At 43.6% G+C, this 288,358-nt stretch overlaps 2 protein-coding genes across 3 annotated transcripts; one reads left to right on the top strand and one right to left on the bottom strand.

Annotated features, from left to right (window-relative positions):
- Nucleotides 1-29,199: 29,199 nt before the first annotated feature.
- On the bottom strand, nt 29,200-35,333 carry DLL1 (delta like canonical Notch ligand 1). The gene is made up of 11 exons (XM_040429399.1): nt 34,898-35,333; nt 34,498-34,806; nt 33,926-33,986; nt 33,520-33,777; nt 32,679-32,739; nt 32,451-32,581; nt 31,823-31,992; nt 31,499-31,715; nt 30,478-31,255; nt 30,256-30,370; nt 29,200-29,918 (listed from the first exon to the last, which is right to left on the bottom strand). The coding sequence occupies exons 1-11, from the start codon at nt 34,949-34,951 to the stop codon at nt 29,913-29,915; spliced, it is 2,160 nt and encodes a 719-aa protein (XP_040285333.1). The 5' UTR covers nt 34,952-35,333; the 3' UTR covers nt 29,200-29,912.
- Nucleotides 35,334-133,956: 98,623 nt separating this feature from the next.
- FAM120B (family with sequence similarity 120B) lies at nt 133,957-276,972 on the top strand. 2 transcript variants are annotated; one of them, XM_040429397.1, is made up of 12 exons: nt 133,957-134,007; nt 147,025-148,071; nt 158,858-159,038; nt 163,086-163,178; nt 178,051-178,223; nt 180,114-180,206; nt 236,851-237,057; nt 246,200-246,311; nt 258,552-258,668; nt 261,938-261,994; nt 266,426-266,512; nt 276,666-276,972. In XM_040429397.1, the coding sequence occupies exons 2-12, from the start codon at nt 147,052-147,054 to the stop codon at nt 276,773-276,775; spliced, it is 2,250 nt and encodes a 749-aa protein (XP_040285331.1). In that variant the 5' UTR covers nt 133,957-134,007; nt 147,025-147,051; the 3' UTR covers nt 276,776-276,972. The 2 variants fall into 2 exon arrangements, with proteins under 2 accessions (XP_040285331.1, XP_040285332.1); XM_040429398.1 differs by lacking the exon at nt 276,666-276,972 and adding an exon at nt 275,859-276,346.
- Nucleotides 276,973-288,358: the final 11,386 nt, after the last annotated feature.

The following is a 288,358-nucleotide window of genomic DNA, read 5'->3' as shown; positions in this document are numbered from 1 at the left end:
TTTACCAGAAATAACTGCAACAGTGCAGTGCGTATATATTTTTCTTTTTTACTGAAATACACCCCTATACACTTTCACCAGAAATAACTGCAGAAGTGAAATGCGTATATATTTTTCTTGTAGTACTGATATAAGATACTACAGATACTAAGATATAAGCCACTAAAGGCTTTTCAACATAGCACTTGCAGCCCAAATAGCTGGAATGACAGAGCTGTCTAATGGCTATTTGGATCCCCAAATAATCTTTCCATGCACTTGTAAATCGCTTTCCTATCAATGTCCCTAGAGCCTATTGACGTCTCTCCCTGCACTAAGATGCTGTGAAATGATTCCTCCCTATCTTTTCCCTGCACTCATAAATCGTTTTTTCTGTCTTTTTTTTCCACAATCCTGTTTTTCCAATTGCTGTCCCTAGCGCCTTCACACGTCTGTCCCTGCACTCTGAACGCTGGAAAATGTCTGACTCTAAGATGGCCGCCGAATTTATAGGGCTGAGACATCACAGGGCTGGCTGCTGATTGGCTGCATGCTGGCATGTCAATCTGAGTGATCACACCTTCCCAGAGTTCCTTGCCCCATGTCCTCAGTCCTCACACGTGTAGCCGCCAATTTAGGAAAAATGTGATTCGTTACCACAAAGCATGAGGAAATTCGCATTTGTTGCAAATCGAATTTTTCCTGAAATTCTAAACGAATTCCACTTTGTCAGCTTCAATTCGCTCATTTTTAGTTATCACCTCAAAAGCAATGTTCCTTTCTGTCACATTCATACTAAATGTGCCAAATAAAACCACGGTATGCCCTTGCATGAAGATTTGAACAGAAGCAATTATCTCATGATTTTTTTCTGGACCACTTAGTATAATTTTTTTAATTGGAATATTATTGATATCATATGATTTGCGTGACACATTAGAATTGCTAACATAACTGGTGGCAGAAAAAAAAACATTTATTTCTAATTATCATTTTTTCATGTGAAAAGTATTCCTTCCCTCCCCCACAAGTCTCGCTTGCACCTTTCCTTCTGATTCAAAGAGTGTAACTTCAACCATCGCAGCTGTCAGAATGAAGCCGTCTTGGAATGTTCACAGGGCTAATAGTATGGTTCATGTGTTTGTTTGCTTCTGAGTTGCCTGCTCTGTAATGGATACTGTTTTCATTCATAAATCAGTCACGTCTGTGCCAATGTTGTGTTTCACAAAGATAATGTAATTTGCTTGCCAACTATTCTTAGTCAGAATGTAGTGTAATGAAGTGATGATATTTTAAAGAGAATTTGTCACGAGTGAGCATTTCTTAATGGCAACAACTCCAGTGGTGGACTGTGGGGATTATGTTTAGGTATTTTGGTGCCTAATATACAAAAAAAAAAACATGTTCTTATGTAAGTCATATTAAACCGGTTATTCGATTTGGACAAGGGAATGTGCCATCAAAAAATGATCTATTGTTTAAATTCAAATTTTATTTATTTTTTAATTTTGGGTGAGTTTATTTTTTTTATTTTTGCCTACTATCTAAATTTTAATAAAATTGTATATAATCCTGCAATTTTCACACTGTTAAGACTTTCCGTCTTTTGAGAGCAGCTACATGTGCCATAGACACAATGGGCAGGAACTGAGCCCAATGACTTCTATGGCAGAGATTTGTAGGCATGTTATGCAACCTGTGCAGAGGTCAGGAGAGAGCTGATAAGCTCTGATATCACCTATTGTGAATGGTGGATTGTAATTCTGCCTGTGGTAATAATGATAATGGTTACCAAAAAGTTAAACTAGTTTCACACAAGGACTTTTAGATCCGGCAGTCTGTTATGGCAGGGAACAGCCTGTAGGATCTCTCTGTATTCCGGCACTGCCAAAAGCTACCTCATCGCCATCCGGCCCTATTCACTATAATGGTAACCGGCGGAGATCCAGCCACAACCCAGCAAACATGCAGAGAATCGACCGGGCGCGTGCTGCGGTTTTCATCCAGCTAATTCTTGGCATGTTTGCCGGGTTGCAGCCGGATCTCTGCTGGTCCCCATTATAACGAATGGGGCTAGCGGGTGTCAGGTAGCGTTGGCAATAGTGTTGAGCAAATTGAGCTGCGAATCATCGATACAAAGTCGATTCGGTCAAGCACTTAGATTTTAATGCTGTCTCGGTACAGCATTAAAATGTATTGGTTCTGTGGAGCCAAACTTCATTTCAGCCAAATTCGTTTGAGACTTCGGTGAATGAATTCAATACCTCGGTACCAAACCTAACTTTAGATTGCTAATTTTAAATGTTTTTAAAGATGCAGAAATGATTACTCAATTCATTCACCGAAGTCTCGTGTGACTTTGGCTGAAACCAATTTTGCCTCCACGGAGGCAATACATTTTATAGCTGTACTGAGACAGGTCTCTGACAACATTAAAACGAAGTGTTTGAACGAATCAACTTTGGATCTCTGATAGAAACCTCAATTCACTCAAGCCTAGTCAGCAATGACAGTGCCAGGTGCAGACATCTCCGGCAAACTGCTCCCTGCCGGAAAAGCCTACCGGTGATGTCTAAGGGCTCATGCACACGGCCGTTGCCTGACCGTGGTCGGATTGTGGCCTGCATACAGCGGGTCCGCAATACACGGGCACCGGCTATGTGCACCCCGCATCACGAATGTAGACCCATTCACTTGGGAGATGTGTTGCGGAACGGAGGCTTCCGTGGGTTTTCTGTCCGTAGTGCTTCCATGGAGTTTCTGTGCATGCACTACTTTTTTGCAGTGCGGACCATCGGATGCGGATCGCGGACCCCATTCAAGTGAATGGGTCCAGGATCCGCATGCGGCGACCCCACGGTCGGTGCCCGTGCATTGCGGACCGCAATTTGCGGCCCGCAGTACGGGCCCTGCCAGCCCACAGTCGTGTGCATGAGCCCTAATACAAATGTGAAACTATCCTTACCTGTGCAGAACAGGAAATCATGACGTATTAGACTAGTGGCCAGAGTGAAAATTGAAGGATTATATAAATTCTTTAAATATAGATAGTAAACAATAAAAAAAAAAAATCTGCAATAATTCTAAAAAAATATGTTTAACTTACCCAGTCGAGTGAGATTACTATGACTACCAGCTAATATCCAGAGTAATCTCCATATGTATCTAGAGCCATGCTGACTGCAATGCATCACACAGCTGTTGGAGGGAGTGTGGGGTGGATTCAATATGACAATCAAGGTGTCCCACAGAGAGGGCCAAGGTAGTATTTGGAAGTTTTGGTCATGCTCTTCCAACCAGTGCTGGACATTTCCAGCTATATGACATGTTGCATTGTCTTGCTGGAAGATCCTATCTGCCCAGGAAAGACAATCAGCATGTATGTGTGTACCTGATCTGCAAAGATGGACTTACACCCAAATCAGTTAAGAGTGCCTTCAACATGGATGAGTGGGCCCAGAGAATGCCACAAAAACATTTCTAAGACCATAAGGCTGCCATCACCAGCTTGTGTTCTTCCAGCAGTAGTTGCAGGGTGTTTGCTCTCTGATGTTTCTTGCCTGACATGCCAACATCTAAGGCAGAGAAAAGGCAACCCTTTGCCAATCATTGGATGTCCAATTCCAATACTGCCACAAAAATTGAAGCCTTTTCTTCTCATGCAACTTTGTTAGCAGAGGTGCAGTGACCGTCCGCCTCCTTTAGAGCCCCATACGCAGTAGGGTTGGCTGTACTGTAGTTTTAGACACACATATTGTTGCCCCCTGGCTCAATTTGGCGGTGAGCTGCTTTACTGTAGTGTGCTGCCTTCGAGCACCTTCGTAGCCAACACTCACCTCTCGCATCAAAGCCACTTGGTGCTCTACCATTTCCACATGGCTTATTCGCAGTGCTGCCATTTGTCCACTCACGAGACACTTTCAACACAGCAGCATGTGAACAGTTTACCAACTGCACAGTTCCAGAAATACTAAAACCCTTGGCCCGAAAGCCAATAATCATCATTTTTTGCAACTCTGATAAATTGTCCCTTTTACCCATAAGAGCAACAAGGGATGTGTTCAGAAAGCTTATTGCACATGTTATATGTCCACCAAGCTGCTCATGACATGTGACATCCTAATAAAATGTGACTCAACTGTGTAAATAATGTAATTTAAACAATACAGCTGCAAGAAAAAGTATGTGAACCCTTTGGAATGATATGGATTTCTGCACAAATTGGTCATAAAATGGGATCTGATCTTCATCTAAGTTACAACAATAGACAATCACAGTCTGCTTAAACTAATAACACACAAAGAATTAAATGTTACCATGTTTTTATTGAACACACCATGTAAACATTCACAGTGCAGGTGGAAAAAGTATGTGAACCCCTAGACTAATGACATCTCAAAGAGCTAATTGGAGTGAGGTGTCAGCCAACTGGAGTCCAATCAATGAGATGAGATTTGAGTTGTTGGTTACAGCTGCCCTGCCCTATAAAAAACACACACCAGTTCTGGGTTTGCTTTTCACAAGAAGCATTGCCTGATGTGAATGATGCCTCGCACAAAAGAGCTCTCAGAAGACCTACGATTAAGAATTGTTGACTTGCATAAAGCTGGAAAGAGTTATAAAAGTATCTCCAAAAGCCTTGCTGTTCATCAGTTCCACGGTAAGACAAATTGTCTATAAATGGAGAAAGTTCAGCACTGCTGCTACTCTCTCTAGGAGTGGCTGTCCTGTAAAGATGACTGCAAGAGCACAGCGCAGACTGCTCAATGAGATGAAGAAGAATCCTAGAGTGTCAGCTAAAGACTTACAAAAGTCTCTGGCATATGCTAACATCCCTGTTAGCGAATCTATGATACGTAAAACACTAAACAAGAATAGATTTAATGGGAGGATACCACAGAGGAAGCCACTGCTGTCCAAAAAAAACATTGCTGCAAGTTTACAGTTTGCACAAGAGCACCTGGATGTTCCATAGCAGTACTGGCAAAATATTCTGTGGACAGATGAAACCAAAGTTGAGTTGTTTGGAAGAAACACACAACACTATGTGTGGAGAAAAAGAGGCACAGCACACCAACATCAAAACCTCATCCCAACTGTGAAGTATGTTGGTGGGGGCATTATGGTTTGGGGCTGCTTTGCTGTGTCAGGGCCTGGACGGATTGCTATTATCGAAGGTAGAAAAAAAATTCCCAAGTTTATCAAGACATTTTGCAGGAGAACTTAAGGCCATCTGTCCACCAGCTAAAGCTCAACAGAAGATGGGTGTTGCAACAGGACAATGACCCAAAGCATAGAAGTAAATCAACAACAGAATGGCTTAAACAGAAGAAAATACGCCTTCTGGAGTGGCCCAGTCAGAGTCCTGACCTCAACCCGAGATGCTGTGGCATGACCTCAAGAAAGCAATTCACACCAGACATCCCAAGAATATTGCTGAACTGAAACAGTTCTGTAAAGAGGAATGGTCAAGAATTACTCCTGACCATTGTGCACGTCTGATCTGCAATTACAGGAAACGTTTGGTTGAAGTTATTGCTGCCAAAGGAGGTTCAACCAGTTATTAAATCCAAGGGTTCACATACTTTTTCCACCTGCACTGTGAAGGTTTCCATGGTGTGTTCAATAAAAACATGGTAACATTTAATTCTTTGTGTGTTATTAGTTTAAGCAGACTGTGATTGTCTATTGTTGTGACTTAGATGAAGATCAGATCACATTTTATGACCAATTTGTGCAGAAATCCATATCATTCCAAAGGGTTCACATACTTTTTCTTGCAACTGTAGGTCATTTTCAGATTACACAATCCCTCTAACACATAACAGTTCCCTCAATGGTAGTCCAATTGCAGGGGGGCTAGGGGGTAATTGGTGGAAGCTTGGTAGGTCTCATAATCAGCTACTATTGTTAGCACTGAGATTTCTTATTTCTCCGTAGCATTGAGGGAAATGAATCAATAGATCATTGTTTCATGTGATATAAATAAACACAGCACGCGGGATTACTGCACAGGAGCCTGTCACGGATGGTGTACAGGAAACAAGACAATGCAATACAATCAATGACTCACTGGATCCACAACTAAGGAACAAAAGGGAGACCCCTACATGAGACCTGCCACTCTCCCTAATTGCTCAGCCTATGCAAACACCCCAAAGGTGGATGGGCGCATATCCACGTACCTCGGCTATCTAATACCTGAAGACCCTACAATAGTGAGGGGACACGACCACCGGCTCCCTACACAAGACACGGAGGGAGTCAGGGTCACCTGAAAATCCAGCAGACAGAAAATCACAAATAAAGGAACAGCACTTATCTTGCAGCGGACTGAGGAATAGAAACAGCATGCACACACACTCCAGGAAGTTGTATAAGCCGCAACCTAATGCATCATGGGGAGGAACTTAAAGGGAAGCAATCAGTCCAACTGCATGACAGCTGAGATAGACTAACGAGATGAGGAACTTAACCAAAACAAAGAAACTCAAGGAGGAGGATCTGGAAAGCTCCTGTCAGAGCTTCTCAGCTGTCTAGTTGTGACAGAGCCATGTTGGTACCATAACATAAAAAGACAGGAGCAACTGCCACAAACGGAAAACAGGAAGTGGTGCACCAACATAACATCTTCCCCTTTTTTAGTGTTAATAAATGAACATTGTAAGTTTTGAAGAGCGATAACGATAACGCATTCGATACTCTATAGGTTAAGTCTCATAGGTGGTTTTGAACATCTGCCACTACGGGTGACGACTGGTCCTTGTAGACAGAGTCTATTAGCCCTCTCGGTAGTTACTGGGCTCTTATCACCTCCTACTGGCATGTCCTGCGCGTGGCTGCTAGTAGATGTACTAGCTTGCTCAGGATTGCCAGTACCATTGGTCTGTGGCACCACCTATGTAAATTCCTCACAGTCAATGGGTACACGTGTCCCTGTTATACCAAGCGAGACTGGCTTATCAATGAGATATTGCGACGTAGGTTTTTCTGCCACTCGTAAATCCACACGATTGCGAAAGAGAGTTCCGTCAACGTCCACTAGATACGAGCGTGGTGCAACTTTTTTCAAACAAGTACCCATTCTCCAACGACCTGTTCGATCCCCAGGTAAGGGTTTCATACAGATTTGTTCTCCAATAATCAACTCTGGCAGATCCCTGGCCGATGTATCATATTGAGCCTTTGACATTTGTCTCTTAAACTTTAACTTTTCTGTAACACCTTGTACCACACAAGGTTTCAGAAGCTTATTCGCTGCCAGTAAGAAAGTCTTCAGCCTCCTTGACATCAGTCTTTGTGCCGGACTACTATCCATGCCTTCAGTTGGAGTGTTTCTCCAATGCAAAATCGCCTTCCACGAGTCTTTACCATCACTGTGTGCTCTCTTGCATAAGTTCTTGAAGATCTTTACAGCTGATTCAGCTTTGCCATTCACCTGTGGATGACGTGGTGAGGAAGTAACGTGCTCAAACGCCCATTCCATTGCAAATCTTCTAAACTGCAAGCTTGACAACTGAGGGCCATTATCAGAGATCACTTTAGCTGGTTGGCCATAACGGGCAAACTGAGCCTTGCACCGCTTAATTGTGGTTTTAGTGGACAAATCAGGAAGAAGGTCGATTTCCCAAATGTCCGAATAGTGGTCAACTAATATCAGGTATTCTTTGCCTGCGTAGTTGAATAAGTCCATACTGATCTGCCATGGATGTGTCGGTATCTCGTGCGACATCATAGTTTCCTGTTGTTGGAAGTGGGCATATTCATTGCAGATTTGACAATTACTGACAAAATCTTTGATTCCACCTTGCATGTTAGGCCAGTAAAGAGTATCACGAGCTTGTCTGTAGCATGCTTCACCTCCAATGTGGCTAGAGTGTATTTGTGATAACATCTCCGCTCTCAGCGATTTAGACACTATGACCCTTGGGCCTTTGTACAAGATACCATTTTGTACGCTGATCTCATCTCTGAAGGACCCATATTCCCGTAGAGTTGCAGGAATTGCTACTTTATCATCTGGCCATCCACTCAAGACAACAGATTTCAGAGCTTGTAACGTTGCGTCACTGTCAGTGTGTTGTATGAATTGCTGCAGACGCTGAGCAGTGACATTAAGATAGTTGGCTTGATTGATGTCGGCAAAGAAAATTTGCTCCTGTTGCAGCTGACAAATTGTTTGACGCTCGTGCTTACCTCCAGGTGCCACATTATCCAACATACAGAGATAAATAGATAAAATATCCCAGGGCGCAAGAATCCAGTCCAGATGGTAATAGTAAATAGAAACGTATTTATTGCAGAAGTACTTCTGCAATAAATACGTTTCTATTTACTATCACCATCTGGACTGGATTCTTGCGCCCTGGGATATTTTATCTATTTATCTCTGTATCCAACCACTTCTTGGAGACTTCAGGGATCTCTGACAAGAAGTCATCCCTCCGCGGCTGCAGATCCATCAATGAATCGTGACTCCATCGCAGTTATTGACAAGCTTTTACTAGAGTTGTGCCTACAGATAGCACAACCACAAAAGGTGAGCCCTGTACTGGAACCATTTATTTTATCTGTCTACCAACGGTATTACCCTATGGTGCGCCCTGCTTTGTTTTTAACAGCATAAAGTAAATCCTGTGGATCCATTCACATTATCCAACATGGCTCTGCTCAAAGCATCGCTGATATACATTTCACTTCCTGGCTTATTGACAACATTGAGGTTGTAATGTAAGCATCATGCTCCGCAAACGCTTGGGAGCACACAAAAGGGGCTTCTTGAATATGGCTATCAGAGGTTTGTGGTCAGTCTCAGCTGTAATGGAGTCCCGCCCATAGAGATAATGATGGAAGCGTTGGCATGCAAATACAATACCTAAACATTCCTTCTCAATCTGAGCATAGTTTCGCTCAGCTGGTGAAAGAGCTCTGGACGCATATTCAACCGGTTGACCTTCCTACAAAAGACAACAACCCAGGCCATTTTTGCTAGAGTCACTTTGTATGGCAACAGGCTTAGTGACATCATAGTATTTCAACACTGGTGCAGAGGTGACCAAGCGTTTGACATCCTCTACCGCCTGGTCATGTTTGGGAAGCCAGTGCCAAACCGCATCTCTGTCCACAAGTCGTCGTAACAACTCACACACCTCAGATGAATGTGGCAGGAATTTTGCTAGATATGTAACTAAGCCAATAAATCTCTGTACTGCTTTGGCATCAGCAGGCTGTGGCATGTCCACAATGGCTTTAATCTTGTCCGGGTCAGCTTTTAAGCCTTGTGAAGACAGGATATGCCCATGGAAATGGACTTCTTGCACCTTGAACTGCAATTTCTTCACGCTAAGCCTCAGCATCACCTGTCTGCAATGATCTAGTAGCTATTAACTTTTCGTCATGGTCCCGCTCAGCTTCTTCATCAGTGTTACCACAACCAACTATAAGAATGTCATCAGCTATTGGCTCAATTCCACGGAGCCTACTCAGTACTTCATGTTGTTTACGCTGGTAGACCTCTGGTGCCACTGAAACCACAAATGGAAGTTTAAGCCATCTCTTTCTGCCCCAAGGAGTCCAGAAAGTGGTCATGTAACTGCTTTTTTCATCTAGTTTGCACTGTAAAAAGGCATCTCTTGCATGGACTTGTGTGAAAATACTCGCTTTTGAAAGTTTGTACAGAATGTCATTGAGCGTAGGCATTAGGTAGTGTGACCGCTTTAGGGCCATATTCAGGAACTTGGGATCGATACAGATTCAGATCTTTTCAGGCTTTCTGATAACCACCATATTGCTTATCCAATCTGTGGGTTCTGATAATGTGGTTAGATGTCTCTCAGCATCATACTTGTCCAGTTGTGCTTTGACCTGTGGCTTAATAGCTATTGGTACATTCCGTGGGGCACATTGAACTGGTTGAATAGCAGGGTCAAGTTCAAAGCGCACCTCCCCTGGAACAGATACTACTGGGCCCTCAAATACATCACTGTAGGCATGAAACATAGAATGTGTCGGCAGATATGAACCATTTGGCCCATCTAGTCTGCCCAATATGAAGAATTTGCTGTTTTGTCAGCGGCCGATTATCAACATTGTGCAGCTCAGCAGGAATAGTGAACTGAACCAGATAATAGCGGTTTCTGATCAGCTTCCACAATCTGAAAGTGCAATTTGTGCGCACAATCTCGTATGCTGCATTTTGTTTGGAAAAGTCCCAATGATTCCAATATTTCCCCTGAAAACAGCTTTAATATAGTGCTGCTAGGCTGAAGGGGTGTTTTGGGCGCCAGTTTCATTTTGTCCTTTAGGCCTATTGCACACGACCGTATGGCTTTTTCAGTGTTTTGCGATCCATTTTTCACGGATCCGTTGTTCCGTTTTTTGTTTCCGTTGTGTTTCCGTTTCTGTTCCGTTTTTCCGTTCCGTTTTTTCCGTATGGCATATACAGTATACAGTAATTACATAGATAAAATTGGGCTGGGCATAACATTTTCAATAGATGGTTCAGCAAAAAACGGAACGGAAACGGAAGACATACGGATGCATTTCCGTATGTGTTCCGTTTTTTTGCGGACCCATTGACTTGAATGGAGCCACGGACTGTGATTTGCGGGCAATAATAGGACATGTTCTATGTTAAAACGGAACGGAAAAACGGAAATACGGAAACGGAATGCATACGGAGTACATTCCGTTTTTTTTGCGGAACCATTGAAATGAATGGTTCCGTATACGGACCGTATACGGAACGCAAAAAACGTCCAGTAAACGGGAAAAAAAAACGTCCGTGTGCAGGAGGCCTTAAACTCATTACTCATTACAGCTGACAAGGTTGGATTATATTATTTAAATTGAGGTTTACAAACTATTTCTTGCCTTTTGTGTTTACAGCACCAATGCATTCTGAGGAGTAAAGCATATCAGTGCTAAACAGTTGTGCATCCTCAGAATCAGGGATTGCTGAATTGTTTGTAGCCTCCTTACTTTCATGTCATGGGAGAGACACACCCTTGCAAAGTGATTTGGCTTACCGCATGCAGTACAGAATTTCCCATATGCAGGGCACTTTTCTTTAACTCGTACATGCAAACTGCCACAATACTTGCAGGATACAGGCTTCTACTCAGGTGAGTTGTGTGAGCGACTCTTGTGTTGAAACTTGTGCTACTGTGAAGAGGCTACATTGATATTGTCAGTCGTTTTAGGCTACATGAACACGACCGTATGTGTTTTGCGGTCTGCAAAAAAAACGGATGACGTTCAGTATGGCATCCGTTTTTTTTGCGGATCTGTTTTTTTTGCAGATCCATTGTAATAATGCCTATCCTTGTCCGCAAACTAGAAAAAAATAGGACATGCACTCTTTTTTTTGCGGAGCAACGGAACGGACATACTGATGCGTTTTTTGCGGACCCATTGAAATGACTGGGTCCGCATCCTATCCGCAAAAAAAAACGGATCGGACACGGAAACGTGTCCGCAATGAAATACGGTCGTGTGCATGAGGCCTTATCCTGCTCAATAGCTTTCATATGCTTGTCAGTAAGTTCTGCGGTGTGACATATCTCAAGCGCTGTTTGCAAATCTAAATCGCGTTTCCTCAACAAGTGGCGGCGTGTGTTTTCATTGATGATACCCAGAACCAGTTTATCACGAATAAGTTCATCTCTCAAAGAACCATACTCACAGCTTACAGATTTTTCTCTAAGCCGCGTGACAAACTTGTCTATCGATTCACCGTCTTCTTGCTTGCAGCAGCCAAATATACACTCACCTAAAGAATTATTAGGAACACCTGTTCTATTTCTCATTAATGCAATTATCTAGTCAACCAATCACATGGCAGTTGCTTCAATGCATTTAGGGGGGTGGTCCTGGTCAAGACAATCTCCTGAACTCCAAACTGAATGTCAGAATGGGAAAGAAAGGTGATTTAAGCAATTTTGAGCGTGGCATGGTTGTTGGTGCCAGACGGGCCGGTCTGAGTATTTCACAATCTGCTCAGTTACTGGGATTTTCACGCACAACCATTTCTAGGGTTTACAAAGAATGGTGTGAAAAAGGAAAAACATCCAGTATGCGGCAGTCCTGTGGGCAAAAATGCCTTGTGGATGCTAGAGGTCAGAGGAGAATGGGCCGACTGATTCAAGCTGATAGAAGAGCAACGTTGACTGAAATAACCACTCGTTACAACCGAGGTATGCAGCAAAGCATTTGTGAAGCCACAACACGGACAACCTTGAGGCGGATGGGCTACAACAGAAGAAGACCCCACCGGGTACCACTCATCTCCACTACAAATAGGAAAAAGAGGCTACAATTTGCACAAGCTCACCAAAATTGGACTGTTGAAGACTGGAAAAATGTTGCCTGGTCTGATGAGTCTCGATTTCTGTTGAGACATTCAAATGGTAGAGTCCGACTTTGGCGTAAACAGAATGAGAACATGTATCCATCCTCTGATGGATACTTCCAGCAGGATGATGCACCATGTCACAAAGCTCAAATCATTTCAAATTGGTTTCTTGAACATGACAATGAGTTCACTGTACTAAAATGGCCCCCACAGTCACCAGATCTCAACCCAATAGAGAATCTTTGGGATGTGGTGGAACGGGAGCTTCGTGCCCTGGATGTGCATCCCTCAAATCTCCATCAACTGCAAGATGCTATCCTATCAATATGGGCCAACATTTCTAAAGAATGCTATCAGCACCTTGTTGAATCAATGCCACGTAGAATTAAGGCAGTTCTGAAGGCAAAAGGGGGTCCAACACCGTATTAGTATGGTGTTCCTAATAATTCTTTAGGTGAGTGTATATCTTTCATATATGACATTTTTAGAAGGCCTGAAGAAAGTTTCTAATGCATCCAGAATAGATTTGGTGTCATTCTTTTGCTCATCTGAAAGATTTAGATTATGCTTGTAAACATGGAGGCATTTACTGCCCATCACCCTCCTCAGAGTGGCTGCCTGCACTGCTGCAGGCCTCTCCTTTAACCCTGTGGCGAGGCAGTAGGGAGGACTGGAGAAGGGTATGAAGAGGGAGGACTGGAGGAGGTATATATGTATATAGAGGGAGGACTGGAGGAGGGTATATAATGTATATAGAGGGAGGACTGGAGGAGTGTATATAATGTATATAGAGGGAGGACTGGAGGAGATATATAATGTATATAGAGGGAGAACTGAAGGAGGGTATATAATGTATATAGAGGGAGGACTGGAGGAGGTATATAATGTATATAGAGGGAGGACTGAAGGAGGGTATATAGAGGGAGGACTGGAGGAGGATATATAATGTATATAAAGGGAGGACTGGAGGAGGGTATATAATGTATATAGAGGGAGGACTAGAGAAGGTTATATAATGTATATAGAAGGAGGACTGGAGGAGGGTATATAATGTATATAGAGGGAGGACTGGAGGAGTGTATATAATGTATATAGATGGGAGGACTGGAGGAGTGTATATAATTTATATAGAGGGAGGACTGGAGGAGGGTATGTAATGTATATAGAGGGAGGACTGGAGGAGGGTATATAATGTACATAGAGGGAGGACTGGAGGAGCTATATAATGTATATAGAGGGAGGACTGAAGGAGGGTATATAGAGGGAGGACTGGAGGAGGATATGTAATGTATATAGAGGGAGGACTGGAGGAGGGTATATAAGTATATAGAGGGAGGACTGGAGGAGGGTATGTAATATATATAGAAGGAGGACTGGAGGAGGGTATATAATATATATAGAGGGAGGACTGGAGGAGTGTGTATAATGTATATAGAGGGTAAACTGGAGGAGGGTATATAATGTATATAGAGGGGAGGACTGGAGGAGTGTATATAATTTATATAGAGGAAGGACTGGAAGACGGTATATAATGTATATAGAGGGAGGACTGGGGGAGGGTATATAATGTATATAGAGGGAGGACTGGAGGAGGTATATAATGTATATAGAGGGAGGACTGAAGGAGGGTATATAGAGGGAGGACTGGAGGAGGATATATAATGTATATAGAAGGAGGACTGGAGGAGGGTATATAATGTATATAGAGGGAGGACTGGAGGAGGGTATGTAATGTATATAGAAGGAGGACTGGAGGAGGGTATATAATGTATATAGAGGGAGGACTGGAGGAGTGTATATAATGTATATAGAGGGAGGACTGGAGGAGGGTATATAATGTATATAGAGGGGCGGACTGGAGGAGTGTATATAATTTATATAGAGGGAGGACTGGAGGAGGGTATGTAATGTATATAGAGGGAGGACTGGAGGAGGGTATATCATTTATATAGAGGGAGGACTGGAGGAGGGTAAATAATGTATATAGAGGGAGGACTGGAGGAGGGTATATAGAGGGAGGACTGGAGGAGGGTATATAGAGGGAGGACTGGAGGTGGGTATGTAATGTATATAGAGGGAGAACTGGAGGAGGGTATATAGTGTATATAGAGGGAGGAGTGGAGGAGGGTATGTACTGTATATAGAGGGAGGACTGGAGGAGGGTATATAATGTATTTAGAGGGAGGACTGGAGGAGGGTATGTAATGTATATAGAGGGAGAACTGGAGGAGGGTATATAGAGGGAGGACTGGAGGAGGATATATAATGTATATAGAGGGAGGACTGGAGGAGGGTATATAATGTATATAGAGGGAGGACTGGAGGAGGGTACATAGAGGGAGAACTGGAGGAGGGTATATAATGTATATAGAGGGAAAACTGGAGGAGGGTATATAATGTATATAGAGGGAGGAGTGGAGGAGGGTATATAATGTATATAGAGGGAGGACTGGAAGAGTGTATATAATGTATATAGAGGGAGGACTGGAGGAGATATATAATGTATATAGAGGGAGGACTGGAGGAGGGTATATAATGTATATAGAGGGAGGACTGGAGAAGGGTATGTACTGTATATAGAGGGAGGACTGGAGGAGGGTATATAATGTATTTAGAGGGAGGACTGGAGGACGGTATGTAATGTATATAGAGGGAGAGCTGGAGGAGGGTATGTACTGTATATAGAGGGAGGACTGGAGGAGGGTATATAATGTATTTAGAGGGAGGACTGGAGGACGGTATGTAATGTATATAGAGGGAGGACTGGAGGAGGGTATGTACTGTATATAGAGGGAGGACTGGAGGAGGGTATATAATGTATTTAGAGGGAGGACTGGAGGACGGTATATAATGTATATAGAGGGAGGACTGGAGGAGTGTATATAGTGTATATAGAGGGAGGACTGGAGGAGGGTATGTACTGTATATAGAGGGAGGACTGGAGGAGGGTATATAATGTATATAGAGGGAGGACTGGAGGAGTGTATATAGTGTATATAGAGGGAGGACTGGAGGAGGGTATGTACTGTATATAGAGGGAGGACTGGAGGAGGGTATATAATGTATTTAGAGGGAGGACTGGAGGACGGTATGTAATGTATATAGAGGGAGAGCTGGAGGAGGGTACATAGAGGGAGGACTGGAGGAGGGTATATAGTGTACATAGAGGGAGGACTGGAGGAGGTATATAATGTATATAGATGGATGACTGGAGGGTGTATAATGCTGAGGACTAATGTATATAGAGGGAGGACCGGAGGAGGGTAAATAATGTATATAGAAGGAGGATTGGAGGAGGGTATATAATGTATATAGAGGTAGGACTGGAAGAGAATATATACTATATATTCTAAAGGACTCTCAGACTGTGAGAAACAAGATTCTCAGGTCTGATGAAACCAAGATTGAACTTTTTGGCATAAATTCTAAGCATCATGTCTGCAGAGAACCAGGCACTGCTCATCACCTGCAGAATAGCAGCACTACAGTAAAGCATGGTGGTGGCAGCATCATGCTGTGGAGAGGAATGGGGGTTCAGCAGCTGGGACGGAGAGACTTGTCAAGGTTGAGGGAAAGCTGACTGAAGCAAAGTACAGAGATATTCTTAATGAAAACCTGACCCAGAGTGCTCTGGATCTCAGTCTGGGCTGAAGGTTCACCTTCCAACAAGACAGTGATCCTAAGCACACAGCCAAGCCAATGCAGGAGTGGCTTATGGAAAACTCTGTGAATGTCCTTGAGTGGCCCAGCCAGAGCCTTTACTTGAACCAATCGAACATCTCTAGAGAGACCTGCCACATCCAATCTGCCAGAGATGAGAGAATCTGCAAAGAAGAATGGCATAAAATTACCAAATCCAGGTGAGCAAACCTTGTGGCATCATGCCCAAGAAGACTATAGAGACTGTCATTGCTGCTAAAGGTGCTTCAACTAAGTATTGAGTAAAGGATCTGTATATGTAATACTTTAGTTTTTCTTTTTTGATAAATTAAAATAAAAAATTTCAAACATTCTGTTTACACTTTCTCATTATGAGTACAGATTGATGGGGAAAACTGATTTTGTTTTTAATTTTAGCGCACGGCCACAACATAGCAAAATGCGAAAAAAGTGAAAAGGTCTGAAGACTTTCACAACTTGTTGTGCAATTCCTCTATTATTCAAGATAGACATTTATGCATGAATTGCCAGCAGGTCCATTTAGCGGAGTGTGTCCCTGCACAGTCTGACACTGGTAGCATTGATTGGCTAGTGTCAGACTGTGCAGTAAAATATATTTTAAAAAAGTATACATATTAGGTATCGTCGCATTCGTAACAACCAGCTCTATAAAAATATCACATGACCTAACCACTTACATGAACATCCATAATAAAAATAAAATAAAACAGTGGCAAAAGCCATTTTTTTGTCACCTAACATCACATAAAGAGCAACACCAAGCGATCAAAAAGGTGCATGCCCCCCATAATAGTACCAATCAAACTATAGTAATATGTACTATACGGTACATATTAGGTATTGCCGCGTCAGTAACAACCAGCTCTATAAAAATATCACATGACTTAACCCCTCAGGTGAATGCTGTAAAAATAAATAAATAGAAACTGTGTTAAAACAACCAATTTTCTGGTCACCTTGCCCCATAAAGTGTAATAATGAATGATCAAAAAATCATATGTACCCAAAAATGGTACCAATAAAAACATCAACTCTTCCTGCAAAAAAGAGCCCCTGCATGTTTTTGTGTCTCCATTTTCTGAACGCCATATTTTTTTTCTTCTGCCAATCGTCCTGATTGGCAGAAAAATAAAAAAAAATATGGCGTTCAGAAAATGGAGACACAAAAACATATATTTTTTTCAGAAATGCTTTATTATGTAAAATTGAAACAAACAAACAAACAAAGAAAGAAGACATATTTGATATCATTGCGTCCGTAACAACCTGCTCTATAAAAATAACACATGTTCTAACCTGTCAGATAAATGTTGTAAAAAATAAAAACAGTGCCAAAACAGCCATTTTTTTTCTTGCCTTACTAAAAACTTAATATAGAGCAATAAAAAATCATATGTACCCCAAAATAGTACCAATAAAACTGGCACCAATTTTTAAGGGTTAACAAAGTTTGTAAAATAAGTTTTAAGTAAATTGAGGGGTGTAGTTTCTAAAATGGGGAATGTTAAGTAATGAATATTTTATGAGGTATCACTTTCTTTTTTAAAAGCAGAGAAATTGAAATTTTAAAAATTGCGAATTTTTCAAAATTTTTGGTAAATTTGGGATTTTTTCATAAATAAAGGTGAAATATATTGATTCAAATGTATGACTATCATGAAGTACAATGTGTCATGAGAAAACAATCTCAGAATGGCTTGGATAAGTAAAAGTGTACCAAAGCTATTACCACATAAAGTGACACATGTCAGATTTGCAAAATTAGGCCTGGTCAGGAAGGGGGCAAATGGCCCGGTCTGGAAGTGGTTAGGAAGTGTATCTCAGATTTTGGCATACACTGCACCACAAAACTATTTCAAGTGATGATTTCTGACATTTTGGCTGCAAAGTTTGCAACTTGGACGTCATCCCTAGAGAAGACTTTTTTTTAGACCAAATTATATATGGTGAATAGGGAGAAATTGTGCAAATTGTCACACAGATTTATACTTGCTCATAACCATATACGGCAGATTTTGGCACATTAACCTCTTTAGGACACATGACGTACCGGTACGGCATGTTGTCCTGGTACTTAAGGACACATGACGTACCGGTACGTCATGTGTATTTCCAATTACCGCTGCCTTCCAGTGACGAGCCTGTGAGATCCAGCCCCCTGGATCACACAGGCCGGAAGCTGTATGAGTAATACACACAGTATTACTCATACAGCCAATGCATTCCAATACAGAAGTATTGGAATGCATTGTAAAGGATTAGACCCCCAAAAGTTCAAGTCCCAAAGTGGGACAAAAAATAAAGTGAAAAAAAAAGTTGAAAAAATAAAGTTTTCCCCAAAAAAAATTTAAAGTTTCAAGTAGAAATAAACAAAAACGTCATTTTCCCCAAATAAAGTTTAAAAAAATTGGTAAAAAATACATATTGGGTATCGCCGCGTCCGTATCGACCGGCTCTATAAAGATATCAAATGACCTAACCCCTCAGATGAACACCGTAAAAAAAAAAAAAAACTGTGCTAAATAAACCATTTTTTTGTCACCTTACATCACAAAAAGTACAACAGCAAGTGATCAAAAAGGAGTATGCCCACCAAAATAGTACCAATCTAACCGTCACCTCATCGCGCAAAAAAATGAGCCCCTACCTGAAACAATCACCCAAAAAATAAAAAAAACTATGGCTCAGAATATGGAGACACTAAAACACAATTTTTTTTGTTTTAAAAAAGCTGTTATTGTGTAAAACTTACATAAATAAATAAAAAGTATACATATTAGATATCGCTGCGTCCGTATCGACTGGCTCTATAAAAATATCACATGACCTAACCCCTCAGATGAACACCGTAAAAAATAAAAACTGTGCTGAATAAACAATTTTTTGTCACCTTACATCACAAAAAGTGTAATAGTAAGCGATCAAAAAGTCATATGCACCCCAAAATAGAGTGAATCAAACCGTCATCTAATCCCGCAAAAAATGAGACCCTACCTAAGATAATCGCCCAAAAACTTTAAAAAACTATGGCTCTCAGAATATGGAGACACTAAAATAAAAAAAAGTATACATATTAGGTATCGCCGCGTCCGTATCGACCGGATCTATAAAAATATCACATGACCTAACCCCTCAGATGAACACTGTGAAAAATTACAAATAAAAACTGTGCTAAATAAACCATTTTTTGTCACCTTACATCACAAAAACTGTGATAGCAAGCGATCAAAAAGTCACACGTACCCCAAAATAGTGCCAATAAAACCGTCATCTCATCCCGCAAAAATCATACGCTACCCAAGATAAAAAACTGAAAAATATTATGGCTCTCAGACTATGGAAACACTAAATCATGATTTTTTTTTGCTTTAAAAATGAAATCAATGTGTAAAACTTACATAAATAAATAAAAAGTATACATATTAGGTATCGCAGCGTTCGTAATAACTTGTTCTGTAAAAATATCACATGACCTAACCCCTCAGGTGAATACCGTAAAAAACAAAATAAAAACGGTGAAAAAAAAGCCATTTTTTTGTCACCTTACATCACAAAAAGTGTAATAGCAAGCGATAAAAAAAGTCACACGCACCCCAAAATAGTGCCAATAAAACCATCATCTCATCCCGCAAAAATCATACCCTACCCAAGGTAATTGCCCAAAAACTGAAAAAATTATGGCTCTCAGACTATGGAAACATGAAAAAAGAGATCATTGTGTAAAACTTACAGAAATTAAAAAATAAGTATACATATTAGGTATCGCCGCATCCGTGACAACCTGGTCTATAAAAATATCACATGATCTAACCTGTCAAATGAATGTTGTAAATAACAAAAAAAAAAACGGTGCCAAAACAGCTATTTCTTGTTACCTTGCCTCACAAAAAGTGTAATATAGAGCAACCAAAAATCATATGTACCCTAAAATAGTACCAACAATACTGCCACCCTATCCCGTAGTTTCTAAAATGGGGTCACTTTTTTGGAGTTTCTACTCTAGGGGTCCATCAGGGGGACTTCAAATGGGACATGGTGTCAAAAAAAACTGTCCAGCAAAACCTGCCTTCAAAAAACCGTATGGCATTCCTTTCCTTCAACGCCCTGCCGTGTGCCCGTACAGCGGTTTACGACCACATATGGGGTGTTTCTGTAAACTACAGAATCAGGGCCATAGATATTGACTTTGGTTTGGCTGTTAACCCTTGCTTTGTAACTGGTAAAAAATTATTAAAATGGAAAATCTGCCAAAAAAGGGAAATTTTATAATTGTATCTCAATTTTCCATTAATTCTTGCGGAACACCTAAACAGTTAACAACGTTTGTAAAATCAGTTTTGAATACCTTGAGGGATGTAGTTTCTTAGATGGGGTCACTTTTATGGAGTTTCTACTGTAGGGGTGCATCAGGGGGGCTTCAAATGGGACATGGTGTCAAAAAAAACAGTCCAGCAAAACCTGCCTTCCAAAAACCGTATGGCATTCCTTTCCTTCTGCGCCCGTACAGTGGTTTACGACCACATATGGGGTGTTTCTGTAAACTACTGAATCAGGGCCATAAATATTGAGTTTGGTTTGGCTGTTAACCCTTGCTTTGTAACTGGAAAAAAAATTATTAAAATGGAAAATCTGCCAAAAAAGGGAAATTTTGAAATTGCATCTCTCTTTTCCATTAATTCTTGTGGAACACCTAAAGGGTTAACAAAGTTTGTAAAATCAGTTTTGAATAGCTTGAGGGGTGTAGTTTCTATAATGGGGTCATTTTTGGGTGGTTTCTATTATGTAAGCCTCGCAAAGTGACTTCAGACCTGAACTGGTCCCTAAAAATTGGGTTTTTGAAAATTTCAAGATTTGCTTCTAAACTTCTAAGCCTTGTAACATCCCCAAAAAATAAAATATCACTCCCAAAATGATCCAAACATGAAGTAGACATATGGGGAATGTAAAGTAATAACTATATTTGGAGGTATTATTATGTATTATAAAAGTAGAGAAATTGAAACTTGGAAATTTGCAATTTTTTACAAATTTTTGGTAAATTTGGTATTGTTTTATAAATAAAAATGAATTTTTTTTGCTTCATTTTACCAGTGTCATGAAGTACAATATGTGACGAAAAAACAATCTCAGAATGGCCTGGATAAGTCAAAGCATTTTAAAGTTATCACCACTTAAAGTGACACTGGTCAGATTTGCAAAAAATGGCCTGGTCCTTAACCGCCTCCGGACCGCCTAACGCAGGATCGCGTTCCGGAGGCGGCAGCTGCAGGCACAGTCACGCATATACGCGTCATCTCGCAAGACGCGAGATTTCCTGTGAACGCGCGCGCGCGCATTCACAGGATCGGAAGGTAAGCGAGGGTATCTCCAGCCTGCCAGCGGCGATCATTCGCTGGCAGGCTGGAGATGCGATTTTTTTAACCCCTAACAGGTATATTAGACGCTATTTTGATAACAGCGTCTAATATACCTGCTACCTGGTCCTCTGGTGGTCCCTTTTGCTTGGATCGACCACCAGAGGACACAGGCAGCTCAGTAATAAGTAGCACCAAACACCACTACACTCCCCCCTGTCACTTATTAACCTCTTATTAACCCCTGATCATCCCATATAGACTCCCTGATCACCCCCCTATCATTGATCACTCCCCTGTCATTGATCACCCCCCTGTAAGGCTCCATTCATACGTCCGTACGTTTTTTACGGATCCATGGACATATGGATCGGATCCGCAAAACACATACGGACGTCTGAATGGAGTCTTACAGGGGGGTGATCAATGACAGGGGGGTGATCACCCCATATAGACTCCCTGATCACCCCCCTGTCATTGATCACCCCCCTGTAAGGCTCCATTCAGACGTCCGTATGTTTTTTACGGATCCACGGATACATGGATCGGATCCGCAAAACACATACGGACGACTGAATGGAGCCTTACAGGGGGGTGATCAATAACAGGGGGGTGATCACCCCATATAGACTCCCTGATCACCCCCCTGTCATTGATCACCCCCCTGTAAGGCTCCATTCATACGTCCGTATGTTTTTTACAGATCCACGGATACATGGATCAGATCCGCAAAACACATACGGACGTCTGAATGGAGCCTTACAGGGGGGTGATCAATGACAGGGGGGGTGATCACCCCATATAGACTCCCTGATCACCCCCCTGTCATTGATCACCCCCCTGTCATTGATCACCCCCCTGTAAGGCTCCATTCAGACGTCCGTATGTTTTTTACAAATCCACGGATACATGGATCGGATCCGCAAAACACATACGGACTGAATGGAGCCTTACAGGGGGGTGATCAATGACAGGGGGGTGATCACCCCATATAGACTCCCTGATCACCCCCCTGTCATTGATCACCCCCCTGTCATTGATCACCCCCCTGTCATTGATCACCCCCCTGTAAGGCTCCAGTCAGACGTCCGTATGTTTTTTACGGATCCACGGATACATGGATCGGATCCGCAAAACACATACGGACATCTGAATGGAGCCTTACAGGGGGGTGATCAATGACAGGGGGGTGATCACCCCATATAGACTCCCTGATCACCTCCCTGTCATTGATCACCCCCCTGTAAGGCTCCATTCAGACGTCCGTATGTTTTTTACGGATCCACGGATATATGGAGATCGGATCTGCAAAACACATACGGGCGACTGAATGGAGCCTTACAGGGGGGTGATCAATGACAGGGGGGTGATCACCCCATATAGACTCCCTGATCACCACCCTGTCATTGATCACCTCCCTGTAAGGCTCCATTCAGACGTCCGTATGTTTTTTACAGATCCACGGATACATGGATCGGATCCGCAAAACACATACGACGTCTGAATGGAGCCTTACAGGGGGGTGATCAATGACAGGGGGGTGATCACCCCATATAGACTCCCTGATCACCCCCCTGTCATTGATCACCCCCCCTGTAAGGCTCCATTCAGACGTCTGTATGTGTTTTGCGGATCCGTGGATCCGCAAAACACGGACACCGCGGATCCGCAAAACACATACGGACGTCTGAATGGAGCCTTACAGGGGGGTGATCAATGACAGGGGGGTGATAACCCCATATACACTCCCTGATCACCCCCCTGTCATTGATCACCCCCCTATAAGGCTCCATTCAGACATTTTTTTGGCCCAAGTTAGCGGAAATTTTTTATTTTTTTTATTTCTTTTTTTTCTTACAAAGTCTCATATTCCACTAACTTGTGTCAAAAAATAAAATCTCACATGAACTCACCATACCCCTCACAGAATCCAAATGCGTAAAATTTTTTAGACATTTATATTCCAGACTTCTTCTCACGCTTTAGGGCCCCTAAAATGCCAGGGCAATATAAATACCCCACATGTGACCCCATTTCGGAAAGAAGACACCCCAAGGTATTCCGTTAGGGGCATATTGAGTCCATGAAAGATTGAAATTTTTGTCCCAAGTTAGCGGAAAGGGAGACTTTGTGAGAAAAAACAAAAAAAAAATCAATTTCCGCTAACTTGTGCCCAAAAAAAAAAATTTCTATGAACTCGCCATGCCCCTCATTGAATACCTTGGGGTGTCTTCTTTCCAAAATGGGGTCACATGTGGTGTATTTATACTGCCCTGGCATTTTAGGGGCCCTAAAGCGTGAGAAGAAGTCTGGGATCCAAATGTCTAAAAATGCCCTCATAAAAGGAATTTCGGCCCCTTTGCGCATCTAGGCTGCAAAAAAGTGTCACACATCTGGTATCGCCGTACTCAGGAGAAGTAGGGCAATGTATTTTGGGGTGTCTTTTTACATATACCCATGCTGGGTGAGATAAATATCTTGGTCAAATGCCAACTTTGTATAAATAAATGGGAAAAGTTGTCTTTTGCCGAGATATTTCTCTCACCCAGCATGGGTATATGTAAAAAGACACCCCAAAACACATTGCCCTACTTCTCCTGAGTACGGCGATACCAGATGTGTGACACTTTTTTGCAGCCTAGGTGGGCAAAGGGGCCCACATTCCAAAGAGCACCTTTTGGATTTCACAGGGCATTTTTTACAGATTTTGATTTCAAACTACTTCTCACGCATTAGGGCCCCTAAAATGCCAGGGCAGTATAACTACCCCACAAGGGACCCCATTTTGGAAAGAAGACACCCCAAGGTATTTCGTGATGGCCATAGTGAGTTAATGGAAGTTTTTATTTTTTGTCACAAGTTAGTGGAATATGAGACTTTGTAAGAAAAAATAAATAAAAAAATCATCATTTTCCGCTAACTTGTGACAAAAAATAAAAGATTCTAGGAACTCGCCAGGCCCCTAACGGAATACCTTGGGGTGTCTTCTTTCCAAAATGGGGTCACTTGTGGGGTAGTTATACTGCCCTGGCATTCTAGAGGCCCTAATGTGTGGTAAGTAGTTTGAAATCAAAATGTGTAAAAAATGACCTGTGAAATCCTAAAGGTGCTCTTTGGAATGTGGGCCCCTTTGCCCACCTAGGCTGCAAAAAAGTGTCACACATCTGGTATCGCCGTACTCAGGAGAAGTTGGGCAATGTGTTTTGGGGTGTCTTTTTACATATACCCATGCTGGGTGAGAGAAATATTTCGGTCAAATGCGAACTTTGCATAAAAAAATGGGAAAAGTTGTCTTTTGCCGAGATATTGTCTTTTGCCGAGATATCGCATTTAATCCCTCAGACGCTGCGTTCAGTTGTGACCACAGCATCTGAGGTGGCTTTCCCTGGGAGTCCAAATGACTTCCCCGCGCTGAGATCAAGGAAATCATTCATTGGTGGTGGCAGCCTGGAGCCTGTGCAAGGCTATCAGGCCTATCATCAGTATATTCCTATGGAGTCCTGTAGGTGGCAGTGCACCATTGAAATATAATGGAGCAGATTCACTAATAGGCCCCTTTCACATGGGCGAGTTTTCTGCACGGGTGCAACGTGTGAGGTGAACGCATTGCACCCGCACTGAATCCGGACCCATTTATTTCTATGGGGCTGTGCACATGAGCTGCTTGTGCGTTGCTTGAAAATCGCAGCATGCTCTATATTGTGCGTTTTTCACGCAACGCAGGCCCCATAGAAGTGAATGGGGCTGCGTGAAAATCGCAAGCATGCACAAGCAAGTGTGGATGAGGTCCGATTTTCACGCATGATTGCTAGGTGACGATCGGGATGGGGACCCGATCTTTATTATTTTCCCTCATAACATGGTTATAAGGGAAAATAATAGCATTCTTAATACAGAATGCTAAGTAAATTAGGGATGGAGGGGTTAAAAAAAATAAAAAATAATTAACTCACCTCATCCACTTGTTCGCGCAGCCTGACTTCTCTTCTTTCTTCTTCTTTGAGGACCTGGGAGAAAAGGACCTTTGGTGATGTCACTGCGCTCATCACATGGCCATCACATGATCCATCACCATGTCTCATGCCGTAGACCTCCACTACATCAGCCTTGTATACAACGCTTCCCCTAAGCCATGTGAGGTCACGTTCATTGGTCACATGGCCTAGGCGCAGCTCTGCCCCATTGAAGTGAATGGGGCCAAGCTGCGATACCAAGCACAGCAGCTATCAAATGGAGTGGTGAGCAGAGAGAAGACCTCGGCAGTACTGCAAGTGCCAGTGCCTTTTCAAACAGCTGATCAGTGGGGGCCCCAGGTGTTGAACCCCCACCAATCAGATACTGTATCAGGAGGAAAGGTCATTAGTAGTAAAGTCTCGGAAAAACCTTTTATGGCAAAAGAATCGCCAATTTTTAATCCAGTATTTGGGTAACTGTAACTGAAACTTAACATTTATTTGGTTATTAAAATAATTCCTAAACCAAAAAGTGAATACTAATTAGAGATTAAAATTATCAGATGCCCTGCACTTTACTGTATGTAAAGGATATATACAAATGCATCTAAAAAAATGAGAAAATCACCAAAAAGTTAATTTATTTCAGTAATTCAATTCAAAAAGTGAACCTAATATATTATATAGATTCATTTCACAGAGTAATCTATTTTAAGTGTTTATTTCTTTTACTGTTGATGATCATGGCTTACAGCTAATGAAAACCCAAAAGTCAGAATATCAGAAAATTGTGAAAAAAGTTCAATATTGTAGAGTCATGATGTCACACTCTAATCAGTTAATCAACACAAAAACCTGCAAAGGTTTCCTAAGCGGATGTCATCTGTGTGCTGCCCGCATCTGAGCGGCCGTGTCACAAATAATAGAACCTGTACTATTCTTGTCCATTTTGTAAAAAAAATAGGCGTTTTTTTTACTGTGGGAAAATTGTGGGATGCACAAGGACCACATCTGTATTTTGTGGATCTGCGATTTGCAGACTGCAAAATTGATACAGTCGTGGGCAGGAGGCCTAGCATACAGTAAAGTGTGGCTCTTGGCACCTGATGATTTAAATCTCTGTGGTTAGTGTGAAGCACTTTTTTAGTTTAGAGATTATTTTAATAATGAAAATTATTGGGATGTTAATAATTGTGATTCTTTTGTCTTAATTAAAGGGGTTGTCTCACTTCAGCAAATGGTATTGATCACTTAGACAAAGTTAATATGAGGCAGCAGTTAAAGGGGTTATCCAACACTATAAAAATATCCACCATATGCTCAGGCCCCTCACAATAAATATACTTACCTGGTTCCCCGCGCCACTCCTGGTCCCCGCACCGCTGCTTCTCCCCGTGCGCGGATGAAAATATCTGCTGTCGGGGTGGGGACGAGCCAATGGCAGGCGGGGATGGGGACGAGCCTCGTGGGTGATGCTAGGGAGGCTCGTCCCCGTCTGCCATTGGCTGCTCCCCCCCGACACCGAATGTTTTCATCCGTGCACGGGGAGAAGCAGCAGCGGCGCTGTGGGGAGCGAGGTAATTATATTCATTGTGAGGGGCCCGGCATGTGGGGGACATTTTTATAGTCTTGGATAACCCCTTTAATATCCAGCAGTGGTGATTGTGCTTGCACACTATAGGCAAAAGCGTGATCCTATGCACATGCCATAGTCCAGGCCACCAGGGATGCCAGCACCTTGTCCTATATTGTGCAAGCAAGGCCACTACTGCTGGATTACAGTGTTGTCGGAACCATGGATACCAGCAGTGTATGTGATGGAAAAATGAATCCAGCCGGCAAAGGAAGCACTATGGACAATCACAATACATTAGAAAGTGCCTTGTATTAACTTTCTCTACGTGATAAATGCCACTTGCTGAAGGGAGAAACCCCCTTTAAGGCTATTTGTGAAACATTATAATTTCAGCCAAGGCACCATGGGGTTATGATTTGTTAAATCTAGTACTACTCACTATCACACCATGGACCAGTAAGAACCTCTTAATTTAAATGGTTTCATTTAAAACCACCGTTAGTGATTTTCCCATAAAACAACAGCTAGTACAGCATATATGAATCATGTGAAAATTAGTATGTCAGTGCAGTTTACTTCCTCAAATTCCTATTTCATAGCCTCGGGCCATTCTCATATCATGATTTTTTTTCCTATATGCAGTAAGCAATAATTACAGTTCCTGAAAATAAGTATCGTAAGTAAGGCTTTGTGCCATAAATCTTTATCTCCTTATCAGTAGGACATGATCTACCCTGAGAAAAGATGTTGCAGCAACAAACTAAATTATTCTCCCCATGGAGTAACTTTGCTCTACATTGTGTGACGTTCACATGCATAAACAGCAGTGTTTGCGCAACATGATAAACTGCTGTCTTTACCATTTGCTCCTATTAAAGGGCTTATCCCAAGAAAAGTATTTATCATCTATTCACAAAATAGGTGATAAATGTCAGATCGCTGGGGGTTAAGGTCATCGCCACATCCCCTAATCAGATTATTGTGTAATTAAAAATCCTTTGAGCCCAAATTATTCACTAAATCATCGCTTTCCAATTGTTAATGTAAAGGTGGATTTAGACAAACAAATAATCATCCAGATAATCTGCCCATCTCAATGTGTCGCCGATCACCCCATAAACGAGCAAAACACTTGCTCATTGGGGGATCCTGTCATTCGTCCAGGCACCACCGATCATGGCTTCTGGGCAGCAGACTGTGCTGTCTAAACAGTGATCTGCTGCCCCGAAACAATAATTCTGTACAATAGCGATCCCTCGTCCTCATACAGTGAAGGAGCATTCTCCTTTACTGAACGAGCAGCCAACTGTTAGGAAAGAACACTTCCTTCCCGACAATCGGTTGCTCCATCGGCCTGTCTAAACCCGCCATAATAATCCACCATATAAGTGAATGGAGCAGTGGATCAACATGCACATTACTCTCCATTCCAAGTATCATTAGGGGTCCCAGTCATCCAACCACCAGTGATCCAGTATTTATCACCCACCTGTGGATAGGATAACTCCTTTGACTACAAAGACATTGTGGTCAGTTCAAGTGTAAATGAGACTATGCACATTGCAGAGGGATCTCAGAGTAAAATGCTAATGGTACAAGTGTTAAGTTCCCCTACAGCGCCACCACAAGGAAAATGAAGCATTGCACAGTTCTCATTTAATGAATTTGCTGTCTCTGTGATGAACAGACATGCCAAGCCCAACAGAGATGCTTTTAGCATTTGCTCTATGCCCTAGACCCCATTTAATTACGCTAATTTCCTAGGAGGGCATGTGAAAATAGTTTTTGTAAACCAGGCCAACTCTTTAATCGACTGTAACAATAAAGACCACCATACACATTAGTGTGCCAACAGTCGAATGTGTGCGGGGAGCTCCTGACAGATGATATCGGATGTAGTGAATATTTTCAGCCAATCCTGTTGTTCTTTCCGGAGTTAAGCTGCTACTTATTTCCTGGAAGAGGTGTCCGGCAGCAGCTTTCTTCTCTCTTCCCACTGAATACACACAACTTCATCCAGACCGTATGTGTATGGGGGAGCCAGCAGGGAGTTGGGAGAGATAGCTGTAGGACAAACGATTGTACGACCAACAGCTATTTAATGTGTGTGGCAACCATGAGACTCCTGTTTGCAATTGTCCTAAGTCACCAAACATCACGGCCACAAGAACTACTGTAAAATAATTTGAGATTTGGCAATTCGGGAACCCCAAAGTCATCTGCACCCAAGGTTGTAGCAGCTTGACATGTAAAACTGTTGATTGTTGAACACCAGTGAAAATAAACTCCAAAAGTTACCATTCATAGTATTTATTTTGGAAAAATAGTTTAAAAATTAATCCCTTCATTAACAAAAAAAGTAGAAAAAAATCAAATACCATTTGCACAATATTCCATAAATACATATATATACAAAAAATATAGTCACATAGACCTGAAGTGCCTTTGTACATATTTACCAAATTTTAAATTATAAAAATGACCATTACAAATACTCGAGCTTTACAAATATCGTAAAAATAGTCTTACGAGTTCAAAAAATAATGCACATTTTTTGACCTAGTGAAAAACACCTTTTAGTATAAAAAAGACTAAGCCAGGCAGTGTCTGGAGTTCAGCAACGTAGTGGCTCATAAGAATTCAAAATAAGCACCTCAGGCAGTGCGCTCTTCTTCTAAAGAATGTAGAAGTCCATTCATTAAATATATATTTATATTTATATATATATTTACTGTATTATAATTATTAAAAAAAAGCAACTGTCCATAGTGCAATGAAGAATGGAGAAGAACAGAAATGGCAGTGCAACAGTCCGGACACAGAGACTAGCTTGAGGTGTCCTTTTTTTTCTTTTGCAGTCATTTTGCTAATTTCAGTAGAGAACCAGCTCAGCCTGAATTTAGTGTCTCAGCAGCAGTCAACAAAGGGATGTCCCTCTCCTCAGATATCAGCAGCATTCATGTGGGCGTCACCTCTGAATATTTGACAAGAATAGGTTGTACACTACAGCTTCTTTATTACACCTGTGGAAAACAGAAAGTAGAAGGTAAGTTATATGCCGGCAGGCCACCTCTGTGGGATTGCTAACAGACAGCTATGAAGAATCCTGGATTTATATGCAGAATTGGTGACAGTTACTGACGTCATTTACTAAGTTGACATAATAACCAGGGCATTGGTTGCTTCACAAAAAATAGATCCTTTGTAACAGTCCAAATAACACCTCACAAGTACAACCCCCCCCCCCCCCCCCGACTAGATAGGAACCCCCTTTCTTTGCAGAAGGCCTGCCCATGAGCTAGTCAGCTAACAATCCCTATGTGGTCCTCCTAAAAGCTGGAGTAAAACAACCCTACTAACCTCAGTTGCTATGATGCATTCATCTTTCTCATCTGATATGACATATACCGATTGATATTTTGTGTCTTTAGATGACGAGTAATTTGAGTCTGGTCTCTGATTTTCTGAAGAGTCACTGTGGACAAAAGACAATACAATCATGATTAGATGACTTGAGCTTGAAGTTAGTGGGAAGAAAAGGTTGGACGTTCTCCGGAGTTTTACAATCAATAAGATGTTCACCTTTTTAAATGTGATGAGTGCAGGTCTTCTGAGTCTGAGTCACTTGAGCTGCACTTGGCTTCACATTTCCTCCGCTCCGCCTTTGTAGTCTCTTCATGCTTCAGCTCATGTACTAAATTGTAATCCACAGATGGGTATCGGGTCTTGAAGCCATTTTTATCGCTATTGCTTTCACCGAGAAAGTCCACCTTCTTATTTGTATTTTTAATCTGAGTGGTGCCTATGATGCTTACAGAAATGTCCTTTTCACGATGGCAGGTTGTCAAATTATTCATGGTCTTGGTCTCGCCACGTGTAGCCGCAGGGATGTGACGTTTCCGCTGCACCTTTAGGCGCACATAAACTACTACCGCGGCACAGCCTAGGAGCAGCAATAATACCAGGATAATTCCAGCGCACACTGCAATCCAGGGGAACTGTCCGCTTGGCCTTTCTACATACTTATCAGTTTCAGTTTTTGTTTCAGGCAACAGAAACTGGCAGTTAAGTCCACCATAGCCATGAGCGCATTCACACACGTAACGGTTGTTTCTCTCATGGCATGTTGCCCCATTGTGGCATGGGTTGTGCTCACATTTGCTGACAGGCATGCTGCAGTTTTTTCCAGTGTACCCAGGAGGGCAAGTACAGGAGTAGTCATTAATCCCATCCTGGCATGTGCCACCGTTTTGGCAGGGGAAGGAAGCACAGTCATCCAGGTTATCATCACAATGTCTTCCAGAGAAGCCTTCCTGGCACTGGCAGATGTAGGAATTTCCCAGGTCTTCACAGCGAGCTCCTGTAAGGCATCCATACAATTAGTCAAAGTGCATTGGGGTCAATAAAAAATCTGTTTGCTCAGTTTTACAGATGCCCTGTTCTAGCATACTTTGAATAATCCTGTTCAGAAATATTTCATGTAAATGACCAATAAGTGTGCCACACACTTCAATGTTGTCTTCTTGACATGTATGTATTCCTGCTCTACACATAATATATACCACAATTAATAGACAATAAAACCCATGGCGTGTGATCTTACCATTAGCACAGGGATTGGAACTGCAATAATCTATTTTCTTTTCACAGTTAAAGCCAGAGTATCCGAATGGGCAGAGGCAACTGTATCCACCGTCTGGGTTATCGGAGCATCTGCCTCCATTGAAGCATGGTCCATCGGCACAAGTCATGGCACTCAGCTCACAATTTTTACCATAGAAGCCTGGTGGACACGCACAGGAATAGTTGTTTTCTAGGTCCTGTAAGAATAGAAAGAGATTCAGAATATATATATATATATATACCATAGGAGGCGTAAACTATAACACAGACAGAGGAAAGAAATGAGCAGGGGAAAAAAACTTACAGTGCAGCTTCCTCCATTTTTGCAAGGGTTGGCATCACATTCATTGAGCTCAATCTCACAGTTGGATCCAGTGTATCCTGGGCGGCAGGAGCAGGTGTAGCTTCCCTGGCCCGTGTTGGTGCAGGTGGCTCCATTCTTGCAAGGTTTGTGGTGAGTGCAGTAGTTCAGATCTGCACAGTAAGAAAACGGTATTTAGCTGTAAGCCTTATCTCTACCATGCTAAGCCTCAGTGTTTCACGGACGTGTGCTGTACGCGTTCTCCACAGACAGCACGCGTCCCCATTCATTTTAACATGTGCATTCAGACATCAGTGTTTTTAGCACGTATGCATGCTGTATTTTGTCCGTGTTCACGGATCCATCGTGTCCGTTATAGTCTATGGGTCCGTGAAAACCAGGGATGCCATCCGTGTTGCATGGATGAATAAGAAGAGATGCTTTGAAAATAATTTTTCAGCTGTTCAATGTCAGTGAAATACGGATGCAACACGGACAGCAAAAAACAGACCCAAGACTGCTGCATCACTGACCACCTGCTCACGGATTTGAGCACGGACGTGTGAATGAGGCGTTACTTAGTGACTCCTTATTACTAATGATCCCCCATTGTCCAGTTTGTTGAGCCTACCTTGATTACAGAAAAGTCCTCCCCATCCTTCTTGGCAGTTGCATTGCCATGGCTGCTGGCATGTACCGTGCAGACAACCTGGATAGCGGATGCATTCATCGCAGTAGCGACCTTGCCAACCTACACGGCATCTGGTAGTGAAAAGAACGGGATATATTTAGTATGGGGAGAAAATCGGCATATATGTGGACGTGCAATATCTGCGCAGGGGAAATGAACTGGGCTTACTTGCACTCCCCGGGCTTCTCACAATAACCATGGTGCTCATCACATCCAGGAAGACAGATTGCTGGAAGAGAAGGGAAGGGCAGGTAAGAACTACAGATCTGGGTGCAATCCTCCTAGGTCACCTGTAAACAAGCTGTCTCCATAATACATTTCGACGCAGACAAAAGAGAGCGCAGAGTCCCCAGCTCCCCTCCCCCTTTGCACACACTTTTTTTTCTCCAAGTGAGTGTCAGAAGTCTTTTTTTTTCCCTTTCCCCTAATTCTATACACACAGGGTTCCACCCCTCGATATCCCAGCGAGTGTGTGCAGATAAGAGTGGACAGCTGGTGTGCAGGGTGCCAGTACAGGACAGCTGCTCTATTGTCTATTCTCTCCCAGCAGCTGCCCTTCTGCAACAATACCCCACTGCCTCCGGCCAATCACAGGCAGGGGTGCTCCTCCTCCGGCCAATCAATGGCGAGATCTAATCTATGGCACGCGTGTGATTTCTCTGAAAACTTTTCATTATTATTATCATTTAAATAAATGGTGCAAAGTTCTCAGCAGAAAGAGGGGCACTGGCCTGACAAAGGAGAGTGGGGGAAGGGGGACCTTCTTGCTTAAGACAAGCTTGTTAAGCAGGCAGAGCACATTTTACACAGCTATGTGACACTGCAGAGTGGAACGCCCCCATTAGGCAGAAGAAAAAGGAGCTAATCAACATGATTAATGAGACACCGCAAGAACCAAATGTGTTATCTAATGGAGGAACTAAACCATGGGATAAAGATGGAGGCCGCAATCGTTCCAGTTTAGGACAGATCTACTAGAAAACCCTCGTTCCGCACAGGAAATACTTACGTTCTGTGCAGTACTGTCCTTTCCAGCCAGGGTTGCAGATCTTCTCTCCCTTTTCACCACAGTAAAAGTGTCCAAAAGCATCATCTCTGGGCCGGCAGTAGTCAGAGCATCCTTCTCCATAATAGTACTCGTCACATACAAAGCGGTAGGAGTACTTGAGCTCAGTGAGGCCAGTGCTGTGTAAATCCTGGGACCAGTCTTCACCCACGGTCAGATGTCTCTGGGTGGTGAGGCGGCTGATCAGACGCTCCGGGTTCTCTGCCAAAAGAAGATCATTCATTACAGCTATTCCACTCCCCAGCAGCTGGCAGGACCGCTGCACTTGTTACTGGCCTGCTGCACTAGGCAGCTGACAACTGGGAGGACGGAGTATCCTGGCTAGTGAATGACGTAGGAGGCATCTTACCTGGGTTTAGGTCGTCGGGGGAGTCCGTGTGCAATGCTTCGATGATGAGGGAGAACGTGCCCTGCACAGGAGAAGGAACACAGCATTAGCTTATCGTATCCACAATCAGACCCATTCCTTTCATGCAGGGGAACAGAGCTGGCGGGCTTCACGTTTTCACTTTTCCTAAGGAAATGGGTGGACGTGTCCTAGTTATTTCCTGGTATGGTTTTCTGTTTGTTTGTCTTATTATTCAGTTATGGAGGTGCCAGTCCACCGGACAGAACTTCCTCCGGTTAACCCCTCACTGCCTGTTCCACAGCTCCAAGGCCCCCCTATAAAGAAATATGCCCCTGCTGGCCCCAATCTTCAGGCTTCATTTGGCCGCTTTCACACATGGAGGATGGCTGTAAAAGGAATCCCTCAGGGAATGTCACGCTGAGCTGACAATTAGACGAGCAGCTCCCGGGACAGGAGGGGACATTTCCAACACCATAGCACTTGTTCCTGAGCTGACAGATGGAGAGCCTCCTTCACCTGCCAGCTGCCCCCTGACCATCTACCCCCCACAGGCAGGAGGACACTTTACTCACAGGCCAGGTGAACCCGAAGGCGAAGCGGATGGGGTTGCTAAAGCTGGGGTCGGCGCTGACGGTGTCCGGGACCGTGAAGGAGTTGGAGCCCAGCACCGGGGTGAGGGCGCTGCCGTAGGTGCACGGCGGCTCCGGGGACACGCTGCTCTGGTAGTGCTTGAGGCAGATTCGGAAGAAGGTCCTGCACTGGCACAGCTGCAGCCCCTGGGAGGCGGCCATCCCGCCGCGGCAGCAGTTCACGTTCCCCACAGGACCCTTCTTATTGACAAACTCCTGCAGCTTGAGCTCAAAGAGTCCGGAGCACGAGACCTGCGGAGCGAGAAAGGCCGGGCACGTTACACAGGGCATCATCACACACATAGCAGACATACACATCCACGGGCACTGCCAGCATCCTTACCTGGCACAGGAGCGAGGCCAGCACGGCCAGGCTGAGCGCAGACTGAGGTCCCATGTTGGCTGCGGTACAGGCAGGGGCGACTCGGCACACAGCAGTCCTCTGGCTCTTCTCTCCGCTCTACAGACGCCCTCTCATTGAGTGACAGTTCTTGTGAATGGGGCTGGATGGGGGCTGTCAGCACCTTGTATGTCCTTAAACCTTGGGCTCCATAGGGGGAAAAAGCAGGCAACAATCCACAAGGGCAGGAGCTGTAATCCCAGTGCGTGTAATCCCAGGTGCTGCTGGCGACTCTGCCTCTGGATGCCCGCCTGCCTCTTTATATGGAGCCTGTGCTCTGCATAGCTAATGAGATGGAAATGAGCAGACCCCCAATCTGTCCAGAGATGTCACAAAGAACCCTCCTCTCTATGGATCGCCAAATGGTCAGTGAGCTGTAAAATGTGCAACCTCCCTCCCCGGCAGCAGCCGCCGCCTCCTCTCCTCCCCGGGCACCAGTCCTACCACTTCTAGTTACTCAGACATTATATAGCTTCGAGTCATGTGATCGCTGCCTTCCCCAAAACTCCCCATCAATGGATGGAACAGGAAATCAAGTGCAGAATGGGGACAGAAATAGAAGCGAGTCTTCTGCCATGCCCCCCAAATGCTGGACTCGCCCCCCCCCCCCCCCCTCTAGCCCCTGCTCCCCATGTCCTCACTAAACAACAGGCTTCCTGCAGTGAGGCAAATCTGTAGTGTAATAACACCATATAATGCACCATCCGGGGGCCCCTAGGGGTCCTGATTTTCAGCATCCAGACTGCTGTATGTACTATAAGGTGCAGCACTACAATATACTAGACTTCATAGTACCCAGCACTACACATGATGCACTGTGTGCTGTGATCAAAGGTGTATGCAGTACTATACAGTGCAGCACTACAATATACTATACTTCATAGTACCCAGCACTACACATGATGTACTGTGTGCTATGTTATCTCAGGTGTATGCAGTACTATACAGTGCAGCACTACAATATACTATACTTCATAGTACCCAGCACTACACATGATGTACAGTGTACTGTGATCTCAGGTGTATGCAGTACTATACAGTGCAGCACTACAATATACTAGACTTCATATTACCCAGCACTACACATGATGTACTGTGTGCTGTGATCTCAGGTGTATGCAGTACTATACGGTGCAGCACTACAATATACTATACTTCATATTACCCAGCACTACACATGATGTACTCTGTGCTATGTTATCTCAGGTGTATGCAGTACTATACGGTGCAGCACTACAATATACTATACTTCATAGTACCCAGCACTACACATGATGCACTGTGTGCTGTGATCAAAGGTGTATGCAGTACTATACAGTGCAGCACTACAATATACTATACTTCATAGTACCCAGCACTACACATGATGTACTGTGTGCTATGTTATCTCAGGTGTATGCAGTACTATACGGTGCAGCACTACAATATACTATACTTCATAGTACCCAGCACTACACATGATGTACTGTGTGCTATGTTATCTCAGGTGTATGCAGTACTATACGGTGCAGCACTACAATATACTATACTTCATAGTACCCAGCACTACACATGATGCACTGTGTGCTATGTTATCTCAGGTATATGCAGTACTATACAGTGCAGCACTACAATATACTAGACTTCATAGTACCCAGCACTACACATGATGCACTGTGTGCTGTGATCAAAGGTGTATGCAGTACTATACAGTGCAGCACTACAATATACTATACTTCCTAGTACCCAGCACTACACATGATGTACTGTGTGCTATGTTATCTCAGGTGTATGCAGTACTATACGGTGCAGCACTACAATATACTATACTTTATAGTACCCAGCACTACACATGATGTACAGTGTACTGTGATCTCAGGTGTATGCAGTACTATACAGTGCAGCACTACAATATACTAGACTTCATATTACCCAGCACTACACATGATGTACTGTGTGCTGTGATCTCAGGTGTATGCAGTACTATACGGTGCAGCACTACAATATACTATACTTCATATTACCCAGCACTACACATGATGTACTCTGTGCTATGTTATCTCAGGTGTATGCAGTACTATACGGTGCAGCACTACAATATACTATACTTCATAGTACCCAGCACTACACATGATGTACTGTGTGCTGTGATCAAAGGTGTATACAGTACTATACAGTGCAGCACTACAATATACTATACTTCATAGTACCCAGCACTACACATGATGTACTGTGTGCTATGTTATCTCAGGTGTATGCAGTACTATACAGTGCAGCACTACAATATACTAGACTTCATAGTACCCAGCACTACACATGATGTACTGTGTGCTGTGATCTCAGGTGTATGCAGTACTATACGGTGCAGCACTACAATATACTATACTTCATAGTACCCAGCACTACACATGATGTACTGTGTGCTATGTTATCTCAGGTGTATGGAGTACTATACGGTGCAGCACTACAATATACTATACTTCATAGTACCCAGCACTACACATGATGTACTGTGTGCTATGTTACCTCCTATGTGCAGTGCTCTCAGGTGTATGCAGTACTATACGGTGCAGCACTACAATATACTATACTTCATAGTACCCAGCACTACACATGATGTACTGTGTGCTATGTTATCTCAGGTGTATGCAGTACTATACGGTGCAGCACTACAATATACTATACTTCATAGTACCCAGCACTACACATGATGCACTGTGTGCTGTGATCAAAGGTGTATGCAGTACTATACAGTGCAGCACTACAATATACTATACTTCATAGTACCCAGCACTACACATGATGTACTGTGTGCTATGTTATCTCAGGTGTATGCAGTACTATACAGTGCAGCACTACAATATACTATACTTCATAGTACCCAGCACTACACATGATGTACAGTGTACTGTGATCTCAGGTGTATGCAGTACTATACAGTGCAGCACTACAATATACTAGACTTCATATTACCCAGCACTACACATGATGTACTGTGTGCTGTGATCTCAGGTGTATGCAGTACTATACGGTGCAGCACTACAATATACTATACTTCATATTACCCAGCACTACACATGATGTACTCTGTGCTATGTTATCTCAGGTGTATGCAGTACTATACGGTGCAGCACTACAATATACTATACTTCATAGTACCCAGCACTACACATGATGCACTGTGTGCTGTGATCAAAGGTGTATGCAGTACTATACAGTGCAGCACTACAATATACTATACTTCATAGTACCCAGCACTACACATGATGTACTGTGTGCTATGTTATCTCAGGTGTATGCAGTACTATACGGTGCAGCACTACAATATACTATACTTCATAGTACCCAGCACTACACATGATGTACTGTGTGCTATGTTATCTCAGGTGTATGCAGTACTATACGGTGCAGCACTACAATATACTATACTTCATAGTACCCAGCACTACACATGATGCACTGTGTGCTATGTTATCTCAGGTATATGCAGTACTATACAGTGCAGCACTACAATATACTAGACTTCATAGTACCCAGCACTACACATGATGCACTGTGTGCTGTGATCAAAGGTGTATGCAGTACTATACAGTGCAGCACTACAATATACTATACTTCCTAGTACCCAGCACTACACATGATGTACTGTGTGCTATGTTATCTCAGGTGTATGCAGTACTATACGGTGCAGCACTACAATATACTATACTTTATAGTACCCAGCACTACACATGATGTACAGTGTACTGTGATCTCAGGTGTATGCAGTACTATACAGTGCAGCACTACAATATACTAGACTTCATATTACCCAGCACTACACATGATGTACTGTGTGCTGTGATCTCAGGTGTATGCAGTACTATACGGTGCAGCACTACAATATACTATACTTCATATTACCCAGCACTACACATGATGTACTCTGTGCTATGTTATCTCAGGTGTATGCAGTACTATACGGTGCAGCACTACAATATACTATACTTCATAGTACCCAGCACTACACATGATGTACTGTGTGCTGTGATCAAAGGTGTATACAGTACTATACAGTGCAGCACTACAATATACTATACTTCATAGTACCCAGCACTACACATGATGTACTGTGTGCTATGTTATCTCAGGTGTATGCAGTACTATACAGTGCAGCACTACAATATACTAGACTTCATAGTACCCAGCACTACACATGATGTACTGTGTGCTGTGATCTCAGGTGTATGCAGTACTATACGGTGCAGCACTACAATATACTATACTTCATAGTACCCAGCACTACACATGATGTACTGTGTGCTATGTTATCTCAGGTGTATGGAGTACTATACGGTGCAGCACTACAATATACTATACTTCATAGTACCCAGCACTACACATGATGTACTGTGTGCTATGTTACCTCCTATGTGCAGTGCTCTCAGGTGTATGCAGTACTATACGGTGCAGCACTACAATATACTATACTTCATAGTACCCAGCACTACACATGATGTACAGTGTACTGTGATCTCAGGTGTATGCAGTACTATACAGTGCAGCACTACAATATACTAGACTTCATATTACCCAGCACTACACATGATGTACTGTGTGCTGTGATCTCAGGTGTATGCAGTACTATACGGTGCAGCACTACAATATACTATACTTCATATTACCCAGCACTACACATGATGTACTCTGTGCTATGTTATCTCAGGTGTATGCAGTACTATACGGTGCAGCACTACAATATACTATACTTCATAGTACCCAGCACTACACATGATGTACTGTGTGCTGTGATCAAAGGTGTATACAGTACTATACAGTGCAGCACTACAATATACTATACTTCATAGTACCCAGCACTACACATGATGTACTGTGTGCTATGTTATCTCAGGTGTATGCAGTACTATACAGTGCAGCACTACAATATACTAGACTTCATAGTACCCAGCACTACACATGATGTACTGTGTGCTGTGATCTCAGGTGTATGCAGTACTATACGGTGCAGCACTACAATATACTATACTTCATAGTACCCAGCACTACACATGATGTACTGTGTGCTATGTTATCTCAGGTGTATGGAGTACTATACGGTGCAGCACTACAATATACTATACTTCATAGTACCCAGCACTACACATGATGTACTGTGTGCTATGTTATCTCAGGTGTATGCAGTACTATACGGTGCAGCACTACAATATACTATACTTCATAGTACCCAGCACTACACCTGATGCACTGTGTGCTGTGATCAAAGGTGTATGCAGTACTATACAGTGCAGCACTACAATATACTATACTTCATAGTACCCAGCACTACACATGATGTACTGTGTGCTATGTTATCTCAGGTGTGTGCAGTACTAGACAGTGCAGCACTACAATATACTATACTTCATAGCACCCAGCACTACACATGATGTACTGTGTGCTATGTTATCTCAGGTGTATGCAGTACTATACAGTGCAGCACTACAATATACTATACTTCATAGTACCCAGCACTACACATGATGTACTGTGTGCTATGTTATCTCAGGTGTGTGCAGTACTAGACAGTGCAGCACTACAATATACTATACTTCATAGTACCCAGCACTACACATGATGTACTGTGTGCTGTGATCTCAGGTGTATGCAGTACTATACAGTGCAGCACTACAATATACTATACTTCATAGTACCCAGCACTACACATGATGCACTGTGTGCTGTTATCTCAGGTGTATGCAGTACTATACGGTGCAGCACTACAATATACTATACTTCCTAGTACCCAGCACTACACCTGATGCACTGTGTGCTGTTATCTCAGGTGTATGCAGTACTATACAGTGCAGCACTACAATATTCTATACTTCATAGTACCCAGCACTACACATGATGCACTGTGTGCTATGTTATCTCAGGTATATGCAGTACTATACAGTGCAGCACTACAGTATACTATACTTTATAGTACCCAGCACTACACATGATGTACTGTGTGCTGTGATCTCAGGTGTATGCATTACTATACAGTGCAGCACTACAATATACTATATCTCATAGTACCCAGCACTACACATGATGTACTGTGTGCTGTTATCTCAGGTGTATGCAGTACTATACAGTGCAGCACTACAATATACTATACTTAATAGTACCCAGCACTACACATGATGCACTGTTTGCTGTGATCTCAGGTGTATGCAGTACTATACAGAGCAGCACTACAATATACTATACTTCATAGTACCCAGCACTACACCTGATGCACTGTGTGCTATGTTATCTCAGGTGTATGCAGTACTATACAGTGCAGCACTACAATATACTATACTTCATAGTACCCAGCACTACACATGATGTACAGTGTACTGTGATCTCAGGTGTATGCAGTACTATACAGTGCAGCACTACAATATACTATACTTCATAGTAGCCAGCACTACACATGATGCACTGTGTGTTATGTTATCTCAGGTGTATGCAGTACTATAAGGTGCAGCACTACAGTATACTATACTTCATAGTACCCAGCACTACACATGATGTACAGTGTACTGTGATCTCAGGTGTATGCAGTACTATACAGTGCAGCACTACAATATACTATACTTCATAGTAGCCAGCACTACACATGATGCACTGTGTGCTATGTTATCTCAGGTGTATGCAGTACTATAAGGTGCAGCACTACAGTATACTATACTTCATAGTACCCAGCACTACACATGATGTACTGTGTGCTATGTTATCTCAGGTGTATGCAGTACTATATGGTGCAGTACTACAATGTACTATACTTCATAATACCCAGCACTATACATGATGCACTGTGTGCTATGTTATCTCAGGTGTATGCAGTACTATACAGTGCAGCACTACACTATACTATACTTCATAGTACCCAGCACTACACATAATTCACTGTGTGCTGTTATCTCAGGTGTATGCAGTACTATACGGTGCAGCACTACAATATACTATACTTCATAGTACCTAGCACTACACATGATGTACATGTGTGCTGTTATCTCAGGTATATGCAGTACTATACAGTGCAGCACTACAGTATACTATACTTCATAGTACCCAGCACTACACATGATGCACTGTGTGCTATGTTATCTCAGGTGTATGCAGTACTATATGGTGCACAAAGAATGCTGTATTTTTTCGGTGTGATTAAACACTAAGCTTTGATTCAAGAACAAGAGTGCCGTGACTTTTCTGAAGTTTTTTGTACTATGCGGTGCAGCACTACAGTATACTATACTTCATAGTACCCAGCACTACACATGACACACTGTGTGATATGTTATCTCAGGTGCATGCAGTACTATACAGTGCAGCACTAGAATATACTATACTTCATAGTACCCAGCACTACACATGATGCACTGTGTGCTATGTGATCTCAGGTGTATGCAGTACTATAAGGTGCAGCACTACAATATACTATACTTCATAGTACCCAGCACTACACATGATGCACTGTGTGCTGTTATCTCAGGTATATGCAGTACTATACAGTGCAGCATTACAATATACTATACTTCATAGTACTCAGCACTACACATGATGTACTGTGTGCTATGTTATCTCAGATGTATGCAGTACTATACAGTACAGCACTACAATGTACTATACTTTATAGTACCCAGTACTACACATGATGCACTGTGTGCTGTTATCTCAGGTGTATGCAGTACTATACGGTGCAGCACTACAATATACTATACTTCATAGTACCCAGCACTACACATGATGTACTGTGTGCTGTTATCTCAGGTATATGCAGTACTATACAGTGCAGGGCACTCAAGAGACCGTGACCATGTGGTTAACAAATATATAGTTTTATTTAGATTAAGTCAAATAAAATAAATGCAATAAAATACACAATAGATAAATGCTTCTATAATAATATCACTATATTCATGCTATTCAAAAGTCCGCTAACATATAGATTATCATCAAGGCGGACCTCAGTAGTATGACCAGCAAAAAAATGGTATCAAAATAACTAAAAGTTCATCCAATATTATGTGCAGTCTTTAAAAATAGATACCTGAGTATAGTTGATATGGACCAAGAAATCAAATGTCCCGTATTTAGTAGCAGCGGCGTCCCGCCGAAAACAGGTGAATTACTTGCAAGTAAAATAAATTGTAATCGACCAAACCTTGACTTTTGACCACTCTCCGAAATGTGCCTCTGGTTTCTGCAGCACTTGTAAAATCAGGAGATTGCAGGCGGCTCTGTAAATCGCTATCCAAGACTATAGACCTCCGCTTTTAAATCGAAATTGCGCAATGGTATAATGACGGAAAATTTCGTCGGTAAAGGTCCACTTCTGCTTCTGTATATTGGTCAGTCTCCGGTACTTCGGTCTTTCAGTACAAAATTTGGGGGGTGTCGCACCAGACGCGTTTCGGGGTCTAGCTATTTGCCCCTTCCTCAGTGGTATGCTTCACCCCTTCCAAAGCCCCTCTTTTATACTCAAACTTGTGTGATTTCATTGGTCTCTGTTTCAACATCAGGTCAGGTTCATTAATTGCTCAGGTGTGCATCGTTAGTATTCAGTCTTTCACAATGCCTTGCTGGATAAACTCAAACTTAAGCAGATATTTTGTAAAACACAAACATTAACTCAAAGTTCTAAGTTTATATGTGTTGATGTGTACATTTCATAGGAAAAAATCCAATTAGTATCTATTGATGTATTATAAATCTATAAATCTCATGGAAAATGAAGGAAAAGAAAAAGAAAAAAATAAACGCACTCAAGCACTGTGCGTTAATGATGCGGCTTTTTTCAAATATTATACACGAACATATAACAATTCACATAGACCTTAAAAACGATTTCCCACCAATCAAACATTACTATTATGATAAAACATTGGATTTTTTCCTATGAAATGTACACATCAACACATATAAACTTAGAACTTTGAGTTAATGTTTGTGTTTTACAAAATATCTGCTTAAGTTTGAGTTTATCCAGCAAGGCATTGTGAAAGACTGAATACTAACGATGCACACCTGAGCAATTAATGAACCTGACCTGAAAAATTATTTGCGGGGATCAGACTCACCCCGGCCACAGCCTTTTCATTCCCCTACCCTCTGGTAGGCGTCTTAGAGCCCTACATGCCCGCACCACTAGGCTGAAGAACAGCTTTTACCACAAAACAATCAGTCTCTTAAATGCTCAGAAACTATTGCCCCTTCCAAGGATAGAAACTACCACAGACTGAAAGTGACTGCTGCATTCATGAACCCATGATGATCTCTTGTCTGCAGTGGTGTCTGAATCAGTGTGTATATATACTCATAAGCACTTCCTACTTTGCTCTTGCTATATATATGCTGTGAACTGTGAATAGTAATGCTTTCTAGTGCAATGTTTTTTTTTTTCCTAGTGTAATACTTTAGTTTAAATGTCAGTTCTTGTTCCTCTGTCCATGGCATCTAGGATTGCTCCAAACAACATTTCATTGTATTGTACAGTGACAATAAAGGGCATCTTATCTTACTTCATAGTACCCAGCACTACACCTGATGCACTGTGTGCTACATTATCTCCGTTGCTCTAAGGTGTATGCAGTTCTATACGGTGCAGCACTACAATATACTATACTTCATAGTACCCAGCACTACACATGATGTACTGTGTGCTATGTTACCTCCTATGTCCGGTGCTCTCAGGTGTATGCAGTACTATACAATGCAGCACTACAATATACTATACTTCATAGTACCCAGCACTACACACGATGCACTGTGTGCTATGTTACCTCCTATGTCCGGTGCTCTCAGGTCTATGCAGTACTATAAGGTGCAGCACTACAATATAGTATACTTCATAGTACCCAGCACTATACATGATGCACTGTGTGCTATGTTATCTCAGGTGCTCTCAGCTGTATGCAGTACTATACGGTACAGCACTACAATATAAGTATGAAGAAAATAAATTGGTTGGTCCAGCTTGTATTCGTGGTAATCCAAAGGCTTTATTCAATATTCAGTATAAAATCCAGGTACAGGAGTGCAGGTCTACATGTTTCGGGCACAATACAATCTTAGCCCTTACTCATGACAATTTCCAATACACTGAAAGAGGTTTTTATAGAGAGGAGGGAGGGACTGACTTCCTCACCTGAGGTAATCAGGTTGAGGTTCAGCCACTCCCATCCACAAATCAACACTTGATTAAAAACATACCATAAATTTATGTGGTTCATAAAAACATATATTCAGAGAAATAACAATGACATATTCAGAGAAATAGTAATAAAGGAGCGGGATAAGGAAAATAAGAAAGGGAGGAATAATGTATGATCGATAAATTGAGGATCAATATTGTAGGATGAGGTCAAGTTTTTTGTTGAGACCATGGGGTTGGCGACTTTCTAACTGGAAAATCCAGTAAGATTCTCTATTTAAAAGTTTGCGTTTTCTGTCGCCACCTCTTAAAGGTTTTTTGACTTTTTCAATGCCTTGTGCTGACAAATATGAGACATCCCCACCATGCACTGTGGCAAAGTGGAGACTTGCCGCAGATACATTGCGATTTGCATGGTGCGGTATGTCTGATATATGTTTTCTAATGCGCGTTTTTATGGCATTTGTTGTGCATCCTATATATTGTAGCTTGCATTTGGTGCATGTTATGCAGTAAATGGCAAAGGTGGTATTACAATTGAGAAAAGAATGTATCTTGAAAACCTGACCGTTAACAGTGGATTCAAAATTCTGGCTAATTTTCATGTATTTGCAACAAATACAGATGGAATGACCACATTTGTAGTTCCCTTTTGTAGATAACCATGTACTTTGAGTAGAGCGGAGTTTATCATTTTTAAAGAGGGAGGGGCTTACTGAGCTGGCAATGGTAGGTGCTTTTTTGGCTGCACATTTTACGCCTTTTTGTGCCATTGCTGCCCATGCTTTGTCGCATGCCAGAACTGGAAAGTGTTTTTTTACAATATTACAGATTTGAGTGTATTCTTTACTGTATTGTGTTACAAAGATATTTTTTCTTTCCTGATTCAATGTCTCTCTAGTGTTGTGATTGTAATTTTTTGCATTTGTACTAAGTAATGAATTCCTATCAATGTTTGATACTTCTCTGTTGCATTTATCCAGCATTTTTTGTGAATAAGCCCTATGTGTCAGTCTTTTGGTAATGTTTTCTGCCTCTGTTTTGTAAGCTGACTCGTCACTGCAGTTTCTCTTGGCTCTAATTAGTTCTCCCTTGGGTATATTTCTGATGGTGTGTATGGGGTGGCATGATTTTGCATGCAATAATGTGTTACCAGCTGTTTGCTTTCTGTGTGTGCTGGTATATATGGAGGCTGTGGCGGAGTCCCCCCTGAGTCTGAGATCTAAAAATTCAATGTTGTTAGTACTGTGTTGGACGGTAAATTGGATACCATTTACACACGAATTCAGATAATCCGTGAATGGCGGTATGGCCGCCACATCACCCGACCAGATAAAGATCAGGTCGTCGATGTAACGGCCATACCACCTCACATGATCCGAGAAAGGGTTGGTGTCGATGAGGAGAAAGCTCCTCTCCCACCATGCCATAAAGATATTAGCTATGGAGGGGGAGAACTTGGCCCCCATCGACACCCCCGATGTCTGCAGGAAAAACTTTCCATCAAACATAAAATAATTTCGTCTCAGGAGGAAGTCCACCACAGCCACCACATACTCTGATAGCACCACAGAGAAATTCCCAAAGTTTTCCAAAAACCAAAAAAGGGAGGTATGAATCATATTGTGGGGGATACTGGGATAAAGTGCAATTACATCCGCAGTGACCCAGGAACATTTCTGGGACCATTCAAGCTTCTGCATTGCTTGTAAAACTGATTTGGTATCCCTTAAAAAACCAGGAATGTTGGGGATCAAAGGCTGCAGTAACGAGTCAACCCACTGGCAGAGGCGTTCAGAATAAGACCCTATACCCGAGACAATTGGTCTCAGGGGGGGTGGAAAGATTAATTTGTGAACTTTTGGTAGGGCATGTAGGATGGGGGTGACAGGAAAGGCAACAAAAATATAGTCCTGTTCTTTTTGACTGAGAATGCCTAGGCTGAAACCATGCAACAACAGAGTTTTCAGTTCTGATTGAAAAGAGGGGAGCGGGTCACTTGATAGACTCATATACGTCTTGTCATCTTGTAACATCCGATTAATTTGGCATCTATAGAGTTCACTATCAAGAATGACCACAGCTCCCCCCTTGTCAGCCTGTTTCACAACAATATCATCTCTATTTTGGAGATTGCGCAATGCTAATGATTCTTTCCTAGACAAATTGTCAGTGTAGAGGTCATTATGCTGTGAAGCTACAAGGATGCTCAATGAGACAAGATCCCTTTCAACCAGTTCCTGAAATCTATCCAGTGCATGAGATCTAGATTGCACCGGATAGAAATCACGGTTGGAGGGGTTAAAGTCTGATGAACAGTGCATAGTATCAAGAGGGAGACAAGTGTTTTCCAATTCAATTAAATCATAGATGTGTAACATTTCATTGAAAGACATACTGGTAACATTGGATATCTGGTCTGGTATAGACAAAGCAATAGTTTCATCAAGGTCTGGTTTAACATTGGAGGCGAGCACACTGACCGCAGCATCGCATGGACTACACAGCTGTGAGTCAATTGATTGAAAATGCTGCTGCAGGGTTAAGCTGCGGGCCAGTCTGTTCACGTCCAATATGGTTCTATATAGATCAAAATGACAGGATGGCGAAAAGGTAAGACCTTTGCCTAGAACTTTAAGTTCATGTTCCGATAAGATGCACGCCGACAGATTAATTATCTGTAGTTCGTTTTCCCCCGTCTGGATCTTGCAGGATAGCGACGGCCTTCGATGTCTCCGTCCGCCTCTGCGTTTTTTGACATTTGTCTGTGTGAACCAGAACCTTGTGTGGAGCGGATGCTTGGTGTCTCCATCTGAAGTTGATTAGTATCACTTTCTGATTCAGCAGAGTCAGCCTCGGTTGAACTGAATGAAACTTTGCGACGTTGGGCTTTTTTGGATCGTAAGCCTCTCAGAATGGATCTCGGTGTATGTGACCGCATTCCTGGCCAGGTATATACTTCTTTGCGATTGTAGTCAAGTAAATCTCTGTTGAATTTATCAGAAATATCAGAAATATACCCAAGGGAGAACTAATTAGAGCCAAGAGAAACTGCAGTGACGAGTCAGCTTACAAAACAGAGGCAGAAAACATTACCAAAAGACTGACACATAGGGCTTATTCACAAAAAATGCTGGATAAATGCAACAGAGAAGTATCAAACATTGATAGGAATTCATTACTTAGTACAAATGCAAAAAATTACAATCACAACACTAGAGAGACATTGAATCAGGAAAGAAAAAATATCTTTGTAACACAATACAGTAAAGAATACACTCAAATCTGTAATATTGTAAAAAAACACTTTCCAGTTCTGGCATGCGACAAAGCATGGGCAGCAATGGCACAAAAAGGCGTAAAATGTGCAGCCAAAAAAGCACCTACCATTGCCAGCTCAGTAAGCCCCTCCCTCTTTAAAAATGATAAACTCCGCTCTACTCAAAGTACATGGTTATCTACAAAAGGGAACTACAAATGTGGTCATTCCATCTGTATTTGTTGCAAATACATGAAAATTAGCCAGAATTTTGAATCCACTGTTAACGGTCAGGTTTTCAAGATACATTCTTTTCTCAATTGTAATACCACCTTTGCCATTTACTGCATAACATGCACCAAATGCAAGCTACAATATATAGGATGCACAACAAATGCCATAAAAACGCGCATTAGAAAACATATATCAGACATACCGCACCATGCAAATCGCAATGTATCTGCGGCAAGTCTCCACTTTGCCACAGTGCATGGTGGGGATGTCTCATATTTGTCAGCACAAGGCATTGAAAAAGTCAAAAAACCTTTAAGAGGTGGCGACAGAAAACGCAAACTTTTAAATAGAGAATCTTACTGGATTTTCCAGTTAGAAAGTCGCCAACCCCATGGTCTCAACAAAAAACTTGACCTCATCCTACAATATTGATCCTCAATTTATCGATCATACATTATTCCTCCCTTTCTTATTTTCCTTATCCCGCTCCTTTATTACTATTTCTCTGAATATGTCATTGTTATTTCTCTGAATATATGTTTTTATGAACCACATAAATTTATGGTATGTTTTTAATCAAGTGTTGATTTGTGGATGGGAGTGGCTGAACCTCAACCTGATTACCTCAGGTGAGGAAGTCAGTCCCTCCCTCCTCTCTATAAAAACCTCTTTCAGTGTATTGGAAATTGTCATGAGTAAGGGCTAAGATTGTATTGTGCCCGAAACATGTAGACCTGCACTCCTGTACCTGGATTTTATACTGAATATTGAATAAAGCCTTTGGATTACCACGAATACAAGCTGGACCAACCAATTTATTTTCTTCATACTTATATTTCTCCTATTTCGGGTGAAGGAGCCGGTCCGTGCTATACCAGTGGAATCCCTGGCAGGTGAGAGCTGCTCAAACCTCTGATTTTTACATTTTCAATTCAACCCGAGAGCGTGCACTCCCTTCCACAGCTTTCTATCTTCATTTGTTTTTTCTGCGATACTGGCTAACACTATGGCACACGCTTCATTGCGTCCGATGGAGGATGAACAGGAAAGATTCCTGAAAATTAATGCCATTTTTGAACAGCCACAGCAGGATATCCAGGACAGTCTGCGTTCCATTACACTAATGTCTACACTAGAAAAACTGCTTCTAAAAGAGCTTCGCACCTGGTGGGACTATACGTCACTTAAAAAGTATATTGAAAAAGAAATGATCCCCAGAGGCCTACGCTTAAAAAAGAAACCATCTACCATCTATTCAGATCTATTTCTAACGGAATGGGAATCCATCTTGTCAAATTGCTCCCTAAAACTCATGGACTTAATTGTTCAAAATGAAAAACAAACCTTGGAAGATTTAAGAAAGGAGATTAAAACTACACAAGATTCATTGCTGGAACACATTAATAACCCAGCATTCTTGAAATTTGATGATAAACTAAAGGAGGATCTTGCAGCAACTGAGGAAGCCCTCATGCAAATGAAGCAATCTAAATTCAACAGAGATTTACTTGACTACAATCGCAAAGAAGTATATACCTGGCCAGGAATGCGGTCACATACACCGAGATCCATTCTGAGAGGCTTACGATCCAAAAAAGCCCAACGTCGCAAAGTTTCATTCAGTTCAACCGAGGCTGACTCTGCTGAATCAGAAAGTGATACTAATCAACTTCAGATGGAGACACCAAGCATCCGCTCCACACAAGGTTCTGGTTCACACAGACAAATGTCAAAAAACGCAGAGGCGGACGGAGACATCGAAGGCCGTCGCTATCCTGCAAGATCCAGACGGGGGAAAACGAACTACAGATAATTAATCTGTCGGCGTGCATCTTATCGGAACATGAACTTAAAGTTCTAGGCAAAGGTCTTACCTTTTCGCCATCCTGTCATTTTGATCTATATAGAACCATATTGGACGTGAACAGACTGGCCCGCAGCTTAACCCTGCAGCAGCATTTTCAATCAATTGACTCACAGCTGTGTAGTCCATGCGATGCTGCGGTCAGTGTGCTCGCCTCCAATGTTAAACCAGACCTTGATGAAACTATTGCTTTGTCTATACCAGACCAGATATCCAATGTTACCAGTATGTCTTTCAATGAAATGTTACACATCTATGATTTAATTGAATTGGAAAACACTTGTCTCCCTCTTGATACTATGCACTGTTCATCAGACTTTAACCCCTCCAACCGTGATTTCTATCCGGTGCAATCTAGATCTCATGCACTGGATAGATTTCAGGAACTGGTTGAAAGGGATCTTGTCTCATTGAGCATCCTTGTAGCTTCACAGCATAATGACCTCTACACTGACAATTTGTCTAGGAAAGAATCATTAGCATTGCGCAATCTCCAAAATAGAGATGATATTGTTGTGAAACAGGCTGACAAGGGGGGAGCTGTGGTCATTCTTGATAGTGAACTCTATAGATGCCAAATTAATCGGATGTTACAAGATGACAAGACGTATATGAGTCTATCAAGTGACCCGCTCCCCTCTTTTCAATCAGAACTGAAAACTCTGTTGTTGCATGGTTTCAGCCTAGGCATTCTCAGTCAAAAAGAACAGGACTATATTTTTGTTGCCTTTCCTGTCACCCCCATCCTACATGCCCTACCAAAAGTTCACAAATTAATCTTTCCACCCCCCCTGAGACCAATTGTCTCGGGTATAGGGTCTTATTCTGAACGCCTCTGCCAGTGGGTTGACTCGTTACTGCAGCCTTTGATCCCCAACATTCCTGGTTTTTTAAGGGATACCAAATCAGTTTTACAAGCAATGCAGAAGCTTGAATGGTCCCAGAAATGTTCCTGGGTCACTGCGGATGTAATTGCACTTTATCCCAGTATCCCCCACAATATGATTCATACCTCCCTTTTTTGGTTTTTGGAAAACTTTGGGAATTTCTCTGTGGTGCTATCAGAGTATGTGGTGGCTGTGGTGGACTTCCTCCTGAGACGAAATTATTTTATGTTTGATGGAAAGTTTTTCCTGCAGACATCGGGGGTGTCGATGGGGGCCAAGTTCTCCCCCTCCATAGCTAATATCTTTATGGCATGGTGGGAGAGGAGCTTTCTCCTCATCGACACCAACCCTTTCTCGGATCATGTGAGGTGGTATGGCCGTTACATCGACGACCTGATCTTTATCTGGTCGGGTGATGTGGCGGCCATACCGCCATTCACGGATTATCTGAATTCGTGTGTAAATGGTATCCAATTTACCGTCCAACACAGTACTAACAACATTGAATTTTTAGATCTCAGACTCAGGGGGGACTCCGCCACAGCCTCCATATATACCAGCACACACAGAAAGCAAACAGCTGGTAACACATTATTGCATGCAAAATCATGCCACCCCATACACACCATCAGAAATATACCCAAGGGAGAACTAATTAGAGCCAAGAGAAACTGCAGTGACGAGTCAGCTTACAAAACAGAGGCAGAAAACATTACCAAAAGACTGACACATAGGGCTTATTCACAAAAAATGCTGGATAAATGCAACAGAGAAGTATCAAACATTGATAGGAATTCATTACTTAGTACAAATGCAAAAAATTACAATCACAACACTAGAGAGACATTGAATCAGGAAAGAAAAAATATCTTTGTAACACAATACAGTAAAGAATACACTCAAATCTGTAATATTGTAAAAAAACACTTTCCAGTTCTGGCATGCGACAAAGCATGGGCAGCAATGGCACAAAAAGGCGTAAAATGTGCAGCCAAAAAAGCACCTACCATTGCCAGCTCAGTAAGCCCCTCCCTCTTTAAAAATGATAAACTCCGCTCTACTCAAAGTACATGGTTATCTACAAAAGGGAACTACAAATGTGGTCATTCCATCTGTATTTGTTGCAAATACATGAAAATTAGCCAGAATTTTGAATCCACTGTTAACGGTCAGGTTTTCAAGATACATTCTTTTCTCAATTGTAATACCACCTTTGCCATTTACTGCATAACATGCACCAAATGCAAGCTACAATATATAGGATGCACAACAAATGCCATAAAAACGCGCATTAGAAAACATATATCAGACATACCGCACCATGCAAATCGCAATGTATCTGCGGCAAGTCTCCACTTTGCCACAGTGCATGGTGGGGATGTCTCATATTTGTCAGCACAAGGCATTGAAAAAGTCAAAAAACCTTTAAGAGGTGGCGACAGAAAACGCAAACTTTTAAATAGAGAATCTTACTGGATTTTCCAGTTAGAAAGTCGCCAACCCCATGGTCTCAACAAAAAACTTGACCTCATCCTACAATATTGATCCTCAATTTATCGATCATACATTATTCCTCCCTTTCTTATTTTCCTTATCCCGCTCCTTTATTACTATTTTTCTGAATATGTCATTGTTATTTCTCTGAATATATGTTTTTATGAACCACATAAATTTATGGTATGTTTTTAATCAAGTGTTGATTTGTGGATGGGAGTGGCTGAACCTCAACCTGATTACCTCAGGTGAGGAAGTCAGTCCCTCCCTCCTCTCTATAAAAACCTCTTTCAGTGTATTGGAAATTGTCATGAGTAAGGGCTAAGATTGTATTGTGCCCGAAACATGTAGACCTGCACTCCTGTACCTGGATTTTATACTGAATATTGAATAAAGCCTTTGGATTACCACGAATACAAGCTGGACCAACCAATTTATTTTCTTCATACTTATATTTCTCCTATTTCGGGTGAAGGAGCCGGTCCGTGCTATACCAGTGGAATCCCTGGCAGGTGAGAGCTGCTCAAACCTCTGATTTTTACAGCACTACAATATACTATACTTTATAGTACCCTGCACTACACATGATGCACTGTGTGCTGTGTTATCTCTAGTGCTCTCAGGTGTATGCAGTACTATACAGTGCAGCACTACAATATACTATACTTCATAGTACCCAGCACTACACATGATGTACTGTGTGCTTTTATCTCAGGTGTATGCAGTACTATACGGTGCAGCACTACAATATACTATACTTCATAGTACCCTGCACTATACATGATGCACTGTGTGCTATGTTATCTCCGGTGCTCTAAGGTGTATGCAGTACTATACAGTGCAGCACTACAATATACTATACTTCATAGTACCCAGCACCACACATGATGCACTGTGTGCTATGTTATCTCCGGTGCTCTCAGGTATATGCAGTACTATACAGTGCAGCACTACAATATACTATACTTCATAGTACCCAGCACCACACATGATGCACTGTGTGCTATGTCCCCCTCCTATGTCCGGTGCTCTCAGGTGTATGCAGTACTATAAGGTGCAGCACTACAATATACTATACTTCATAGTACCCAGCACTACACATGATGCACTGTGTGCTATGTTATCTCTAGTGCTCTCAGGTGTATGCAGTACTATATGGTGCAGCACTACAATATAATATACTTCATAATACCCAGCACTATACATGATGTACTGTGTGCTATGTTATCTCAGGTGCTCCCAGGTGTATGCAAAACCATATACGGTGCAGCAGTACAATATACTATACTTCATAGTACCCAGCACTACACCTGATGCACTGTGTGCTATGTTATCTCCGGTGTTCTAAGGTGTATGCAGTACTATACAGTGCAGCACTACAATATACTATACTTCATAGTACCCAGCACTACACATGATGCACTGTGTGCTATGTTACCTCCTATGTCCAGTGCTCTCAGATGTATGCAGTACTATATGGTGCAGCACTACAATATACACTCACCTAAAGAATTATTAGGAACACCATACTAATACGGTGTTGGACCCCCTTTTGCCTTCAGAACTGCCTTAATTCTACGTGGCATTGATTCAACAAGGTGCTGATAGCATTCTTTAGAAATGTTGGCCCATATTGATAAGATAGCATCTTGCAGTTGATGGAGATTTGAGGGATGCACATCCAGGGCACGAAGCTCCCGTTCCACCACATCCCAAAGATGCTCTATTGGGTTGAGATCTGGTGACTGTGGGGGCCATTTTAGTACTGTGAACTCATTGTCATGTTCAAGAAACCAATTTGAAATGATTCGAGCTTTGTGACATGGTGCATTATCCTGCTGGAAGTAGCCATCAGAGGATGGATACATGTTCTCATTCTGTTTACGCCAAATTCGGACTCTACCATTTGAATGTCTCAACAGAAATCGAGACTCATCAGACCAGGCAACATTTTTCCAGTCTTCAACAGTCCAATTTTGGTGAGCTCGTGCAAATTGTAGCCTCTTTTTCCTATTTGTAGTGGAGATGAGTGGTACCCGGTGGGGTCTTCTGCTGTTGTAGCCCATCCGCCTCAAGGTTGTGCGTGTTGTGGCTTCACAAATGCTTTGCTGCATACCTCGGTTGTAACGAGTGGTTATTTCAGTCAACGTTGCTCTTCTATCAGCTTGAATCAGTCGGCCCATTCTCCTCTGACCTCTAGCATCCACAAGGCATTTTTGCCCACAGGACTGCCGCATACTGGATGTTTTTCCCTTTTCACACCATTCTTTGTAAACCCTAGAAATGGTTGTGCGTGAAAATCCCAGTAACTGAGCAGATTGTGAAATACTCAGACCGGCCCGTCTGGCACCAACAACCATGCCATGCTCAAAATTGCTTAAATCACCTTTCTTTCCCATTCTGACATTCAGTTTGGAGTTCAGGAGATTGTCTTGACCAGGAGCACACCCCTAAATGCAACTGCCATGTGATTGGTTGACTAGATAATGGCATTAATGAGAAATAGTACAGGTGTTCCTAATAATTCTTTAGGTGAGTGTAGTATACTTCATAGTACCCAGCACTATACATGATGCACTGTGTGCTATGTTACCTCCTATGTCCGGTGCTCTCAGGTGTATGCAGTTCTATACGGGGCAGCACTACAATATACTATACTTCATAGTACCCAGCACTACACATGATGCACTGTGTGCTATGTTACCTCCTATGTCCGGTGCTCTCAGGTGTATGCAGTACTATACAGTGCAGCATTACAATATACTATACTTCATAGTATTCAGCACTACACATGATGTACTGTGTGCTATGTTTTCTCTAGTGCTCTCAGGTGTATGCAGTACTATACGGTGCAGCACTACAATATACTATACTTGATGCACTGTGTGCTATGTTATCTCTAGTGCTCTCAGGTGTATGCAGTACTATACGGTGCAGCACTACAATATACCATACTTCATAGTACCCAGCACTACACATGATGCACTGTGTGCTATGTTACCTCCTATGTGCAGTGCTCTCAGGTGTATGCAGTACTATACAGTGCAGCACTACAATATACTTTACTTCATAATACACAGCACTACACATGATGCACTGTGTGCTATGTTATTTCCAGTGCTCTCAGGTGTATTCAGTACTATACGGTGCACCACTACAGTATACTATACTTCATTGTACCCAGCACTACACCTGATGCACTGTGTGCTATGTTATCTCCGATGCTCTAAGGTGTATGCAGTACTATACAGTGGAGCACTACAATATACTATACTTCATAGTATCCAGCACTACACATTATGCACTGTGTGCTATGTTACCTGCTATGTCTGGTGCTCTCAGGTGTATTCAGTTTTTTATGGCGCTACACCACAATATACTATACTTCATAATACCCAGCACTACACATGATGTACTGTGTGCTGTTATCTCCTATGTCCGATGCTCTAAGGTGTATGCAGTACTATACAGTGGAGCACTACAATATACTATACTTCATAGTACCCAGCCCTACACATGATGTACTGTGTGCTGTTATTTCAGGTGTATGCAGTACTATAAGGTGCAGCACTACAATATAGTATACTTCTTAGTACCCAGCACTATACATGATATACTGTGTGCTATGTTATCTCCTATGTCCGGTGCTCACAGGTGTATGCAGTACTATACGGTGCAGCACTACAATATACTATACTTCATCGTACCCAGCACTACACTTGATGCACTGTGTGCTATGTTACCTCCTATGTCCGATGCTCTCAGGTGTATGCAGAACTATAGGGTGCAGCACTACAATATACTATACTTCATAATACACAGCACTACAGATGTTGTACTGTGTGCTATGTTATCTCTGGTGCTCTCAGGTGTTTGCAGTACTATACGGTGCAGCACTACAATATACTATACTTCATAGTACCCAGCACTATACATGATGCACTGTGTGCTATCTTTTCTCCGGTGCTCTCAGGTGTATGCAGTACTATACTGTGCAGCACTACAATATACCATACTTTATAGTACCCAGCACTACAGATGTTGTACTGTGTGCTATGTTATCTCTGGTGCTCTCAGGTGTATGCAGTACTATACGGTGCAGCACTACAGTATACTATACTTCATAGTACCCAGCACTACACATGATGCACTGTGTGCTATGTTACCCCCTATGTCCGGTGCTCTCAGGTGTATGCAGTATTATACTGTGCAGTACTACAATATACTACACTTCGTAGTACCCAGCACTATACATGATGCACTGTGTGCTATGTTATCTCCAGGGCTCTCAAGTGTATGCAGTACTATACTGTGCAGCACTACAATATACTATACTTCATAGTACCCAGCACTACACATGATGCACTGTGTGCTATGTTACCTCCTATGTCCGGTGCTCTCAGGTGTATGCAGCATTATACTGTGCAGTAATACAATACACTACTCTTCATAGTACCCAGGACTATACATGATGCACTGTTTGCTCTGTTATCTTTAGTGCTTTCAGGTGTATGCAGTACTATACGGTGCAGCACTACAGTATACTATACTTCATAGTACCCAGCACTACACATGATGTGCTGTGTGCTATGTTATCTCATGTGTATGCAGTACTATACGGTGCAGCACTACAGTATACTATACTTCATAGTACCCAGCACTACACATGATGCACTGTGTGCTATGTTACCTCCTATGTCCGGTGCTCTCAGGTGTATGCAGTACTATAAGGTGCAGCACTACAATATAGTATACTTCATAGTACCCAGCACTATACATGATGCACTGTGTGCTATGTTACCTCCTATGTCCAGTGCTCTCAGGTGTATGCAGAACTATAGGGTGCAGCACTACAATATACTATACTTCATAATACACAGCACTACACATGATGCACTGTGTGCTGTTATCTCAGGTATATGCAGTACTATACGGTGCAGCACTACAATATACTATACTTTATAGTACCCAGCACTACACATGATGCACTGTGTGCTATATTATTTCCAGTCCCCTCAGGTGTATGCAGTACTATACGGTGCAGCACTACAGTATACCATATTTCATAGTATCCAGCACTACACATAATGCACTGTGTGCTATCTTTTCTCCGGTGCTCTCAGGTGTATGCAGTACTATACTGTGCAGCACTACAATATACCATACTTTATAGTACCCAGCACTACAGATGTTGTACTGTGTGCTATGTTATCTCTGGTGCTCTCAGGTGTTTGCAGTACTATACGGTGCAGCACTACAATATACTATACTTCATAGTACCCAGCACTATACATGATGCACTGTGTGCTATCTTTTCTCCGGTGCTCTCAGGTGTATGCAGTACTATACTGTGCAGCACTACAATATACCATACTTTATAGTACCCAGCACTACAGATGTTGTACTGTGTGCTATGTTATCTCTGGTGCTCTCAGGTGTTTGCAGTACTATACGGTGCAGCACTACAATATACTATACTTCATAGTACTCAGCACTATACATGATGCACTGTGTGCTATCTTTTCTCCGGTGCTCTCAGGTGTATGCAGTACTATACTGTGCAGCACTACAATATACCATACTTTATAGTACCCAGCACTACAGATGTTGTACTGTGTGCTATGTTATCTCTGGTGCTCTCAGGTGTATGCAGTACTATACGGTGCAGCACTACAGTATACTATACTTCATAGTACCCATCACTACACATGATGCACTGTGTGCTATGTTACCCCCTATGTCCGGTGCTCTCAGGTGTATGCAGTATTATACTGTGCAGTACTACAATATACTACACTTCATAGTACCCAGCACTATACATGATGCACTGTGTGCTATGTTATCTCCAGGGCTCTCAGGTGTATGCAGTACTATACAGTGGAGCACTACAATATACTATACTTCATAGTACCCAGCACTACACATGATGCACTGTGTGCTATGTTACCTCCTATGTCCGGTGCTCCCAGGTGTATTAAGTATTATACTGTGCAGTACTACAATATACTATACTTCATAGTACCCAGCACTACACCTGATGCACTGTGTGCTATGTTATCTCAGGTGTATGCAGGATGCACTGTGTGTTATGTTATCTCCAGTGCTCTCAGGTGTATGCAGTACTATACGGTGCAGTACTACAGTATGCTATACTTCAAAGTACCCAGCACTACACATGATGCACTGTGTGCTATGATATACTATGTACGGAGTACTGTATGGCACTTACTCTCCATGTATCAGGTACAGTGCTGCACTTTCTACCACAGATGACAGTAGGCTTCCTACAAGAACTATTTTATTACAGGGGAACAGAGTCCACAAGGTGCAGAGTAATGTGTGCTGCGGCAGATCCGATTTCTCCGCCATTTCCCGCTGCACACCTGTCACCCTATAAAGCGTGCTTCACCTGCGGGTGCTGGTGTCACCCTTGTGACCCGTGGGCAGCCTTCTCCTCACACACCGCTCAGAGGCACATCACATGTAACCAGCGCTAAGTTACTGCCCGGGTCCTCATGTATTATCACTGTATGGGACCCACAAGTGAGACAAACCCTGACCAGACTAGACGTGTATACAGTACAGTGTGCTGTATATGGTATATGTATACTGCTTTATGGTGTACAGAGACATATATACATCCTAATGTGCTGTATATGGTATGTGTATGTACATCCTAATGTGCTGTATATGGTATGTGTATGTACATCCTAATGTGCTGTACATAGACGTGTATACAGTACATTGTGCTTTATATAGTATGTGTACACTGCTGTATGATGTACAGAGACATATATACATCCTAATATGCTGTATATTGATATGTATACAGTGCAGTGTGCTGTATATGGTACAAACCGGATTCCAAAAAAGTTGGGACACTATACAAATCGTGAATAAAAACTGAATGCAATGATGTGGAGGTGACAACTTCTAATATTTTATTCAGAATAGAACATAAATCACGGAACAAAAGTTTAAACTGAGAAAATGTACCATTTTAAGGGAAAAATATGTTGAATCAGAATTTCATGGTGTCAACAAATCCCCAAAAAGTTGGGACAAGGCCATTTTCACCACTGTGTGGCATCTCCCCTTCTTCTTACAACACTCAACAGACGTCTGGGGACCGAGGAGACCAGTTTCTCAAGTTTAGAAATAGGAATGCTCTCCCATTCTTGTCTAATACAGGCCTCTAACCGTTCAATCGTCTTGGTCCTTCTTTGTTGCACCTTCCTCTTTATGATGCGCCAAATGTTCTCTATAGGTGAAAGATCTGGACTACAGACTGGCCATTTCAGTACCCGGATCCTTCTCCTACGCAGCCATGATGTTGTGATTGATGCAGAATGTGGTCTGGCATTATCTTGTTGAAAAATGCAGGGTCTTCCCTGAAAGAGATGATGTCTGGATGGGAGCATATGTTGTTCTAGAACCTGAATATATTTTTCTGCATTGATGGTGCCTTTCCAGACATGCAAGCTGCCCATGCCACATGCACTCATGCAACCCCATACCATCACAGATGCAGGCTTCTGAACTGAGCGTTGATAACAACTTGGGTTGTCCTTGTCCTCTTTGGTCCGGATGACATGGCGTCCCAGATTTCCAAAAAGAACTTCGAATTGTGACTCGTTTGACCACAGAACAGTCTTCCATTTTGCCACACTTCCTTTTAAATGATCCCTGGCCCAGTGAAAACGCCTGAGCTTGTGGATCTTGCTTAGAAATGGCTTCTTCTTTGCACTGTAGAGTTTCAGCTGGCAACGGCGGATGGCACGGTGGATTGTGTTCACTGACAATGGTTTCTGGAAGTATTCCTGAGCCCATTCTGTGATTTCCTTTACAGTAGCATTCCTGTTTGTGGTGCAGTGTCGTTTAAGGGCCCGGAGATCACGGGCATCCAGTATGGTTTTACGGCCTTGACCCTTACGCACAGAGATTGTTCCAGATTCTCTGAATCTTCGGATGATGCTATGCACAGTTGATGATGATAGATGCAAAGTCTTTGCAATTTTTCGCTGGGTAACACCTTTCTGATATTGCTCCACTATCTTTCTGCGCAACATTGTGGGAATTGGTGATCCTCTACCCATCTTGGCTTCTGAGAGACACTGCCACTCTGAGAAGCTCTTTTTATACCCAATCATGTTGCCAATTGACCTAATTAATGTTAATTGGTCTTCCAGCTCTTCGTTATGCTCAAATTTACTTTTTCCAGCCTCTTATTGCTACTTGTCCCAACTTTTTGGGGATTTGTTGATTTTGAATCAACGTATTTTTCCTTTAAAATGATACATTTACTCGGATTAAGGGTCTATTCACACGTCCGTTTTTTCTTTCCTGATCTGTTCCGTTTTTTCAGGAACAGATCTGGACCCATTCATTTTCAATGGGTCCTGGAAAAAAACGGACAGCTCAATGTCTGATTTTTTTCAGGACCCATTGAAAATGAATGGGTCCAGATCTGGTCCAGATCTGTTCCTGAAAAAACGGAACAGATCAGGAAAGAAAAAACGGACGTGTGAATGGACCCTAAACGTTTGATCTGTCATCTACGTTCTATTACAAATAAAATATTGACATTTGCCATCTCCACATCATTGCATTCAGTTTTTATTCACAATTTGTTTAGTGTCCAACTTTTTTGGAATCCGGTTTGTATTTGTTTACTGCTGTATGGTGTACAGAGACATATATACATCCTAATGTGCTGTATATAGATATGTATACAGTGCAGTGTGCTGTATTTGGTATATGTATACTGCTGTATGGTATACAGATACATATATGCATCCTAATGTGCTGTACATAGACGTGTATACAGTGCACTGAGAGGAACATTGTATACAGTATGTAAGCAATGTGGACAGTAACCAGCTCACCTGCTGCCTCTATCCCATAGATTGACTTCCTTGATGCGCGGAAACTTTGGTAAGACCATGTAACATGAGAAAAAAGGAAGATGAATGCAGCATCGAAGTTAACAACGTTGTGAGTTCCTTTATTAAAAATTACACAGATCCATACAGTGACAGAATCGCCTCAGTGTTCCCATAAAGTCTATGTATGGTGTACAGATACATATATACATCCCAATGTGCAGTTCACAGACGTGGATCCGGTGCAGTGTGCTGAACATTGAACATACTATATGTACAAAGCTGTATGGTGTACAGATACATATATACATCTAATGTGTTGTACATAGACATGTACACACTGCAGTGCGGTGAACACAGTATAGTGTACACTGCTGTATGGTATACAGATACATATATACATCCTAGTGTGATGTACATAGACGTGTATACCGTGCTGAACATAGAAGTGTATATACAGTAATGTGATGTACATAGACGTGTATACCGTGCTGAACATAGAAGTGTATATACAGTAATGTGATGTACATAGACGTGTATACCGTGCTGAACATAGAAGTGTATATACAGTAATGTGATGTACATAGACATGTATACAGTGCATTGTGCTGAACATACTATAGTCATAGTGTATACTGCTGTTTGGTATAGATATATACAGTCAGGTCCATAAATATTGGAACATCGACACAATTCTAACATTTTTGGCTCTATACACCACCACAATGGATTTGAAATGAAACAAAAGATGTGCTTTAACTGCAGACTGTCAGCTTTAATTTGAAGGTATTTACATCCAAATCAGGGGAACGGTGTAGGAATTACAACAGTTTGCATATGTGCCTCCCACTTGTTAAGGAACCAAAAGTAATGGGACAGAATAATAATCATAAATCAAACTTTCACTTTTTAATACTTGGTTGCAAATCCTTTGCAGTCAATTACAGCCTGAAGTCTGGAACGCATAGACATCACCAGGGTTTCATCCGTGATGATGCTCTGCCAGGCCTCTACTGCAACTGTCTTCAGTTCCTGCTTGTTCTTGGGGCATTTTCCCTTCAGTTTTGTATTCAGCAAGTGAAATGCATGCTCAATCGGATTCAGGTCAGGTGACTGACTTGGCCATTGCATAACATTCCACTTCTTTCCCTTAAAAAACTCTGGTTACTTTTGCAGTATGCTTTGGGTCATTGTCCATCTGCACTGTGAAGTGCCGTCCAATGAGTTCTGAAGCATTTGGCTGAATATGAGCAGATAATATTGCCCGAAACACTTCAGAATTCATCCTGCTGCTTTTGTCAGCAGTCACATCATCAATAAATACAAGAGAACCAGTTCCATTGGCAGCCATAAATGCCCACGCCATGGCACTACCACCACCATGCTTCACTGATGAGGTGGTATGCTTAGGATCATGAGCAGTTCCTTTACTTCTACATACTCTTCTCTTCCCATCACTCTGGTCCAAGTTGATCTTGGTCTCATCTGTCCATAGGATGTTGTTCCAGAACTGTGAAGGCTTTTTTAGATGTTGTTTGGCAAACTCTAATCTGGCCTTCCTGTTTTTGAGGCTCACCAATGGTTTACATCTTGTGGTGAACCCTCTGTATTCACTCTGGTGAAGTCTTCTCTTGATTGTTGACTTTGACACACATACACCTACCTCCTGGTGAGTGTTCTTGATCTGGCCAACTGTTGTGAAGGGTGTTTTCTTCACCAGCGAAAGAATTCTTCGGTCATCCACCACAGTTGTTTACCATGGTCTTCTGGGTCTTTTGGTGTTGCTGAGCTCACCGGTGCGTTCCTTCTTTTTGAGAATGTTCCAAACAGTTGTTTTGACCAAGCCAAATGTTTTTGCTATCTCTCTGATGGGTTTGTTTTGTTTTTTCAGCCTAATAATGGCATTCTTCACTGATAGTGACAGCAATTTGGATCTCATCTTGAGAGTTGACAGCAACAGATTCCAGATGCAAATAGCACACTTGAAATGAACTCTGGACCTTTTATCTGCTCATTGTAATTGGGATAATGAGGGAATTACACACACCTGGCCATGGAACAGCTGAGAAGCCAATTGTCCCATTACTTTTGGTCCCTTAACAAGTGGGAGGCACATATGCAAACTGTTGTAATTCCTACACCGTTCACCTGATTTGGATGTAAATACCCTCAAATTAAAGCTGACAGTCTGCAGTTAAAGCACATCTTGTTTGTTTCATTTCAAATCCATTGTGGTGGTGAATAGAGCCAAAAATGTTAGAATTGTGTCGATGTCCCAATATTTATGGACCTGACTATATATATACATTCTAATGTGCTATACATAGACTTGTATATAATGTTGTATGGGATACATAGACATGTATACTATGCAGTGTGCTGTACACAGAGCTGTATACTATGCAGTGTGCTGTACATAGACTTCTATACAGTGCAGTGGGCTGTACATAGACTTGCATACTGTACAGTGTGCTGTACATAGATTGCATATACTGTAGTGTGCTGTACATAGACATGTATACACTGTAGTTTGGGATACATAGATGTGTTTACACTGCAGTGTACTGTACATAGGCTTTTATACACTGTATATGCTGTACATAGATGTGTATAAGCTGCAGTGTGCTGTATATAGGCTTGTATGTAGTGCAGCGTGCTGTAAATAGACGTGTATACACTGCAGTTTAATGTACACAGATGTGTATATATTGAAGTGTGCTGTACATAGACATGTATGCACTGCAGTGTGCTGTACATAGGTTTGTATATACCGCAGTGTGCTGTACATAGACATGTATATACTGCAGTGTGCTGTACATAGACTTGTATATACTGTAGTTTGGAATACATAGACATGTGTATACTGCAGTGTGCTGTACATAGGCTTGCATACACTGCAGTTTGCTGTACATAGGCTTGTATATACTGCAGTATGGTGCTGTACATAGACATGTATACACTGTAGTTTGGGATACATAGATCTGTTTACACTGTATTGTGCTGTACATAAACTTGTATACACTGCAGTGTGCTATACATAGACTTGTATACACTGCATTGTGCTGTACAAAGACTTTTATACACTGTAGTATGCTGTATATAGACGTGTATACACTGCAGATTGCTGTATATAGGCTTGTATGTAGTGCAGTGTGCTGTAAATAGACGTGTATACACTGCAGTTTAATGTACACAGACGTGTATATACTGCAGTGTGCTGTACATACACATGTATACACTGCAGTGTGCTGTACATAGACATGTATACACTGCAGTGTGCTGTACATAGACTTGTATATACTGTACTGTGGGATACAAAGCCATGAATACATAGCTGTGTGTTGTACATAGACATATACACTGCAGTGTGCCGAACATAGAGGTGAATATACTGCATTGTGCTGTACATAGACTTGTATAAACGACAATGTACTGTACATACACTTGTATATACTATAGTGTGCTGTACATAGACTTTTATACACTGCAGTGTGATGTACATAGACATGTATACAATGCAGTTTAATGTACATAGAGGTGCATACAGTGCAGTGTGCTGTACATAGACTTATATACAGTGCAGTGTACTGTACATAGATATGTGTATGCTGCAGTGTGCTGTACATAGACATGTATATACTGTACTGTGGGATACATAGACATGTAAATATTGTACTGTGCTGTACATAGGCTTGTATACAGTGCAGTGTGATGTACATAGACATGAATACACAGCTGTGTGTTGTAAAAAGACTAATATACATTGCAGTGTGTTGTACATAGAGGTGAATATACTGCAGTGTGCTGTACATAGAAGTGTATACACTGCAGTGTGCTGTACATGGAGATGTATACTCTGCAGTTTACTGTACATAGACCTGTATATACTATAGTCTGCTGTATATAGACTTGTATACACTGAAGTGTCCTGTACATGGACCTGTATACATTACAGTGTGCTGTACATAGGTCTGTATACACTGCAGTGCGCTGTACATGGACCTGCATACACTGCATTGAGCTGTACATGGACCTGTATATAGTGCAGCGTGCTGTACATAGAGGTGTATACACTGCAGTATGCTGTACATAGAGCAGTATATTACAGTGCGCTGTACATTGACGTGTATACACAGCAGTGTACTGTACATAGACCTGTATACCCTGCAGTGTCCTGTACATGGACCTGTATACATTACAGTGTGCTGTACATAGATCTGTATACACCGCAGTGTGCTGTACATGGACCTGTATACACTGCATTGTGCTGTACATGGACCTGTATATACTGCAGTGTGCTGTACATGGACCTGTATACACTGCAGTGTGCTGTACATGGACCTGTATACACTGCATTGTGCTGTACATGGACCTGTATATACTGCAGTGTGCTGTACATGGACCTGTATACACTGCAGTGTGCTGTACATGGACCTGTATACACCAGTGTGCTGTACATAGACCTGTATACACAGCAGTGTGCTGTACATGGACTTATGTACACTGCAGTGTGCTGTACATGGACCTGTGTACACTGCAGTGTGCTGTACATAGACCTGTATACACTGCAGTGTACTGTACATAGACCTAGAGGTGTATACACTGCAGTGTGCTGTACATAGACCTTTATAAAGTGCAGTGTGCTGTATATAGACCTAGAGGTGTATACACTGCAGTGTGCTGTACATAGAGGTGTATACACTGCAGCGTGCTGTACATAGAGGTGAATATACTTCAGTGTGCTGTACACAGAAGTGTATACACTGAAGTGTGCTGCACATATACGTGTATACACAGCAGTGTGCTGTACATGGAGATGTATACTCTGCAGTTTACTGTACATAGACCTGTATATACTATAGTCTGCTGTATATAGACTTGTATACACTGAAGTGTCCTGTACATGGACCTGTATACATTACAGTGTGCTGTACATAGGTCTGTATACACTGCAGTGCGCTGTACATGGACCTGCATACACTGCATTGAGCTGTACATGGACCTGTATATAGTGCAGCGTGCTGTACATAGAGGTGTATACACTGCAGTATGCTGTACATAGAGCAGTATATTACAGTGCGCTGTACATTGACGTGTATACAGTGCAGTGTGTTGTACATAGAGGTGTATACACTTAAGTGTGCTGCACATATACATGTATACACAGTAGTGTGCTGTACATAGAGGTCTATACACTGCAGTATGCTGTACATAGAGGTCTATACACTGCAGTATGCTGTACATAGAGGTGTATACATTGAAGTGTGCTGCACATACACGTGTATACACAGCAGTGTGCTGTACATAGACCTGTATACCCTGCAGTGTCCTGTACATGGACCTGTATACATTACAGTGTGCTGTACATAGATCTGTATACACCGCAGTGTGCTGTACATGGACCTGTATACACTGCATTGTGCTGTACATGGACCTGTATATACTGCAGTGTGCTGTACATGGACCTGTATACACTGCAGTGTGCTGTACATGGACCTGTATACACCAGTGTGCTGTACATAGACCTGTATACACAGCAGTGTGCTGTACATGGACTTATGTACACTGCAGTGTGCTGTACATGGACCTGTGTACACTGCAGTGTGCTGTACATAGACCTGTATACACTGCAGTGTGCTGTACATAGACCTAGAGGTGTATACACTGCAGTGTGCTGTACATAGACCTTTATAAAGTGCAGTGTGCTGTATATAGACCTAGAGGTGTATACACTGCAGTGTGCTGTATATAGACCTGTATACACTGCAGTGTGCTGTACATAGAGGTGTATACACTGCAGTGTGCTGTATATAGACTTTTATAAAGTGCAGTGTGCTGTACATAGACCTAAAGATGTATACACTGCAGTGTGCTGTATATAGACCTACAGTACAGACCAAAAGTTTGGACACACCTTCTCATTCAAAGAGTTTTCTTTATTTTCATGACTATGAAAATTGTAGATTCACACTGAAGGCATCAAAACTATGAATTAACACATGTGGAATTATATACATAACAAACAAGTGTGAAACAACTGAAAATATGTCATATTCTAGGTTCTTCAAAGTAGCCACCTTTTGCTTTGATTACTGCTTTGCACACTCTTGGCATTCTCTTGATGAGCTTCAAGAGGTAGTCCCCTGAAATGGTTTTCACTTCACAGGTGTGCCCTGTCAGGTTTAATAAGTGGGATTTCTTGCCTTATAAATGGGGTTGGGACCATCAGTTGCGTTGAGGAGAAGTCAGATGGATACACAGCTGATAGTCCTACTGAATAGACTGTTAGAATTTGTATTATGGCAAGAAAAAAGAAGCTAAGTAAAGAAAAACGAGTGGCCATCATTACTTTAAGAACTGAAGGTCAGTCAGTCAGCCGAAAAATTGGGAAAACTTTGAAAGTAAGGGCTATTTGACCATGAAGGAGAGTGATGGGGTGCTGCGCCAGATGACCTGGCCTCCACAGTCACCGGACCTGAACCCAATCGAGATGGTTTGGGGTGAGCTGGACCGCAGAGTGAAGGCAAAAGGGCCAACAAGTGCTAAGCATCTCTGGGAACTCCTTCAAGACTGTTGCAAGACCATTTCAGGGGACTACCTCTTGAAGCTCATCAAGAGAATGCCAAGAGTGTGCAAAGCAGTAATCAAAGCAAAAGGTGGCTACTTTGAAGAACCTATGATATGACATTTTTTCAGTTGTTTCACACTTGTTTGTTATGTATATAATTCCACATGTGTTAATTCATAGTTTTGATGCCTTCATAGTCATGAAAATAAAGAAAACTCTTTGAATGAGAAGGTGTGTCCAAACTTTTGGTCTGTACTGTATGTACACTGCAGCATGCTGTACATAAAAGTGTATACACTGCAGTGAGCTGTACATAGACTTGTATACACTGCAGTGGGCTGTACATAGAGGTGTATATAGTGCAGCGTGCTGTACATAGAGGTGTATACAGTGCAGCGTGCTGTACATAGAGGTGTATACGGTGCAGCGTGCTGTACATAGAGGTGCATACGGTGCAGTGGGCTGTACATAGTGGTTTATATAGTGCAGCGTGCTGTACATATAGGTGTATACACTGCAGCGTGCTGTACATAGAGGTGTATACAGTGCAGCGTGCTGTACATAGAGGTGTATACACTGCAGCGTGCTGTACATAGAGGTGTATACGGTGCAGTGGGCTGGTCATAGTGGTGTATATAGTGCAGCGTGCTGTACATAGACTTGTATACACTGCAGCGTGCTGTACATAGACTTGTATATAGTGCAGCGTGCTGTACATAGACTTGTATATAGTGCAGCGTGCTGTACATAGACTTGTATACACTGCAGCGTGCTGTACATAGAGGTGCATACACTGCAGCGTGCTGTACATAGACTTGTATACACTGCAGCGTGCTGTACATAGACTTGTATATAGTGCAGCGTGCTGTACATAGAGGTATATACAGTGCAGCATGCTGTACATAGAGGTATATACAGTGCAGCGTGCTGTACATAGAGGTGTATACAGTGCAGCGTGCTGTACATAGAGGTGTATACAGTGCAGCGTGCTGTACATAGAGGTGTATACAGTGCAGTGGGCTGTACATAGAGGTGTATACACTGCAGCGTGCTGTACATAGAGGTGTATACACTGCAGCGTGCTGTACATAGAGGTGTATACACTGCAGCGCGCTGTACATAGACTTGTATACACTGCAGCGTGTTGTACATAGAGGTGTATACAGTGCAGCGTGCTGTACATAGACTTGTATACAGTGCAGCGTGCTGTACATAGAGGTGTATACGGTGTAGTGGGCTGGTCATAGTGGTGTATACAGTGCAGCGTGCTGTCCATAGACTTGTATACACTGCAGCGTGCTGTCCATAGACTTGTATACACTGCAGCGTGCTGTACATAGAGGTGTATACACTGCAGCGCACTGTACATAGACTTGTATACAATGCAGCGTGTTGTACATAGAGGTGTATACAATGCAGCGTGCTGTATATAGAGGTGTATACAATGCAGCGTGCTGTACATAGAGGTGTATACAGTGCAGCGTGCTGTACATAGAGGTGTATACACAGTGCAGCGTGCTGTACATAGAGGTGTATACAGTGCAGCGTGCTGTCCATAGACTTGTATATACTGCAGCGTGCTGTACAGACTTGTATACAGTGCAGCGTGCTGTCCATAGACTTGTATGCACTGCAGCGTGCTGTACATAGAGGTGTATACACTGCAGCGTGCTGTCCATAGACTTGTATACACTGCAGCGTGCTGTACATAGAGGTGTATACACAGTGCAGCGTGCTGTCCATAGACTTGTATACACTGCAGCATGCTGTACATAGAGGTGTATACAGTGCAGCGTGCTGTCCATAGACTCGTATACACTGCAGCGTGCTGTACATAGAGGTGTATACACTGCAGCGTGCTGTACATAGAGGTGTATACACTGCAGCGTGCTGTACATAGAGGTGTATACACTGCAGCGTGCTGTACATAGAGGTTTATACACTGCAGCGTGCTGTACATAGAGGTGTATACACTGCAGCGTGCTGTACATAGAGGTGTATACACTACAGCGTGCTGTCCATAGAGGTGTATACACTGCAGTGTGCTGTCCAAAGAATTGTATACACTGCAGCGTGCTGTACATAGAGGTGTATACAGTGCAGCGTGCTGTCCATAGACTTGTATACACTGCAGCGTGCTGTCCATAGACTCGTATACACTGCAGCGTGCTGTACATAGAGGTGTATACAGTGCAGTGTGCTGTCCATAGACTTGTATACACTGCAGCGTGCTGTACATAGAGGTGTATACACAGTGCAGCGTGCTGTCCATAGACTTGTATACACTGCAGCGTGCTGTACAGACTTGTATACACTGCAGTGTGCTGTACATAGACTTGTATACACTGCAGCGTGCTGTACATAGAGGTGTATACACTGCAGCGTGCTGTACATAGAGGTGTATACAGTGCAGCGTGCTGTACATAGAGGTGTATACACTGCAGCGTGCTGTCTATAGACTTGTATACACTGCAGCGTGCTGTACATAGAGGTGTATACACTGCAGCGTGATGTACACAGAGGTGTATACAGTGCAGCGTGCTGTCCATAGAGGTGTATACACTGCAGCGTGCTGTCCATAGAGGTGTATACACAGTGCAGCGTGCTGTCCATAGAGGTGTATACACAGTGCTGCGTGCTGTACACAGACCTGTATACACTGCAGCGTGCTGTACACAGACCTGTATACACTGCAGCGTGCTGCCCATAGACCTGTATACACTGCAGCGTGCTGCCCATAGACCTGTATACACTGCAGCGTGCTGTACACAGACCTGTATACACTGCAGCGTGCTGCCCATAGACCTGTATACACTGCAGCGTGCTGCCCATAGACTCGCATACACTGCAGTGTGCTGTCTATAGAGGTGTATACACAGTGCAGCGTGCTGTCCATAGAGGTGTATACACAGTGCTGAGTGCTGTACACAGACCTGTATACACTGCAGCGTGCTGCCCATAGACCTGTATACACTGCAGCGTGCTGTCCATAGAGGTGTATACACAGTGCAGGGTGCTGTCCATAGAGGTGTATACACAGTGCAGCGTGCTGTCCATAGACCTGTATACTATGCAGCGTGCTGTCCATAGAGGTGTATACACAGTGCAGCGTGCTGTCCATAGAGGTGTATACACAGTGCTGCGTGCTGTACACAGACCTGTATACACTGCAGCGTGCAGTGCTGCCCATAGACCTGTATACACTGCAGTGTGCTGTCCATAGAGGTGTATACACAGTGCAGCGTGCTGTCCATAGACCTGTATATTATGCAGCGTGCTGTCCATAGAGGTGTATACACAGTGCAGGGTGCTGTCCATAGAGGTGTATACACAGTGCTGCGTGCTGTACACAGACCTGTATACACTGCAGTGTGCTGTCCATAGAGGTGTATACACAGTGCAGCGTGCTGTCCATAGACCTGTATATTATGCAGCGTGCTGTACATAGAGGTGTATACACAGTGCAGGGTGCTGTCCATAGAGGTGTATACACAGTGCAGCGTGCTGTACACAGACCTGTATACACTGCAGCGTGCTGCCCATAGACCTGTATACACTGCAGTGTGCTGTCCATAGAGGTGTATACACAGTGCAGCGTGCTGTCCATAGACCTGTATATTATGCAGCGTGCTGTCCATAGAGGTGTATACACAGTGCAGGGTGCTGTCCATAGAGGTGTATACACAGTGCAGCGTGCTGTACATAGAGGTGTATACACAGTGCAGCGTGCTGTCCATAGAGGTGTATACACAGTGCAGCGCGCTGTCCATAGAGGTGTATACACAGTGCAGGGTGCTGTCCATAGAGGTGTATACACAGTGCAGCGTGCTGTACACAGACCTGTATACACTGCAGCGTGCTGCCCATAGACCTGTATACACTGCAGTGTGCTGTCCATAGAGGTGTATACACAGTGCAGCGTGCTGTCCATAGAGGTGTATACACAGTGCAGCGCGCTGTCCATAGAGGTGTATACACAGTGCAGCGTGCTGTACACAGACCTGTATACTATGCAGCGTGCTGTACATAGAGGTGTATACACAGTGCAGGGTGCTGTCCATAGAGGTGTATACACAGTGCAGCGTGCTGTCCATAGAGGTGTATACACAGTGCAGCGTGCTGTCCATAGAGGTGTATACACAGTGCAGCGTGCTGTCCATAGAGGTGTATACACAGTGCAGCGTGCTGTCCATAGAGGTGTATACACAGTGCAGCGTGCTGTACACAGACCTGTATACTATGCAGTGTGCTGTCCATAGAGGTGTATACACAGTGCAGCGTGCTGTACACAGACCTGTATACTATGCAGTGTGCTGTCCATAGAGGTGTATACACACTGCAGCGTGCTGCCCATAGACTCGCATACACTGCAGCGTGCTGTCCATAGAGGTGTATACACAGTGCAGCGTGCTGTACACAGACCTGTATACTATGCAGTGTGCTGTCCATAGAGGTGTATACACAGTGCAGGGTGCTGTACACAGACCTGTATACACTGCAGCGTGCTGCCCATAGACTCGCATACACTGCAGCGTGCTGCCCATACATTCCCAGGCCCGCGTCCCCCTAGGAGTGAGCGCGGTGTGTGTCGCTCGCGTGGCTGTCATTAAGGCCCGTGTTATTGTGCGGGGGATGAATGAGCTGCTCCTTTGTGCTCTCAGCTGTATGGTAATGCGGCCAGCACCTGCTCCCCGCACAATGCAAGCAGAGAAAGAGCTCCCCTCCGCGCAAGATGGAGCCTCTGCAACAATGCGCCCGGACAGGAAATGCTTCTCCCCGGAGCGATACAAGGGTTAACAGAAGTGGTACTGCGCGTGTTCATGGTTCATTATGTGAGGTGTGCCATGTGTAGAGCCCTAATGTCTGGAGGTATGCAGGGCTGGCACCCAGTTACTTTCCCAGCTGACGTGCCATGCCCCAGACAGCAGTGACAGCTCCGAGGACGTGTGCTGTGCTGCCCTGACACCTACAGGCGATATACGGACCGTGATACGTAGCCCCGTATATGCCAGCTGCTAGCAGATTGCTCTGTGTAGATACCAATGTCACCCAGCCCTAGTGATATCATGATATGCTGGTCTGTGTATATATATATATCACCCACACAGCAGGTCCCACGTGCACAGGGGGGCACTGGTGGGGGTAGTTGTTGGTTGGGGGGTCCACATTCCTGGCAGCCTCCTCCCCTACTATCAGGCATTAGTTAAACTGACGTGACACAGATTTTCGCATTACTTGTGCACAGCGCATGTGAATGGCACAAAAAATCCATCAGTCTTCCCAGTGCCCTTATTCATGGGCAACTTAATTTATGCCACGCGATTGTGTATTGGGGAAATGAAGCAGAAAGGGCCTTTCTTCTGGCCCCCTCTTTCCTCCTCCTTGCAGCTCCTGCTCCCCCTCTTCCATCTTCCTTTCAGGGACGGGGATAACTGGGAGACTGTTTAACTTCAGGCTTTCTATGGGAGGCTGTTGTAGTTTAACTCCTGCCCACCAGTAGCTGAGAGGAACAAAAGACAGACTCCGGCTCGGCCTATTCATCTATTCTTTGCACTTTAATTTTCATTGATTGTGAAGACAAGGGGAGCCCCTTTGGGGACTGGAGCTGAAGGGGATGACACGCCTTTAGACGCGATCAGCCCCCTAGCCAGCCATCTGCTCCCGACCAAATGGCGTTTTTTCACTATCCAATTGCATGTCTACATACCCTCTGTAACCCTTTGTCTACCAGGCGTCAAGGAAGGGGTTAAGATAGGGAAGTGAGGAGGCACAGGCAGTATGGTGGCCAGGAGGACCTTATCTCCCTCACTGCCGGGGTAGGCCAGGTGCAGGCTGCACTGTGTGCTCAGAATGAAAGGAGCCGATAAGTTCCCAGCCCGCTGTTTGCTCAGAACAGTCTTCTGGCTGCTCCTTAGACTTTGACCATTTCATAAGAAAGCCTTGTTCACAGGTGAAGCTCTTGTGCAAATATGGTCCATCCTCAAGGAGAGAGGGGGCAACACCACCACAAGTCACCAAACACAACCTTTGGCAGGGGGAGCAGAAATGGGGAAGAATGCTGAGAACTGAGGAAGAAGGATGGAGACCGGAAAGTGGAGGAGACTGATATATGAAAAAGGAGGAATAGAAATAATATGTGAGGAAGGGGAAAATAAATTATGGAAAGAGAGAGAGAGGCAGAATAAATAAGGAGGGGAATGAAATCTGAGGGCGGGAATGAAGACTGCGAGGAGGGATAAAAGGAAAACTGCGAGGAGGGATAAAAGGAAGACTGCGAGGAGGGATAAAAGGAAGACTGCGAGGAGGGATAGAAGGAAGACTGTGAGGAGGGATAAAAGGAAGACTCCGAGGAGGGATAAAAGGAAGACTGCAAGGAGGGATAGAAGGAAGACTGTGAGGAGGGATAAAAGGAAGACTCCGAGGAGGGATAAAAGGAAGACTGTGAGGAGGGATAGAAGGAAGACTGAGGAGGGATAGAAGGAAGACTGTGAGGAGGGATAGAAGGAAGACTGTGAGGAGAGATAGAAGGAAGACTGTGAGGAGGGATAGAAGGAAGACTGTGAGGAGGGATAAAAGGAAGACTCCGAGGAGGGATAAAAGGAAGACTGCAAGGAGGGATAGAAGGAAGACTGTGAGGAGGGATAAAAGGAAGACTCCGAGGAGGGATAAAAGGAAGACTGTGAGGAGGGATAGAAGGAAGACTGAGGAGGGATAGAAGGAAGACTGTGAGGAGGGATAGAAGGAAGACTGTGAGGAGAGATAGAAGGAAGACTGTGAGGAGGGATAGAAGGAAGACTGAGGAGGGATAGAAGGAAGACTGTGAGGAGGAATAGAAGGAAGACTGTGAGGAGGGATAGAAGGAAGACTGTGAGGAGGGATAGAAGGAAGACTGCGAGGAGGGATAGAAGGAAGACTGTGAGGAGGGATAGAAGGAAGACTGCGAGGAGGGATAGAAGGAAGACTGTGAGGAGGGATAGAAGGAAGACTGTGAGGAGGGATAGAAGGAAGACTGTGAGGAGGGATAGAAGGAAGACTGTGAGGAGGGATAGAAGGAAGACTGTGAGGAGGGATAGAAGGAAGACTGTGAGGAGGGATAGAAGGAAGACTGTGAGGAGGGATAGAAGGAAGAGTGAAGGAAACCTGAGGGAGAGAATGAAGAAAATGTAGAGGTCTGAGGGAATAATGAAGGCCCTGAGAGAAAGACTGGCTTGGAAGGAGTCATATGTGTTGGACAGTAGAAGAGGACTATCACCTCCATTATGCATGGCATCCCCCTCATCATTTTCAGTAAAGTGGTTACTATGAGCATTGTGTTCCATCCCATGTGTAGACTCTTGTTGGTGCTTTCATCCAGGCGCTGAGCACTCTTCCTTACACTTTTCATACAATCCTCCCACTATGGTGCACTTAGAAGTCTGAAGGAACAATGTTCCAGATTCTAAATGTTCTGTGAGTGGGAACATCCAGCTGATGGCATGCGCTATTTACACTGTGCCACATGGACGCCATGGGAAGACAGACAGAAAAGTAGATAAATAGATAGACTGCACATCTATCTATCTATTATCTATTTGTGTATCTAATACCTATCTGTCTAAAATATATTTATCTATTGCATATCTATCTATCTAATATCTATCAGTCATATATCTATATCTATCATATATCTATCACCTATCTAATATCTATCAGTCATATATCTATATCTATCATATATCTATCACCTATCTAATATCTATCTATCTAATATCTATCAGTCATATATCTATTTCTATCATATATCTATCACCTATCTAATATCTATCCTCTATCTATCAGTCATATATCTATATATATCTAATATCTATCCTCTATCTATCAGTCATATATCTATATCTATCATATATCTATCACCTATCTAATATCTATCTATCTAATATCTATCTATCTAATATCTATCAGTCATATATCTATATCTATCATATATCTATCTATCTAATATCTATCAGTCATATATCTATATCTATCATATATCTATCACCTATCTAATATCTATCCTCTATCTATCTATCTATCTATCTATCTATCTATCTATCAGTCATATATCTATATCTATCATATATCTATCACCTATCTAATATCTATCCTCTATCTAATATCTATCAGTCATATATCTATATCTATCATATATCTATCACCTATCTAATATCTATCCTCTATCTATTATCTATCTATCTATCTATCTATCTATCTATCTATCTATCTATCTATCTATCTATCTATCTATCTATCTATCTATCTATCTATCTATCTCTCCTCTATTTTAGGCAGTGGTTCGCCCCCTGTGTGCCTCATGCAGTGGATGCCGCCGGGGGTGGATGAGAAGTTGAGCCATGTAGGTTGGCCGAGCACTAGCGATGGCATGTGCTGATTAGAATAAGAAAGGGCAGTCGCGTGGCCCAGCTGGCACCCAGTAAGGGCAGCGCCGCCTCCCCCTCTCCGCACATCATCTGCCGCCGCTGCAGCCCTCATTTTCATCACAAAGCCCCCTGTTTACCTGTGATCCTGCCACCAAGGGGCATTCTTTTGTCTCCAGATCAGATTACTGGGGCCAGCTGCTCCTCAGTGTTTCCCTGGACAAGTGACCAGGCCAGAGATTAGGGGCTTGTATTGCTTACATCATTAGGGGCTGTGTACCCTGGGCAGATCTGCGGGGATTAGGACTTTGGTTTGGGCCGTATTGTAATGGATCACACATGACGCTGAGCCCGAGCACGTGTCTGCTGTATACAAGCACATGGAGATCCCATCTATCCCTATATGTGTAATCGGCGCTGAGGTCAGGCGCGTGCCTGCCCGGAACATCTGCCGGGGCCTGGGATCTATGGCTGACAATGGCGGTGCCCACGCACCTAACAGATTGCCATCGATCGTGCTGCTGGCAGCTTTCACACAGTCAGTGCACTGCGGCCAGCATAGCTGCACACTGCCGGCATATGGGGTCTGAGAGGTCCCAGGGGCTCCGGCAGCTTGCGGCCCCTTTATCTGGTCACCTGGAAAGTTAGCCAGAGCCCCCTGGCCCGTGGGGGACATTTACTGGACCCCCACTCTTAATTTCAATGGGATTTCCAGGGGAGGGAGTATACAATGACACCTCATGTCAGTAAAGTGATATAACTCTTCAGCGAGGACCATGGAAGGGGGCAGACTATACAAATTAGGCCTGTCCCCTGTATAATCCCACATCCACAGGTGAGGTCATACAACCAATGGCACCTATAGTGAAGCTAGGGGGTCAGATGTCATCTGTGTGGGAATAGAACTGGCTAGCTAAAGGGTATACGCCTGAAAAGCTAAACACAATTCATAGTGTCCCTCTCATGAACCAGGAGCTCAGGCATATATGGTTTGATAAGCACTGGTACCTACAGATACCGCAGAGATGTCTGTCTGCACTACTACATATGGATACGCGCGTTTCTGATAAAAAGGGATGATATCTACTGATATGACTAACACATACCGTAATGATATGTACTGATATGGATATACATTGATATTTATCAATTTCATTAAATTGAATCCAGCATGATCCAGTCCGGAGATTAATTCAGACCTAAAATCATAAAAAAACAGGCTGTTTTGTTCCAACAGCCAGCTATTGCTTTTTTTTTTACCACTGAGAAAGGAACTACTGGTTCCGAAACGCGTCTGGTGGCAGCTTTGCATCGGACAGTGTGAATTATCATCCATCTAAAGCGCAATCTGGCATCCCAGCAAGTCTGAGGCGCATGCGTGAGAAGACGCTCAGTGAGGAGCGAGACAGCTGAAATTATCATGATCCAGTAAAGTATAGCAGCGCCAATTTGCTACATGGCCGTCAGTAACATCTATAGCAGGTGCCGAATAAAGTCACTGTGAGTAGAATGCCTTATGTTTTGACCATACAGATGTATGAGAAATGAGTCAATTGACAATAGACATTGCACGGTCTATAACTTAGCGAACTGTGTGGATGTAACTTAAAGGGAACCTGTCACCGGGATTTTGGGTATAGAGCTGAGGATATGGGTTGCTAGATGGCCGCTAGCACATCCGCAATACCCAGTCCCCATAGCTCTCTGTGCTTTTATTGTGTAAAAACACAGATTTGATACATATGCAAATTAACCTAAGATGAGTCCTGTCCCTGAGATGAGTCCATTTAAAGTACCCCAGCACCGCCCCGCATCCTCCGAATCTCCTCCTTGCTCCCCGAAGTCACAACCCTAGAGCGCCGTAATCTCGCGATGCGCGAGCTAGCACATGCACAGTTCGTTCCCTGAGGCTGATGCCAGAACAGGGAAGGAACACTATGCCGACACTGCACATGCGCTAGCTCGCGCATCGCGAGATTACAGCGCTCTAGGGTTGTGACTTCGGGGAGCAAGGAGGAGATTCTGAGGATGCGGGGCGGTGCTGGGGTACTTCACGTGGACTCATCTCAGGGACAGGACTCATCTCAGGTTAATTTGCATATGTATCAAATCGTTTTTTTTCCACAATAAAAGCACACAGAGCTATGGGGACTGGGTATTGCGGATGTGTTAGCGGCCATCTAGCAACCCATGTCCTCAGCTCTATACACAAAATCCAGGTGACAGGTTCCCTTTAACAACTAAAACCACCAATCACACGTCCAGAGTGAAGAAACCAAATCATTATTTTTATGTTTTTTATATTAGAATATATGCGTGAGCCCCGCATTTAAATGGACTTGGTTCATCACTGAGAGCCAGCCATTATTGTTTACTATCGTTTTTGTTATACTGAGAGGTGGTCAGCAGTGATGGCCAGTTCGCATTGTTTGCCCGTGAACACATGCGGGCTGCCATCTTTTCTCACAAGTCCGGTGAGGCACAGGCGCGAGTCGGTCTGAAATCAAATGTCACCGGGAGCAGGCAGTTCCGAGAACAGCCGCCGGGGGCCTTCATCGGGCTGTTCTCGGAACTGCCTGCTCCCGCTGACCGCATTTGATTTCAGACCGGCTCGTGCACAGGCACAGGTAAGGGCTTACCTGTGCCTCGCCGGACTTGTGAGAAAAGATGGCAGCCCGCATGTGTTCGCGGGCAAACAATGCGAACTGGCCATCACTGGTGGTCAGTAGGCCGGGCTCTGGAAGAACTGGTGAGCTTCCTCTACAATATTTGTATTTTTGCAAATAATCCTGAAAGACATCTATTTTCTGCACAATATACTAAGGGGTTTTCCCATTAATAATGTTCTTCACAGGTGATAACTGTATGATCGCTGGAGGTGCAAATCCCAGAATCCCCTCAATCATGACCCCTGTGTGACAGAAGCAGTAGAGCACATGTCTGACCACAGCTCCATTCACGTCTCAAGGACCCCCATTCTTGTGATTGTGGGCGTCCGAGTGGTCCACCCATCCCCAAAGATCATAGATTTATTACCTTTTCTGTGGATCGGTGATACATGGTTTTAGACGTAATCAATCCCTACAGCAGAATCTCTTTCAGTGAAAGCCCCTTTACACGGGCGGATTGACAAGGTAATTTTCCGATAGGTGATAGCTGCACATTAATTCAGATTTCCATAGGACGATGTGCTGCTTAGGCTACTTTCACACTAGCGTTCGGAGCGGGTCCGTCTGATGTTTCATCAGACGGATCCGCTCCTATAATGCAGACGTTTGCATCCGTTCAGAACAAAAATTTCTAAGTGTGAAAGTAGCCTGAGCGGATCCGTCCAGACTTTACATTGAAAGTCAATGGAGGCGGATCCGCTTGAAGATTGAGCCATATTGTGTCATCTTCAAACGGATCCGTCCCCATTGACTTACATTGTAAGTCTGGACGGATCCGCTCGCCTCCGCACGGCCAGGCGGACACCCGAATGCTGCAAGCAGCGTTCAGGTGTCCGCTCACTGAGCGGAGCGGAGGCTGAACGCTGGCAGACGGATGCATTCTCAGTGGATCCGCCTCCACTGAGAATGCATTAGGGCCGGACGGCTGCGTTCAGGGCCGCTTGTGAGCCCCTTCAAACGGAGCTCACGAGCGGACACCCGAACGCAGGTGTGAAAGTAGCCTTAGTAATGATGATATAATGTACCGTATCAGCAATGCTCTCGTTCATCAGGTGATTAGTGGCACATTTACGTATATTGGGAACAAGCGTTCGTACGTTCCTCAGCCTGATAATCTTCCCTGTAAAAGGGCCGTTAGACTTTAAATGCAGAAGACTGAGCTAACATCTCCCTCATTGGACTCCGGTACTAACAGACTACCGCAGTTACCATATTCACCTCAGCCAGACACGGCCGCGCACCGCTGGATCCCCTTTGACTATAATAGGATCCGTCGGGAATCTGGCCACTTGCCGGCATACGGACAAAAGGTCCTGCATGCGGTAACTCCGGTAGTCTCTTCCTCTGCAAGAGCACACTACTGCAGTTCAGTAACAGAGGTGCCAAATGAGCCTTGAATGAACGTGTCTGACATAATGGAATGCTAACCAAAATCTATCTCAATGGGAAGACCAAAGAGGTCATGTTCAGTGAGAAAATATAGCTGGCAGGATCCCAATCCGAATTTCACAATTGCAGTATATTCCTATCATGTGATATTAATTCCCTTAATTTCTTAAAGGGAACCTGTCACCATGAAAATGCAATGTGATATATCATTTTGTGGGAAAAGATTCAGTAAAATTGGTATTTTATACATTACATTTCTGCTTATTCTGAGCTTTGAAGTCAAGGAGGCGGCCCTATCAGTGACTGACAGCTATCTCTGTGTACACAGTCATAGATGGAAGGCTGTCAATCACTGATAGGACCGCCTCCTGGACTTCAAAGCCCAGAATGAGCAGAAATGTAAAGGTATAAATTCCAAGTTTTACTGAATGTTTTCCCATACAACTATATATCAATCTGCTCAGCTCCTCCTGCTCTATAACATGCTGCTGGCAGCTGAAACACCAGCTTCCTTTTAACACCTGCCAATATTTTAACCCCTTAGTGACCAGCCTGTTTTGAACCTTACTGACTAAGGGCTCATGCACACGAACGTATTTTCTTTCCGTGTCCGTTCCATTTTTTTTTTTTTGCGGACCATATACGGAACCATTCATTTCAATGGATCCGCAAAAAAAACAGAAGGAACTCTGTGTGCATTCCGCTTCCTTATGTCCGTATTTGCTTTCCACAGAAAAAATAGAACATGTCCTATTATTGCCTGCATTACGGACAAGGATAGGACTGTTCTATTAGGGGCCAGCTGTTCTATTCTGCAAAATACGGAATGCACACGGACGTCAACCGTATTTTTTGCGGCTCAGTTTTTTGCAGACTGCAAAATAAATATGGTCGTGTGCATGAGGCCTAAGCTTTTTCATTTTCATTATTTCTTCGTCACCTTCCAAGAGCTATAACTTTTTTATTTTTCCGTCTATATAGCAGTATGAGGGCTTGTTTTTATTGGTACAGTTTTGGGGTACATATAGCTTACTGATTAACTTTTATTAACTGTTTCTGGGAGGGAGATGGAAAAACAGCAATACTGCCAATTTTTGTTATACATTTTTGCATTTGTAGGCATAAATAACATGATAACTTTATTCTCTTTGGTCAGTACAATTACAGCAATACCTAATACATGTATTTTTTTTTTTTTACTTTTTAGTACTTTTACTAAAGAAGAAAATCTTTTTGCATCGCCGCATCCCAAGACCCATAACTTTTTTTTTTCTTTTTACAGAGCTGTGTTAGGGCTTGATTTTTGGGGGATGACAACGTTTTTATTGGCATCATTTTGGGGTGCATAACACTTTTTGATCGCTTTTTATTCCTTTTTTTTGGTGGCGACTAAGCAAAAAGCAGCAATTATGCCATTTTAATTTTTATTTCACCATACGGGATAATTTACATGATATTTGCATAGTGCAGGTCATTACGGATGCTGGGATACCAAACATATGGGGGACATTTTTTTTTTTTTTTCCATATTTTTTTTTTTTATAGGATTTTTAAAATGTAATACATTTTTTTAACCATTTAATAGTCCCACAATGGGACTATAGCAGGTCGATCCTTTGATTGCTTCTATAACACTCTATTCCTATAGTGCATTGTATTTTTAATATCAGTGCTATACTGACATTGACCAGCAGGCTTCGCCAGAGAGGTGCAACCTGCTGGAAAACTCCAGAGGCAGGCCAGAGCCCTACACTAGGCTCTCAGCTTGCCTTTACTAACATCGGCACCTCGCAATCTCAATGTCACGGATGAGAATGGGGGAAACCCTCATCTGTGCGATGTTAAGGATAAGGAAGCTGCTAGGCCTGGACAACAGAATTAGGGAGCAGGTCATCTCCTAAAGCGTCCCTAACTCTGACCCTGACTCCTAACTGTATGAGCCAACCCAGATGCTAGGAGGGCTCATACTCAGGAACCTCGAGTCCCTACTAGCCCTCAAGAGATCCCTGGACTAGGAGCAGGGTAAGGCGACCTGTTCCTCCTAGACACGGAGGAACAGGAGTCTCACCTGCCAAGCTGCAAGGAAAGGGGAACATCAACAGCATATGGATATGGCAGGCGAGTGAAACCACTTCCACAACTATCTGCCACAGACACACTGACTGGAACCCGTGCTCAATAGCTGTTATCCACACCAAACACAAAAGGACACCGCACACAACATAAACTCACACAGGAAACCAGATCCATAACTGCAATAAGGTGAGACTTACATAAGCATAACATCAGTACATTAGTTTTATGACCACAAGGGTGGCCCTCACTGGACAGATGGTATAAGACCAGGAGGATGACTCCAGCATAAGGCATGGCTGGAGTACCCCTCAGCTACAGGCTTCCAGCAGAGGCTAAATAGCCCAAGTAGCCACACCCACACACACAAACTAGGACAGGAGTTAACCCTTCCAATACCAGAGAAGGTAAGTGTCACTGTCACGAGGGTGTCAAGAACCACGCCTGACTCCGTTATACCCGAGGTCAGGAAGTCGCAGCGGTTGGGTGCACGCTCTATGTAAGATAGGGCTGTTTCCTTATGGTAGCTTTCTGGGTTTGCCTTGCAACCCTTTTGGCTCACTCAGGGATCCGTAGCTCCTTCTCCTCAGCTGTTCCTTGTCCAGCACTCCCAACCTCCTTATATTCCCCTCTCACACTTCTCTGGTAGCCAGATATAGAGCTTCCTGCCTGGACATCTATTCTGACCCTCTGGAGCTGTGTTGCTGCGTTCTCTGGTAGTTGGTCCAGAACGCTACCCTCCGGATCCCTGTTGGACCTTTGTGGTCTATTGTGGTCGCCCACCTGGGTGTATGTGTTTGTCTGTTTTGTCTGTCCTCTCCCTGGTGTTTCCCTCTTAGTGACAGTGGTGCGGACTAGCGATCCCACCGGCCCGTTCACTATCTAGGGCTGATTTTAGGGAAAGCCAGGGTTTAGGCACGTGATCGCCGCACGGGTGAGGAACCCGTCTAGGGACGTCAGGGCAGTCAGGTGCCAGCCGCAAGGTGAGTTAGGGGTCACCACCTTTCCCTCTCCCTTGAGCAGGGCTTTCCCTTTTTCCTCCCTGTGCGTGACGCCGGTCATTACATTATATCTGGCCCTTATTTTGTGTAGGTAAAAAAAAGAAAATAATTTTTTTTTTTTTTTTTTACCTACTTAGAATCCAGTATGGATCAAATTGCTGCTCTGTCCAAACAATTTCATGGCCTGTCTTTGGAGGTGGCACGATTGAAGGCGTCGGTCCTCCAGCAACAGCAGCAATTACAACTGACCGCAAGCCCAGCGGTTGCTACTGGTAACCAGGTTGTTGCGGAACCCAAGGTCCCTCTCCCTGACAAATTTTCTGGGGGAAGGGACAAGTTTTTGACATTCCGTGAGGCCTGTAAATTATATTTTAAACTGCGCCCTTACTCCTCTGCTAATGAAGAACAGCGGGTGGGGGTTATTTCCCTGCTGCAGGGGGACCCGCAGTCCTGGGCGTTCTCTTTACCAACTGATTCCCAGGCTCTTCGGTCAGTGGATGAGTTTTTCGGGGCCTTGGGTCTCATATATGACGACCCTGACCCAGTCGCACTGGCTGAATCAAGATTACGGAGACTCTTACAAGGAGAGCGGCCGGTAGAGGAGTATTGCTCTGAATTCCGTAGGTGGGCTACGGATACCCAATGGAACGACCCGGCTCTCAGGAGTCAGTTCTGCTCTGGGTTATCCGAAAGGGTTAAGGATGCGCTTGCATTATATGAGACCCCCTTTTCCCTTGATGCGGTTATGTCCCTTTCTATCCGAATAGATAGACGCCTTAGGGACAGGTTGAAAAAACCGGAGCAATTGGTAACCCCTCCCAAGCAGCAGTTAGTCTGTACGGACTTAGACGAGCCTATGCAGCTAGGAGGAACTACTCGTCATGTCCGTCCTCCTGAGGATCGCCGTAGGCGTGTTTTTTTTTTTTTTTTTGTGGGGAGAGGGGTCATTTCATTAATGTCTGTCCTTCTTTCCTCAGAAACAAAAGACCGTCGGAAAACTACTAACCCCAGGCTGTGTGGAGGATGTCAGCCGGGGGGTATACGTTTCCTCCATACGTACATCGCAATTTGTGTTGCCAGCGGTTATTATTTTTGGTGATAAGACGGAGACTATTTCTTTCCTTCTAGACAGTGGAGCAGGGGTAAATTTGATAGATGCCCATTTTGCCCGCACTATGGGTTTGTCTCTCTGTACGTTACAGAGACCTATTCCCATATTCGCTATTGATTCTGCTCCTCTGTCTCAGAGAAACCTCACCCACATTGTTCATAATTTACACCTTCGGGTAGGGGACCACCATAACGAGATGCTTTCATGTTATGTTCTGGAGGGGCTTCCCACTCCGGTAGTGCTGGGTCTTCCCTGGTTAGTAGCGCACAATCCAGTGGTGGATTGGCAGGCCAGGGAGATATTGGAGTGGAGTGAGCATTGCAGAGAAAATTGCTTAAATAGCAATTGCTTAGTCGCCTCCATAACTACCCTACCTACATTTATTTCGGATTTTGAGGATGTTTTTTCTGAAAAGGGTTGTCAGAAGTTACCACCTCATCATCCTTATGATTGCCCGGTTAACCTTATTCCCGGCGCAAAATTACCCAAGACCAGGTTAAATAATCTTTCGGGTCCAGAGAGACAAGCCATGAAAGATTATATCTCTGAGAGCTTGGCTAAGGGACACATCAGACCCTTTTCTTCACCCGTGGCTGCAGGGTTTTTCTTCGTTAAAAAGAAAGATGGGGCCCTGCGTCCTTGCCTAGATTTTCGCGAATTAAATCGGATAACCATCCGAGACCCATACCCTCTTCCTCTCATTCCTGACCTGTTTAACCAGATTGCGGGTGCTAGGTGGTTCTCCAAACTTGATCTTAGGGGGGCCTACAATCTGATTCGTATCAGGGAAGGGGATGAGTGGAAGACAGCTTTTAACACCCCTGAGAGGCATTATGAAAATCTAGTTATGCCTTTCGGTCTGACCAATGCTTCTGCTGTCTTTCAACATTTCGTTAATGACATTTTTAGTCATCTAATCAGCAGGTTTGTGGTAATATACCTAGATGATATTTTAATTTATTCGTCTGATCTGAGAACACATGAGGTGCATGTCAGACAAGTACTGCAGGTCCTACGGACGAATAAATTATATGCTAAAATTGAAAAATGTGTCTTCGCCGTTCAGGAGATACAATTCCTAGGTTATTTTTTATCTGCTTCAGGTTTCCGTATGGATCCTAGGAAGGTCCAGGCAATTTTAGATTGGGATCTTCCTGAGAACCTCAAAGCACTGCAACGGTTCTTGGGCTTCGCGAATTTCTATAGGAAATTCATTAAAAATTATTCACTTATTTTAAAACCCCTTACTGACATGACTAGGAAGGGGACTGATTTTTCTAAATGGTCTGACGCCGCTAAAGTTGCTTTTTCCTCTCTAAAAGAGAGGTTTACCTCAGCACCAAAAAAAAAGAAAAAAAGAAAAAATGTGTGTAGCAGCACTACGAAAAATATAGATTGTTCCTTACTGTGGTGGTGCTCGCTGTGTCAGAAGCCAGTCCTCAGCTTCCCCAAATCCAGATGCAATTGTAACAGAAAAACTGCAGCACTCTCCAGCCTTGATCCTTAATGCTTTATTTCACCAACAAATGCGACGTTTCGATCAGTGTGATCTTTCTCAAGCAATCTAACAATGTGAACTAAAAAGCGGATACATATACCCTACAAAGTTGGTCACTTGACCTAATCAATTATGCAAATACATCATTAACAAAAGCTGTGAGTACCACCCCTTTCACTGTTCATTTTGCAGCAAGGTTAACTAAGGCTACTTTCACACTAGCGCTTGATCGGATCCGTTCTGAACGGATCCGATCATATTAATGCAGACGGAGGCTCCGTTCAGTACGGATCCGTCTGCATTAATAACTTAGAAATTTTTCTAAGTGCGAAAGTAGCCTGAGCGGATCCGTTCAGACTTTCAATGTAAAGTCAATGGGGGACGGATCCGCTTGAAGATTGAGCCATATGGTGTCATCTTCAAGCGGATCCGTTTCCATTGACTTACATTGTAAGTCTGGACGGATCCGCACGCCTCCGCACGGCCAGGCGGACACCCGAACGCTGCAAGCAGCGTTCAGCTGTCCGCCTGGCCGTGCGGAGGCGAGCGGAGCGGAGGCTGAACGCCGCCAGACTGATGCAGTCTGAGCGGATCCGCATCCATTCAGACTGCATCAGGGCTGGACGGAAGCGTTCTGCTCCGCTCGTGAGCCCCTTCAAACGGAGCTCACGAGCGGACAGCAGAACGCTAGTGTGAAAGTAGCCTTAATATGCCTTTCTAAAACCTCATACAGTGTGTATACATCAAAACATCATAAATAACATTCCATCGACTTACTGAGATGCAGGGTGTGAACTGGGGAATGTTGTCACTGCGGTAACTTCTATTATTTCAACCTTATGTGTGGCCGATCTCATCGCTTCCCTCGTTTTAACCTAGTTTTGACGTGGATGGGCAGCGTCTGGTCTCCTGGGCGACTGTTGAGCGTCCTGAGGCAGACGTCATGAGGCAGACGCGCAAGCGCTTTTTGACATGGAGGGAGACTTGGCGCCGGGTCCTGTCGCCGCTGGGTTTGGGCGCGCATGCGCGTTTTAACCTAGTTGTGACGTGGATGGGAAGCGTCTGGTCTCCTGGGTGACTGTTAAGCGTCCTGAGGCTGACGTCATGAGGCGGACGCGCAAGCGCATTTGACATGGAGGAACGCCGAGGGAAGCGAGGAGATCGGCCACACATAAGGTTGAAATAATAGAAGTTACCGCAGTGACAACATTCCCCAGTTCACACCCTGCATCTCAGTAAGTCGATGGAATGTTATTTATGATGTTTTGATGTATACACACTGTATGAGGTTTTAGAAAGGCATATTAAGTTAACCTTGCTGCAAAATGAACAGTGAAAGGGGTGGTACTCACAGCTTTTGTTAATGATGTATTTGCATAATTGATTAGGTCAAGTGTCCAACTTTGTAGGGTATATGTATCCGCTTTTTAGTTCACATTGTTAGATTGCTTGAGAAAAATCACACTGATCGAAACGTCGCATTTGTTGGTGAAATAAAGCATTAAGGATCAAGGCTGGAGAGTGCTGCAGTTTTTCTGTTACAATTTTACCTCGGCACCTGTACTAGTCCAACCTGATGTCTCTCAGCCTTTTATTGTTGAAGTCGATGCGTCAGAGGTGGGAGTGGGGGCGGTGCTGTCTCAGGGTCCGTCTCCTGGCAAATGGCGTCCTTGTGCTTTCTTTTCTAAAAAAACTATCTGCAGCAGAAAAGAACTACGATATTGGCAATAGGGAACTATTAGCTATTAAACTTGCGTTTGAGGAGTGGCGTCACTTTTTAGAGGGGGCAGTCCACCCCGTCACTGTGATTACGGACCACAAAAATCTTCTGTTCCTCGAATCAGCTAAGCGTCTCACCCCTAGACAAGCTAGGTGGTCGCTATTTTTTACCAGGTTTAACTTTGTGATTACCTATCGTCCTGGGGCAAAGAATACCAAGGCTGATGCACTATCTCGTTGTTTCCCTGGAGGGGGTAATGTGAGTGATCCAGTGCCCATTCTTCAAAGAGGAGTGGTTGTTTCTGCGGTACACTCTGTTCTGGAGGGGAAGGTGTTAGAGGCCCAGGGGGACGCCCCGGTCTCTTGCCCCTCAGAGAAATTGTTTGTACCGTTGAACCTACGTTTCGAATTATTAAAGGAACATCATAATTCGGCACTTGCTGGGCACCCGGGTAGTAAAGCAACCTTGGAGCTATTGTCTCGTCGTTTTTGGTGGCCAAGGTTGCGTCAGGATGTATTGGATTTTGTGTCTTCTTGTTCTACCTGTGCGCGCGCAAAAGTTTCACATACACGTCCTGCAGGGTCTCTATTACCACTCGTCATTCCCAATAGACCATGGACACATCTGTCAATGGATTTTATCACTGACTTAGGGCTCTTTCACACTTGCGTTGTCCGGATCCGGCATGTACTCCACTTGCCGGAATTACACTCCGGATCCGGAAAAACGCAAGTGTACTGAAAGCATTTGAAGACGGAACCGTCTTCCAAATGCTTTCAGTGTTACTATGGCACCCAGGACGCTATTAAAGTCCTGGTTGCCATAGTAGGAGCGGGGAGCGGGGGAGCGGTATACTTACAGTCCGTGCGGCTCCCGGGGCGCTCCAGAATGACGTCAGAGCGCCCCATGCGCATGGATGACGTGATCCATGCGCTTGGGGCGCCCTGACGTCACTCTGGAGCGCCCGGGGAGCCGCACGGACGGTAAGTACACTGCTCCCCGCTACACTTACCATGGCTGTCAGGACTTTAGCGTCCCGGCAGCCATGGTAACCACTCTGAAAAAGCTAAATGTCGGCTCCGGCAATGCGCCGAAACGACGTTTAGCTTAAGGCCGGATCCGGATCAATGCCTTCCAATGGGCATTAATTCCGGATCCGGCCTTGCGGCAAGTGTTCCGGATTTTTGGCCGGAGCAAAAAGCGCAGCATGCTGCGGTATTTTCTCCGGCCAACAAACGTTCCGTACCGGAACTGAAGACATCCTGATGCATCCTGAACGGATTACTCTCCATTCAGAATGCATTAGGATAATCCTGATCAGGATTCTTCCGGCATAGAGCCCCGACGACGGAACTCTATGCCGGAAGACAATAACGCAGGTGTGAAAGAGCCCTTACCTTTGTCTGCGGGTAAAACAGTTATTTTGGTAGTAGTGGACAGGTTTAGCAAAATGGTACACTTCATTGCGTTACCCGCACTACCTAATGCTAAGACTCTTGCTCAGGTATTCGTCAGTGAAATCGTGAAGCTTCACGGGGTCCCCTCCGATGTTGTTTCAGATCGGGGTACCCAGTTTATTTCTAAATTTTGGAAAGCTTTTTGTTCCCGTTTGGGGGTACACTTGTCCTTTTCCTCAGCTTTCCATCCTCAGTCGAATGGACAGACTGAGCGTACCAACCAAAACCTGGAGACATATCTAAGATGTTTTGTGTCTGAAAACCAAGAGTTGTGGTCATCATATTTACCGTTAGCTGAGTTTGCCATATATAATCGTCGTCAGGAATCCACTGGCAAGTCACCATTTCTTGGTGCATATGGTTTTCATCCCCAATTCTGTACTTTCAAAGAGGGGGGGTCTTCTGGGGTTCCCGAAGAGGAACGATTTTCGTCATCTCTTTCATCGGTATGGCAGAAGGTGCAAGCTAACTTGAAAAATATGGGAGGTAAATACAAATGCATGGCTGATAAGAGACGGTCGCCAGGTCCGGACCTAGGAGTGAATGACTATGTGTGGTTGTCTACTAGGAATATTAAATTGAAGGTTCCCTCTTGGAAACTGGGTCCTAGGTTTATTGGCCCTTACAAAATTGTAGCCATCATCAACCCCGTGGCTTTTCGCCTGGAGTTACCTCAGACTTTTAAAATCCATAATGTTTTTCATAAGTCGTTACTCAAAAAATATGTTCCACCTCTAGAACCGTCACCGCTGCCACCCCCTCCTGTTGTCGTGGATGGTAATCTAGAATTTCAGATATCCAAAATTGTTCATTCTCGTCGGGTCCGCCGCTCTCTTTAATATCTGGTGCATTGGAGAGGTTACGGTCCCGAGGAAAGAATGTGGGTTCCTGCGTCTGAGGTAAACGCCGACAGGCTAGTTCGGGTTTTTCATGCCTCTCATCCTGAGAGACCTGGTCCTGAGTGTCCGGAGGCCCCTCGTAGAGAGGGGGGTACTGTCACGAGGGTGTCAAGAACCACGCCTGACTCCGTTATACCCGGGGTCAGGAAGTCGCAGCGGTTGGCTGCACGCTCTATGTAAGATAGGGCTGTTTCCTTATGGTAGCTTTGCTTTGCAAACCCTTTTGGCTCACTCAGGGATCCGTAGCTCCTTCTCCTCAGCTGTTCCTTGTCCAGCACTCCCAACCTCCTTATATTCCCCTCTCACACTTCTCTGGTTGCCAGATATAGAGCTTCCTGCCTGGACATCTATTCTGACCCTCTGGAGCTGTGTTGCTGCGTTCTCTGGTAGTTGGTCCAGAACGCTACCCTCCGGATCCCTGTTGGACCTTTGTGGTCTATTGTGGTCGCCCACCTGGGTGTATGTGTTTTTCTGTTTTGTCTGTCCTCTCCCTGGTGTTTCCCTCTTAGTGACAGTGGTGCGGACTAGCGATCCCACCGGCCCGTTTACTATCTAGGGCTGATTTTAGGGAAAGCCAGGGTTTAGGCACGTGATCGCTGCACAGGTGAGGAACCCGTCTAGGGACGTCAGGGCAGTCAGGTGCCAGCCGCAAGGTGAGTTAGTGGTCACCACCTTTCCCTCTCCCTTGGGCAGGGCTTTCCCTTTTTCCTCCCTGTGCGTGACGCCTGTCATTAGTCACTTAAAGGGGAAATGTACACATAACATGAATCCCGTGCTCACCAAATATAGACAGTGAACACATACATACAAATGTTGCTAGGTGCAACTGCATGCACTTGACAGCAAGCTGCCTAGCAACCAGCTCAGGCTGCTATACTGCCAAATAACATGTTGCCAGAGGCAACCACACGTGAGGCATCATACTAACAGCCCTGACCTGTGATTGACCACAAGACCAGACCGCGGGCAACTGCATGCAGCTCAAGGAGTCACGACCATGACCATGGTCGTGACACTCAATTGCACGGTGCCGATGGGATACAGAGTGAGTCCGCTACCTCTGTAACCTCTTACATGTGGAGTGCCGATCTAGGCTGTTAGAGCAGGAGTGTGGCTCTCATGTGAGAGCTGAAACCCTTGCAGCGCTTAGACTGGACTCCTTAGTGACCACCGTAAAAAGGGATATGAGTGGGGGGTTGTCTGCTTTTGTAATATTGATGATCGATCCTCAGGATAGGTCATCAATATCAGACCAGTGGGGGGGGCGACTGCTGGCACCCTCGACAATCTTTTGTTTGATGAAAACGCATAGCTTACTCGTAAAAGAGCGATGTGTTTCTGTTTACCTGCTCACCATCGACATTGCCACAGTAAGCAGGTATAATTACAACTCTGCTGAATGGGACGTCGGAGTTGTAATTACACTTGCTCGTTGATGCAGTGTCAATGGCGAGCAGGTAAACAGAAGATAACAAATGGCTCGTACGAGCGCTGCGTTCTCTTCAAACAGATGATCAGCGAGGGCTGATCTGATATTCTTGACCTATGCTGAGGATAGGTCATCAATGTTACAAAAATTGACACAATGACCATTAATGATTCATGTACATAGCTTATTGCTTGTTTTATATTTTGTTAATAAATTTAGTGAAATAAATGAAAATAAATAATTCAGGGAGACTAAGGATATTTTCACACTAGCGCTGGGCATGTGGACGTTACCTGCCGGATCTCTCTGCATTCCGTCATTATCCGAAGCTTGAACGTCTCCATCTGTCTCCATTAACTATGAACAAATATACCGTGAATCAACCGGAAGAAATAGTTAATGGGACCAGATAGAGACTTTCAAGCTTCCAGCAATGCTGGAATGCAGAGGTATACGGCAGAGTTTTACAGATACTTGATTTGTTTATTCAAACACAAATGCATGATGTTTCAACTCAAACACAGAGCCTTTCTCAAGCAATATTCTAGTGTCCATATCATACATTAGTGTCTAAATTATTGAGCTGGAATTTCACTATTGTGTCATATGTGTTTGAATATACAATCAATAAAACTACAATGTAGAATGAGATGTGGGCAGCATGGTGGCTCGGTGGTTACAACTGGTGTCTTGCAGCGCTGAGGTCCTAGATTTGAATCTGACCGATGACATCTTCATGGAGTTTGTATGTTCTCCCCGTGTTTGGATGGGTTTCCTCCCATACTCCAAAGACATGCTGATAGGGAGCTTAGATTGTGAGCCCCATTGGGGACAGTGTGATGCTAATGTCTGTAAAGAGTTGCGGGATATGTCAGCGCTATATACAGTGGGGGAAATAATTATTTGACCCCTCACTGATTTTGTAAGTTTGTCCAATGACAAAGAAATGAAAAGTCTCAGAACAGTATCATTTCAATGGTAGGTTTATTGTAACAGTGGCAGATAGCACATCAAAAGGAAAATCGAAAAAATAACTTTAAATAAAAGATAGCAACTGATTTGCATTTCATTGAGTGAAATAAGTATTTGAACCCTCTAACAAAAAAAGACTTAATACTTGGTGGAAAAACCCTTGTTTGCAAGCACAGAGGTCAAACGTTTCTTGTAATTGATGACCAAGTTTGCGCACATTTTAGGAGGAATGTTGGTCCACTCCTCTTTGCAGATCATCTCTAAATCCCTAAGGTTTCGAGGCTGTCTCTGTGCAACTCTGAGCTTGAGCTCCCTCCATAGGTTTTCGATTGGATTAAGGTCCGGAGACTGACTAGGCCACTCCATGACCTTAATGTGCTTCTTCTTGAGCCACTCCTTTGTTGCCTTTGCTGTATGTTTTGGGTCATTGTCGTGCTGGAACACCCATCCACGACCCATTTTCAGTTTCCTGGCAGAGGGAAGGAGGTTGTCGCTCTGGATTTCACGATACATGGCTCCGTCCATTTTCCCGTTTATGCGAATAAGTTGTCCTGTGCCCTTAGCAGAAAAACACCCCCAAAGCAAAATGTTTCCACCCCCATGCTTGACGGTGGGGACGGTGTTTTGGGGGTCATAGGCAGCATTTTTCTTCCTCCAAACACAGCGAGTTGAGTTAATGCCAAAGAGCTCTATTTTGGTCTCATCAGACCTCAGCACCTTCTCCCAGTCACTCTCTGAATCATTCAGGTGTTCATTGGCAAACTTCAGACGGGCCTGCACATGTGCCTTCCTGAGCAGGGGGACCTTGCGAGCCCTGCAGGATTTTAATCCATTGCGGTGTAATGTGTTTCCAATGGTTTTCTTGGTGACTGTGGTCCCTGCTAATTTGAGGTCATTAACTAACTCCTCCCGTGTAGTTCTAGGATGCTTTTTCACCTTTCTCAGAACCATTGACACCCCACGAGGTGAGATCTTGCGTGGAGCCCCAGAGCGAGGTCGATTGATGGTCATTTTGTGCTCCTTCCATTTTCGAACAATCGCACCAACAGTTGTCACCTTCTCTCCCAGCTTCTTGCTAATGGTTTTGTAGCCCATTCCAGCCTTGTGCAGGTCTACAATTTTGTCTCTGACATCCTTGGACAGCTCTTTGGTCTTTCCCATGTTGGAGAGTTTGGAGTCTGCTTGATTGATTGATTCTGTGGACAGGTGTCTTTTATACAGGTGACTAGTTAAGACAGGTGTCCTTAATGAGGGTGACTAATTGAGTAGAAGTGTCTAACCACTCTGTGGGAGCCAGAACTCTTAATGGTTGGTAGGGGTTCAAATACTTATTTCACTCAATGAAATGCAAATCAGTTGCTATCTTTTATTTAAAGTTATTTTTTCGATTTTCCTTTTGATGTGCTATCTGCCACTGTTACAATAAACCTACCATTGAAATGATACTGTTCTGAGACTTTTCATTTCTTTGTCATTGGACAAACTTACAAAATCAGTGAGGGGTCAAATAATTATTTCCCCCACTGTAAGTGCATAAAATACTGCCCTAAATTGGGCATATTATCTAGTTTTAGTAATGGATGTTGAGTAGAAGAGAACTTACAACAGTAAATACATTTGGGTTAGGCCTCATGCACACAACCGTTGTTTGGGTCCGCATCCGAGCCGCCGTTTTGGCGGCTCGGATGCGGACCCATTCACTTCAATGGGTCCGCAAAAGATGCGGACAGCACTCCGTGGCTCCGTTCCGCGGCCCCACTAAAAAAATATAACATGTCCTATTCTTGTCCGCGCTTTGCAGACAAGAATATGCATTTATATTGCTGGCACCCGTTCCGTAAATTGCGGAAGGCAACACGGGCGGCTTCCGTTTTTTTGCGGATCCGTGGTTTGTGGACCGCAAAAAACAGCATGGTCGTGTGCATGAGGCCTTAAATTCATACCCTCTAACCTATATATTTTCAGACAATGGGCCAGATTAATCATTTGCTCACGTCAGAATAATGGAGTGAAAAAGTTGCAAATTTTTGTGCAATCGCTAAAACTACCCTAAAATTTGCGACTTTTTTCTGCTCTGCACTATGCTCGCCAGTTTTCTGAAAGTGGGCGTGTTTTCTTATGTAAATGAATATCTAGACAGATTTACTATTGCAACTATTTAAAAAGTCGCAAAAAAAAAGTGCAATTTCACTCCAGTGAGGACCATGCTTATCTTATGAGACTTTTTAATAGAACATGTGACTTTTTCGTAAAGACGTGCGACTTTTGTAAAGTTGCTTACTGACGGATAAACTGCTACCGTCAAACCACATTGATTACAGTCCTAAAGGGCCGATCATAAATCTGACTTGGCTAAAACTGACTTTAGCCATATGTGAAAGTGGAGTGAGCTGTCAGAGTCATGATAAATCTGGCCCAATGAGTTTTTCACTTGTCCCTTTCTTCTTATTAGGCCTCATGCACACGACCGTTGTTTGGGTCCGCATCCGAGCTGCCGTTTTGGCGGCTCGGATGCGGACCCATTCACTTCAATGGGGCTGCACACTCCGTGTGCTGTCTGCATCCGTGGCTCCGTTCCGCAGCCCCGTTAAAAAAATATAACATGTCCTATTCTTGTCCCCACTTTGTGGACAAGAATAGGCATTTATATTGCTGGCGCCCATTCCGTTCCGCAAATTGTGGAAGGCAACACGGGCGGCTTCCATTTTTGTGGATCCGCGGTTTGCGGACCGCAAAAAACGGCACAGCCGTGTGCATGAGGCCTTAAGAAGTTTATGGGTCCTTTTACATGGGCAGATTTTGTTGCCCAAAACTAGTGTCTATCGATGAGATAGCATGCCAGTCTGTGCTCATTTAGCTCCATTTACATTTCAGCACTGGCCGAACAAACAGTAATATGATTGTAGTGATCCATTACTGTCAGCAGCTCCTCCCTGTTTATACAAGGCAATGTGCTGCTCACAGACAGTGATTTTTAATGGCAATAAAAGATGTAATCATTTTTCGGGTTCATGGTGGTATCTTTATACGTAGAAATTATTGAGCAAGTTAACATTTGTTATCAATTATCAGCCACTATAAAAGGCCCTTTAGTTATCAAGCAGTAGGGGACAGATAGAAAGAACTATGGGGGAGATTTATCACGCTCGTGTAAAGTAGAACTGGTTTAGTAGCCCATAGCAACCAATCAGATTCCACCTTTCATTTTTCACAGCTCCTTTGTAAAATGAAAGTTGGAATCTGATTGGTTGCTTTGGGCAACTAGGCCAGTTCTACTTTACACCAGTTTGATAAGGCTACTTTCACACTAGTGTTTTTGCTGGATCCGGCAGGGTTTAGCAAAAACGCTTCCGTTACTCATAATACCACCATCTGCATCTGTTATGAACGGATCCGGTTGTATTATCTTTAACATAGCCAAGATGGATCCTTCATGAACTCCATTGAAAGTCAATGGGGAATGGATCCATTTTCTATTGTGTCAGAGAAAACGGATCCGTACCCATTGACTTGCATTGGGGGTCATGCCGGATCCGTCTTGCTTCGCATCCCAGGACGGAAAACAAACTGCAGCATGCTGCGGTTTGCTCTCCGGTAAGAGAACGGAACAGAATGCATTTTGGAGCTCTCCGTTCTGTTCACTTACATTTTGTCCCCATTGACAATGAATGGGGACAGAAAGGAAGCGTTTTTTTCCGGAATTGAGACCCTATTATGGATCTCAATACTGGAAAATATTAACGCTAGTGTGAAAGTAGCCTAAGTCTCCCCCTATGACTGCAGGATCTGACTTTACAGGGTATGTTTGTCAACTGCTACGGTGGTGAAAAAAATAGGTAAATAGGAAATGTTTTCATTTCAGATATACACTCACCTAAAGAATTATTAGGAACTCCTGTTCTATTTCTCATTAATGCAATTATCTAGTCAACCAATCACATGGCAGTTGCTTCAATGCATTTAGGGGGGTGGTCCTGGTCAAGACAATCTCCTGAACTCCAAACTGAATGTCAGAATGGGAAAGAAAGGTGATTTAAGCAATTTTGAGCGTGGCATGGTTGTTGGTGCCAGACGGGCCGGTCTGAGTATTTCACAATCTGCTCAGTTACTGGGATTTTCACGCACAACCATTTCTAGGGTTTACAAAGAATGGTGTGAAAAGGGAAAAACATCCAGTATGCGGCAGTCCTGTGGGCGAAAATGCCTTGTGGATGCTAGAGGTCAGAGGAGAATGGGCCGACTGATTCAAGCTGATAGAAGAGCAACGTTGACTGAAATAACCACTCGTTACAACCGAGGTATGCAGCAAAGCATTTGTGAAGCCACAACACGCACAACCTTTTTTTTTTTTTGGTGAAAATCTTAGGATCAGCTGATGCCTGACATGAATATTTTTATTTATTTTTTTTCAAAATATTTTTATTTTTCCTTTTCAACATATAAAAAATTGACGTTACAACCGAGGTATGCAGCAAAGCATTTGTGAAGCCACAACACGCACAACCTTGAGGCGGATGGGCTACAACAGCAGAAGACCCCACCAGGTACCACTCATCTCCACTACAAATAGGAAAAAGAGGCTACAATTTGCACGAGCTCACCAAAATTGGACTGTTGAAGACTGGAAAAATGTTGCCTGGTCTGATGAGTCTCGATTTCTGTTGAGACATTCAAATGGTAGAGTCCGAATTTGTCGTAAACAGAATGAGAACATGTATCCATCATGCCTTGTTACCACTGTGCAGGCTGGTGGTGGTGTAATGGGGATGTTTTCTGGGCACACTTTAGGCCCCTTAGTGCCAATTGGGCATCGTTTAAATGCCAGGGGCTACCTGAGCATTGTTTCTGACCATGTCCATCCCTTCATGACCACCATGTACCCATCCTCTGATGGCTACTTCCAGCAGGATAATGCACCATGTCACAAAGCTCGAATCATTTCAAATTGGTTTCTTGAACATGACAATGAGTTCACTGTACTAAAATGGCCCCCACAGTCACCAGATCTCAACCCAATAGAGCATCTTTGGGATGTGGTGGAACGGGAGCTTCGTGCCCTGGATGTGCATCCCTCAAATCTCCTTCAACTGCAAGATGCTATCCTATCAATATGGGCCAACATTTCTAAAGAATGCTATCAGCACCTTGTTGAATCAATGCCACGTAGAATTAAGGCAGTTCTGAAGGCAAAAGGGGGTCCAACACCGTATTATGGTGTTCCTAATAATTCTTTAGGTGAGTGTATAACAGCAGTAAAATAAAAAGGTAAGACAAAGTGTCCTCATGTCGGAAACTGTTCTCCTAGCCTCTTTCCTGTACTAGTAAAATGTATTGTGAGGTCTTCTGGGTATAAACATTATCTTTAAGCCAAAGATGTTTTCCTCATCCACAGCAACATGTGTGATGCTAAGATGTGATTGCTCTGCTCCACACATTTTAGATGATGCAAAAACAGTGACTTTCTTTTAGAAATGTACAGAGATATTAGTTCTTGACTTCTCAATAATTAGAGAAATGTCCTCTTTAAACAAGCCCTTGGTTTTGGGGCAACATGGACCTCACTAATATTCATATTCCTCTGCTTGTCTCCAGAGTATACATGCATAGTAGGGGATAGAGGTGAATGAATTTCTTGACTCTTATTTTAGATTCGATTAAAACTAATCAGTCAGCAGATTCGATTCAGGTACGTGAATCGAAAGTGCTCTGATTGCCCTGAAAAGTCATGCATGACTCTCTGAGTTCTCCCAGGACTGTATCCAACCCATTTCAAGCTCGTTAATGCCAAGACAGCAGACTGTGGCTTTAAATATCGATGTGCGGTGCAAATAGAGGCTCACTGAATGGAAATGGCTGCAGCCCATTAAATCTAGACCACCACACTAAACTGACCCTGTCCTGTGCCTAGCTAAAAACCTCTCTCTCTCAATCTAATATATGAAGCTGAGAGTATGTATGTGTGTATGTCCGCTAAAGGAATCCGGACCGTCGCATTTACAATCATGAAATTTGGCACACAGGTATATCAGGTGTCCTGGAAGGTTTTACACCAGATCTCAGCTCTCTAGCACGGACGGTTCCTGAGATATTCCCAAAAAAATGCAAATATGGCACCATAACATGACATACATTAGCCAATAGAGGCCTGCAGGTCTTTCTCCTCCTATCCCAACTACCATACACACGGTCACATGAGCCTTATCAACCAAAAGAAGCTCGCAGGCCCTTAGTTTCCACATACACACAGTTTTACACGAGGTTTCCATAACAACCCAGCCATTTTTCTTCACTGCAGTAGGTCAGCTTTAAAGGGGCAGGGCGCTGTGGATGGAACTGTTAAAGGGAGCAGAATGCTGTGGAGGTCACAGTTAAGGGGGAAAACTGCTGTGGAGGTCACAGTTAAGGGGACGGTCCACTATGGAGGTCAATGTTAAGGGGCAGATTGCTGTAGAGACCACTATTAAGGGGGCGGGGTGTTGTGGTAATCACTGTTAAGGAGATGTGGTACTGTGGAGGTCACTAATAAAGGGGCAACTGCTGTGGAGGTCACTGTTAAAGGGGCGGGCCGCTGTGGAGGTCACTGTTAAGGGGGCAGTTTGCTGTGGAGGTCACTGTTAAAGGGGAGGACGCTGTGGAGGTCTCTGTTAAGGGGCAGGGAACGGTGGAAGTCAGTTAAGGGGATGGTCTGCTATGGAGGTCAGTGTTAAGGGCGGGGTGCTGTAGAGGTCACTGTTAAGGTTGACAGGGTGTTGTGGAGGTCACATTTTTTAGGGAACGGAGTTCTGTGGAGGTCACTGTTAAGGGGGCGGGTTATTGTAAAAATCACTGTTAATGAGACGGGGTAGTGTGGAGGTCACAAATTAAGGGCCGGTCGCTGTGGAGGTCACTGTTAAAGGGGCGGGCGCTGTGGAGGTTACTGTTAAGGGCCCGGGAAATGTGGAAATCACTGTTAAAGGGGTTCTGCACTTTGTTTTAACTGATGATCTAACCTCTGTATAGATCGTCAGCTTCTGATCCAACACCCCCGCCAATCAGCTGTTTGAGAAGGCAGCGGTGCTCCAGGAGTGCCACGGCCTTCTCACTGTTTACCGCTGGCCCAGTGACGTCACGACTAGTATCAACTAGCCTGGGCGCGGCTAAGCTCTGTTCACTTGAATGGATCTTAGCCCCGCCCACGCTAGTTGATACTAGTCGTGATGTCAGTGGGCCGGTGGTAAACAGTGAGAAGGCCGCGGCTCTACTGGAGCGCCACTGCCTTCTGAAACAGCTGATCGGCGGGGGTCCCGGGTGTCGGACCACCGCCGATCAGATGCTGATGATCTATCCAGAGGATAGATCATCAGTTAAAACAAAGTGCAGAACCCCTTTAAGGAGACGGGGTATTGTGGCAGTCACTAATAAGGGGGTGGCCGCTGTGGAGGTCACTGTTAAAGGGGCGGGCACTGTTGAGGTCACTGTTAAGGGAGGAGGGGACTGTGGAGGCCACTATTAAAGGGGCAGTTGGGTACTGTGAGGTCACTGTTAAGGCAACGGGGTACTTTGAGGTCACAGTTAAGGGAGCAGGGTACTGTGGCAGTCACTGTTAAAGGGGCAGCCGATGTTGAGATCTTTGTTGAGGGGGCCGGGAATGGTAGATGTCACAGTTAAGGGGACTGTAACCTATGGTCAGTGTTAAGGGGCGAGTGCTGTAGAGGTCACTATTAAGGGGGCGGGCCCCTGTGGAGGTCACTGTCAAGGGGGTGGGGTGCTGTGGAACTCACTGGTAAAGGGGCAGGCTGCTGTGAAGGTCAAAGTTAAGGGGGTGGGCTGCTGTGGAGGTCCCATTTTAAGGAGTCGGGGGGGGGGGGGGGGGGTCAGTGTTTAATGGGTGAGGGCTGTGGAGGTCACTGTTAAAGGGTTTCTGTCATCAGAAAAATGGGTATTAACCTGGCTGACATTAGCGATGTGAACATAACTATATTAGTCCCATGTCACTATGTACCGCCGTTATTTAGAAATACGAACTTTTATAATATGCAAATGAGTGTGTCTAAAGAGAAGTTTTCTTTGTGCTCTCTCTCTGCTACATCAATGTACGCTTAGAATAAACATGGATTCCCTGCTTGGGATCTTATATAGTGTAACAGCGGCTACTGTACGCCGCTGTACCCCCTCTTTCCGCCGTGGTCCTGGGCGCTGTGCTCAATGGTGATCCTTCCGTCCACCGCTGCAGTCCTGGGCTCTGTCGCTATACGTGCTGAGGATTCCGCTCCACAGGTTCCACTTAGCCCTGGCCACAGCATGCTTGCTGGTTTTGTGTTACACAGCCCTAGGAGCGGCGCGCATCACTCTCTGGCTGCATGGGTTGGGTCTTGTGACCTCGCTGACCAACCCAGGCTCTCCTGTAGGTACTTAAGTGGCTCAGCTCCCTTCCCAGATGCCTCAGTGTCAAGGTCTTTGTGTTTGCTCCTGACTTATACCTTGTTCCTGGATTCTGCTACTCATCTGATCCCTGCCTGCTTGTCTTGACTCTCCTGTTCCTGACCGGATTTCCTGATCTGTTCCTGTGCCGCCTGCCCTGACCTTTTGCCTGTCTGACTACACCTCTGCCTCATCCTTCAGTCCTGCACTGTTGCTCCTGGTAACGACACCGCCTGCCTGACTACACTTGTACTTCTGCTACCTACCCAGGTATCTCCTGGTCCACCTGGACCAGCTGCCTCGTGTGCCTTCCTCAAGAGGTAGCGACCTGGTGTTCCCCTCTGGAAAGTCTATTCCCATCATAAGGGGTACTGTGAAGAATCGAGGGGTACACTTAGACAACGCCCTTAGAGTAGGTGGGACATGTGGCACAGTGGCTTCCCACCCGCTGGTTTGTGACATATAGTACCTATGACACATCAATACCATCCGTCCTGAATGTCTGAGGCTAACTGCAAGGCATTATGGGCAAGACTGCTGGCCGATGCACCACCTGAGTCATGTGGCATTCCTTTTTTATCTTCCCTGCCCTGCTGTGCTGTCTTTTGATCTGAAAATTGGCAGATTACATTTTAAGCGGGAAATTTGAGATTAAATTGATTGTTTGCAATAGATTTGCTCATCTCTTGTGCAGACAAATTTATGATTTAACTGTATATTTCAAAATGGAGCATCCACTTGTTATACTATAACTTTTAGATGTGGTCAACACTTTTTTAAATTGTAGACATGGTCTAAATTGGTAATTCATATATGAACTGTTAGCTGTCTAATTAAAGCACTGAGCTGTCATGCAAAGGAAGGCATTATTCACATATCTGTCTCTGTTTTAAGTCAGTGTGTCATCTATTAAGATGTCCATCGTGGTGTATGTTTGGAGACCTCAATGTGTCATCCATATTCCGCATGCACTGCACAACACAAACCAATGCTTCCGTTGTTTTTCACTGACCCAAGGGCAGTGGAAAAACAGGAATGTGTGAATAAGGCCTCATGCACACGACTGTTGTGTGGTTTTTTTGCGGATCCGCAAAACATGGATGGCGTCCGCGTGCGTTCCGCAATTTGCGGAACAGCGCGGACAGCCATTATTCTTCTCCGCAAAACGGACAAGAATAGGACAGGTTATATTTTTTTTGCGGACCACGGAACGGAGCAACGGATGCGGACAGCACACGGAGTGCTGTCCGCATCTTTTGCGGCCCCATTGAAGTGAATAGGTCCGCATCCAAGCCGCAAATACTGCGGCTTGGATGCGGACAAAAACAACGGTCGTGTGCATGAAGCCTAAACAAATTAAAATTAATGGATACATGTGCTGTCCATGGAGAACATGAATAGAACACATGCGTGAATAAGCCCTAAGAAGGTGAATGTTTGCACACTGCAGCATACGACATTTAAAAAAAATATGAATTGTTATCTTAATGTATACAACAAATGAGCTTATCAGGAAGGCATGTGTTTGATTACAGATTTACAATAGTTTATGGGCATCATTTATTAAGACGCCGGTCTTAATAACCCCTTGCACTCCCGGTGGACTCGCCGAAGTTATGTAAAAGCAACGGCCTTGACATAACATCCACCGCCATTCAAATGTAAGCGAGCTTCCTTGCCAGCTTAAATTTAGACAATTTTCTACACCTAAAACTGATAAAAATGATAAATGAGAAGGGCTCGCTTGCCCATCCCTTTCCCTGCCCACACCACACCTCCTTTCGTAGACCTAGTGTGACTAGGGAAAAGCAATCTGCACCAGATATATGCCAGGACACTGGCATATATCTGATTGTAAATGACCCCCTATGGCCTTATATCAATAAATGATTTTCTGTTGGTGTACCCCAATGTAGCTTACTTCTTGCAAATTGCTTATATTTACATGTGGCATTTTTATCAACAAAAAATCCCTACTGTAATAATTGTTTGACTGTTTTTATTTCTCATTATTTTTTTCAGTCAGGTTTTGAAGGTTAGGCTGCTTTAACATCTGCATTTTCCTTTCTGCTTTCGAAATCCGACAGAGGATCTCAAAACGCATTTGTTTGAATAATACAAATAGCTGCATCCGTTCAGAATGGATCCGGTGGTATCATATGGAAAATGAACATGCCATGTCTGATAAAAACAGATCCAGCATTGACTTACATGGTTCAGTTTCCTATGCCGCACACAAAAACGCTGCTTGCATTGGTCTTGTGTCCACCATCGAAACGCTACAAAATGGAATGGAATACATTCTGGTGCACTCCCTTCCGGTTTGTTCAGTTTTGTCCCCATTGACAATGAATGGGGACAAAACTGAAGCGTTTTCTCCGGTTTTGAGATCCTTTGCCGGATCTCAAAACCGAAAAGGAAAACGCAGATGTGAAAGTAGCCTTAGTTGTTGCTTGAAGGTGCTGAACTCAGGCAGATTTGTCAATATTGTCTCTTTTAAGATTATTGTGTTTGCCATATTTCAAAAAATTTAGACAGTTTTTAATTCATTTATCTAAGGCTAGGATCACACATTGTGGATTTGTGTGTAGTTTCTGTAAGGATTTCCAACCAAAAACACAGATACGGTTATATTCAAAATGATAAGATATCCCATTTGTTATAGATGTGGTGTTGGTAGTCCATGCCTGATGCCATCTCTCACTTGGGCCTGTGTTCACCAGCATTCCTCTGCTCCTTCACTGTGGTCAGTGCCACAGGAGAAGCGTTGCTCGTCTACTCGCAGGCTGAGGCCTGTTTCATACCATATCTGCCTCTCACTGCCTGTAGGGAGAATGTGCACAGACTAATCTTCCACAGCCTATAGCTGGCCATCCTGGAGTACGTAAAGCATCTCCAATAGGTTCTAGTTCCCTGATTTAGTGCAAAGGTGGCCTACTTGTCTTGTTTCGCTCTCTTATGTACTGATTTCTACCTGACTCTGGATTTGACCCTTGACTTCCTGACCTGAACTCTGCCTGATTTGTGTACAGACCCTGAGCTGCCTGACCCTCAGACCAATTTTGGATTGCACAAACTATCTCTACCCTGACCTTGCTTGACTACGGTTTTGTCTGGCCCCTTGGTGTTCTGCACTGGTGTCTCTTGGCCTCCATAGTTCAGGATTCTACTGAACAGAGACTACTTTAAGAGATAGCAGACTAGTGGTTCCCGCAGCAGAGTCCAGTATAGAGGTTAGGGGTGAAGAGAGGCTACTAAGATAGTGCCCTGAGGAGTAGCCCCAAGTCAGATCTGTAGATATGTAGGTGCTCAAGGGCAAAGTCCTGACAACAGTCTGTAAATCATTTGGATCATTGAGCCAAGAGAACAGCCCAGCTAGTGCTGGTAGGCCTAGACAGCTAGAAGGTATAGGGAATTCTATAGTCAGGAAGACAAACAGAATAATTTACGCAGGCACCTGATTTGCATAGGTTACAGTGTCCTTCTATGCCTGAAAACTGGCATAGAAGGTAACACATTGTAGTTCATAATAGTGGAAAATTTGAGTCAATATAAATCACCTTTATAAAAAAAAAAAAAAAAACATTTTTTAATTTCTCTGCTTTGAAGGCAGATAGGGATAGCTCACAAAATAGTTATTACTTTACATTTCTCATACGTCTACTTTATGTTGGCATCATTCTCCAAAACCCTCTTTTTTTAAGCACCAGTTCAGTTCGGAAGTCACTTTATGGGGCTTATATAGTAGAAATCACCCATATGGAGATGGAGAGGAAGGGAGCAACCTTCGTCTATTAACCCTTCAACCATGGGGACGCTACCACGGCAGAGCAGCGGCCTGATGGGACAGGGAGGGAGCTCCTTCCCTCTGTTAACCCCTTCCATAAAGTGGTTAAACGGCCAACATCAGTGCCAGCACCAATGTTAGCCGTTACAGCAGAGTGTCAGCTCACTTTTACTTTCTTAAAGAGGACCTTCCACGTTTCCAGACATGTCTGTTGTAGTAACTACTTGCATTCCCCATGTAATAAAAATTTTGGAGCCTCTAATCTTATTGCTCTACGTTCCTCTGTTATTTCTACTTGAAGGTTATGAATAGTCAACAGCTTGCAGTAAAGGTACAGCTGGGTGTTACCAGTCAGGGGTGTGTCGCTGCACAATCTGACACCAGCAGCACCGATTGGACAGAGCCAGACACACCATTTATTGGTATCACCCAGCAGTATCTTTACTGCAGAGTGCTGTCAATTTGTAAACTTCCAGCAGGAATTATAAAGGAATAACACAGCATGGAGTCATAAGAATAGATGCTCCACAATTGGTATTATATGGGGAATGCAAGTACTTACTCAAACAGGCATGTTAGGAGAGCTTACAGGTCCTCTTTAAATACAGGTTTTAGGTTTATTAATATTTTAGATTGACGGACACCACTGTAGTTGTTCAATAATAAAAATAAAATAATAAATAAAAATACAACTTGCATAATAATTGTGCACATGGTGTATGTATACCCTTTTTAGATGTATAGCTGGAATTAATGCCAATTAATGAACACCTGGAATTAATGACACATTGGATGTACTAGATCAGTGCCTCTTTCCCTTTAGACTTAGTTTCCAGCTAATTCTGAAGATCAGGTGGTGGTGGGCACATGGGCAGACTGGCTATAGACCCTACCAGGAAACTTCCTGGGCTACTGAGCTGGCCGGGTTTATAACTACCTGACGCTCCCAGTATTAACTAATTCTGGGAGAATCAAGTACTTACAGTTGCAAGAAAAAGTATGTGAACCCTTTGGAATGATATGGATTTCTGCACAAATTGGTCATGAAATGTGATCTGATCTTCATCTAAGTCACAACAATAGACAATCACAGTCTGCTTAAACTAATAACACACAAAGAATTAAATGTTACCATCTTTTTATTGAACACATCTGTTTCAGTTCAGCAATATTCTTGGGATGTCTGGTGTGAATCGCTTTCTTGAGGTCATGCCACAGCATCTCAATCGGGTTGAGGTCAGGACTCTGACTGGGCCACTCCAGAAGGCGTATTTTCTTCTGTTTAAGCCATTCTGTTGTTGATTTACTTCTATGCTTTGGGTCGTTGTCCTGTTGCAACACCCATCTTCTGTTGAGCTTCAGCTGGTGGACAGATGGCCTTAAGTTCTCCAGCAAAATGTCTTGATAAACTTAGGAATTAATTTTTCCTTCGATGATAGCAATCCGTCCAGGCCCTGATGCAGCAAAGCAGCCCCAAACCATGATGCCCCCACCACCATACTTCACAGTTGGGATGAGGTTTTGATGTTGGTGTGCTGTGCCTTTTTTTCTCCACACATAGTGTTGTGTGTTTCTTGCAAACAACTCAACTTTGGTTTCATCTGTCCACAGAATATTTTGCTAGTACTGCTGTGGAACATTCTGGTGCTCTTGTGCAAACTGTAAACGTGCAGCAATGTTTTTTTTGGACAGCAGAGGCTTCCTCTGTGGTATCCTCCCATGAAATCCATTCTTGTTTAGTGTTTTATGTATCGTAGATTCTCTAACAGGGATGTTAGCATATGCCAGAGACTTTTGTAAGTCTTTAGCTGACACTCTAGGATTCTTCTTCAACTCATTGAGCAGTCTGCGCTGTGCTATTGCAGTCATCTTTACAGGACGGCCACTCCTAGGGAGAGTAGCAGCAGTGCTGAACTTTCTCTATTTATAGACAATTACTGTGGACTGATGAACAGCAAGGCTTTTGGAGATACTTTTATAACCCTTTCCAGCTTTATGCAATTAAACAATTTTTAATCGTAGGTCTTCTGAGAGCTCTTTTGTGCGAGGCATCCTTCACATCAGGCAATGCTTCTTGTGAAAAGCAAACCCAGAACTGGTGTGTGTTTTTTATAGGGTAAGGCAGCTGTAACCAACACCTCCAATCTCATCTTATTGATTGGACTCCAGTTGGCTTACACCTCACTCCAATTAGCTCTTAGAGATGTCATTAGTCTAGGGGTTCACATACTTTTTCCACCTGCACTGTGAATGTTTACAAACATGGTAACATTTATTTCTTTGTGTGTTATTAGTTTAAGCAGACTGTAATTGTCTATTGTTGTGACTTAGATGAAGATCAGATCACATTTTATGACCAATTTGTGCAGAAATCCATATCATTCCAAAGGGTTCATATACTTTTTCTTGCAACTGTATGTACCTGGCTGTCTTCCTAAATTCAACTATATTACCATCCTCAGGAAAGCAATAAAGTTAAATACTCATCCTCAAAGGCTATTAGACTTGATGCCTTTGAGAGAATGTATGAACAGTGCAGGCAGTTGAGAAGTGATGATGTTATGACCACTGCCTGCTCTGGAACAGGAGCCACAATGACACCTGTGCCGAGATGAAGGTATCTATAGATTGGCATAATTAATACTGGGGGCACTACAGGAACATTTTTCTTAATGGGACACTTTAGATGCCATTATCGTTACTGGAGGCACTATAGAGGACATTATTGATGGAGGCACTAAATGGGGCGAATATTCCTACAGCAGGATGACAATGTTGAGGCATCAGGATAGGGGAGTTTGTGTTAAGAAGGTGGGAAGCATAATGGAAAACTGAGGAACCTAAGATGTCTGTATAGCAAACTCTGTAGAAATGAGACGTAGCTGAAAGAAGTCATCATGGTGGTCTGAGCCAAAAAGAAAAGATGAGGAAGGAGAACGTTTACAATTAGAGAAAATATCACTAATCAGTATGTAGTGCTGTATTTTCAGGTATGTTTAGTAATGCTGAAAGACCAGGCTGCATGCTCAAGGTAGGACTGGCTCACTGCTGTGGCCCATGTCTCAATTCCTTAGCCCCCCTCCTTCATATCTTAATTACAAACAACTGAAGGGTGAGGATAGAATGTGGCAGCTTCTATTTTGTGCAGCACAGGGCTCCAGATGGCGACCAAAACGGTCGCCAATGCGCCTTAAAATTTGCAGGTGGCGACAAGACTTTTTAGTCTTGTCGCCATTTGCGACTGTACCTCCGCGATCCTGCGCAGCCCAAGTTCTCTTCAGTAGCACAGTGGAGAAGGAGGGAGTCCCTCCCTCTCCACTGTGACGCAGCCGCCACTACCACCAATGGGGAGATAGCAGGGGAGGAGGAGGGGAGAAGCTGTCGCTACTGCGCCACCAATGAATGTAAAACATAAGTATAGGCAGCGGTATCACAGACCCGGCACCCGGCCTCAATAACAGGGCATGCGATACATTGCAATTAACCCCTCAGGTGCCCCAGATCGCATGCCCTGTTATTGAGGCCGGGTGCTGGGTCTGTGATACCGCTGCAGACACTTGTATAAATGAGTTAAAGAGGACCTTTCGTGGGTCCAAAGAATATGAACTTAGTAGCAGGCAGCATAGAGCGACGCCCAGGGATCTAAGTGCACTTACTATTATTCCTGGGCGCCGCTCCGTTCACCCGCTGTGGCCCCCGGTATTTTCAACATTCAGAGCAAGGAGGAGGAGACGCCAGTGTCTCTCCGTCTCCATGACAGCAGCGCTGTCCAATCAGAGCTCGGGAGTTTTTTTTTCTCCCTGGCTCTGAGCTCTGCGCTGTGATTGAACAGCGCTGCTGTCAGGGAGACGGAGAGACACTGGCGTCTCCTCCTCCTTGCTCTGAATGTTGAAAATACCGGGGGCCACAGCGGGTGAACGGAACGACGCCCAGGAATAATGGTAAGTGCACTTAGATCCCTGGGCGCCGCTCTATGCAGCCTGCTACTAAGTTCATATTCTTTGGACCCACGAAAGGTCCTCTTTAATTACATTCATTGGTGGTGCAGTGCGCTCCCCCCCCCCCATTATCACTGGGCTCAAGTGTCGTCGCCCCCCCCCCCCCTTCCCCATTATCACTGGCCACAAGTGTCCCCCCCCCCCCCCCCCATTGTTATATGGTGATCACAGGGTCCCATACCCTTCATTGGTGGCAGTGGCAGATTACACTGCTGGGGCTCAGATCGTTACCATGGCAGCCAGGATGCTACTGAAGATGTGCGAGATCCTGTTCACCCTGATAGCTCTCTATCAGGGTGAATAGCACAAGGGATGAAAAGATCCAGGTTCTAGTCCCTAAGGGAAGAAATGATTATTAAATAAAAAAATAAAAAATAAAAAAAACACCAAAATACTAAAAGTTTAAATGGCCCCCTTCCCAGTTTTACATATAAAATTTACAAACAATAAAGAATAAACATATTACATATCGGCACGTCTCAAAAAGTGTGAGCTATTAAAATATTAAAAAATATTTCCGCTCGGTGAAGGCCGTAACAGAAAAAAAAACCTCTAAACCACGCAATTCGCCATTTTTAGTCACCTTGTCCCCCAGAAGATGTCCCTGGATGTGAGAGGTATGTGGTGCTGTTTTCTCCTATATGTAGTGCTGGCTCACTACTGTGACCTGCCTCTCATCTTCTCAAAGTCCTTTTTTAAAAATGATATGCATTTTAAATTTGGCGACTAAAAAATGTAATTTGGCTCCTAATTTTTTTAGTTTAGGAGCCAATGGCTCCTGGTCATTTTTTTTTGTCTGGAGCACTGCAGCACTGTGAAATTTGGTTGTAAAGGGGCAATGCTAGGTGCTACACTGTGGTATTTGGTTCTACTGCTGCTGCACTTGTTCTGCACTATGGTATTTGGTTCTGCTGGTGGTATTTCTGTACCTGCCTACTTGTGTTGGAACGACGACCTTCTGCCAATTTGGACTCAACATTTTTTAGTTTTTTTTCCAGGACCACTTTAAATTCCCAGTCCGCCCCTGGGTGTGCACCACATGCAAGAGGATTTCTTACCAGCAGCATCCTCACTACATACTTACAGTGTTCTGTCTGCATGGTTACAGTTGTGACGTTGGTTATATTGTTCATGTGTTGAACATACTGTCACGGATGGTGTTGCAGAAAACAAGTCACATATAAAGATCCGACTGACTTGATCCCAAACTAAGGAACATATGGATGAGCCCTATAAAAGCCCTAGAGCTCTCCCTGACTGCTCAGCCCAGATCTTTATGATAGAAAATTGCATGCCCACGTACCTAGACTGAGTGACACCTGAAAACCCTATAATAGTGAGGGGACATGACCAGCAGCTCCCTGTACTCAATACGGAGGGAGTCAGGGTCACCTAGAATCAAGCCAACAGGAAAACATAAATAAAGGAATAGACTTATCTGAGGAACCAGAAGTTGCAGCATCTAGCAGTGAGCACAATCCAGGAAGTAGTATAAACCGCAAAGTGAGGCAGTATGGGAGGGGATATAAAGGGAGGCAATCACTGCTAATAGATGACAGCTGGGAGAGGGAGAAGAGATGACAAAACGAAACCAAAACAAAAGAACATCATGCAAGAGGTACTGAAGAACGTCTGTCAGAACTTCTCAGAGATCTGGCGGTGACAGTACCCCTCCCTCTACGAGTGGACTCCGGACACTCAGAGCCCACCTTCTCAGGATGGGACCTATGGAAAGCCCTGATAAGACGAGTGGCCTTAATGTCCGCCACTGGAACCCACATCCTCTCCTCAGGACCATAACCCTCCCAATGAACGAGGTACTGGAGAGAACCGCGGATAATAAGAGAATCCACAATCCTAGAGACCTGAAACTCAAGATTACCATCAACCACAATCGGAGGAGGAGGCAAAGAGGAGGGTACAGTGGGTTGGACATAAGGTTTTAATAGGGACTTGTGAAAAACATTATGGATCTTTCAAGTCTGAGGAAGATCAAGACGGAAAGCAACGGGATTGATGACGGACAAGATCTTGTAAGGCCCAATAAACTTAGGACCCAACTTCCAGGAGGGAACCTTCAATTTTATATTCTTAGTAGACAACCACACCAGATCACCCACATTCAGGTCCGAACCAGGCACACGTCTCTTATCCGCCACACGCTTATATCTCTCACTCATGCTCTTTAGATTACCCTGAATCTTTTGCCAAATAGATGACAAAGACGAGGAAAATCTCTCCTCATCAGGTAAACCAGAAGACCCCTCTCCAGAGAATGTCCCAAACTGCGGATGAAACCCATATGCACCAAAAAATGGTGACTTATCATTGAACTCCTGGCGACGTTTATTTAAAGCAAACTCAGCAAGAGACAAAAAAGAACACCAATCCTCCTGATTCTCTGTCACAAAACAGCGCAGATATGTCTCCAGATTCTGATTAACGCGCTCCGTCTGGCCATTCGACTGCGGGTGAAAAGCAGAAGAGAACGACAAGCGAACCCCCAAGCGAGAACAGAAAGCCTTCCAGAATCTGGAAACAAACTGTGTGCCCCTATCAGAGACTATGTCTGAAGGAATGCCATGCAATTTGACAATGTGATCAACAAATGCTTGCGCCAGCATTGGGTAACCCAGGAAAGGGAACAAAATGCACCATTTTGCTAAAACGGTCCACCACCACCAGAATCACAGTCTTCCCCGAGGAACGAGGCAGGTTCGTAATGAAGTCCATGGACAGATGCGCCCAAGGACGGGAAGGAATGGGTAACGGGAGGAGAGGACCCGATGGCCGTGAATGAGGGACCTTGGCACAAGCGCAGGTCTCGCAGGCTGCCACAAAACCCTCAACCGTCTTATGAAGAGCCGGCCATCAGAATCTCCGAGCAATGAGATCCACTGTGGCTCTACCCCCCGGGTGCCCAGCAAGGACAGTATCGTGGTGCTCCTTAAAAACCTTGTGTCGTAAAGCGAGAGGCACAAACCTCCCAGGAGGACAAAGATCAGGAGCCGCTGCCTGGGCTGCCTGAACCTCTGCCTCCAAATCAGGGTAAAGAGCAGAGACGACCACCCCTTCAGCCAAAATGGGACCCGGGTCTTCAAAGTTCCCCCCTCCCGGAAAACAACGTGACAGGGCATCAGCCTTCACATTTTTAACCCCAGGGCGGAACGTGACAACAAAATTAAACCTAGAAAAGAATAAAGACCATCTGGCCTGTCTCTGGTTCAGACGCTTGGCTGACTCCAAGTAGGCCAGATTCTTATGGTCGGTAAACATGGTAATAGGGTGTCTGGCTCCCTCTAGCCAATGGCGCCATTCCTCAAAAGCTAATTTGATGGCCAACAACTCCCTATCTCCCACATTGTAATTTCTCTCTGCGGAGGAGAGCTTCTTTGAGAAAAAGGCACACGGTCGCCATTTGGCAGGAGAGGGACCCTGAGACAAGACCGCAACCACACCCACCTCAGAAGCATCCACCTCAACAATGAAAGGCAGAGAGACATCAGGTTGTACCAAGATGGGAGCGGAAGCAAAACTCTCTTTGATACTAGAAAAGGACTTACGTGCATCTACCGACCAGGAGGAAAAATCTACCCCCTTTTTAGTCATATCAGTGAGTGGCTTAACAACAGAAGAATAATTCAAAATGAACTTCCTGTAATAATTGGCAAAACCCAAAAAACGCATCAGCGCCTTCTGATTCTCAGGAAGCTCCCAATCAAGCACAGCGCGGACCTTCTCAGGGTCCATGCGAAAACCAGAAGCGGAGAGAAGAAAACCCAGAAATTTAATTTCTGGAACCGCAAACACACATTTTTCCAGTTTAACGTATAATTTATTCTCCCGCAGAATGAGCAAGACCTGACATAGATGGTCCCTTTGAGTTTTGAAATCAGGAGAAAAAATCAAAATGTCATCTAGATACACTAGTACAAATTTCCCCATTAAATGATAAAAAAAAATGCTGTTCACAAAATGTTGGAAGACGGTTGGAGCATTCATCAAACCAAAAGGCATAACCAAATTCTTGAAATAGCCCTCAGGGGTATTGAAGGCCGTCTTCCATTCGTCCCCTTCCCTGACCCTGACCAGGTTGTATGCCCCTCTTAAATCCAACTTAGAAAAAACTTTAGCCCCAACAATCTGGTTAAACAGGTCCGAGATCAGAGGAAGGGGATAAGGGTCATGAATTGTGATACTGTTCAGTTCCCTGAAATCCAGACATGGTCTTAAAGAACCATCTTTTTTCTTAACAAAAAAAAAAAACAGCTGCAACAGGTGATTTCGAGGGTCGGATGTGTCCCTTTCTCAGGCTCTCAGAGATATAAGTACGCATAGCGACCCTTTCAGGTTGGGAGAGATTGTATAAATGAGATTTAGGCAGCTTGGCGCCTGTAATGAGATTAATAGGGCAATCGTACTCCCGGTGAGGGGGCAGCTCCTGGACACCACTCTCGGAAAACACATCCGAAAATTCAGAGAGAAAAGATGGTACAGTCTTAGTAGAAACCTCTGAAAGAGACGCCGAGAGGCAATTCTCTCTGCAAAAGTCACTCCAACCATTTATTTGCCTCGCTTGCCAATCAATGGTGGGGTTATGTTTAGTGAGCCAGGGTAGCCCCAACACTAGAGGAGTAGGTAATCCGCTTAGGACGAAACATGACACATCCTCAACATGAGCATCATCCACAGTCAAACGGATATTGTGAACTATGCCCTTTAACGATTTTTGAGAAAGTGGAGCGGAATCGATAGCAGAGACAGGTATATCCTTTCCCAAAGTGCATACCTGGAAACCATGTGTTATAGCAAATTGATTATCAATGAGATTGACAGCCGCTCCACTATCTACAAAAATCTCAAACAATGTTCTTGCTCTCTAGCGCCACCCTGGCAGGTAGGACAAAACAGGAACTACAAGCAAACGGAAAACCTTAAATTTCCGCATCAACCTTGTCAATAGTAACAGATGGAACCTCTTTAGAGGACTTTTTTCTTTTTGTTTCTTTATTACCCTCAAAAAACTCCCTGAATCTCCTACAGGGACAAACATTTGCCAAATGATTTATACCTCCACAACAGAAACAAACCCTCCTCTGAGAGCGGAATCCTTTATTATTAGAGGCAAGCAAACCCAGCTGCATGGGCTCCAGCTCAGAGGGGATTGAGAGAGACTGAGGCCCCTGGGCACTGAATGAGACCGCCCCACTGTCCTTGGACTGAATATGACAGGAAGGAGTGATCTCTCCTCTCTCTCTAAGACGCCTGTCAATACGAACAGCCCGAGACATGGCAGACTCCAAGGAGACAGGCCTCTCATGAAAGGCAAATGCGTCTTTCAATCCCTCCGAAAGACCATGGCAAAATTGACTTCGGAGTGAAGCATCATTCCAACCAGAATCAGCTGCCCATCTCCGAAATTCTGAACAGTATATCTCTGTGGACTGTTTACCCTGGCATAAAAGACGCAGTTTAGATTCAGCCAGAGCAATACGATCCGGATCATCATATATCTGACCCAGGGCTACAAAAAATTCATCCACCGATCGGAGGGGCCGTGCCCCTACCGGTAGTGAAAAGGCCCAAGACTGAGCGTTATCCCTGAGCAGCGAGATGATGATCCCCACCCTCTGCTCCTCATCACCAGAGGAATGGGGAAGTAGGCGAAAATAGAGTTTGCAAGCCTCTCTAAAACAAACAAAATTCTCACTACCCCCAGAGAACGTATCCGGAAGAGAGATCTTAGGCTCAGAACAAACTTCATGAACGCAAGCAGAACCGGTCACCTGAAACTGAGAGACAGTTTTACAGAGATCTGCTACCTCTAGTGAAAGAGCCTGCACGCGGTCAATCAAGGCTGAAACCGGATCCATGCTTAAGACTGTTTTGGCGGTTTATAATGTCACGGATGGTGTTGCAGAAAACAAGAAGTCACAAATAAAGATCCGACTGACTTGATCCCAAACTAAGGAACATATGGGTGAGCCCTATAAAAGCCCTAGAGCTCTCCCTGACTGCTCAGCCCATGCAAAGATCTTTATGATAGAAAATTGCATGCCCACGTACCTAGACTGAGTGACACCTTAAAAGCCTATAATAGTGAGGGGACACGACCACCGGCTCCCTGCACTCAATACGGAGGGAGTCAGGTTCACCTAGAATCAAGCCAACAGGAAAACACAAATAAAGGAATAGACTTATCTGAGGAACCAGCAGTTGCAGCATCTAGCAGTGAGCACAATCCAGGAAGTAGTATAAACCGCAAAGTGAGGCAGTATGGGAGAGGATATAAAGGGAGGCAATCACTGCTAATAGATGACAGCTGGGAGAGGGAGAAGAGATGACAAAACAAAACCAAAACAAAAGAACATCATGCAAGAGGTACTGAAGAACGTCTGTCAGAACTTCTCAGAGATCTGGCGGTGATACATACTCATGTAGGCGTTCTGTACCTTTTTATTTTAGCCAAAATCTTTTTACTGTATGGAAGAAATTCACAGCAAAATCAGCTTTTAACCACATATGTGCCCCACTTTTTCAAGATAAAATTCTGCTAGCTCTGGAGCCTGAGGGGGTGGGACATACCTGGACACACCCCTAATCAACCTTAGTAAAGTATTAAAGGGACACTGTCACCTGGATTTTACTTACTGAGCTAATAACATCACCACATTAGCCTCCACGATTTACATTAAAATATACTAGTATTACCGCCCTGTGTCTTTTATTTGGTCTATAAAATCGGTTTTATTAATATGTAAAGTACCTCAATAAGGAGCCCAAGGGGACATCCCTCCGGCAGTTGGAGCCCAGCACCGCCCCACTGCTAATTTATTCACTGCTCAGCCCCGACGTAATGTTTGTGGAGCGCCTGTTTGTGCAGCTGGCGCATGCGCACTGGGTTCTGTGAAGCCGATGCCTCGTGGAGACTAATGTGGTGATGTTATTAGCTCAGTAAGTAAAATCCAGGTGACAGTGTCCCTTTAAACCCTAAGCCACTCTAGAGAAAAGATTCATCTTTTTCACAACTGTGAAAAAATCTTCCTATTGGCTGCTCACATTTGGGATGATGCTGGAAGCAAATGAGAACGCAGAAAAATCAGCAATTGTTGTTGTAGTATGCTTTGATCTGCATCTCATGTCAATACATGTTTCTGAAATAATTTGTCACAAGACTTATGACCCCACAGCTTGAGATAAGTTCTGCATGAAATCTGTATATGTGGAGTGGCTTCTGTACACAGGAGTCATATGGACTATCAGTGATTAACATTCCTATAGCAGTTCTATAGAGTGTCCCATCCCCTCATTCTTTGTCTGTGTAGTGTGAATTTGTAACTTGCAGTTCCTAATGGAGGTCACTGCCTTGATGATCATGGTGTTTTTTGTCTACAGAGGGCAGAGAGCAGTGACAATGTCCACCCTTCACCTCCAACCTAAATCACCACTGGGCAAAACAGTGGGGGTAGGGCTGCAGGGCGTGTCCCAGAGCATTGGAAAGCCTCTTCCCTTTTTTTTCTATGAGCATCTGCCTAAGAAGAACAGATGTGGGCATCTGCGGTGACAGGCTGCATATGTTCCCAACCATTCATAGCTATTCAGACTTGTCTACAATGGCAAGTCTTTGTGTAGCCAAAGTCACTAAATATATTAATCTGACTTGGACTCCTCAGAGCTCTACTCTGTTTAATTTGTGTTCTCTTCTGACAATAACAACTGAGTGTAATCCCCCGTCCATCCAAGTGGCAGTATCTCTGTCTATTTATTTCACTGAATCTCCCTACCCAAATCCTCCAACATGCGTCATCCACTTTATATTGTATATATCTTGACCCTGTTCCACCTGTCACAATCACGTGTGTCTTTAATTCATGGTAACATTTTCTTATCTCCTTGAATTCATACTTAGGCATTAAAAGGACAGATTATCATATAATCACACGATCAAAGCCAAAGGTAACACTATACCTTTTTATTACTGTTAGCCCTGAGAAATTTTCTTTTTTTTTTTTTTTTAAAGATAGATAGGAGTATAAGCCTAGCATTTTGCTACCTAAATTGTGTCATTGGCCTTTTATGCATGGCACCCCTCTCTCTTCCATTTTGATTTGGTTTTGCCTGACAATGGTTTCTTTGGGTACTATTGTAAGCCTCACAATGCAGAGGGACATCAGGCTGTGAATGAAGACAGAAGTAGTTTAAACAAACCCAGCTCTTTCCCAGTGCCCTCCTCCATTGTGGGGTGAATGGGCCTGCTTAATTTGGCTGCTAGGAAACAGAGATTGCAATAAAGCATGTCATGACTGAAAGTGCTCTAATAAAAAGATAAACTATGTAAAAAAGTAATTCCAGCAACCAGTCAGTAGTTTTTTTTTTGTTAAGTGAATAAAATAAACAAGTCTTTGTTAACTTTCTTTCAAAAGAACCACAGTGTACAATGGATGCACAGAACATGGATGCACAGAGTCCTATGCAAAAAGCAGAAATGTCAGTGCATATGTTGCCTTTATCTGGGTTTGTAGTTTTATTACCTTTTGGCATTTCTTGTATAAAACATGAAATACAATATAACTTCAATCACACATTCACTTTTAAGATATCCATCATTCTGTCATAGAAATGCTTAGAAGAAACAAATCTAGATTCTACATAACATTATGACCACAATGTATAGAGCTAGTCACCTTTTTCCTGAACTTCTCAAGTTTTATGTTGAATTTGAAATGTCTCGTTTGTATCTGTCAGTTCTATACTTGCAAAGTAGACTAAACCCAAGGTGCATCCTTGGTGATTGCATTTGAAAGACATGCTAAATGTGCTGTGGAGTTTTCTTGCATAGCAATAATGTATCCTATAGGATTCAGTTGTCTTTAAAAAGGATTTGAGGCATGCTAAGTGTTACGGCACCCTATAGTGGATTGCATGTTATGTCTAGCTGCTATGATAATTGAGGTGTAGAATTTGTACTGAGACATTGGGATAATTTTCATGTTTTAGAACCAAATATATTATTTTCTGTTAATATACAAATATAATTGAATTACTATTTTAATGATTGTTCACATATTTTAGGATATTTAATTTGTTTTAATTCATTATATTTTATATAGGTATGTTATAAAATGCATTACAGGACACATTTTTAAAAATCTTTTTGCAATGCTTTTGTCCCAATGACATGTATGAAAAGAAAACAACCAGTTGGGCATGAAAAACAAATAAGACGGAAAAAAAACACAGAACAAGAGGGAATATAGACCTAAAGTGAATGTGAAATCTCCCTGTTTTCAGCATTACAGAATGTGCACTGGTTTGTGTGCAGTTTACAAGTGGCAGATGGCTGCATTGTATGGCACATACTTTAACAGGAGCCTTTACAACCAATCCTAAAGAATGTGACCTGCCACACGAGGCGTTGGTCCAGGGCCAGAAAACTCTGCTTTATGAGGGTTTAACAATTACTTGCTAACACAGCCGTGACTAGTAAGCATTTATTTATGTTGATGTCTTGGGTTGAAATCTGCCTGTATTTTTAAAATAGTAATTTGATAAGCCTGAATATACAGGGCATTTGGAAAATCTTCAGAACCTTTCACTTTTTTTTGTTATGCTGCTGTCTTGTGCTAAAATAAAAAAATAAAAATACATTTCCCCCCATCATTCTGTACTCAATACCCCATAATAAGAAAGTGAAAACAGAATGCTCAAAATTCTTTGCTGATTTATTGAAAAGGAAAAGCTAAAATATTGCATTGACATAAGTATTAAGACACTTTACTCAGGACTTAGTTGAAGCACTTTTGGCAGTGATTACAGCCTCCAGTGTTCTTGGGTATGATGCCACAAGGTTTGCACACGTAGATTTGGGGATTTTCTGTCATTCTTGTCTGCAGATCCTCTCAAGCTTTGTGAGTTTGGATGGGGATCATCGTTGGACAGCATTTTCAGGTCTCTCCAGAGATGTTCAATTGGGTTGAAGTCAGGGCTTTGGCTATGCCACTCAAGACATTCACAGAGTTGTGCTTAAGCCACTCCTGTGTTCTCTTGTTTGTTGTGTGCTTAGGGTCATTGGCTTGTTGGAAGGTAAACCTTCAGCACAGTCTGAGGTCCAGAACACTCTGAATTAGGTTTTTATTAAGAATATATAGTATCTCACAAAGGTGAGTATGCCCCTCACATTTTTGTAAATATTTTATTCTAACTTTTAATGGGACAACACTGAAGATATGACACTTTAATGCAATGTAAAGTAGTCAGCATACAGCCAGTAATGTCTAAACCGCTGGCAAAAAAAGTGAGTACACCCCTAAGTGAAAATGGCCAAATTTATTATGTGACTCGTTAGTGTTACAAGGTCTAAGGTGTAAATGGGGAGCAGGCGTCTTAAATTTGGTGTTATCACTCTCATACTCTGTCATACTGGTCACTGGAAGTTCGACATGGCACCTCATGGCAAAGAACTCTCTAAGGATCTGAAAAAATTTATTGTTGCTCTACATAACGATGGCCTAGGCTATAAGAAGATTGCAAACACTCTGAAACTGAGCTGCAGCATGGTGGCCAAGACCATACAGCGGTTTAACAAGACAGGTTCTACTCAAAACAGGCCTCGCCATGGTTGACCAAAGGTGCATGCACGTTCTTAACGTCATATCCAGAGGTTGTCTCTTTAAAATAGATGTATGTGTGTTGCCTGCATTGCTGCAGACATTAAAGGGGTGGAGGATCAGCCGGTCAGTGCTCAGATCATACGCCACACTCTGCATCAAATTGGTCTGCATGGCTGTCGTCCCAGAGGGAAACCTCTTCTAAAGATGCACAAGAAAGACTGCAAACAGTTTGCTGAAGACAAGCAGACTGTCACACACACAGGGGGTGGGGTAGTGACCACTGAACTCCACCCTCACTCCTGTCCCTGCCTACTTGCCTCGCAAGTCCTAGCCACAAGGGACAACTGGTCGACAAACCCTTAGCTAGGATAGTGCAGGGAAGACAAACAACACATTAACAGAAAGGTCAAACAAGCCGCGTCAAAACCAAGAGAGCAGAAAAGGTACCGGAGGAGCAAGCAGAGAATCGTCAGGACAAGCCGAAGTCAAACCAGGAGAGCACGCCAAGACCAGAGGATGAGACGGACGGGAAATTGGAAGCCAAGCAGGAACAAACAAACCAGGTGAGTATCATGCAGGAAGGACCTCAATAACAGGCAATCTGTGGCCAGCAGACTGCCTGTTTAAATAGAGCGCTGGTGGAGTCATGTGACGTGGCCAGTGTCACATGACTCCTGAGTTCTGATCCAGCCGAGCGACGAGTGATTAGATCGGTGCTCAGCCCTATTGCGGTTGTCATGGGAACAGGTGACGCCGGGCGCGCTGATGACGCGAGCGCACCCCGGCCATCCCCGCTTCCCAGAACATGGCATCATGACACAGACTAAGGACATGGATTATGGGAACCATGTCCTGTGGTCTGATGAGACCAAGATAAATTTATTTGGTTCAGATGCTGTCCAGCGTGTGTGGCGGCAACCAGGTGAAGAGTACAAAGACAAGTGTGTCTTGCCTACAGTCAATCATAGTGGTGGGAGTGTCATGGTTTGGGGCTGCATGAGTGCTGACAGCTGTGGGCAGCTACAGTTCATTGAGGGAACCATGAATGCCAACAGGTATTGTTACATGCTGAAGCACTGGCGTAGCTATAAGGGTCGCAGCGGTCGCAGTTGGCCAGTGGTGCTGTATATTTCCCTTTATAAGATGCACTGCATCTTATAAAGGGAATACTAGTGAGTCCTGGCTGCTACACCGTCAGGACGTATAGAGCGCATTCTGACCTGTGACTGCAGCGCGGGCCCTGAGAAGAGAACAGGGAGACCGCCGGACCAGGAGAGTGGCGGTGGAGCAGGAGAGGTCTGATTGGGGGTCTGGAGGTCTAATAGGGGTCTGGAGGTCTAATGGGGGTCTGATTGGGGGTTTGGAAGTCTAATGGGGGTCTGGAGGACTAATAGGGGTCTGGAGGTCTAATGGGGGTTTGGAGGTCTGGCCTAAGGTCTGATATGGGGTCTGGAGGTCTAATTGTGGTCTTATATAGGGGTCTGAAGGTCTTATGGGGGTTGGGTCTGAGAGGTGTAATGGGAGTCTGATCTGAGGTCTAAAACTGGGGTCTGATCTAAGGTCTAAAACTGGGTTCTGATATGGGGTCTGGCATCTGGGTTTTATATGGGGATCTAAAAGGTAGGGGGTATTTTTTGTACTGGTGCACAATATGAAGGGGTATTTTTGTACTGGCGCACTATCTGTGTGGTACCAGTATTTTCAGGGGGACTGTTTCTGCAGAATAGTATTGGGGAGCACAGTATTGGGGGGCAGGATGGGATGTTGAGAAGGTGGGGAGGATGATGGAAAAATAGGAAACTAAGATATCTGTTTGTCAAACTCTGCAGAGAGAAAAGATGGCTGAAAGAAAACATGGCGGTCTGGTCTGATAGGAGAAGATGAGGAAAGAGATTATCTACATCAGAGGAGACAACACTGGGTGTAAGAGGTATGTGGGGCTGTATTTTCCTGTATGTTCTGTAGCACTGTATGTAATGTTTTACAAGTATGTCTTTAAAGGGGTTATCCAAGAGTATAAAGTGTCCCCACATGTGCCGGGCCCCCCACATGGAATATACTTACCCCGCTCCCCGTGGTGCTCCTGGTCCCCACACCGCCGCTGCTGCTTCTCCCCGTGCATGGATGAAAACATCCAGTGTCGGGGGGGGGGGGGGGGCAGCCAATAGCAGTCGGGGACAGGAATGAGCCTCCCTAGCATTGCGGTGATGATAGGGAGGCTCATCTAGGGTTGGACGATATCAAAAATATTCCCACGATAACGATATTAAGAAATTTATCGCGATAACGATATATATCGCGATAAATGCCCATTTAGAAGAAAAAAACACTTGGGGCCACAAGGAGACATTATACTGTATGGGGGCAGCCACAAGGAGACGTTATACTGTATGGGGTAGCCACAAGGAGACGTTACACTGTATGGGGGGCAACAAGAAGACGTTACACTGTATGGGGGGGGGGCACAAGGAGACGTTACACTGTATGGGGCAGCCACAAGGAGACGTTATACTGTATGGGGGCAGCCACAAGGAGATGTACACTGTATGGGGCAGCCACAAGGAGACGTTATACTGTATGGGGGCAGCCACAAGGAGACGTTATACTGTATGGGGGCAGCCGGGCAGCCACAAGGAGGCGTTACACTGTATGGGGGCAGCCACAAGGAGACGTTACACTGTATGGGGGCAGCCACAAGGAGACGTTACACTGTATGGGGGCAGCCACAAGGAGACGTTATACTGTATGGGGGCAGCCACAAGGAGACGTTACACTGTATGGGGGCAGCCACAAGGAGACGTTACACTGTATGGGGGCAGCCACAAGGAGACGTTACACTGTATGGGGGCAGCCACAAGGAGACGTTACACTGTATAGGGGCAGCCACAAGGAGACGTTATACTGTATGGGGGGCAGCCACAAGGAGACGTTATACTGTATGGGGGGCAGCCACAAGGAGACGTTATACTGTATGGGGGCAGACGGGCAGTTCCCCAGCCTCTGATCAGCCCCCCCCAGCCTCTCCCTCTTATCAGCCCCCTCTGGTAACCCCCCCCCCCCTAGTATTAATCATTGGTGGCAGTGGCCACAGGGTCCCCCTCCCCATCATTGGTGGCATAGCCCCTTCCCCCCAGTATTAATCATTGCTGGCAGTCGCCACCGGGTCTCCCCCCCCCATCATTGGTGGCAGTGGGCAGTGCACCCCCCCCCCAGTATTAATCATTGGTGGCAGTGGCCACAGGGTGCCCCTCCCATCATTGGTGGCAGTGGGCCCCCCCTCCTTCCCCAGTATTAATCATTGGAAGCCACAGGGTCTTCCCCCCGATCATCGGTGGCAGTCGGCCCCCCCTCCTCCCTCCCCAGAATTAATCATTGGAGGCCACAGGGTCGTCCCCCCATCATTGGTGGATGTGGGCAGTGCCCCCCTCCTCCCTCCCTCCCTCCCTCCCCAGTATTAATCATTGGAGGCCACAAGGTCGTCCCCCCATCATTGGTGGCAGTGGGCCCCCCCTCCTCCCTCCCTCCCTCCCCAGTATTAATCATTGGAGGCCACAGGGTCGTCGTCCTCCTCCTCCCCCCATCATTGGTGCCAGTTTGCAGTTCCGATCGGAGTCCCAGCAGTGTAATGCTGGGGCTCCGATCGGTTACCATGGTAGCCAGGACGCTACTGAAGCCCTGGCTGCCATGGTATGTTAGTGAGCAGCATTATACTCACGTGCGTCGTGGCCGCCGGTCGCTCCTTCTTCTGTCTGTGCGGCGCATTGCTAAGGCTTATAGCATTAGCAATGCGCCGCACAGACCTATGAGAAGAAGGAGCGCCCGGCGGCCACGACGCACGTGAGTATAATGCTGCTCACTAACATACCATGGCAGCCAGGGCTTCAGTAGCGTCCTGGCTACCATGGTAACCGATCGGAGCCCCAGCATTACACTGCTGGGACTCCGATCGGAACTGCAAACTGCCACCAATGATGGGGGGAGGAGGAGGACGACGACCCTGTGGCCTCCAATGATTAATACTGGGGAGGGAGAGAGGAGGGGGGGCCCACTGCCACCAATGATGGGGGGACGACCCTGTGGCCTCAATGATTAATACTGGGGAGGGAGGGAGGAGGGGGGCACTGCCCACATTCCCGGCACCCGACCTCTGAGAGGACGCTGTGATCACCTGAGGGGTTAATTGCGCGGATCACAGCGTCCTCTCAGAGGTCGGGTGCAGGAAATGCGAGTGACAGAATTCCTTCCCTCCCCCACGCCGGCCGAACTGCTAAGAGCGCCGCCGCAAGCGGCCAGCAGGTATCGGGGACATTTGCACGAGTAGAAGTACTCTGCAAATGTCCCGTATCGGTTCATGCTGGGGCGGGCGGCCGCAGATTTAGAAGCGGTCAGCGTACATGACCGCTCCTATGACGTCACGAAATACCGCGGTATTTACAAAACGGCGATATCGCCATATCGCCGTTTTTTTAATACCGCGGTATATCGTGATACCGGTATATCGCTCAACCCTAGGCTCATCCCCGTCTGCCATTGGCTCCTTCCCCCGACACCGGATATTTTCATCCATAGGACTGACTACTTTACATTGCATCAAAATGTCAGATCTTCAGTGTTGTCCCATGAAAAGATAAATAAAATATTTACTAAAATGTGAGGGGTAGACTCACTTTTGTGAGATACTGTATCTCTGTACTTTGCTCCATTCGGCTTTCCCTGAACCATAACCAGTCTCCCTGTCCCAGCAAGTGAAAAACACTCCCACAGAATGATGCTGCTACAACTATGCTTTACTGTAGTGATGGTATTGGAAAATGATGAGCAGTGCCTGGTTTCCTCCAGGCATGACGATAAGAAATAAAGCCAAAAAGTTCAATTAGTTAAATCAGACCAGAGAATCTTAATTTTCACAGTCTGAGAGTCCTTTAGATGCTTTTTTTTTTGCAAACACCAGGTGGGCTTTCACGTGTCTTATATTAAGCAGAGGCTACTTTCTGATCACTATAAAGCACAGATTGGTGGCATGATTCAGTGATTCTTGACCTTCTGGAAGTGTCTCCCATCCGCACATAAGACCGTTGGTGCTCAGCCAGAGTAACCATTGGATTCTTCATCACCTCTCTTAGGCTACTTTCACACTTGCGTTCAGATAATGCAACTGTCTGCATGCTTTCTGAACGGATCCGTTTGTATTATCTTTAACATAGCCAAGATGGATCCGTTTTCTATTGTGCCAGATTGTGTCATAGAAAACTTACATTGTGTGTCAGAACGGATCTGTTTGGCTCATTTTCGTCAGACGGACACCAAAACGCTGCAAGCAGGGGGCAGGGCATTGGGGCCCAATTCAGATTCTTGCTATGGAACCCAATGATTTCTATGTATGCCCCTGCTCCTCAACATTGAAATTGCAACACCAAGAAGGAATAATCCCTAACTTATGGAAATCACAGAATTGATAGACAGGTTACTGATAAGCAAATGAAAAAAATGGAAAGAAAATATTCCAAACATCTAAATTTATTGAGTATCTTGTATGAGCGCCATGCGCAGAAACATTGTCGTTGCCCTAAACCCCTGAAAGGATCTGATGAAACATGTTGTGGGGCATTGTCTAACAGTGTTTTAAAACTGTAAATTAGATTAGATAAATGCAAGTAGAGTATTTTTGGCCAATGGATTTTTGATAAACTTGGAAAAACCCTAACCTCACATTTATCTGGGACTGAATTAACTATATGAGCAGAAATACACGCAGTTACACACTTTGGCATACTATATTAATGGTTGTCTGAGGAATGTTCTGCCCCACTGAATGAGGATACACAAGTCATCATGATCCCCTTCTGGAGGCTCCCTTTGCAATTGCCGACCAATGACGTCCCAGATGTGATCAATGGGAGACAACTTTGATGATGCTGCAAGCTATGGTAGTAAGTTTAGGCCACACAGACTGCTCACAGTAGCATGAACAAAATGAAGCCTGGCATTGTCCTGCTGAAAAAGGGCTCGTGGGACACTTTGGAGAAATTTCCTTGCCACTGGTTACACAACACAATCAATGTAACTCTGAGCTGTTAGTGTACATGAAATGAAGACAAGGGGTCTGGCGATTGTACATTATGCCACCCCACACCGTAATCCTGGCAGTAGGACTGGTGTAACATTCCCTCCAGACCAATCTCTGAGAGCGGTGGCATGAGTTCAATGGAACACCTGTAGCTGGACGTATGGCAAATAGTTCCCATAGATGGCTTGTGTAGACACTGTTTGCTACACTAGGCTTGGAATGTGATGTCCAATTTCACCTGCAGTAAAGAATAGATCACTATGTGCTTCTAACCAGATGATCCTTCTGTGCAGAGGTTTGCCTCTGTGCACCTCTTGCTGTAATTCCATTTGATTATTGTTATCCCAATCATTAGGACATGCAATGTTGAACAGTGCTGACATCTCGGGCTAGGCATGTAGCAAGTGATAAACCAAGGTATCTCAGTTCAAGGATTCTGTACCTCTCAGTTTACTACAAGTGGCGATAATTGGCACATCGACAGGAAGTATCACATAATCATCCCACACAACTTGATATGATTTTTGAAGTTTAGGATACGGCTACATGCCAACACTGGTCACATGACGGCTGATTGCGGCCAGGATCGTTGTGTAGCAGTGATATCATATAAATGTATGGGATGACAGTGAGATTTTTGCGTCTCGGGCTGAGATCCCATTCATTTCTATGGGATCATGGCTACTCTGTGATCCTGGCTGCGATCAGCTATCGCATGACCAGTGTTCGCGTCACTGACTAAACATTGACCATAAAACTGACAAGGCCTTATTGAGTTTGGTAGTAGGCTAAGGGCTGGATCATCATTGGTGCAGTTGGAGCACTTGCTCCAGGCCCCTCTATGAACCTTTAGGGGGTCCCCAGTCACTGGCTCGGTTCACCTGATTTCTGGGGCCTCTGCACTCAATTATGTCTGCGTCCACAGGACGCTGATACAGTTGAGCACCTGGAAGAGCCGATGGGACAAGGGAACCACTGATTCTTTGCCCTGCCATTCTGCTGCTTTTCTGTGATGTACAGTATGTGGTGTGATGATGCCCGAGACGTTCTACAGGAGCAGACCCGCCTTAGACAGGTGAGTATTATAATACAGTGTGTGCGCACTGTACTCGGGCACAGAGAAGAGGCAATAAAAACAGCGAGCATTAGATACAAGGCATTAAATACAAAGGGGACACAGAAAAAGAGGGGGCACAAGCAAGAAGCAATAAATATAAAGGGAGAACAGACTAGAGGCAGTAAATATAAAGGGGGCACAGACAAGAGGAACTACATATAAAGGGGGCATAGACAAGAGGCACTAAATATAAAGGTGTTACAAGTGGCACTAAATATAAAGGGTGGCACAGACAAGAGGCACTATATATAAATGTGGCAAATGTGACAGGCAATATATGGCACAGGCAAGAGGCAGTATATATATATATATATATATATATATAAAGGGTACACTGAAGAGACACTGTACAGGGGACACAGAGTATGGAGCATTATATATGGGTTTTACAGTGTGTGGCACTCTCTACAGGTGCAAGTCAAACATAAACTAATATCTGTTACTGGTGTAGGTATGCTGAATAGAAGCTGACCGCAATTCACCTATTCATTAGTATTGTCAATATAGGATTCTAGATCTCCACATGTATGCTAGAACAGGCTTCTGTACCTATCGATTAAACCCATAGCCTGTATGTTCTTAATGATGTGTGTGTGGACACCTCTCTAAGGTCCCAGTACACATCACAGGAATACATCTCCTTCAAGATGTAAAAACTCAGCCATTTTTCTTCACTGTTATAGGTCACTAGGATGCAGGGAGCTGTGGAGGTCACTGTTAAGGGGGTGGACCACTGTGGGGGTCACTGTTAAAGGGGCAGGCTGCTGTGAAAGTTCCTGTTAAGGGGGAGGGCCTCTGTGGGGGTCACTGTTTACAGGGGCAGGCTGCTGTGGAGGTCACCGTTAAAGGGGCAGGGAGCTGTGGAGGTCACTGTTAAAGGGCACACTGTGGATATCTTTTAACCACACACACAAACATTAAATAAATAGACTAAATATACCTGTATGAAGATGGGTTATTCTGCTAGTACTAAATAACACATATATAATACATGTTCTGTAATCAGAGGATGAGCAATTAAGAGGCTTCTTGTGATGCTCATCCCTGAGAAATGAAAGCATTAAACATGAAAAATCCATCTTTTGAAATCCATGCTTTCCCAAAATTCTGGAAACATTTATAAAAGTCTACTGTCTATTGGCAACTTAAAGGGCTTGTGCCACTAATAACACTTATTCCGTATCCACACCATAGGGAATAAGTATTTGATTGTTGGGCCGGGTGGTCTCACTGCTGAGGCACCTACAAGAATGGAGGTCCACAAGTGCTGCCAAACTGCTCCATGAGAAACAGTGGGGGTAAGTCCACCACTCCATTCACTTCTATGGACTTCTGGGAGCACTGTACTTCGAAGTCCCACAGAAGTGAGTGGAATGGTGAACATAGCACCGCTATATTCTCATGGAGCCTGGCGGCACAGAGATCAAACAATCTATCCTGTGGATAGAGAATAAGTGTTATTAGTGGCATAATCCCTTTAAAGTGATTCAGTCAGAAAATTTGATGCTTAATAATGTACTTCATTGGATATTTGGTAGTGCCATGTCTTGCCTTTTGGCCAGGTTTTAGAAAATTGATATCATTCAATCAAGATGGAGCAGTTTGGCAGGCGGTACTGCGCCTGCGCGAGTTTTCTGGCCGCCAACAGGAAGAAGGATGGGGCATTTCTAGAAGGTAGACTATGACGTGGGGAGGGGGCGGAACCGTTTGCCGGGCTGTGGGAGGTTATTTCAGGATCAGGAGGCGTTCTTGGGCACTGCAGGGGGGCGTCACTGGGCACCGGAGAGGGAAAAAAACGCCCCTCTGGGCACCTTGGACCCTCATTAGCATATCATAAATAGCGCTTTTATATCAAAAGGACAAAACTAAATAAAGTAAAAAGAAGACTGCTGGAAATAAGGTACTTTAGTGAACATAGCGATGGTGACAGCTTAAAATGCTAAAAGCAGGTGACGGCTTCCCTTTAAAGTGACACATGTCAGATTTCCAAAAAGCAGCCTGGTCCTTAGGCCTCTTTCACACTACCATATTTATTTTTTCCGTTTTTCCGTGCCGTTTTATGCATTCCGTTTCCGTATTTCCGCTCCGTTGAAAGATAGAACATGTCCTATTATTGCCCGCAAATCACCTTCCGTGGCTCCATTCAAGTCAATGGGTCCGCAAAAAAAACAGAACACATAGGGAAATGCATCCGTATTTCTTTTGTATCCATTCCGTTTTTGCGGAACCATCTATTAAAAATGTTATGCCCAGCCCAATTTTTCTATGTATTTACTGTATACTCAGGGGCGTAGCTAAAAGCTCATGGGCCCTGGTGCAAGGGTTCTGCTCGGGCCCCCCTTCCCTCAGTGCTTTGTGGCCAGGGAAGCACATAGACTTCGTGCTGCCTGAGACAAAAATTGAAACGGCACCTTGACCTTACCCCTTCCCACCAGCCAAGGTGTAACTTGACCAGCATGCATTTTCTATAATACCGGTGTCTAATTATGTGGCACAAGGGTCTTTGGGCCCCCTCACGCTCCTGGGCCCGGTAGCGACTGCTACCTCTGCACCCCCTGTAGCTACGCCCCTGTGAAAAACGGAACGGAAACAAAAAAGCGGAACAACGGATCCGTGAAAAACGGACCGCAAAACACTGAAATAGCCATACGGTAGTGTGAAAGAGGCCTTAAAGGAGTTTTCTGAGATTAAGAGGTTATCCCATTACTAATATAAAAAACTAAGGCTACTTTCACACCTGCGTTCAGGTGTCCGCTCGTGAGCTCCGTTTGAAGGGGCTCACAAGCGGCCCTGAACGCAGCCGTCCGGCCCTAATGCATTCTCAGTGGAAGCGGATCCACTGAGAATGCATCCGTCTGCCAGCACTCAGCCTCCGCTCCGCTCAGTGAGCGGACACCTGAACGCTGCTTGCAGCGTTCGGGTGTCCGCCTGGCCGTGTGGAGGCGAGCGGATCCGTCCAGACTTATAATGGAAGTCAATGGGGACGGATCCGTTTGAAGATGACACTATATGGCTCAATCTTCAAACGGATCCGCCCCCATTGACTTTCAATGTAAAGTCTGGACGGATCCGCTCAGGCTACTTTCACACTTAGAAATTTTTCTAAGTTATAATGCAGACGGATCCGTTCTGAACGGATGCAAACGTCTGCATTATAGGAGCGGATCCGTCTGATGAAACATCAGACGGACCCGCTCCGAACGCTAGTGTGAAAGTAGCCTAAAGCAAGACATCATATAGTAAGTGACAAACTATTTCTAACAGTTAGAACTAGCCCTGTACCTCCCATAGATCCAAAGTTCTCCACATTCATTGCTCTGCCTGATTTCAGCAATATCAAGCTGACAGCTCAAGGGGGTGTCTTTTCTGCTGTAGCTCAGGGTGTGTCCAGTCTCTCCCAATCACATCTCGCAGTTGAAGGATGAAACTGAGCATGTGCGGCCTTCTCAGTGAGACAGATAAAAGAAAACAGAAAAAAAAAACAGCAGGTGACGCCATACAGATACATTTCACTAAATAAATCAGTGACTATGTTAAATTTTTACCAAAAAAGGGGGTCAGTCAGCACATCCCAATGTGCAGGCGCACACTGCCATGGCTAGAAACATACAGGAAAAAAAGGACAATGCAGCAGCACCCTGCAAACACAAATAAAGTACAATAGAGCCATAATTATAGAAAACATTCTGGAGCTAATGCTACGCTTAATTTGCAAATACATTTTGTAAAATATTATTTGGGCTCGTCTGCCAAACGTCCCTGAATTTTATGGTGGCCATTATGGCACATAACAGGTAGGATTTAGTGTTAGGTTCCCGTCTTACAGAGATCGCCTTGACGTTTGGCAGACATATTAGGTATCGCCGCATCCGTATCGACCGGCTCTATACAAATATCACATGACCTAACCCCTCAGATGAACACCATTAAAAATAAAAACTGTGCTAAATAAAACCATTTTTTGTCACCTTACATCACAAAAAGTGTAATAGCAAGCGATCAAAAAATCATATGCACCCCAAAATAGTGCCAATCAAACCGTCATCTAATCCCGCAAAAAAAAGAGACCCTACATAAGATAAACGCCCAAAAACTGAGAAAACTTGGACTCTCAGAATATGGAGACACTAAAACATGATTTTTTTTGGTTTCAAAGATGATATTATTGTGTAAAACTTACATAAATAAAAAAAAGTGTACATATTAGGTATCGCCACGTCCATCTCGACCTGCTCTATAAAAATATCACATAACCTACTCTCAGGTGAATACCGTAAAAAAATTAAAACGGTGTAAAAAAAGCCATTTTTTGTCACCTTACATCACAAAAAGTGTAATAGCAAGCGATCAAAAAGTCACACACACCCTAAAATAGTGGCAATCAAACAGTCATCTCATCCCGCAAAAATCATACCCTACCCAAGATAATTGCCCAAAAACTGAAAAAACGATGTCTCTCAGACTATGGAAACACTAAAACATGATTTTTTTGTTTAAAAAATGAAATCATTGCGTAAAACTTACATAAATAAATAAATAAAAAGTATACATATTAGGTATCGCCGTGTCCGTATCGACCGGCTCTATAAAAATATCACATGACCTAACCCCTCAGGTGAATACCGTAAAAAAATTAAAATAAAAACGGTGTAAAAAAAGCTATTTTTTGTCACCTTACATCACAAAAAGTGTAATAGCAAGCGATCAAAAAGTCACACGCACCCCAAAATAGTGCCAATCAAACCGTGATCTCATCCCACAAAAAATCATACCCTACCCAAGATAATCGCCCAAAAACTGAAAAAACTATGGCTCTCAGACTATGGAAACACTAAAACATGATTTTTTTTGTTTCAAAAGTGAAATCATTGTGTAAAACTTACATAAATAAAAACAAAGTATACATATTAGGTATCGTCGCGTCCGTGACAACCTGGTCTATAAAAATACCACATGATCTAACCTGTCAGATGAATGTTGTAAATAAAAAAAATAAAAACGGTGCCAAAATAGCTATTTCTTGTTACCTTGCCTCACAAAAAGTGTAATATAGAGCAACCAAAAATCATATGTACCCTAAAATAGTACCAACAAAACTGCCACCCTATCCCGTAGTTTCTAAAATGGGGTCACTTTTTTGGAGTTTCTACTCTAGGGGTGCATCAGGGGGGCTTCAAATGGGACATGGTGTCAAAAAACCAGTCCAGCAAAATCTGCCTTCCAAAAACCATATGGCATTCCTTTCCTTCTGCGCCCTGCCGTGTGCCCGTACAGCAGCGACCACATATGGGGTGTTTTTGTAAACTAAAGAATCAAAGCCATAAATAATGAGTTTTGTTTGGCTGTTAACCCTTGCTTTGTAACTGAAAAAAAGTATTAAAATGGAAAATCTGCCAAAAAAGTGAAATTTTGAAATTGTATCTCTATTTTCCATTAATTCTTGTGGCACACCTAAAGGGTTAACGGCGTTTGTAAAATTAGTTTTGAATACCTTGAGGGGTGTAGTTGGGTGGTTTCTATTATGTAAGCCTCTTAAAGTGACTTCAGACCTGAACTGGTCCTTGAAAAGTGGGTTTTTGAAAATTTCAGAAAAATTTCAAGATTTGCTTCTAAACTTCTAAGCCTTGTAACATCCCCAAAAAATAAAATATCATTCCCAAAATGATCCAAACATGAAGAAGACATATGGGAAATGTAAAGTAATAACAATTTTTGTAACCATTAATATGTATTATAGAAGTAGAGAAATTGAAACTTGGAAATTTGCAAATTTTTCCAAATTTTGTATTTTTTTATAAATAAAAATGAATTCTTTTTTTTACTCCATTTTACCACTGTCATGAAGTACAATATGTGACGAAAAAACAATCTCAGAATGGCCTGGATAAGTGAAAGCGTTTTAAAGTTATCACCACTTAAAGTGACACTGGTCAGATTTGCAAAACATTGCCTGGTCCTTAAAGGGATTCTGTCATCAGAAATGAGCCCTATAAGCTAAACATATGGCGATGTCCCTTGTAAAACACAGAATCCTAAAGTGAGTTTATCAAATGCCCCTGTGGCTCTATATTCCTAAAAAAGCGGTTTATATCACCTGTCAATCACTTCAAAATGTGTCCAAGGGGATGTCTCATGGTGAAAGGTGCCCGGCTGCAGCCATGTCGTTTAGGTGCCCAGCGCCGCCTTCTGAGCTGAAATCGCCGCCCTCCCTTTCATTCGATCCGCCTACCTCAGGTGACTAACCTTCCTTGTGCCCAGCCGTCCCCGCCTGTGAAGGAGCCCAGCACCGCCTATGTCTCCTCCTTTCCTCAACGATAGATAGCCGCGAGCTCGCGCAGTTCTTTCCCTGAGGCTGATGCCAGCACAGGGAAGGAACACTATACCGGCACTGCGCATCGCGAGATTGCGGCTATCTATCGTTGATGAAAGGAGGAGACATAGGCGGTGCTGGGCTCCTTCACAGGCGGGCACAAGGAAGGTTAATCACCTGAGGTAGGCGGATCGAATGAAAGGGAGGGCGGCGATTTCAGCTCAGAAGGCGGCGCTGGGCACCTAAACGACATGGCTGCAGCCGGGCACCTTTCACCATGAGACGTCCCCTTGGACACATTTTGAAGTGATTGACAGGTGATCTAAACCGCTTTTTTAGGAATATAGAGCCACAGGGGCATTTGATAAACTCACTTTAGGATTCTGTGTTTTACAAGGGACATCGCCATATGTTTAGCTTATAGGGCTCATTTCTGATGACAGAATCCCTTTAAGGTGAAAATGAACCCGGTCCATAAGGGGTTAAGCTGAAAACTGGCACGGACCTAAAGGGGTTAGCACCGCTCAAAACAGCCAGAATGCCATGCTTTACAACAACCGTATACTGCAATGGTAACAGTGAAGACATGCAGCCAGAGCTGGCCAGCACCTAGCTATGGGCAGGCGCAGACTGCTTCATGACAGCACACCCGGGCACCCGTAGCGGCTTCTCAGCCCCTGCCTCTAGCACACCACGGAGCAGGACCACAACCGCGCTTTATTTTCACCAGCCCCTCTCGCACCACGTGATGCCGCCTGTCACGTGCTCGTCGACGTCAGAAGGTCCTTGAAGATAAGAGGAACTAGCAGGACTCTAACGTAAGGCTTTGGCTGGAAATGTTCTGTGTTTATGGCAGCTTCTTGGGGAGCTCGCGCGGTTAGCAGTTATAGGGCGCGGGTTGCAGGGTGCTACGGAAGCAAAAGCCGCACCTGTGAGGGTGTGTGCGTTTTGTCGGGTCAGACGTTCTCAAAAACACGAAACACTTGAGTCATTGTCTGCCCGTATGTGGGTATGTGGGTTCACAATCACCACCTGGCACGTACCCCCTGTAATGTCACGTCCTCTGTATAGTAGGGGAGGGAGGGGGGTGCATTGGTATATAATAAAGCTACCCCCCCCCCCCCAAAAAAAAAAACAACACAAAACAATGGGTATCTATTGGGGAAGATCATGTTGGGATTCAATAAAACACCTAGCGCTGGTCAAGTGTGAAAACAGCAGCACTACAGAAAACGTTTAAAGGGTTTCTGTCACCCTGCAAAACTCATTATTTTTTTTTGGATAGTTAGATTCCTCATAGTGCGATATAGGAGAATATAATAGTCTTACTTACTTTCATGCGGCCGATTCTTTATAAAAAGAACTTTTATAATATGTAAATGAGGGCTCTACCAGCAAGTAGGGCGTCTACTTGCTGGTAGCTGCTGCAGAAATCCGCCCCCTCGCCGTGTTGATTGACAGGGCCAGCCGTGATCTCCTCCTCCGGCCGGCCCTGTCAGTAATTCAAAAATCGCGCGCCTCGCGTCATTCGGCGCAGGCGCTCTGAGATGAGGAGGCTTGTCTCCTCAGCACTCCCTCAGTGCGCCTGCGCCGATGACATCACCGAAAGAGAAGACGTCATCGGCGCAGGCGCACTGAGGGAGTGCTGAGGAGACGAGCCTCCTCATCTCAGAGCGCCTGCGCCGAATGACGCGAGGCGCGCGATTTTTGAATTACTGACAGGGCCGGCCGGAGGAGGAGATCACGGCTGGCCCTGTCAATCAACACGGCGAGGGGGCGGATTTCTGCAGCAGCTACCAGCAAGTAGACGCCCTACTTGCTGGTAGAGCCCTCATTTACATATTATAAAAGTTCGTTTTATAAAGAATCGGCCGCATGAAAGTAAGTAAGACTATTATATTCTCCTATATCGCACTATGAGGAATCTAACTATCCCAAAAAAAAAGAAAATGAGTTTTGCAGGGTGACAGAAACCCTTTAATATTTCACATAGAATTCAAGCAAATTCTGCAGCCTAAATCCAACACCAAAAACAACCTCCGCCCCCTAAAAGAATGCCCCAAAAAACCTTTGTGACAAAAGCCTGATGAGGGCATTGACGGCAGACACACATACATCTGCCACCTGCTGCCAGGGGGCTGCTGAGGAGAATAAATAGTGTAATGGGTACCATGCCATTCTGGGGTAAACCTCAGGAAGGAAGCTACTACAGCCAGGCTCATGGAAACTGCGGCAGAAGATGTTCCCCTCAATTTACCTTTACTATTTCTGATTATAATGTATGTTTGGTAAATCCCCCCATCCATCCCTCCTCTAAATACTGTATATTCTGTGAAGTTCACCTGCTAGACTATCGAGTGCAGTATTCATGAATTATAGACCTTGGTCACTATTTTTCAGCATTATTTGGAAACCAGGGATCGGTTGAAAACATGGAGCAGTTACATCTCTTTCCATTTATTAATTTTTTCAGCAGTTTCCATTCCTAGTTTTGGCTTACAAATGCAGGATGCTCACAAAAATACTACCATGTGAATGAGGCCTTAACTCGTTAAAAGGGGTTTTCAGGGATTTTAATATTGGGGGTCCATCTTGTCTGATCGGCAGGGGTTCTACACCCGGCTCCCCTGCCGATCAGCTGTTAGAGAGTGGCTCTGGTGTTGTGTGCTGGACTGAGCTGGTTAATGCAGTGCTGAGCAGACCCCCGCGATCTGATATTGATGACCTATCCTGAGGGTAGGCCTTCAGTATTAAGGACACAGACCGTTGTAGCATTTGGCTTCATGCACATGACCATGTGCACTCTGGGTCAGACCCATTGACTTTAAAGGGGTTATCCAAGACTAAAAAATGTACTGCATATGCCTGGGCCCCCACACTGAATATACTTACCTGGCTCCCTGTGCTGCTCCTGGTCCTCGCACGGCCACAGCTGCTTCTCCCTGTGCGGATGAAAACATCCGGTGTCGGGGGGAGAGCAGCTAAAGGCAGGTGGTGACTGGGACCAACCTTCCTAGCGTCACCTGTGATGCTAGGGAGGCTCATCCCCGTCCCCACCTGCCATTGGCTGCTCCACCCCGACACCAGATGTTTCCGCGCACGGGAAGAAGCCGCAGCGGCGCAGGGGGCCAGTACATTTTTTAGTCTTGGATAACCGCTTTAAAGAGTGAACCACAAGTTGCTGTGAAAGATGGGTAGTGTTGAGCGAATTTGTGTTTTAAGTTCGGAGTACAAGGTTCAGATTATCTAAGAATTCCGTTATGGATTCCGCTACCACTGAATCATGGTCCGTGGTAGCGGAATCCATAACAGAATTCTTAGATAACCCGAACCTTGTACGCCGAACTTAAAACACAAGTTCGCTCATCCCTAGACATGGGACATAGGAAGGGCTTCCGTGGGCCTCCAGGTCCATCCCTCCTCGCTTCAAAAGATAGGACATGTCCTATATTTTGCCGCATCTTACGGATTGCAGACCCACTCCACGACCAGTGCCTGTGTTTTGTGGACCTGCAGTTTGCAGTCTGCAACACAGGCACAGCAGCCCCATGGTCTTCTGCAGGAGGCCTTAAAGACATTTTCATTTTTGACAAATTTACTGTAATTCTGGAGTAGTAGGTTGTTTCTTTTGGGATGAGTTGAACACTTTTCAGTAGTACCATTTTAAGCTCTGTGTATTTAAAGGGGTTGTCCTGTTTCAGGAAGAAACTGAACAACAAATGTGATCCACCTGCAATAAAGAATAGATGACTACTTACCTGAAAGATCCTACGCTACCGCTCCGGTTCTCCTGGCTGCATCGGTGACATCATGTTGACAATCACTGGCCTCAGCAGTGCACCGAAGTGATCTCATATTGACAAGACATCACTGATGCATCTGGGTGAACTGTGTCGGGAAAGGCGGATCACGAGTGCTCTCTGGTTTCCACCTGCAACATGACAACCTCTTCAAGTACGGTACAGACCAAAAGTTTGGACACACCTTCTCATTCAAAGAGTTTTCTTTATTTTCATGACTATGAAGGCATCAAAACTATGAATTAACACATGTGGAATTATATACATAAGAAACAAGTGTGAAACAACTAAAAATATGTCATATTCTAGGTTCTTCAAAGTAGCCACCTTTTGCTTTGATTACTGCTTTGCACACTCTTGGCATTCTCTTGATGAGCTTCAAGAGGTAGTCACCTGAAATGCTCTTCCAACAGTCTTGAAGGAGTTACCAGAGATGCTTAGCACTTATTGGCCCTTTTGCCTTCACTCTGCGGTCCAGCTCACCCCAAACCATCTCGATTGGGTTCAGGTCCGGTGACTGTGGAGGCCAGGTCATCTGGCGCAGCACCCCATCACTCTCCTTCATGATCAAATAGCCCTTTCTTTCAAAGTTTTCCCAATTTTTCGGCTGACTTAAAGTAATGATGGCCACTCGTTTTTCTTTACTTAGCTGCTTTTTTCTTGCCATAATACAAATTCTAACAGTCTATTCAGTAGGACTATCAGCTGTGTATCCACCTGACTTCTCCTCAATGCAACTGATGGTCCCAACCCAATTTATAAGGCAAGAAATCCCACTTATTAAACCTGACAGGGCACACCTGTGAAGTGAAAACCATTTCAGGGGACTACCTCTTGAAGCTCATCAAGAGAATGCCAAGAGTGTGCAAAGCAGTAATCAAAGCAAAAGGTGGCTACTTTGAAGAACCTAGAATATGACATAGAAACATAGAATGTGTCGGCAGATAAGAACCATTTGGCCCATCTAGTCTGCCCAATATACTGAATACTATGAATAGCCCCTGGCCCCATCTTATATGAAGGATGGCCTTATGCCTATCCCATGCATGCTTAAACTCCTTCACTGTTTTTGCAGCTACCACTTCTGCAGGAAGGCTATTCCATGCATCCACTACTCTCTCAGTAAAGTAGTACTTCCTGATATTACTTTTAAACCTTTGCCCCTCTAATTTAAAACTATGTCCTCTTGTAGCATGACATATTTTCAGTTGTTTCACACTTGTTTGTTAGGTATATAATTCCACATGTGTTAATTCATAGTTTTGATGCCTTCAGTGTGAATCTACAATTTTCATAGTCATGAAAATAAAGAAAACTCTTTGAATGAGAAGGTGTGTCCAAACTTTTGGTCTGTACTGTATATACACTGCCCATCTAAAAAATATTTTGTTGGACCGCCTTTAGCTTTGATTACGGCACGCATTCGCTGTGGCATTGTTTCGATAAGCTTCTGCAATGTCACAAGATTTATTTCCATCCAGTGTTGCATAAATTTTTCACCAAGATCTTGCATTGATGATGTAGAAGAGTCTGACTGCTGCGCAAAGCCTTCTCCAGCACATCCCAAAGATTCTCAATGTGGTTAAGGTCTGGACTCTGTGGTGGCCAATCCATGTGTGAAAATGATGTCTCATGCTCCCTGAACCACTCTTTCACAATTTGAGCACGATGAATCCTGGCAATGTCATCTTGGAATATGCCCGTGCCATCAGTGAAGAAAAAATCCATTGATGGAATAACCTGGTCATTCAGTATGTTCCAGGTAGTCAGCTGACTCATTCTTGGAGCACATACTGTTGCTGAACCTACTGACCAACTGAAGCAACCCCAGATCATAGCACTGCCCCCACAGTGTACAGTAGGCACTAGGCATGATGGGTGCATCACTTCATCTGCCTCTCTTACCCTCTGGAACAGGGTAAATCTGGACTCATCAGACCACATGACCTTCTTCCATTGCTCCAGAGTCCAATCTTTATGCTCCCTAGCAAATTGGAGCCTTTTTTTCTGGTTTGCCTCACTGATTAGTGGTTTTCTTACGGCTACATGGCTGTTCAGTCCCAATCCCTTAAGTTCCTTTTGCATTGTGCATGTGGAAATGCTCTTACTGTCACTATTAAACATAGCCCTGAGTTGTACTGTTGTTTTTCTTCGATTTGATTTCACCAAACGTTTAAGTGATTGGCGATCACGATCATTCAGGATTTTTTCCCCGCCACATTTCTTTCTTGAATACGATGGGTCCCCACTATCCTTCCAGTTTTTAATAATGTGTTGGACAGTTCTTAACCCAATTTTAGTAGTTTCTGCAACCTCCTTAGATGTTTTCTCTGCTTGATACATGCCAATGATTTGACCCTTCTCAAACAGACTAACATCTTTTCCACGACCACGAGATGTGTCTTTCGACATGGTTTTTAAAGAAATAAGAAGCAACTCATTGCACCAGTTGGGGTTAAATAACATGTTGCCCGCTGAAAGATAATCACCCATGCAATAATTATCCAATAGGAGGCTCATAACTATTTGCTTAGGGTACTTTCACACTAGCGTCGGGGCTCCGCTTGTGAGCTCCGTTTGAAGAGTCTCACAATCGGCTCCGAACGCATCCGTCCAGCTACTAATGCATTCTGAGTGGATGCGGATCCGCTCAGAATGCCTCCGCTCCGCTCAGCAAGCGGACACCTGAACGCTGCTTGCAGCGTTCGGGTGTCCGCCTGGCCGTGCGTAGGCAAACGGATCCGTCCAGACTTATAATGTAAGTCAATGGGGACGGGTCCGTTTGAATTTGACACTATATGGCTCAATTTTTAAACGGATCCGTCCCCCATTGACTTTCAATGTGAAGTCTGGACGGATCCGTCTGAAGCTACTTTCACACTTAGAATTTTTTCTACAATATAATGCAGACGGATCCATTCTGAACGGATCCAAAGTCTGCATTATATGAGCGGATCCGTCTGGGCAGACCCCAGACGGATCCGCGCTGAATGCAAGTGTGAAAGTAGCCTAAGTTAAATCCAGGTGGCGACTTTTTTTTGGGGACAGGCAGTGTATATAGAGCGAGAGAGAGCAGGAGGATAAAAAAATAAAGATCAATTAAGTTATAAAAAAAAAAAGGTACATATTTGGCATCATACTCTCCTTGTACAATATAATGAACCCCTTTAAACTGCTGGAATTTTTTTGCATTATATATATATATATATATATATATATATATATATATATATATATATAGGGCTGCACGATATGGGAATTTTGTGCGATTGCGATTAGGGCCCTAAAAATTGCGATAACGATATGCGATGCGATATTTTAAGGGAATTGTGCTAGAGGTCTATTTGCTTGGATTTTCCCATATGAGTATGACATAGTTATGTGGGGGATCTGTGGATGGCGCTGTTATGTGGGGGATCTGTGGATGGCGCTGTTATGTGGGGGATCTGTGTATGGCGCTGTTATGTGGGAGATCTGTGGATGGCGCTGTTATGTGGGGATCTGTGGATGACGCTGTTATGTGGGGATCTGTGGATGACGCTGTTATGTGGGGGATCTGTGGATGACGCTGTTATGTGGGGGATCTGTGGAGGACGCTGTTATGTGGGGGATCTGTGGAGGACGCTGTTATGGGGGATCTGTGGAGGACACTGTTATGGGGGATCTGTGGAGGACACTGTTATGGGGGATCTGTGGAGGACACTGTTATGGGGGATCTGTGGAGGACACTGTTATGGGGGATCTGCGGAGGACACTTATGGGGGACCTGTGGATGGCACTGTTATAGGGGATGTGTGCTATGACACATGGGGCCATGAGGGGGGCCAGCATAAGACACACATATAGCATCTTATGTGGTCCCCCTCATGGCCCTATGTGTCCCCTCATGTGTCCTAAACTGCGCACATAACTCTCCTATTCATAAAATGGCCAGCCTCTGTACTTTCACTATGAAATGAATGCGCTGCAGAGAGCGGCACCGAGCGAGCCGGCCGGCGCGTGACTGACGTCACTGTCACGCTCCTCCCACTTAATTCAGGAAGCAGGAGCGTGACTAAGTGACGTCAGTCACGCGCCGGCCGCCTCGCTCGCTCCCGCTCGCTGCAGTGCATTCATCGTGAAAGTAAGTACAGAGGCTGGCCATTTTATAAATAGGACAGAGGACATTTTATCAATAGGGGCCCCTTCATTTATAATCGCGGCATTTTCGGGTCGGCCGAATAGCCATATCGCATTTGCCGATTATCGCGATTCGATTATTTTTGCGATATATCGTGCAGCCCTAATATATATACAGTACAGACCAAAAGTTTGGACACACCTTCTCATTCAAAGAGTTTTCTTTATTTTCATGACTATGAAGGCATCAAAACTATGAATTAACACATGTGGAATTATATACATAACAAACAAGTGTGAAACAACTGAAAATATGTCATATTCTAGGTTCTTAAAAGTAGCCACCTTTTGCTTTGATTACTGCTTTGCACACTCTTGGCATTCTCTTGATGAGCTTCAAGAGGTAGTCCCCTGAAATGGTCTTCCAACAGTCTTGAAGGAGTTCCCAGAGATGCTTAGCACTTGTTGTCCCTTTTGCCTTCACTCTGCGGTCCAGCTCACCCCAAACCATCTCGATTGGGTTCAGGTCCGGTGACTGTGGAGGCCAGGTCATCTGGCGCAGCACCCCATCACTCTCCTTCATGGTCAAATAGCCCTTACATTCAAAGTTTTCCCAATTTTTCAGCTGACTGACTGACCTTCATTTCTTAAAGTAATGATGGCCACTCGTTTTTCTTTACTTAGCTGCTTTTTTCTTGCCATAATACAAATTCTAACAGTCTATTCAGTGGGACTATCAGCTGTGTATCCACCTGACTTCTCCTCAACGCCACTGATGGTCCCAACCCCATTTATAAGGCAAGAAATCCCACTTATTAAACCTGACACGGCACACCTGTGAAGTGAAAACCATTTCAGGGGACTACCTCTTGAAGCTCATCAAGAGAATGCCAAGAGTGTGCAAAGCAGTAATCAAAGCAAAAGGTGGCTACTTTGAAGAACCTAGAATATGACATATTTTCTGTTGTTTCACACTTGTTTGTTATGTATATAATTCCACATGTGTTAATTCATAGTTTTGATGTCTTCAGTGTGAATCTGCAATTTTCAGAGTCATGAAAATAAAGAAAATTCTTTGAATGAGAAGGTGTGTCCAAACTTTTGGTCTGTACTGTATATATATATATATATATATATATATATATATATATATACACACACACAGTACAGACTAAAGTTTGGACACACCTTCTCATTCAAAGAGTTTTCTTTATTTTCATGACTATGGAAATTGTAGATTCACACTGAAGGCATCAAAACTATGAATTAACACATGTGGAATTATATACATAACAAACAAGTGTGAAACAACTGAAAATATGTCATATTCTAGGTTCTTCAAAGTAGCCACCTTTTGCTTTGATTACTGCTTTGCACACTCTTGGCATTCTCTTGATGAGCTTCAAGAGGTAGTCCCCTGAAATAGTTTTCACTTCACAGGTGTGCCCTGTCAGGTTTAATAAGTGGGATTTCTTGCCTTATAAATGGGGTTGGGACCATCAGTGGCGTTGAGGAGAAGTCAGGTGGATACACAGCTGATAGTCCCACTGAATAGACTGTTAGAATTTGTATTATGGCAAGAAAAAAGCAGCTAAGTAAAGAAAAACGAGTGGCCATCATTACTTTAAGAAATGAAGGTCAGTCAGTCAGCTGAAAAATTGGGAAAACTTTGAATGTAAGGGCTATTTGACCATGAAGGAGAGTGATGGGGTGCTGCGCCAGATGACCTGGCCTCCACAGTCACCGGACCTGAACCCAATCGAGATGGTTTGGGGTGAGCTGGACCGCAGAGTGAAGGCAAAAGGGCCAACAAGTGCTAAGCATCTCTGGGAACTCCTTCAAGACTGTTGGAAGACCATTTCAGGGGATTACCTCTTGAAGCTCATCAAGAGAATGCCAAGAGTGTGCAAAGCAGTAATCAAAGCAAAAGGTGACTACTTTGAAGAACCTAGAATATGACATATTTTCAGTTGTTTCACACTTGTTTGTTATGTATATAATTCCACATGTGTTAATTCATAGTTTTGATGCCTTCATAGTCATGAAAATAAAGAAAACTCTTTGAATGAGAAGGTGTGTCCAAACTTTTGGTCTGTACTGTATATATGTGTATATATATATATATATATATATATATATATATATATATATATATATATATATATTTTACAGGTGCATCTTAATAAATTAGAATATCATGGAAAGGTTAATTTATTTCAGTAATTCAATTCAAAAAGTGATACTCACATATTATATAGATTCATTTGAATCTATATTTGAAGTGTTTATTTTTTTTAATGTTGATGATTATGGCTTGCAACTAATGAAAACCCAAAAGTCAGTATCTCAGAAAATTTGAATATTATGTAAAATCTATTAAAAAGGAGACCCTACATAAGACAATCGCTCAAAAAATAAAAAAAATATATTGTTCTCAGAAAATGGCAACACGAAAACAAGATCTTATTCTTTAAAAAAATGCTTTTTACCATGTGAGATTTAACAAAAATTAAAATAATAGACATATTAGGTATCGCCGTGTCCGTAACAACCTGCTCTATAAAAATATCACATGATATGCCCACTCGCCTTACAAAATGCGTAATATTGAGTGATCAAAAAGTCATATGTACCCCAAAATTGTACCAATCCCGCAAAAAATTAGCCCCCACATATCGCAATCATTTAAAAAATACACCAGTGGCGTCCGTAAACCAATTCATCAAAATTTGTGCTGCAAAAGCAATATGGTGCTCTTGTTTATTTTGCTGTTAACCCTTGCTGTGTTGCAAGAAAAAATTGATTAAGGCTAAGTTCACACGAACGTGTGTGACCCGTGGCCGTATTGCGGCCCGCAAATCGCGGGCCGCAATACACGGCCACAGTTCCGTGTGAATTCCGCATCACGGATGTGGACCCATTCACTTCAATGGGTCCGCTAATCCGGAATTGCGGAACGGCCGCACGGGACGGGACCCCTCGGAAGCACTACGGAGTGCCTCCTGGGGTTACGTCCCGTTGTTCCGTTCCGCTAAAAGATAGAACAAGTCCTATCTTTTCGCGGAACGGCCGGATCGCGGACCCATTAAAGTGAATGGGTCCGCAATCCGATGCGGCTGACCTACGGCCGGCGAACAAGCATTGCGGCCCGCTATTTGCGGGCCGCTTCACAGGCACGGGTCACACACGTTTGTGTGAACCCGGCCTAACATGAAACATCTGCAAAAAAAAAAAAATTTACCTCTATTAATTTGAGGGGTGTAGTCTCTAAAATGGGGTAATTTATGGGTGGTTTCCATTTTAAAAGCCCCTCAAAATCACTTTATAACTGAACTGGTGCTTAAAAAAAATTGGAAAAATTTTGTTGAAGATTTGAAAAATTGTTTCTAAAATTCTAAGCCTTCTAACATCCTAAAAAATAAAATGACATTTACAAAATAATGCCAACATAAAGCAGACATATGGGGAATGTTGATTGATAACAATTTTATGAGGCGTTACTATCTGTCTTAAAAGTAGAGAAATTGAAACTTAGACAATTGTGAAATACATTGATTCAAATTTATCACTGTCATAAAGTAGAATGTGCCACGAGAAAACAATCTCTTGGATAAGTAAAAGCGTTCCAAAGTTATTACCACATAAAGTGACACGTCAAATTTGCAGAACTTCTTTGGAAAATGAAAGGTGGAAAATGATTGGTTGCTATGGGCAACTAAGCCAGTTTTCCTTTACACCAGTTATGGTAAATCTCCCTATACGAGTGAAATCTCCCTACAACATTGAACTTTTTCACAATACTCAAATTTTCTGAGATACTGACTTGTGGGTTTTCATTAGCTGTAAGTCATAATCATCAACATTAAAAGAAATAAACACTTGAAAAAGATTACTCTGTGAAATCTATATATGAGGTTCACTTTCTGAATTACTGAAATTAATTAACTTTTCAATGATATTCTAAGGGTACTTTCACACTTGCGACAGAGGATTCCGGCAGGCAGTTCCGTCGCAGGATCCGGCAATCCTGAAGCAAAAGGATGGCATTTGTCAGACGGATCCGGATGCGGTTCTGTCTGACAAATGCATTGAAATACCGGATCCGTCTCTCCGTTATCTGGAAAAACTGATCTGGTATTTATATTTTTGCATTTTTAAAGGTCCATTTTGCTGTATACTTGCAGTGACCCTTTCATTTCATGATGTACTGTGCACGTCATTCGTCACTAAGGGGTTAAGTGAAGGACTCGGGGATTCGTTGCTATGCGGGCGGTCAGGCGCTATGCCTGCGAGTTCTTGAACTTTAAATCAGCGCATCTTTATTACCTTACAATGAAGCTCCAGTAACAGGCAGAGCGGGCGGCAGCGTAACATCACTTCATTCATAAAGTGGGCAGAGCAGGCGCGTCACGTGAGTGAGTGACGTTACGCCCTCTTTGCCTGTTACCGGAGCTTCATTGTAAGGTAATAAAGATGTGCTGATTTAAAGTTCAAGTAAAAGTTACTGCCAGAATAGTCTACTGCTGTGAGCGGCGGGGCCGGGGCTGTTATGGGGAGGGGGATCTGTGCACTGCTATGTGGAGGGGGATCTGTGGATGGCATTGTTATGGGAGGGGGATCTGTGGATGGCACTATTATGGGGAGGGGGATCTGTGGATGGCATTGTTATGGGGAGGGGGATCTGTGGATGGCACTGTTATGGGGAGGGGGATCTGTGGATGGCACTGTTATGGGAGGGGGATATGTGGATGGTACTGTTATGGGGAGGGGGATCTGTGGATGGCACTGTTGTGGGGAGGGGGATCTGTGCACTGTTATGGGGAGGGTAATCTGTGGATGGCACTGTTATGGGGAGGGGGATCTGCACTGTTATGGTGAGGGTAATCTGTGGATGGCACTGTTATGGGGAGGGGGATCTGTGGATGGCACTGTTATGGGGAGGGGGATCTGTGGATGGCACTGTTATGGGGAGGGTAATCTGTGGATGGCACTGTTATGGGGAGGGGGATCTGTGGATGGCACTGTTATGGGGAGGGGGATCTGTGGATGGCACTGTTATGGGGAGGGGGATTTGTGGATGGCACTGTTATGGGGAGGGGGGTCTGTGGAGGAAACTGTTATGGGGGAGATCTGTGGATGGCACATATAGCATAAGATGGGCTTATATGAGGAGAAACAGGGTACTCAGAGTATGAAGAAACACCAGGTACAATGTATACACAATTACAATGCAAAAACCTACAGAGACCATCTTACAATTCACAGGATTCGAGAAGGTCGGTCCATGAGATACACCCATGAATATATGTAATCAGAGTGTCAGGGGATGGCAGTGTGTACACCATTTAAGCCAAGGAGTCCAAATAGTGTTCCCAGCTAGAAATAGAAATAGAGTTTTGCTGATCTGCTCTTGAATGGTCAGAGGATCTGGGTTAACAGGGTTTTCCAGAATTATCATACTTTTAACAGATCTACTCATGTAGTTACAAACCTGCTGTATGTAGCACTTCCTATTCTGTATCCAACCAAACCCATGATGCACTTCTCCTTTCTCCACTGCTCTAGCATAGCTCCTATCAATGCGCAGCTAATTTATAGCTCCTCCCACCCAGCTATTTACATGGACACTCCCCAATCACTGCCTCTGCTGCTGCTATGACACGCCCATGAACATATCACAGGAAATAAGTGAGACCTGCATGGACATGGTCATATGACCACAGCCCCGAGCAGAAGGTAAGAACTATAAAGGTAAAGGAAATCCATAAAAAATTGCAGCCCCCTTTGTAAATGATAATTGAGAGGATGTGATGTAGGACCAAGTGACGTGGTCAGTGTCACACACTGCCTGCCTGTATCTGCCCTTAAACGTAACAGATATTTCTAAATATTAACTATTTTATATTTCCTTCATAGATTTATGTTCCCAAGTGTTTGGCAGCAATGGGCATCAAGGGACTGCAGAGCTTTGTACAGAATTCCTGTCTCAATGTTTGTAGCATGGTCAGCTTAAGGACTATGGCCACACGGCACAAATCTTCTTATCCCGATTGTGTTCCCACCATTGTTGTCGATGCAATGGGCTGCCTGCGCTCCTGGTACACACCCAATGCCTGGATTCACGGAGGGCAGTGGAAGGAATACCTCATCAGCCTGCAGGACTTCATTGCAGCTTTTCAGAACGCTGGAATTCGATTAGTGTTTGTTTTTGATGGTGTTATTGAACAAAAAAAACGAGCAGAATGGGCCAGGCGGCGAATGCGCGACAGCGTTGAAGTGACCAAAATTTTTAATCTTCTTAAGTCCAGTAGGCAGCAGCCTGGTCGCAATATGTTCTTTATCCCATCAGGAATCGCCACCTTTACACGATTTGCCTTAAAGTCTCTTGGTCAGGAAATAATTTGCTCACAAGTTGAAGGCGATTATGAGATTGCAGCTTATGCTCTCAAACACAACTGCCTTGGAATTTTAGGGGAGGATAGTGACTATCTCATCTTCAACACAGTCCCATATTTTTCCATTAATAACCTACACTTGGACAGGCTTGTCACTCTCATGTATTCCAGGGAAAGCTTCTGTGAAGAATTGGGCCTTCGTCTAGCTGACCTGCCACTTCTTGCCTGTCTTCTTGGTAATGACAACGTTCCAGAAAATATGGTGGAACAGTTTCACAGGAAATGTGTTGACACCTATCGTTCACTAAGCAATGAACGCAACAAGAAGGCCAAGGTCATTAGGGCTGTGGCTACTTTTATTTCTAAGATACAATTTCTGCCATACGGTCTCAAAGAGGTCGAGAAGATGCTCCCTCCACATTTTGATATGACTTTATTGGAGAAAGGCGTGCAGTCATATGTTCTACCTCAACAAAGTTCTCCTTGGGTATCCACAACTTCACAGCCCTATCACAACTGCAGTGATGAGTCAAGAACAAGCATATGTCAGGATCAGGAGATTGTACAGGTAATTCATGCACTATATTTTGCACCTGCAATATAATAAAATCACCAGAACCGCAAGGCCACATGCACATGGTACATATTATGCATGGATTTTCCACGTGGCTTTTTGTGCGCGAACATCTGCAAGGTGATATGGTCCCAGTTAAATAGATGACATTTTCAAAATCTCATCTACACGGTGGGAAAATGCTTCACATGTATATTGACCTATGGTGGGGATTTTTAAATCCACTACATCTCAATTCTTTTATGTGGATTTACAGTGCAGATTTTATCCTTGGAGTTTAAAGGGCGATATTGGGGCAAATCCACATCAAGATCTGTGAAAAAAATCTGCATGTAACATAAGCGGGTTTTGGTACAGATTTGGCACAGAAATTCAGCGAAGTCCACACACAAATCTCAGTGGAATATCTGCATAAAGTAGATTGCCCTGTGCACGTATCCTTACCTATCTCTGTAGTGAACAGTTTGTTCGAAATGCGCCAGATCCAGTCTCAGTTTGTACATGTGCCTTCCGATTACTAGAATGCTTTTAAAAGTGTCTAGAACAGAAATGGCTATTTTATATACACCTAAAATCCTCTAAGTGGGGTGTACACGGTTGTATATTGTTTTAACACATTTAGGAGTGTTTTTCAAATGTCGGGCAACCCCTTTAAAAACCCCAATTTAGCACATTGCCATAGGTTTTACTACAGAGGCCCCCAGGATCAGCTTTTATTGCAAGGGAAAGCTTCTTCTGGCCAATCATAGTACTACACGAATTTCTTTCCATGTGATAAATGCTGTTTACATTGGATCTCTATATGCCGTAACAGAGTACATGTAAGGAGGTTGTCACAGTGAGACACCCCTTTTAATGATGTCTGACTTGTTTATTTGTTGGGCAGATTATTGGGGACGAACGTTAGAGTCAAAGCTTGTTCCCGACAGTCTTCCTGTCTAAAGATGTCAGGAACCCTTCCTGCTCCTCGCCCCGTGTGAACCCACCGTCATTTTCTAGGGTTTCTGAAAGATGAGAGTTGGAATTTGTTGGGTTGCTGTGAGCTTTACTCCACTTTTGATAAATTTCCCCCATTGTTTAAAGGAGCACCATGGGAAAAAATGTATCTTTTGGTCTAGCTGTAATGTACATCAGGAAAATAGTAGTACCGTTAAAGGGGTTATCCGAGCCTGGAAATGCCCCTTCTATACCCTGGCCCCTTACACTGATTCTACTTACCTGGCTCATAGCGCCGCTCCTGGCTCCCCACACCGCCGCTGCTGCTTCTTCACATGCGCGGATGAAAGCGGGGGAGGGGGGGAGGGGGAATCAGCCAATGGCAGGCAGTGACAGGGATGAGCCTCCCTATCATCACGGGTAATGCTAGGGAGGCTCGTCCCCGTCACCGCCTGCCATTGGCTGCCCACCCCCAACACCAGATGTTTTCATCCGCGCACGGGGAGAAGCAGCGGGGAGCCAGGTAAGGGGCTCGGGGAGGGGGGGGAGGCTCGGGTGAGGGGCTCGGGGAGGGGGGGGAGGCATTTCCTGGCTCGGATAGCCCCTTTATTGTTTTACTGGTGGCTTTATGTCCTATTTGTCAGCCTCCATTCCGCCCTGTGATCCACACTCTGGCTCTGAGTACATGGCATCTTCAATGTGTATTGAAAGTCAGTCTGTCTATGCTTTCGAGACTCATTTACCCAGAATTACCAATGTTTCAGCGTCACAAATGTCTAAAAAGTGGCGCAGTTTGGTGCATCTAGGGTTTCTACATTTTCTTCCGACTTTCTCGACAGGGGGAAGGAATATAGCTTTGTTGGAAAGGAGGCGGACCCTAAGATGTACAATGTTTGTACAGATTGCACCACAATTCTGGTTTGATAATTTATTTCGAAGTAAGCCAACCAATAGTTGGTATAGAATCAGAGAAAAGTGTCTGTCCCTGCACCAGATTTATCATCCAGCCTGAGCCCCTGTGATAAATCTGGTGCAGGTCTAGACACCCAGTCTAAGCTTACGCCATGTTTAGGATTGGTAAATCTGGACCACTGTCTTGGGAGCAGTCATCCTTGCTTCATGAGTGCAATGCGCTGGAGCCCATGGTTGTCACTCACGTCAGTCAAGCTAGAAATGCATCCTTAAAAGAATGGACCACTCGTTCTACTCTTCTCTATAATTTGTAAGTTGTTTTTCTACATAAAGCTAAAACTGGCCCGCTTGACAGGGACATTTTTAGAAATCTTTTCTGCAGCAGTGTAACAGCATGGTAGTGCATTAGTGGCTGGTTCCCCTCCAATATCTTTGTAAATACACTGCTCAAAAAAATAAAGGGAACACAAAAATAACACATCCTAGATCTGAATTAATTAAATATTTTTCTGAAATACTTTGTTCTTTACATAGTTGAATGTGCTGACAACAAAATCACACAAAAATTAAAAACTGGAAATCAAATTTTTTAACCCATGGAGGTCTGGATTTGGAGTCACCCTCAAAATTAAAGTGGAAAAACACACTACAGGCTGATCCAACTTTGATGTAATGTCCTTAAAACAAGTCAAAATGAGGCTCAGTAGTGTGTGTGGCCTCCACGTGCCTGTATGACCTCCCTACAACGCCTGTGCATGCTCCTGATGAGGTGGCGGACGGTCTCCTGAGGGATCTCCTCCCAGACCTGGACTAAAGCATCTGCCAACTCCTGGACAGTCTGTGGTGTAACGTGACGTTGGTGGATAGAGAGAGACATGATGTCCCAGATGTGCTTAATTGGATTCAGGTCTGGGGAACGGGCGGGCCAGTCCATAGCACCAATGCCTACGTCTTGCAGGAACTGCTGACACACTTCAGCCACATGAGGTCTAGCATTGTCTTGCATTAGGAGGAACCCAGGGCCAACCGCACCAGCATATGGTCTCACAAGGGGTCTGAGGATCTCATCTCGGTACCTAATGGCAGTCAGGCTACCTCTGGCGAGCACATGGAGGGCTGTGCGGCCCTCCAAAGAAATGCCACCCCACACCATTACTGACCCAATGCCAAACCGGTCATGCTTGAGGATGTTGCAGGCAGCAGAACGTTCTCCACGGCGTCTCCAGACTCTGTCACATCTGTCACATGTGCTCAGTGTGAACCTGCTTTCATCTGTGAAGAGCACAGGGTGCCAGTGGCGAATTTGCCAATCTTGGTGTTCTCTGGCAAATGCCAAACGTCCTGCACGGTGTTGGGCTGTAAGCACAACCCCCACCTGTGGACGTCGAGCCCTCATATCACCCTCATGGAGTCTGTTTCTGACCGTTTGAGCAGACACATGCACATTTGGTGGCCTGCTGGAGGTCATTTTGCAGGGCTCTGGCAGTGCTCCTCCTGTTCCTCCTTGCACAAAGGCGGAGGTAGCGGTCCTGCTGCTGGGTTGTTGCCCTCCTACGGCCTCCTCCACGTCTCCTGATGTACTGGCCTGTCTCCTGGTAGAGCCTCCATGCTCTGGACACTACGCTGACACACACAGAAAACCTTCTTGCCACAGCTCGCATTGATGTGCCATCCTGGATAAGCTGCACTACCTGAGCCACTTGTGTGGGTTGTAGACTCCGTCTCATGCTACCACTAGAGTGAAAGCACCGCCAGCATTCAAAAGTGACCAAAACATCAGCCAGGAAGCATAGGAACTGAGAAGTGGTCTGTGGTTACCACCTGCAGAACCATTCCTTTATTGGGGGTGTCTTGCTAATTGCCTATAATTTCCACCTGTTGTCTATCCCATTTGCACAACAGCATGTGAAATTGATTGTCACTCAGTGTTGCTTCCTAAGTGGACAGTTTGATTTCACAGAAGTGTGATTGATTACATTGTGTTGTTTATCCACCTCCCGACCGCCTAACGCACGGATGCGTCCGGAAGGTGGTTGATTCATTCCTCCTGGACGCATCCGTGCGTCATCTCGCGAGACGCGAGATTTCCTGTGAACGCGCGCACACAGGCGTGCGCGTTCACAGGATCGGAAGGTAAGAGAGTGGATCTCCAGCCTGCCAGCGGCGATCGTTCGCTGGCAGGCTGGAGATGTGTTTTTTTTTTTAACCCCTAACAGGTATATTAGACGCTGTTATGATAACAGCGTCTAATATACCTGCTACCTGGTCCTCTGGTGGTCCCCTTTGTTTGGATCGACCACCAGAGGACACAGGTAGCTCAGTAAAGTAGCACCAACCACCACTACACTACACTACACCCCCCCCCCGTCACTTATTAACCCCTTATTCACCCCTGATCACTCCAGATCACCCCATATAGACTCCCTGATCACCCCCCTGTCATTGATCACCCCCCTGTCATTGATAACCCCCTGTAAGGCTCCATTCAGAGGTCCGTATGAATTTTACGGATCCACTGATAGATGGATCGGATCCGCAAAACACATACGGACGTCTGAATGGAGCCTTACAGGGGAGTGATCAATGACGGAGGTGATCACCCCATATAGACTCCCTGATCACCCCCCTGTCATTGATCACCCCCCTGTCATTGATAACCTCCTGTAAGGCTCCATTCAGAGGTCCGTATGAATTTTACGGATCCACTGATAGATGGATCGGATCCGCAAAACACATACGGACATCTGAATGGAGCCTTACAGGGGAGTGATCAATGACTGTGGTGATCACCCCATATAGACTCCCTGATCACCCCCCTGTCATTGATCACCCCCCTGTAAGGCTGCATTCAGATGTCCGTATGATTTTTACGGATCCACTGATACATGGACCGGATCCGCAAAACACATACGGACATCTGAATGGAGCCTTACAGGGGGGTGATCACCCCATATAGACTCCCTGATCACCCCCCTGTCATTGATCACCCCCCTGTCATTGATCACCCCCCTGTAAGGCTGCATTCAGATGTCCGTATGATTTTTACGGATCCACTGATACATGGATCGGATCCGCAAAACACATACGGACATCTGAATGGAGCCTTATAGGGGGGTGATCAATGACAGGGGGGTGATCACCCCATATAGACTCCCTGATCACCCCCCTGTCATTGATCACCCCCCTGTCAGGCTGCATTCAGATGTCCGTATGATTTTTACGGATCCACTGATACATGGATCGGATCCGCAAAACACATACGGACATCCGAATGGAGCCTTATAGGGGGGTGATCAATGACAGGGGGGTGATCACCCCATATAGACTCCCTGATCACCCCCCTGTCATTGATCACCCCCCTGTAAGGCTGCATTCAGATGTCCGTATGATTTTTACGGATCCACTGATACATGGATCGGATCCGCAAAACACATACGGACATCTGAATGGAGCCTTATAGGGGGGTGATCAATGACAGGGGGGGTGATCACCCCATATAGACTCCCTGATCACCCCCCTGTCATTGATCACCCCCCTGTCATTGATCACCCCCCTGTAAGGCTCCATTCAGACATTTTTTTGGCCCAAGTTAGCGGAAATTATTATTCTTTTTCTTACAAATTCTCATATTCCACTAACTTGTGTCAAAAAATAAAATCTCACATGAACTCACCATACCCCTCACGGAATCCAAATGCGTAAAAATTTTTAGACATTTATATTCCAGACTTCTTCTCACGCTTCAGGGCCCCTAGAATGCCAGGGCAGTATAAATACCCCACATGTGACCCCATTTCGGAAAGAAGACACCCCAAGGTATTCCGTGAGGGGCATATTGAGTCCATGAAAGATTGAAATTTTTGTCCCAAGTTAGCGGAAAGGGAGACTTTGTGAGAAAAAAATAAATATCAATTTCCGCTAACTTGTGCCCAAAATTTTTTTTTTATATGAACTCGCCATGCCCCTCATTGAATACCTTGGGGTGTCTTCTTTCCAAAATGGGGTCACATGTGGGGTATTTATACTGCCCTGGCATTTTAGGGGCCCCAAAGCGTGAGAAGAAGTCTGGTATCCAAATGTCTAAAAATGCCCTCCTAAAAGGAATTTGGGCACCTTTGCGCATCTAGGCTGCAAAAAAGTGTCACACATCTGGTATCTCCGTATTCAGGAGAAGTTGGGGAATGTGTTTTGGGGTGTCATTTTACATATACCCATGCTGGGTGAGAGAAATATCTTGGTCAAATGCCAACTTTGTATAAAAAAATGGGAAAAGTTGTCTTTTGCCAAGATATTTCTCTCACCCAGGGAGATGGGTATATGTAAAAATACACCCCAAAACACATTCCCCAACTTCTCCTGAATACGGAGATACCACATGTGTGACACTTTTTTGCAGCCTAGGTGGGCAAAGGGGCCCACATTCCAAAGAGCACCTTTAGGATTTCACAGGTCATTTACCTACTTACCACACATTAGGGCCCCTGGAAAATGCCAGGGCAGTATAACTACCCCACAAGTGACCCCATTTTGGAAAGAAGACACCCCAAGGTATTCCGTGAGGGGCATGGCGAGTTCCTAGAATTTTTTATTTTTTGTCACAAGTTAGTGGAAAATGATGATTTTTTATTTTATTTTTTTTTCTTACAAAGTCTCATATTCCACTAACTTGTGACAAAAAATAAAAACTTCCATGAACTCACTATGCCCATCAGCGAATACCTTGGGGTGTCTTCTTTCCAAAATGGGGTCACTTGTGGGGTAGTTATACTGCTCTGGCATTCTAGGGGCCCAAATGTGTGGTAAGGAGTTTGAAATCAAATTCTGTAAAAAATGACCAGTGAAATCCGAAAGGTGCTCTTTGGAATGTGGGCCCCTTTGCCCACCTAGGCTGCAAAAAAGTGCCACTAATGTGGTATCTCCGTATTCAGGAGAAGTTGGGGAATGTGTTTTGGGGTGTCATTTTACATATACCCATGCTGGGTGAGAGAAATATCTTGGCAAAAGACAACTTTTACCATTTTTTTTATACAAAGTTGTCTTTTGCCAAGATATTTCTCTCACCCAGCATGGGTATATGTAAAATGACACCCCAAAACACATTCCCCAACTTCTCCTGAATAAGGAGATACCACATGTGTGACACTTTTTTGCAGCCTAGGTGGGCAAAGGGGCCCACATTCCAAAGAGCACCTTTCGGATTTCACCAGCCATTTTTTACAGAATTTGATTTCAAACTCCTTACCACACATTAGGGCCCCTAGAATGCCAGGGCAGTATAACTACCCCACAAGTGACCCAATTTTGGAAAGAAGACATCCCAAGGTATTCGCTGATGGGCATAGTGAGTTCATGGAAGTTTTTATTTTTTGTCACAAGTTAGTGGAATATGAGACTTTGTAAGAAAAAAATAAAATAAAAAGTCATTTTTTTCCGCTAACTTGTGACAAAAAATAAAAAGTTCTATGAACTCACTATGCCCATCAGCGAATACCTTAGGGTGTCTACTTTCCGAAATGGGGTCATTTGTGGGGTGTTTGTACTGTCTGTGCATTGTAGAACCTCAGGAAACATGACAGGTGCTCAGAAAGTCAGAGCTGCTTCAAAAAGCAGAAATTCACATTTTTGTACCATAGTTTGTAAACACTAACTTTTACCCAAACCATTTTTTTTTTACCCAAACATTTTTTTTTTATCAAAGACATGTAGAACAATAGATTTAGAGCAAAATTTATATATGGATCTCGTTTTTTTTTGCAAAATTTTACAACTGAAAGTGAAAAATGTCATTTTTTTGCAAAAAAAATCGTTAAATTTCGATTAATAACAAAAAAAGTTAAAATGTCAGCAGCAATGAAATACCACCAAATGAAAGCTCTATTAGTGAGAAGAAAAGAAGGTAAAATTCATTTGGGTGGTAAGTTGCATGACCGAGCAATAAACGGTGAAAGTAGTGTAGGTCAGAAGTGTAAAAAGTGGCCTGGTCTTTCAGGGTGTTTAAGCTATGGGGGCTGAGGTGGTTATGTGTTCCCTTTATTTTTTTGAGCAGTGTATATGGTTCAGATTCATGCCTAGAATACTTACTTGATTGGAGGATTTAAAGGGGTTATCCAATCCCTATATAGATTATACTTATCCCGCTCCCCGACACCCACTTCGCTTCTGATCACCGCACAGCCGCCGCTGCATCTCCCCATCGCGCGGATCAAAACATCCGGCGACAGGGGGAGCAGCCAATAGCAGGCCGCGAGGGGGACGAGCCTCCCAAGCGTCACTCGTCACGCTCGTCTCTACCAGCAATGTGGATGAGATTTTAAGATCTCTTTCCCATACTGCGAAAATAAAACTGCACCGTAAATTGAGCTGTGGTGCAGCTTTTAAGTCTGCAGTATGTCAGTTTATGCTGCAGATTTCTTTTTTTTGCAATGCATAGGGTAAAATCCTTGCCAAATCCACAGCAGAATCCATGACAAATCTGCCCCGTGTGGCCCTTACCGCTCTGTATTATTACATGAATATGTGAATGTGTACTCCATCTAGAAAATACTATAATGCCACTTGTATGTTTTTTAGTGGTCTGGTAGTCATGAAAAAACAACCCAAAATGGTGCCAGTGACAAATTCCTCAGTGCATATGCTCCCTGTTAACTAAGGTGAACTGATGAAATAACCATAACGTTATTTAGTTACCAAAAAAATCAAAGCTTGACTATGACTAAGGATCCAGTACTGTCCAAAAATACGTCCCATATGTTATCCCAGCTGAGACCCTGTCATGATAAACGGGCACTGTATTTCATGAAGCAATATTTCTGGGGTGATATACTAAGACTTTGTAGTTTCAGATGCCAGTCTTATAAATGCAGCGCAGAACGAGTCAAATTCATTAAGAGGCAGAGACCTCATAATAACTGTGGTGCAGGTCCAGGCAGTCTGTGGGCCAGACCTTCAAATCTAGACCACATAAGAGCTGGCATAGATTGAACTATCATTTATGCCATGTGTAAATGGTAGTAAACCCGTCGATAGGCCATGCCCCCGCTGCTAAACCCCGCCCACTTTCCTTGCCACTTTTATAAATGATGAGACAAGTGAAAAGACAAAAATTCCAGTGCAATTATGGTGTGCGCCATCATTTTCAGCTGTCCAATAAATGTCCTCTTTGTGCCTGCCCTGTGTGCTGTGAGGAAAGGTATTGTGAGCACCTTCACTTCCACTACTTTGTCACGTTTGACAGGTTGTAAGGCTCTCCTGAGCTGGAAATGCCTTTCATGTCTCCACATGTATGACAGCCTGGAAGATTAACAGGTGCCAGAAGTTAAAGATAGATGGAATCCCACATGAAAGCACGAAAAGAAATGAATCAATATTTCAGCTCGTACAAAACCTTTTGTGAATCAGGTTGCACTTAATACATGAACACACACCACCGTGTAGGTCCTGGAGCACAAAGTGCACATGTAGATTGAGCAACCTATATGTGTCAACAGATATATATATATATATATATATATATATATATATATATACTTCTTTACATGGAAACCTTGTCCTGTAGAGCAGGAGGCTACCACCACGTATGTCCATAAAAAGGTTTTACTGACATTGAGTTGGCACTTACCTATTACTAGTGCCAGGCAATGGGGTAATCTAGGGCTTCTGCCATGCACATGATGTGTGTGGTCAACTTTAGACTTCTCATCTCAGTGTTTCCTAGCAAGGATTCGGTGGAACCTAGTTTGAAAGGAATGCTTTCTCTGCCCTCGCCATGGCTGTCAGCAGATATAAGTGGGATAAGTACACAGCAGTATAGGAGTCTGAGACCCATGTGTGTATGATAACGGCTTCCCGGTTGGCAAAAGGATTAGGACCTCTCCATTAGGTAGTATACAGGATACATTCTGAGGGTGGATGGTGTGATGGTATTTTAGAACATTTATTAAATATCATCTAAACAAACAGAATAAAAGAAGTTTGAAGGAAATTCAGAATAGATGTATAAGGGGATGGCCACATTATCACTCAGCAGTTTGGTCATTTTAAAAGCCAGGCAATAAGGGTACAGCCACACGTAGTGGAAATGCTGCAGATTTTCCACCGCGGCTGTCCATGTCGAAAAATCTGCAGCTTCTCTCCATTTCTGGCAGCGGACATTGAGATTCAACAACCTGATCCTTCTTTCTCCTGACATCATCTGTTGGGGGAGAGATGGGAGTTCCCATACACATTAGATAGCTGAAAAGGGTAGTCTTCCATCTGTGGGGGGCCTTCCTCTTGATGTCACGTTTTCCCATTACTAAATTTGCCTTACTTGTTTATTATTGGGTTATGAAATGTTCACTGATTTCCAAAAGGCATAAAATTAAAGATGAAACACACTTTCCAACTTTTTAAGCAATATCAGTGTATTATTTTGGTTTTGTAGAATTTGGGAGTGAAAAAAAGGAAAGGAGGAACTTGCAAAATTATGAGAACCCAAGAATATTTGAGCGCTCACAACTACCGAGGTCTCAGACCTTAAATTGCCTGTTAAGGTTTAAGGGGTATTCCGGGTATTTCAAGTTATCCCCTATCCATAGGACTATCCTTAGCTGCTAGGCTCGTCCCCATCACGGCCTGCTATTGGCTGCTCAGAACCCCTTCCCCGCCCCCCGTCGCCGGATGTTTTGATCCGCGGCAGCCGTGCAGGGATCCGGAGTGACGCGGGTGCCGGGGAGCAGGTAAGTATAATATATACGAGGAGCCTGGGTATTGGGAAGGATCTTTTAGACTTTGGATAACCCCTTTAACTGTTCACAGTAACAGTAATTTTGAGCAGGGTTGCCCATACTTTTGCATGCCATTGTGACTTAATACCAGGATTTCCATAGCGTGCACATGTAGAATGCAAATTTTAGTCTGAAGTGGATTCTTGTGTCTTCTTTGTACTTCACAGATTGCATTAAAGGAGCACTACAAAGGAGACAACGTCATGATCTGCAATGTTCTTTGTCTTGGAGAAAGTGACTGTAGTAATACATTGGAAGATGAACATGACCCTCACATCCCTTCTCAAGCCCTGGTCTATAGAATTGCCCGTCAGCATATTTATGCCCTTCTGCTTGGCACTGGTAATGGTAAGCATGTCAGTCGCTGATCTATGAATTTTTTTGTGTTTATTGTCCATTCTCTTTGAGATGGAAACATGGCTTTACGTTCCTGCTGCTCTCTATCTGCTCATATTTTGTTTGCTTTGGGATTGTGAGAAAGACATTTAAGTATGCTATGTTCCTCCGGTAATGGTGGAGACACTCAATTTTTTAGATGTGTTTGGGACGGGTAGTGCTCTGTTTTATATGTTTATGTAGTATTTCTGCATTAAAGGTGTTATCCCATGATTATTGTAAAAAATGAAAATCAGATATCATATAGTACACAACAACCTCTTTCTAACAAAGCTAGAACCAGCCCTGTACCTCACATGGATCTCCATTCATTGCTCTGCTACATTTATATCAAGCTGAAAGCACAAAGGGGGTGTCTTTTCTGCTGCAGCTAAGGGGGCGTGTCCAGGCTCTCCCTATCACAGCTCAGGAGACAGTTAAACGATGAAACTGAGCATGTGCGGCCATCTCAGTGAGCAGGTCAAAGAAGTAAGAAAAAAAAACAACAGGTGGCGCTATGAAGATACATTTTACTGAGTAACCCTACTATGGTAAATTTTTAATTACATACAGTTACAAAAGTAATCAGATCCAGGTGCTGGTTTAAAAACTGTAAAATTTGTTTTGTGGGACAACTCTTAAAGAGGAGCTGTTGCCTCTCCAGAAATGTCAGTTTTAGTAAATACCTTCCACTCAGTCCCTACATAGTCTGAAACTCACTGAAAAAACGGGTGGAAATGCTCTAAACCCAGACACTGTAGCGTGTCTATAACCGTGGGAGCCATTCCTCCGCATGCGGTTCGCAGATAACGGCAATCCCCAGCAAAAAATGTGTACAATGGAGGATGATGGGGCGGACCACATTCACCACAAGGACATCTTACACAAAACGATACATTGTGCAGATGAAAAAATATATAATACACAAAATGATACGCAACTGACAATACTAGCCAATTCCTCAAGCCGATGTTAAAAGCTGAGAATTTTGCCAATATCTTCCAGTCAGGAACATATCGGAGCCCCTCATGCACCACGTCACGGTGTCTCAGCAAGCATGGGGTCCTACCTGACTGGAAGATATTGGCAAAGTTCTCAGCTTTTAACATTGGCTTGAGGAATTGGCTAGTATTGTCAGTTGCGTATCACTTTGGTGCATTTTTTGCAGTGATTTGCCTACATAGTCTGACACTGACCAATCATTGCTGGCAGTATCAGATTGTGTAGAGAATGGAGCAGTGATCATGTGCACTACAGCTCTATTCACACAAGGGACTTGATTCTCATGAGCTGGAACCAGGTTGAAAATAGGTGATAACTGTTGTTTGTGGGCCGACCCCTTTAAGAAACAGTGCCAGCCTTGTTATTGGGCCGTGCCCCATAGTGCTGAGCTGTAATAGCAAACATAGCCCATGGGTACAGTTTCTGTTAAAAGTACAACAGAGCCTTTCCTAATCTCAATTGGAGAACGAAGCCCAGAAATAAAACCCCAACATTTATATAGCTCATCACTAAAAAGACAATGGGGTCATTTATTAAGACGGCGCATCCACATACATAACTTCGGCGCATCCAGCCCCAGTCTAAATGTATGCCAGCTTCCTTGCTGGCGTAGATTTAGAACATTTTCTATGCCTAAAACAGGCTTAGAAAATTATAAATGAGACGGGCCACCTATGCCACGCCTCCTTCCTCGCCTATACCACTCCTCCTTCTTTAGACCTGGGGAAAAATACCTTTTGTGCCGCAATCTGTGACAGATATAAGCCAGAAAACTGCCATATATCAGGTTGTAAATGACCCCCATGGCCTTTATCAAGCAAAGACCTACACTCTCCAGTGTGACACAATGGACGGTCGCTCCAAGAATTGCACTGTTGATGACATATAGTGCAAGGGACATAAACATGCAGTCCTTTAATGGCATATTCACATAATGTCTCATTCCATTTGAGATATTTTGAAGTAATAGATGATTGTGTATCGCTGCAGAGTAATGCCGTATTCTGTAATTTGCACCTGGTCTTACCGTAGACATGATCGTTAGTGGTGGCCGCACAAGGGACTAACACAACAATCTGAAAGGAAGTGCCGGCGTAGCTGTTATTGGGAGAAGTGCATTTCTTTGCACTTACATCAGTGTTTTCTTATTATGTCTACAGAGCTGGGACTCAATTCAGTGCTGTAAAGGGGATTGTTGTATTGTTAAATAAGCTCTCTGAGCAGGAAAATGTCTTATCTTTCATCGCTCTAACACGGGCGTTAATGACTTGCACTGTAGGTTAAACATGTTCTTTTTATGTTTTTCCTCTAGAAAGAAATGGAGGAATATACAGAGGTGTTTTCATGTATGTGTTAAGCTCAGTCTTGTTTCCAGCAATTGTTGTTAAGACTCCGCTGAAATATACAATCAGTGTTGATGGGGCTAAGCCCTCCTTGTGGATCGGAAACCTAGAGCATTGGTCAAATAAACAGATAAAGTAGACTATATGCTGCTCTGAAGTACTGAGGTTTGATGGTCCGACATGGTCCTGATTTGACAGGACTATTAGAACCATTTTTGAAAGTCCACTATAATAATTGAGAGCCACATCTATAAAAGCTTAGTGCTTGTTGTCCATAGCAGTATCCGAGGTCACCTTTTAATTTCTAAACTGCTTTGTAAAAGGAAAATGCCATCTGTAGTTGCTATGACCAACAAAGCCACTTTTCTCTGAGAAAGCCTGATACTTTTCTGTGTGGAAATTCCATATCAAACATTGTATTGTTTTTATCACAACCATACTTTGGCTTCTAGGGCATCTTCCGTGCCACTCGCATTAGTTGTGTTAGTGAAAAACTTTGTACATCACAAGTCTTTTGTGGGATTCTCCGACGAGTGGTGGGATTTCCACATTCCTTACAATGTATTAGTCGGATGATTCATCATATCAGAAAAAAAACGTTACCTAGGTTTATCAAAGGTTAATAAACATGTAAGTATAATATGGACAATCCAAGAATAGGGTTCCAGTGCTAAGGGTGACTTCACATCACCGCTATTTATATCTGGTAGAGGAGCAGAACAATGGAAATAACGGATGTGCCAGATTTAGCACATAACTAAGACGAATGGAGCTGAACAGACTCTATTGACTACAATGGAATCCATTCATTTTCCACTTGGGACCCTGTTCTTTTACTAGACAAAAAAGTCCTGCATGCAGGACTTATTTGTTTAGTCTTTTTGACAGAATCTTTGACAGAGGCTATGAACTGGGCTTCCAATACAGATGTGTACAAGCCCTAAATAGGTTAAAGTCCATGGGTTTTATTAAAGAAGCTCTCCCACAAAAACTTTTATTCTCTGACCTATTAGAAAAGTACATGATGTAAACTGTAGTGAAGGTAATTTCCTTACTAGTGACTGTATTTGTGAGTTATAACCTCCCTACTGAAGCTCAGCTGTGTCATGTGACCCACAGTCTAACTTCACAGCATCTTATGTGTGGACAGGAAGTCTGTTTCTCTATGTATTGCTATAGGAGCCTCAATGTCAGTCTTATAGGAATGAATAGAGAAGTAACCAACTTGACCTGTCCTGTGTTAGTTGGAGAGGCAAAGTGCTGGTCAAATGACACAGCTGAGTATCAGAAAGGAGATTATAACTCACAAATACAGTCACTGGTAAGAAGATTACCTTCTCTGTAGTTTGCATCATTTACCTTTCTAACAGGTCAGAGATAACATTTTTTGTGAGTATGCTTCTTTAAGTCCATTAAAATCCTTTACTGGTAAAACAGTCCATGATCAAAGTTCTCAGTCCATGTAGGATCAGGGAAGCACTCCCAAGATTTAATAAGACCAGTAGTACTGAAACCTTATTCTTGGATTGCCTACATCTTGTTGAATGTGAGACACCTTGAGTCATGGGCTTGGAATGGTAAGCTATCACCTCTCTTTAAATAAAGTTACTAACTATGGTTTCATTTTGCTTTGTTTCATCAGTTGTTGTTTTTCTGCATTGTTTATGTTCCCTAGATGCATGTCCTTTGGTCCATGAGTGGTATGCACACAGTGGCAATATGCTGGAGAAACCAGAGCTTGTTCCAACAGTTCCACTCTCTATACCAGGTGAGTTTCCAGAGTCCTTAAGGACCCATGACATACCGGCACGGTGAAATCATTCAGCGGGCATCCTGTCACAACGCCTGGGGGGGGTCATGTGACCCCCCCGTATCGGCGATCGCCGCAAACCGCAGGTCAATTCAGACCTGCGGTTTGCGGCTTTACCTGCGGTTGCGGCGGCTGTGCCATCGGGTCCCCATGCGGCTGTGGGGGGGACCCGATGGCATAGAAGGCCGCGCGATGTCTAAGGAAGCCATCGCGTTGCCTTCCGGTGAAGAGCCTGTGAGATCCAGCCCCCTGTATCTCACAGGCCCCGGAAGCTGTATGAGTAATACACACAGTATTACTCATACAGCCAATGCATTCCAATACAGAAGTATTGGAATGCATTGTAAAGGAATTATACCCCCCAAAGTTCAAGTCCCAAAGTGGGACAAAAAATAAAATTAAAAAAAAGTTTAAATTTTTTGGGGGGAAAACTTTATTTTTTTAAAGTTTCAAGTAAAAATAAACAAAAACTTCATTTTCCCCAAATAAAGTTAAAAAAAATTGGTAAAAAATAGTATACATATTAGGTATCGCCGCGTCCGTATCGACCGGCTCTATAAATATTTCACATGACCTAACCCCTCAGATGAACACCGTAAAAAATAAAAATAAAAACTGTGCTAAATAAACAATTTTTTTGTCACCTTACATCACAAAAAGTACAACAGCAAGCGATCAAAAAGGCGTTTGCCCACCAAAATAGTACCAATCTAACCGTCACCTCATCCTGCAAAAAATGAGCCCCTACCTGAGACAATCGCCCAAAAAATAAAAAAAAACTATGGCTCAGAATATGGAGACACTGAAACATCATTTTTTTGTTTGAAAAAAGCTGTTATTGTGTAAAACTTGCACCGCGTCTGTATCGACCGGCTCTATAAAAATATCACATGACCTAACCCCTCAGATGAACACCGTAATTTTTTTTTATTAAAACTGTGCTAAATAAACCATTTTTTGTCACCTTACATCACAAAAAGTGTAATAGCAAGCGATCAAAAAGTTACACGCACCCCAAAATAGGCTCTCAGACTATGGAAACACTAAAACATGATTTTTTTTGCTTCAAAAATGAAATCATTGTGTAAAACTTACAAAAAAAAAAGTATAAAAAGTATACATATTAGGTATCGCCGCATCCGTGACAACCTGGTCTATAAAAATATCACATGATCTAACCTGTCAGATGAATGTAAATAACAAAAAATAAAAACGGTGCCAAAACAGCTATTTCTTGTTATCTTGCCTCACAAAAAGTGTAATATAGAGCAACCAAAAATCATATGTACCCTAAACTAGTACCAACAATACTGACACCCTATCCCGTAGTTTCTAAAATGGGGCCACTTTTTTGGAGTTTCTACTCTAGGGGTGCATCAGGGGGGCTTCAAATGGGACATGGTGTAAAAAAAAAAACAGTCCAGCAAATTCTGCCTTCCAAAAACCGTATGGCATTCCTTTCCTTCTGCGCCCTGCCGTGTGCCCGTACAGCGGTTTACGACCACATATGGGGTGTTTCTGTAAACTACAGAATCGGGGCCATAAATATTGAGTTTGGTTTGGCTGTTAACCCTTGCTTTGTAACTGGAAAAAAAATTATTAAAATGGAAAATCTGCCAAAAAAGTGAAATTTTTTAATTGTATCTCTATTTTCCATTAATTCTTGTGGAACACCTAAAGGGTTAACAAAGTTTGTAAAAATCAGTTTTGAATACCTTGAGGGGTGAAGTTTATAGAATGGGGTCATTTTTGGGTGGTTTCTATTATGTGAGCCTCGCAAAGTGACTTCAGACCTGAACTGGTCCCTAAAAATTGGGTTTTTGAAAATTTCTGAAAAATTTCAAGATTTGCTTCTAAACTTCTAAGCCTTGTAACATCCCCAAAAAATAAAATATAATTCCCAAAATGATCCAAACATGAAGTAGACATATGGGGAATGTAAAGTAATAACAATTTTTGGAGGTATTTCTATGTATTATAGAAGTAGAGAAATTGAAACTTGGAAATTTGCAATTTTTTACAAATTTTTGGTAAATTTGGTATTTGTTTATAAATAAAATGAATTTTTTTGACTTCATTTTACCAGTGTCATGAAGTACAATATGTGACGAAAAAACAATCTCAGAATGGCCTGCATAAGTCAAAGCGTTTTAAAGTTATCAGCACTTAACCAGCTCCCGACCGCCTAAAGCAGGGATGCGTCCTGCGGACGGCCGGGTTATTCCTCCTTGACTCATCGGCGCGTCATCTCACGAGACGCGAGATTTCCTGTGAACGCGCGCACACAGGAGCGCGCGTTCACAGGATCGCAAGGTAAACAAGTTGATCTACAGCCTGCCAGCTGCGATCATTTGCTGGCAGGCTGTAGATGCGATTTTCTTTTTAACCCCAGAAAGGTATATCAGACGCTGTTTTGTTAACAGTGTCTGATATACCTGCTACCTGGTCCTCTGGTGGTCCCTTTTGCTTGGATCGACCACCAGAGGACACAGGCAGCTCTGTAAGTAGCACCACACTACACTACACCCCCCCCCCCCTGTCACTTATTAACCCCTGATCACCCCATATAGACTCCCTGATCACCCCCCTGTCATTGATCACCCCCATGTAAGGCTCCATTCAGACGTCCGTATGTGTTTTGTGGATACACGGATCCGCAAAACACGGACACCGGCAATGTGCTTTCCACATTTTGCGGATCCGCACATTGCCAGAACTATATAGAAAATGCCTTTTCTTGTCCGCAATTGCAGACAAGAATAGGACATGTTCTATATTTTTGCGGAATGAAAGTGCGGACCCGGAAGTGCAGATCCGCAATTCCGGATCTGAGCGGGACAAACTCTGTCTTCATAGAAATGAATGGGTCGTGTGAATGGGGCCTAAGGGTCCCTTATCACCGCCAGTTAGTTAGCCACTTGTTAGGTAGTTAGCGCCCACCGCACCGCAGTCACTGATTAGTCACTGATTATCGTCATCGCTGTCGCTAATCAGCACTAGTACTATATAGTATCTGTAAGTGATTAAGACTGATCGCAATCAGATCTATATCAGTACATTAGGGTCACCTTAGGCTTTACAAAAAACGCAGTGTTCGCCCGATCAGGCCTGATCTTGTGCGCACACTTGCGTTCAGTCCGCCCCACCGCAGTGAAAGAATTTTTTTTTTTTCTGATCACTGCAAAAACACCGTAAAATCGCTGCGGCGCTATAAAGATCACTTTTGAGCTTTTTGGATCTTTATTAGCGATCGCAGCTTTTTTTTTTTTTTTGCACTTTTTTTGGCAGAGATTTTTTCATCCACATTGATCATTGAATGAAGAAATCGGTGCCGTTCATTTTTTCTTTCAGCCCAGAGGCTGAACGGAAAAAAAATATCTCATTACCCGTATGCTCAATATAATGCCTCATGCACACGACCGTGCCGTTTTTTTGCGGTCCGCAAACCGCGGATGCGCAAAAAACGGAAGGCGCCCATGTTGACTTCTGCAATGAACGGAACGGGCGCCGGCAATATAAATGCCTATTCCTGTCCGCAAAGCGCGGACAAGAATAGGACATGTTATATTTTTTTAGCGGGGCCGCGGAACGGAGCCACGGATGCGGACAGGGTCCACATCCGGAGCCACGGATGCGGAATGGGTCCACGGCCGGCAGTGATCGGAACCCGGTGCCTGCTCAAATCATTGAGCAGGCACCTAGGCTAAATGCGCGGGGGGGTCCCGTGACCCCCCCATGTCGGCGATCGCGGCAAACCGCAGGTCAATTCAGACCTGCGGTTTGCTGCGATTTCTGCAGTTTCTGGTCCCCGCGGTCCCTGACCGCGGGGATCAGAAACTTTTTATGCCTAAAAAAAGTTTTATTCACCCCCCCCTGCACCCCCGAATGATTTTTATGGTGGCGGGAGGTGCAGGGGGAGGGTTGCGGGCGGTGTGGGCGGTGCGGGAGGCGGGCGGTGTGGCAGGCGGGATCGCGATCCCCCGCCCGCCTCCCCTTGAAAATTCATTGGTGTTCAGTGGGTATACCAGGGTGCCAGCACATTGCTGGCACCCTGGTATAAACGGCTGACATCTGCGATGCGATGTCAGCCGTTTAACCCTTTCCATACAGCGCTCCGTACGGACCGCTATATGGAAAAAGTTAACAGCGCAGGGAGCTCCCTCCCTCTCCCATCGGGGGGCTGCTGTGCCTTTGCAGCCCCCCGATGGAGAGGGAGAGAGCCCCCAGACAGCCCCCCGAGAGATCCCCTCCTTACCCTTCCCCGTCTGCGAAGTTCTGAGCAGACTGGGAAGGTTCCCATGGCAACAGGACGCCTCTCAGGTGTCCTGCTGTCCATGGTGCTGAACAGATCTGTGCTGAAAGGCATAGATCTGTTCAGTGTAAGTAAAATACAGTGCAGTACAATATATATTGTTCTGTACTGTATTATACAGACATCAGACCCACTGGATCTTCAAGAACCAAGTGGGTCTGGGTCAAAAAAAAAGTGAATAAAAGTGAAAAAAAAGTAAAAATCAAAAAACACATTTATCAGTGATAAAAAATGAAAAAAATAAAATTCCCTACACATGTTTGGTATCGCCGCGTCCGTAACGACCTGATCTATAAAACGGTCATGTTACTTTACCCGAACGGTGAACACCATAAAAATAAAAAATAAAAAACTATGATGAAATTAAAATTTTGCCCACCTTACTTCCCAAAAAAGGTAATAAAAGTGATCAAAAAAGTCGCATGTACGCCAAAATTGTAACAATCAAACCGTCATCTCATCCCGCAAAAATCATACCCTACCCAAGATAATCGCCCAAAAACTGAAAAAACTATGGCTCTTAGACTATGGAGACACTAAAACATCATTTTTTTTGTTTCAAAAATGAAATCATTGTGTAAAACTTACATAAATAAAAAAAAAGTATACATATTAGGTATCGCCGCGTCCGTATCGCCCGGCTCTATAAAAATATCACATGATCTAACCCCTCGGTGTAAAAAAAGCAATTTTTTGTCATCTTACGTCACAAAAAGTGTAATAGCAAGCAATCAAAAAGTCATATGCACCCCAAAATAGATGCCAATCAAACCGTCATCTTATCCCGCAAAAAATGAGACCCTACTTAAGATAATCGCCCAAAAACTGAAAAAACTATGGCTCTTAGACTATGGAGACACTAAAACATTTTTTTGGTTTTAAAAATGAAATCATTGTGTAAAACTTACATAAATAAAAAAAATTGTATACATATTAGGTATCGCCGCGTCCGTGACAACCTGCTCTATAAAATTACCACATGATCTAACCTGTCAGATGAATGTTGTAAATAACAAAAAAAAAAAACGGTGCCAAAAAAGCTATTTCTTGTTACCTTGCCGCACAAAAAGTGTAATATAGAGCAACCAAAAATCATATGTACCCTAAACTAGTACCAACAAAACTGCCACCCTATCCCGTAGTTTCTAAAATGGGGTCACTTTTTTGGAGTTTCTACTCTAGGGGTGCATCAGGGGGGCTTCAAATGGGACATGGTGTAAAAAAAAAACAGTCCAGCAAAACCTGCCTTCCAAAAACCATATGGCATTCCTTTCCTTCTGCGCCCTGCCGTGTGCCCGTACAGCGGTTTACGACCACATATGGGGTGTTTCTGTAAACTACAGAATTAGGGCCATAAATAATGAGTTTTGTTTGGCTGTTAACCCTTGCTTTGTAACTGGAAAAAAAATATTAAAATGGAAAATCTGCCAAAAAAGTGAAATTTTGAAATTGTATCTCTATTTTCCATTAAATCTTGTGCAACACCTAAAGGGTTAACAAAGTTTGTAAAATCAGTTTTGAATACCTTGAGGGGTGTAGTTTCTTAGATGGGGTCACTTTTATGGAGTTTATAATCTAGGGGTGCATCAGGGGGGCTTCAAATGGGACATGGTGCCAAAAAAACAGTCCAGCAAAATCAGCCCTCCAAAAACCAAACGGCGCACCTTTCACTCTACGCCCCGCTGTGTGCCCGTACAGTAGTTTACGGCCACATATTGGGTGTTTCTGTAAACAGCAGAGTCAGGGCAATAAAGATACAGTCTTGTTTGGCTGTTAACCCTTGCTTTGTTAGTGGAAAAAATGGGTTAAAATGGAAAATTAGGCAAAAAAATGAAATTCTCAAATTTCATCGCCATTTGCCAATAACTCTTGTGCAACACCTAAAGGGTTAACAACGTATGCAAAATCAGTTTTGAATACCTTGAGGGGTGTAGTTTCTTAGATGGGGTCACTTTTAGGGAGTTTCTCCTCTAGGGGTGCATCAGGGGGCTTCAAATGGGACATGGTGTAAATAAACCGGTCCATAAAAATCAGCCTTCCAAAAACCATACGGCGCACCTTTTCCTCTACGCCCCGCTGTGTGGCCGTACAGTAGTTTACGGCCACATATTGGGTGTTTCTGTAAACGGCAGAGTCAGGGCAATAAAGATACAGTCTTGTTTGGCTGTTAACCCTTGGTTTGTTAGTGGAAAAAATGGGTTAAAATGAAAAATTAGACAAAAAAATGAAATTCTCAAATTTCCTCCCCATTTGCCAATAACTCTTGTGCAACACCTAAAGGGTTAACAACGTATGCAAAATCAGTTTTGAATACCTTGAGGGGTGTAGTTTCTTAGATGGAGTCATTTTTGGGTGGTTTCTATAATGTAAGCCTCGCAAAGTGACTTGAGACCTGAACTGGTCCCTAAAAATTGAGTTTTTGTAAATTTCTGAAAAATTTCAAGATTTGCTTCTAAACTTCTAAGCCTTATAACATCCCCAAAAAATAAAATATCATTCCCAAAACAATTCAAACATGAAGTAGACATATGGGGAATGTAAAGTCATCACAATTTTTGGGGGTATTACTATGTATTACAGAAGTAGAGAAACTGAAACTTTGAAATTTGCAAATTTTTCCAAATTTTTGTTAAATTAGGTATTTTTTGGTGCAAAAAAAATTATTTTTTTGACTCCATTTTACCAGTGTCATGAAGTACAATATGTGACGAAAAAACAATCTCAGAACGGCCTGGATAAGTCAAAGCGTTTTAAAGTTATCAGCACTTAAAGGGACTCTGGTCAGATTTTCAAAAAATGGCCTGGTCCTAAGGTGTAAAAAGGCTGTGTCCTTAAGGGGTTAAGGTGAAATAGGGCTGAGTCCTTAAGGGGTTAAACAAGGTTTTCTGGGAATTTATGTCCTTTCATCAGGAAAATATATTACAGGTATAAGGTCCATGCTGTTAGCTAAAATAGCAAAAAAAAGACTGAGCCGTTTGGCTAAAAGAAACAATCAAAGAATTCAGTGGAATAGATGCACAAGACTTGTACTTGGAGACACAGTCATCAAAGTATTTACAAATTTAATGACATATTGCACAGGACAGCAAGAAATCATTAAATATGTAAATTCCTTCCCTGCACTGCACAGCAATATAATGTTTTATAATGCTGCCCGATCTTGCATCTACTGAATTGTACTGACATAATGCTGTCAGTATAATTCAGTAGATGTAAGGTTATGCAGAGACAAACCGCATTAAAAAAATCATTAGAATGTTGTTTGGTCCTGTGAAAGGAGCAGTGTCCATAACAGGAAATCGCTCTCCCACATGGAGTGTGTTTTCCACAGTGGACACGCTCGTCTGAAATGAACCTTATTCATCTTTTATATATCTCATTGCTCTGGGAACATTCACTGTTCTTAGATAGTGCTGCAGCAATGATGTTACACCCATCGTTCATGTGACCACTGCTGCCAATCCCTGGCCTCTGCGGCCACGTTTTGTGCATACACAAGTTACTTGACCAATGGAGGTGTATTCACTGCAGGACCAGAGCAACTGGGATGGGTGTGCCGTAGAACATATAATAGGTGAGTAAGGTGTTTTTCACTTATACAACTCACTGCTCTGGGCTAAGTTTTTAAAAATATCAGAGAACCTGTAGGTTTTGTAGTTCATTAACTCCCTAGTGACATAAACCGTAAATTTACAGCATAATGGTAAAAGGGAGTATGGAGCAGGCTCAGGAGCTAGTGGTGCGTGCTCAGGAGCTAATAGTGCGTGTTCATTCACTGCTTCAGATGTGGAAGCAGGACCTCTGCTCTTGAGCCACTACGCTCTAGACCAGGCATGCTCAACCTGCGGCCCTCCAGCTGTTGTAAAACTACAACTCCCACAATGCCCTGCTGTAGGCTGATAGCTGTAGGCTGTTTGGGCATGCTGGGAGTTGTAGTTTTGCAACAGCTGGAGGGCCGCAGGTTGAGCATGCCTGCTCTAGACTATCAGGGCGGGCAAACTGTCTGGCCCTGTTAATCAGGTGTAAAAGCAGGATTTTTCAGCAGTAGGGACAGCCCATTGCAGGTGAAAAACTCTTGTTGAGGTGAATTTCTGTTGATTATAATAATAATAATCTTTATATAGCACAGATATATTCCCCAGCACTTTACAATCAGGGAGTTCATGTACAAACAGAGTCATACATAACATAACATAACATAACAAATGAGTCAACAACAAGAGGAGTGTGCACCCTAGCAAGAGCTTACAATCTATGAGGAAATAGGGGTAACATAGAAGGTAACAAGTGCTTGATTTGTACAATGGTACGGCCATCTTAACACAATAGGAGAGCAGATATAAGTCTTCATTAGCCAATCACCAGCTGATACCTGTAGTGCTTCTGAGTGCATGGGGTGTAGATGTTTGACAATGGATCAGGTTCAGAAGAATAATGCTGAAAAGGGATGGTGGTGAATGGAGGAGAGATAATTAGGGTATGTGATAGGCTAACATAAAAAGATGTGTTTTTAGGGAGCACCTAAAACTGTTGTAGGGCATTCCAGAGAACTAGTGCAGCTCCAGAGAAGTCTTGAAGATGGTAGAGAGACTATGGTGGATGTTAGTCATAAGTCACTGGCTGAATGGAGAACATCGGTAGGATGGTAGACAGGAATGAGGGAGGAGATGTAGTGGGTTGCAGAACTGTGGAGAGCTTTGTGGGTGAGAATGAGCAGTTTAAATTGAATCCTATACTGTACGGGCAACCATTGTATTGACTGGAACAGGGCAGAGGCATTGGAGTAGTGGTTAGACAGATAGATGAATTTGGCTTAAAGGATAGATTGGAAAGGAGAGAGTGTGGTGAGGGGGAGACCAATTAGTAACGAGTTACAGTAATCAAGACTGGAAAGGAAAAGGTAAACAATAAAAGTTTTTGTTGTTTCCGCAGTAAGAAATGGCGGATTATAGAGATATTTTTGAGGTGCCCTTAGACCGATAGATTGGAGCATGGTAAGGAGGAGATGGTGGTGGTGTCAAACTCTGTAGAGAGATCGAGGAGAATTAGTAGAGTAGTCACACCGTTGCGTTTAGATTTCAGGAGGTCATTTGTCACGTTGGTGAGGGCAGTTTCTTTGGAATAGATCAAGGAGAGAGCGTAGATATAGCAGATGAAGTGAGATTAGACCCAGTGCAGGGCGGGTCAAGAGAAGGTTTTTTTAATAATGGGGTTACGACAAAATGTTTGAAAGAAATGGGGGAGATACCAGAAAAGAGAGAGAGATTGTGGTTCATAAACGTTAAAATCCTAGAAAACATTTTAAGAGTGGATTCACACTTAGATTTCTAGTGATGTTTTTCAGAAGTTTTGTGTTTTTGTAGCGTTTCTTGCATATGCAGCTTTTGGTGCTTTTTTTTATGCTGAAAAATCCCAGTTCCACATGATAGCTGAAAGTCTATGGGAAATGTGAATTGCAAGACATAAAGGCATTTTTTTTGCTAATGGCAATTATTTCCATTAGTTTTTTTGTTTCTCTGGCTTCTTCTAAAGATTGCAGCATTTTGCTGTAATGGCATTTTTAAGGCGTTTCTATCTCCTTGTCTGTAGGGAAAAAAAACACCATCCGCACATTTGTTTTGAAAAGAAAAAAAGGCACCAAAAAAAAAGTTAATACAAGAACACGAGTGTCCCAAAAAAAAAAATGCAAGAGGCTTTAATGTCTTTTTTTTTTTTTGTGGTATAAAAAAAATGGCAGAAACATTTTGGGAGAAATTTATCATCCCGTACACTGTTTTGGGATTAAAAAACTACACTGTTTTGGAAAAGTTGATGAGCCTGGTTTTGTGACTTTTTAAACACCATTGAGACTAATTCGCTAGTTTCCGAAAAAAAAGGTGTGTGTGGGCGACACCATAGGTCCCATCACTTTTATCATCATTTACACCAGAGACTAATAATGTAAATGATGACTGAAATCCACCCGCTGGCGTCAGGACTGCCAGAGGAGAATTTTAATATATGACTGTTTGCAATCTGAAGTTAAATGTCTCCTTCAGTGGTGCAGACCCTATCAAGACCGACATAGCACACACCAGTCTTGATATATCAGGGCTTTGGCTTGTGAAGGAAACCTTAAAGAGGACCTGTCACCACTCCTGGCAAGTCTGTTTTAGTAAATAATTGTATTCTCTATGAAATAACAATTCTGAAGCATCTTTTTTTTTTAACTGTATGTTGTGCCACCCCTCTCTTATTCTTTCTAGAAATGTATGATATGATTTATGAACACGTTAAGGACCCAGGACGGGAATACTCTTCCTAAACAGCTGTTACTTTGCATTCTCGTCCTACAGTCCTTCCCCTGCCCCACACGCGGTGCCGCGATCAGCTGCAGGGGTCCGGCTGTTACTGACAACACTGATGCCAGTGGATTAACCCCTCATATGCCGTGGTCAGCGTTGACCGTGGCATATGGAAGGTTCGCTCTCCCTCTCTTGCTTTATCGGGTCCATGCGCTGGTTGCCATGGCAGCCTCAAGTCTTTCAAAGGCCTTGGGGCCCAGCAGCTACAGAGACCTATGAGGCCTAGCCCGCAGACGGGGTCTCAGGCAAACTATCAGTGTATTACACTGTGTAATATACTGATAGTCAATGCAGTACAATACAGATGTATTGCACTGCATTGAAACAGGGATCAGTCCCTGAAATGCTCCCATAGTGGGACAAAAAAAAAAAAAAAAAATAATAAATGTTTTTAACAGGAAAAAAATTAAAGTTTCAAGTAAAAAGCAAAACAAAAAAAATGCATCTTTCCCATAAAAAGAGACATATAAAAGTGTAAAAAATAGAAAAAACAAAACATATATTAGATATCGCTGCATCTGTAACAATCTGCTCTATAAAAATATCACATGTTCCAACCTGTCTGGTGAATGCTGTAAAGAAAATGAATTAAAAACTGTGGCAAAAAAATCTATTTTATGTCACCTTACATCTTAAAAAGTATGATACCAAGCGATCAAAAATTTGTAAAAACCCCAAAATAGTTTTAATCAATTTGTCACCTTATGCCGCAAAAAATGAGCCCCTACATAAGATAATCGCCAAAATAAAAAGAAAATGCTTTTTTATTGTTTAAAACCAAAATAAATATAAATAAGTAGACAAATTAGGTATTGCTGTGTCCGTAACAACATGCTCAATAGAAATATCACATGATCTACCCTCTAAGGTGAATGCTGTAAAAAATTTCATAAAAACTGTGCCAAAACAACCAGCTTTTGGTCACCTTGCGCGAAAATGTATAATAATAAAAATCATATGTACCCAAAAAATGGTACCAATTAAAACGTCAACTCTTTCCACAAAAAAAGAGCCCCTACACAGGATGATTGGCAGAAAAATAAAATTTGTTTTCAGAAAATGGAGACACAAGCCACAAAAACATAATTCTTTTTCAAAAATGCTTTATTACCGTATTTTTCGCCCTATAAGACGCACCGGCCCATAAGACGCACCTAGGTTTTTGGGGAGAAAAATAAGAAAAAATATATTTTTAACCAAAAGGTGTGCTTTTGGTGGGTTTGAACTAATGGCGGTCAGTGCATGACACTATTATGGGGGATCTGTGGATGATGCACTGTTATGGGGTGGGGGATTTGTGGATGGCACTGTTATGGGGGGGAGCTGTGGGTGGCATTATGATGGTGGGGGGGATCTGTGGATGGCATTATGATGGTGGGGGAGATCTGTGGATGGCATTATGATGGTGGGGGGAATCTGTGGATGGCATTATGATGGGGGGGATCTGTGGATGGCACTGTTATGGGGTGGTGGATCTGTGGATGACACTGCTATATGTTTAATCCACAGATCCATCCAATCCACAGATCCGTCCCATCATAATACCATCCACAGACCCCCTTCCCCCCCCTTCCATCATTATCCCATCCACAGATTCCTAGGGAGGGGCTGGATAAGGCAGGGAGAGCGGCAGGCAGTGCAGGCACTCAACTTTGGCCCCGCCGCTCAGTATGTACTGTTTTATACATAGTGTTAATCATCATATCTAAACTGAGTAAGGCTACTTTCACACCTGCGTTTAGGTCGGATCCGTCTGGTATGTGCCCAGACAGATCCGCACCTATAATGCAAACGCTTAGATCCGTTCAGAACGGATCCGTTTGCATTACCAGCCTCCGCACGGCCAGGCGGACACCCGAACACTGCAAGCTGCGTTCAGGTGTCCGCCTGCTGAGCGGAGCGGAGGACAAACGGAGCCAGACTGATGCATTCTGAGCGGATCCGCCTCCACTCAGAATGCATTAGGGCTGGACGGATCCGTTCGGGGCCGCTTGTGAGAGCCTTCAAACGGAACTCACAAGCGGAGCCCCGAACGCTAGTGTGAAAGTAGCCTAATGATGCGCTCCCCCTGCTCCCCATGTGTACCGTACTGACCTGCTTCATTCAGAAAGTAGGAGGAGCAGGCACGTGACCTTAGTGAGTTACGGCCACCCGGCCTGCCTGCTAGCTGCCAGTGCTTACTACAGGAGCGTGACATGTGTACCGATAAGTACGGTACGCAGGGGGAGCGCATCATTACTCAGTTTAGATATGATGATTAACACTACGTATAAAACAGTACATACTGAGCGGCGGGGCCAGAGTACAGTGCCTGCACTGCACTGCCCGCCGCTCTCCCCGCTTACTACAGCCCCTCCTCACTAATACATCGCAGTCTGCGATGTAAATTGCCAGCATTCGCCCCATAAGACGCAGGTGAACTTTTCCCCCACTTTTTCTCTTATGCGTCTTATGTGGCAAAAAATTCGGTATGTAAAACTGAAACTAAAATTAAATAAAAGTAGACATATTTGATATTGTCACGTCTGTAAAAACAACCTGCTCTGTAAAAAAGCACATGATCTAACCTGTGAGGTGAAAGCCGTAAAAAACTAAAAATATAAACTGTGCAAGAACAGCCATTTTTTGGTTAACGTGACTCACAAAAAGTGTAATATAAAGCAATCAAAAATCATATGTACGCCAAAATAGTATCAATAAAACTGCCACCTTATTCTGTAATTTCCAAAATGGGGTCACTTTTTGGGAGTTTGTACTCTAGGGGTGCATCAGGGGGTCTTTAAATGTCACATGGCAACTTAAAATTATCCTAGTGAAATCTGCCCTCCAAAAATCAATATGGCGCTCTTTTCCTTCTGCGCACATGGGGTGTTTCTGTAAACTGCAGAATCAGGGTAAGGCCTCATGCACACGGCCGTTGTGCAGCCGTTCTATGCATTGGGGACCGGAATTGCTGTCCTCAATGCACGGGCAACATCCGTGAAGGGTGCCGGACCCATTCTACTTGAATGGGTCCCTGGTCAGTCCATGACGTCATATTTTTTGCGGTGCGGAACAACGGAAAGAAACACCACGGTAGCACTCTGTAGTGCTTTCGGTGTTCCGTTCCGCATCTCCGAAATTGCTGACCCATTTAAGTGAACTCAATTTGCTGTCTGCAGCACGGGCCCGGCCGGCACACGTTCGTGTGCATAAGCCCTAAGGGAAAGATCTGCGCCTGTTCTGTGTTTAGAGCCGCACCTAGTTTAGGCTCACAATCACTGATGGATGAGGCATTAGACTGGGTAGGAACATGCCCATTTGTCATGGGGATAGCAAATGTTGAAGCAATCATATATTTCCAGGAGGAATAACAGAGGAACCGCACAATAGCAGAGATTCCAAGTACCATACAAGTAATTACAAGTATAAATGCAATTATTTAGTAAAATGAGTTGAGTGGTGACAACTCCTCTTTACACTCGAAAATTTTGATGTGTGATTGTATGTTATATCCAGCAATTGAAAACAATTTCCTTTTTTAATGTATTTTTTTTTTTGGTGGGGTGTAATTCCAAACTTTCTGCAAGGACAGGAAATGACTAGTATCCCTCACCTACTCTAGAAATTCACTGGCGTGAGGTCAGTGTCGAAAGTGTTTTTTTTTATATTTGCCTGTTAAGAGCACTACAAAGCCTTGTAGTTGCATTCCTCACTGTAATGGGCAGACTTTCGGCCCGAGCCTGCCTCATAAATGAAACTAAATTGACTCCAGGTATTTCAGACAGAAAAATAAATAAACACCTATTTTCACCTTTTCTTAAAGACTGGCTCAGGTTGCCAACAGGTATGGGGCAGTATTGTTAGGAAAGCAATTGGGCGTTCAGCTCATGATAGGTCCCGGCAGCCATCGCTGACCAGACATTGTCCAATACATAGGACTAAAAAGGACTAGAAAGATTTGGTATCAACTTTTGTGTAATATTATGTCCTTATTTTATGTTAGGACCTTGTCTATGTCTGCCTTTATGCACAGGCTTATTCATGATCGTTTGCTTTGTAGGATGACGGTGATTTAGCAAAGGGCAATTTTTTGTGTGTTTTAAGTCTATTGACTCTACTAAAGTGTATGAATTTTATTTACATTCTGAAAGCTCAAGCATTGACAAAAAAAACATTTATTTTATGTGTGTAGGTGGAACGCCAACTGCTCGGGAGCTCTGGCTTTCTAATGACCCTGATATTCAGAGACAGAGATTCTATACATGCATGGCATGCTTCCATGTGGAGAGATGGACAGAGGGACTTAGAAGCCTGGACAGCGGGCTTGCTGCTACCTGTTGCTTGCTGATATATCTGACAGTTCAGGTAATGTCAACATTTTTATGGAAATACGTATTTCTTTTCCTCAGCTGTATGGTGTTTATAGGATAACTATACTTTATAACCATATTTTGTGTCACCAGCCTTAGGGCCAATTCATGCGATCGTATTTTTCTTTCCACGTCCGTTCCGCATTTTTGCGGGTCAGATGCAGGCCCATTTATTTCTTATGGACCTCAAAATACATGGATAGCGCATCATGTGCTATCCGCTTCCGTATGTCCGCATAAAAGATAGAACATTCCTGCTTTTTCTATGCTTAGGAGTCGAGCGGGTGGTCCTGCTCAGTGAGTGACAGCTATTTCTCTATGAATGCTTATACAAGGAAGGTTGTCAATCATTGGACACAGGGATTTCAGTGAATGAATTACAAGTTCTACTCAATCTCTTCCGAGAAAAATAAAAGCAAGGCCAATATTTCTGTTAGGCAAAATGTATGTTACTTATTTCCCTTATACGCTCATGTTAGATCTCCACCCATCTGATCCTGTTGTATTCCCCCAAATTCAGCAGCACCAGATGTATCTGGCTTCAAAAAGTCCATAAAGTAACTAACTTTCCGCCTTCTCTGAAGCCCATAGTTACAGAGATAAAATCCCTGAGATTGATGATTTGTTACAACCCTTGTTACCAGGGTTCCTGAGTTCTAGTAAGGAAATGTTGTAGGGAGATGACTTTAGATGAATATCTTGTGATTTATTCTTACCTTTCACACAGTCTCGCTCTCCTGGTGGTAGCACAACATATTGCTTTCTCAGGAGTATTTTATACAGTGTGTTGACCTTTTGCTAAAACATAAACTAATTTTCTTTCAGACTGTAGGAGCCCCCGTGAGCATCCCCAACTTTGGCCAATTTGAATATGGTCTAGTTTGAGGAGAACTTCATCTTCTCTATATCAAACTTTTTGGGGGGGACAATTTTTCACACCAGTCAGTAGGAATTACAAATAGGTCAAACAGATGTTTCAAATGTGGTCAGTTTTTTTAAATTAATTTTAAAATGTGGATTTTTTTTTATTAATCACAAAAAAGTGGAAAATGAGAAAATAAATATTGTAAGAGCAGCGTTATAGGGGATGCGACTCTCCAGCCGGTCCTTTCTTGAGGACTGAACTGTTTAGAATTATTTCTATGGAAGCAGTTGCTCCGTCCTTTGCCCGGCTCTTAGTGGGTCAACCTGAAACAATGGGCTTTATTCAGAAACTTATTTAGGCTTAATTTATTCAAAGCGTTTGAGTACATTAGACCTGGAATAAACACACATAACATAGAGAACCACATAGAGAATCATAAATGTAATGGCTATTATTTCACGACTTCCAAATTTACAGTAAAAAAAACCAAAAATCTATGCTTGTATATTTCTTCCATTTATTTTATTTGACACTAGATCTTTTTGGGATCGTTCTTTAAAAATATATCTTTTGTCCACAAATGATCTTTCTCTCAGCAAAAGATTTTTCTTTCAACTGTCAGATGAAAATATCAAACATGGCCAGCTTCTTTTCAGATGGTAATGGTCTAAAGCAATCGCTCAATTTTAAATTTAACCTGACAAACCATTGTGCATTTTGATCAACTTTAGTCTAATGTGTGTGGCCACCATTAGTCCATTGAAATAGACAATTTGGGTGTGGACAGGCTAGGAGAGGTAACAGCCTCTGGCCACAATTTCAAACTGCATATAGGTCTTAGCTTCCTTTATCTGAATTTCTGAAGCTTCATTTGGTGATATGTCAAGTACCTTCCCCTAAAGCTATGGATTTAATATGCTGTGCGGGACTTATGTGCGGTGCCCATTGGAAACAAAACAATTGTATGTTTTCTTTCATTCACTTTAGCTCACCGCTTTTTTTGTTTGCTCTCATTATCAGGTAGACAGTTTGACTCTGACAGATGTAGAAGCATTTCTCGCTCAAGCCTTGTGCCTTGCAGGGAAATCTGGATCACAGCTAAGTAGCTTGCAGGTACAGACACCACACAAACCCTATTTGGTACTTGTATTAACCTCATGTTGAACTTTCCAGCAGTACAGGGTTCCTCTTGGCCTTTGTAGGTTGTACAGGGAAGACTAGATTCTCTGTCACACTTTTATTTCCAAAGAATTGAAACAAAACCTGATCTGGGGTTTCTACCATGTTTTCCCCATTTTCTGTTCAAATATTTCCTCTGCTAGATGTTCATACAGAGGATTATGACATCACTCTGCAGGCCAAATCTGAAGAAAGCAGGCCAGGAGAACCTCTGATATTTCTGCTGTGTGGGAACAAATTAGGTTCTGGTTAAGTTACAGAAGTATATAGAATTTTATTGAATTGATGTTATTGTTTTAATCAATACATATCAATACATAAAGATGAAACCTGGTAAAGAGGAATGTTTGTCCACTGAACGTAAACATTTTTACGCAACCTCAAGTGTTTTATTATACACCAGTAGCCTAAGGCATATATCTGTGTCCAACTCTGTACAAGTTATTTTGTAGGTAACATATTCCTCCTCCGTGTAGCAATATTAGTTAGGGAAGTCCCTAAAGGAAGCACATTTTTTCATTTGACGTTCTAAGCAAATTATCATTTCAGTAATCTCTTAAAGCAACACTAAACTTGGAAATGTAAGCAAGAAATATACTTGCTTTTACATCATTAGTGTGTGTAACCACTGTGTCAACCGAACTAAGGCTTTGAATTGAGGCTACTCCTGAGGGCGTTATCCTGGCAGTCCCCTGATCTTCACTCTTTAACCCCTTTACAGGGATTTGAACTTCACTGCAAGGGAACCTCCAGGACACGTCTTCCTGGAGTAGTCTCTGTTTGGTTGACAGCTAACCCATGGGGGTCAAGAGACACCAGTGTGGAGCATTGAGGGATCAGACACAACCGTAGCTGGGGACAAGCCGAAGTCAGGGCAGCCAAATTACATGCAATCTGATACACAGTCTGAGGTCAGTGTGGGCAGCTCAGGGTCAGTATGGAAATATGGCAGAGGTCAGGCAAAATTCAAACCTGGGAAAACAGGCAGAAGTCGGTACATGGGGGACAAAAATAGTTAGCCAACCTTTGCTGGAAACTAGTGGACTAGAACCTACTACTTAGGCCCCTTCCCACAGTTAGGGTGCGCAAGCTGGCCCTTTCATATCTGTAGGGGGAGGCGCGTGCGGATATGGCAGAGCAAGGGAGTTTGAGCTTGCAGACAGGCTACAAACTGTGTGGAGGAACAGAGCTACCCCAGCGGAGACAATAGAGGGGACCGGGAGGTGGGTCTGCGCCACCTGGAGTGAGTTAGCAAAGCACCGCTGAGCTTTTGCCCTTACCATTTGTCAGTCTGCTACTTTTTAAGATTTTGACACAAATAGTCTTGTAAAAATCTTGCTCATCTGTTCCATCTTGCTGGTGGCTGACTGAAGGGTGGGATTTAGTAAATGCGGAGGGGATTATTAATCTTTTTGTTCTAGTGCAAACAGGACTCCTACAGCGAGTTGTCTTACAGTCAGATATAGGAGCGTGAGGAGAAGGGATATGGCTGAGCTCCTGGGACTCAGGCCAGTCACAGATGGGTGAGATATACAGTTGTGTTCAAAATTATTCAACCCCCAATGCTGTAAAGGGTTTTAGGGAATTTAGTGTACATTTGTAATTGTGTTCAGAATATAATCTTACAAGGACTTTTTAAAGAACCAAATGCAACTAAAATGACATCAATTGTTTTTGTAATACAGTATTACATTTTTTTTTTGTGATTTCTTCATTGACACAATTATTCAACCCCTTAAAGACTACCACTCTTAAGAACAGAGGTTCATTCAAGTGTTTTCGATCAGGTATTGAAAACACCTGTGGATGTCAAGGAGCAGCAATCAAGCATAATAAGCACCAATTAGGCAGATTTAAAAGGACTGTGATACTCAGCTCCTTCTAGACATTTACTGGTGTGTTTACAAACATGGTGAAGTTGAGAGAATGGTCCAGGAAGACAAGAGAAGAGGTGATTTCTCTTCACAGGAAGGGCAATGGCTATAAGAAGATTGCAAAGATGTTAAACATACCAAGAGACACAATAGGAAGCATCATTCGCAAATTCAAGGCAAAGGGCACTGTTGAAACGCTACCTGGTTGTGGCAGAAAGAAGATGCTGACTTCGACTGCTGTGCGCTACCTGAAGCGCAAAGTGGAGAAAAGTCCCCGTGTGACTGCTGAGGAACTGAAAAAAGATTTGTCAGATGTGGGTACTGAAGTTTCAGCTCAGACAATAAGGCGCACACTGCGTAATGAAAGCCTCTATGCCAGGCGCACCCCCTTGCTGTCTCCAAAGAATAAGAAGAGTCGACTGCAGTATGCCAAAAGTCATGTGGACAAACCACAAAAGTTTTGGGATAGTGTTCTGTGGACTGATGAAACAAAATTAGAACAGTTTGGGCCCATGGATCAACGCTATGTTTGGAGGAGGAAGAACAAGGCCTATGAAGAAAAGAACACCTTGCCTACTGTGAAGCATGGCGGGGGGTCAATCATGCTTTGGGGCTGTTTTGCTTCTACAGGTACAGGGAAGCTTCAGCGTGTGCAAGGTACCATGAATTCTCTTCAGTACCAGGAGATATTGGATGAAAATGTGATGCAGTCCGTCACAAACCTGAGGCTTGGGAGACGTTGGACCTTTCAACAGGACAATGATCCCAAGCATACCTCCAAGTCCACTAGAGCATGGTTGCAGATTAAAGGCTGGAACATTTTGAAGTGGCCATCGCAGTCACCAGACTTAAATCCGATTGAGAACCTCTGGTGGGACTTAAAGAAAGCAGTTGCAGCGCGCAAGCCTAAGAATGTGACTGAACTGGAGGCTTTTGCCCATGAAGAATGGGCGAAGATACCCGTAGATTGCTGCAAGACACTTGTGTCAAGCTATGCTTCACGTTTAAAAGCTGTTATAACTGGAAAAGGATGTTGTACTAAGTACTAAGATTGAATGTCACTTGGGGGTTGAATAAAACTGATAATGATGTGAGCACAGAAAAGACATTGGTGGTTATTTCATTATAAATGTTATGTTATATTTGTCTGACTTACAAGTGCCTCTTTGATTTAATTGTAAACAAGAAGACTGAAATGATTAATGTCAAACTGGCCAAAACACTCAATTTCAGTGGGGGTTGAATAATTTTGAACACAACTGTACTCTTCTAAGCAGATGATCTGTGCAGAGGCGTAAAGGGAATGATGAATTTCCCCCAATATGTCTGAATACGAAAGCTTTTCGTAATGCAGGTTTATTGTGACAATGTCAGTTCATCAGATGGACAGAAAACTCATGGGGCCAGATTTATCATTAGCTCAGGTCAGAATAATAGAGTGAAAAAGTCCCAAAAAAAGTCCCAAACGCTAAAACTGCGCACAAATTTGCGACTTTTTTCTGCTCTGCACTATGCTCGCCAGTTTTCTGAAAGTGGGCGTGTTTTCTTATGTAAATTAATCTCTAGACAGATTTACTATTGGGACTATTTAAAAAGTCGCAAAAAAGTCACAATTTCACTCCAGTGAGGACCATGCTTATCTTATGAGACTTTTTAATAGAACATGCGACTTTTTCATAAAAACGTGCGACTTTTTCGTAAAGATGTGCGACTTTTGTAAAGCTGCTTACTGACGGATAAACTGCTACTGTCAAACCACATTTATTACAGTCCTAAAGGGCCGATCATAAATCTGACTTGGCTAAAACTGACTTTAGCCATATGTGAAAGTGGAGTGAGCTGTCAGAGTAATGATAAATCTGGCCCATGGTCTTTATACACCCTTTTGTACAGATACCATATACATTTTGTTCAAACACTGTTGATTAGAGCTGTTAAGGACAAATCACTGGCAGACCTTTAGACAAAAGACCGAACCTACCTGACCCTGAGACAACTTCTTTCAAGTTCATTGAACAATATATTGTTTCTGCAGTTTGCACAATGTCATATCTTCTTACCTGCCATTAATAATAGGGTATTACAGTTTGACAGGTCGTAGCTTCATGTGTCCGTATCCATACCCTGTTAACTTTTCTTTCAATAAAATGGCAAAATGCACTCTCAAGTTTAATTTCATTTGCTTTTATAAATGGGATCAATAAAATATTTAGGCATGTAAGCCCGCAGATCTACATCAGTAGTAAATGTATTGCAATGCCATCGGGCATATACTATTTACAACCAGTAGATCCAGACGAACACCAGGAGATTCTGGGTGAAAGCGCTAGAAAAACGCCGGGTGCACTGTTGTTAGTAGCATGGTGCCATCAGGACAGATACTTTGAGTAAGATAGCTTTTATGGACTGTTGCTATATGATGCCTGAAATACTGTACATGGTCATGTGGCTTTATTTCTATCACACTGGAATAACGCAGTGGCTTTCTAACGGCTGCAGTCGATGTCAGTGCCAGCAGTGTGGTATTTCCATTTCTTGGAAAGAAACTCGTCTGAATGCTCCTTCCGACTTTGGGATATTTAATTTTTTTTTGTGCAGCTCACTGATAAAATTTCTTTGAAAGCATATTTCAGAGCTGAGATTGACAAAGTATAAACTGCTAATATGGCTTGGTCTATAATCATCCATCCAAGGTGGTGCACCTTTTTTAGGTTCTGCAGCGGGGATGAGGCAAGGGTCACATTAATACTGGTTGCATCTCCTTCTGTTGCGATCCAGGCTGCCACTCTGGTATGATAAGGAGTATACAGATGCTGGATATCCTACTGTATTATGTCATTACAAGCTTTTTCAACTTGGAGCCATAGTTCAGCCAAGGTGGCTACAAGGGTAGAAGCCACCCAGTATTAATGTGACCCTGCCTCAACATATACCTTGCTGCAGAGCCCAAAATAAAGGGTGCATCAACTTGGTTGTGTAATCATTGACCAGGCGCCACCAGCAGCTTATACTTTGTCAATCTTAGCTCAGTCACATTAAAGGGGTTTTCCGAGATTTTGATATTGATGACCTACCCTCACAAGCAGTGGACTTTGTCTACCCTGTTTGTGGATTGAGAGCATGGACCAGCCCATTCCAAGGTCACATGGCTCTGACATCACGACCATTCAGGCGGTCGTTCGGGCCATTCTCCTGATCTCCGGAGTGAGACAAGTGCATTAGTAAGTAGCAGGGGAAGCGTAGGGAAAGGGAAAAAAATTATACCCGGATTACACTTTTAAGTATCAGGACCAGTTTGTCAGAAAGACAGACAGCTACCACTATGACAGATATGCATTAAAAAGATGGCAAATGGATTCCGTTTATGATAACAATGCACACAAAGTATAGTATTACATACATGCATCATTATTAGTCCGAAGAATGCGGTGGTCAGTGAGAGCCAGGAAAAGTAACACAAGAATATTAGTTCCTATGTGATGGACTCCAGGCTTGAGTCTGGCAATATGATGGACTACGTGTTTACTTAACAAGTTAGTAGAATACATGTCAAATGAATATCTTCAACCAATATTTGCCTTTTTTTCTGTATTGTGAATGCATTAATTGAAATGTGACATACTCCACCTTCCTCCTACTTTCCATCATTTTGTTTTCCTCTTGCCTTTGCATTGAAATTGATCTCTGTGTACCTTTGAAATAGAGCAGCTGGTTTCTGTTCTGGCAGGAAATCCACTGATTAGATGTTTTATTGTAGTTTTTGAAAAATGCATATTTTTACACATTAGAAAGAAATTGGTTAGAATGAAGCTGTATAACTGTCGCAAATGTTTTTAACCACCTCCCGTCACACTAACGCCGATAGGCGTCAGGACGGTGGTGCTCTCAGGTCTCGATGACGCCAAAAGGCGTCATCTCGTGAGACCCGAGATTTCCTGTGAACGCGTGCTCACAGGAGCGTGCGTTCACAGGATCGCGAAGTAAACAAGTTGAACTACAGCCTGCCAGCGCTGATCATTCGCTGGCAGGCTGTAGATGTGATTTTTTTTTTAACATCAGAAAGGTATATTAGACGCTGTTTTGTTAACAGCGTCTGATATACCTGCTACCTGGTCCTCTGGTGGTCCCTTTTGCCTGGATCGACCACCAGAGGACACAGGCAGCTCTGTAAGTAGCACCAAGCACTACACTACACCCCCCCCCTGTCACTTATTAAACCCTTATTAACCCCTGATCACCCCATATAGACTCCCTGATCACCCCCCTGTCATTGATCACCCCCCTGTAAGGCTCAATTCAGACGTCCGTATGTGTTTTGCGGATCCCCAAAACACTGACACCGGCAATGTGCTTTCCGCATTTTGCGGATCCGCACATTGCCAGAACTATATAGATAATGCCTTTTCTTGTCCGCAATTGCGGACAAGAATAGGACATGTTCTATATTTTTGCGGAACGGAAGTGCGGACCCGGAAGTGCAGATCCGCAATTCCGGATCCGAGCGGGACAAAGTCTGTCCCCATAGAAATTATTGGATCCGCAATTCCATTCCGCAAAATGCGGAACAGAATTGCGGACGTGTGAATAGGGCCTAAGGGTCCCTTATCACCGCCAGTTAGTTAGCTACTTGTTAGGTAGTTAGCGCCCAGCCCACTGCACCGCAGTCACTGATTAGTCGCTGATTAGCGTCATCACTGTCGCTAATCAGCACTAGTACTATATACACTGCTCAAAAAAATAAAGGGAACACTTAAACAACACAATGTAACTCCAAGTCAATCACACTTCTGTGAAATCAAACTGTCCACTTAGGAAGCAACACTGAGGGACAATCAATTTCACATGCTGTTGTGCAAATGGGATAGACAACAGGTGGAAATTATAGGCAATTAGCAAGACACCCCCAATAAAGGAGTGGTTCTGCAGGTGGTGACAATAGACCACTTCTCAGTTCCTATGCTTCCTGGCTGATGTTTTGGTCACTTTTGAATGCTGGCGGTGCTTTCACTCTAGTGGTAGCATGAGACGGAGTCTACAACCCACACAAGTGGCTCAGGTAGTGCAGCTTATCCAGGATGGTACATCAATGCGAGCTGTGGCAAGAAGGTTTGCTGTTTCTGTCAGCGTAGCGTCCAGAGCATGGAGGCGCTACCAGGAGACAGGCCAGTACATCAGGAGACATGGAGGAGGCCGTAGGAGGGCAACAACCCAGCAGCAGGACCACTACCTCCGCCTTTGTGCAAGGAGGAACAGGAGGAGCACTACCAGAGCCCTGCAAAATGACCTCCAGCAGGCCATAAATGTGCATGTGTCTGCTCAAACGGTCAGAAACAGACTCCATGAGGCTGATATGAGGGCCCGACGTCCACAGGTGGGGGTTGTGCTTACAGCCCAACACCTTGCAGGACGTTTGGCATTTGCCAGAGAACACCAAGATTGGCAAATTCACCATTGGCGCCCTGTGCTCTTCACAGATGAAAGCAGGTTCACACTGAGCACATTTGACAGAGGTGACAGAGTCTTGAGATGCCGTGGAGAACGTTCTGCTGCCTGCAACATCCTCCAGCATGACCGGTTTGGCATTGGGTCAGTAATGGTGTGGGGTGGCATTTCTTTGGAGGGCCGCACAGCCCTCCATGTGCTCGCCAGAGGTAGCCTGACTGCCATTAGGTACCGAGATGAGATCCTCAGACCCCTTGTGAGACCATATGCTGGTGCGGTTGGCCCTGGGTTCCTCCTAATGCAAGACAATGCTAGACCTCATGTGGCTGGAGTGTGTCAGCAGTTCCTGCAAGACGAAGGCATTGATGCTATGGACTGGCCCGCCCGTTCCCCAGACCTGAATCCAATTGAGCACATCTGGGACATCATGTCTCGCTCTATCCACCAACGTCACGTTGCACCACAGACTGTCCAGGAGTTGGCAGATGCTTTAGTCCAGGTCTGGGAGGAGATCCCTCAGGAGACCGTCCGCCACCTCATCAGGAGCATGCACAGGCGTTGTAGGGAGGTCATACAGGCACGTGGAGGCCACACACACTACTGAGCCTCATTTTGACTTGTTTTAAGGACATTACATCAAAGTTGGATCAGCCTGTAGTGTGTTTTTCCACTTTCATTTTGAGTGTGACTCCAAATCCAGACCTCCATGGGTTGAAAAATTTGATTTCCATTTTTTTTTTTTGTGTGATTTTGTTGTCAGCACATTCAACTATGTAAAGAACAAAGTATTTCAGAAGAATATTTAATTAATTCAGACCTAGGATGTGTTATTTTTGTGTTCCCTTTATTTTTTTGAGCAGTGTAGTATTTGTAAGTGATCAAGACTGATCGCAATCAGATCTATATCAGTACATTAGGGTCACCTTAGGCTCTGCAAAAAACGCAGTGTTCCCCCGATCAGGCCTGATCTTGTGCGCACACTTGAGTTCAGTCCGCCCTACCGCAGTGACAGAATTAATTTTTTTTCTGATCACTGCAAAAACACAGTAAATCTGCTGCGGCGCTATAAAGATCACTTTTGAGCTTTTTGGACCTTTATTAGCGATCGCAGCTTTTTATTTTTTTGGGCAGAGATTTTTTCATCCACATTGATCGATGCGAATGAAGAAATCTGTGCCGTTCATTTTTTCTTTCAACCCAGAGGCTGAACGGAAAAATAAATTCTCATTACCCGTATGCTCAATATAAGGCCTCATGCACACAACCGTGCCATTTTTTGCGCTCCGCAAACCGCGGATCCGCAAAAAACGGAAGGCGCCCGTGTTGACTTCCGCAATTTACGGAACGGAACGAGAGCCGGCAATATAAATGCCTATTCTTGTCCGCAAAGCGCGGGCAAGAATAGGACATGTTATATTTTTTTATGTACTCGCCATGCTGTCCACTAACTTGTGACAAAAAAAAAAATATTACGTGAACTCGCCATGCCCCTCACGGCATACCTTGGGGTGTCTTCTTTCCAAAATGGGGTCACATGTGGGGTATTTATACTGCCCTGGCATTTTAGGGGCCCTAAAGCGTGAGAAGAAGTCTGGAATCCAAATGCCTAAAAATGCCCTCCTAAAAGGTACTCATTGGCCCCTTTGCGCATCTTGGCTGCAAAAAAGTGTCACTCATGTGGTATCGCCGTACTCAGGAGAAGTAGGGAAATGTGTTTTGGGGTGTATTTTTACATATACCCATGCTGGGTGAGAGAAATATCTCTGTAAATTGACAACTTTGTATAAAAAAAATGGAAAAAGTTGTCATTTACAGAGATATTTCTCACACACAGTATGGGTATATGTAAAAATACACCCCAAAACACATTTCCCTACTTCTTCTGAGTACGGCGATACCACATGTGTGACACTTTTCTGCAGCCTAGGTGCGCAAAGGGGCCCAAATTCCAATGAGTACTTTTAGGATTTCACAGGGCATTTTTTACGCATTTGGATTCCAAACTACTTCTCACGCTTTAGGGCCCCTAAAATGCCAGGGCAGTATAAATACCCCACAAGTGACCCCATTTTGGAAAGAAGACACCCCAAGGTATTCCGTGAGGGGCATTGCGAGTTCATGTAAAAAAAAATTTTTGTCACAAGTTAGTGGAATATGAGACTTTGTAAGAAAAAAAAAGAAAGAAAAAAAAAAATTTCCGCTAACTTGTGCTATTGTGCTATTATTTTCCCTTATAACCATGTTATAAGGGAAAATATTAAAATCTACAGAATACCTAACCCAAACCCGAACTTCTGTGAAGAAAATGCATTGCACTCGCGCTGAAAAAACTGAATAACGCAACCGCATACAAAACTCACCCCACTCGCAGGCAAAATCGCACGATTTTCCCACGACGCACCCGCATCCTATCCGGCCCTCACACGCGACGCCCGTGTGAAATAGGCCTTATAGTGTTAATGAGCCCGTCACTGTCAAGAGCAACTTGTTGACAGTTTTCAGGTAGGAACAGGAGATTTTCTGTAATCTATACAGACTAGAAGCTGATTGATGATTGACAACAACCAGAAGAGTAAAGTCATGGCGGGGAGTGGGGGAAACCAAAGGGTAAAGGGGATCAGCCTGGCCAAAAGGAGAAATAAGGGACCAGGTCACCTCCTACCGCGTCCCTAATCCTCTCCCTGACTCCTCACTGTATGAGCGGACCCCGATGGTAGGACGACTCATACTCAGGATACCTAGAAACCCTAAGTCGCCCTGGTAATCCCTCACTTAGGAGCAGGGGAGAGACAACCTGTTCATCCCAGTAATGGAGGAACAGGAGTCTCTATCTGAGGCCAGGCTGCAAGGAGAGGGGAACACATACAGCTATAGAGATAGCAGGTAAGCGAGACCAGTAACACACCTACCTGCCACAGACACACTGACTTGAACCCGTGCACAAGTGCTGGTGTCCACACAAACATTAAGGACACAGCAAACACCACAAACCACACAGGAACCCAGGAGACCCATAGCTGCAATAAACATAAGACACATAAAAACATCTTCTATGACCACAAGGGTGGCCCTCACTGGACAGATGGCATATGAAGACCAGGAGCATAGCTCCAGCATACACCATGGCTGGAGTACCTCCCAGCTTCAGGGCAACCAGCAGAGGCTAAATAGCCCAAGCAGCCATACCCACACACACATAAACCAAGTGTTAACAAAACACTAGGAATGGAGTTAACCCTTCCAACACCAGACAAGGGAAGGAAGCCACTTAAAGGGGAAGTGCACACACAAGCATAGAAAGCTAAACTTTGCGCAGGCAACAACATGCGTGGCAACCATGTCACAGCAATCACCCAGAAGGCCGAGACACTGCCACCGCATGCACACACAGCAACAGGTTGCCGCGGTCAACCGCAAGTGTGGCAACAGTGTCACAGCGTACACTAAAGGCCGTGACAAGTAATGACACAACTGCATTTTATAGAGAATAAGATGCACTGCAAGATAATACATAGCTTGGTTTGGTAGGTCATCAACACTCGGACTACCCTTTTAACTTTAATGAGGTTGTCCTATGAGAAAGACCTATTCCCTATCCACAGTATAGGTGATAAGTATTTGATTGGAGGAGGTCTGACTTCTAGAGTGCCCACTGGTCATGAGAATTTGAATGGACCGAATGTGGGCTGCCACGCCCTTCAACTCTATGGGACTGCCAGATGTAGCCGATGGCAAGTTCAAGGCAGATGGTCTGCCAGTCCCACGAAATCACATACTTGTATGGCCATATATGGTGGTTGCCAGCTGTACAATATAGTAGACACCCACTTTCAATGACTGGGATCGGATATGACTCATTATGTCATATGTCATTTGATCCCACAGATGTTGCAGTCTTCTAAGCTGTCAGACAAGCTTAGGTGGCTCCCTTTGTCCTCCCATCAGAGCCCCTGCAATGAAATTCTGGGGTCCTAGGCCTGCTATAGCAGACTACCTGTTAAAGGGGTTTTGACACCTCAGCAAATAGGATTTATTATGCAGAGAAAGTTTCCATGGTTACGACCACCCTGCAGTCTAGCAGCATGGCTATGCTTGTACACTATAGAAAAAAGTACATATGAATACAAACTTAGGCCTTATGCGCATGAACGTATTTTCGGTTTGCATTAGGCCTGCACCTATTGACTATTTTTGTAATGGAGTATTCTATCGATTAATCCAATGATTAATCGAGTACTCTAATAACAAAAAACGAATTAAAAGAACGTTTTTCATTATAAAAACTCATCAGCCCCCCCCCCCCCCGTGCCATCAGGTTCCTCCAGTGCCATCAGATGCCCCCCCCAGTGCCATCAGCTGCCCTCCCAGTGCTATAAGCTCCAACCCCAGTGCCATCAGCTTCCCCCTCAGTGCCATCAGCTTCCCCCTCAGTGCCATCATCTGCCCCTTCAGTGCCATCAGCTGCCCCCACCAGTGCCATCATCTGCCATCCAGTGCCATCAGCTGGCCCCTCAGTGCCATCAGGCTCCCCTTCAGTGCCACCAGCTGCCCCCCCAATGCCATTAGCTGCCATCAGATGCCCCCTCAGTGCCATCAGCTGCCCCCTCAGTGCCATCAGCTGCCCCACAGTGCCACAATATTCCCCACCAGTGCCACAATATTCCCCCCCAGTGCCACAAAATTTCCCCCCAGTTCCATCAGCTTCTCCCCCAGTGCCACGAGCTGCCACCCCAGTGCCACGAGCTGCCACCCCAGTGCCACCAGCTGCCACCCCAGTGCCATCAGCTGCCCCCCAGTGCCATCAGCTCCCCCCCCAGTGCCATCAGCTCCCCCCCAGTGCCATCAGCTCCCCCCCAGTGCCATCAGCTCCCCCCAGTGCCATCAGCCCCCCAGTGCCATCAGCTGCCACCCTGTGCCATCAGCCTCCCCCGTGCCATCAGCTTCCCCCCAGTGCCACCAGCTGCCCCCCCAGTGCCACCAGCTGCCCCTCCAGTGCCACCAGCTGCCCCTCCAGTGCCATCAGTTTCCCCTCCAGTGCCACCAGCTGCCCCCTAGTGCCACCAGCTGCCACCCCAGTGCCATCAGCTTTTCCCCTAGTGCCACCAACTGCCCACCCAGTGCCACCATCTCCCCCTCCTAGCCATGTCCCCAGCGCCAGTACTTACCTTTCCTGTAGGGGCGCTGCTCCACAGCTCTATCTTCTTTTCTGTGCGCTGCCGTCCTGACGCAACACAGCGCCGGCTCATACTGCGCACTTACGTGCACTATGACCTGACGATGTGTCAGGATACAGTGCAGCGCGGTAAGAGCCGGCGTGTGACCACGGAGCGGTGAGTAATAGCAAGCGCTTCACTCCCACTCCATGGTCACATGACATAAACGAATCCTTGAGGCAAAAAATTTGCATCCATGATTTTTTTGTATAGAATTACTCGATTCAATCGAGTAATCGTTTCAGCCCTAGTTTGCATTTTTTACGGATCAAATGCGGACCCATTCATTTCTATAGGTCTGCAAAATTTTTTTATATGTGTGCTGTCCACATCCATTTATCATGTAGAAAAAGTTAGTACAAGGCACTTACTTATGTACTGTTATTATCCAAATTGTCTCCTTTGCTGGCTTGGTTCATTTTTCTATCACATTATACACTGCTTTTTTCCATGTTTACAGACCACCCCGCAATCCATCAGTGGTGCTCATACTTGCACACTATAAGAAAAAAAATTCAGCCTCTCTGGTGGCCGGGACCATGGGAGCTCACGTAAGCTGGTGCTTTTTTCTATAGTGTACAAGCACAGCCATGCTGCTGGACTGCAGGGTGGTCGTAACCATGGGAACTTTCTCTGCATAATAAATCCTATTTGCTGAAGTGGCAAAACCCCTTTAAGCTTGTTAAAATCCCATAGTCTGTAATAGTATTCTATTGCAGTCTATGGTACAAGAGATAAGAATATCACATTAGGCGACTAAAAGTTACAGTGATTAAAGGGAGTCTGTCACCAGATTTTGACCTAATAGACATAGCGCTCTAGCATAGCAGTCTATGATTCTAATGGTACCTTTGATGTTTTCTTGTGAAGTTCCCCCAAGGCAAAAACTGACTTTTATTCATATGTAAATTAGGGCTTGCAAGTGCCCAGGGGCGGCGTTCACCTCATTGGTGCCCAGGCTGTTCTCCCTCTTTTCGTCATATCCCTGCCCCAGCCTCTTCCTCTGCCCGCCCCGCTCTTCCTTTGCGTCTTCCTTCTCTGCAGCGAGATCCCGAGCCTGCGCTATCCATAGCTTTGCCGGGGCATGTGCACTGCGATGCCCATTGTGGGCACGGCATCGCAGTAGCTACTGCGCATGCGCCGGCCAGCGGCGAGGAGGCGGAACAGAGACACCCACAATTGGCATCGCAGTGCGCATGCCCCGGCCAAGCAATGGAGAGCACATGCGCGGGATCTCGCTGCAGAGAACTTGAGAAGGAGGACGCAAAGGAAGAGCGGAGCGGGCAGCAGAGGAAGAGGCTGGGGCGGGGATATGACGAAGAGAGGCAGAACAGCCTGGGCACCAACGAGGTGAACGCCGCCCCTGGGCACTTGCGAGCCCTAATTTACATATGAATAAAAGTCAGTTTTTTGCCTTGGGGGAACTTCACAAGAAAACATCAAAGGTACGATTAGAATCATAGACTGCTATGCTAGAGCGCTATGTAAGCGGTCTATAAGGTCACAATCTGGTGACAGACTCCCTTTAAATATACACTTTAACCCCTTTAAAAGGGACAGAAATTGTGCCGTTCCCTGGCTGCTTTGGTTGACAAGGCTAGGCAGTGGCAAAACAGCCAGGGAGGGTTTGGCTACAGAAATGAGTGAAGCTTGGGTGTAATAAGCGCAGTGGTGATGCCCTTGATGCACCAAGCATCTAATTTGCATATTAAGAACAACTATGATAACGCTGGAGCGGAGCCTTAGATCAAAAAAAGAAAAACAGCATTTTATTCAGGTGAAGCACGGCTATTTTTGTTTCTTTTAAAGGTTTGAAGTGTATATCTAGCTTTACTTGCAGGCCTAAACATTTAAGTGAAGCAATCACCAACCATTATATCACTTTGGTTTAGTGGTAAAATACTAAAAAGAAATTAGAACTTTGCATTCTGTTTGCTCTTTGCTTGCCCTCGTCCTGTGAGCCTGCTGAAATGTTGAGATTTCTGTAGGAAGATAGTTTCCGTGGGAAATCCTTTTCCTGAAATGAAATAGAGACAGGGTAGAATCTAGACTGTTAACCCACTGAAGGTCACAGAATGTAATTTCTTCCAAATTCTTACATTTTATTTTGCTTTCTTTTGGCCTTGTTTATTTTATGGAATCATACGGTAGTGCTTGATAGTTTGTGAACCCTTCAAAATTTTCTAGATTTCTACATAAATTTGACCTAACACTACATCAGTCCTAAAAGTAGATAAAGATAACCAAATCAAACAAATGAGTCAAAATATTAGACTTGGTCATTTATTTATTGAGGAAAATCATCCAATATCACATGACTGTGATTTATAAAAGTATCTGAACCTTTACTTTTCTTTTCTTTTTTTTAAACTGCAACTAAACGTTTCCGTTAATTGTTGATTTGTCCTGAACAGTGGCTTGGGGGAATTTTTGTCCATTCCTCAGTACAAAACTGTTTCAACTCTGTTATGTTGGTAGATTTCCTCCCATGAACTGCTCGCTTTCTGTCCTTCCACAACATTTCTGTTGGATGAAAGGGAATGTGTCTACATAAAATGACCTATTGTTTAAATCAGTGTTACTCAACTCCAGTCCTCAGGGCCAACCTAACAGTCATGATTTGAGAGTATCCCACAGAATGAATACCCGTGGTAAGCCCTGATGCATTCACACTAATTATATCACTGGAACCATACTGAGAAATCCTGAAAACATGACTGGCAGGTAGTCCCTGAGGACTGGAGTTGAGGAATACTGCTTTAAATCACGCTTTTGAGTTCAACATATTTTTAAAGAATTTTTGATATTTTTAATTTTCCATTTCACTATCTGTATTTAAAGGGATTAGCCGAGTTATTTATATTGATGACCTATCCTCAGATCACCCCAACTGATCAGCTGTTTGAAGAGAAGGCGCGCAGTGCCAGCCCTGCCTTCTCTTCATTGCTTACCCTCTCACCATCACTTCTGCAGTGGTGAGCAGGTGTAATTACACTTAAGCTGTCCCATTCACGGCAAGCAGGTAAACAATAAAGGGTAGCCTGCGCTGGCTCAGCACACACCTTCTCTTCAAACAACTGATCTGTGGGGGTGCCAGGTTCAGACCCCCACCGGTCTGATATTGGTCACCTATCCTGAGAATAGGTCATGAATATAAATAACTCGGACAACCCCTTTAAACAAAGCCCATAAAAACTGGCAGTTTTCGCACTGGCCACTTAGCTTAATAATAGGCCTAATAATAGGTGCCACGTCTTGGTCTGTACAGTTGACTTTGCAGTAGTTACCTGCTTATTTGACATTCTAATCCTGCCTGTAATGATATCACATCTGTATATAGATAAGACAATATCCACTATTCATAATAGGTGGTTGTCAAAGCTTTTCTTGTACAATGACCTCTGCACAGGTCACAGAGCAATCCCAGAAAACTCTCCCATAGAAGTCAAGGAGTCCCCTCCAGAACATTCTGTCCATGGGCCAGGTGGCTGCTGTAAAGCAATTTTTCTTAATGCTTTCTAAGTGCTGTTGATAACAGCTCAGGCAAGATTGCCATCCCCATAATCATTTTCAGGAAACAGAATAAAAATGTGTTGCTGACTTCAACTGGCAGATAACATTTTGGTGGCACATTTGCTTTAATGTCAGGACTTTGACTTTGCCACTCTAAGGCCTTAAGGTGGAATTTATCATCGGGAACGATCGTTCCTGCAAACACTCGTACCCGACAATCTGCCTATCTAAATGTGCCGTCTGTCCTGTTCCTGTTGTTTGTGCAGGCACATCATTTATCGTTTCTGGGCAGCAAATTGTGCTGTCTAAACAGCGATCTGCTGCTCAGAAACAATGATTCTGTATGGGGACAAGCGATTGCAATAGTGATCCCTCGTCCTCATACTCATTTACATGCAGCGACCTCCTTCACTGAGCGAGCAGCCAACTGTTGGAAAGCAACGCTTCTTTCCCGAGAATCGGCTGTAACAGCGGTGTTAACCCGACACAGTCAGTGTTCGATCAGTGATTGTGAGCCCAAACCAGGAGTGGAGTGTACATAGAGATAACCTATAATGTAAAGATCTGCACCTGTTATGTGTTTAGACCTGCACCTGATTTTGGCCCAAAACCACTGATGGAACGCTGACCAAACACTGATGTGTGAATAAGAGCTAAAACGTTATCTTTATTCTTCTTTAACCATTCTTTGGTACAACGACGTGCATGCTTAGGATTGTTGTAATGCTGCATGACTCTTTTGAGATTGAGCTTATTGGGCCCTATTCTCTTCAATATATTAATGATCTTGTAGAAGGCTTGCACAGTAAAATAGAAATTTTTGCAGATGATATTAAACTGTGTAAAGTAATTAACACTGAAGAGGACGGTATACTGCTACAGATGGATCTAGATAGATTGGAGACTTGGGCAGAGAAGTGGAGGATGAGGTTTAACACTGACAAATGTAAGGTTATACACATGAACAGCAAACTAAACTATAGAAACCAATTTCAGGCAGCTCCTGCCAAGGCCAGTAAGATTGCAAGTTGCATCAAAAAGAGCATAGTTTCCTCTTGATGAGAACATAGTCCTGCCACTTTACAAATCACTAGTCAGACCACACATGGAGTACTGTGTACAGTTCTGGGCTCCTGTGAACAAGGCAGACATAGCAGAGCTGGAGAGGGTACAGAGGAGGGCAACTAAAGTAATAACTGGAATGGGGCAACTACAGTACCCTGAAAGATTATCAACATTAGGGTTATTCACTTTAGAAAAAAGACGACTGAGGGGAGATCTAATTACTATGTATAAATATATCAGGGGACTGTACAGAGATCTATCCCATCATCTATTTATCCCCAGGACAGTGACTGTGACAAGGGGACATCCTCTGCGTCTGGAGGAAAGAAAGTTTGTACACAAACATAGAAAAGGGTTCTTTATGGTAAGAGCAGTAAGACTATGGAACTCTCTGCCTGAGGAGGTGGTGATGGTGAGTACAATAAAGGAATTCAAGAGGGGCCTGGATGTATTTCTGGAGCGTAATAATATTACAGGCTATAGCTACTAGAGAGGGGTCGTTGATCCAGGGAGTTATTCTGATTGTAGTCTGGAAGGAATTTTGAAAATTATGAAAATTGGCCTCCAACGCATGGTGTTTTTTGCCTTCCTCTGCATCAACTTGCAGGATAATAGGCGGAACCGGATGCACTATGTTACTTTTTCCATAATGGATTATTTTTCACTTTTTATCAGTGATGAACTCCATCTGATATAGTCCACAATTTTGTATGTGAGGTGTTACATTGCACAGCATCCCTCATCTATGTACACCAGAGACTGGAAACCCACAATTGGGGCTCACCTTTAACAGGAAGTGTCAGAAAGCCCACAATTAGATCATAGTGGGTGTCTTTCCCAGGCATGTCACCCCTGTATTCCCCGCTGTAATGCTAAAGCCTTATGCAGACGTCCGTGAGATACCGGACTGGCATTGCAGGAGCGCACTGCGTTATAGCAACCAATGATGCCGTGTGCTTCTGCAATGCCAGTCCAGTATCTCATGGACCGTGTTCCACAGACGTCTGCATGAGGCTTAGGACACCACTATGAAGAATTGATGTAGTTTTCTCATTTTACTGACAGTGAACAATTTCTTTCCAGAACAGATGCAAACTTTGACCATTAAAAGCTAATTACTCTGTAAAAAAAATTTCAGCATTGATGAATTCCTAATGAGTTTTAAGGGAAGACTGTCCTTCAGACAATGTATATGATCCAAAAGGATACAATACGATGTAAAACTGTATAAGTTTTGTGAAAGTGAAATGGGGTATACTGCTGCCTTTACAATATATGAACAGAAGGAAAGAGAAATAAACCCTCCAGGGTGGAAAAAATAAAAACAACTTTCCACACGGGCTAATAGGAAAGCAAATACCAAAGGAATTGTCCAGCTGTTTTCAAAGCAATGAACTGGAGTTACTGGAGAGACATGTCCTGAGCACAGTCCCTATAAATGCCACGGCGGCGTTGAAAGAAAGCAGTTCTGTGCCCGACAAACACAAACCAGTGTGCGTAACGGACTACAAAAAATTAATGGGGGAGGTGGGCATGTTCGATTTATGAGGCCAGGTATTGCAGCCATATTTGATTAAATGAAGATCCTGGACCTGGTATAAGAAAGTAGTCACATACCCTATGCAGACAGCAGTCCACAATAATTTTGTCCTGTTCAAAAAAGCGGGCTGCATGGATTCATTTTTTTGAATACCAGGAAAATTTACTGAAGACCCCAGGCTTTGCCGTGCTTTTTGGTCAGTCTTCGGACATCTTCATTTTATTTGCCCAATCGATGCTAAAGAACATAGAAAAGATGCTGTGTAATCACAGGATACGCAGAGATTCATGATACCATTGCCCCAGCTGTCCCACAAACCCTCACTTATATATCGATCCAGTTTAGAAAAATTTAACTCTGTCCCACATAAAAAACAACAACTTTTTTTACAAAACTTCTGTGAAGGGACTTATTTGGGGCGGGGGAGACTACTACAGAGAAATTCACCTAATGAATCCTATCAATACACACAGTATTATAAAATCATCTTTTCCAACAATGTCAAATTGATACTTCTATTTATTCTAGGTCCTGCTAGTTCACAGTATAAACCAGTAGCATATCGATCGCTAAACGGCCCAAAAAAGAGATACCCTTACATGCTACATATCGGTATGCATTTTAATTTTTTTCATCATATTCTATCTGCTACCATCCAATCTAAACTTTCGAAAATCCTACTTTACCCCAAGGTGAATATTTTCTGTGCACAACCTTTTTAGTGCATTTTTAGTTGTGTAATTATTGACATCATAATATATTTCTTGGATATTTTACATTTTTGTACCATTTTGTTTCTTTTGACAGTTCATATCATGATACACAGACAGGATTAACATTTCCAGAAGTAAACTTTATTAACAAAACATTTGCTAACCAAATAATTACCCAGAGCAGTAGAACTAAACCCCCTCTCCTATACGGGGCAGCATTGGCCTTCCTATTTCTTTACTGTTCTATGGCTGCTAAAGCTATGACTTTAGATTTGCTTGGTGCATCACTTTCTATTTCATTAATCTTCTGTGGTTTGGGAATATAGCCTAGCCTAGGGGAAGAGGAGACATGATCTCACGGATGTAGTAGGGGAGAACACCAAAAGACAACAGGAAGGAAGGGAAAAGACATTAGGCCTCACCGCTAGGGAAGGAAAAGGGTCACCACCTATAAAACCCTGTTCCTGTCCCTAACTCCTATCCGTATGGGCACCTCTCGATGGTAGAGATGCCCAGACACAGGAACCTAGAAAACCCTGGTGGCCCTCGGATGCCCTAACGGTAATGACAGGGCAGAGATTACCCGCTCCTTCCCAGGTGAAGGAACCAGCATCTCGCTGAGGCCTAGTAAACAACAAAGGTGGGGGGGGGGGACAAAATACAACAAACAGAATACTTAACTTCTGAGGCTGATGGATGATGGATGAACAGGACTTCAACTAGAACCACACTCCAGCTCTTCCAAAAATCAAATGAAGCTATCCAGAGCAAGGAGTGATGGGTAAAGTCAGACTAAATAGCGGGAGGTAAAGGTCACATGATCCACACCTGAACAGGAGGTGTGGACATACAAGCAACACACAGACAAAGTGAAACCAAAACCAAAAGAGGCTGTCAGATCACTAATGTGCAGATAATCTTTCAGACCTTCTAAAACCTGTCACCGGTGTGACACATGAGCAGCCACGTCTAGCCCATCAGGCCAGCATCTTCCAGCCAGTCATTTTGCATACTTTTTGTGTGGTAACTGTACAGGGCACTATCTATTCTGTACAGTCCATAGTCATTGCTTACAAATCGTTAGCATGTTTTTTCATCTTGCACAAAACTTATATAAAACTGAGTTTGATGTATTGCACTGGCTCAGCGATTGGATCATATTCCTGATTCAATATAAAAATAAATTATAATTTGTATAAAGCACTCAGGGGCAGACTGGGAATTTAAAGTGGCCCTAAAAAAACAAAATTGGCCCTATGTTGTAGGTGGATCCAGATTGATAGAAGGTAGAACAACAAGTAGACAGGGCCAGCAGTACCTTAGTGCAGCACAACATACTGTCCTAGCAGAGCCAAATACCACAGTGCAGCACAAAATAGTGCAGTATCAAGTGTATCACTGCCCTGAGGACGGCTTTGTGTGCTGTGTTTTGTACTGATAAGCTACAAGGTAACTTGTACTGGTAATATGATCAGTGCTGTTATTTCTACAACATATAGAATTGTATATGTAGATGTAAAGACATTAAAAAAGTAATTCAAAGGTCTGACAAGAAAATGATATAAAGGGGTATTCCCATCTTAGCCTTTGGGAGCATATCGCTAGGCTATGCCACCAATGTCTGGTAAATGCTAGTCCTACCTCAGGAACCCTCACCAATACTTACAACGGAGCCCTCAAAGTGCTGGAGGGTGCAGGGCACATGCACGGCCAGCCTACATTCATTTCTATGGGACTGCCGAAAATAGCCAAGAGCTGGCTCAGCCACTCAGCTATTTTCAGCATTCCCATAGAAATAAATGGAGGGTTTCCGTTCTAAATATAGGTGCAGGTCCCTGAGATTGGGGGCATATCCATGTATTATGCCCTCAATGTCCAAGATGGGCAAACCCCTGTAAGCCCCAGTTATTAGGAAGTCCCTTGGTAAAATAGATACTTTCCTGAGAAATGAGATATTTTCTTGCAATGTTTCTAGTTTACTCACTTTTGCAGGACTATTTTACATGACTATGATCTACAGTGGTTATATGAGAAAAAAGCTATGGATGGTGATTCACTGTACTTGTACAGAAATTCACCCTGCTCTTGGTGGCCATATTGGCAAGCCAACAATGGTAAGGTGATGTGCAGTACAGTCTTAAGTGTCCAGACCTAGACGAGTGGGCACCAGTCGGTGTAAGTTTCTGCTAAGGTTTGTGTCCTTAGAGATTGTTTATTACCCTTTCTTCATACTTGGAGTTGTTTCAGATGGTATCTGTATTCATTTGTCTTTAATGTACAGACCAATTATTGGTTAATGCTGAGGTCAAGATTATTTATTTATAATTTTTTTTTTAATTCTTTATTTAAATAAATACAAAAGTCCAATTATGCATTAGTAAAGTCATACAATACAATCCTTGTATCAGACATATAGGACATCAATGATATCCCATCATACATCAATTCCCATAATAATATCTTATGGCACTTGTGGTATAATGAAAGGAACCTCGTCGGAGCGAGGACCCTTTTCGACTGGCCCATAACCATATCAGGCTTAAGAAAAGAAAAACCAAATAAGAACATAATCCTAGCATTAAAACAACATTACCAGTATAAGTAAAGTGCATAAATGGACACAGACTAGAAAGAGCCGTTTTTAGACAATAACAACAGTAGGAGGATGACAATACACACAGACAATAGACACTAAGGGGGAGGGGGGGATGGGTACTGAATATGGGGTGAATCAAAAGTATAAAGTAGAATCCGCAGCTTAGACCAGAAGGTCCTGAAACTCCTGAGACTCCTGAAAAGAAAACCAGGGGGCCCATGAATCAAGAAAGGCTTTATGCTTGGCACTCAGCTGTGAGGTAAGTTCCTCCATTCTCCGGATCTCCTCCACCTTTTGGATCCAAAAACTGATAGTCGGAGGCACCGAGAGCTTCCACCTCGCGGGGATACATAACCTAGCCGCTATCACCAGGGAGCACAGACAAGACTTCCAGAGAACACTCATTGGCAGATCCAAGAAAAATAATAAAAAGAAACCAGGGGTGTGTGGAATCGTAAATCGGAAAATTGAAGACAAGGTCTTATGGACCAACTGCCAAAAAGGAAGAATTTTTGGGCAATCCCAGAAAATGTGTAACATGGAGCCCATATCGGAGTCACAGCGCCAGCAATTAGGAGACGCAGATGGGAACATTTTCTGCAATCTAGTTGGAACATAGTACCACCTGGACATTATCTTGTCGCCCGCCTCTTGGAACCTACTCGCTATGGATGACTTGTACAGTAGAACGAAGAGTTTTAACCAGTGGTCGGGAGGGATGTCAACTCCTAGGTCTTGTGACCATTTAGCCACAAACGGTGGAAGGTAGTCCTGACGAGGGGCTATCAAGGACTGATAACATTCAGAAAGGGAATGTCTATAGGCGCCTACCCCAACACAGGTTTTTTCAAACGATGTGAGAGCCCTGTCATATCCCGTGGAGGTCGGAATAGAAGAAAGAAAGTGCGTCAATTGCCTAGCTCTCCAGAAGCCCAAAGAGCAGGGATCTGTTATACTTAGAATCTCGTCATAAGTGCGCCATCTGCCTGAGGTTCTGAAGAAGGGAGCTCGGGACCTACCATTAGTTCTCCACTGGAGGAACGGACCACCCTTGCATCCCGCTGGGAAAGTGGGATTCCCCAAGATGGGAAATAAAGGTGAGGGGGAGGGGGAGATCAGAGGATTATCTCTGATTCTATGGAACTGTGAGATAGTGGGTCCAATTGTGGGATGATTAGCTAGGGCTGAAGGTAGTTTAAAAGCCACCCAGGGCAGAGACTCTAATGGGTAGTTCGAGCATAGTTGTTCAATTGATACCCATTGCTTGAACTGTGAATGCCTACACCAATCCACTATCCTCTGGAGCAGGGAAGCTGAGTGGTATTTACGTAAGTCAGGTACTCCTAGCCCTCCTTTGTCCCTCGGTATGTGTAAGAGAGATCTGGCAAGTCTCGGGCTACCCTTTGCCCAAATAAACCTAAATATGTCTCCATGCATCTTGTTAAAAAAGCTAGCGGGTAGTTTGATGGGGAGGGTCTGAAAGAGGTACAACACTCGTGGGAGAATATTCATTTTGAAAATGGCGCATCTTCCAAACCATGTGTGCAGTCCTTTCGACCACTTCTTAAGATCTTCCCTAATCCGTTCCCGGAGAGGGATAAAGTTTCTGTGGTATACCTCTTTCAGATTTGTGGGGATATATATACCTAAGTATTTCACTGCCCCAGAAGCCCACTTGAAAGGGAAGGAGGCCACTAGGTCGGCCACGAGCCTGGCAGGGAGGGAGACATTCAAGGCCTCTGATTTCTGAAAATTAATCTTCAGATTCGAGAGACCATGAAACGTATGAAATTCCGCCATCAAATTAGGGAAGGAAGTCTTGGGATTAGTTAAAGTAAACAACAGGTCGTCCGCATATGCCACTATCTTAAATTCTTTACCCTCCACCGAGAGTCCCGATATATTCGGGTTCTGTCGGATTGTCCTCAGGAGCGGCTCAAGGGTAAGAACAAAAATCAACGGGGAGAGGGGACAACCCTGGCGGGTCCCATTCCGTATCGCAAAGGACGGGGAAAAAACACCATTCACCTTTGCGGACGCAGAGGGAGACTCATATAAAGCTCTTATCCATGATGCCAGAGGACCGGCGATACCAAGATATCGCAGCACCGTGAACAACCAAGGCCAGCCCACTCTGTCAAAAGCCTTTTCCGCATCTGTGGATAGGAGACAGAGTGGGGTATCACGGATCCCGGCATGATGAATCAGGTTAAGAACCTTAGTGGTATTATCCCTCGCCTCGCGTGACGGAATGAAACCCACCTGATCATTGTGTATAAGATCTGAAAGCAGCGGGACCATCCGTGTGGCCAAAATCTTTGCGAACAACTTAAGGTCCACATTTAATAATGAAATGGGACGATAGTTGCCACAAAGTGTGGGATCCTTCCCTTCCTTATGTATCACTGTAATATGAGCATGTGACATATCAGCAGGGAGAGAACATCCTGTGCTAAGTGTATTGAGAGCCTTAGCTAGCGGGGTCTGGAGCAGTGGTAAGAATCTCTTATAATATGACGCCGGGAGACCATCCGGACCCGGGGCCTTATTGGGTTGCATATTTTTCAAAGCCTCTGCTATTTCATCTGCCGAGATCGGTCTATCTAAGTCCCTAAGGGAGTCTGCAGGTAGTCTCGGCATGCCCGAATCCAGCAGATACTGGTTCATCTTTGAATGTAAAGTCTCACTCGTGTCATTAGGTTGAGGGAGGTTGTATAAGGATTGATAATACTGAGCAAAAGTTTCTGCAATCACTACTGGGTCATTAAGCGGGGGCCCTCGGGTAGCGGCAATACGGGGAACATAATTCCCGGCTCTTTGCTCCCTAAGTAATCTGGCTAGGAGTTTGCCACTTTTATTTCCAAACTCAAAGAAATATCAGCGACCTTTAGCTAGAATGGTTTTTGTACGTACATCTAACTTTTCCTTAAGCTTACTTCTAGCCAATAGAAGGGAAGTGTGTGCAGCCACTGCATGAGACTTTTTATGGGCCTGTTCCAGGGTAACTATTTCCGCCAAAATTTGTGAGATTTCCGCCGCCCTCTCTTTCTTACGTCTAGCTCCATGCTTGATGAATTCACCTCGGATTAAACATTTGTGAGCCGCCCAGATAGATATGGGTGACACGTCATCCGTTTGGTTAGTTTCAAAATAATGGGAGATCTCCGTATGCACCTCCTGCGCCACCACCACATCCTGCAATAGGGATTCATTCAATCTCCACTGCCAAGATTTCGGAGCAGGGAGGGGGGAATTCAATGAAACATGGAGCATCGCGTGGTCTGAGAAGGTCAGCGGATCTATGGCCGACGAGGCCAGGAGGGAAACCGCCGAATGTCTCAATAAGAAGTAGTCTAATCTGGAGTAAGTGTCCCTCACTGCAGAGTAGAACGTGAAGTCTTTGACCTCAGGGTTAAGGACCCGCCATGCATCTACTAATTGATGAGAATGTAGTAGCTTTTTAAAGTCCCGGAGATATGAATGCGAAAGGTGAGAAGATCCCCTAGAGACATCCACCACCGGATCTAGTGCCACATTTAGATCCCCCCCGACCAACAAGGTACCCTCTACAAAATCCTCCAGGCGAGTCAGTATCCCAGCTAGGGCCTTAAGTTGTTTAGTGTTAGGCAGGTACAAGTTAGCCAGAGTGAAAAGCTGCCCCGCCAAACGTCCCTTGAGGAAAAGAAAACGCCCGTTATCATCAGTACGAGCATCTAAAAATTCCCAAGGAACAGATCTGCCAATGAGTATGCTCACACCCCTAGATTTTGACCCTGAGAAGCAACTATGGTAGGTATCAGGATACCTAGGGGATTTGAGCGTTGGCATAGCATCCCCGCGAAAATGGGTCTCCTGAATAAAAGCTACCTGAACCTTCTTGCTCCACAGGAGCCGGAGAATGGAGGAACGCTTCTCAGGAGTATTCAGTCCGTTGGCATTGATAGACGCAAACTGGACCTTGGACATGGTTGTAATCTGCAGAGAAAAAGGAGAGTGTAAATAAAAACTCAGAACAGAGGAAACAAGAGGGAGGGGAGGGTGGGGGGAAGACAAGACAATGAAAGCAATACAATAAGTCCCTAACTGGCTAATCCAGTGAGGGAACACAAAGCCTGCAGAGAGAAACTCCGCAGAAAATTGTGGGACAAACTCCCACTATGCGATTCTTGGAGGGCTCGATATGAGTCGACCAAGATTCGACGGACCTAGTTGGGGAGAGGAAGAGCACTCAGTAAAAGAATAACCAAATGTCTCCCAATCCCTGAGCCGAGATCTAATGATTCCAGATGGCACACGATAAATCAACTGGTTAGTAGATGAAACAGTAACAGTAAGCCCACTCAACCAGAGTGAGATAACAGTACTTGGGGTATATCCCACTAGGACCCTGATAGAGCCAAGTACTGGCTAAGCTAGAAGAGGCCAACACGCCACAACGAAGGCCCGTCAATCTGGAACAGCGCGGGTTGTAAGATCTCGTCTCCCCCTTGGTACATCCTGAGGGAAAAAACGATTCTCATTCCCACCCTGGAGACTAGGTGAGTCCAGGACAAAAGAGGCAGGAATCGGAACGTCCCACCAGTTTGGCAATGAAACTATCGGGACATCCAAGAAGCGGGACAAGTCCTCAGCTTGATCCGGTGAGAGAAGAGCAAAGGTAGTCCCATTTCTGCGGACAATCAAATGGAAGGGGTATCCCCAACGATATGTGGCTCCAGCTTCAGTGATGGTTTGGAGGATCGGCTTCAGAACACGTCTCATCATCAAGGTTCTCCTAGAGACATCAGGAAGAATATGTACTTGAGAATCTACAAAAGGCACGGTGCCTCGCCTCCACGCTCTCTGAATCAACTCTTCCTTTTCTCTGAAGAAGTGTACACGACACAACACATCTCGTGGATTGGATGCACTGACACGTCGAGGTCCTGTGACTCTGTGGACCCTATCCAATTCTATCTCGGAATCCTCCGGTCTGTCAAGAAGAGTATTGAAGATATAAGTCACCGCTTTGCGCAGTTCTGAGGACTGGATGTCTTCAGGGATCCCCCGCAGCTTAATATTGTTGCGGCGCCTCCTGTTCTCCTGATCATCAAGCTGGAGCAGCATATGTCTGTTCATAGCTTTTTGAGCGGCCACACTTGCCTCCACCTGAGTTAAACGTGATTCCAGAGAGGTAGAGAGACTCTCCTGGGAGGTCAGCTTAGTAGAAATGACGCTGATGTCAGCTTTGACTGATGCAATTGCCTTATCTTGTTTAGATTCAAGTTTCGACAACATCGTCTCTAAGTCCATTTTGGTGGGCAGAGTGCTGAGTAGCGACCAAATATCACGCAGCTTAGGCCTTTTAGCGCGTTTGTCGGACGAGGAGGAGGTTGAGGACGCCGAGTCAGAGGCCTTCGACATTGAGTGCGGTCGGAAAATAACAGGGGTATCTGTTAGGTCCTGCTGTGATTCCACAGGATCCCCCACCACGGTACTGACCCCAGCCGGGGCGACAGGCGGCATGTTCTGCGCAGAGGCTGTAGGGGGAGACCCCAAAACGATAGACTGCCATGTCTGCAGTTGCGGTTTTGTTCCCTCAGGTGCCCGCGTCCCAAAAGGATTAAGCCCCGGAGTCTCAGAGCCCTGTGATGGCGTTGCAGAAGCTTGAGGTCGGCAGAGCTCCTGACAGGGGGAGTCGGGCGACAGTCTCGCCTCCGATCTAGTAGGTGCAGGCATCTTCTTAGGAGACAGGGAGGCCGCTTGCAGTGAGGGCCAGGAGCTGGAGTTTAGGGCAAATGCAGGCTTTGCCGGTGTCAGCTGCGTCCCCTCTGCGCTCCGGTCTGCAGTGATTATGGATCCGGTGGGCAAGATAGCTGGGGCTGGGGGCAGGTGCTGGCTTTGCTGTGCGGGCACGTTTGGCCCTGTCGATTCAACAGGCGCCATCTTAGGAGCGCCGCTCTGCGTCTCTGTCGGCGGCTGCTGGGTAAAATACCTGGCGATCTGCGGTTCAGCCGGCATAAAGCGGGTCCCCCGGCGTCCGGAGCGTCTCACTATACCCTCTGGAAAAGAAAGGGGCCACAGGGAGCCTAGAACTAGGTAAAAGAAGGGCCCAGGGACCGGGAGCTCTGTAGGTTAGCTGCTCACGCGTCCATGCTCCTGAGCGCGGCTTTCCCGCTCTCTCCTCACAGCTCACGACAGACGCTGTGCACTCGGACTCGAGGTCAAGATTATTATCTGCTCTGTGCTTGAGGTTCAGTTCTAGTGTATTTTCTGACATGCCATCTAATATTAATAAATTAGCTGAGTTAAACTAATATTTCTCACAATTTCATGTGGGTGCCAAGAACAACGGGTCATCTACATTCAAAGAGAATTGTGTATTGGTGTTAAATGTGGTTGAAGCCAAGGTCTACACCACCGCTCACTGCACATGTCAGGATCCCATCGGCTGAACGAGGTCTTCTGTGCCCGTGTCATATTTTGCATGGCCAGGCGCTGACGTCAAGAAGGAAAGGGGAGGCCTGTGAGTGTGTGGGAAGGATAAGGGGAATGACTACATGACTCCCTGCATGCAGTGATATGCCCCAGTGACTTCAGCAAGTACATTTTATGTTTTCACGGAAACATCGTAATTCTGAGCTTCAACCAAACCAGTTTCTGAAAGAATGCAGCAAGAACAGTGGGGGCGTGTAAATAGTTTGACAGGCCCGTTCTGATGACATGAATTTTCTAGCCTTGCATAGATGGTATACAACATTGCTTTACAGTTCTGAGAACATACTCCTCCTTTGCTTGGCCAGAGCAGACTGTTTATCCTTTTTTCTTAACCACTTAAGGACCACAGGTTTATACCCCCCTAAAGACCAGGCCCTTTTTTACAAATCGGCACTACACTACTTTCACCGTTTATTGCTCGGTCATGCAACTTACCACCCAAATGAATTTTACCTCCTTTTCTTCAAACTAATAGAGCTTTCATTTGGCGGTATTTCATTGCTGCTGACATTTTTACTTTTTTTGTTATTAATCGAAATTTAACGATTTTTTTGCAAAAAAAATGACATTTTTCACTTTCAGTTGTAAAATTTTGCAAAAAAAACGAGATCCATATAGAAATTTTGCTCTAAATTTATAGTTCTACATGTCTTTGATAAAAAAAAAATGTTTGGGTAAAAAAAATGGTTTGGGTAAAAGTTATAGCGTTTACAAACTATGGTACAAAAATGTGAATTTCCGCTTTTTGAAGCAGCTCTGACTTTCTGAGCACCTGTCATGTTTCCTGAGGTTCTACAATGGCCAGACAGTACAAACACCCCACAAATGACCCCATTTCGGAAAGTACACACCCTAAGGTATTCGCTGATGGGCATAGTGAGTTCATAGAACTTTTTATTTTTTGTCACAAGTTAGCGGAAAATGATGATTTTTTTTTTTTGATTTTTTTTTTCTTACAAAGTCTCATATTCCACTAACTTGTGACAAAAAATAAAAACTTCTATGAACTCACTATGCCCATCAGCGAATACCTTGGGGTCTCTTCTTTCCAAAATGGGGTCACTTGTGGGGTAGTTATACTGCCCTGGCATTCTAGGGGCCCAAATGTGTGGTAAGGAGTTTGAAATCAAATTCTGTAAAAAATGACCAGTGAAATCCGAAAGGTGCTCTTTGGAATGTGGGCCCCTTTGCCCACCTAGGCTGCAAAAAAGTGTCACACATCTGGTATCTCCGTACTCAGGAGAAGTTGAGGAATGTGTTTTGGGGTGTCATTTTACATATACCCATGCTGGGTGAGATAAATATCTTGGTCAAATGCCAACTTTGTATAAAAAAATGGGAAAAGTTGTCTTTTGCCAAGATATTTCTCTCACCCAGCATGGGTATATGTAAAATGACACCCCAAAACACATTCCCCACCTTCTCCTGAGTACGGCAATACCAGATGTGTGACACTTTTTTGCAGCCTAGGTGGGCAAAGGGGCCCATATTCCAAAGAGCACCTTTCGGATTTCACAGGTCATTTTTTACAGAATTTGATTTCAAACTCCTTACCACACATTCGGGCCCCTAGAATGCCAGGGCAGTATAACTACCCCACAAGTGACCCCATTTTGGAAAGAAGACACCCCAAGGTATTCCGTGAGGGGCATGGCAAGTTCCTAGAATTTTTTATTTTTTGTCACAAGTTAGTGGAAAATGATGATTTTTTTTTTTTTTTTTTTCATACAAAGTCTCATATTCCACTAACTTGTGACAAAAAATAAAAACTTCCATGAACTCACTATGCCCATCAGCGAATACCTTGGGGTCTCTTCTTTCCAAAATGGGGTCACTTGTGGGGTAGTTATACTGCCCTGGCATTCTAGGGGCCCGAATGTGTGGTAAGGAGTTTGAAATCAAATTCTGTAAAAAATGACCTGTGAAATCCGAAAGGTGCTCTTTGGAATATGGGCCACTTTGCCCACCTAGGCTGCAAAAAAGTGTCACACATCTGGTATCTCTGTATTCAGGAGAAGTTGAGGAATGTGTTTTGGGGTGTCTTTTTACATATACCCATGCTGGGTGAGATAAATATCTTGGTCAAATGCCAACTTTGTATAAAAAAATGGGAAAAGTTGTCTTTTGTCAAGATATTTCTCTCACCCAGCAGGGCTATATGTAAAATGACACCCCAAAACACATTCCCCACCTTCTCCTGAGTACGGGGATACCAGATGTGTGACACTTTTTTGCAGCCTAGGTGGGCAAAGGGGCCCATATTCCAAAGAGCACCTTTCGGATTTCACAGGTCATTTTTTACAGAATTTGATTTCAAACTCCTTACCACACATTTGGGCCCCTAGAATGCCAGGGCAGTATAACTACCCCACAAGTGACCCCATTTTTGGAAAGAAGAGACCCCAAGGTATTCGCTGATGGGCATAGTGAGTTCATGGAAGTTTTTATTTTTTGTCACAAGTTAGTGGAATATGAGACTTTGTATGAAAAAAAAAAAAAAAAAAAAAATCTGCATTTTCCACTAACTTGTGACAAAAAATAAAAAATTCTAGGAACTTGCCATGCCCCTCACGGAATACCTTGGGGTGTCTTCTTTCCAAAATGGGGTCACTTGTGGGGTAGTTATACTGCCCTGGCATTTTCCAGGGGCCCTAATGTGTGGTAAGTAGGTAAATGACCTGTGAAATCCTAAAGGTGCTCTTTGGAATATGGGCCCCTTTGCCCACCTAGGCTGCAAAAAAGTGTCACACATGTGGTATCGCCGTATTCAGGAGAAGTTGGGGAATGTGTTTTGGGGTGTCATTTTACATATACCCTTGCTGGGTGAGAGAAATATCTTGGCAAAAGACAACTTTTCCCATTTTTTTATACAAAGTTGGCATTTGACCAAGATATTTCTCTCACCCAGCATGGGTATATGTAAAATGACACCCCAAAACACATTCCCCAACTTCTCCTGAGTACGGCGATACCAGATGTGTGACACTTTTTTGCAGCCTAGATGCGCAAAGGGGCCCAAATTCCTTTTAGGAGGGCATTTTTAGACATTTGGATACCAGACTTCTTCTCACGCTTTGGGGCCCCTAGAATGCCAGGGCAGTATAAATACCCCACATGTGACCCCATTTTGGAAAGAAGACACCCCAAGGTATTCAATGAGGGGCATGGCGAGTTCATAGAAATTTTTTTTTTTTGGCACAAGTTAGCGGAAATTGATATTTTTTATTTTTTTCTCACAAAGTCTCCCGTTCCGCTAACTTGGGACAAAAATTTCAATCTTTCATGGACTCAATATGCCCCTCACGGAATACCTGGGGGTGTCTTCTTTCCGAAATGGGGTCACATGTGGGGTATTTATACTGCCCTGGCATTCTAGGGGCCCTAAAGCGTGAGAAGAAGTCTGGAATATAAATGTCTAAAAAATTTTACGCATTTGGTTTCCGTGAGGGGTATGGTGAGTTTATGTGAGATTTTATTTTTTGACACAAGTTAGTGGAATATGAGACTTTGTAAGAAAAAAATAATAATAATTCCGCTAACTTGGGCCAGAAAAATGTCTGAATGGAGCCTTACAGAGGGGTGATCAATGACAGGGGGGTGATCAATGACATGGGGGTGATCAGACGCCCGTGTAAGGCTTCATTCAGACGTCCGGATGCGTTTTGCGGATCCGATCCATCTATCAGTGGATCCGTAAAAATCATGCGGACGTCTGAATGGAGCTTTACAGGGGGGTAATCAATGACAGGGGGGTAATCAATGACAGGGGGGTAATCAATGACAGGGGGGTGATCAGGGAGTCTATATGGGGTGATCACCACAGTCATTGATCATGCCCCTGTAAGGCTTCATTCAGACGTCCGGATGCGTTTTGCGGATCCGATCCATCTATCAGTGGATCCGTAAAAATCATGCGGACGTCTGAATGGAGCTTTACAGGGGGGTAATCAATGACAGGGGGGTAATCAATGACAGGGGGGTGATCAGGGAGTCTATATGGGGTGATCACCACAGTCATTGATCACGCCCCTGTAAGGCTTCATTCAGACGTCCGGATGCGTTTTGCGGATCCGATCCATCTATCAGTGGATCCGTAAAAATCATGCGGACATCTGAATGGAGCTTTACAGGGGGGTGATCAATGACAGGGGTGTAATCAATGACAGGGGGGTGATCAGGGAGTCTATATGGGGTGATAACCACAGTCATTGATCACGCCCCTGTAAGGCTTCATTCAGACGTCCGGATGCGTTTTGCGGATCCGATCCATCTATCAGTGCATCCGTAAAAATCATGCGGACATCTGAATGGAGCTTTACAGGGGGGTAATCAATGACAGGGGGGTGATCACCACAGTCATTGATCATGCCCCTGTAAGGCTTCATTCAGACGTCCGGATGCGTTTTGCGGATCCGATCCATCTATCAGTGCATCCGTAAAAATCATGCGGACATCTGAATGGAGCTTTACAGGGGGGTAATCAATGACAGGGGGGTGATCACCACAGTCATTGATCATGCCCCTGTAAGGCTTCATTCAGACGTCCGGATGCGTTTTGCGGATCCGATCCATCTATCAGTGCATCCGTAAAAATCATGCGGACATCTGAATGGAGCTTTACAGGGGGGTGATCAGGGAGTCTTTATGGGGTGATCACCACAGTCATTGATCATGCCCCTGTAAGGCTTCATTCAGACGTCCGGATGCGTTTTGCGGATCCGATCCATCTATCAGTGGATCCGTAAAAATCATGCGGACGTCTGAATGGAGCTTTACAGGGGGGTAATCAATGACAGGGGGGTAATCAATGACAGGGGGGTGATCAGGGAGTCTATATGGGGTGATCACCACAGTCATTGATCACGCCCCTGTAAGGCTTCATTCAGACGTCCGGATGCGTTTTGCGGATCCGATCCATCTATCAGTGGATCCGTAAAAATCATGCGGACGTCTGAATGGAGCTTTACAGGGGGGTAATCAATGACAGGGGGGTAATCAATGACAGGGGGGTGATCAGGGAGTCTATATGGGGTGATCAGGGGCTAATAAGGGGTTAATAAGTGACGGGGGGGGGGGGTGTAGTGTAGTGTAGTGGTGCTTGGTGCTACTTTACTGAGCTACCTGTGTCCTCTGGTGGTCGATCCAAACAAAGGGGACCACCAGAGGACCAGGTAGCAGGTATATTAGACGCTGTTATCAAAACAGCGTCTAATATACCTGTTAGGGGTTAAAAAAAACACATCTCCAGCCTGCCAGCGAACGATCGCCGCTGGCAGGCTGGAGATCAACTCTCTTACCTTCCGTTCCTGTGAGCGCGCGCGCCTGTGTGCGCGCGTTCACAGGAAATCTCGGCTCACGCGAGATGACTCCTATTGGCGTTAGCGTAGCCTGGGGGAGCCGCCGCAATGACGCCTTTCGGCGTTAGCGTGGCGGCAAGCGGTTAAGGTAGGTTCACAAAAACACAGCACACCATGTTCTCTTTTATCCTACAGTGTCTGGTTAAAAAAAATAACTACTTTTTTGTTTACAACGGTTAAAAAAAGGATACCTTTTATTTATTTATTTTTATATATATATATATATATATATATTTTTATTTTTTTATTTTTTTACAATGGAACTCTATAGTGAACGGATGCCACTGTATGGCATCAGTCTGAGGCATCCATTTAACATATACATTTTTTTTTTCTTTATACGTTAAACGGATGAGAAAAACGTGGTGTAAAGCCTTTCCGATTTGGAAAAAAATAGGCTTCTCTTTAAATAGCAGCCCATATATGTGATCTTGTTTTAACAAATCCCAATATTTCAAGATGTCATTCTTCACTAAAAGGCCATGCCTATCATAGGCACCACGATAAGCTTCATTTTTAGCTTTATTACACTGAAATCTCTGTAGTTCACTTTTTTGTTTTTCTAATATCACGTCCCACCCTGTCCCCCATTATTTCTGGGTATCCATGATTATAGGTTTTCAAGATGACGGGCAAAGGGAGTAGAGTAATGTATGCCAGGCCCAGTCTATACCATGTTTTGTCACAAAATCCTTTCATAGTACGCTCTGCCCATTGTGCATCCAGATAGCTATTCTGTGGCAAAATACTTTTTTTTTGAATGCAAGTGTGCACAGAGCAGACATAAATGACTACAGATTATTCAGCTAAAAGTACAGAATTATGGCAGATATCATACAGTGTAATCACATGTTAGAATAGCGCTCTAGAAAGCCACTGGTTATTAATGGACTTCTTCCACCATTTAAATGTAGTCAGATAAACTAGGCAAAAGTAATGTGCTTTAACAGCTTTGTATTTTATAGCCTAAAAGGACAAATAAAGATCTTAGGATATGTCACAATGATTGGTGAGAGTTCAACCCCTGCCCTTTCCCTTCAGTAACCTGCATAGCAATGTCCTCCATGCTGGCCTACTGAAGTGAACAGGACTAAATGGTCTGATCTACAGCATCGGGTGCAAGTGTAGTAGCTTCCATTGAGCGCCATTATCCCATTATTCTACAGATCAGTGGAATTCCTGGGGTCTGACTCCACAAAATCATACATTAAGATATCTTGTCCTAAGGATAGACCATCAAATAAAAAACCCTTTTTAAAAGTTGACTTATTATAATAAGGAACTGCACTTATTACAGAATCACAGAAATCAGATGAGAAACTTTGCCGAGCTGCAGATTATTTCGATTGTGGCCTCTTGCCCTGAAACCCCTTGAGTAATGTTCAGACCTCTACTTATGGCAGTCTGTATTCTGTTAGCAGGAGGATTCTTCATAAACCGGAGAGTCTGTGCTCGCTTATTGGAGTGCTTCCACATGTGAAGGGCTGGGGCAATTCTGGTAGGAGCATATTTTAGGGAATTGTTCCATGCTGGGCTCCAGTGTATATGAACAGCATGGGCATAATTCAGGGAAGTGGAGGAGTTGGACCACACAGTCTTATTTCACCAGGGTAATTAAAGTCCAAAATATCCATGTTCCCTGACTAAAAAAATGGGGGCTTTATTTGACAGCAAATCCTGACAAAGTATGGCAATTAGTAGTAGTATAATATGTGAACAGGAAGCCATAAATACACACTTGCACATAGGTGGTTGCATCTGGTACTTTTACATTGGAGGTTGAATAGAGTAGATAATTGTATGTATACCTGCTACAAACCTACCTTTGCCTCATTAAATCTCTATTCTCCGTGTATGTTTGACAGAAGTGATTGTTTACTTTACTGGGAGGCAAGTAGCAGAGTCCAGGTAAGGACCTGAGCATTAGTCCATGCAGGGTGCGGTCAGAGTTTACATTGTTTTCTAGCTGACCTGTGTCCACAAGCGGCAGGTGTTACCCAAAGGGCGGGACACCGTAGAGACAGGCTGCAGAAAGTAAGCAATGGCACGCGCACCTGCCTGTCATCTGCTCCTGGCTGGCTGCACCTGTCAGCAAAACTATTGTTAACTCAAAGGTTGGAATGCAGGCCTCACATCTGCCTTGGCTTTCACTAGTATAAGCAGATGGCTCTGCAGGACAGCTGGGGGAAGGTACACATTCTTCCAGTTCCCTCCGTTTAATGTGTTTTCCCCCTAAAAATGTAACACATTTTGTATGACTTAATAACAAGAAACGAGTGATACATATGTAGATAGATTATTAAGATTATCTTAACCGTATTGATCATTTTTGGCAAATGTATAAAAGTAGATTAAAAACCATTACTTATTGTCTTATCGATAACACTGGAAGAAGGCCACAAAAGTAAGACGTGGAATCAGTGGACCACCACTATTGAACTACATGAACAATTTCCTGTGAGAATGATATGTCAGTCGGCAAGAATAGTTAATTGTAGGTCATGACAGGGAATACGATGACCCAAGGTATGCAGGCAAAATGAGTACAAATATTTTTATGTTTGGCAGTGAAAGGTAATGAGGTTTCAAATGCCAGTAAGGTGCTGCCCTCTACATAACTTAGGCGCATCCACTGCTGGCCTAAATCTTCACCAACTCCCTTGCTGATGTAGATTTAGAAAATTTTCTACGCCTAAAACGGGCGTAGAAAATGAGAAATGTGATGGGCTGATAGGCCCGCCCCCTTCACCACCACACCAAGCCCCCTTTTTTAAACCTGGTGTGGGGAAAAGTCACAGATTCAGCCGTAAATCCACTGTGACAGATATATGCCAAAAATTGGCACATATCTAATAATAAATGACCCACAATCTGACTCTCCAAATAACACAGCATCTTCATTCTCAATGGGGCAGAAATGGATGCGGAGAGCACACTATGTGCTCTCCGCATCCACATTTCTGGAGCGTGGCCCCAAACTTCTGGGTCGCGGCTCCGCAAAAAAATAGAACATGTCCTATTCTTGTCTGCAATTTCGGACAAGAATAGGCAGTTCTATGGGGGGTGCTGGCCAGGTGTATTGCGGATCCGCAATACACTACGGATGTGTGAATGGACCCTATGATATTACCGAAGTAATTCTTGAATCTATCTAGTGTAAAGGGCAGCTACCAATTACTCCAAGGCCATCTTTACAGTAGTTATAATTGGGCACCTGAACTGGTACTACTAAGAAACCTAATGTAATAACCATCTGCAATGTTGTAGCATCATAGGTTCTAATCTGGCTTGGAGCATCTTAGTATTAATGGTCAGTATTAGCATGGTCAATGCAATCTATTATCCCATGATTTGTTAGTCACATTATCCTAGATCATATCTTTTGTTAATGAAAAAACTGGATATAGTACACAATTACATTACACTGAAAAAAATAAAGTGGCACCATTTTTATCACCCTAAGACAAAGCATAAATTGATTTCCTGTGTCACTTGAAAATATTTGACTTTGTGTCTACTCCTAAGGGTATTACCTTAGTGGCCCCCTTGGTCTTCACCATTGAACTCCTGTAAAGAGATCTGGATTCTCCTGTAGGGGAAACCACTGCAGGCTGCTGTCTCTTGGAGTAGTCTCTGTTCAAGTGACTCCTGACCCACGATGGTAAAGAGACACTGGTGCGGACCAAGGGATCTGGTAAAACCAAAGTCAGAGATAGGTCGAGGTGCAATCCAATAAACAATCCGAGGTCAGGTTGGGCAGCTCAGGGTCAGACCGTAGATCAGGCAATGAAGGGTCAAATTAAAGTCAGGCAGAAGTTGGTACATGGAACAGGCAAACAAGCTAACGGCACACCTTAGCAGGAAACTAGAGAACTAGAGCCTATTGCTCAGGCACATTCCCAGAGGTGGCCAGAACGAGATGTGTGTGCTGGCCCTTTAGTAGCCAGAGTGCCCCCTACGGGCAGTGAGAGGCATTGCTGGCAGGAATTAGGACTCAGCCTGCGAGAAGAAAAGTGCTACTCCGGAGGCCAGCCACACTTGGCAGGGAGGGCGGGACCTCCCTCCCCCAGGACCGGACCATCAGACTCCTGGAACGATGGAACTGGTGAGCAAGGTGGCAGCCGGAAGGAGTGAGCACTGACTGTCGTCATAACACGTCCTGCATAATCCATCAAGCCACGTATCCACCTCAGCTACTTAGCTCTGATGTAACTAGGAGAACATTGTGCTGTTGCCATTGATGGCTCAGTTTTATCAGCATGGAGCGTAACTTGTGACAAGCAATAATTCCATCAATTACTGTGTCCAAGCAAGTAGAGAGTTAAGTCATGGTAAGGAAATGCCCCTAGCAGTGGAGAGTGATCTCTCACAGGAAGCTTGTAGCTTGGCATTGCTCCCTGAGGAAGCCAGGAAGGGCTTGATGTCTTTGTAATGAATTAGGGCAGGGTGGCTCCTTTTCTCAGGAAGGGAGGTCAAAGGTTGACGGCATACAAAGTGCACTAGCAAGGCCTATCGTACTGACGCTGGTGCCAGAATAGCTTGGGCGCAGCCCCATGGCAATTATGTCACCTGCACAAGTCTAATGTTTGCTTATTCAGCATGTGTTTATTTCAGTGCTTCGCTGATTTTACTGATCTCACTGATTATGTTATCTATGAAGCACACCTTATGCATTTCAGAATTTGGAGGAATGGTGGCATGGAAATATACACATAATAATGGAAAGAAGCCATTAATGCTATGTGAAAGAAAATTTATATTGCTTGAAGGAAAATTCCAGTCAAATTTGACAAATCTGCCATCACATAATGTTTTTATTCGTCCCTTACCTTTTCATTGTAAAGCATCCTGTTCAATGCATGCTTTCCACATTGTGGCATGAAGCAGCCGCTATCTCTATGACACACATTTTTCCAGGCCAGGAAATGTGTCAGCTGAATGTTAATTATCTTTCACTTAACAAGATGTTAGTTAGCAGGTGCACCTATCTGAGCTCCCCCTAGGATGGGAAATATTTCAGGGAGCTGTCTTTTCAATAGCTCTTATTAATTCAAGGGCTTGTCTCACTTCAGCAAATGACATTTATCCTGTATTGTGATTGTCCACATTGCCTCCTTTGCTGGCTTGATTCATCGAGCAGTGTATAATGCTATGGAAAAGTAAATCAATCCAGCAAAGGAAGCAATATGGACAATCACAATACATTAGTAAGGCCCTTATTAACTCTGTTTAGATGATAAATGCCATTTGCAGAACTGAGACAACTCCTTTGCCAGGGGTGGACTGGGAACTTAAAGTGGCCCTGGAAAAAAAAAAATATCTAAAAGTGACCCCATGTTATATGCAGGTCCAAAGTGATAGAAGACGGGGCAACACACATAGGGGCAACAGAAGTAGTTGGGACCAGCAATAGTGTAGCACAAAATGCAACCCCAGCAGAACCAAATACCACAGTGCGGCCCAAAATACTTCCACCCCTGCCACAGTATTCACTGTCCTGAGGACGAAGTTATGGCTAACCTCGGTAGGACATCTGTGGCCACCAGCCAGGGGCATAAGTACCTGATGCTGCGAGCATTAAAGGGGTTGTCTTACTTCAGCAAGTGGCATTTTTCATGTAGACAAAGATAATACAAGCCACTTGCTAATATATTGTTATTATCCATATTACCTCCTTTCCTGGCTGGATTCATTTTCCCATCACATTATACACTGTTTGTTTCCATGGTTACAGACCACCCTGCAATCCATCAGTGGTGGTTGTGCTTGCACACTATAGGAAAAAGCGCTAGCCTACTTGGTGGCTGGAACCATGGGAGCGCACATAGGCTAGTGCTTTTTCCTATAGTGTGCAAGCACGACCACCACTGATGGATTGCAGGGTGGTCTGTAACCATGGAAACGAGCAGTGTATAATGTAATGGAAAAATGAATCCAGCCAGTAAAGGAAGCAATATGGATAATAACAATATATTGGTAAGTGGCTTGTATTTACTTTCTCTACTTGATAAATGCCATTTACTGAAGTGAGACAACCCCTTTAATTACTACTGAGAGCATCAAATCGTTAGGTATCCAGCTGGCTCCCATGAGGAAGGCTTGGCTGCCCCCCTAGGCATCGGCCCACCTGGAAATTTTCCTGTAGTGTTTATGGCCAGTCTGCCCCTGGATCATTGTGTACCTTGCCGATGGCCATGAGGACGGCTGGAGTGGCCCACTGGGGATCGGCACACCAGGAAATTTCCCGGAAGGGTTTATGGCCAGTCTGCCCCTGCCAGTATTATAGGAGTGATCACTTTCAAGGGACGTGAAGTATTTTACAGAGCTCATTGCATGGATGAAAATCCAAGTACTCCATTGTACATGTACATTCTTGTAAATGCTCCATTGAGACCCACTGTTACTAAAGCTGCCCATAACCATTAATGTCACTTGACATCAATTTCAATGGAATCTGCTGACAATCTGTTGTTAATTGTGGTATCACTGTTTTTCCCACACAGCATAGTTCATGATCAATAACGTTTGGGCATGATGCATTTGAACATGCCTGATCTATTTTTCTGTTGGGAGTTATGGGAGCGTCTGCACATTTTGCTTTAGGCCTGGACTACACTACGACTTTTTTAACTATTGAATTACACCTGCAGTCCAAATGCATGCATACAGTTAAATGCAATATCCTGGACTGCAGCTGTCACTCAATAGTTAAAATCAATCAGTTGCACTACAAAAAGTCGTATTGTAGACCAGGCCTTATTGGAAGGTCATGGGAGATTGTTTATGAAGGTGAGGAACTAATTAGAGACATCTCCCCATCTATTATAACCATATTTCTGAAATGGATATGTTTTAGAGTGTCCAGAGTGAACAACCCGTTTATATACCTCTCAACATTGAAATTGCAACACCAAGAAGGACCAGCTGTAAGGTTATACAAAGTGTCCTCACTTTGTAACAGGTGTCACTACGATCTGCACATGATCACATTTTCAAGCACCTAGCTCCAATCTGTGGCATGTGGGAGGGGCATTAAAACCAGAACGGAAGCAAGATTTTTTAGCCACATGAAACCTCTAGATGGATCAAGTCGTGTGGGATGTATGTAAATGTCTCAGTAATTGCCACTTGTCCCAAATTGAGAAACTGGAATGAAAGCAAGAGTGCACAGATCGTTTGATTAGAAGAATGGTGCATAGTGATCCTTTCTGTACTGCAAGTGAAATTGGACGTCACATCCCCAGTCTAGGGTGGCAAACAATGTATACACAAACCATCAGAAGACGTTTGCATGACATTGGGCTATGAGACAGATGTCCAGCTACAGGTGTTCCATTGACCTTACGCCAATACTCTGAAAAGCCACCATGGTGCACAGCAAGACAGCAATGGAGGTCTATTCTTTTCAGTGATGAATCCTGCTTATGTCTCAGACACAATGATAGTCAGAGACTGGTCTGAAATCCAAGTGGGCAATGCCATCAAGAGACCTTCACAAGAGAAAATCACACCGGCTCTATTCCTGGAATTATGGAGGTGGTGGTGGGGGGCATAATGTACAGTAGCCAGACCCCTCTAGCCTTTATTTCCTGTACACTCCGGCATTACATTGATTTGGTCTTGGTCTCGTGCAGCCATTTCTCCAAAGTGTTCTTTGAGACATTTGTAACTGGACAGTGCCAGGCTACATTATGCACAGGCTACTGTGAGTAACCTACATGGCTTAAACATACTACCATGGGTTGTTGCATCTTCAGACTTGTCTCCCATCAAGCACATCTGGGACATCATTGGTCGGCAATTGCAAAAGGAGCTGCCGACAGCGGATCTTGATGATTTGCTTGCACAAATGCATTTAGTGTGACAGAACATTCCTCAGAGAACCATTAATAACCTCGGTGATTACATGCCAAAGCATGTATGTGCAGGATTTCTGATCGTGGCGCTCATACGCAATAAAAATTCAGATATTTTGAATATTTTGTTTCCATTTTTATCATTTGAATATCATTAACATGTATATTGATCCCGTGATTTAGATAATTCCACGACTTTTCCTTCTTAGTGCTGCAGTTTTAATGTTGAGGGTTGTAGATGGTAGTTGCAAATCTGCTTCTAACTGTAAATCATTCAAGCACTATCATCACTGGATGGGAACTTATAAAGGAGGGGACCTGTTTCGCTTTTTTCGCTGGAGCGCTGCAGACATCCATTGTAACAAATCTCTTATTTAATCTCAATACATTATTTTTCCAGCAGAGGCACTGTAATGATGAACACCCCATAGGAAACCAACAAAACAAGCTGAAAAATTATCCCATTAATGTATATGTCAAGACAAAATGATTAAGAAATAACTGAAAGTAAATGATGTAATATTTTCTGGTTCTCACCTAATTAAGGCTACTTTAACACTTGCGTTTTTTTCTGGATCCGGCAGGGTTCAGCAAAAACGCTTCCGTTACTGATAATACAACCATCTGCATCCGTTATGAACTGATCCGGTTGTATTATCTATAACATAGCCAAGACTGATCCATCATGAACTCCATTGAAAGTCAATGGGGAATGGATCAGTTTTCTATTGTGTCAGAGAAAACGGATCCGTACCCATTAACTTGCATTGTGGGTCTTGCTCCGCATCCCAGGACGGAGAGCAAACATCAGCATGCTGCGGCGGTATGGAATGCATTTTGGAGCTCTCCGTTCTGTTCAGTTCCGTTTTGTCCCCATTGACAATTAATGGGGACAGAAAGGAAGCGTTTTTTTCCGGTATTGAGATCCTATAATGGATCTCAATACCATAAAATATTAACGCTAGTGTGAAAGTAGCCTAAATCAGTCAATTCTTTTACAAATGAATTGTATTCTGTAGTGGGGTATTGTCACTGGAATAACTCCACATGGTTTATTGTCAGAGTCGCTGCTTTTTTCATTCCGGTCATTCCATTGTACAATATTACCCGCTCTATTTAAGGGCGGGTTTAAGAGCATTTACTATTTTTACCGCCAAAACAAATGCATGAGTTTTTCCTTTGTTGAAAGACGTAAATCTGGGTTTGAAAATGTAGTTATTCAGTTTCACACACTTTCCGCATACCAAGAGTTTGCCAGTTAAACCGGTCATGGGAGCTCTGTACAAGATTGTTGGTTTGCAACTTTTTCGTGTTCTAGATTATAACCTGTCTTGTAATAAACAAGCAGTTTTAATTCCCCCTAGCAAAACTGCCTCACCTATTACTAAACATGTACATCAAAATAGAGACCTCAGGAAATAGTACCGCACCCTGAAGTACACACAAAGTACTGTAGATAAATTAACCCCTTAGTGACCACCAATACACTTTTTTACAGTGGTCACTAAGGGGCCTTAGGCTTGGCCACTGCCTTTTTACAGCGGTCCATTCTAAGCACTGCACGGGTCTGCCGTGTAATGGAAAGCTGAAACTCGGCTTTCATCTGAAAGCTGGGCTCCTGCTATAACTGGCCAGACCAGCAGAAGTTCTGATCCAGGCCATTTAACCACTTAGATACCGCGGTCAATAGCAACCACGGCATCTAAGCAGTTATAGAGGATGTAGACTCCCTCTGTCTCCCATCGGCACCCCACGAAAGAGATCGCAGGGTGCCGATGTCTTGGAAAGGCAGCCTAGGGCCTAATGTAGGCTAAGGCCTCCTGCAGACGAACGTGTGCACCCCGAAAAATGCGGGCCGCAATGCACGAACACCGTCCGTGGGGCAGCCGCAGCGGATTGCGGACCCTTTCACTTTAATGGGTCCGCGATCTGGCCGTTCTGCAAAAATATAGGACATGTTCTATCTTTTTGCGGAATGGAAGTACGGGACGAAACCCCACAGAAGCACTCCGTAGTGCTCCTGTAGGGTTCCGTTCCGTGCTTGCGTTCCGCACCATTCCGCATCTCCGGATTTGCTGACCCATTGAAGTGAATGTGTCCGCATCCGTTATATGGAATGCACACAGAACGATGCCCGTGTATTGCGGATACGCAAATGCGGTCTGCAATATGGCCACGGAGCGCACACGTTTGTGTGCAATAGGCCTAAGGCCTGCCTTCAATGTATTCGTAGCAGGCTTTCATCTTTGGGGCAACCTGCTGGTGGATATTTGATATGCAATGCATTATAGAATTGATCAAGAGATCGCCTATTAAAGTCTTCTTGTGGGACTAGCAAATAGTTTTATAAAAAAAAAAAATTGTGAAAATATACCTTTTTACACTGAAAAAGAAAAGCTTTTCAATGGAAAAAAATGCTAAAATAAAAATCCCTCCACATATTTGGTATCGCCGTTTCTGTAATGACCCATATTATGCAATTATAATTGTATCATTTTACAGTGTACAAAAAAGGAAAACAATGCCAGAATTGCTGTTTTTTGCTTGCTCGCCACCAAAATAAATTAAATAAAAATCTATCAAAAAGTGTTACAGGCATTTATCCCAAAATTATACCAATTACATGCAGTCACTCTGCAAAAATCTGGTCCCACACAGCTCCGTAGAAAAAACACACAAAAATTTTTTATTGTGCAAAAGTAGTAAAACGTAAAAAAACAACTATATGTATTTATCACTGTAAGGCCGAGTTCACACGAACGTGTGTGACCCGTGCTGCGGCCCGCAAATAGCGGGCCGCAATGCCCGATCGCCGGCCGTAGGTCAGCCGCATCGGATCGCGGACCCATTCACTTTAATGGGTCCGCCATCCGCCCGTTCCGCTAAAAGATAGGACATGTTCTATCTTTTCGCGGAACGGAAGTACGGGACGTAAGCCCACGGAAGCACTCCGTAGTGCTTCCGAGGGGTCCCGTCCCGTGCGGCCGTTCCGCGATTCCGGATTTGCGGACCCATATAAAGTGAATGGGTCCGCATCCGTGATGTGGAATGCACACGGAACTGTGGCCGTGTATTGCGGCCCGCAATACGGCCACGGGTCACACACGTTCGTGTGAACTAGGCCTAATTGTACCAACCCAGAGTGATCGTTGTTATGTTAAAGATGAATGCTCAAAAATTTATTATTTAAAAACTCAACGGCAGTATTGCTGTTCCCCCCCCCATTTCCTCACAGAAAGAGTTAATAAAAGTTAATCAGTAAGTCATGTGTACCCCAAAATGGTGCTATTCAAAACTCTCATTCAGCTATATCGATAGAAAAATATAGTATTGGAAAGCAACTGAAAAAAGGTTGCTTGGTCACTGTCGCTAGGATATACTACTAAGGCTACTTTCACACTTGTGTTTGGTGCGGATCCGCCATGGATCTGCACATACGGATCCGCATCGATTATACAATTGCATGCATCCGTTCAAAACGGATCCGTTTGTATTATCTTTAACATTGGCCGAACGGATCCATCTTGAACACCATTGAAAGTCAATTTTGCGGATCCGTTTGCCTCTGCATTGTTAGGCGGACACCATAACGCTGCAAGCAGCGTTTTGGTGTCCGCCTCCAAAGCGGAATGGAGACGGAACAGAGGCAAACTGATCCTTATCCATTCAGAATGCATTAGGGCAAAACTGATCGGTTTTGGACCGCTTGTGAGAGCCCTGAACAGATCTCACAAACGGAAAGCTAAAACGCCAGTGTGAAAGTAGCCTTATGTCTGATAGGTGCGGATTCCACCTCTGGGACTTGCACCTATCTTTAGAATGGTGCCAGCAAGGTAAAGAAGAGTGGACCGCGCATGTGCGGCCATCCTCCATTCATTTCTATGGCAGCAAGAGGGGAAAGGTGCTCATAGGGTGATATGTACGTTAAAGGAAGGGTCGTTTGGGATGATTAGGCTCACCTTGTGTGGTTGTGCAAGCGTAGGCACAACACTAGTGTACGTAGGTGATAGTGGGAGGTCAGTGCTGCCAGTATTGTCTAGTCCTCGCTTGGATGGGCTGCCAGCCCTTGATCGTGCCCAGCATCATTGGAAGCAGGACACACTTACGATCATTAGCCACCGGTACAAAAGACTTGAAAAAGGAGTATTATCTGCTCCGAAACACATTGTCAACCTTGAATAAAGAGAAGTTTGAATCTAATACTCACCTAGTCGTTCAGTTGCGCCGATATAGTGTCTCCACCAAGGGTGTGGACCTATACATGGGCTCCATCCCTTCCAATATTACCATTCATTTCTATGGGACTGACGAAAATAGCTGCCCTACACCATGGAGGATACTGAAATTAACCCCCTCAGTGCAAAGACAAAAAACAAAGTCAGCACATCCTAAGGCTACATTCACACGACCGTATGTATAATGCTGTCCTCAAAACACTGATCCGCAAAAAGTACAGATGACGTCCTTTTGGCATCCGTCTTGCATCTGTTTTTTTTTTTTGTTTTTGCGGATCCATTGTAACAATGCCTATCCTTGTCCACAAAACAAGAAAAGGACATGCTCTATATTTTTCGCAGGGCTACGGAACAGAAATATGGGTGCAGACAGCACACGGTGTGCTATCCACATTTTTTGTGAACCGACTGAAATGAATTGTTCTTCATTCAATCCACCAAAAAAACGGAACGGAAACAAAATACGTTTATGTGAATGTAGCCTATTAAGCACATAAAATTTCTAAAAATACAAAATGAAACAGAATGTAACAGCAGTGATGGCCAGTTCACATTGTTCGCCCGCGAACATATGCGGGCTGCCATCTTTTTTCACAAGTCCGGTGAGCCCTTACCTGTGCCTCTGCGTGAGCCGGTCTGAAAACAAGTGCGGTCAGCGGGAGCAGGCAGTTCCGAGAACAGCCATCGGGGGCCTTCATTGGGCTGTTCTCGGAACTAACTGCTCCCACTGACCGCACTTGTTTTCAAACCGGCTTGCGCACAGGCACAGGTAAGCATTTACCTGTGCCTCGCCGGACTTGTCAAAAATATGGCAGCCTGCATATGTTCGTGGGCGAACAATGCGAACTGGCCATCACTGTGTACCAGCACTCTGCAAACTATATGAATAAACATGAGGTACTTAGCAAATATACACTGCTCAAAAAAATAAAGGGAACACTTAAACAACACAATGTAACTCCAAGTCAATCACACTTCTGTGAAATCAAACTGTCCTTAGGAAGCAACACTGAGTGACAATCAATTTCACATGCTGTTGTGCAAATGGATTAGACAACAGGTGGAAATTATAGGCAATTAGCAAGACACCCCCAATAAAGGAGTGGTTCTGCAGGTGGTGACCACAGACCACTTCTCAGTTCCTATGCTTCCTGGCTGATGTTTTGGTCACTTTTGAATGCTGACGGTGCTTTTACTCTAGTGAGTCTACAACCCACACAAGTGGCTCAGGTAGTGCAGCTTATCCAGGATGGCACATCAATGCGAGCTGTGGCAAGAAGGTTTGCTGTGTCTGTCAGCGTAGTGTCCAGAGCATGGAGGCGCTACCAGGAGACAGGCCAGTACATCAGGAGACGTGGAGGAGGCCGTAGGAGGGCAACAACCCAGCAGCAGGACCGCTACCTCCACCTTTGTGCAAGGAGGAACAGGAGGAGCACTGCCAGAGCCCTGCAAAATGACCTCCAGCAGGCCACAAATGTGCATGTGTCTGCTCAAACGGTCAGAAACAGACTCCATGAGGGTGATATGAGGGCCCGACGTCCACAGGTGGGGGTTGTGCTTACAGCCCAACACCGTGCAGGACGTTTGGCATTTGCCAGAGAACACCAAGATTGGCAAATTCGCCACTGGCGCCCTGTGCTCTTCACAGATGAAAGCAGGTTCACACTGAGCACATGTGACAGACGTGACAGAGTCTTGAGACGCCGTGGAGAACGTTCTGCTGCCTGCAACATCCTCCAGCATGACCGGTTTGGCATTGGGTCAGTAATGGTGTGGGGTGGCATTTCTTTGGAGGGCTGCACAGCCCTCCATGTGCTCGCCAGAGGTAGCCTGACTGCCATTAGGTACAGAGATGAGATCCTCAGACTCCTTGTGAGACCATATGCTGGTGCGGTTGGCCCTGGGTTCCTCCTAATGCAAGACAATGCTAGACCTCATGTGGCTGGAGTGTGTCAGCAGTTCCTGCAAGACGAAGGCATTGATGCTATGGACTGGCCCGCCCGTTCCCCAGACCTGAATCCAATTGAGCACATCTGGGACATCATGTCTCGCTCTATCCACCAACGTCACGTTGTACCACAGACTGTCCAGGAGTTGGCAGATGCTTTAGTCCAGGTCTGGGAGGAGATCCCTCAGGAGACCGTCCGCCACCTCATCAGGAGCATGCACAGGCATTGTAGGGAGGTCATACAGGCACGTGGAGGCCACACACACTACTGAGCCTCATTTTGACTTGTTTTAAGGACATTACATCAAAGTTGGATCAGCCTGTAGTGTGTTTTTCCACTTTAATTTTGAGTGTGACTCCAAATCCAGACCTCCATGGGTTGAAAAATTAGATTTCCATTTTTTTATTTGTGTGTGATTTTGTTGTCAGCACATTAAACTATGTAAAGAACAAAGTATTTCAGAAGAATATTTAATTAACTCAGATCTAGGATGTGTTATTTTTGTGTTCCCTTTATTTTTTTGAACAGTGTATTTTGATCAAAATCATTTGTGCCTGTCCACCATGGTAAGGTGACTTCTTTTGGACGGAAACCTATGCTAAATGCTACCATTTTTCTTGCCATCCGGCCTCTAGTGAATTTAGGGAACGCAGGCTCCCTACTCTGTATACTATTTTTCCTGGTGCCAGCTGGCCTCCATTGTATACCGGCAGAGCAGGTTTCAGCTTTAGGACTCATGCACACGACTATATGTATTTTGCGGTTCGCAAAACATGATTCTGCAAAAAATATGGATGACGACCTTGTGCATTCCGTATTTTGCGGAACGGAACAGCTGGCCCTAATAGAACAGTACTATCCTTGTCCGTAAGGCGGACAATAATAGGACATGTTCTATTTTTTTTGTGGATCGGGGATACAGAAATGGAATGCACACGGAGTAACTTCCGTTTTTTTTTTTTAATGAAATTAAAATGAATGGTTCCACATACGATCTGCAAAAAAAAAACACAACGGACACGGAAATAAAATACGTTTGTGTGCATGAGCCCTTATACTTCAGTAATTAAAATCAGCCTGTGGGAAAGGTGGGTTAGTCAGGAGTGCACAGACAAAATGGTAGCATACAGAGTGGGCTCAGTATATATGTGGAGCGTGCCTTCCATAAATTCATTGCAGGGAGGGTGGCCTCAAAATAGAAAGCATTCAGCATAGGTTCCCGTCACCTGGCCAGGGTGGATGGGCACATATGGTTTTGAACAAAATATATTTGCTAAGTACCTCACTTACCTTTGCTGAGTACCTGAGGGGTGGGGAGAGGACGCCCTCCTTATGAATACACCAGACTCATAACTATGTGGAACTGTCAATGTAGGATTGGCACACTCAAACATGCGGAGCCCCACGGAGTTGAAACAATTTATTGTGACTACGTTTGATAAAATACAATAAAATACAAATAAAATAGAATTAAACAATGGTTGTAGTTACTTCTATATTGCTCAAATCAACTTGTTACAGATACTAATAGGTATCCTAAACTAACAAGATTCTCTGAGTATTTTCAATGGCGGATGGGCCTGCAATGATATACAGTGGAGTCTGTGTATATTCAATTGCAGATCCTAACAACAAAGTATCGTCATGCAAATTAATCGCACTCTGTGTCGCTACAATTCATACATGTACAGGCTTTTCAAAGTTACCGGAAATAAATATTCGAAAGAACCTATTTAAATTTTCGGAGATTGCCGAAAATAATCTTTCGGAAAAAAAAATTTCAGAAAGATTTTTCGCATCAAACTTCGGTTATATTCACATACGAAAAACACTAAGAGACTTTTTATGCAAAAAAACGCATGCAATAGTTTTCTATATGAGCACTGTATTACTATCTCTTTGTGCTTATAATCACTACAGTCCAAGCGTTTCCTGGTTGTTATAAACTCGACTTTTTATAAGAATCTCTGCATGCATCTGTATTCAAATTTTCTCAAGGATTTGTCGAAAAAATTGTCGAAAAAATTATTTTCAGAAGGATCTTCGGAAAGATTTTTCCACACAAAGTTCCGATTACATTCGCATTCAGAAGACAACGTTACGAAAGTCTCTATGCAATATTCACATGCGGTGATGCTCTATATAGGCACTGTGTTGTTATCTCTTTATCAGATGTAAGTTTGAAATCAGTACCAATAACCCACACTTGTGGGCTTACCTGTCCTCTTTATTCAGCTGTTTTTTTCGGAGTAGTTGTCACTTCCAACTTTAGGCCGGCGTCCCGGTCTTTGCTGTGTCAGCGTCTTAGTACTCTATATTTCGCATGGGGTATATCCCCAATGATGACTTTCAGCTGGTTAAAGGCAGGTTGATATAGAGCGTCTTGTTTGAATCCTCGATGTCCTTTAGTTTTAACAGTGCACTGTTCGTTCGGGGTTCAAATCCTTCAGGGGTGAAACTTTGGCGAACGTTGGCTTGACGTTGGTGGATAGAGCGAGACATGATGTCCCAGATGTGCTCAATTGGATTCAGGTCTGGGGAACGGGCGGGCCAGTCCATAGCATCAATGCCTTCGTCTTGCAGGAACTGCTGACACACTCCAGCCACATGAGGTCTAGCATTGTCTTGCATTAGGAGGAACCCAGGGCCAACCGCACCAGCATATGGTCTCACAAGGGGTCTGAGGATCTCATCTCGGTACCTAATGGCAGTCAGGCTACCTCTGGCGAGCACATGGAGGGCTGTGCGGCCCTCCAAAGAAATGCCACCCCACACCATTACTGACTGCTATATAGAGCATCACCGCATGTGAATATTGCATAGAGACTTTCGTAACGTTGTCTTCTGAATGCGAATGTAATCGGAACTTTGTGTGGAAAAATCTTTCCGAAGATCCTTCTGAAAATAATTTTTTCGACAAATCCTTGAGAAAATTTGAATACAGATGCATGCAGAGATTCTTATAAAAAGTCGAGTTTATAACAACCAGGAAACGCATGGACTGTAGTGATTATAAGCACAAAGAGATAGTAATACAGTGCTCATATAGAAAACTATTGCATGCGTTTTTTTGCATAAAGAGTCTTAGTGTTTTTCGTATGTGAATATAACCGAAGTTTGATGCGAAAAATCTTTCTGCAAAAAAAAATTTTCTAAAGATTATTTTCGGCAATCTCCGAAAATTTTAATAGGTTCTTTCGAATATTTATTTCCGGTAACTTTGAAAAGCCTGTAAAAGTATGAATTGTAGCGACACAGAGTGCGATTAATTTGCATGACGATACTTTGTTGTTAGGATCTGCAATTGAATATACACAGACTCCACTGTATATCATTGCAGGCCCATCCGCCATTGAAAATACTCAGAGCATCTTGTTAGTTTAGGATACCTATTAGTATCTGTAACAAGTTGATTTGAACAATATAGAAGTAACTACAACCATTGTTTAATTCAATTTTATTTGTATTTTATTGTATTTTATCATATTTTATCAAACGTAGTCACAATAAATTGTTTCAACTCCGTGGGGCTCCGCATGTTTGAGTGTGCCAATCCTACATTGACAGTTACACAATTTGAAGGGTGAATTCATCAGATTGTGCACCTCTTATGGTTGTGGGGCTAGTGAGCTATTTCCAAGATACCTACTAAGTTCATAACTATGTGGGTTTTGTATTCTTTTAGCTAAACAGCACACCATTTTTGGAGAATGGAGCTGTAGTTAATGTGCTGCCCTTATGTGTATGAAGTAGATGTATCCACTTTGCAATGCATTCTGTGAATTGGGCATTAGGAGCTTTGTGAGTCCAGTTGTGGAAAGGCTCTGCTTGGTGTCTCTGTTTGTGCTATGTAATGTGAGCCATTGCGCTGAAAAAATGGGTGCAAATATAAAACATTGCTAAAATGTCCTAAATGACTTGCATTAGTCCTCCTAATCGTATTTTGGGACCGCCTCTGATCCGCCTTTTTCGTTTGTTTAATTTCTAAGCATCTGCAAAATGTGGACAGCTCACGGATGTCATCAGTGTGCTGTCCGCATCCGTGTGGCCATTCCGCAAATTATAGAACATGTCCTATTTTGCGCAGATCAATAGCAATTTCTAGTGAAGGGAATGAGAAAACTGCCGCATGCACACTGACGATATCTGTATTTTGCGGATCAATGGTTTGTGGACCGCAAAACTGATACGGTCATGTGCTTGAGGCCTTAAAATGTTTGACATTTGAAGATAATTATGCCATAGGTAAAACCACAGTTTACACCTATAGAAGTTTTGCAATCCGCACTAGCCGTCTGCTTGTGTTGGTTTATGCCTGTGCTCAATTGCTGTTTATTTTCATAACAATGTAGATAAAACAGGGAAGCAAAATGGAGCAATATCTGTCAGCACTTTACGAAATTGCACAAAGTTCAGCTAAACAGTTGTCTGTTTGGTAGAGAGATCACTGCACACAAGAGTCTATAAAATTCTGCAGGAATGCATATCAACAAAAGCAGGCAGACTGTTTATGGGTAAATATTTACCGGGCCGCGGTAGAAGAAACATGCTCTTCTGGTTTTCTGAGCTTTTAGGTACCATGAGGAGGCCTCCCAGGTTCACAATAAGCAGGAAAGAGACGCACCATTATAAATGTTTCTAAAGCATGTTTTGGAAATAGTGGCTGGCCTAGACCCAGACCCACTATTAGGAAGATGCATATTGCTGAGTGAGAGCAGATAAAGTTGTCATCTACTATAGGAAGCTGTGGATGAAATGGAAGTGGACCTCTTGGATGCATAATGATTGTAAAATAACAGAATAAAGCCTTGATCATCTCGAATTCTCATAGCCAGAATGATGCCATTGATACAGGTGGTTTATGTGGCTAGCATATACCGTTGTAATCAATATTTTTCAGCTATTGCAAATTAGGTTTATTAGCTAAAGTAACACATTTTTAGCTGTTGGCAATAAACGTATCAAACAAAAACAATTCAAATAGCTCAACACAAGTGACATAGCAAGTTTTTTCTACATATTTAAAGGGGATATCCAATTCTAAAAATGCCCCCCACAATGCTCGGGCCCCTCCTATCGATCATACTAACCCCTCTCTGCTGCATCTCCTCGTCGTGTGGATCAAAACATCCGGCGACGGGGGGGGGGCACCCAATAGGAGGCCGTGACGGTGACCAGCCTCCCTAACATCATAGGTGACGTCACCCCTTTAACACAAAATGCCACTTTTAATGACTATAAGGGCTCATGCACACTAACTTTTTTTTTTTTTTTCCGTACCTGTTCTTTTTTTTTTTTTTTGCAGCCCTTATGCGGGACCATTCACTTTAATGGGGCTGCAAAGAAAACGGAAATGACTCAGTGTCCGTATATCCGCGTGGCCGTTCCGCCGATAGGACTGTTCTATTAGGGGCCGAACACTTTGTTTCGCAAAATGCGGAATGCACACAGCCAGTATCTGTGTTTTGTGGATCCGCATTTGGCAGTCGGTCGTGTGCATGAGCCCTAACAGTCTCAGAATTCAACCCCCTGAACAGAATCCCTCATAAGAGCACGCATTTACAAACCAGGTGTTGTCTAAAGGAAAAGGATACAGAAAGCATAGCCACTGAATATTCCCAGAGATACATTTGAAAGCCTAGTTTGCAAGTTCAAATAAAAGGAACACTGACTACACTGGCTGGATGGGACAGAAAGAGAAAGCTATCACCAAGTGCCACCCTATTCTTGAGGAGACAGGTGGTCAAATCCCCTTGACTGACTGCAGGAGATCTGCAGCAAGATTTGGTGGCAGCAGGCACTGAGGTTTTAGTTTTCACAATAAGGGTAGTTTCAGACTAGCGTTAAAGTTTTCCTGTATTGAGTTCCGTCATAGGAGCTCAATACCAGAAATCAACGCATCAGTTTTATCCCAATGCATTCTGAATGGAAAGCAATCCGTTCAGTATGCATCAGGATGTCTTCAGTTCAGTCCCTCTTACAGTATTTGGCCGGAGAAAATACTGCAAAATTCTGCAGTATTTACTCCAGCCAAAATTCCAGAACACTTGCCTGATTGCCGGATCCGGCATTAATTTACATTGACACGTACCAAGTGTTCCGGTAAAAACGGATCCGGTTTCCCAGTCTGCGCATGCGCAGACCCTTTTAAATCTGTGGAAAAGATAAATACCGGATCCGTTTTTCCGGATGACACCGGAGAGACGGATACGGTATTGCAATGCATTTGTCAGACGGATCCGGAAACAAATGATATCCATTTGTCATACGGATTTCCGGATCTGGCAGGCAGTTCCGGCAACTGAACTGCGTGCTGGATTCTTCTAACGCTAGTGTGAAAGTACCCTAAGGCACATACTAAACGTTAAAGGTCTCCATTCCCAGACTTGAAGATATACACCTCTACTGACCAAAAAGCACAAGGAAATTTGGCTCCATTGTGCTCAAAACCATATGCCACTTTTTAGGACTATGGATTTGCGGTATTGTTTGGAGGATAGAGAATAAAGCATATGCAGAAAAGAATACCCTGGGGCTGCTTTGCTTCCTCTGGCACTGAAAACATGCAGCGTATGGGGGGCAAGATAGATTCAGTCAGTATCAGGAAATCCTAGGTGAAAATGTCACGTCTTTTTTGAGGAAGTTGAAGCTTGAGCGTCATTGGACCTCCCAACAGGATAATGATCCCAAGCATACCCCAGAGTCCACCAAGGCTTGGTTTCAGAAGTCCTGAAAGATGTCTGTGAAGGTTCTCATTGATCTAGGTCATAATATATCAGTAGTAATAAGTCAGAGCAACTGGACCTATTGGATAATTTTCAAAACGTTTTGCTGGTCACCTCACTGGCCTTCTCAATTAGAATGATTTACAATGCCAGAGATTCCTTGTACAAGAAGTCACTCTAATTGAGAAAGCCAGTCAGGAGATTCTGGAGTGGGAAGGTTGTTGCAGCACATAAATCCAAGAATATTATTAAACTGGAGGCTATTACTCATTAGGAATAGGATGGGGTTGAATAATTCTGAAACTGCAGTAGTCATTAAAAATGCCACTTTGTATTGAGTTTGGAGAAACCACTTATTATATTACGAGCCACTTAAATTGTTCTTGTTTGATTTTTTATTTCAAACAGTTGAAAGTTTGTACATTTGGCTAATAAATCTAATTTGTAGTGGGGAACAATTATTTTGATTACAACTGTAACGACGTATTTTGATAAAATATGTAAATGTGGTCAACATTTTCAACAATTGGTAGTTTCATTCTGGCTGTCCATGGATATGTATGCACACAGTGGTTTGCCAGAAGATCTGGGTCTCCACTGTCACCTCAGTGTGATGTGCAGGTTCAGCCATAAGTTCGAAGGTAATGTCAAAAAGCTTTGTTGAGGTCAGAAATAAAAGGTGTGTATGACTTGGACTGAGTTCACACTTCTGTTATTTGGTTAGTTATTTCCATCAGGTATCATGAGCCAAAACCAGATGCGGGTCAAAAACACAGAACAGGTGCAGATCTCTCCCTTACACCTTATCTCTGAGTAGGCCTCACTACTGGTTTTGGCTCTCAATAACTGATGGAAATAACTGATTAACCGTATTAACTATGCAACTATGTAATCGGTCATTTAGTGCTATATATTTCTTTGTAAGTTTGTATGTTCTCAAACATCCTCTTTTTAGATTTTGAAGTGCAGACTGTGGTGAGGACAAATGAAACTAGCCTGTTTTAGAAGGTCTCCATCTCATAATTTTTTTATGATGAATCTCTTTTTGTATGTTGACAGTATAGCTTACTGTTTGCTTTCAAGGTCTGGTGCACAAAATGCCTATACAAAGTGTAGCTGGACCAGAGTGGAATTTCTAGTAAACAGAACTTTCCTTCCATTCAGGCCCTGCTACCATCGGGTAATATACCATGACATGACAAACATATTACACAAGTCGAGAGCAAACAATGTATAAAATTCCAGAGTGACAAATTCCTGCAAGGTGTGGCTAGGTATTTTGGTGAAGTCATGTATGTTGGCACCTATTATGTGGGTTTTTTGCATTTACTGAGTAAAAACACCTGCTGGTCTATAAAATGTGCAAATTAAATATAGGAAAGCCCATAAGCGAGTTCATATCTCTAAACATAAATGTTTATACCTACATAAACTGTCTATACACACTGGGGGAGATATATCAGTGTTACCGCCCCTAGGTTTAGGAAAAGAATTTGTGGCGCGAGCTTGCTGTGCCAAATATATGAAGTGTATGTGCCACAATTTTGTTTAGTTTATAACATACTAGATAACTTTTGCACAGACTTTTTGTCTGGTCCTGTTTTGCTCCTTGTTTAGTTCAGTCTTGCACTAAACTTCCAGGTGGTATAAAAACGGGTGTACAATTCTGTTAGTATAAAGCCCTATGGCACATATGGATTTTTGTGGCGCACCGTGTCACATCTTCCCTTCACCACAACATCACAAGTATAAACAGATATAAAAATCCAAATCCAATCCAAAAACAGTGCAGGCACAATATTCACACAATAATACTGTATAACGTAATATATTCTCACCACTGTGCCCACGCTCCTATTTTAAATAAACAGAGTTCCTAACAAAGGAGGCGGCACTATGCTCCATGCCTGTGGTTTGATATCTACAAGACATCTAACATTTATAGTAAATTTATGTGATGATAATAACACTGACAAAACTCTAATTTTGTCATTTTCTTGTTTCTCCCCCCCCCCATGTGTAGCTTCCTTACGTGGATTCCAGAGCAGTTCATCTTGCTTTTCTCTTTCTTCGTGGACTGATTACATTGATGGCTTGTAACAGTGCGTGTGGCTACCCCTTTGACATGATGACATTGATGCCGTGGAACACATTTGACGGGAAGCTCTTTCATCAGAAGTACCTGTTGTGTCATGAACATAGACCTGTGGATGTGATCTTGGAGAAAAGAGTGAGCAAATATGTGTGATTATTTAATGCTAGCTTTGCAAGACAGATTTTCACAAGTAGGTTTATTACGTTGTCAATGGAGATGTGGATTCTCCTAAGCCACCATCGACTTGGTGTTGGTTAGGCTAGGGTGCGGAGTCTATGGAATTTACACAGTCCCCCCAAAAGGGATGTTTTAACCAGAGGAGGCATCCAATTGCCTGGCAACTGGATGCGGCTATATGCTGGAGCCAGGTCACTTGCCAGGACTTATCGCTGGAGACGCGTGAAGTGAGTAACAATTGTACGGCTATATTCTGTGGACTAGTGAATCCGGAAAAAATATTTTCTCTTCGCTCATGAGCTACCCTGTCAGGGCCTGTTCTTCCATAGTAAGCTGATTATGGCTTATAGCTGCTTTTATGCTTTTTGTGGTGAGTCTAATGTCTGTAACCTTGAAATTAGGTAAGTTTACTGTAGATTTTCACTTTATGCAGTAGTCATATTCATAATGGTTCTTTATTTGGTTGATTATGTGCTGGTTTTTGAGAGAGAAATGAGGGTGCCTTTGTGTGACTTTTCTGGTACTATATTTAAAGGTGTTGTCTCATAATGTCTACCTTTGTCCCTGTGACCTAATTGGACATCTCTGGCTTAGGCAAGTCTTAATCAGGTCTAAGACCCAGCTTCAGAAGTTGGGAGCTAGCAATGACCTGTTGTAGCACCATATATTATGTTTTACTACTTTTCAATGGAAATTTACAGCGCAGTGCACCAAGTGGTTTAATTAGTGAGTATGAATGGTCTCAAGCAACTTTCCTCACCAATAAAAGCTGATCACCGGTGGTAAGAAAAGACAAACCCACAATGATCATCTTAATGCTAGACTAGCTCCTTTTTCAGAAGGGGGTTGTTTATGAGAAAACCCCTTTAAACTTTCTGTGGTAGCTACATTGACAACAAGGAGTAGACATTGGTGACTTGCAGAAAGGGCGTATGAATAGTTTACAGGGTATGGGTAGGTCTACTACCTACTGCTTATAAATCATTTCCCAGAGAAGAGGTTCTCAAAACCTGTTTTATCAGGACCATTTGTTAGGAGGGGCCTCTGTTAAATCCCTGGAACAGACATGCTTTTTTTCTTGAGTACATTTTAAATTTCAGATAAATGTACAGAAGATGTGTTTAGTGTTTGTACTGCAAACAAAGCATATGCCTGAGGGCGCCATTATATATGCCCGGTAATCCTTGTGCAGATTGCACTGAAAGGAATCCACTTTTATAATTCCATATTTCGCATGGTCCTCATTGCTGAGACCAGGCTATTCCTAAAGAGATAGATAGTGAAGGGCAAGGTGGACATGACTATAATTAGTTCTGTACATGGTTTATAGCCCTGTTGTTACTGTACATAGAACCATATATTTTTATGATTGAATTTCTATTGGTGAATATTCAACATAAATATCTTACATAACAAACATACCCTGCAAGAACAATGCAGAGCATAAACAAGTCATTTAAGATAATGTACAACCGGCCTGAATGTGTGCACATTAAACATTGTGTAGTGTTGTATCAACAGTGCACGGTGTGCTGTGTTACATAGAAAAATTCTCTACTCATAAGAATTGGAAGCTCGTACAGTTTTTGGGGGTGTACAGATATTCAGTACTACCATCATTCCTGTTCAAGTGGTACTGAAATATGAGAATGTAGCCAAATTAATTGTTAAAAGCTATGTACACCTTTGCCCCCTATCTTTTTATATTTGCATTGCATCTATAATGAAGCAAGTCTGCAAATGGTCTGGATCAAAGGTTTTCAATTGTGTTACTGCAGTAATATACAATAAGCCCTGATCTTTACAACCATGGTCTCTTCCATCTTTCCCTACTTCTTACTAATCTACCAAATACACTGACCAAAAATATAAACTTTCGGTTTTGCTCCCATTTTGCATGAGCTGAACTGAAAGATCTGAAACATTTTCTACATACACAAAAGACCCATTACTCTCAAATATTATTCACAAATCTGTCTAAATCTGTGTTAGTGAGCACTTCTCCTTTGCCGAGATAATCCATCCCACCTCACAGGTGTGGCATATCAAGGTGCTGATCAGACAGCCTGAATATTGCACACGTTGACGTTTGGCTCAGTTTCATCAGACGGACAACAAAACGCTGCAAGCAGAATGGAGATGGAACGGAGGCAAACTGATGCATTCTGAGCGGATCCTTATCCATTCAGAATGCATTAAGGGCAAAACTGATCCATTTTGGACCGCTTGTGAGAGCCCTGAACGGATCTCACAAACGGAAACCGAAACGCCAGTGTGAAAGTAGCCTTAAACAACAAATACTAATGAGCACTTCCATTATGGAGGTGCTCACTAGTACACAGTAGGACTGAGAAGTGGTGAATACAGCGTCCATGGCGCTTGCTTTACTCACCCCTCCCTGCTCTTCTGCTGATGCTGTGCTCTGCTGTGTCCTGAATGGGTACAGCGTCAGGACGTAGAGCACTATGACCTGACACTGTGCAACGTCAGGTCACAGTGTAGTGCTGAAGGAAGATCATGCTAGATCTCCCACGTGGCAGCACCATCCAGAGTAGGAGAGGTAAGCTCTTTTATTTCTTGTTTGATCTAAGTTCTCATTAACATTAGGGGGGGGGGGTCTAATCTTAGGTCTGTTTAAAATGCAGATTACGTAAATGGACGTGATTATATGTTAATCACAAAATTGCCATATTAAGCAGATCAGACTTTATATGAACTGAAACATTGGCCCACATGTGAGTGCACCTAGATTTTGGCATAAATTGTTTAAAGAGAGATTTTCCTCAGATACGAGGAGCTCTACAATTTTACAAACAGATGTTGTTTAGGCTGCAGTCAGAAAGCTTTTTCTGCCACATGTTTAGAGTGTATGCCAGGAAAGCTCCTAACATACTAAACATGTCCATAGGGATCCATTAGTCAGGGGGAGGCCAGCAGAGTATCATTTCATACATTGGTATACAGTAAAAATAAATAAGTAAATGTTAACTTGGATACTACTGTGTGGCATCTGTTGAAGGCATCCGAAAATGCGCACAAAATATATATATTTTTTTTTTAAACCTACTAGATTTTCACAATAGACATTTTACATCAAAGTAATATACAGATTAGTACAAAATTCTGTCAAAGATAAAAACAGAACAGAGCACTACACTCCCACCGACCCTCCATCCACAAGGTTAATTTTGCTGGATGTGGAGCTACCGTGTACAGAGAAGTGAACTGGTATTACTTTGCATTGAATCTTTTGTGCTTATGTATACATGCGTACATCATACATTTTTCAAACAACCCAAGGATCACATCTGCAACCAAATACCATGTGTCAGTATTTAGGTGTGAGCTCATGTTCCCATTGGATATAAGGGTTTACAAATACTCATCACATTCAAGAGATGACATCTACCTAGTACTGATATAGGTAAATACCCCCATTCGTTTTGAACCAGGGGGTTCTCTTTTTATTTCCAGACTATCGTATATACTCAACATTGCTTGGGTGTACGTCTATAAATATTTTCTAATTTTATTTCTTACCTAGAAATACTTATTGCTCTCGTTGGCCCAATTTGAGAGGTAAAGAAAACATCCCAAAATGTTTTTAATAATTTATGTATTTATTTTTTTCTTTAAAGTCCCCCATACACATTAGTATATTGTTGGCCAAATCCACTGTTCTCGGGGGGTTGGGCCAACAGTTTAATGTGTATAGAGAGCTCCAGATCCTTCCCCACAGATGATGTCAGGGGAGACAAAGATTGAGCGAAATGAATATTTTTGCCTGATCATTTCAGTCTCCTAGGTGATAAGCCGCCACCAAAAGTTTCTGGTAACAGCTTTCTCCCCTGCCCATTACATGCACATACACATTTGCCCAAGCTGGAGTAAGCTTGGAGGAAGTTGGGCGATAAATCGGATCATTCAGCCAACAGCTATTGAATATGTAACACTTTTATCATGCCTGCAAACTTTGCAAAATCCATTACTGCCCAAAGTGCCCATTCACAGAGGAAACCTCTTTGCACCTGTTTTGGGAGTGACCTTTGCATAGAGTCTGTTGTATTTTATATGTCCCCTGCATTTCAGGCTGCCTTCCATCTCCCTGCATGTGCTGTCTAAAAAGCTGTTTGTTGACCACAGCAACCAATCGCAGTACAGCTTTTATTTTTGCCCATATCAACCAACCACAGCAAAGTTTTTATTTCGCTACAGCACTTCTTACAATACTGTAGATCTGTGTTTACCAACCTCTCCGGCGGTTGTAAAACTATAACTCCCATCATTCTTTTACGGCCTGCACCCATCAGGGCATGATGGGGGTTGTAGTTTTGCAATAGTTGGAGACCTCCGGCAGCAGCCAATCAGTGACCTGAGAGGTACACCGGAGAGGCCAGTGATTGACTGCAGCAGTCATATGTTCTCAACTTGATGTTACCGCTGCAGCTGGGTAAACCGAGCCCAGTCAGGAAAACCGGAGCAGCGACGCAAGGTCTGCTAGGTGAATACTTACCAGTTCTTTACTGCAGGCTGATCCCTAATAAATCTGCCCCTGCGTATTCTCCACAGCTGGTCTCCCATTTAGTACAGGATCACTTTATTAATAGGATTGGTATTTGTTCTGTATGACAAGAAGTGAATTTATCATGTTGTGGATGTATTATGTTGTGCAGATGTATCTGTTCTTATTTCCCTGCAAAGTAGGGGAGGTTGAGTGACACATAAAAGTATTGCATTTTCTGCTTTTCACTGACAGGACCTGGTTTGGACTCGGCCTCTCTGTTTACCTGTTTTCAAGTTAATTTTATCCACAGCCACTCAAAAATCCTGAACAATGTAAAACATATTTTAAGCATGTAGGAATGGGAGTTTGTCTTTCTTGGCTATGATTGGTTCTGCATTCCTAAGGCACCTGTGCAAATACATCTCTACATGGCACTATGATTAATGGTTTATCATCACAAAGCATGTCCACCTTTCTGCAGTGGCCCAATACAGGATCTTGTATGTACTTCTGAAGACCTTTCTTGGTGCCTGTGTGTCAGATACTGATAGACATGCAAAAGAGTAGACAGAGGCATATGGAACCCTCAGTGAGGAAGGCCTTTCAAGTGTTAATCAGGAGCCAAAACAGTAAAGACAGCAAAAGGTAAAAGCTATGATCGGCACCAGATCGTCCCATTATCTCATTCTTTCATCCCCTAATTCTCCCCGACTGCTATTCTTTCCATTTCTCATCCATCTCTCTTTCTTAATTCTTAGCCCTTTGTACAATTTCCATCTGTGTAAAATCTCTTTTACTGTTTAGCTTCCTTAATCATGTCCGCTGGTACCGGTATATTGCTTAATGCAAAAAATGTGTATAAACCTATTATTGCTACCTTGGAATGATATAATGGGAACCCATTTATCACTAGACTTCCATATAATAACACAAAATATATACATGTGTATGTGTTGTCTGCCTACTCAGTTCAGCAAATCTTTGAAATGCAATGACTTGTGCTTTTCAAGTAAATAATAAATGTAGTAGTCCATGATATAGTCATGGGACACATAGCTGACCTGCGTTACATACCTTAAAACCTTTAGTTTCAAAATATAGATCCTTCTAGCAGCCAAGAGCTGCATCCCAAAGAACCCATACACAAGTGCACTTGTTGGGAAGCCATTTATATTATAGAATGCTCTGTATGGTCGGTGTAATTCACTTATTTGTTTGCTTTCAAATATGCAATAGGGTAAATTCATACAAGTGTATCCATATAATATGTTATTGGGGTGGCTCACCAAAGAGGTATATGGGTACTTGATTACAAGTGCACAGAAAAGGGAGGCCTCACGCCAAATATTATACAATATATGAACAAATTAGTTTACACTCCATCCACAAATGCTGTTATAGTATACTAATTCATAAACAATATATATATACTAGCTGAAGGACCCGGTATATTTAATCTATTTCATTTAATGTTTGTGTGTGTCTTTAAAACATATCAATACTATCCACTATAACAGTGACATTTACAGCACCCTCCCCCTTAACAGTGACCTCCACAGCCCCCCACCCCTTAACACTGCCCCCCCCCCACAGTGCCCCATCCCTTAAAATTTAACCTCCACAGTAGCCCACCTCCTTAACTTTGACCTTTACAGCAGCCTTCCCCTTTAACAGTGAGTTTCACAGCACACCACCCCCTTGACAGTGACCTCCACAAGGGCCCGCCCCCTTAACAGTGGCCTTTACAGCAATCTGCCCCTTAACACTAACCTCCATAGCGGACCATCCCCTTAACTGTTGGCAAGAGGTCCAGTTTAAGGCCGGACAGTCTGGCTTTCAGACTCCCTGTCCTTCGTCTAGCGCAGGGCCTGGATGGACACAAGGATATCCTTTTGAACAGCTCACTCTCAGACAGCAGCATTGTGCTGTCTGAGTGTGAGCTGCAGGAATAAAGTCACTGTCCCTCCCACCCCTGCAGCTGACAGAAGTTGACTTTTAACTTCATTTTATTAATCTCTGTTGGCTGAGAAGTGGAAGGGGGCATGGCCAGCCAGATCGGGGCGTGGCTTAGTGGGACCTAGAAGTTGATTTTTAACTTCATTTTTTCAATCCCTGTCGGCTGAGGAGTGGGAGGGGGTGTGGCCTACTTGGATCAGGGGTGTGACCTTTTGAACAGCTCACTCTAAGACAGCAGCATTGTGCTGTCTGAGTGTGAGCCAGGGGAGGGCTGGCAGCCTCAGTCCTGGGGGGCAAATCCAGTCAAGTGGCCCATTTTTATTTTGCAGACTTTTATTTTCTTTTATACAGGAACACATTGCTTTTACTGCCCCCCAATGTGGCACGTGTAGCGCGCTGCACCAATTCTTTTGCCCGCCCATTTCTAAAAACTCCTCCGACATATAATAGGCCACTCCCACAAACATTGTACAGCTGAAATCCTATTGTTGAGGCCTGTCTCTACACATCATACCGAGAGGGGAGGGCTTGTCCTGACTGCACTGCCTGCTTCACATTACACAATAAACAACAGCAGGCTACAGCCAGGAAGCTCCTCCGCTCTCCTCCCTCCCCAGGACCTGCTCAAGGCTTGTGGTTCCCCCCACCATCTGCCACCCGCCCGTGGCCTACTGCCCCCTTTGGCCAGCCTCACCCAGCTCTGAATCCTCCTTCTGAAAATGGCAGGGGGAGGAGACGGAGCATCTCCTCTCCTACGTAGCGCGCCGCCACATACCTCTTACATCCAGTGATGGCACCTTTTGTTGTAGACGTTATCTTTCTTTATCTTCTCCATTCAGACCTGACCGCCATGATGATTTTTCAGCCGTCTCTGCAGAGATTGACAAACAGACATTAGTTTCTGGACACCCTTTTCTGCCACCCCCAATACTATACTGCAGAAACAGTCGCCCTGGAAATACTACTACCACACAGATAGTGCCCCCTTCAACAATTATTGGCACACAGTGCTCTAAAAAATAACTGCACCCAGACACTAATAGTATAAAGATAATGTCCCCCAAAAATAATTGTGCTAAGCTGATACTGTGCCAGGGTGCCCCCGAAAGTAACAGTGCTCCCCCAAATCCCACCAATAGAAATAATTATCTGCCAGAGCACACTTAGTAGTAATAATGCCCCTATAGTGCCTATACTAGTAATCATGTTCCTCATAGCCCCCCAGTAGTAGTAAAGCTCCACATAATACCACCTAGTAGTAATAATTCTCCCTATAATATGACAGTACATGAAATACCCCCGCTTAGTGCCCGCAGTTGAGCTAATGTCCCAATAATGTATGCCAGTAGAAAATAACCCTATATAGTGCCCCAGTAAATGCCCCCATAGTGCTCCTCTCCTCCTTCCCCATAGTGTCCCCCATAATATGCCAGTAAATAAACTGGATTTTTAGAGAATAAAAACATCTATTGCTGGAACAAAAGCACATCTTGAAATAAGGTAGTAAGTGCTATTAGGCCATGGCTTTACTTCAATAGCGATTATCCTGGACACAGATTTCCTTTAAAGCTCACCTACAGCAGTGAAGAAAAATGGCTGGGTTGTTATGGAAACCTGGAGTAAAACTGTGTGTATGTGGAGGCTAATGGCCTGCGAGCTTCTATTGGCTGATAAGCGTCATGTGACCAAGCTTCTATTGGCTAATGCACTTTTGGGGAATATCTCAGGAACCTAGAGAGCTGAGACCTGGTCTAAAACCTCCCCGAACACCTGATGTACCTGTGTGACAAATTTCGTGATTGTAAATGTGACGGTGCGGATTTCTTTAGCGGACATACATACATGCACACCTACACTCAGTTTTTTATATTAGATACACACACACAATGATGGGAAGTGTGCTACAGGGCCCTAGAAGTCACACCAGTAGTTTATATGAATCCCATTTATATCGTCCCAGAGTATGAATGACCAGTTTCCAATGTATGAATAAGTAATGTACTAGTATTCTCACTGATCCGAAGAAATGCTGGGAGCTATATCACAGAACATTTTATTAATGGATAATATTGAATGCTGGCAAACTGTAAGACGTATTTATGTTAGTAGCATGGCCGCACTTCCTTCATAGTTATTTGTCCCCCTTACTATTCAATATTCATATATAGAAAAGAAGTATAATTGTGATATAAAACAATTGCGCTTCAGCGCTTTTTCCTGAACGACTTAGAAGAGTCAGTAATAGGTTTGTTCAGCTGTATATTATTTCCTCCGTCTTTAAGATCTTTGTAGTGCTTGTAAGGTTGTATTGAGCGCTGTGGTGCTTTGTAACCAGCAGATTTAGATTGGTGATATATAGTATATTGCTTTCTGAATTGCGGTGCCACTCTTGACTTGACGTTTCAGCTGCTCCTAGGCTCCCTTTTCAGTGGTAATATATCTTGTGAGATTTTCCAATGAAATTTAATTTTCATTCTACGAAGGAATGGAAATCGCATGATACAAAATATGCATAAGGTAGATTTTACCTTAAAATATTCCCTTTGGTGCTTGCCCAACCTAAAATGTAATTTCTTGAATCATTAGATCATGCAAAGTCAATGATAAACCATTAAATCTGCAAAATTATTTTGTTTCCAGGAGTCTTTAATAACTGAGTTCAAGAAATTGAGGGCAATAATCACTGAAGCATGTGCAGCACAGAATAGGATGTTGCATCCTGGTCCAAAAAGAAGCGGTGGACTCTTACAAGGTGAGGATCAACTTGGGCAGGCATAATAAGTGTCTGTCTGGACCTAAGGTGGCAGGGTGCATGCTGATGCCTTTGGCTTTGGAGAGAGTTTTAGACAGCAGCAAAAGAATTTCTCCAAACGAGTGATGTATAAACATGTTTAATTGGTTAGTAAGTATCCTCCTACACATACCAGTGTTCGCCATAAAGAGAAAGATGTTAGGATTTTATTATACCTGTGGCAGTGCAGCGCAGTGTTGCGAGCATTGTCTATTTTTGACAGCACTTGACAAATGGCTTTCTCTACATTTGACACAACGCATTGGCAGAGCTTTTGTAGCAGTGTCATTTATTCTCTTCACTGGTACACACTGTAAGCAAATTTAGCAACCCATAACAACAACTCTTTTACTGTTATTTCAAGCATTGTGTTTATAACAAAGCGAGTGTTGTGACAACTTAAAGGACCTTGCCATACGTTATTGCTAGACTCTAAAGTTTAGAGGATTGACATATTTAGTATTGCATTTAGTAGTATTAGGGGAGCTTTGTGACCTGATTGTGCCAACATTAACCCCATAAGTACCCGGCTCATTTTGTGTTTTGCATTTTTCTTTTTTCCTTCCCACGTTCCAATAGCCATAACGTTATTATTTTTCCGTTCATATAGCCATATGAGGGCTTTCTTTTTTGCGGTATAAGTTGTATTTTTTTAAGGGCACCATTTCATTTACCTTGTTAATTGGAAAACAGGAAAAAAAAATCTTTGTGGGGTTAAATTGAAAAAAAAATAATTATAATATTCCACCAAGGTTTTTGTGGTTTTGACATCACAGTGTTCACTGTGTGCTAATAATGGCTCAGTACGAATACAGCGATACCAAACTTGTATAGGTTTTTCAAGAGGACATATTATGTGCCAAAAATAAATTAAAGGGGTTCTGCAGTTTGTTTAAATTGATGATCTATCCTCTGGATAGATCATCAGGATCTGATTGGCGGGGGTCTGACACCCGGGACCCCTGTCGATCAGCTGTTTGAGAAGGATGCGGCGCTCACTGTTTACCGCAGGCCCAGTGATGTCACGACTAGTATCAACTGGCAAAATAAAAAATATATAAAAATTTTGCTAACGGAAACTGTCACCATAGTCGCCTCATTCACCGTCTATACATGTTATATATCAAAACAATCCCCACAAAATAGGGAACCTATTGCAATAATGAATTTTTCTTTGAGTTTTAACATTTAAAAAATAAAAAGCTATAATTTGAAAAAAAGTTACTTTTTAATAAGAATTAGCAGTTTTCCCCAAATTAAACCTAAAAAAGGAAAAGAAAAACTCTAAAAAACATGGTAATAAAAAGTCCTAAGTTTCAAGTAAAAAACATAGCAAAAATTATTTTTGTAGTCCGGAAAATAAAAAATTTGGGTTACTAAACTACCATGTTGAAAAAATAAAAGAAAATTGCCTGTACACAGTTGTTTTTTAGGCTTGGTCTTGAAAAGGTTAAGCTTATATTAGACGGGCAGATAACTGTGCAGATCATCGCTAACAAGCGTTCCTATGAATCCTCGTTAGCGATGATCTGGTAGTGTAATACTGCTGCCGATTATTCCGTTTAAAAATCATAGTTTGCCCGCGGCAGATCGTGCTGTGTAATCACGGTCTATCGCAGGCAAATAATAACTCAGTATGGGGACGAGTGACGGTGTTACTGAGGAGGAGACCACTGCTATTCGTTGGCAGTATTACACTGCCAGATCATCGTTTACAAGCATTCATACAAACGCACATTAGCGATGATCTGCACATTTATCTGCCCGTCTAATATAAGCTTTAGTGCTTACTCGTTAGCGACGATCTGGCAGTGTTAGGGTACATGCACACGTCAAGGATTCATGTGCGGAGAATCTGCACTGAAATCCGCAGGTGTTCGCAGGCAAATCCGTGCCGTCAATCCGCATAAATTGGTGCGGATTTGCATGCAAATTTGGTGATGCTGTGCACTCCCGTGCGGACAATCAATGCCGCTCCGGGACATATGGTCCGCTCACGGACCGTATGTCACGGAGGGCATACGGTCGCGTGCAAGAGGCCTTAGTGATCTTGCAAAGTGCTAGTAAAATGATGTTTATCTGGTAACACTGTATTGCTCACCAATTAATTTTGACTGGATATTGTGCAATAACTGATCTGTAGGCTTTCAGTAAGGATTTGTGAACACGCCCGCACACACAACCTCACCCACACATTTCCCTTCCCACTGCTGCCAATTAACATGCACCTTCTCCAAGCTTTCTTCAACATGATGGGCTCAGTACTGTTCTAAGAGGGGCTTCGCCAGTTGCCATTTAGATAATATGAAATCAACCTTTGACGTGGTCTTTAGGGCTCATGTCTCCACAATGTATTCTTTGTGTATCTAATGCTATTTGTTAAGGTGGTATGTATAGGAACTTGCTGAGCCATTAGTTTACTCCACGGAGGAACGTATCACATTTACAGTACACCCACGTGAGTGATGAGTGAATGCTGTTCATGGGTTCACTGTGTGATTTATCATCCTATTCCAAACACTTCTCTTTATATCTTATGATGCTTAGATTTTTGCTCTCTTTTTCTGATCCTGTGTCATAATTCATGTCTTCAAATTTTTTCTTTTGCATGCTGTTGACATTATTACGTCATCTATGACTATTTCATACAGATGCACACTGTGTTTTTTTCAATAATTCATATGAAATCTGTAAGGAAAAATATTATGGTGTATTCACAGTAATCTCCTTAAATGGATTGTCCAGCTTTTTCAATATTTTTGGTTTTTAATTGTCAGCCTGATGGAAAACTCCATACTCGCCTACTCCCCGTCACTCTGTTCTTCTGCTATTCCAGTCCCCGCGTGTAAACTTGCGGATGGACTGGGTCATGTGTGCCGCACCATTCATTGAGTGTATATTATTACTGGATCACGTTTTGCTTAGGCTGGGTTGTAAATGTAAAAAAAAATATATATATATATATATATATAAAAAAAAAAATGGACAATCCATTTAAGGGTTTGTTCATATTGTGTGTTTTTCACTCATATTTTCAAGTGTATTTCATGCCCAAATCACAGTGAACTTCATTTTCCCACTGATTTGAATTGGAATCCTTGCTGTTGTTCAAACAACACAGATTTGTGGGGGAAAAAAAGTAACATATCACTTAATGCAGAATCCATGAACAATCTGTGAGAAAACCATGGCTTGGTAGTTTTGCATGTGGATTAGACCCATTTAAATGGGTCTAATGTGCATGTGGATCCACGGTATTACGAGATGCAAATCCACAAGCAGTGGCAACATTAGAATGCTTAGCTTCCTGTGGAGAATACAGTGCCTCATGGAGGCATTAGAATACCTACATCTCTGTCATACGACTCTCTGTGCCGCCATACAGGGTCAGAAATCGTACCAAAGTAGTGAATCACCATCATTGTGCACTATATGTGCAAGTGAAACAATATACGTTTGTGTATATCTTGTCTTATCTGAATGTCTTTGCTGTGCTCACATGATATAAGCTGCTTAGCAGACCATACAGAAAATGCATTCATGTACACGTGTCCGTCTTTAAGTTGGAGATCCAATCAGATGAATCAGTTACTATAATAGCTTTTATAGCTGTAGTAGCTGCGGGAAACAGATGCACACTTTCCCATACATAGTAAGTCCTGTGTAAGTGGAAACCCAGAATGTTTTATACTTTATTTTGAAAATAACACGGCTAATTAGACCTCATCTGACTGTACAGTGGTCCCTCAAGATACAATCATTTCAGCTGACAATGGTTTTTCCTGGGCTATTGTGTGTTGAAACGAGACTCTGCAAACAATACCCCAGACTCAGACGCAGCCAATCAATATGGCCATTTCTCTGGTAAAACACCTGTATAAGGTACAGTATATAGTAACTCCTCTTTACAGTACAGTGAGGTCCTACATGTCATCTACTGCTTTCTGTCTGTGTCAGAATGAGCTGCTTCTTTGGATGTCAGGTGATGGTGGCTGTATTTAAATTTTTCTGGTACACTGTGCACTATATACAAGATACTAAAAGAGCGCCTGTCCTCATCATAGAAAGTAATTTACAGCTTCCAGCATCTATTACTTACTGCTAAATGTAAGGACTTACTTTATCTGCTTCAGTTATCTGCTTATTTTTCTTAAATCTTCACGTTCTTTTATCATGGGATGACATTTGGGTCTTTGGAACCAATTACTAGTTTTCCACAGAGATATGGACTCCAGTTAAAATTGTTTTAACTTACAGTGAAAGTTACATTTTGTAACATGAAGGACCACTGTATATGGATTGGCCATAACAGCTTAGTTAGGCTGGGTACACGCCATGTTTTACATATTTTAGAACATATTTAAAAACACATCTAGTCCTTATAAGGTCTTAAAATTTGTTTATTGCAAGATCAGGTGAACAACACATGACAGATTACACCATGTCATTATGTAACAAAAACTAGGCCAAAATTCAGAAGTGGTGTGAAACTTTAAGTACACAATTACTGCTTCCATAGGAAGTAGGAAGGTAATTAGTAGCCAGGTACTGCTAATTAAATGCCCTCAAGAGTGACCACCCCTATAAAAGCAGAAGTTTTGGAGGCAAGACATCAGGAATGATCTTAGAGAAGAATTTGTTGCTGCCTATCAGTCTGGGAAGGGTTGTAAGGCCATTTCCAAACTATTTGAAGTCCATCATTCTACTTTGAGAAAAATGATTCACAAGTGGAAAACATTCAAGACAGTTGACAGTCTTCACAGGAGTGGACATCTCAGCAAATTCACTCCATAGTCAAACCGTGCAATGCTTGGATAAGACTCTACAGCCCTCAGCAGGTTAAATGCTCAAGATCATGACCATTAGAATGGCTTGTTTGCCAGGAGAAAGACTCTTCTTTTTAAAAAGAACATGGCAGTACACCTTAAGTTTAGAAAGTTGCATCTGAACAAACTACAATGTTCTTTGCACAGATGAGACCAGAGTTGCTTGGCCATAATGCACAGCACCACATCTGATGAAAACCAAACAGCATATCAACACAAACGCCTAATACCAACGCATTGGACAGTTGATAATTTGGCCTTGTTTTGCAGTCACTTGGTTGACCATGAACTACTTTCTATACCAAAGTATTCTAGAGTCAAAGCTGAGGCCATCTATCCAACAGCTAAAGTTTAGCTAAAACTGGGTAACAGAACAGGAAAAACATCCCAAGCAAACTACTGTAGCAAATCGGAATGGCTGAAAAATAAAAGCATCAAGGTGTTGCAATGGTCCAATAAATGTTCAGACCTCTGTTTCGAGACCTTAAGGTACATGCAGGTGATCCGCATGAATTTCTAACAGTGGTTTTTGGTGCAGATTTAATGCTGTTTTGCCGCAGATCTCACCCTTCATTAGAAAAGGTATAAAACCACCAATATAATTGACATGCTGCATGTTTTTAAATCAGCACAACAGTTCAGTTTCCACACGGAAAACATCTGCAGGGTGTACAGGAGATTTGTTTAATCTCATACATTTTGCTGGTACTGTACGAAACTACGGATTTTCCGCATGGGAATCCGTCACAGAAAAACTGTGCGTATGCCGCTACGTGTGCAGGTACCCTAAAATAAGTTGTATTTACCTAAATTTAAGACCTTCTAAGGACCAGATGTGTTTTTATTATGTCCTGATATCTAAAACCATAGAATTCATAGAAGGTGTACTTTGTTTTTTTCATGACTGTATTTTGTTTATTTTTTTTTCAAGAAAAATAGTCCAAATAAACTACTAGGAAGTAATAGGAAAAATACAAGTGCATACTGTGACATTGGCTTCCATTGTGAAAAAACATTGAATAACTTGGTATCATTCTTGAATGGTTGGAAAAATGCAACAGACCACAGTCTTGATATAATTCTTTAACCTGGCAAAAAGTACCATCCATATGTGCATAGTTTTTATTTTATTGTCTTCTGAGATTACTTTGCTTTTTAACAGATATACTCATGTAGTTACTTACCTCAGTTACATCTTCCCCATGCTTTTCTTTTTTTAATTTGGACTCTACTGCCCTGTTTTCACAATTCCCTCTGTTTTTGTCATATCCTGGGTGTAGTACTTTCTGTTGTATCCAAGCGAACCCATGATGCACTTCTGTTTTCTCTGTCACGGTTCCATCACCGCCCTAACAATGCTCAGCTAGTTTATATCTCCCACCCAGCTAGTTACATAGACACTCCCCAATCACTGACATACCATTTACATAACCTCACAGGAAATAAGAAAGAGCTGCATGGACATAATCATGTGACCTCAGCACAGTACAGACGATAGGGGCAAAAAAGATAACAAAAAAACAAACAACATAAAAGAACAGTTACCTCCATAAATTATTATCTTAAGTATGTTAATGCAAACTGGAAAACTAATTTAAGGTCAATGGCAGCAAGATACAACTGTTTCTGTTCCTTCTGTTTTTTAAGTGTAATTATTGTTATGGCCTTTCACTTGTACCATTGTACTGTCTGGTCCAGCGTTGGCTGCTTGTGTGAGCTATTTGCTAGTGCCATTATATCATGTATCTCGGTCCTGGTTACTTGTGGTTTGTACTCCTCCTCAATTCTGTATTGCGAAGGTTAACTTTTTTCTTGCTGTCTGTGTGTCTACATCTGTTCAATTAATGAGTTTATGTCATGTCTCCTATTTAGTCCGGATTTCTGTGTCTATTGAGTGCTTTGACCAGCGCTGGTTGAGCAACTTCATATCTTTCATGCTTTGGCTGTAACTGCTTTGCAGTCCACAAATTGCAGATCTTTATGACACAAACACCGGCCGTGTGCATTCCACATTTTGTGGCACGCACAGGGCAAGCCCTATAAAGAAATGCCTTTGTGGACAAGAATAGGACATGCTCTATATTGGGTCCGCCCCCATTTCAAACCCGTCTGAAATGAATGGGTCCGCACCCATTCTGCAAAATTGATATTAGGTGCAAAAACCATAACTGAAAACCTCAGGACACGAGAAAATCCCTTACATGGTTGTGTTATCCTGCTGCGCAGATGGAACCAACCTGCCACCAATGCTAATATTGAAAAGGAAAAACATGCCAAAAAAGGGGATTCCACAAGGAGTTATTGTCCATTTTCATGACATGGATGGATGAACGAAAATGGAATGAAAATATGGGTTTAAAAAGTGTGGTCCAAATGCCCTGGAGGGCTTCTGAAGAAACCTGCCCTACTAGTGCTTAACCAGTTTAGGGCACATATCAGTGAAGACACAAAAAAAAGATCTTTAAGGAAGCCAAGACCATCTAGTGGTAATTCCTGGGGGGCTTAACAGCCAGTTACAATCTCTGGATCTTTCCATTAACAAGCCATTTAAAGTTTTTATGCGTGAAGAGTGGAACTAATGGATAGATGCGGGAAATCAAAAGCCCAATACAATATCACTCAGGTTCGTGAGTGGGTGAAATCATCATGGCAGGCAGTGAAAGAAGAAATAGTTGTGAGGTTATTTAAAAAATGTGGCATCAGTAATGCCTTGGTCGTCTCTGAAGGCAGTATCCTGTAAGAAGAGACTGTAGACAATGATACCAGTCATTCTGAGTTTGATAAACTTGGACAGTAGCGAGAAGGAGTTCTTGGAGTTCCCTGACGACTAGTGGAGTACCATATCTGGACATTAAAGGTATTCTGTCAGCTAGGTTTAGCCTATAGAGCTGAGAACATGCGCTGCTAGATCGCCACTAGCACGTCCACAATATACATTTCTCATAGCTCTGAGTGCTTTTATTCAGTCAAAAAATGATTTTATATATTTGCAAATGAGGCTAGTAAGGAGCCCAAGGGGCTGTTACCAACGTTTCAAGAGCCCAGCCACGCCAACTGTGAAGGAGCCCAGCACCGCCCTGCATCCTCTGAATCACCACCTTGCTCCCTCGACGTCACACAGTTAGAGCGCCGTAATCTTGTGCATGCGCGAGTACGCCGCTTATCAGTGCCGGCATATGGTTCCTTCCTTGTGCTGGCATCAGCCTCAGGGAACGAACTGCGCATGCGCTAGCTGGCATATGTGAGATTACGGTGCTCTAAATATGTGACGTCGGGGGAACAAGGAGGAGATACGGAGGATGCGGGGAGGTGCTGGGCTCCTTCACAGTGGATGTGGCTGGGCTTCTGAAATGTTGGTAACACCCCCTTGGGCTCCTTACTAGCCTCATTTGCATATATATATATATATATATATATATATATAAAATTGTTCGTTTTTTTACTGAATAAAAGCACTCAGAGCTATGGGAAATGTATATTCTGGACGTGCTCAGCTCTATAGGCTAAACCTAGCTGACAGAATCCCTTTAAAGTCATGTCTTAGTTTTCTTCTGGCCGCCTCCCGGCATGTTTGCTGCTGTGTTCATGTTTTCATTGTTGAAATACTGTTCTGTTATTTTATTAAATATTTTAGTTCAAAATATTTTATTTTCCTCCTCTAAAACCTAGGTGCGTCATATGGGTAGATGTGTCTTATAGGGCGAAAATTAAAGTAATTAAGTGTTATTGCATGGCAAGACCGCTTACTGTTATCTCACATATATAGTCGTATTATTATAGCCAAATTTACCACCCTAACTCCTCCCACAGTTTTTACACTACATAGATAGTAATAGGGATATACCGATACCAGTATCGGTATCGGGACCGATACCGGGCATTTGCACGAGTACATGTACTCGTGCAAATGTCCCCGATACCACTGCCGATACCTGTGCGCCGCTTCTGTGTCCGTCCGCGGCCTGCCCCTGCACCTCGCACAGCTAACAGCTTCAGAGGCAGCAGCAGGCAGTGTAATAGGAGCCTACAGTGGAAGCTAGCTCCGCCCCTCCCCACCCTCCAACCAATCAGAGGCAACCAGCACTGACTCACAGTGCAGGGACTCAGAGAATCGTCTGACAGTTTATTAGTTAAAATAATCGAATGAGTCAGAGATTGTGTCACCGAGTCCCTGCCAGGCTTCCTGCTCCCTGTAAGTCCGTCCGGGGGAAGGGGGGGGGGGCATTATTAGCATAGCATGTAGCGGAGCTGTGTGTGTACAGGGTGCATGTAGCAGAGCAGGAAGTCTGGCAGGGACTCGGTGACCGTCTCTGACTCATTCGATTCTTTTAACTAATAAACTCTCAGACGATTCTCTGAGTCCCTGCCATAACTATACATTGTAATTACATCACAGTCTGCTCCACCGCATTCACTGCAGCAGAGCTGTGTTTGCCAGGAGCGAGTCCCTCTAAAGGTGATAGTGTCTGTCTTCTATGGCCCTGGTCCTTCCCTTCCTGCCTGCAAGCTGCACATTGATCTCTAAAAGCAGGCATTAGTGCAAGAAGAAATATACATTACTGTATGATGGCCACAAGACTATTATACTGAGGAGGGAAGGGCTTCAAAAATTGTTGTCCTGACTCCTTACAGTAGCGTCTCCTTGTGGCCGTCCCATACAGTATAACGTCTCCTTGTGGCTGCCCCCATACAGTATAACGTCTCCTTGTGGCTGCCCCCATACAGTATAACGTCTCCTTGTGGCTGGCCCCATACAGTATAACGTCTCCTTGTGGCCGTCCCATACAGTATAATGTCTCCTTGTGGCTGCCCCCATACAGTATAACATCTCCTTGTGGCTGCCCCCATACAGTGTAACGTCTCCTTGTAGCTGCCCCCCATACAGTATAACCTCTCCTTGTGGCTGCCCCCATACAGTATAACGTCTCCTTGTGGCTGGCCCCATACAGTATAACGTCTCCTTGTGGCTGCCCCCATACAGTATAACCTCTCCTTGTGGCTGCCCCCATACAGTATAACGTCTCCTTGTAGCTGCCCCCATACAGTGTAACGTCTCCTTGTGGCCGCCCCATACAGTATAACGTCTCCTTGTGGCCGCCCCATACAGTGTAACATCTCCTTGTGGCTGCCCCCATACAGTATAATGTCTCCTTGTAGCTGCCCCATACAGTATAATGTCTCCTTGTAGCTGCCCCCAAACAGTGTAACGTCTCCTTGTGGCCGCCCCATACAGTATAACGTCTCCTTGTGGCCGCCCCATACAGTATAATGTCTCCTTGTGGCTGCCCCCATACAGTATAATGTCTCCTTGTAGCTGCCCCATACAGTATAATGTCTCCTTGTAGCTGCCCCCATACAGTATAATGTCTCCTTGTAGCTGCCCCATACAGTATAATGTCTCCTTGTAGCTGCCCCCATACAGTATAACGTCTCCTTGTAGCTGCCCCCATACAGTATAACATCTCCTTGTAGCTGCCCCCCATACAGTATAATGTCTCCTTGTAGCTGCCCCCATACAGTATAACGTCTCCTTGTAGCTGCCCCCATACAATATAACGTCTCCTTGTGGCCGCCCCATACAGTGTAACGTCTCCTTGTGGCTGCCCCATACAGTGTAATGTCTCCTTGTGGCCGCCCCATACAGTGTAACATCTCCTTGTGGCTGCCCCCATACAGTATAATGTCTCCTTGTAGCTGCCCCATACAGTATAACGTCTCCTTGTAGCTGCCCCCATACAGTATAACGTCTCCTTGTAGCTGCCCCCCATACAGTATAATGTCTCCTTGTAGCTGCCCCCATACAGTATATTGTCTCCTTGTAGCTGCCCCCATACAGTATAACATCTCCTTGTAGCTGCCCCCCATACAGTATAATGTCTCCTTGTAGCTGCCCCCATACAGTATAACGTCTCCTTGTAGCTGCCCCCATACAGTATAACGTCTCCTTGTGGCTGCCCCATACAGTATAACGTCTCCTTGTGGCTGCCCCCCATACAGTATAACGTCTCCTTGTAGCTGCCCCCCATACAGTATAATGTCTCCTTGTAGCTGCCCCCATACAGTATAACGTCTCCTTGTGGCTGCCCCATACAGTATAACGTCTCCTTGTGGCTGCCCCCCATACAGTATAACGTCCCCTTGTAGCTGCCCCCATACAGTATAATGTCTCCTTGTAGCTGCCCCCATACAGTATAACGTCTCCTTGTAGCTGCCCCCCATACAGTATAACGTCTCCTTGTGGCTGCCCCCATACAGTATAACGTCTCCTTGTGGCTGCCCCATACAGTATAACGTCTCCTTGTGGCTGCCCCCCATACAGTATAACGTCTCCTTGTAGCTCCCCCCCATACAGTATAATGTCTCCTTGTAGCTGCCCCCATACAGTATAATGTCTCCTTGTAGCTGCCCCCATACAGTATAACGTCTCCTTGTAGCTGCCCCCCATACAGTATAACGTCTCCTTGTGGCTGCCCCCATACAGTATAACGTCTCCTTGGAATGTTATAGTTCTGTTTTTGGGCCTTTTGGTTGGTCAGTGGTCAGAAAATACATGTGTGTATATTTTATTGTTAAAATTTGTATCGGTAATTGGTATCGGTGAGTACTTAAATAAAAGTATCAGTACTCGTACTCAGTCTTAAAAAAATGGTATCGGGACATCCCTAGATAGTAATATACCGAAACGTGAGGATTGTTCCCGATTAGTGTGCTATTACTTTGTGAATCGTTTCGCCGAATGGTTCACAAAATATCTGCGTTTTTGTGGCGAAATTGGTCCCATAGGAATGAATGGCAGAATGTTCAAAACTAGAGTGGGAGCTGACAAAAGCTAGAGTGGGAGCTGAAAAATCAGGACATGATTTCTAAACTGCCACCACTTCCTCATTTCTCACTCTATCAAGCTTGCCATGTGCACTTTTTAAATTTGATCAATCAGTTGGTTAGTGTAATGTTTACTATCTTTACTCACTCCAAACACTCCACACAGTTACTCTGACCACTCCATAAAGTTATTCTGCCCAGTCCAACCTTTCCACAGTTACTCCAACCACACAACAGTTACTCAAGCCACTCCACCTAGTTACTCCGCCCACTCCAGTTGTAGACTACTGGTGGAGGCAAAAACACTTCACACAATTTCCCCAGAAATTGTAGCTTTTCTAGTTTATTAATACATTTCTAGGAGAAATAACAGGAATCATACAACTTAGCATTTTAAGAAAAGGGGCTCCAGCAGTAGGGTAATACTAATATTTATTAAAATATCATGTGGGAGAGGTTTCTTTTTCTGTTGATTTTGTGAAACATTTGTGTGGATTTATCAAAGTGATTACTCTACTTTCTACAATGAAATATTGTTATTTATTGCTTATAGAGATGTCCAGTGGTTTATTTGACAGAAAGGATCTGTCTTATTCTCATCCTCAGTATGGCCATCAAAGTGAAAGAAATGAGTGGCATAATGTTCACCATCAGCCAGCACCTAACCAAGGTATTTCTCCAAGTATTACTAAATTAGCAATTTATTCAAAATACAGAGGTACAACGATGCTAGAAAGTTTATGGAACTTTTCGAATTTTCCGATTTTTCTACATAATGTAGAAAACATTACTAACATCCTCTGGATAGGTCATCTGTGTCGGATCAGTGGGTGTCTGACACCCTGGACCCTCGCTGTTCAGCTGTTTGAGAAGGCAGCGACGCTTGCAGTAGCGCTGTGGCCTTCTCGCAGCTTTCCCTAGGCCAGTGACAACTTCGTCATCAGTTACGTGGCATAAGCACAGTTCATCCCAATTCTAGTGAATGGGGATGAGTGCAATACCAAGCACAGCCACTATACGATGTATAGCGCTGTGCTTCGTAAGCACGGAGGAGGCCGCAGTGCGCACAGGAGCGCCGGTGCCTTCTCAAACAGCTGATCCCCACGATCAGATACTGATGACCTATCCAGAGGTTAAACATATAGTTATGTGCCTTTAAACTGAATACATTTGAGAGAGATAGATCAGCCATAACATTAACCCCTGGGGTTCTTCGGTTTCATTATCCCCCCCAAAAAATTGCTAAGAGCATTTTTTTTTGTCCCATGTGCTTGTTTTCATGTCAGCACTTTCATTCTCCTGTTTTTGCATCATTTCATCCGGGCTTGTTTACATCCAGGACTTGCTGTCTTCATCAGCTTTCTGTCGATATGCACTGTTTTATTTTGTACACAATAATGTACTGACAAACATCCTGTTCCACACTGAATCAGGGCCTAATTGGACTAATAAGATGGCAGCCATAGCGACCATTTCTAGGTCTCTGACTTCCATAGCAACCACTCACAGTGGGCAGATGGGGTTGTCAGTGATCGCATCAAACCCATGCCATGGCCCCTATCAACCTGGGACAGAATCAGAGTTATCTCCGACCTTTGCTATTGCAGAACCTGTGCCTTTGCCATTCCATGGATGTAACTGTATATCTGTCTATGGGAACACACAGCTAAAATGGATGCACAGATACATTCTTTTATGGCAAGTGGTTAAAATCAGTGACAGATGAATTAAATAAAATAGATTTTCTTGTGACGGTGGCACCTGTGAAGGCGTAAGATATATTGGCCACAAAGTAAGCAGTCAGTTGTTAAAGGGGTTTTCCGAGATATTTTTATTGATGACCTATCCTCAGAATAGGTCATCAATATCAGATCGGCAGGGGGTCCGACACCCCCGTCAACCAGGTGGTTGAAGAGAAGCCTGTGTGCCGGAACCCCGCAGATCTGATATTGATGGCCTATCCTAAGGATATGTCCTCAATAAAAATATCTGGGAAAATCCCTTTAAAATTGATGTGTTAGAAGTAGGAAAAATGGGCCTAGAGTAAGGATCTAAGCAACTTTTGGCAAGAGCCTAATTGTGATGACTAGACAAGAGCATCTTCAAAATTGCAGGTCCTGTGTGGGATTTGTATGGTCCAGTACCAGAGAAGAGCGACTATAGAACAAATTACTGAAAAGGATCATGCACCTTCAGGGATGATGTGATTCCATGTCTTGAAGAGTCAGTGCTGTTTTTTCAGTATACAGGGAGTGCAGAATTATTAGGCAAGTTGTATTTTTGAGGATTAATTTTATTATTGAACAACAACCATGTTCTCAATGAACCCAAAAAACTCATTAATATCAAAGCTGAATATTTTTGGAAGTAGTTTTTAGTTTGTTTTTAGTTTTAGCTATTTTAGGGGGATATCTGTGTGTGCAGGTGACTATTACTGTGCATAATTATTAGGCAACTTAACAAAAAACAAATATATACCCATTTCAATTATTTATTTTTACCAGTGAAACCAATATAACATCTCAACATTCACAAATATACATTTCTGACATTCAAAAACAAAACAAAAACAAATCAGTGACCAATATAGCCACCTTTCTTTGCAAGGACACTCAAAAGCCTGCCATCCATGGATTCTGTCAGTGTTTTTATCTGTTCACCATCAACATTGCGTGCAGCAGCAACCACAGCCTCCCAGACACTGTTCAGAGAGGTGTACTGTTTTCCCTCCTTGTAAATCTCACATTTGATGATGGACCACAGGTTCTCAATGGGGTTCAGATCAGGTGAACAAGGAGGCCATGTCATTAGATTTTCTTCTTTTATACCCTTTCTTGCCAGCCACGCTGTGGAGTACTTGGACGCGTGTGATGGAGCATTGTCCTGCATGAAAATCATGTTTTTCTTGAAGGATGCAGACTTCTTCCTGTACCACTGCTTGAAGAAGGTGTCTTTCAGAGACTGGCAGTAGGACTGGGAGTTGAGCTTGACTCCATCCTCAACCCGAAAAGGCCCCACAAGCTCATCTTTGATGATACCAGCCCAAACCAGTACTCCACCTCCACCTTGCTGGCATCTGAGTCGGACTGGAGCTCTCTGCCCTTTACCAATCCAGCCACGGGCCCATCCATCTGGCCCATCAAGACTCACTCTCATTTCATCAGTCCATAAAACCTTAGAAAAATCAGTCTTGAGATATTTCTTGGCCCAGTCTTGACGTTTCAGCTTGTGTGTCTTGTTCAGTGGTGGTCGTCTTTCAGCCTTTCTTACCTTGGCCATGTCTCTGAGTATTGCACACCTTGTGCTTTTGGGCACTCCAGTGATGTTGCAGCTCTGAAATATGGCCAAACTGGTGGCAAGTGGCATCTTGGCAGCTGCACGCTTGACTTTTCTCAGTTCATGGGCAGTTATTTTGCGCCTTGGTTTTTCCACACGCTTCTTGCGACCCTGTTGACTATTTTGAATGAAACGCTTGATTGTTCGATGATCACGTTTCAGAAGCTTTGCAATTTTAAGAGTGCTGCATCCCTCTGCAAGATATCTCACTATTTTTGACTTTTCTGAGCCTGTCAAGTCCTTCTTTTGACCCATTTTGCCAAAGGAAAGGAAGTTGCCTAATAATTATGCACACCTAATATAGGGTGTTGATGTCATTAGACCACACCCCTTCTCATTACAGAGATGCACATCACCTAATATGCTTAATTGGTAGTAGGCTTTCGAGCCTATACAGCTTGGAGTAAGACAACATGCATAAAGAGGATGATGTGGTCAAAATACTCATTTGCCTAATAATTTTGCACGCAGTGTAAGGTGGCCTATACAATATGTGGTTTTAATATTATGACCGATTGGCATAGTTATAGATCGATAGATATTTGCTTAATTTAAATGTGCTTATTATTGTGGATTTAACAAAGACCATGTTTTGATTATCAGGAAGGTATTTTTCTTCATACCATGCCCATGATCCAAATCAGCAAGCAAGGCATCAAGGTAATTAATATAGTCTGTTTGCATTCTTTGCAAATAATATTCTGCTGCAAAATTGGAAAAAAGTATGTCAGACCGCTTTCAGAAGGGCGTAACACAGGAACATTATTATCCTATTACAGCTGCAATACCTGACAATTTGTGCGGGTCTGCTTAAAGGGGTTGTCTCACTTCAGCAAATAGCATTTATTATGTAGAGAAAGTTAATACAAGCCACTTACTAATGTACTGTGATTGTCCATATTGTTTCTTTCTCGTACTTTTTTCCATTGGGGGACACAGACCATGGGTAAAGCTTAGAGGTATTAGTAGGAGGGACACTATGCAAATACAAAAGAGCTCCTCCTCCTCGGTCTATACCCCCCGACTCCACCAGGAGAAACTCAGTCTTTGCTTAGTGCCTGGTGAAGGAGGATTAAACTCCTTTTTGTTATTTTCTTCTAGATGGGGACACAGGTCGGCATGGCGCCTTCCTGGTCCCCCATGGAGTGCCCGCTGCCGTCTTTTGGACGCTGCCTGGCTGCCTCCATTATCCCCTAAGAAGGCAAGTGGATCCGGGCTCGACCTGTTAGCTCCGGCATCCCACCAGCTCCTGGGTCACCTGCTGCTGCCCTCCATCCAGAGTACTGAACTCAGGTGAGTCAGATGTCTGAAGAGGTGAGCCCTGCTGGTACGGACAGAGGGAGAAGACTGCAGGAGCAGATAAGTATGACTTCCCCTCTGCCTTCCCCCCCCCCCATACATATGGGCTGCCTGGGTGAACTGGGGAATTGTGTGTTTCTGTCTGGGGTGCTGGGACAGGAGGATTCACATCTGGAGGCACTTTACTACGGGCATCTTTCCTGCTGGGACCGGCTCCCCTTTTTTCTCATTTGCGGGATGTCTGTTCAGAGCGGCGCCTGTATCTACCATCCATCCGCTATCTACCATCCATCTGCACAAAGCAGTGGCGGGCTCCCGCTTCTTCCGGGGGCCGCCGACATCATTAATCCCCGATAATGATGTAGGCGCCCCCAGCGCCGACATCATTAACCCCCGCTACGCCGCGGTCGGCGCTGGGGGCCGTTTTTACATATAGCAGGCAGTGGAGAGCGCGCTTTTTTCGCGCCTCTATGACGCGTCCTGGGGGCGGAGCCTAGCGCTTTGCTCCGGCTCCTTCCTCCGCCTGCTGAGAAGCTCCTCACGCCGGGTGGCTGCTCTCTGCTCCTCTGGTGTTGTCTCGGTGCCGTTGCCTGGGTGGTAGGATTTTTCAGCTTCTGCTGCAACTGGTATTTCTCTTTTGTGGTTGACATCATGCCAAAACCTAAGTCTGTTAAGACCTCTTCTCAGACCCCAATGGGGTCCTGTATGGAGTGTCTTTTACCACTTTCTGTCACTGGTACCTGTGCCTCCTGCCCTGCTCCGAGACAGGATCACCTTTCTCCCCCTGTTCTTGCCCAGCCCAGTCCCTCCCCTGTCCCTGCGGAGTCTGCGGTTCCCGCTTGGGCATCCGCCATGTCCAGCGCGGCCGCTGATTTGGCCTTATTCAACAAGGCAGCCATGTCTTTTATGGAACGTGTGGCAGTTCCCAATCCTGTGGCGCCCACCACTCCGTCTCCCCGCAGTGGTTCCCGCAGAGGACGCCTGACTACCAAGAGGCAGTGTGAGCGGCAGCATCCCTCCTCGGATGACTCCGCTTCCCCCCCTCGTCTAGAGGCGTGTTCAGACAACTCTCCCCCCCCCTAGGGACCGCAAGTCTGAAGGGGAATTGTCCGGTTCGGACAAGGTCGTGGAACGGGATCCTCCGCCTAAGCTCTCCACCATGGTGGCTGACTTAGTGGCGGCTGTCCGTGACACCTTTAATCTCCAAGGGGATTCTCCTCCTTCCTCTAGGAAGGAGTTCGCCCTTTTCCCATCCAAGAAGCCGGAGGCTGCAGTGTTTCCTGTCCATCCGGAATTTTCTGCGGTAATTTCCAGGGCCTGGGACCGCCCTAATCAAAAGTTTTCTGCCACCAAGTGCATGGATACGCTTTATCCTGGGACCGCCCTAATCAAAAGTTTTCTGCCACCAAGTGCATGGATACGCTTTATCCTTTTCCGTCTGACAGTGTGGAAAAGTGGTCTTCTTCCCCTAAGATGGATGCCCCGGTGGCCGGGTTAGCCAAAAACACGACCCTCCCGGTCCTAGACGGCTCCTTTCTGCAGGATGCTGTGGACAGGCGCCTAGATTCTCTTTCCAAGTCCATTTACTCACTGGCGGGCACGTCCCTACGGCCTGCCTTTGCCTCCGCTTGGGTGGCCAGAGCTCTTTCGGTGTGGTTGCAGCGCCATCACCAGGACCTGGCGGAACAGGATACGTCTGCTGACACTCTGGATTTGGTTCTCCAGATGTCTCAGGCTTCTAAGTTCCTCTGTGAGGCTTCCATGGATATTGGTTCCCTCTTTGCCCGCATTTCAGCCCTCTCGGTCATTCAGCGCAGAGAGGTCTGGTTGAAGGTATGGGACGCCGACGCTTCTTCCAAGCGGTCTCTGGCTAACCTTCCCTTTTGAAGGCTCCAGACTTTTTGGGGTTCAACTTGATGAGTTGATCTCTGCCGCTACTGGGGGCAAGAGTACTCATCTCCCACAGCCTAGGGCCAAGCGCCCCTTTCGGACCAGGTCTTCCGGTTCCAGTCCTTTCGGCGCTTCTCTTCTGGCAGGACGTCGTCTGCTTCCTCCGCTGGGGGGTCACAGGACTCTCGAAAGAAGTCCTCCTTCAAGCCCCAGCCTTCCTGGCGCCCAAGGGCGCAGTCGGCCCGCCCTGCTGCTCCCAAGCAGTCTTCCGCATGAAGGGATGCCCCCACCCCTCGTGGTGGGGGGCCGCCTGCTCTCTTATCAGCAGGTTTGGAGGGCTCATGTTCAGGACGCTTGGGCTCTAGAAATTGTAACATCTGGTTACAAGATGGAATTCAGCCCGCATTTCAGCCCTCTTGGTCATTCAGCGCAGAGAGGTCTGGTTGAAGGTATGGGACGCCGACGCTTCTCTCCAAGGAGAGACTGATATGAAGTGAGAGGAGGGACGCATCAACAAGAAAAATAATAGGTGTTACTACCAGTGCACATGCACATTACATGTCCCTATATAGAAAGGGAATGGCAATAGATAATAGATTGTGACGCTCCTCAAACATATCGTCTCCCTAGAGAGGGTAATTAATAACAGAATAATTTTCTCTTACCCTCCCTTCCCTCCCCTCCCCCTGCCCTCCCCCCTGTTCTCAAATAGTCGTTACACACGAATAAAGGGGTAAAAAAAGAGCCACATATCAAGAAGGTTGCAGAAATTGCTATCTACTAATATAAGAATATATATCACTAAGAGCAAAGAATATAGAGCTATCCCACATCACTGATAGTTTTAAAAATGTCTTTAGCATAGTAACAATATGAATATTTGAATAAAAGGTCAGTATTTATTAGAATAATAAAATAAAAGTGAAGTTTTAAAAGAAAAAACAGTACTTGATCCAAGAACGTAAATAGGTCCTTAGGGACCACCAGCTAGCAAATGTAAAGTTTAAAACGTTGACAAGTACTGTGAGGTCAAAAGCTATAAAAATTTCCAGAATGGAATAGCTCATCTCCCTTTGCCCTGCGGCCACCGCCCCCACTTCTGAGCAGCTCGGGGGGGGGGGGTTGGGGGCAATTGCCCCGTTGCTCCCCCCCCCCTTCCCTGGATCCACCAGTGTGCGCAGCCCTTGCTCCCATTCATTTCTATGGGGTAGGCGGCAATAACCGAGCCAATAGCTCGGCTATTTTCAACGGCCCTATAGAAATGAATGGAGGCGGATGCGCATGCGCAGTGCGCCCTCCGTTCATTTCCCGGCACCGTTCCCATTGTAGGTGCGGGTCCCAGCGGTGGGACCCGCACCTATCAGACAATGGGGGCATATCCTAGCGATATGCCCCCATTGTCTGAGATGGGAAAACCCCTTTAAGCAATATATAGGGTTGCCAGGGTCATCTAAGTTTGACCCGGTAAAATGTGTCTGTATTAAAGCCCTGTGAAAGCAAACATAAGCATTCTTCAAACATTTTATGTTTTTTTTTAAATAATATTTTGATGTTTTGTGCACACATTTTTCCTGGTGTTTTTGAAGTTCTGTAGAAAAGCCTATGTAGAAAAATTCTATAAAAACTGCGTAGAGCATGCTGCATTTCATTAAAAACACTACTAAAACCAAAGTGCTGTATATGTATCCCATTATCAATTTCACCATAGACTTTATATTATTTTCTGGCTGCCACTTTTTCATGTGGAAAAATGTGCCAGTGGCCTAAGATTGTTTTTTACTTGTTGAAGTTTATGTTATCGTCGCAGTATTTTTTTTCATGACAAAATGCATTTATTATATAAAAAACTATGTTTTAACAGCTGCTTTGCCATACATCTGTGATATTCTTTATTTCACATAGGACAGCGGTCCATGAACCCTTCAAATAAATATGACAGCAGAGGAAATATGCACCATTGGGGTCCTGAATATGACCGATTCAATCCAGGTAAACTAACTGCATTGATTTGTAGTTTATTTACTATAAATGGGTGAACAATGTGTTGTGTTGGTTTATAGTGCAAATGTTGAGCACGAGTACAAATGGCAAGAAAATGGAGCAATTAAACGTATAGAACTACTTTTAAAGGGGTTGTATCACTTCAGCAAATGGCATTTATTTTGTAGAGGAAGTTAATACAAGGCACTTTGCTGGCTAGATTAATTTCAATAAATTTTTCATTCACATTACACACTGCTATTTCCATGGTTACAGACCACCCTGCAATCCATCAGTGGTGGTCGTGCTTGCACACTATAGGAAAAAGCACTAGCCTATGTGTGTTTCCACGGTCCAGAGAGGCTGGCGTTTTTCCTGTAGTGTGCAAGCACTACCACAACTGATGGATTGCAGGGTGGTCAAAACCCTGTAAACAAGCAGTGTATAATGTGATGGAAAAATGAATCCAGCCAGCAAAGGTGACAATATGGATAATAACAATACATTAGAAAGTGGCTTGTATTAACTTTCTCTACATGATAAATGCCACTGAAGGTAGACAGCCCCTTTAAGATACTTTAAAGAGTAACTCCTGACAATTTCACCACTCCTGACATGCCTGTTTTAATAGCTTCATGCATTCCCCGTGTAATAACAATTCTGGAGCATCTAGTCTTATGACTCTATGTTGTGTCATTTCTTTAATATTTCTGCTAGAAGTTCTGAATGAGTTGCTAGCAGTCTGCAGTAAGGGTACAGAGGGGTGGTAACAAGTTGGGGGTGTACCTGCACAATGTTAAAATGGCAGCACTGATTGAATAGAGTGAGTCTGTGCAGGTACACCCACAACTGGTTACCTCCCCTCTGTACCCTTACTGCAGACTGCTACCAATTCATTCAGAACTTCTAGCAGAAATAATAAAGGAATGGCACAACATAGAGCCATAAGAAAAGATGTTCCAGACTTGTTATTACATGGGGAATGCATGTAGCTATTAACCCCTTAGTGACCAGCCTGTTTTGGGCCTTACTGACCAAGCATTTTTCTTCCTTTTTTATCGTATAACTGTTTTTATTTTTCCGTCTATATAGCTTTATGAGGGCTTGTTTTTTTGCGGGACAAGTTGTAGTTTTTAATAGTGCCTTTTTGGAGTACACCTAACTTTCTGATTAACTTTTATTAATCTTTCTGGGAGGGAGATGGGAAAAACAGCAATACTGCCACTGCGTTTTTTACGATATAAATTTTACCGCATTCATTTTTCTGTATAAATAACATGATATCTGTATATTCTCTGGGTCAGTATGATTACAGTGATACCAAATACATATAGTTTTCTTTACGTTTTACTACTTTTTTGCACTAAAACAACTTTATTTTTAAAGAAAAAAATGTTTTTGTATTGCCGCTTCCCAAGACCCACAACTTTTTTATTTTTCTTTCTATGGAGTTGTGTGAGGGCCTGATTTTTGCAGGACGACTTGCATTTTTCATTTTGGAGTAAATGGTGCTTTTTGATCGCTTGTTATCACGTTTTTTTGGTGGCAACTAAGAATAAATTAGCAATTCTGTCTTTTTTTCAATTATTGTTTTTTTACAGCGTTCACTGTAGGGGATAATTTACATGATATTTATGTAGTCTGGGTCGTATTTTCAATGGAAAAAAAAGCGTAATTTTTTAATGGGATTTTTTTTTCCTGCTGGAAATTACTGAAGGCTGGTCTGGGGCCTACACGAGACCACAGCCAGCCTTCACACACATCGGCACCCCGCGATCGTATTTGCGGGGTGCTGATGGGAGACAGAGGCAGTCCACTCCCTCTGTCAGCACTTTACATGTGGCGGGCAGCATGTAAAGTGTTAAACAGCCCGGATTGGCACTCCTGCCAGTCCAAGCTGTTAGAGCAGGGCCTCGGTTCTCATGTGAGAGCCGGGCCACCGCTGCACTGGGGACCCGTGCAGCGCTTACACTGGGCTGCCGTAAAAAAGCTGTGGCCCAGCCTAAGGCCCCTTAGTGACCACCGTAAAAAGGCATATGGGTGGTCACTAAGGGGTTAAAACAGGCATGTCAGGAGTGGATAAGGTCCTCTTTAATCTGCCCTCATTGCTATGATTAGCGTTAACTCCGATCCTAGCAGTTTAATACCTTAGATGCCACTGTCACTGCTGACCTTGGCATCTAAGTGGTAAGAAAGAGGGAGGGGGCTCACTCTGTTACTCCATCCGCCTCCAGCAATGTGATCTTTTTGGCAGGGACGAATAGGTATTATGAGTTTTACAGTAGCTGACATAATATACAGTTATATTATTGTGTATTTTATGAACGATCGGTGGATCACATGTTTAAGTCCCCTAGTGATAGAGAGAAAAAATGCAATGAATTAAAAAAATATATATAAATGTTTTTTATTTTATTTATTTACTTAAAAATATAATGAATATAAGTAAGTAAGTACAATACAGTAAAATGATTAAAAAAAAATTCATCCTTTCCATTGAACGGCATAAAAAATTCCAAAATTGCTATATTCCAACACACAAAAAAATGCAATAAAAAGTCATATGTATGTAATCGCCCCGATGAAAATTATAATCTGTCTCACAAAAAACAAGCCCCCATACAGCTCCATCGACGGAAAAATAAAAATGTTATAGGTTCTTTGAGTGCAGTGGCAAAAATACATTTCCAAGAAAATTTTTATTGTATAAATGCGTTAAAAAAATATATAAATTTGTTGTTGGCGTAATTTTACTAACTTTGCAGAATATAATTACCATATTTTTCACCCTATAAGACGGGAAATAGCAGTGCATCTTATAAGACGGGAAATAGCAGTGCATCTTATGGGGCGAATGCTGCATTTTGCCGAAATTTTTATTGCGCGGCGGGTGTATCAGCTGAGAGGGAGGAGGGGCTGGGGACCGGCATCTGCTTTTATAATGTCAGTGGAGCCCGTGCAGTGACTGTATTCTACTACACGGGCCCCGCTCACTGTATATAATCGTATCTGTAATTGTAGGCATTGTTAATTGTATAAAAATTCTGGGTAATCAGCGCATTGTTATATATTAACAATGCCTACAATTATAGATAAGATTATATACAGTGAGCGGGGCCCGTGTAGTAGAATACAGTCCCTGCACGGGCCCCGCTGTCATTATAAAACCAGATGTGACCCCCACCCCCTGTATTGGGGGTCATTCACACTACAGGGACACTGTTATGGAGGGGATCTGTGGATGACACATAGCATAAGATGCTATATATGTGTCATCCACAGATCCCTTCATAACAGTGCCATCCAGAGATCCCCCATAATAGTGTCACCCACAGATCCCCCATAACAGTGTCACCCACAGATCCCCCATAACAGTGTCACCCACAGATCCCCCATAACAGTGTCACCCACAGATCCCCCATGGCAGTGTCACCCACAGATCCCCCATGGCAGTGTCACCCACCGATCCCCCATGGCAGTGTCACCCACAGATCCCCCATGACAGTGTCACCCACAGATCCCCCATGGCAGTGTCACCCACAGATCCCCCATTGCAGTGTCACCCACAGATCCCCCATGACAGTGTCACCCACAGATCCCCCATGACAGTGTCACCCACAGATCCCCCATGACAGTGTCACCCACAGATCCCCCATGACAGTGTCACCCACAGATCCCCCATGACAGTGTCACCCACAGATCCCCCATGACAGTGTCACCCACAGATCCCCCATGACAGTGTCCTCAACAGTTCCACCATAATAGTGTCATCCACAGACCACCGTTAGTTCAAAACCCACCAAAAGCACACCTTTTGGTTCAAAATTTTTTTTTTCTTATTTTCCTCCTCAAAAACCTAGGTGTGTCTTATGGGCAGGTGCGTCTTATATGGCGAAAAATACGGTATGTCATATAAAGCAAAGCCGAAAAAAAGACATGGAAGAATCGCCAAAAGTTGTAAAATTCATTAGTTGTACTCCAAAATTATTTTGTTAAAACATACAACTGGGACGCAAAAAACAAGCCCTCTTATGACTATATTGATGTTAAAACAAAAAAGTTATGGATTTTGAAATGCGCATATGAAAAAGCAAAAAAAAAAATACAGAACCATAACTACCAGTCCTCAGCTACTCCACACAATGCTTGTCCTTCCCACAGTTCTGGTACATTTTCTCCTACTACATCAGACTTTCTCCTTCCCTCCCCTAAGGAGTGACAGCAAGATCAATATATTCAGAGTCACTGAAAAGTTTCTTGCCATTGTTTACTTGTTGAGAATCAATATGATGATTGCTACATCCAGAGGTGTCACGAGGTCAAAACATTGAGGGCTTTGGGCCTGGATATTTTGTCCAGGGACCGGAATGTAGCGGCCGTCGACTATCCTCAGGATGTCGATACAGTTAAATACTGCAGCAGGACACTTGAGCCAATGGCTCCCTGCCCCCCCCCCCCCCTTCACATAGGCCACAGGCATAGGCTGTCACAAAACAATTACATAATCGCAATTGACTTCATTGCAACCGCCTCAGCCGAGCAGCTGGCAACTCAGGGTGCAGGCAGGAAGAAGCCTGTGGCCTGCATCGCAGATGGCTGCAGGGAGTCAGATTTTTTTTCTCTCTTCCTCACTGAGGAGGAAGATAGTACTGATATATTTCCGTTTATATATATATATATATATATATATATATATATATATATATATTAGTGGCACTAGAAGGGGCACTATAAGTACTGTGGGTAATACCAGGGGTACTGTAAGTACTGGAAGCACTACTGTGGTGCACTGTAATACTGAGGACACTACATTGGGAATTACACCTACTGGGGGCACTATGACTAATAGGAGCACTACAGGGGTCCATTATACCTACTGATGTACTATAGGCGGCATTTTACTGTACTTGCTGGGGGCACTGTAGGGAGCACTATACTTACTGGGGGTATTATAGCTACTGAGGGCACTGCAGATGACCTTATACTTACTGGGGGCACTATAGGTGGCATTATTCTTACTGAAGGCAGTACAGATTACATTATAACTATTGGGGGTACTAAAGAGGGTATTATAACTACAAGAGGCACTACAGGGGGAGTTATAACTACTAGGGGCACTACGGGGGTATAATAACTAATGGGGCACTATAGGGGCATTATATTTACTGGGGGCACTATAAGGGACACTATAACTACTGGGGACTCTACAAAGGTGCCTTATGGAGGAGCCTTATTACTATTGGGAGCAGTTTGTGGAGCTTTATCACTACTGGAGGATCTTTGGCGCATTATTGGGCAAAATATGGAGAGCAGTACTACTAATAGGCAATCTCGAGGAGCATTATCACTGTGAAGGACATTATTACTAATGAGGATTCATCAGGAGAGAATCATTACTATTAGTGGGACTTTTAGGGGCACTTTGGGAAATGTGAATATCTGTATGTCATTTTAGGGCATTGGGAAACACAGTGGGCACAGTATTGGGGGTAGCAGCAGGATAACACTGTTAGGGCACCAGAAGGAGGAGGATGATAGAAAAGTGAGAAACCTAAGATGTATTTGTGGCAAGCTGCAGAGACGAGACGTGGCTGAAAGAATCCATTATGTCTTGTCTGGGCCAAATGGAGAAGATTAGTATCGCGTCGCTAAATGCAATAGGCACATAGGGCTGTATTTTCCTGTACTTTTTATGTGTGACAGTGCTGAATGTAATGTCCATCCACATATGCCTTTAGCACTGGAGCAGGGGGTCGGATTGAAAACTTAACACATACTGGGCTGTTCAATAAGCTATCTACTTGAATATAAAAACTTTTATTCAGAGAAAATTGAACTTACTACTTTTCAATGTAATCCCCCTTGACTTCAACACACGTATTCCACTTCACCTCCAGTGATCGGATGCCCTCAGAATAGAAGACTTCTTAATGCAGCAGAAACCGTTACTTTGACTGCATTATCATCAGGAAATCGTTGCCCATGTTAAGCTTCATGAAGCCAAATTCCCTGATAGCAGCTTGTGATTTGTGAGACTTGTGAGCCTGCACATTGTCATGAAGCAGAAACACACCTGTCTACAACTTCCCATGGTGTTTCTCTTCTCTATCTGATTAGCTCACATAACGCCTTCATTGTTGAAGCATAGGTGTCTCCATTAATTTTTGTCTTGGGTAGCATGAATTCTAGTAATAAAATGCTTCTGTATTCCAAAAAACTGGTGCCATGATCCTTCCAGCTGACTTCTGAACACAAAATTTCTTTGGAGTTGGCGACCCCTTGTGCTTCCATTGCATGGACTCTTGTTTGGTCTCAGGATCATGGTGGTGATTGCATGTTTCATCACCCGTAATAATTCGAGGATAGAAGTTTTCTGGACTTTCTTTAAGCATGTGTAAATACTCTTTGCTAAATTTGTTGGCTGCAAGTTTATTTGCTCAGGCACCAACTGGGAAACTGACCTTTGACATCATCAAAACATCATGAATGATACTGGAAACTGTCCAATGAAATGCCTAATTCATGAGGTATAACACTGACTTTGAACCAACGATCTTCCAAAACCATGGCCTCCATTGTATGGCATATTTCCTCTGAAGATGCTTCGACAGTTCTCCCAGAACGGGAGTCATCTTCAGTTGATTCTCTATCCCATTTAAACGGCTTGGCCAAAAACTTTACTTGGTAGTAGGAAGGTGCATTACCACCATATACAGGAAGCATCCTTTCATGGATTTCTTTGGTCTTCTTTTGTTCCTTTATAAAGAATTTAATCACGGACCGAAGCTCCAAATCCTTCACTTTTTTTGTAGACCCGCACTGTACTGCAGTTGCCATCCTGTCACTTCCAGTGCTTTCATCAGACAGGACTGCTACTCTAACACTGACAGAATATGCTGGGATAGATAACTTTTTGAACACCCCTTGTATGAATTTGGGCTTGGGCCGAATCTTTAAGACCCTAGAAATGCCCCTGGCTACATCTTGTAATCTACAGTGCTCCAAAAACAATTCCAGGATTTGTCAGGATTTTTGGGAATCTGAAAACAGATGTGTCATGGCTCCATTAAAGATGGAAACCATGAGGGTTCTGTGGATAGAGCCACTTGAGTACCACTGGCAAATATCTGTCAAATGACTTTCTGAGAGTTTTTTTTTTTTTACTGTTGATCAATCATCTGGATAGGTCATCAGTATCTGATTGGTGGGGGTTCGACAACGTAGACCCCTGCTGATCAGCTGTTTGAGAAGCCAGTGGTACTTGCAGCACCTTCGCAGCCTTCTCCACTTTTCCTAGGCCATGTGACATCACTTTCATTGGTCACATGGTCTAGGCGCAGCTCAGTCCCATACCAAGCACAGCCACTATACAATGTAAGGCACTGTGCTTTGTGAGCTGAGAGAAGGTTGCAACACTACTGCGAGCACTGTTGCCTTCTCAAACAGCTGATCAGCAGGGGTCCTGGATGTAAAAAAAAAAAAAACTTATGGACTGCACTTTTCATACTGTAAAAGATGTTTGCATCTCAGCACAGTATCTGATCAACTTATTATTAATAATAATAATATTTCCAGACTGCAAACATTTCCTAGCAATTAGTCAGAGGATACATGTACAGGCATTATATAGCAAAAAACAAATCAACAATTCAGACAATAGGAGTGAGAGTCCGGCTCGTGAGAGCTTACACTCAGTGAGGAAATTGGGATAGTACAAAAGGTAAAAAGTACTTATTTTTTTTAAACAAGGTAGTACAAGTAAAGCTGCATGAGCCAGTATCTGGTTATGCACAGATATAAAGTGCATTTGCGTGCATGACGGGATCCAGATCTGATTATTCTGAGGAATAATGTAGAAGGGTGTAAACAGAGAAGGGTTAGATTAGGAAATGTGATAGGCCACCCTAAAAAGATGTGTTTTAGGGCATGCTTAAAGCCGTGGATGGTGGAATTTAATCTAGTTGACTGAGGTAGTGCATTCCAAAGAACTGGTACAGCTTCAAAAAAAGTCTTTAGACATAGCTATCATTACTTTTATCTGACAAAATTGCAAACCTAATTTAATATGTAATATGATTTTGGCTCTGTTCACATTATATTTGTGCTGAACATATTTTTTAGCAGGATGTCTTTGCATAAAAAAGTGCAGTTGACTATGCTTTACTATACAGTTATAAAAGATATGCCAATGCACACCAGCCTGATGTAGACCAAAGGATGGTATTCTGGCCTCTGTCAGACAATCACAGTGTGAACATATGTGTATTAAATTTGCTATTGAGTGTATTATGTTACTTCTACTTTGATCAATGCAAAATGGCTCATAAGAAAAACATTTAAAGCACAAGGACAAACAGTTGAAATAAATTCCTTTGTCTTGACAGATTTGTGCCTAAGCTTTTTAAAGATATCTGCCCAATCACTTGTATTGGGATTAAAAAAATTCCTGTAATGCTTTTCTTCTCTTGTTACTTCATTGTCTTATAGAAGTTGAGGAGTGATAGACTTGTAGTACAGCGTTAATTGCTACAGTGTGTGTATGTATTTTATGTATTTCCTCATATCTATAATGTCCTGTTGAACAAAAAATCCATGCGTGATCATCAATGAATGACAGAAAAACACTTTGGCGGAAACATTATTTTTTAATTTTGTTTATTTTCCTCATAAATTAACTTGAATGGTATATTTTCACTACATCTCAAATGACTGCTTTGATGAAAAATTTAACCAAATGCAGGGGTCCAATTTTTTTTTTTCAGCGCCAAATTAAGCAACCTCATTAAGGGGTTAAATGCATTAACAATGTGTACAATAAAAAAGTGATGTTTTTGTGGGATTTTTTTTTTCCAATTTTGTTGTGACTGTTAGGGGTTAAAGGGGTTGTTCACCCTCTAGGGGACTTTTGGGCAGACCCCCAGCATGGCTGGACCTTCAGAGGGAATCATTCTTACCTGATCCCTGCCACTGGGTTATGCCTCTTTCTCTTTCCCCGGGCTGCTGCAGCTCTCAGGTCTTCCTGCGTCAACATCTGGTTTGATGCGGGTCACGTGACTGGATGCAGTGGTGACATTTCGTCATGTGACGCATGGAACACGCATCAGTGCTGTGGCTAGCCATTGACTGCACTGGCCATGTGACCCACATCAAACCGGAAGTTGATGTGGGGAGACCTAAGAGATGAGCGAAGGAGCTGGAACCCAGAGGTTGGTACCAGGTAAGTATGATTCCCCCTGCAAGCCTGGCCATGCTGGGGGGTGTTCCTGAGATGCGTCCAGAGGTGAACAACCCCTTTAAGCTTGTGTTTATCTATTATATACAGTTTATTAATAATTTTTTGTTACTTCTTAATTAGGACAAAGATCTAAGCGCAGAGGTCAGAGAAGATGAGGACACCATTTTTCTAACCAGTAATTGCTAAATTGTTTAGTCACAAAACTAACAAAGTTATTGAAGAAGTACTGTAAAGTGTGTGTGTACATATGTGCTCATCGTTTGTCACCTGCACACATTATTGGCCAGCCTCTTTGGACAAAACCATTCTTTGCAAGCAAGAAACCATACATCTATATGCTCTAAAAATTATAGATATGTATATATGCATAGTGCTACTGTAATTTATTAGTTATACATGGCCCTTGGAAGGAGGAACAGTCATGAACCATTCATAGTGTTAATTAGTAGTCTCTTTTAAACTGCCAAGCTACGGAATATAGCTAAAATGACGTTTTCCGAGACATTAATACTTTGGCTAGGTCATCAGTATCTGATTGGTGGGGACCCCGCCGATCAGCTGTTTGAGAAGACATTGGCACTCGCAGTAGCGCCTTCGGCCTTCTCTCAGCTTTTCCTATGCCATGTGATGACAAGTTCAGTCACATGGCCTAGGCCCAGCTCAGCCCCATAGAAGTAAATGGAACTGAGCTGCGATGCCAAGCACAGCCGCTATACAATTTACGAAGCTGTGCTTGGTGAGCACGGAGAAGGACGTGGCACTCAAACAGCTGATCGGCTGGAGTCCCGGGTGTTGCACCCCCACGATCAGGTACTGATAACCGATCCAGAGGATAGGTCATCAGTATTAAAGTCTCAGGAAGCCCTTTCAAGTTCATTTAATTGAGCACTGTTCTCTAGTTTACATTTTGTCAACGTTTCTTTGCAGCCCCAGAATTTAATTGCAGTGTGGCTCTTGGACCAAAAAAGTTGCACTGCTCGGTGTCTTTAGAAACTGCCAGATCTTCTCCAAGTACTTTAAAAAAAAAAAAAGTATGATAATTGCTTTGTGTATTTTATGCCATTATCCTTATAATTAATGCATAGCAATGAACAATAGTCAATGAATATGCGACACAACACTTATGAAGCCACTCTTGCCGTTTACATGACAATCTTGTGAATGCATTGTCGATGGCTCAATACATTTGCTGGTGCAAAAATTATACTATGTATCAGTGGAAAATAAAATGCCTGCTACCTAACTTTGTTTCATTGTATTTTTTACATAGCTTTCTTTGTTTAAGCACTTACTAGCTATGACCGATGTCAGGCACTTTCTTGCATGTACAGTAGTTAGAGGGTAATGAGCTTCCAGTTGAGTGAGCAACAGAGAGAACCTACTGACATGCCACATAATTAAAATTAAATATTTTAAGCTCTAACACCACTAACAACTGTTCAAAGTAAATAAGGGAATCCAATTTCATATACATTTACCCAGCACTTCACCCCAAAAAAAGAAAACACCTTTCCATTAGGTCCAGCCATATGTCACAGTGTCTAGCACAAACGTTTAGCTGTAGAGGGGTGAAAATCAGCTCCTACTCATTTGTCCACTAACCTGCAAAAATATTTAAAAGCCACGGGCCAATAGTGTATAGGATGTATTAGCACATGGTTTTCGCTGTGCTAGCCCATTATAACTGTGTGGTGTAACACATGTCCAAATGTTTACTACAGGGAATAGTGCCTTAAGGTCAAGAAGTTGTGTTTTACAAAGAGATTATAAAAGTAATAAAATAGTTAGAAAAGTTAAACAATTTCATATCATTTTAACATTTACCTTAAAGGGGTTGCCCAAGGTTTAAGTGATGGCCGACCCTTTTAAGTTTAATTGTAGAAGTATATGTAAAAATAGCTTAGCAGCCTGACAGGAAATAGGGATGCAGTCCTGCTCCTCACTCCTGTCACGCTAATTAACCATGATAGCATAGTTAATCAGAGAGGATCACATCATTACTATATATTGTAGAGCAGAGTTCTTGCTCTGCCATAGATATTAAGGGACCGATCGTACATGAGATATGTTGTCAGGCTGTTTATAACATGCACAGAAAACCCCTTTAACAGGTATTGTAAATATCCATGCCTATGTTGCAGAAACAAACCTATTCAGATGTATAGAGTTCATTTTCAGTCTATACAAATGCCTGCAATAAATCGGGTAAACATACCTTTTTCGGCCTCATGCACAGGACCGTTGCTTGGATCTGCATCCGATCTACATTTCTATGAGTCCGTAAAAAATGTGGACAGCACAAGGTGTGCCAAGCCTCAGAAGGTGAAGACTCAGACCGCAGGCCTGCATTGCAGTCAGTGGCGCGGAGTCAGGTGAGTATTTCCTTTTACAAACTGGCACTGGGGGAACCATTATAGCTGTAGGGGGTACTGTAAGTGCTGGGGGAACTAATGGAGCATTATGCCTACTGAAATACTCTGGGGCATTATAACTATTATTGGCACTACAACGGTCATTATACTTACTGAGGGCGCTACATGGGAATTACAACCACTGGGTGTACTAGAAGAGGGCATTTTAACTACTGGGAGCATTATACATACTGGGAGTACTTGGGGCATTATAACTACTAGGGGCATTACAGTGGGCATAACTACTGGGGTCTCCACAGTGGGCCTTTATAACTACTGGGGAACTACAAAGGACCACTATAGGGGGCATTTTATCCACTGGGGGTACTAGAGGAGGCATTTTAACTACTGTGGCACTATAGGAGGCATTATAACTAACTTGGCACTATAGGTGACCATTATAATTATTAGAGGCATTATAGGGAGCATAATATCTACTGGGGGTACTAGAAAGGGCATTATAGTTGTCCCCTGTCATTAGGACTCGTGAGGCAAGTAGGCAGGGCCACGGGTGAGGGTGGAGCGCAGTGGTCACTATCCTCCCCCCTGTGTGTGTGTGTACGTGACCGTTACAGATTAACAGGCCCAATAACCACTGTATAATGAATCCTCTGGTGACCCTGACTGACCATGTCTCTAATCTGACGCAGATGGTGCAGTAGCTAGGGAAAAAAACTCAGTTCTTTTGAGTTAGGGCAAGGTTCTTCCACTCCTCAGGCCTCCAGTCCGCATTTTGAGCCCCAGATTAAGCTCCCAGAACCCTTTTCTCTCTTTCATGGAGAGTTGCAGACTTTACTTCCGTTTGCGCCCCGTGTCCTCTGGCCCCGAGAGTCAACGCATGGGCATTATCATTTCCCGACTACAGGGTGATCCCCAGGACTGGGCGTTCTCTTTACCTGCTGGCGCCAGTTGTTTAACTTCTGTGGAGGAGTTCTTTCAGGCCCTGGGTACCCTCTATGATGAACCAGACAGGGCTCTGGTAGCCGAGACGGCTCTAAAGGCACTGGTTCAGGGCAATCTACCTGCAGAGGATTATTGCACCCAATTCAGAAGGTGGTGTGTCCCCTCAGGATGGAACGAACCAGCCCTGAAGAGTCAGTTCAGGTCAGGTCTGTCTGATAATTTAAAGGATCTTCTGGTCAGTTATCAACTTCCAGAGACCTTAGAGGAGATGATTACCCTTGTTGTCTGACTTGACCGACTGGTTAGAGAGAGACGACAGGAACGACAGTTCTCTTCCCAGATGGTGGTCCAGCCAGAGGCCTATCCCAGAGACAACGCTGAGGTCTCCACCGAGGAACCCATGCAGGTTGGCATGACCCGAGGGAATCTTCGACGTAGACGTGGAGAATGCTTTTACTGTGGAGATCCTGACCATTGGATTAACCAGTGTCCTAAGAAGGTCCTCTCTGTCAAGTCCCCTAAGGCAAGGCAACCTAAAGACCAGGTACACCCTGATTTTTCTAAATGTAAGCTTTTGGTACCCATTACGATTTCTCTGGGGGTAGATAAATGGCCGGGTAAGGCCTTTATTGATTCTGGCTCAGCGGCCAGCTTTATTGACTCTGAGTACGCTGTAAGATTGGGTATTCCAATGTTTACTTTACCAACTCCTATCCATGTCATGGCTATTGATGCTACTCTTCTTATTGGTGGTACGGTGAGCTCATGTACCTCAGTGATTTCTCTAACCGTGGGTGTGTGCCACTCAGAGAGATGTTCCCTTTTAATCCTGGAGAACCTACCGATTGAGGTGGTACTAGGGTTTCCTTGGCTCCGACTACATAACCCCACTATAGATTGGTCCAAGGGGGAGTTGGTGAGATGGGGGTCTAAGTGTGACTCGTGCTTGTCCGTGGTACAGGCTGGGGTCTCAGTAAAGTCCGATCCTTTACCCTCTGTTGTTAGGGAATATTCTGATGTATTCTCATCACCAACCCCGGAGGTTCTACCCCCCCATAGACCTTATGATTGTACTATAGAGCTAGTAGAGGGGGCCATGTTTCCTAAGGGGCGAATTTATAATCTTTCTAAGCCCGAACGCAAGGCCATGGAAGATTATAATAAGGAGAGCCTTTGTAAAGGGCATATTAGACCTTCTGTCTGTCCTATGGTGGCGGGGTTTTTCTTTGTTAAGAAAAAAGATGGTGGTCTTAGGCCATGTATCGATTACCGGAGATTAAATAAAATCACTGTCCAGAATAGATACTCCCTCCCATTGATTCCGAATTTATTTAACCAGGTTCTGGGGCAACCTGGTTTTCCAAGATTGACCTGAAAGGGGCATACAATCTAATCCGAATCAAAGAGGGAGACGAATGGAAGACAGCGTTCAATACTCCGGCAGGACACTTTGAATATCAGGTGATGCCTTTTGGACTCAGCAATGCCCCAGCTGTGTTCCAAAACTTTATGAATGACATTTTTAGGGAGTTCTTAGGTAAATTTGTTATTGTCTATCTTGACGACATTTTGATATTCTCTCCTGACTTCGAATGCCATGTGTCTCATGTTAAACAAGTATTAGAGGTGTTGAGGGAGAATCAGCTATCCGCTAAGCAAGAGAAATGTGTCTTTGGTGTACAGGAGATTCTGTTTCTAGGGTATGTTCTGACTCCTCACGCATTCAAGATGGATCCTGGTAAGGTACTAGTAATTAAGGAATGGGTAAGACCTTCATCCTTAAAGGCCTTACAACGGTTCTTAGGTTTCGCCAATTACTATCGTAAATTTATTATGAATTTTTCTGTAATTGCTAAACCGTTGACCGACCTTACTAAGAAAGGGGCGGATTTGGAGAATTGGTCTACTGAGGCCATTTCTTCATTTGAAAAATTAAAAAAGGCATTCAGTAGCGCTCCCATTCTGATCCAGCCTGATCAGGAGAGACCCTTTATTGTGGAGGTGGATGCGTCCGAGGACGGCGCAGGAGCAGTCCTTTCACAAGGTCCTGCTAGCCTCACTAACCTGAAACCGTGTGCCTTCTTCTCCAGGAAATTCTCTCCCACGGAAAGAAACTACGACATAGGGAATAGGGAGCTGCTGGCCATTAAATGGGCATTTGAGGAGTGGAGGCATTTTCTGGAGGGGGCAAGGCATTGTGTAACTGTTGTCACTGACCATAAAAACCTTATGTTTCTCGAGTCTGCTAAGAGGTTGAATCCCCGTCAAGCCAGATGGGCTCTGTTTTTTACTCGTTTTGATTTTTCCATTACGTTCAGGCCGGGAAGTAAAAATGTGAAAGCGGACGCATTATCTCGGAGCTTCCATGCTTTTCAACCTACTGAGGTACCACCTGAATCCATCCTACCAGCAAAAATCTTCATAGCAGGATATCTCGGCTCGCATTAGGTCTGAACAACATCTGGCACCAGTATCCACCCCAACAGATAAGTTGTTTGTTCCCGTACAATTTCATCTCCAGCTGTTGGGTGAGTGTCACGATTCTGCCTTTTGTGGACATCCGGATGTTGAGGGCACTAAGGATCTGGTTTCTAGATCTTATTGGTGGCCCACTCTAACTAGGGATGTCAAGTCCTACGTGTCAGCCTGTGAGGTTTGTGCCAGGTCCAAGACACCTAGGACTCGCCCTGCTAGTAACCTACGACCCCTACCCATTCCCAGTAGACCCTGGTCCCATATCTCGATGGACTTTATAACTAACCTACCGCTGGCAGAGGGTAAGACTGTGGTTTGGGTAGTGGTCGATAGGTTTAGCAAGATGGTCCATTTCATTCCCCTGTCTAAACTCCCGAATGCCAAAACCCTGGCGTCTATTTTTGTGAAAGAAATTGTTCGATTGCATGGTATCCTGGAAAATATTGTTTCTGACAGGGGTGTGCAGTTTGTGTCCAAATTCTGGAGGGCCTTCTGTCAAAAATGTCAAATTTCATTGTCTTTTTCCTCTGCCTACCACCCTGAGAGTAATGGGCAGACTGAACGCCTTAATCAGTCTGTGGAACAATTCTTGAGGTTGTATGTTGCTGATGACCAGCAATTATGGGTGAAATTTCTTCCATTGGCTGAATTTGCTTTGAATAACCGTGTCAATTCTTCTGCTGGGGTTTCACCTTTCTTTTGTAACCATGGATTCCATCCCTGTTTTCATTCTGGGTCATCCGTCTCCTCCTCTAACCCTGAGGTGGATAGGCTCTCCTCTGAACTGTGCACAGTTTGGGCCCGGGTTCAATCGAACTTAGAAAAGGCTCAAAGTTCTCAGAAACTCAAGGCCGATAGGAGACGTACAAGGGGGGTGAATTTTCAGGTTGGGGATAAGGTATGGTTGTCCTCCAAGAATCTCTCTCTTAAGGTAGATTCTAAAAAGTTTGCTCCTCGTTTTATTGGACCATATAAGATCACGGAGGTGATTAACCCGGTATCATTTAGGTTGGAGCTGCCCGAGTCATTCCACATTCATAATGTGTTCCATAAATCTCTACTTAAAAAATATTTTGAACCGGTAGTACCATCGAAAGCCTCGCCTCTGCCGGTTCTTGTTAATGATGCTGTCGAGTATGTGGTGTCTAAAATAGTGGATGTAAGGAAGGTGTGTAATTCCTTGCAGTGCCTGATTCACTGGAAGGGGTATGGACCTGAAGAGAGATCTTGGATACCTGCCAGGGAGGTTCATGCTCCTAGACTTGTTCGAAAACTTCATTTAGAACACCCTGAAAGGCCATCGCCTGGAGTCTTGGGTCCGGTGGCCCCTCGTAAAAGGGGGGGTACTGTAACGGGGTGCCAAAGGCGCACTCAGTCTCACATCAGCCGCAGACCTGCTGCTTAGCTTCGGGAGCGAGGTTCTGTGTTTGACCTCGTTCCCAGGGCGGCTTTGCTAGCTGAGAGGCTCCCTGCTCCTAGGTCTGCCTTGAGCGCCAAGCTGATCACTCGGTGCTCGACTGGTCGGTCTGTCGGTCATGTGACGCTGGCCACTTAAAATAATTTATCTGTCTTTTTTATCAGTTTTGTCAGACTTGCATGCAGAACTTTTCTCCCATCAACAATAACTAATCTCCTACGGAACTGGTGCAAACTGATCATAACTGTTGCTTAATATAATGGAACCGTTTTTCCCCCCCTGTTCTTTTGAGTGCTTTGGGGTTTCCTGTCTGTAGATCTTGCCCAGTAATACATTCTGAAGACCTTTGAATATCTTCTATGAGACCCAAAACATTTTTGTAAAGACACATGCCCCCATTTTAGGACTTCACAAACAAAAAATGACATGGATACTAGAGGAACAGTGTTGCATGTCCCTTCCAAGGGAGTCCTGCAGTTGATGAAATTGGTGGAGGACAGAAAAAAGGTGAATGTAACTTCTTGTGGACTGTGGACAGCCTAAAACCTATGGTGGGTCCTTATATAACTCTGCAAGGACATTCATGAACCTCCTTGGCAACTCTGCAGCTACATGGACATTTTTCAGGAGCTGGAAGCTGGTGTCTCAGACATATAGAATCTCCATAAAAGAAGGCAAAAACGGTTTATTACTGTCCCTGCCTTCTTGATCACGATATACACAGCAGTCAATGAGCACTATGAATACAGTTTAGGAAGCATCCATGATGCTTCTTCTAACTCTTCTGCTAGGTCTTCCCTATTTCAGCTCTGCAGTCAGTCTCCAGAGGCTATGTTCCCCTAATATGTAGGCCCCAGTTTCAGGAGAAATTGCAAAAATCTGGTGATGTTAAAATTCCTTAAAGGTGTTGTACGGCCTTATTGGAGGGCACAGTGTTTGAAAAATAAAAAAATGCCACCACTAGCCCACACCACAGTTTCCAACCTTGCCTTGGCCAACATAACATGTATTCCCTATACAGAAAAACAGAGAAAGGGAATACAATTTTAGTTGCACGTTGTGCTATAAAAAAAAAGTAAAACATTTTGAAAAAAGCTAACTTTTCCTTTTTTTCAAGTATAAAGTAAACAACACTGAAATAAAAATGATAGCACATGTATCACCGAAAAAAAGAAAAAATATTTAAATTTATTTAATAAATCATAAATGGGGGGAAATGACCTTGAACTGGTTAAATTGTTGCATCTATTATAAATCATTATAATCAGTAGACAATGTGCAAAGAGATGAGATGAAAGCATTTATGAAGGATTAGTATAGTGCGTAAATTTTATGTTTCTTAGCTATATGTATTAGAGTATTTTTGAGGTAGAGGTCCTTTGATAGTACAACTGCAATTTTTTTTAATTTTGGCAGCTTTGTATGATAGAGGTTACTAGTCACTAGATAACTAGTCAGAGTGCCCTGTATAATGATTAATTGCAGTTCAGTGCGTTGAAACAGACAAAATTGAAAAATTTTTTTGCTTATAGCAACAAAAATGTTTTTCTAAACAATAATACAACATGGCAGAATCCTTAAAAGCCTCTCACATGTTCTCAGTGGAAGGCATACTACCCCCATTCCCCCATATATTCTCTGAAAGTAGACACTCAGTACATTGTCAAACAGTCATTTTGTATCAAAATGTAATCTTTCATAAAGGTTAATGTTTGTGGGTGAACGAGTGACCCAAGCAGAAGGTTATATGCACCACACCTCCAAAAAATAAAAGTGCAGCGTTCATACATACCACTAAAGTTACATGCACATATCTTCATAAAATTACCAGAGCTGGAAAATCTAAAAATCTGGAAATTGTAAACCTATAAAATAAAGGTATTACACTCTTTGGAAAGTAAGTACACCCCCAAAACCTATATATTTCCTAAAAGGCAGAGACCCTGATGATTGCAGTTGGCTTGACGGGCTGTAGACAGCCATATTGACAACCATGTCCACCTTCATACAACAGGATTTAAGAACAAAAATGCATCAAAACTAACATTTTCAACAAAAACACACATCCAAAGACAGGTTTACATACAAAAACTATGTAAAAATAATATATTTAGGTGTGCAAAGCTCATATATACCACAAGTGTACTGTATATATTAGCAACAGCTTCTGCTCTTAAAGGGCTTTAGTCACCCCACTAAACTCATTTTTTTTTTGTGTACTTATAATCCCTATCCTGCGATATTGCTATACATTATGTTATTAATAATTTTCGTTCAGTAGATTTGGCAAAAAACATACTTTTATGATATGCTAATTACCTGTCTACCAGCAAGTAGGGCGTCTACTTGCTGGTAGCAGCCGCAGAAAACCGCCCCCTCCTCTTGTTGATTGACAGGGCCAGCCGCGATCTCCTCCTCCGGACGGCCCTGTCAGCATTTCAAAAATCGCACGCCTGCGCCGATGACGTCTTCTCTTTCGGTAAACCTCCTTATCTCAGAGCGCCTGCGCCGAATCAACACAGGCGCACGATTTTTGAAATGCTGACAGGGCCGGCCGGTCAATGGGTCCGCATCTGTGATGCGGAATGCCCACGGTCCGCAATACGGCAATGGGCAGCATACGTTCGTGTGGAGGAGGCCTTAGTAAATTACTCCCATAGTCTGCATAAAAACTGTAAGATGTGAGTTCATATGATGTGAGTTCATCAACTATGGAGCCATGGAGTTGAAGTCTGTAGAAATGTACCAACTCCAGCTTAAAAGAATATTATATCTTGTTAATATTATGTAATCATTTTTTATAGGAATTTAGAAAACTTTAGAAATGTTAATACTAAATATTTTTATGTTCTATCAATCAAATGTTCCTATTTATCAAAAACAGTGATAAGCAGGGAGTTCTAGATGATTGAAAATCAGTTCTTACCTCTCCTGTGTTCTCTCCTGTCCCTTGTTACAATACCTGAAAATGTGCCGCTCCAATAAATGTTTTATGTTCTAGGTAGCCTTATTACTTACATGAGGATGAGAAAAAGTCTGATGTTACCATTTTACTACAGTAAGTTTGTTATCACTAAATTATTGGCCATTTGAGTTGGAGCCATTGCGATCCCTCGTCCTCATACAGAATCATGGTTTCTGAGCAGCAGATCGCTGTTTAAACGGCATGATCAGAAGCCATGATCGGTGGTGCCTGCATGAACGTCAGGAACACCTAAGTGTTTCGCACATTCATCTGGGGATCGGTAGCACCTTTACATGGCCAGATTGTCGGGAACAACCGTTTGCAGGAAAGGTTGTTCCCAATAATCTGCCCAATAATCAGGTTGTGTAAATGTACCTTTTCCGACTCCACAGCCCTGCTACATTCAGTTATAGTATTGTAACGGGGTTCCGAAGGTACACTCGGTCCCCCATTAGCCGCAGACCTGCTGCTTAGCTTCGGGAACAAGGATCTGTGTTTTACCTCGTTCCCAGGGCGGCTTTACTAGCTGGGTGGCTCCCTGCTCCTAAGTCTGCCTTGAGCGCCGAGCTGATCACTCGGTGCTCGACTGGTTGGTCTGTCTGTCATGTGACGCTGCCCACGTCACATGACCCTCACTCCCCACTATAAATACAGGCAGCCTGCTGGCCACAGGTTGCCTGTTAATTTAGGTTCCACCTGTGATTTGGTCTTTCCTGGCGTACGTACCTCCTGCTGAATTCCTGATGATCCTCTGCCTGCTCCTTGTGTACTTTGCTGCTCTCCTGGTATTCGGACCCCGGCCTCCTCCTGACGATCCTCTGCTGACTCCTTTGGTACTTCACGTCTCTCCTGGTATTTATGACCCCGGCTTCTCCTGACAACTCTCTGCTTGCTCCATTTGTACTTTGTAGCTTTCCTGGTATTGACTCGGTCCGTTCACGTCCTGTTGTTTGTCTGTCTGTCATCCCTGCACTTATTCCAAGTTAGGGATTGCCGTCCAGTTGTCCCCTGTCATTAGGACTCGCGAGGCAAGTAGGCAGGGCCAGGGGTAAGGGCGGAGCGCAGTGGTCACTTCCCTCCCCCCTGTGTGTGTGTGTACGCGACCGTTACAAGTATGTAGTATATACGTTTCTATACAAACTGTAATCCTGACTAACGATGATAAATTTCTAAACCTAATATAATGCTTTAACTAAGGCGGCTTTCAAATGGGTGTAATATGGGTCCTTTAATGTACACCTCCTGCAGTTTATTAGAAAATTAGTGACGGTGCTAAATCTCTGGTTCTGGTGTTGCATCTATAATATAAATTATAGATAAATCCACAGCACTCTTCAATTCAGGTGAAAAAAATGGTTACTTTATTAGTAACAGCAGCATACAGATAGCAATGTTTCAAGCTTGAGAAAGACCAGAGATGGTTGAAACGTTGCTATCTGTATGCTGCTGTTACTAATAAAGTAACCGGTTTTTTTCACCTGAATTGAAGAGTGGTGTGGATTTATCTATAATTTGTTACTTGACGGGACCCCCAGCCAGGATCCCGATCCATGGGCACCATCTTACCAATTTTTTTATCGGCGTTTGTCCCCAAATTGGGACCTGGATTGCTGCTTACACCCATTTTTTTGTGCGTCTATAATCTAGGCACAAAAAAGCCCCAGTATTATACCCATCTGAAAAGCAGCTAGTTAATTTTTAATTTTTTTGTTAAACTACAGTAATTGTACAATGAGCAAAAATGTATTTTCTGACTGATGAATATTTTTTTCCATCTGATGAAAATCTTTTCCATTCCTGAAGTGTCCACTGTAAGTTGTAAGCATGTACCCCACTCCCCCCTCCAGGCTCATTATAGTCCTTGTTTTAAAGCTGACAATATAAGCTTGTGTGCTAGCTGCTCTACATCGAGAGAGACAGCCTTTAGAAATCGGGTGAGAAATGAGAGCTGCATGGGTAGGCTAGCGCCACAGTCTTGGTCTTGTTTTAAAGCTTAGCTTGTCAGCTTTAACAGGCACCAGCTGATATCCATATCTGCGGCACAGCTTGAGATCCAGCCATCAGTAGCAGGACGTATAAGATACATCCTTGGCTACTTGAAGTGTTTCCCTGCAAGGACAAATGAGGTACTTCCTTGGCAGGGAAAGGGTTAAATGATGCTTATAGTGCTTACTACATATTTTATATGCATTGAACTTAAAGAGTTGCAAACGGCATACAATATTCTTTTGCATAATTAATATGATTATTAAAGTGGTTACTATTCAGAACAACACTACAAGCCAACATGTTCCAAACAGTATTATTAAAGGGCATCTTCACCCTTTGGGACCTTTTCTGCAGACTCCCGACCCCCCATCATGGCCAGACCCGTGGCGGGAATGATTTGCTGCAGCAGCCACATAACTTGCATTAAACTGGATGTTGACGCAGGAAGACGACAGACCTG

The sequence above is a fragment of the Bufo bufo genome, chromosome 4 (assembly GCF_905171765.1).
Source record: "Bufo bufo chromosome 4, aBufBuf1.1, whole genome shotgun sequence".
NCBI lineage: Eukaryota > Metazoa > Chordata > Amphibia > Anura > Bufonidae > Bufo > Bufo bufo.
The sequence above is the reverse complement of the archived record's forward strand: the minus strand, read 5'-3'. Positions and strand labels throughout refer to the sequence as shown.

Bases quoted from the DNA above. Each gene is read 5' to 3' on its own strand.
- DLL1 (XM_040429399.1), bottom strand. From the start codon at position 34,951: ATGGGACCTCAGTCTGCGCTCAGCCTGGCCGTGCTGGCCTCGCTCCTG. The intron at 33,778-33,925 runs GTAAGATGCCTC...TTCTTTTGGCAG, and splicing joins CCCCGACGACCTAAACCCAG to AGAACCCGGAGCGTCTGATC. The intron at 32,740-33,519 runs GTAAGTATTTCC...CTTCTCTTCCAG, and splicing joins AGGACAGTACTGCACAGAAC to CAATCTGTCTTCCTGGATGT.
- FAM120B (XM_040429397.1), top strand. From the start codon at position 147,052: ATGGGCATCAAGGGACTGCAGAGCTTTGTACAGAATTCCTGTCTCAAT. The intron at 178,224-180,113 runs GTAATGTCAACA...TCTCATTATCAG, and splicing joins TGATATATCTGACAGTTCAG to GTAGACAGTTTGACTCTGAC. The intron at 237,058-246,199 runs GTGAGCAAATAT...TTTTGTTTCCAG, and splicing joins ATGTGATCTTGGAGAAAAGA to GAGTCTTTAATAACTGAGTT.